This window comes from Terrapene carolina, unplaced genomic scaffold (assembly GCF_002925995.2).
Source record: "Terrapene carolina triunguis isolate 2854851 unplaced genomic scaffold, T_m_triunguis-2.0 Scaffold142, whole genome shotgun sequence".
Classification (NCBI taxonomy): domain Eukaryota; kingdom Metazoa; phylum Chordata; order Testudines; family Emydidae; genus Terrapene; species Terrapene triunguis.
The window spans coordinates 659,160-921,293 of record NW_020664493.1 but is presented as its reverse complement, the minus strand read 5'-3'; the positions used below and the strand labels follow the sequence as shown (position 1 = coordinate 921,293).

Here is a 262,134-nt window from a genome sequence, read left to right as displayed (position 1 = left end):
CAAAGAGGATGGATCTAGACTGTTCTCAGTGGTACCAGATGACAGAACAAGGAGTAATGGTCTCAAGTTGCAGTGGGGGAGGTTTAGGTTGGATATTAGGAAAACCTTTTTCACTAGGAGGGTGGTGAAGCACTGGAATGGGTTACCTAGGGAGGTGGTGGAATCTCCTTCCTTAGAGGTTTTTAAGGCCAGGCTTGACAAAGCCCTGGCTGGGATGACTTAGTTGGGGATTGGTCCTGCTTTGAGCAGGGGGTTAGACTAGATAACCTCCTGAGGTCCCTTCCAACCCTGAGATTCTATGATTCACATTTTGAAGGCAAGCTTCACAACCGTAAGGGCTAGGAATTTAATTATTTAAAAAGAAAAGCGTAGATTGTGGAGGACAAGGTGGAGCATCTTACCATCTGGCTGAGCTGCTGTGAGTGGGCCCAGGTTGACCCTGGCTCCATCCTCAGGAGCCAGAGGTGTGGGTGGGCAAAGAGGAGTTAAAATATACATTTATGATGGTACTTGTTCAGTGAGTTTGTGCCTCTCTTGCTGCTTTCAGAAATCTTGGAGTCAGTCCTACAGCAGATGTCTCTTTGTTGTTTACAAGCCAAATTCACTTGCTTCCCAGGCTCCTGATTAGGGTTTAACTTCATACTTTAGCTGAATGAGGCTTTATTGAAATGTCTGGGGACTTGAAAAAAGATTGGACTCAGGCAGCCAATCAGCTTTCATAGCACTCAAAAGCAAACAAATTGTCTGACGTGGGTTCCAGTTCTAATCTGCTATCTTTGCCCTCAATCCGAGGAATTTCCATGCTGCAGTATTATTTAGTAACACCGAAAAAATCACAGAGCAATTGCAAAACGGAAGCCAAACTGGCAAAATAGAACTTCACAAAAAAGAGACTTTTGTCACAGCTGTTATTTTCCAACTGCACTGCTGCCATCACAAAGGATGGTGAAATGCTGCTATTACTGCATTTTGAGATAAGGCTGGTGGATTAAGCATTAAAGTGTGGGATTTTGGGGTACTTCTTTTTCAAAGTATTGTTAATGATTTACAACCTATCCCGGTGCACAGGGACCAGCCTGGAGAGTTTCAAATTATTTTTGATATATGGTACCAGATGATGAGTGACAAAATCTGGCAGGAGGTGGTGGTGACCAGATGCATGGTCAGTCTCTTCCAGGAGGTGCTAATGCTGAACTCCCATCCTTAAGAAAGTCCCGGGGCAATTTCAGTGTCTTTTCTACCTCAAGAGCATCTCGGTCAAATCAACCTTAATGACTCACCCAATTGACTGATGCATTTCTAGTCCTTGACTGTGCAGTAAAGCTGGGCTCTTTCTGGCCAAATGCTGCTTTTCCAGCTACTACCACACACATGGAGGAAAGCAGTCCCTACCCCCCAAAAGGTTAATATCTAAAACAAGAAACATATGCAGTATTGCCAACCCATACAATCACAAATCATGAGTCAGGCCCTTCAAAATCTTGAGATTGGCATTAAAAATCATGAGATTAAAATATACATTTTTGGTTCTTTTCATTTACCTTTCTGATTTTTGAATCGTTGGGTTACACTCAGGTCCCATTTTCAAACTTCTCTTTGCAACCATGAGGGCAAGAAACTTTCTTTTATTAAAAAAAATAAAGCTGAGATTCTCACATATTCCCAAGACTCCAGGAGTTGGTGAGTCAAGAAATACCAAATATTATGAGACTCATGATAAAACTGGCAGTACTGCAAAGGGTGGAGGAGAGAGAGTGTGTGTAAAAACAGATACATTTTTAATGAACCTACATTATATACATTTTAAAAACAAGTAAATAAAATCATCTCTATCCAGTTGATCTTACCCTACATGATCTTGGGTCATTCCTTGATGTTACCATCAGAGAAGAAATGGATCTTGAGGAGGGACTAGAAGAGACGGGACTGGAGGGATGGGAACCTCTGTGGGTATTGGCATGGAAGAAAACAATGACCTCCACTGTGATCTTCACGCACATAAGCATTTGGCTGGGTAGCTACACTGTCTTGCCAGTGGGACCCTGGGGATTCTGATGTCTGGGTAAGGTGGAAGAGATCTGGGCACACCTTTCCCCCAGTTTTTAGCTCTCAGAGACTAGTGCTAGTCTTTGGGGTTAGTAGCATGACAGTGATTATTATGTTAACAAACTTGTGACTGTTCTGTTTTTTCTGCAGACAAAGAACTGATAGAATAATTGGAGTCCGAAGGACCTGTATAAAGAACAAAGAGAGTCTTCCTGAGCGAGGATGTACTGAGCACTGAGAACAACATGGCTGCTGAACTCTGCACCCAGGAAGAGCTTTGAAATGTAAAGGGCATCTCAATCTCAGATATGTTCCACAATAGCTAAATTTCCCCCACATCAGTCAGTGTCTTGCTTCTGCTTTGTCTGTAGAAATGACTGGGAGGTAATGGTGAGCTCCACACTGCATGCATGGAGTTCTTTTAGTTTAAGATTTTCTTACCCACACTGTTTCCTACCGCAGACAATAACAATTTGGTGCAGCAACACCTCTTTTAACGGCTGGGAGCCTTATGCATGCTTCTGTGATATGTTCACTTTCCTTGTTCTTTTGTTGTGTGAAACAAGCAACCTTTTATTACTCATTTATAATTATTATTTGTATTACAGCAGTGCCTGGAGATCCCAGCAGAGACCCAGTGCATGATGTACACAAGGTAAGAGACAGTTGTTGCCTCAAAGTTTTACAATCTAAATAGCCAAAAATGGAGAAAGGGTGGGAGAAAAGAAAACATTATTACCTCATCTTGCAGGTGGGAAACTGAGTTAAGTGACTTGCCACTGTCACACAGGAAGTCTGTGGGTAGGGTGACCAGCTAGCAAGTGTGAAAAATCGGGCGCGGGGGAGGGGGGGGAAGGAGGGAAAATAGGTGCCTATATAAGACAAAGCCCTGAATATCAGGACTGTCCCAGAGATGAAAGTAAGCTGGTATAGCCTGGTAAGAAAGTGGCTGCTGGTATGGGCCGGGACACAGCCGACCGTACTGGCAGGGCTGCTGATGGGGTGTGAGGGGGCACAAAAGGGGCAGCTGCCCCGAGGCCTGGCGATTTAAAAGGGCTCGGGGCTCTGGGCAGCGGCTGAAGCGGCGTGGGCCAGGCAGCATTGAAGGGCTGCCTGGGGGAGTCTGGCCCCAGCCCCGCCCCTTCTGCCCAAGGCCCCGCCCCTTCCGGAGGCCCAGAGCCACCCCCACACACACCTTGCCCAGGACCCCAGCCGCCCTGCATACTGGTAAGTCTTTTAAGTTACTTTCACCCCTGAACTGTCCCTATAAAATCAGGACATCTGATCACCCTATGTGTGGGAGAACTGGGGACTGAACTCAGAGCTCCTGAGTCTCACTAGTTTTGCACACACATCTGTATTGTCTGGCCATGCTACTGCTGAGCCGGAAATTCAGGATTACATTTCTGCATGAGTAATTTAATGATGGTGTTTGTTTTTTAATTTTTCCCTCTTTTTGGTTAATTGTTTACACAAAATTATGACCACAGGTAAATATTGTTATAGTTGATAATGGAATAATTGCAACCATTTGGACGGTGTTTGCTCAAGGTTGTTATAATAAAAATAGTCTGAAAAGGTTAAATGAGTGAACAATATTCTGACACAATGTATCAAGATTAGATATTGTATAAAATATTCCCCTCTGGGCACATTGAAAGCAATTGATAGATTCTGCTTTACAACTGACAGTAATATAAAGACTTACCACAAGACATCTGAAATATGCAGGACAATGTTTATTGACAGTGTTTTAGAACATTAGATACACAAGAACACAAACCAAATGATCTGCTGCATTTGAAAAACGAAGTGTCATACAGCAGTGTCTCTCAACCTTTCCAGACTACTGTACCCCTTTCAGGAGTCTGATTTGTCTCGCATTCCCAAAGTTTCACCTCACTTAAAAACTTACATAATCAGACATCAAAATCCAAAAGTGTCACAGCACATTACTGAAAAATGGCTTACTTTCTCATTTTTACCATTATAAAATAAATCAATTGGAATATAAATATTGTACTTACATGTACATCCCTGGCTGGGATGGGGTTGGTCCTGCTTTGAGCAGGAGTTTGGACTAGGTGACCTCCTGAGGTCTCTTCCAACCCTAATCTTCTATGATTCTATGTCAGTGTATAGTCTATAGAGCAGTATAAAGAAGTCATTGTCTCTATGAAATTTTAGTTTGTACTGACTTCACTAGTGCTGTTTATGTAGCCTGTTGTAAAACTAGGCAAATATCTAGATGAGTTGATGTACCCCCTGGAAGACCTCTGTGTAGCCCCAGGGATATGCATATCCCTGGTTGAGAACGACTGTCATAAAAGTAGAACAGGAAGTAAATTGAGATACTGTGTAACTACTGTTTATAAGTAGGTGCCTCATAAAATACAGTGAGCATCTGGGACAGATTATCAGCTAAAAAGACAGGCATTTTAACAGTCATGATAGTGATCTGAGTCAAGTGAGAAGAAGAGCACTACAAAAGTTGCTATTTCAAAAGGCGAAAGCTCATTTTGATTTTCTGCTGAATATCTGGAGCTCCAGAAGTCTGTTTTCTAGAATAGTTACGAGTCCCAAGTTTATTTCAGATGTTGTGTGACACTGTCATTATGTTATATCAATCTGTGAGGACACATCACACCAAGACATAATGCCATTAAATGAAGATGCAAATGTTGTGGCATGCTGCAGCATCATCCATCACAATTATGTTGTCCCAGAGGACAAAGACACATAGCATACAGATGGGTGAAAATAATAGTTTAGATTCTCCCACATTCTATGGCCCCATTGCACTGCTGTGATGATGCAAAGGGGCAGTGTCCAGACTTGAGGGCACAGTTCAGCATTCTCTATTTAAAATCTATGTTTGCTGCCAAAAGAACCCAACCACATCACCCTTAGCTGTTATTTTGGCGAGACTTAATGTGTGTGTTCCTCTGCACCAGCACCTAAATTTAGTCAAGATCATTTCAGTGCCACCAGGAACAAAAAGAACAGGGGAAAAAATCAAATATAAAAGGATGTTTGATAGCCCAGGACATTTCCCTCCCCCACAACCTTCTATTACGAACAGCGGAGAGTAAAACATAATACACTGATCAGCTAAATAAAAGTATTTGGCAGTATCCTTTTATATCTCCCTACACCTTCTTCTCCCTAGGCTCTTCACCTTTAGCCTGCCCAGATCAAATACATATAGAGGATATGCACAGTGGAAAGTCTGTTGACTGATCACAGCTTGCCAAGCTTTCCTTGACAGATGTGAAGTGCGGATAACTCAGCTGTTAGAGACCAATGGTGATGACAGCTGATAAGTTTCCTCCCCTCTCACTCCAGAATATTACAAAGTTTGGTGTTTGTACTTAATATTGTCGTGCCAAGCTGTCAATTTCTTGCTTTTATACATATTGCTGTTAGAAAGGAAATACGATCCCCCAAAGACAGGTGGAACGGACACCAGAACTGTGGCACAGATATACGAGGTTACTCACCTTGTGCAGTAACTGAGGTTCTTTGAGATGGTTGTTCCTGAGGGTGCTGCACTTTAGATGTCTTGGCGCCCTGCGCTTCCAGTTGCAGACTTTTGGTGGCAGTGCCCCAGTTGGTCTCGCACCGCTCTGAGCGGTTACCCCGTGCATGCAGCCAACCATCACCCAGTTCCTCCTCTCCCCCAGAGGATCGAGCTGAAACTTCGAAGTAGAGGGGAAAGGGTTGGTAGTGGAGCACCCACAGGGACAACCATCTCAAAGAACCTCAGTTACTGCACAAGATGAGTAACCTTCTCTTCTTTTTCAAGGAGTGTCCCTGTGGGCGCTCCACTTTAGGTGACTGAAGAGCAGTGCCCCTTGGGGGAGAGGAGGGGCTTTGGAGTTGATGTATGTACAGTGGAGAGCACTAACCGATAGTCCAAAATGAGCATCTGCAGCTGACTGCTGTTCCAGGGCATAATGTTTGGTGAAAGTGTGGGGCGATGCCCAGGTAGCTTGTTTACAAATATCCGTGATGGGTACATCTTTGAGAAAGGCTATGAATGTGGACGTAGCTCTATTGGAGTGCGTGCGAAGTCTAGAAGGAGCTTGCAGATTGTAATTTTGGTAACATAAATGGATACAATTAGAGATCCATTTAGAAAGTCTTGGTTTGGAAATGGTTTGGCCTCTTGATCGTTCTGTTGTGGATATGAATAGTCTGCATGATTTTCTGAATGTTTTTGTTCTCTCTCTATAGAACACCAGCGCTTTGCAGAGGTCTAGTGTGTGAAGGGATGCCTCCCTGTTGTCGGTGTGTGGCTTGGAAAAGAATACAGGTAAGTAAATGGGTTCATTGAGATGGAAGAGGGAGGCAACCTTGGGTATGAATTTAGGGTGTGGGCGTAGGGTGACTTTGTCCTTGAGGAATGTGGGGGTTGCCAACCTACGCCCTGCAGCTGCAAGGATCCAGGTTTGGGAGAGGAGTGGCGAGGGCTGCCCATTCCTGTCTCCACTTCCTCCTATTCATCACTGGAGAGAGGAGGGGCCGAGCCAGCGGGTGTAATGAAAAAGCTTGGCCCTGACCTGGCTGGGGTACCGTTGGTGCTGAAACACAGAGTTCCCAGGGTAGAAGTAATGAGTAGGTCCACCTGGCTGACAAACTGTGACGGCACCAGGAGGCTCGGTACCGGCAGCAGAGGCAAGCTCAGGCTGGGAATCAGAGGAAGCGTTGTCGGTGCTGTAGATTTGCCATATTGTATTGGTGCAGCAGATGGTGGCATAGTGCTGTTCTATGCCTGAGGTTTGTTCAGCTCCCTTGTTGCCCAGCTAAGAGGCTTAGGCCTGGTCCACACTAACCCCCCACTTCGAACTAAGGTACGCAAATTCAGCTACGTTAATAACGTAGCTGAATTCGAAGTACCTTAGTTCGAACTTACCGCGGGTCCAGACACGGCAGGCAGGCTCCCCCGTCGATGCAGCGTACTCCTCTCGCCGAGCTGGAGTACTGGCGTCGACAGCGAGCACTTCCGGGATCGATCCGGGATCGATTTATCGCGTCTAGACAAGATGCGATAAATCGATCCCAGAAGATCGATTGCTTACGGCCGGACCAGGAAGTAAGTGTAGACCTGCCCTCAGTTTTGCTCCTATGAAAGCTAGATCGCATGGGGTCTTTTGTTCCTCAGGACGTCTCAGTACCAGACGGTCCCGGTGCCTCGTGGTCCGGCACTCTTGGTGCCGTCGGTACTGGGGCAGTTTTTGTGGTCGGAGATCGCTTTTTAGGAGACGAATCACAGTGCGGTGAAGAGTGAGACCACTTTTTTGTGGCTTTTTTAGGACCAGGATCCTTAGCAGCCATTTTTGAAGAAGACCCCATATCTGAGGCAGCTGCAGGTGAGGACTGGCGAGGAGGTGTCCTGGACTTATGGTTGGAGGCAGGTCGGAGGGAGCTCTCCATCATTAAGCATTTTAGTTGGAGGTCCCTAGCCATCCTTGTCCTCGCTGTCAGTTTCTTGCAGTGGGAACACTTTGGGTAATGTTTCTTTCCCCCAGGCAACGGACACAATGCGCATGGCCGTCTGTCACTGGTATTGAAAGTCTGCAGGTGAGACAGCGCTTGAAACCTGGGGAGTCAGGCATGTCTGAGAGGCTAAACTGAATAGAGAATGTGAATAATCCCGGTCTAATGCCTCTTCGATGATTGCCTGCCTGAGGCTGAACAAACAAGGTGCGAGTACTAACTTTGGGCTGAGTGAGTTTGTTTGGCTGTTTTTGTTTTTCTCTCTTTTTCAGGTTATTTCAGTTATTTTCAGTTTTTTCAGTTTCTGGGTCAGTTGGGATTGTGTGTCTGGGGACTGTTTGAGCCTTTGTTCCCTGGATCATTCTTTGATCATCTTTGATCAGCCTCAATCAGCCATGTGATCACCCTACCCCTGTGTGATTAATGAGAGGGTAGGGCTGACCTAGGAGAGAAGGCCTTAAAAGCCAGAGGCTAAGTGACCAAGGGGAGCTAGCAAACAGGGGACGGCAAAGAGGGGAGTTTGGGGGGGGGGGGGGAGACGTAATATAATTGCTATGGTTAGGAAGGGCTGCATCACCAGAGCCAATGCTACTTCTGTCTCCTCCACCTGCACCTTTGACTCCCTCAGGGAACTGATCGGCAGAATCCCCTGGGAAGCTAATATGAGGGGGAAAGGACTCCAGGAGATCTGGCTGTATTTTAAAGAAGCCTTATTGAAGGCACAGGAACAAACCATCCCGATGTACAGAAAGAATAGCAAATATGGGAGGCGACCAGCTTGGCTTAACAGAGAAATCTTCAGTGAGCTTAAACACAAAAAGAAAGCTTACAAGAAGTGGAAACTTGGACAGATGACTAGGGAGGAGTATAAAAATATTGCTCGAGCATGCAGGGGTGTAATCAGGAAGGCCAAAGTGCAACTGGAGTTGCAGCTAGCAAGGGATGTGAAGGGTAACAAGAAGGGTTTCTACAGATATGTAAGCAACAAGAAGAAGGTCAGGGAAAGTATGGGACCCTTACTGAATGGGGGAGGCAACCTAGTGACAGATGATGTGGAAAAAGCTGAAGTACTCAATGCTTTTATTGCCTTGGTCTTCACAGACAAGGTCAGCTCCCAGACTGCTGCCCTGGGCAGTACAGTATGGGGAGGAGGTAAGCAGCCCTCAGTGGTGAAAGAACAGGTTAAGGACTATTTAGAAAAGCTGGACATGCACAAGTCTATGGGGCCAGATGCAATGCATCCGAGGGTGTTGAGGGAGTTGGCTGATGTGACTGCAGAGCCATTGGCCATTATTTTTGAAAACTTGTGGCGATTGGGGGACATGCCGGACGATTGGAAAAAGGCAAACATAGTGCCCATCTTTAAAAAAGAGAAGAAGGAGAATCCAGGGAACTATAGACCAGTTAGCCTCACCTCAGTCCCCAGAAAAATCATGGAGCAGGTCCTCAAGGAATCCATCTTGAAGCACTTGGAGGAGAGATAGGTGATCAGGAACAGTCAACATGGATTCACCAAGAGAAGAGGTAGATACGCTGGAGGGCAGGGATAGGGTCCAGGGTGACCTAGACAAATTGGAGGATTGGGCCAAAAGAAATCTGATGAGGTTCAACAAGGACAAGTGCAGAGTCATACACTTAGGACGGAAGAATCCCATGCACCGCTACAGGCTGGGGACCGACTGGCTAAGCAGCAGTTCTGCAGAAAAGGAACTGGGGATTACAGTGGATGAGAAGCTGGCTATGAGTCAACAGTGTGCCCTTGTTGCCAAGAAGGCTAATGGCATATTGGGCTGCATTAGTAAAAGCACTGCCAGCAGATCGAGGGAAGTGATTATTCCCCTCTATACAGCACTGGTGAGGCCACATCTGGAGTACTGCATCCAGTATTGAGCCCCCCACTACAGAAAGGATGTGGACAAATAGGAGAGAGTCCAGTAGAGGGCAACGAAAATGATTAGGGGGCTGAGGCACATGACTTATGAGGAGAGGCTGAGGGAACTGGGCTTATTTAGTCTGCAGAAGAGAAGAGCGAGGGAGGATTTGATAGCAGCCTTCAACTACCTGAAGGGGGGTTCCAAAGAGGATGGAGCTCGGCTGTTCTCAGTGGTGGCAAATGACAGAACAAGGAGTAATGGTCTCAAGTTGCAGTGGGGGCGGTCTAGGTTGGATATTAGGAAAAACTATTTCACTAGGAGGGTGGTGAAGCACTGGAATGGGTTACCTAGGGAGGTGGTGGAATCTCCATCCTTAGAGGTTCTTAAGGCATTTCCCACTCACAGAAGGCCAGTCTGGGGGGGACTATCCAGTGTGAAAGGTGCCTGTTGGTGGAATCTCTCAGGAAGCAGGTGGGGGAGCTACAGGAGGAGGTGGCTAGGCTGAGGAGCATCTGTGCCCATGAGGAATTCCTTGAGAATATTCATATGGAGACATCCAAGGCTGAGGAAGCTATCCAGCTACAGAGGACTGCTGTCACACCATCGGGGGAGGAGGATACGGCTCTGTCACAGGGAGGACACTGGCTACTGGTTACTTCTGGAAGCAGGCAGTGTTCCACCCCTACTCCCAACCCACCCACCAGAGTGATGGAAAACTCATATGCTGTCCTGGCAACAAGCGATAAGGAATCACCCCACAAGGTGGAGGAGGAGAAGCCATGTACCCCCAAGGCTGGGAGGATCGCAGCCACCACTCCCAAGAGGAAAGGTAGGGTAGTGGTGGTTGGTGACTCTCTTCTGAGGGGGACGGAGGAACCCATCTGTCGCCCTGACATGGCATCCCGGGAGGTATGCTGCCTGCCAGGGGCCCATATCCGAGACATTATGGAGGGATTGTCAAGGATCATCCGGCCCTCTGACTACCCCATGCTACTCATCCATGTGAGCACTAATAACACTGTGAGGTATGACCCTCAGCAGGTCAGAAGTGACTACAGGGCTCTGGGAGTAAGGGTGAAGGAGTTGGGAGTGCAGGTGGTGTTCTCTATGATCCTTCTAGTCAAGGGTAGGGGCCCAGGCAGAGACAGATTCATCCTGGAGAGGAATGCGGGGGCCCCGGGGGGGGGGGGGGGCAAGTGGGGAAATTTTCCCCAAGCCCCGGGCCCGCAGGGCCCCCACGAGAATTTCTGAGGCTCCCAGCCCCGCCCCCGCCTCCCCCCATCCACAGGCGCCTCAGCGCGCCGCGTCCAGGAGCGTCATTGGACAGTGCTACAGCGGCGTGGCTCCGGCAGGACCTGAGCTCCTTCCGCTCAGAGCCGTGTAGTAAGGGGGCGGGTCTGTGAGCTCCAGCAGGCCGAGACGCAGGAGCTCAGGTCCCACCGGAGCCACACTGTTGCAGCGCTGTCCAGGGCTGCTCCTGGACGCGTCTTGCTGAGGCTCCAGGAGAGAGGGGAGGCAGGGGTAAGCGGCATGGTAAGGGGCCGGGGCTGGGGGGGTTGAATAAGGGGCAGGGAGCCCGGGGACAGTCAGGGGACAGGGAGTGGGGCGGGGAAGTTGGATGGGCAGAGGTTCTGGGGGGGGGGCGGTCAGGGGACGGGGAAATGGGGGGTTGGATCGTGGGCATTCCGGGGGTCTGTCAGGACTCGGCTGGGGGGTGGATAGGGGTCGGGGCAGTCAGGGGACAGGAAGCAGGAGGGGTTGGGGGGGTGGGGTCCCAGGGGGGTGGTTGGGGGGGTCTCGGGGGGCAGTCAGGGGACAAGGAGCAGGATGCTATAACTGAGAAACTGGTACAGTCAACTAGTCCTGCTGCTGTAGATGGGAATGACGAAGAAGAGTTGTGCAGTAATGACCCAGTCTCTTGGAAGTACCTAGACATAAAGAAAAGAGATCTTATTGTATTGAAGGGTCCACCACATAAGCCCGAAAACTTTCCTCGTGATTCTTTTGGCAGAAAATTGCCGATAACAGTTTTTTCTAAACATCTGAGTAATGGCAAATGTATTGAAAGAGACTGGATGGTGTGGAGTAAAGATGTTGCAGCAATATTTTGTTTTCCCTGCAGTCTCTACAGAAGTGAAACTCAAACTAACCAATTACATCATTCAAAATTTGTCGAAGGTGGAATTGTCGATAATTGGAAAAAGATTTACGAGAAAATCAAGAGTCATGAAGAAAACACTTTACATTTGAGCAATTACATTAAGTGGAAGGAATTATTTCAGACACTCAGTGATAAAAGAGGCATTGATGCAGCATTGCAGCATAGTATTAAACAGGAGGAGGAAAAATGGCATAAAATATTAACTGCTGTTGTTGACATAATTCTTCTTCTAGCAAAGAATAATCTGCCATTTCATGGTAGCCATTCTACTCTTGATTATGACGGCTGTGGGCTTTTCTTGTCAACACTGAAGCTTGTGGGCAGGTACAATACTGAGGTGAAACAACATCTAGAGATGGTAGCTCAATGCAGAGAGTGTGGTCGAAGAATGCAGGCTCACTACCTGTCATGGCGTAGTCAGAATGAGTTCTTGAAACTGTGTGGGGAGAAAGTTTTAAACTCTATTCTTGAAGAGGTAAGAAAAGCCCGATATTTCAGCATTGTTGATGGTACACCTGATGTTTCACACACACAGAGCAGTTAGTTTTTATTCTCAGATACGTGATGCAAAAAACGGAAATTGGGATGTGCATGAAAGATTTGTTAAACTAGTAGATTTTGAAAAGAAGACTGTTGCAGATATAGCAGAACAGATAAAGAGGTTTTTAAAAGAATGTGACTTAGAACTATCTTGGTGTAGAGTCCAGGTATATGACAATGCCTCTAACATGTCAGGAAAATTTCAGGGAGTAAAGACAAGAATTTTGGAAGAAAATGCCCAAGCCTATTTTTCTCCATGCAGCGCTCACGCACTGAACCTCTGTGGCACCCAGTGGAAACCAGTGTAGGGGTAAAAACATATTTTGGAAATGTTCAGAAACTCTATAAAGTATTTGCTCTTAGCCCTGCGAGATGGAAAATTTTGCAGACCACTGTGAATATATCTCTTCACTTTGTATCTAAAACTAGGTGGAGCACAAGAGTTGATGCTGTTTGCCCCCTAATCAAAAATCACACAGACGTGCTGGAAAGTTTAATTAAAATTGAAGAGGAGCTTCATTTACCTCCCGAAATCCAGGTAGATGTTGACTATTTGATTAAGTGGCTTAAGTCATTTGAATTTGTACTTCTTACTACAATATGGTTTAAAGTGCTTCAGTGTATTGATGATAAGAACAAAGTCCTTCAAAGCGCCAAATTAACAATGGAAGAGGGAGCTAAACACGTGAGCAACTTAGTCAAGGAAATTCAAACAATGAAAGATTCTTGGCCAATTTTTTTTGAAGAAGCCAAACAAGTCGCTTCAAGCCTCAGTATTGACCGAAAAATGAAAAGTGACTCAAGGATCCTGAAGAACAAGCGATTCTTTGACGACACAGGGGATGCAGACTATACGTTCGATTCTCCCAATATTCAGTTCAAAGTACAGATGTTCTTCCCGACAATGGAGTTGCTTCTATCAGAGCTAGGAGGTCTTGGCGAAAGAATGGCTGAAGTCTCAAATTTATTTTCACCCATTTTGTGTCTGCCAGATAAAGTGGATGAATCTTTTATAGAAAATTTTGTTGACACTTTGGCCACAGCATATCCAAAAGACCTCCAGAGAGAAGATCTTAAAGAGGAACTTAGAATCTTTTACAAAATAAAAGAAGATTCCAACTTAAGAGTTGATGGACATATAACCTCTTCACTTACATTTTTTAATGCTCTCTTCAAAAAAGGGTTGGAAAATATGTTTCCACAGATTTGTATTTGTTTACGCCTACTAACAGTGTTGCCAGTGTCGGTAGCATCGGGAAAGCGTGCATTTAGTAAGCTAACATTGATTAAAAATCGTTTGCGTTTAGCCACTGGGGAAGAAAGGCTGAACCATTTGCTCACTTTGAGCATAGAATATGAAACGGCCAAAGACATAAGTTTTGATGACATTATTAATGAGTTCGCCAGAATGAAAGCGAGGAAAAAATTTGCAGCTGTATAATTAATGTTCAGAACAATTTATAAAAAAAATGATTTCATAAGAAGCATTATGTAATTGCAAATGTATACATACCATTAAAGCATTCAATGTTTTTAAATAATGTATTTTGTGTATTTTCAAATTATTAAAATTTAATTTTTGAATGTATTTCACTGGTTATTTTTTACATTTCCAAATACATGTTACTATAGTATTGCAACTTTTTTTTATGGAAGGGCCCCCCGAAATTGCTTTGCCCCAGCCCCCCTGAATCCTCTGGGCGGCCCTGGTGAATGCCTGGCTGCGAAGATGGTGTCGCCAGGAGGGCTTCGGCTTCCTTGACCACGGGATGCTGTTCCAAGAAGAAGGACTGCTAAGCAGAGATGGGGTCCACCTATTGAGGAAGGGGAAGAGCATATTTGGATACAAACTGGCTAACCAAGTGAGGAGGGCTTTAAACTAGGTTTGACGGGCGCAGGTGACCAAAGTCCACAGGTAAGTCAAAAACATAGAGACATGGGAGAAGGGTCGGAATTTGGGGGGAGCATGGGCTGTTATAGCAGGGATAAAGGAGAGACAAGACAGAACTGGGCAGGGGGAAACTGGGGGCGGGAATCAAATCAGTATCTTAGATGTCTGTATACTAATGCCAAAAGTATGGAGAATAAGCAGGAAGAACTTAAAATGCTAGTAAATAAACACAGCTATGACAAAGTTGGCATCACAGACACTTGGTGGGATAATATGCACGACTGGAATATTGGTAAAGAAGGGTATAGCTTGCTCAGGAAGGACAGGTAGGGAAAAAAGGGAGGAGGTGTTGCTTTATATATTAAAATGTATACACTTGGACTGAGGTTGAGATGGAAATAGGAGACAGACGTTGAAAGTCTCTGGGTAAGGAAAAAGGGGGTAAAAAACATGGGTGATATCATGATAGGGGTCTACTACAGACCACCTAACCAGGAGGAAGAGGTGGATGATTTTTTAAACTAACAAAATAATCCAATGCATAGGACTTGGTGGTGATGGGGGACTTCAACTACTCAGACATCTGTTGAGAAAATAAAACAGCAAGACACAGATTATCCAACAGGTTCTTGGAATGCATTGGAGACCATTTTTTATTTCAGAAGGTGGAGAAAGCAACTAGAGGAGAAGTTGTTCTAGATTTGATTTTGAAAAATAGGGAGAAACTGGTTGAGAATTTGAAAGTGGAAGGCAGCTTGGGTGAAAGTGATCATGAAATGATAGAGTTCATGATTCTAAGGAATGGTAGGAGGGAGAACAGCACAATAAAGACAATGGCTTTCAAGAAGGCAGCCTTTAGCAAACTCAGGGAGTTGGTAGTAAAATCCCATGGGAAGCAAGTCCAAGGGGAAAAACAATTGAAGACAGTTGGCAGTTTTTCAAAAGAGATGTTATTAAGGGCACAAGAGCAAACTATTCCACTGCAGAGGAAAGATAGGTAGTATGGCAAGAGACCACCCTGGCTTAACCAGGAGATTGTCAATGATCTAAAAATAAAAAAAAGAGTCCTACAAAAAGTGGAAACTAGGTCAAATTACAAAGGATGAATATAAACAAATAACACAAGTATGTAGTGACAAAATCAGAAAGGCCAAGGCACAAAATGAGATCAAACTAGCTAGAGACATAAAAGGTAACAAGAAAACATTCTACAAATACATTAGAAGCAAGAGGAAGACCAAGGACAGGGTAGGCCCGTTACTCAAAGAAGGGGAAAAAATTATAACAGAAAATGTGAAAATGACAGAGGTGCTTAATGACTTCTTTGCTTCAGTTTTCACCAAGAAGGTTGGTGGTGATTGGACATCTAACATAGTGAATGTCAGTGAAAACGAGGCAGGCTCAGAGGCTAAAATAGGAAAAGAACAAGTTAAAAATTACTTAGATAAGTTAGATATCTTCAAGTCACCAGGGGCTGACGAAATGCATCCTAGAATACTCAAGGAGCTGACTGAGAAGATATCTGACCCATTAGCGATTATCTCTGAAAAGTCATGGAAGACGGGAGAGATTCCAGAAGACTGGAAAAGGGCAATTATAGTGCCCATCTATAAAAAGGGGAATAAGGACAACCTGGGGAATTACAGACCAGTCAGCTTAACTTCTGTACCTGGAAAGATAATGGAGCAAATAATTAAGCAATCCATTTGCAAACACCTAGAAGATAATAAGATGATAAGTAACAGTCAGCATGGATTTGTCAAGAACACATCTTGTCAAACCAACCTGATAGCTTTCTTTGACAGGGTAACAAGCCTTGTGGATGGCAGAAAGCAGCAGAGGTGGTATATCTTGATTTTAGTAAGGCTTTTGATACTGTCTCACATGACCTTCTCATGAACAAACTAGGGAAATACAACCTAGATGGAGCTACTATAAGGTGGGTGCAAAACTGGTTGGAAAACCATTCACAGAGTAGTCATCAGTGGTTCACAGTCATGCTGGAAGGGCATAACGAGTGGGGTCCCGCAGGGATCAGTTCAGTTCTATTCAATATCTTCATCAACGATTTAGATAATGGTATAGAGAGTACACTTATAAAGTTTGCGGACAATACTAAGCTGGGAGGAATTGCAAGTCCTTTGGAGGATAGGATTAAAATTCAAAATAATTTGGACAAACTGGAGAAATGCTCTGATGTAAATAGGATGAAATTCAATAAGGACAAATGCAAAGTACTCCACTTAGGAAGGAACAATCAGCTGAACACATACAAAATGGGAAATAACTGACTAGGAAGGAGTACTGCGGAAAGGGATCTGAGGGTCATAGTGGATAACAAGCTAAATATGAGTCAACAGTGTAACAATATTGCAAAAAAAAAAAAAAAAGAAAAAATCTTTGGGGTGTATTAGCAGGAGTGTTCTAAGCAAGATACGAGAAGTAATTCTTCAGCTCTACTCCACGCTGATTAGGCCTCAACTGGAGTATTGTGTCCAGTTCCGGGCGCTACATTTCAGGAAAGACGTGGACAAACTGGAGAAAGTCCAGAGAAGAGCAACAAAAATGATTAAAGGTCTAGAAAACATGACCTATGAGGGAAGATTGAAAAAACTGGGTTTGTTTAGTCTGGAAAAGAGAAGACTGAGAGGGGACATGATAACAATTTTCAAGTATATAAAAGGTTCTTACAAGGAGGAGGGAGAAAAATTATTTTTCTTAACCTCTGAGAATAGGACAAGAAGCAATGGGCTTAAATTGCAGCAAGGGAGGTTTAGGTTGGACATTAGGAAAAACTTCCTGTCAGGGTGGTTAAGCACTGGAATAAATTATCTTGGGAGTTTGTGGAATCTCCATCATTGGAGATTTTTAAGAGCAGGTTAGACAAACACCTGTCAGGAATGGTCTAGATAATACTTAGTCCTGCCAGGAGTGCAGGGGACTGGACTAGATGACCTCTTGAGGTCCCTTCCAGTCCTATGATTCTATGTATTAAGACCCAATACCTTTAAAGTGCAAGTGACAACCGTCAAATAGCTAGAAAAAAATTGATGTATTCTTGAAGACTCACTCATGTAATGAACCAAAAGGTGTGGTTAAAAATCTCTTAACTGATCCATTCATTACCTGTGTGAATCAAAGTACGGATACTTATCTAGGAGTGGTGATTCAAGATGATTACCTGGATGGATCAACTCTCTGGGTAATTAGCAAGAGGTTCAAACCCCAAAGGAAGAGTATCAATTAAAAAGTGATTGCAGACCTGCTTTCCCAGTTTAAGTATCAGATGTAGAGGCTAAATCTAGAGTTATTCTGCTTAAAGGTATAGATAGAAAAGGTGGGTGAGGCAATATCTTTTATTGGGCCAACTTCTGTTGGTGAAAGAGACAAGCTTTTGAGCTCACACAGAGCTCTTCTTCAGGGCTGGGAAATGTATTCAGAGTGTCACACCGAAATACAAGCTGGAACAGATTGTTTAGCATAAGGAGTTAACACGTGTTGCAAAAGACCAAGGTTTAGCGAGCAGTTAACACCTCTGCAGTTGTAGGACAAAGGAGGATTAGTGGGTTACACATGGTTGTAATAAGCCATAAATCTAGTGTCTTTATTGAGTCCATAAGTTTCAGTGTCTAGCAAAGTTATGAATTTAAGCTCCCAGGCTCATCTTTTGAAGATGTTGTGCAGGTTTCCTTGGAGGACAAGGACTGAAAGATCAGATATGGAGTGATGGTTTTGTGAAAACTGCCCACTGCTGCCTGTGTCTTCGTAAAATACAGGAAACCCTGATAGTACAAAGCTGGGTAACAAATCAAGCCTACGAAGGGCCTGAATCTGGCAATGTTTGTATATTGATTCACAATGTGACCCTTTCCAAACAGAGATTTCTCTTAATCTGCCATGAGAAAAGAGGGGAATTAAACCCAAGCATATTTCAGAGGTCATTGTGTAGGTGGGGTATCTCTGCTATCCATCTCCTCACTCTGAACTGATGACTTCTGCCATCTTGTAGTATTGTACCTCCTTCAAGGATCACTGCTCCAAAAGTCATATTTTTAGTGGATTGAAGGTTGCTGCACTGACCAGCACAAATGATCTGACAGGCATTGTGATGTCATTTTTCAGACTACCCCTTTGTGGTCAGTATTTTAGTGATTGCAGTAAAAAAATATTGGTCCCTAGTGTGTGTGGTACTTCTGTCTAGGCACTTCTGATCTTCTGAATCTGTAACACTAGATATGAAACATCCATTCTTTATTGGCCGTTCCACTTGTGGTCCAGGAATGAAACCATAGTTCTTAAATTAAAAAGCAAACAAACCTTGCACTAATCATTTTATATTGGGAAACAATCACAAGAAGAATGAAAAAAAAAGAGGTTTTATTGCAGACTATGGTAAATTTGTGCTTGACTATCTGAATTATAAATTACAGTACTTACCCCAGTAGTGTATTACTGGCCATTCTCAATAATCTGATACTTATATATAAATACTTGATTAGTAACCAAAACGGGAAGTAGCTTTATTTTTTTCCTGATATAAATGCCAAATACAACAGCCATAAACAAACAAGTTGTTTCAAATAAATATGGGTGCAAATCATTTTGACAGTGTAACAAAATCTATATGCATCCAAACAACAAATTACAATACAGTAATCACTGTATAAAAGTCCTAACAATGCTGGTTATTGATGGTAGTATAATCTCTCCATTGGAAAGTAGGCTCAGTACAAAAATCTGCAAATAGTTAAATATATACAGTTAATTTATTGAGTGTATAGATAAATATAAATGTATCTGTGCACAGAAACTGGGATTGAGGCACTTATTCAAATTACTATTCACAAAGCCCTTTTTTAAGCAGAAGGGCAAATGTTAATAGGCCTCAAATGATCTTGGTGAAAACTGAAATCCTGAAGCCATAATAAAAAGGCATTCTGTTACAGATGTATTTATAACCCTCTGAATTCTAAGAAACCCAATTTGTTAATTATGGCACAAATCTGGCAGACCTTACTGAAACCAATGGGAGTTTTGTAAGAGAGGATTTCAGGATTTGACCTCATGGATCTCATTGATACTTGTCTATCTTTTCAGTGTTTGATTCCCCCCCCCCCCTTTTTATCAGCAGCTTTGATTCTATATTGTTTTATCTAGTGTTGTTTTTTTTTAATTTAAAAAAAACCCAAAACACTAGAGGCTTTAATCCCCAACAAAGATTTTAAATAAACTGAGTTTGGATAACTGCTCAGTTACCTAAGGGTGCGATACTGCTTTTTACTGTACTATTACAAAGTCCTCTGAGTAATTAGTAATTGCATTGGGCTTGTTTAAAGTAATTACTATACTGTCTAACAGGCTCAGTATTTGGCTTGTAAAATAAATGGGTCCCAGATTGACTTCATAAAAGGAATAACAAGAAGATCTTGTATCAATGTTACCAAATAGCATTCCTATTTGTTAACATTCAAAAGCAGAAAAACAGCTCTGGTGATAAATCCCTAATTTCTGTTTTTATTATAACTTTTTTTAAATTACTTCTCTGCTTGTAGAAAACAGGCCCATTATAAATATTGAAGTGTGCTATTATTTACATGTGTTCCGTTTTACTATAGAGTCATTTATTGCTGGTTCGCTGTACATGTAGAACCTAGGGGACAAATCCTGCATTTGGCTGTGCATTACTCCCATTGATCTCAGTGGGCTTGGTATGCAGAAACAGAGGCATATTTGGCCCTAGATTGTTGTTGCTACTTATCAACTTGTAAATTTGAGGTAAAAGCAAAAAATATCTGCCAGTTAAATCTTTGCTATATCTGGCATGAGTTATAACATGGGTCTCAAAAACACATCAACATTAGAGACATAAAGCACATCAATGGTGGACTTAGTGGGAGAAAGTTATAATACATAGGGTGCCTTCTGGGCTTCTGTAAATAACTGTTTCAGGCCAAAAATGTTTGGTAACATTTGAAGGCCAGTATGCTTTCTGGCTGATTTAAACAGGAGAAAGGTAGGGTTTGGCTCTCAGGGTATGTCTACACTGCAATTAGATGCTCATGGCTGGCCCATGCCAGCTGACTTGGGCTTAAACAGCCCTTTAGCTTGAGCCCTGCGAGCCTAAGTAAGCTGGGCATGGGCCAGCTGTGGGTATCTAACTGCAGTGTAGACATACCCTGAGAGCACTGAAAATGTCTTTAGATCATACAGCCCATTAAGATAAACCCATAAGGAATCAGTGGGTTAGTTTCTGATCTCAGTCACTGGTGCGAATCTAGAGTAACTCTTCTGAAGTCACTGGACTCACATCAGTGTAACTCCAGAGTAAAAGAGTCCAGATGGGTCCCTCTGTGATTCTATAGTAGAGAAAGAGGATGTTCTAGAAACAGCACAAAGAGCCTGATTCTGATTTGACACTGGTTTAACTCCACTGACTGCAATGGAATTACTCCTGCTTTATGCACGTGTGAGAGAGGGTCAGACTCTCTCAGAGCAAGGACAACTGACTAAGACTGTGGAGATGACAGAGCTTCTGTGGGCCAGCAGCTGCAGAGACACCTTTTGGGTGGATCAGGCCCTAACTGGATAAACACTGTAATGAAGCACCATTGATCCAGTCTTCTGCAGAACATGCTGCTGTCATATTACCTTAACCAAAAAGACAGAGAAAACTAGAATTATTCTTCCAAAAGTGAAGTTACTCATAAAACAGTATGTTTCTCAAGAGGCACAATGATTATGCATCAACTTAATAAATACAACTTGCTCCCATAAAATGTTTGTATTTTCTTCCCATTGTTGCCACTTGTAATATGGTAACTGCCTAGTAAGCACTGAATTCTACATCACAATTCATAGCCTCAGTTCGGACAGAACCTTGTCTTCTGCATTTTGAATCTAACACTACCCCTCCTCTAGACACTGCAATGTTACCAACTCATGCATTTCCCACCGTTGGATGTGCACTGACAAATACAATTTACTGTACAAATATTGTTATAATCCATTATAAGCGTAAGAGGACACAACTATCCAGCGTTTGTAAAAATCAAGCTTCCTTTTGGACATTATCATATTCTTTGGTTTTATATAAACTTAAATAAGGAAAAAAAACAGAAGAAGAAAAAAAAGTCAGGTCAAATAGCTGATTGTGAATTCCCAGCGAAGAATGTGTAATGTATCCTGGCATATGTGCCTGCTTATAACTCTGTTGTGACTAATCTATTTGTCTTTGGAAGAAATGTCAGTTAAATGCAAGGGATACAATTCATCACTGGTGTAACTTAACTGAAGCCAAAGGACTCTAACTGGGATGAATCAGGCCAGAGGATTTTCACACTCTACAGACTAACAACAACAACAAGGAAGTTCTGTGTGAGAAATCATTCAGAGAGTGTCAGCATTGCACCTTCCAAGTAGACAAGAGTACAGTAATAAGAGACTTCCTTTTGTATTGCCGAGAGGGGCCCACTAGCACCTTTGGATAATTTCTTCTTTTTAATTGAAAGAAAACACAAAAACAAAACAAAAAAATCTCTCCCTTGCGATGCAGTTTCTTGCAATGCAGCTTAACGTTAGTGCATGATGTACGGACATCAGGATTGCCTACTGTGCAAAACAGGAGGTTTGGGTTGGATTCTTCCTTTATGTGTGAGAATGGTAGCAAGAGCTCAAATCGGTATTTTCAAGTACAGCTAGAGCCATCCGATCTTTTAATTTCCAAGCATAATGGTGACCTTCTGCTAACAAGGAGCAGTTCAAGTTTATCTTTGAGGCACTCTGGAGACAGGTTCAAATCCCATGGTCTTGGAATCAAACCTCAGAGCTGTCACTAGTGTAATTATGTGGTGGCATCATTGGCTCACTGCTCCCTGACCCCTTTGCGACTTCTTTCTTCTCTGAGCTCTGCTTATGCTTTAACAGCAAAATAATAATTGCAATTAAACCGATGGCAAGTAAAACAGCAGCAGCTCCGCCAATGATCGTGACTATGTTGACCTCTGGGTTCCTGTTATTCAGCTCCCTGGGGAGAATTCCATTGACTGTAACTTCTCTTTGTGGGAACTGTTTCTTGTTGGTGCGATCCAAAGCTATGTGCTGAATGTTAGTTCCTCTGCTGTTTTCTATGCCAATTGCTTTAGCAAGCTCTGGAGCTTCTTTGACCCCTCTCTTCTGACGTATCTGCATTGAAGTTCCTGGATTCCCACCACTGACCAGAGAGTGATATTGGTACTCCACACTTCTTTTGCCAATACCTCGGTTGGCACTTTCTTTTGATCTCACAGTGTAGATTGTATGTATGTACCATTCTCTACCCAAAGACACCTAGAAAACACAACATTTTGTTCAACATTACCCACCTCGATGAAGCGGTTAAACACCAATACAAACTGAGAAGTAAATTGCAAGCTGTTTCATCATCTGATCCTGAAATGCCTGGATAGCACTCCTGAGGCCATGCTCAGAAAGAATATGCCACATACCAAGCACCCAGCAGGAATTGGCAATCATGCCATCTGCTACACACAGGGCGTGGAGTCCCTCCATAGCCAGCCTCCATTGCTGCCTGGTGCAGATGGAGGAGCATGAGCCATCTCCTCCCTGGCCTTTTTTGGTGATTGTAGTGTCATTGGCCTCACAGAGTCCTTGTGCAAAGACTACAGTTATGGTTGTACTCCAAAAGAGAAAGAATCATTGCATATTCTGCCCACTATGCATGCCCAACCAGAGGTGAGCCACAATCTGGCCTTGAATTTGCACCAGCTCATCAAAAAGAGGGCATGCAATGAATAGGCCATTTCATGTTCGCAGCGTTGTTGTAGCCACGTTGGTCCCAGGATATTAGAGAGACAAGGTGGATGAACTTTTATTGAACCAACTTCTGTTGGTGAAAGAGACAAGTCTTTTCAAACCTGAAGAAGAGCTCTGTGTAGTTCGAAAACTTGTCTCTTTCACCAACAGAAGTTGGTCCAATAAAAGACACTACCTCACCCACCTTGTCTCTCTAGGGCATTTTATAGCTAGTCCATATCTAATTTTAATAAACTATGTTTACCGCCTGACACACCATGTCAGCATTACCTTCCTATAATTTACTTTTATCCCTCCATTGCCTTCCGTATACCTATCTACCATTGTCTCTTGCCATTCTCATTGTGTTGCAGTCTAAGAGGGCAGAACAAATGACTAGATTATTACTGGAAACAGAACCCTTAAATAGCAAATGGGATTTTACAATCTCTATGTGCCAGATTGTGAAACCCTTACGTACATGGGTGAGCAGTTACTCATTCAAACAATCCCACTGGTTTTAATGGGACTCCACATGTGCTTAAAATGTTCAGCAATCAGAGTAAGGGCTCCCTATTGTTTCTTCTACTTGGTTATTTTGACCTTCACATATGTTTTTGCAAATGTTAAAGGGGCAAAGTAAAATTTGTATGGGTTGCATAAATCAAGAGGCTGAGCATGAATGAAAGATATGGCATCGAGGAAGTAGTTGGATCCCTGCTCACTTCTAGACATTCTAGGGGTTTTGTGCTTTGGACGGTGTAGAATGATTGTACAGAAAGTGATACTGTTTTGGTAACTTTAGTTAGCTGGACTTTGCTAAAACGTACTTTCGACCTTAACTCAGTAAGCATTTGTTTGATTTTGCCAGTTTTTTTTTTTTTTTTTTATTAACCTTGAAAAGTTTATGTTGGGTTGGTGTATAAAGTCCAGAGGAGAAGAGCCCTGCTCTGAAAGGTTTTATGAGGTGCATTTAAGGCCTTATCCAACTCCTGTTGGAGTCAGTGGGAATCTTTCCATTGACTTAAATGGGAGTTGCATCAAGCCCTTAAAATATACTGGGATAAGAGTTCCCCTGCCCTGTATGCGCCTTCCAAGCTCCCCCACCTCATCTCTCTCTGAGACTTCAATTCCAAGAGCAGTTAGCACAGCTCCAGGCCAGTCCTAGTCCACTGTTCTCCTCATCACTCATCCTGAACTTTTCCTCTCTAGATTTCCCCCACCTCTACCTCCACCTCCCAATCCAGGACTGGAGTCAAAAGCAGGTCACTTTATCATCATTTACAAATAATTTTAAACTTTGCAGTGTACGTATGTACCACAGCTTGGTACATGAGTGACCTGGGCTGTAGCCCCAAGAAACTGGAAAGGGCAAAAAACAAGGGGAAATACCACAAAAATAAGAGAGAGAGAGCTACAGGGGATTGGTTCAATCTCCATGAATATTCTGGGCCCTGCTTTCACTTATACTGGTTTACACCTATGCAAATTCACTGACTTCAATGGTGTTGGTGTCCTTATTGCAGTTTACACATCCTCAAGTTCATTATTCTTATAATCAAGTATTTCCTTATATGATGCCTGACTCTATTTTAGATTCTTAGCACAGTATTCTTGAGGCTGACCCATAGACTGCTCACCTGAAACAGTGGTGTTGAGTCTACTTTAAATCCATCCGAGCCAGGTTGCTTGACTAAAGGAATTGCCTCAGGATCATCTATTGCTAGTCTTGCATTAAAAAGCACATTTCCAAAGCTTGTGGCTTGTGTCTCTGGTTGAGCTTTGTCCTAAATGGTGAAAGGGAAAAATAATTCTGTTTGTGCATTGTACATTCGCACATTCACTTCCGCCAAGAAAGAAGTTTTTATATTCATATGGAAATGCAATTTTCCCAGGAACATAATCAACACATACAATTTTATGTAATCTGGTGCATTCCTAAGGAAAAAAAGTGCTCTTCAGCAACATCGTGATTACATCTGACTAGCACTAATTTCTTTACTACCTGAGGATTTTTGCCATAGAAATAAAATGGAGCGAAATTCTATAGCCTTTTTTTTTTTTTTTTAAGAAAAAATCCTTTCAACACCTTCTTTACAGATTATTATAAAGACAGGCAGAAACCCATTCCTCTCCCATTTCACAAATTACCTTTAAATTGTAAATAGGTGAGGGCTCTAAGACACTAACATCAAAAGCTTGAACGACTCTCTCCTAGAAACAATGCCTAACTTCCCCCCCTGAAACTTGAGTCCTTGACCATCCTTGACCTTCTGCCAGCTCAAACCACCTCACTGACTCCCTTAAGGAAAAGGAGCAGATGTCTGGCAAGGACTAATTTTCCTTCTATTTAGACTAGTGGTATAATTTTCAAAAGCACCAAAGTAGCCTTAGGAGTCTAAGTCTCATTTAAAGTTATGGGACTTAGGCTCCTTAAGAGTCTAAGTCACTTCTGAAAATGAGACTTAGATGCTTTAGAAAATTTTACCCTAGGCTGAAGATGATCAGATGACTACTCTACATTGGACAACCCTGGATAGCTCCTGGAAGCAGCCCCTCCAGATCTGTCCAATCAACCTTCCTCTGCTGCTCCACTCTGGACCATGGCAGGAGGCATACCTTAGAGCAGGGGTCAGCAACGTTTGGCACGCGGCTCGCCAGGGTAAGCACCCTAGCAGGCCGGGCCAGTTTATTTACCTGCTGACGCGGCAGGTTCGGCCGATCGCGGCCCCCACTGGCCGCGGTTCGCCATCCCGGGACAATGGGGGCGGCGGGAAGCCGCGGCCAGCACATCCCTCGCCCACGCCGCTTCCCGCCGCCCCCATTGGCCTGGGACGGTGAACCGTGGCGAGTGGGGGCCGCGATCGGCCGAACCTGCCACATCAGCAGGTAAATAAACTTGCCCGGCCTGCTAGGGTGCTTACCCTGGTGAGCCACGTGCCAAACGTAGCCGACACCTGCCTTAGAGAGGGGTAGGGGACATAAGATTTAAGCGTATTCCCTTCACTTCACCCTCCCTTCCACAGGAGATTTTTGTGCCATGGTACGAGGGGCTCAGTTTCCAAGGAAACCCAGGAACCCAAAATGATTCAATATTTGATTCAACCCTTCTAGGTTGTCTCACCCACTGACTGACCCACCACGATGACTCAACCCCCTGCTGACAAACATGAGGGAGATGTCCTCTCAGTGAATCTCACTGCACTCCTAAACTTGCAGACACGAGGGTCAAGTTCTAGGCAGAATGCTTATAAAGGGTTAGGTACCCCTTTTCAAGGGGATCTCTTTCTTCGGAGGCAAGTACTGGGGTATTGTGCAACATGAAAAGGAGATAGCAAGTTCTGCCTTCAAGATTCTGATCACTATTTCCCACAGATCAGCATTTAAGCACTGTAAAATGAAGGTGAGGAAGATTATGAAAGCTTCTCACTTATTCTGTTGGACACATGCAATTTGAAGAAGCATTTTTCCACTATGTAATCTCTAGGAAAATCATTGTAAATAGAAAAGAAACATAGTCAAAGCTGGGGGAGAAATGTAATGAAAAAAGCTGCTACTGTAGGGTCCTTTTTAAGGATGCTGGAATGAAAAGAGCAGTCTCAGCTGAGAGGTAGACTCCTCTCCTTCTCTAAATGTACCAAGAGGTCTATCTGGAAGCCAGAACCACTGCTTGATTACTATTGCCAGGACAGAGCAGGTAATGCAAATAGCAGGTGTTGACAAATCCAAAAGGACTGAGGGAAAACTGTACCTGAGAAATCAGAGAGGTGGCAGAGATGGCATCATATCCATACACAGCACACCTCCACCAATTCAGGAATGGACAGTAATGACAATGGATACAGGGAATCAAATCCAAAACCTGGGTAATAATTCTGCCTGCCCCAACAGACACCCAAGGGGTCTGATTTGTTTCTTACACTTTATCAACATTTGTACAGCTCCTCATATCAACCAAATCTCATTCAACTGAGATCTCTCACTATTCCCATTTAATAAGTAAAATTCCCTGTTCCTGAAAATCAAAGTTATTCTGTTCTTGTTACTTCTGGTGTGGGTTTTCCTGTTTTGAAACGTACAATATATGTAGGCTTGGCAGATTTCGATGATCTTTTAAATAATTTCGATGGAAAATATCGATGTTTATTTTAAAGCATTTTTTCTATTTTTATTTATTTAAATTTTCACAGTTGTGGGAAACTATGGGGCAGGTCAGACAATATGGGCATCAGAAAATAATCATTTAATGACAGTAGATGTTGAGATTCAAAAAGTTAAAGCTTTAAACCCAAATTGTCAACATCACATGTCAAAATACATAAAGTAAATATCCTTAAATCAAACTCTAATAAGTTCTCAAGCAGCATTTTGCTTATTTTGCCTATCTATAAACTTTAATTATCATCAATGGAAATATTTTTGTGGTTTGTGTGTGTACAGTGAAATCAATGTTCCTCAACTTTTACTGATAAAAATCTAATCCTTCCAAGCCTAAACATATGAGACTATACAAGCAACATGTCATACTGTTATCTTGACAAGTCAAACTGTAAGATATGCCACAAGTGCTGAGAGTCCCTAGTGGGATTAACAAGGTTGTAACCAGCACACAGAAGATCCTGGATAACAATATTATGCCCTAACCAAGCTGCACTAGACTAGAACTGAAGTCAAAAACTTGATGGAAGAACATAAGAACATAAGAATGGCCATACTGGGTCAGACCCAGGGTCCATCCCGCCCAGCATCCTGTCTGCCGACAGTGGCCAATGCCAGGTGCCCCAGAGGGAGTGAACCTAACAGGCAATGATCAAGTGATCTCTCTCCAGCCAGCCATCTCCACCCTCTGACAAACAGAGGCTAGGGACACCATTCCTTACCCATCCTGGCTAATAGCCATTAATGGACTTAACCTCCATGAATTTATCTAGTTCTCTTTTAAACCTTGTTATAGTCCTGTTATAGAACCTATCCTTGCATCAAAGTCCGATGCCAACTCTGTCCACATATCTATTCAAGTGACACCATCATAGGAACTAATCACATCAGCCATGCCATCAGGGGCTCGTTCACCTGCACATCTACCAATGTGATATATGTCATCATGTGCCAGCAATGCCCCTCTGCCATGTACATTGGCCAAACTGGACAGTCTCTATGCAAAAGAATAAATGGACACAAATCTGACATCAGGAATCATAACATTAAAAAACCAGTAGGGGAACACTTCAACCTCTCTGGTCACTCAGTAACAGACTTAAAGATGGCAATTTTGCAACAGAAAAGTTTCAAAAACAGACTCCAACGAGAAACTGCTGAACTTGAATTAATATGCAAACTAGATACCATTAACTTAGGCTTGAATAGAGACTGGGAATGGCTGAGTCATTACACAAATTGAATCTATTTCTCCATGTTAAGTATCCTCACACCTCTTGTCAACTGTCTGAAATGGGCCATCTTGATTATCACTACAAAAGTTTTTTTTTCTCCTGCTGATAATTGCTCGTCTTAATTAATTAGCCTCTTAGAATTGATATGGCTACTTCCACCTTTTCATGTTCTGTATGTATATATATCTCCTTACTATATGTTCCATTCTATGCATCTGAAGAAGTGGGCTGTAGCCCACGGAAGCTTATGCTCAAATAAATTTGTTAGTCTCTAAGGTGCCACTAGTACTCCTGTTCTTTCTTAAGTTTTGTGAGATCTTTTTGACATTCTTCACAGTCTGCTTTGGTCTTAACTATCTTGAGCAGTTTAGTATCATCTGCAAACTTTGCCACTTCACTGTTTACCCCTTTCTTCAGATCATTTATGAATCAGTTGAATAGGATTGGTCCTAGGATTGATCCTTGGGGAACACCACTAGTTACCCCTCTCCATTCTGAAAATTTACCATTTATTCTTACCCTTTGTTCCCTGTCTTTTAACCAGTTCTCAGTCCATGAAAGGATCTTCCCTCCTATCCCATGACAATTTAATTTACGTAAGAGCCTTTGGTGAGGGATCCTGTCAAAGGCTTTCTGGAAATCTAAGTACACTATGTCCACTGGATTCCCCTTGTCCACATGTTTGTCCACATGTTTGTCCACAAGCCCTTCAAAGAACTCTAATAGATTAGTAAGACATGATTTCCCTTTACAGAAACCATGTTGACTTTTGCCCAACAATTTATGTTCTTCTATGTGTCTGACAATTTTATTCTTTACTATTGTTTCAACTAATTTGCCCGGTACCGACGTTAGTCTGTAATTGCCGGGATCACCTCTAGAGCCCTTTTTAAATATTGGCATTACATTAGCTATCTTCCAGTCATTGGGTACAGAAACTGATTTAAAGGACAGGTTAAAAACCACAGTTAATAGTTCCGCAATTTCACATTTGAGTTCTTTGAGAACTCTTGGGTGAATGCCATCTGATCCCGGTGACTTGTTACTGTTAAGTTTATCAATTAATTCCAAAACCTCCTCTAGTGACACTTCAGTCTGTGACAATTCCTCAGATTTGTCACCTACAAAGGATGGCTCAGGTTTGGGAACCTCCCTAACATCTTCTGGTAGGTATGTTTTTAAGAGACCCTTGCCCTGCAGCAAGCTCAAAATAACAAATTGTGTTGAAAATCTGAAAAAAAAAATTACACATGCTTTTGATTAAATGCAGAACACTTACCACAATCTTAAATCTATATAAGAGGGATGGAGAATCAGCTAGACAGCCATATTCTGCATTTGGTGGACTATACTTGGGTACATATCCATCTGCTCCAGTGCACAGGAAAACCTTCTCAATGCTACAGTAAAAGGAATCACCCAGGTTCTGTACTGGATCCACCATCACACGACCATATATAATATCACCTGAAAACAATCATTGTTTCAAATACAATATATCATTCTGTAAAGCAAGTATCCAAGTACGTCAGATGAGCTGATGGTGGTCAGACACGTATACTGTGAAACAGCAGGTTATAAGAAACAAGCATGCTCCTTTTAACAAATTGACCTCAATTCTGAGCTGTGCTCCAGTTCCTTTGCATAGCTCTAGCAACATAAATGGACTGGAACCCAGGTGGAGTCTCGCTGGCAGGAATCTCGCTGGCAGTAGGGAATGGGTTGCATTCCATGGCTGGTGTAGTCCTACTACACCTTCCTGCAGAGCTCCCAGCTTAGGGGTTTGCCTGAGGGGCAGGAAGAGGCATGGCTAGAATGTACTGTGCTCCATCTATTCTGGGCCAGCAGAGTAGCCCATAAGTGGCCATACAAGGCTGCTATAACTTAAAGCAGCCACTAGGGCTGCTCAAAAATTGAGTTGGGTGCTTCTGGACCCATAATTCACAAGGAGCAAAGGTATACAGAGCCACTTCTGTCCTCCCCAAATCCCATTTTGGACTGCAGCCTTTTGTCTTCTAAAAATGTGTCTGGAATAGCAAGATACCTTCTTCTATATCAGCAAGACCTTGGCCACAGGGCATAAGAACTTGCTAATACTTAGTTAGATGGGCAGCACTTGGCACAGTGAAAATGACATCTACTCTATGGGAAAACATTCCTCTATTTCCAAAGTGGTTTTGTTTTCAACTCTGGCCTCTTAACACTTGATTAAATCTGTTCACATCTAACTTTGCCAAAACCGAAGAGAGACGTGGAGTTTTTAAGACTTTCTCCTGCCTGCCAAAATTTAAGGCAGGTTTTGCTTGCTAAACCCATAGAAGACTTGTGGGTTGTCAAAAAATATGCAACAAAAGAGCACTGCCAGTAGCAGACCATGGTAGTCCATGTCCAAGAGTCAAACAACCATTATAGTGAATAGGACACTGTGAATTTGTCTTCAGAGAGATATGTGGCTTGTTATTTATTATGTGTATTACAGAAGCACCTAAAGGTTTTGACAGAGACTAAAGTCCCATTATGCCAGGCACTGTACCACCACATAGTAAGAGACAGTCCTTACCCTGAACAGCTTACATTCTAAATAGCCAAGACAGACACAGGCTGGGTGATTTGCCAAGGGCACACAACAGATCAGTGGCAGAGAAATGGATAGAACCTTGGTCTCCTGAGTTCCAGTACAGAGCTCTGTTTGCTGGATCTGGCTGCTCCTCCTTGGGGTGTGAGCTTAGACCTTCAAAGCAGGAATTCCTGAAATCTAATCTCAGTTTTGACTTTGATTTCCATTGAGAGGACAAATCAATTAATCTGCCTTGTTTTCCCCATCTGTACAAAGAGGACTATTAATACTTACCCACTTACATGCCAGATATTAGCATCCCATGCACTATCTTCGTAGGACCATATTGTATTAACTTTATGTATCACTCTGGGTCAGGACTGTATGCAGTGTAATGGGGGAGGGTTGCCTCAGCTCCTCCAGGAATCAAAAACAGTGGCCGGTCATTAAGGTGAATCACTTAGGTTGTAAACATCTCTAGAGAGGTACCACTCCCTGCAGAGGCTTGCATATACTGCTTCAAACTGGGTTTTCCAGAGACCAAAAGACAAAGAAAAGGCTTCTGGCATAAAAAGGCTGAATTTAGATTGACTTGGGGCCTTCTCTTTCTGATCCAGCAATTGGACAGGACCTTCTGTCCAAGAGGGGTCCCAACCCATGAGGAAGGGTTGGAAAGACTTTAGCCTCCTATGGCCCCACCAGACTGACTGGCGACTCCTGGTATACTTAGTGGGTATTTAAATCTGTTTATGGTTTTTATATGGTTTCTCTGTAATGCTTTTGCCTTAAGAATAAACATGTCTGCTTAGACAGAGTGGTGTGGTAAGTTGTAACTGCTGGCAATACATTGTTCGTAGCCAAACCACAGGCGCTGGCCATTACGCAGACTGGCTTGCTGGGGATATCCCAGTGTAAGGCAGAGAGCTGAGCAGTCTTAAAACTTCCCTGTTAGAAGGAGGGGGACAAGGGTTGTGCCCAGAGATAGGTGATGACTGGAGACAAGAGACCTCCTGTCTGGGCACTCCTGAAGTGGACCACAGGGGTGGGAGGGATACAGGGGCAGTTACCCTTACTTTTTAGGGATGTTGTTAGAGGATCAGCAATGTTTGTAAAGTACTTAGAATATAAAAACTGCTATTATTATTATTGCTGCCCTGAGAAGTGAGCAATGAGCTGAACAGGTCTAACCCTGAATGGCGACCAGCAACATGGCCAATTCCCATTTAGGCCTGGCAAAAGCAGAAAGACACGTGGTGGTAGTTTGTTCTGATTGAAAGAAAATGCTGATAGAGCGGAACACAGTAAAGGGATGTCACATAAATTAGCCATTATCTATGTATTTTACCTTCTGTGAAAGCAACATCGCTCTCCTGCCCAAATCCCATCGAGCCATCAGATAACCAGAGAGTCTTCTTAGAGAGGAGGAACATCTGGGTATTCAGGCTGAACTCAGCAGCCACTGGGTCGCTGACCTAAAATACAGCATAAAGCTCTTCAACATGCGGTCATTAATCTGGTCTGTGTATTCACCTATATGAATATATTTACCATGAAACAGCACTTCTTTACACTATCCATTTCTTAATTAATATTAACATCAGTGTCTACTATGTTTGCCTTTACATACTTGATACAAATCAATTTTAATTATGCATATTACAGTAATACCCAGGGTCAGTTCAATCAGTATTGGGGCCCCGTGAGGCGGTGTACTCTACAAACACAAAGCAGAAGACATTCCCAGAGCTTACAATCTAAATATGGTCAAGACGTGACAGGTGGCATAGAATACAATGGAGGGGGGTGGCAGAAGACCAGAGGAACAGTAATAGGAGAACAAAGATACATATATTAGCTAAGAATACAGTTTGGAAGTTGCACACGTTTTGTTTTTAAAAAGATAAATAGAAACAGAGATATTAAAGAATCACTAATAAAAGAGAGAATTCTGTTTTTTTTCCAAACAGTAAATGAACAATCTTCTCACTTGCTCTTATGTGAGGCTGATGAGTCATAAAAATACCATTAGAAACTATCACTAGAAATTATGCAGCTGACCTACTCATTTCTCTTGAAATCACTTTTCCACGGAACAGACTCCAAAATACCAAAGCAGCAGGATTTGGCAACAGAAAACGTACTACTGAGGCTCTTCTTATAGACCAACTGCTACTCTCCATGGAGATGAAACCTAACAACACTGTTTATAGAAGACATTCCTTTCTGATTTGTTTGGAATTTTTCAGTTTTAATGCATGGATTCAGGCTATAGGATCTAAAGTCCTAGAGGTTCAAAATTCAAATGCCTCACTCACACAGCTGGGTTCCAGCTTATTTTCACAAGCGTGTGAAAGAAGAACAAGAGTGGCTGAATCAAACTTTTCTTTTAGAGAGAGTAAATGTCTAATGAATAAGAAACTGGAAATGTATTTTCAGCTAGTAGCACTGGAATTTAGCCATGCAATTTACAGTAGCGTTAATGGGAACTGTATACCTGAATCTTATATAAGATATAGTTATGCAGTTCCCATTAACACTATGTATAGCTGTGAATATACCCTGACACATTCCCTTTTAAATCTATCTATTTTTTTTGCAATTTCACATGAATGTCTCACTGTCACACACTGATTAACTTGTGGGTGTTACAGTAGTAGTTTAAGCATACAATTATTTTCATGATGGAAACACTTTAAGCAAAGGTTCTCAATAATATAACATGTAAAGACTATTTGGGGTGAGAGGAGTATCACCTTACTTGCTTTTAATCTTTGAGATTCACACCAAAATTTAACTGTCACCACTGCAGATGGCCAGATTTTTGTATGGATGAAGAACATTGTAGGAATTCACTAAAGGCAGAGGTGAAAGTAAGCCGGTACGGCCCGGTACGGCGTACCGGCAAGAGCCAGTATGCCGTGCCGGACCAGACCGGCTGGTGATTTAAAGGGGCTCGGGTGGCTCTTTAAAGGGCCAGGGGCTCCACTGCTGAGGGGAGCTCCGGGCCCTTCAAATCCTGGCCCGAGCCCCGCCGCCGCTGCCCCCGGGCTCCGGCAGCGGGACTCGGGTGGCGCATTAAAGGGCTAGAGGCTCCACCGCTGCGGGGAGCCCCAGACCCTTCAAATCCCGGCCCGAGCCCTGCCGCGGCTGCCCCTGGGCTCTGGCAGCGGGGCTCGGGCGGCGCTTTAAAGGGCCCGGGGGTCCCCGCAGCAGGGGAGTCCTGGGCCCTTTAAAGTGCCGTCTGAGCCCCCGAAGTGGCAGAGCCCTGGGCCCTTTAAAACGCCGCCCGAGTCCCGCTGCCGGAGCCCTGAGGTAGCAGTGGCAGGGCTCCCAGGGTGATTTAAAGGGCCCAGAGCTCCGCTGTGGTAGCGGCGGGAGCCCGGGGCCCTTTAAATCGCCCCTGAGCCCAAGGGCTCCCAGCCACCTCTGCAGCTAGGACCTCCGGGGGTGATTTAAAGGGCCCGGAGAATTTAAAGATCCCGCTTCTTCCGTTTGAGGCAACGCCTCTTCTGTTTGAGGCAACGCCCCCTGCTCAGGACTCTGGAGTACCGGTAAGTCCTTTAAGTTACTTTCACCCCTGACTAAAGGGCACATCGGTGGGACCAGAGGACCTCTGGCAGCAAAGCCACTGTGATCTCTGCTGCACAAAGAAGGGGCAGGATTTGGGGAGGGCATGTGTTGTACACCCCAGTGCAGCATGGATCCCAATTCCTCCCTACAGGAGGTGTGCAGAAGGCTTGGAGAGGGAAGTGTAGGGAATGGCAAAAAAAGGGAGAAATCTCCTGCTTTGTGCAAACAATCCTTTCCCTACTGGGGTAGTAAGGTGCTGTTTACAAGGGTACTAGGATTCTTTCTTCCTGGTCCCCAAGATATTGAGGCTGGGCTTTGGGTAGTAGAGTTGCCACTAGCCATGAAGTTACACTGTGTCTTGTAGAAATACCACAAGGATAGTGCTTTCCCAGGGAGAGAAAAAAAGGACACAAAAAGCTTCAACAAGGAAATGTAAAAACAAAGTATTAGAATGGGAGACACCCTTCCCACTTACTTGATACTTGCTTTTAAAAAGAGACCCGCATTCATTCATGGTGTAAACAATTCCCAAGAGGGACAACATAAAAATATCCATCATATTAGTCTATTTTAAAAAATAAAAAACTACACGCAAGGTTGTGTAGTCCAGTAGATAGGGCACTAGACAGGGAGTCAGGAGAGACAGGTTCTATTACCATTTTCACCTCTGATTCACTTGGACCTTGAGACAAGTGACTTAGGGCTTGCCTACATGGTGTCACAGACTGGTCTACATGTATGAACTGTAGAGCACTCTCACATGTTGTGCTCTAACTGCCCCATGGAGACCCTGCTAGTGTGAACTCAAAAGTATCTAGTTCGTGATGATGTAGTCCTGTTTCAAACAGGACTTCATTAACACACACTAGGTACAGGGTCTACATGGGGCAGATAGAGCACAACTCGTGAGAGCGCTCTACAATTTACACTCCCGCAGATCAGACTGCATTACCATGTACTCAAACCCTGAGGCCCAAGTTGTGATACGGGTACTCATTGACTTCAGTGGGACTATTCTTGGAACGAAGTGCTTTTACAATCTGGCCCTTCATCTTTTGTTTCTCCAGCTGTAAAATGTGGATAATAATGCTCACCCACCTTTGCAGAGCACTTAAAAAATCTTAGGAATCAGTGCTAAGTTTTATCTGTCTATGTATCTGTGTTCCTATACTGATGCCTATTATGATGATGATACAGTTTTGGGATCTCAGTCCAGTCTCCAGTGGATAGTTATACACCACAAAAGCCAGGACCAAAATTGGCAACAACTGACAATCTATTAGCTGTCACAGCAGAGTGGCCAAAGATCACCTGGGTCTTGAGGCTAAGGGCTGGTCTTCACTCTCGGGGAGACTGACGCTGCTGCAATCAATCTAGTAGGTGTCGATTTAGTAGGTCTAGTGAAGAGCACTCTCTGGTCGACTCCGGTACTCCAGCTCTCCAAGAAGAGTAAGGGAAGTCGACTGGAGAGTGTCTCCCATCATCGCAGTGCAGTGAAGACACCGGAATAAGTTGACTTAAGCTATGTCAACTTCAGCTACATTATTCACATAACTGGAGTAGTGTAATTTAGGTCGACTTACCCCAAGAGTGAAGACAAGCCCTGTGACACACACTCACTCCTTCAGTAGTCCCCTCCAGGTCAAGGCTGAGTCACCCTGGTGGGGATAGCGTGAGTAATTTGAGTCATTGCCCATTCTGTACCTGTTCTGTAGATAAGGAAAGGACTCCAGCCTCCAGGACTGTCAATCCAGCATCCTTCGTGACTACCAAAGACATTTTTAGAATTGAAGTAAAAACCATGCAAAACATTTCTTGATGGTACCTGTTGAAATCGGATATCGAGGTCAAATGTGATTGGCTCTCTAGGATTACAGATCACTGGCACACTGTACTCTTGGTGAGGTACTGTGGTACAAGCTATCAGCTTCACGGTGTATGTTCCAGAATAGTCTCGTACCTGTTAAAAGCAAAGGAGAGACATGGCACTTCCACTAAAATATTTCAGAACTGGGACAGAGCAAACCAAGGAAGAGAAATCTGAGGTTTTACCGCAAAATCTGAAACAAAGCTCCACTGCTGTATTGGTTGGTTGTACGTTGGTTCACTCCGCACGAGGCTGAGGCTAAATGTCAGGCCTGGGTGATCAGCTGACATAACCATGGAGCTCAGAGAGGAAGCTAGAAATATGTCAACAGACAAGCTTGTCAGTTTAAATGTCTAGCTGCAGATTCTCAGAACCTGAAAAGCATTCCCAGAGATTCATAAGCCACAATTTGACGGCTGATGCTAATACATTTACAGTGCATTGGTTTTATTAACTGAAACAAACAAAACCAATTATAGTCAATACAGCTGAGCCTGCTTGACTCTTGTTCAAATATCTGTTAAACAATCTCTTATGGGGCTATGCAACCAAAGCTGTATAAAGATTAAATTTAACGGAAAGGCAAAACAGGGAGAGTGGAATGGTAAAGATCTATAATCCCTCCTATTTTTAACCTGGAATGCCAACCCAGGGAACGTAAAACAATTTCTGCTGTATTGTAACTCTTTCAGCTCTGCCCTGGATGTAAAATGCAGTATGTATTTTAAAAGTAAAGAAAGAGTGGAATTGCTATAAAGGAGCTTTTTTGGTTAATGAAACTTGGATAAACTAAAATAATTTTATTAATGATGCTTTTTTTCTTCAACACACATTAATGTATATGATTCATAGACTTTAAGGTCAGAAGGGACCAATATGGTCATCTAGTCTGACCCCCCGCATGATGCAGGCCACAGAAGCTGACCCCCCCACTTTCCCTTAGCTCTGCTGTTGAAGTCTCCAGATCGTGATCTAAAGACTTCAAGTCGCAGAGAATCTTCCAGCTTGCGACCCCTGCCCTATGCTGCGGAGGAAGGCGAAAAACCTCCAGGGCCACTGCCAATCCACCCTGGAGGAAAATTCCTTCCCGACCCCAAATATGGCGATCAGCAGAACCCCGAGCATACAGGCAAGAATCTCTAGCCAGACCCTCATTTTACCAGCGATGTCCATTATTGCCTAATTGATTAGAATCACGTAATCCCATCAAACCATTCCCTCCATAAACTTATCTAGCCTAATCTTGAAGCCAGAGAGGTCTTTCGCCCCCACCGTTTCCCTCGGAAGGCTGTTCCAAAATTTCACCCCTCTGACGGTTAGAAACCTTCGTCTAATTTCAAGCCTAAATTTCCCCACGGCCAGTTTATATCCATTCGTTCTCGTGTCCACATTAGCACTGAGCTGAAATAATTCCTCCCCCTCCCTGGTATTTATCCCTTTGATATATTTGAAGAGAGCAATCATATCCCCCCTCAGCCTTCTTTTGGTTAGGCTAAACAACCCAAGCTCCTCGAGTCTCCTTTCATAGGAAAGGTTTTCCATTCCTCGGATCATCCTAGTTGCCCTTCTCTGTACCCGTTCCAGTTTCAGTTCATCCCTTTTAAACATAGGAGACCAGAACTGCACACAGTACTCCAAGTGAGGTCTCACCAGCGCCTTGTATAACGGAAGCAGCACCTCCCTGTCCCTACTAGAAATACCTCGCCTTATGCATCCCAAGATCGCATTAGCTTTTTTCGCAGCCACGTCGCATTGCCGACTCATAGTCATCCTGCGATCAACCAGGACTCCGAGGTCCTTCTCCTCCTCAGTCACTTCTAACCTATGCGTCCCTAGCTTATAACTAAAATTCTTATTAGTCATCCCTAAATGCATCACCTTACACTTCTCACTATTAAATCTCATCCTATTACTAATACTCCAATTTACAAGGTCATCCAAGTCTCCCTGCAGAATATCCCGATCCTTCTCCGAGTTGGCAATGCCTCCCAACTTTGTGTCATCCGCAAACTTTATCAGCCCACTCCTACATTTGGTTCCGAGGTCAGTAACGAATAGATTAAATAAAATTGGACCCAGAACTGAACCTTGAGGAACCCCACTGGTGACCTCCCTCCAATCTGACAGTTCACCTTTCAGTACTACCCTCTGCAGTCTCCCCCTTAACCAGTTCCTTATCCACCTCTGGATTTTCCTATCGATCCCCATCTTATCCAATTTAACCAATAATTCCTCATGCGGAACCGTATCAAATGCTTTACTAAAGTCGAGGTATATTAGATCCACTGCATTTCCTTTATCTAGAAGGTCTGTTACTTTCTCAAAGAAGGAGATCAGGTTGGTTTGGCACGACCTGCCATGATCTTGTTTGGAGGGTTTAATTTATTCAGATATTCTTGTTCACCTTCAGCATTCATGTCCAGAAGTACACTTAGGCCCCGATCCTGCAATTTATCTGTGCAGTTGGAACCATACACCTGCATGTAGTCTAACTGAAGTGAATGGGGCTACAATGGGGCACAAGGGTCAACCTGTATGGATTTGATTGCAGGATCAAGGCCTCACATATGATTAAATGCCACTGAACATTTTATTAACAGCAAAATATGGTTCACATACTCTTTTCTACCGGATCCTCATCTGGTATAAGTCAACATAGCTCTGCTCAAATAAATGGAGCTACTCCAATTTACACCAGCTGTGGATATGGCATGATGTATCTGAAATTCGTTACACATTATGAATTTATGAGCATAGAGCAATGGTCTTCAGCCTGTGGTCCATGGACCTCTAGGGGTCCACAGACAATGCCTAAGTTTTCCAAAGGAGTCAGCACCTCCATTCAAAACTTTTAGGGGTCCGCAAATGAAAAAAAGGTTGAAAACCACTGGCATAGAACAAAGCCCCTGCTGCTGTGCACAGCACATTAAAAAGATCCAGATTTTAATAGTAGGAATAAGATAATAAACAGTATAAAATTCACAGCTATGAGATATTATCAGACCTCAGAATTGACTTACCAGAATGAGACATCACAAATAAACCATGAAATCGGGCTTCAGTCTTGAAGTTGACAACCAAACGCCCTTCTTCACTGATGCGCATACTGGTTGGGTAGAGAGAACCTGCCAATAGATGCCAAGTAGCACTGATTATTCAGCATGCAAATGGCTAATAAATGAGTCATGGTTTGATAAAAAACACTGGCACCCTTTTATTTCACATTGCCAAGTCAGTCAACAATTTGGCAGGGAGTCTGCTGACATCCTTTGGATTTACCCATGGTGACTGTCAAGTAAGAATTTATATGAAGGGCCCATACTTTGTGTGGTACAACAGTCTTCCAAACTATAAAACATGCCTCCTTGGAAGAACAAGGATTTTGGCTTGGTACCCACACTCAAACATTCATCTAGACAGAGAGTTTAATGCATGTGTCTTCCCTGAGGTTAAAACTGCTTCCAACTATGCAATATTTCATAGCCAGCAGAATAATGAATTCATGTTACTTAAAAGTTTTATAATCCATGACAGTTTGCCCGACAATGGAATAGAAAAACACAACAAATCCTAAATTTCAGTCAACATGTAAGAAAATGGAATTTTATGATTTTTCATAGGTGATTGATAAATATCTTGATATTTTTCATTCAATGCAATAACACGTCTGAAGTCAAGTTTACAGACTTTCCAAATCAGAGAGTCTTTCTAGAATAAATATTGAACAGAATGGCTGACCAATGGCAGTTTATTTGCAATTAATTATTTCACATATATACTACAAAGCAATATTTTTATATACAATTGCTTCAAAAATTATTCTGCTGCATGCAACTAAGGCTTCTGCAACAGAGCAAGAGTAAAAATCAACTAAGTCTGAACACATACCTTGGAGCTCTGCTTCAGGTGGGCTGCCAATTCCATCCTTCCACAAGATGGCAGTGTCATACACAAAAGTCAGCCGAAGTTCAGACTGTAGGTCAAAATGCTGCCAGCCACCTACACCCACAGGCGAATGGAAAACATAGGAGACATACAAGGGGACTCGCAAGGTCACATAGGACTGCACTAGATTGAGGACCTATCCAAAGACCAAAATCAGTTAGTTCAGTACATGGTAATGAAATATAGTCCAGTATAGACAACTCTAATGCATAAGCAAAAAATACAGAAGATACAGATTACTGTAAACATTTTGAATGAGATGAGTACACTCTCTTCCAAATTATACATGATGAATAAAGCACTGAATTTCAATGGCTTGCATGTGGATACATATCTTCTCAAGTGCCCTGTTTGTATTTGAAGCAGAATATGTATTCTTGTTCAGTCTTTGTAAATAGCCAACTAACAATGGCTAGATAGAGAACCAGTTGGGGATAGCCGGTTAACAAAACAAAACAAATCTTTGCTTGTACATTTTATCCTTCTCTCTCAACCTTCACCTAGTGCTCATCTTCTGAGATGTCAAATCCTGCAATAACCTCCGAATGGGAGGACCCTGCATTTGCATGGAGCTCATTGCAAGATTGAAGCCTTAGATTACATTCTCTTCATGGCTTGACCTGTGGCTTCTTCTGTGTGTAGACAGCGGGTGTCATATTGCATGCATTCCCATAAATAAATACTAATAGTGCATTGAAGGATCAAGTTAGAATACTTTCAATTGAAAAGAATTAGAAAGTTAAATCGGATTTTAAAAAAGAATATTTTTGGTTTATATCATATAAATACTAATACTATATTTAAATATTTTCAGCCAGAAAAGGTATGTTTTACGAAGTAAAGAAGAACAAGGTTAGAAAATCACTGTTATATACAATAGAGTTATTATCTGACTTATATGCCCTTTTTATTTTCTGAACAGATTTTTTATATCTATTTAATTTAATATTCATTTTTTGTGAAATAATACTGCCATTACTGCCCTATTATTAGAGATAGGGCCATCCAGACCTTGCAACTGAGGAGGAACTTTTACAACACCATGGGTTGCATTGGAGGGGAAAGGGTAAGAGGGTATGGGAGAAGGATGGAAAGATTTCAATTTCATTGGGAGAGGGGCACTTAACTGCCATTTATGGCTTTGAATATCTCCCCCAGATTAATATCTTAAAGGGTTTTAAAAGTGTTTTGCAAGACCTCTAGCGCTGTTTTAAAACTTTACAAGTTGTGTGAAATCCAAACCCTCTCTGGGTTCACCCAGCTCCATTTATTGGGTCTCTCTCACTCGTGTTTTATGTTTTCCTATCCCAGACAAAAAGCACAGTAATACATGAAACCACAAGTATGGCAATATTACTTTTTTGCAGCACTTCACATTCTGAACTAAGTAAGTATAATAGAAAAATATTGTTATAAGGTGTCTGTTATTACCAGTACTTAGCAATTGATCTTGAAATGTGTATTTATGATTCCTAAAGTGCTATGTAATAAAGTGGCCTCACAGCTAATATTAGGTGCTACTGTTAAGTCAGTTAAGATTAATGCTCCTTTGCTGGTTCTACTAAATATGTTCAGGAACTTTTTTTCTGGATCAAGATAATAGCTTTCCTGTCTAGGTGTACTGAATGCCAAGAAGTTCTTAGACAAAAAATTGCTCCTTCAGTCAACTACTGTGACAGACCCAGACTAGTGGGGTACAGGAGTCTGGTAGAGGGCAAATATACTGGTCACTGGATGAGTAGTTTTCTGTTCTCTGAGTGACCAGAGCAGGGGCTGCACTAGAGTAATCAGGAACCTGCTAGAACCAGTTAAGGCAGGCAGGCTAATTAGGACACCTGGAAGCAAATAAAGAAGAAGCTGCTAGAATCAATTAAGGCAGGCTAATCAGGGCACCTGGGTTTTAAAAGGAGCTCACTTCAGTTTGTGGTGCGAGTGTGAGGAGCTGGGAGCAAGAGGTGCAAGGAGCTGAGAGGGAGAGGGTGTGCTGCTGGAGGACTGAGGAGCACAAGCGTTATCAAACATCAGGAGGAAGGTCCTGTGGTGAGACTACGGAAGGTGTTTGGAGGAGGCCATGGGGAAGTAGCCCAGGGAGTTGTAGCAGTCATGCAGCTGTTACAGGAGGCACTATAGACAGCTGCAGTCCACAGGGCCCTGGGCTGGAACCCAGAGTAGAGGGCGGGCCCAGGTTCCCCCCAAACCTCCCAATTGACCTGGACTGTGGGTTCTTCCAGAGGGGAAGGTTTCTGGGCTGTTCCCCAACCCACATGGTGAATCTCTGAGGCAAGAAAATCCGCCAATAAGTGCAGGACCCACCAAGATAGAGGAGGAACTTTGTCACACTATGTATTACACAAATAGGGCCAAGTTCACCCTGAGGTAACTCCATTGACTTCAATGGAATTACCTCAGGCACAGATTTGGCATGTTGTTCCAAAGCAATAAAACAGGATATTAACTTATGTTAAGACAAATGCACGTTGTGATGCAGCTCCACAGGAGATTTGGTTTGCCTTTGATTCAGGGGCAATCTTGCACTCCTGGCACATAGTCAAGATTCAAACCCATTTGCTTCTATAACTAAACACATCTCTACCATCGCTGCCAGCCCAAATGGCCTTTTCTTGATCTTTACATATGAGTTTTGTTTTTCATCTGCGTGTTCATATAGCACAAAACAAGCCAACCAACCAAAGGTCTTAAATTGAGTTTGTGTGTGATGGGAGTGGAAAAAAACCCCTAGCTAAAAGAGCTAACATGGTAAAAGGTTTGACATATTTTCAATTACCTGTTATAAAGAAAACAAGCATAGTGCAATGCTTTGTTTTTCTGTTACACCTTTTCCTGAGCTGTGTACACCAGACATTGTCAGATATTCATGCATAGTTTACTTGAACTAATTAACGTAATCTGTAAGCAACAATTTAGACTTGCATTTCCCCCCTCCATTGTATAGGGCACAAGTCTCTGTATTGGAGACAATTCATTTCTACTGGTGGAAATAAGTCTGAAGGTCCCTGCTGAGTGAAAGTCTACCTCAAAGAAGGGCCTGAAGCCAGCTGGTACAGCATAGAAAGAATGAAAGGCCTGGCTGGGATCAATGAATTAGGAGATGGGCTAATTCAATGCATCTCTTGATCATCCCCCCTATATGGAACTTAAAAGTTATCCTCCCCTGGGAGAACCCATGAAGGAAGGCAGGGGGGATTGTTAGGGTTGTAAATTTTCTAATCACATAAAACCAAACACCGTTGCTCTACCCCTTCCCTGAGACCCCACCCCTTCTCTGAGGCCCTGTCCCCAGCTCACACCATCCCTCTCCCCCCTCCCTATGTTGCTCACTCTCCCCCACCCTCACTTACTTTCACTGGGATGGAGCAGGGGGTTGGGTGCGGGAGAGGCGGAGGGCTCCGGCTGGGGGTTTGGAGTGCGTGAGGGGGCTCAAGGCTAGAGCAGGGGGTTGGGGTGCGGGAGGGCATACGGGGTGCGGGCTCCGGACTCCAACCAGGTGGTGCTGACCTGAGGTGGCTCCCGGAAGCGGCCGGCATGTCCCGCTCCTAGGCGGAGGGGCTAGGGGGCTCTGTGCACTGCCTGCGCCTGCAGGCACTGCCCCCGCAGCTCTCATTGGCCGTGGTCCCCAGCCAATGGGAGCTGCGGGGCCAGTGCTTGGGGCGGGAGCCGTGCACGGAGCTTCCCTGGTCACCCCTGCGCCTAGAAGCCGGACATGCCAGCTGCTTCCAGGAGCTGCACAGAACTAGGGAAGGCAGGCAGCTTGCCTTAGCCCTGCTGCACTGCTGACCGGACTTTCAGCGGCCCGGTCAGTGGTGCTGACTGGAGCCACCAGGGTCCCTTTTCGACTGAGTGTTCCGGTCAGAAACTGGACGCCTGGCAATCCTAGGTAATATTGCTGGGTGTGTGTCAGAGAGAAAGAGAGAGAGGAAAATATGCCAGTGCCAGAATAGCTGCCCTCTCATAGGTTCAGCAATAGTTTGAAAATTGCACTCCCGATGCCCACCAAGATTAATCAAGTCCATTATCTATACTCAGATTCTACCCCAAATGTTATTAAATAAGTTGCATCACTACACTATTTCTTAATAAGCAGAACCCTGCCAGTGAAAATAATCATTTTAGCACAGTAGACAGAAAAATAAAATAAAAAACCATGTAGTTCATCTCCTCGATCAAACTAAATAAAACTAAAATATAATAGGCAAGCTTCTTAAAAAGCTGCTGTAGAGACTGGAGAGGAGACTTTTCCCCTGTATTCCAAGTTGAGTTGCCAGTGAACAGAACCCAAATGCTTCTGGTTCCAGTCTGGATAGAAAAAAAATAAATAAATCAACTAACCATTTCCATATAGTTTGAGAGACCCTATTTTTACAGTCCTACTTGGGATATGCCATTCAATTGAATATGGAAAACACTCCTTCCATTGTGATAGCTCCATTTTTTAGCACTGCCCGCAGAGACTAATGAAAGTAGGCAGCTGTTCCTATTTTAACTTGATGTTATGAAAGCAGGAGGCTAACTGAGAGCTATAAAAGTAGAGTATCAGTTTAAATGCTATGGAGATACAGAACAGGTGCATTACATATCTGTGTATTCCACACTCAGTAGAACTTAGCAGTTGCATTATCAGAGTTTTATTCATTAGCAATAAAATAATGAAAATAATATCTAGAATAATTTCTCAGAATGTTGTATGACTTTTAACCTTATGATGCTGACGTGGATATTCACAGTTCACTGTCACACTCAAAGCCAAGAGAGAGGGGGGCTGTGGGATCTAGGAAATTGTGCCTAATGCCCTGTAACCATGTCATGCCTGGAGAACATGAGAAGATAGAACAGAGGAGCTGCTCCAAGCAGTACAAGAAATGCACTCTACCAATACACTTCTTCCCCGATATAATGCTGTCCTTGGGAGCCAAAAAATCTTACCGCATTATAGGTGAAACCGCGTTATATCGAACTTGTTTTGATCCACCAGAGTGCGCAGCCCCGCCCCGCCGGAGCGCTGCTTTACCGCGTTATATCCGAATTCGTGTTCTATCGGGTCGCGTTATATCGGGGTAGAGGTGTACCTGATAAAGCTACAGATCAATAAATCACTCTAACAGCTGTTTATAAAAGCCATTCCTGTGAGCGAAGCAAATCTTTTATGCCTGTCATCAGTGTGGGGAGTAGATTTACAAGCATCTCCTTTGCAATCTGAAATGTCAGAATGAGCCTGACGTCTGTTTCTGAACATTGATGATTCCCATGCCAGGATTACAAGAGGTAAAAAACAACCCCTGCCCCCACACTCCATTTCTACAGGTTCTCTTTTCATTAGAGAACACTTTATTAGATAATACAAATATGTTTCAGTGCCAAATCTGTCACAGCACAGATTAAATGAGAAAACACACATCAGAAAGGACATTCTCTGTTTTTGGTCCATTTTAGGCACATTTTGGTCATAATTTCACTATTGCAACCCCACTGATTTTAACAAAATGGCCTTAGTTTATGTGAGGGCAGAACCTGGCCCAGGGAAATGATCTTTTACGTGATTGTTGGGATACTATCAGGGAAAGCATGAGAGAGTGTGTCCTCATCGCTAGGTGTTTATAGCATGAAAAATAGTTAGAGGCAAGCAGTATTCCTTGAATCCTTTGTAATATATTTATCAGTGAAGCAGGATTTTCATGCTAACTATAATTTTGTCCTCCAAGTTGTCCTGAACCTATTTTTCATTGCATTAGTGGGAGATCTCTCTTCAATTTCTCCATGCAAGCTTAACAATGTTATCAACCACTTATTTACACAATAACAGTTTGTTAAAGTGAAAAGTCAGCCCCAGGATGGCAGATGGCCAGGTGAGTTAAAGGTGAAATGCAAAACAGGTATGTTTAAAAGAATTTGAATGGAGAGGATAATGGAACGCAGCCTTGACATGTCAGGCCTCTTGAAATGTTTAACCTTTTACTTTGTTGCACAGCTGGTGCCCATATATCCACAAAGTATTCATTTTATAAAACAGTTTTTCTTTTCATCCCTTACTGAATTCACTTATTTACAAAAACAGCTGGGGGGGGGGAGGGCGGCGCAGGAAGACGTGTGTTATGGAACCTGACATGTTTAAGGAAAAATCACAAGTTGATTATGCTAGATGAGCTTGAAAAACTGCCATGAAAATATATATTTCTTTTTATTTGCAGTTTACACTGTTCAGCAAACTTAACAAGAAAATTAACTCGCAGCTCTGAGGTCCAATACTGCTGAAGCTAGATCTAGTGAAGATGGAAAAACACTGTCTCTTTAGAGTAAAAATCTGTGAACTTCCGTGTACAACTCAAGGTAGTAAAATGATCGCTTTTAAATGAATTTTTATATGGACCATCTAAACATCTCAGCCTACACCATCTGCACTATAAATATGAGCTGAACAGACTGGAAGGAAAATCTTTTCAAACCCTGGCTAGAAACAGCCTCTCTATTGCAGAGTGAAATACAGCTGCTCGGCTGTATTCCATTACAGTAGCTTCAAGCTACCAATCTGTACATTCAAACATTTTAATGTATGTTCTTCATCTTGTTGTTTCTGGCAGAGACTTACTTAATGTTGTTAATAAAATCTGTTTGAATGATAATTTTCTTGAGCCACCATGTCAAGCCTGGTAATGTACTGGAACCAGAGAAAGTAACTTCCACAAATAAACACATGGCCAGAACCACAAATTGTTTGGCTCAAGAATGTAATTGGAACAGGAGGAAATAAGATCAAATGATACTTTATACTCTATTAAATAAGTCCAGGCTGACTTTTTCCCCCTATATAAATTAACTATTAAAAGGGACTCCAACTTTTCTTAGTTTTTTTTCTCCATTTTTAACTTCCTTTCAAAAATAATACTTTGCACTTCTATAGCACCTTTCACCTGAGGATCACAAAGCTCTTCAGAGTCATTAATTCACTAAGCGTCACAACATCGCTATGAAGTATTTAAGGAACGTATGGGGTCACAACCCAGCCTATATCTATCTATTGCTTGGATCTTTCAAGTATCTCAGATCTATTATTTTAAGAACTTTATATACTACAAGTTTATACACTTTATATATCTTGAATTTCAGACTTTGGCTTACTGGATTGTGGAGTGTTGGCACAATGAAAACTGTTGCTAACCGTAAGGGCTGACCTCAGCTTTAGCCAGAACACAGTTGTAATCTAGACTAACCGGTGTAGGTTCTGATGTAGGTTCCTTAAGTTAGGTAACTACATCCACATTTAGACACTTAAATAAAAGTGGTTTGATTTTCAAGAGGGGCTGAGCACATGCAATTCCCATAAACATCCTCTGTGGAGTTGAGGGTGCTCAGCCCCTGTGAAAATCCCTGTGAAGAACTCTGTGGCTCTCTGCTTCAAGAATGCCTGCCAAGAACCTTCTCTAGCCCCTCTTCCCTGGCCTCATGGTACAGATTGAAGGAGGCTGTGCTCATATCCTCACACAGGGTTTGCTGGCACTCTGAGGTAGTCCTGGGAAAGAATGCTCCCTTGCAGACAGAGAGCCCCAAAAGAAATGCTCTGTGCCATCTGCACAGTGTCTGTGGCTGCTGCACCTCCTGCCCCAGACTGCTTGCAGTGTTGCCAATGAAACCAAACAAGTCACTGGGCCATTGACATCACTGCCTCATCTCCCCGAGCATGCACACAATCTTCTTCCAGCCACTGCCACGGGTGGAGCTACCACAAAGCAAAGCCCCCTGGCATGAAGGAAGTTGCAGACCCCTTCCAGGAAGTCTTTTCATTGCACCCCCTCCTCAGCACTACTTTTTGGGCCACATGGGCCAGGTAGAGTGAAGAACCAAGACTTGGCCTTAAAGACACAAACACAATAAAATCTTCTCACTGACTGGCAATTCGTCTGCCAACCTGCTCACCTTGAACAAACAAAAACCAAGACCCATCAGGAGCAGAGGGTAGTATAATATTGCTAAAAGTGTTTGTTGTCATTTCCTTATCTATTACATCCTGCATTGTGGAACACAAGCTTCCTTGGCGTGCTGAACCGAGAGCACGGTGACAACTGCAGCTGCCAACTTTCATCCCACGTAGGAGGATTATTAATTGTTAGCTGAAGGGGAAAAAAGCCCCACAATGGTGACAACTGCAGACATAGGGTACTGACTGACTAGCCCCTCAGCTGGAGGGGGGTCATGTGAAGACAAAGACCAAACTCAGAGAAGAATTAAAAATGAAGAAGGCAGTGAAGCGCATTATGATGGGGGGTGGTGGTGGGGGGGAATGAAGGGCAATGTTTCACTGCTAGAACCAATTCAGTTTGATATTTCACTTACAGCACTGTAATCTTTTAACCACATCCTGCGAGGCACTGAGCAATGACTTCACCACTGCTTGAGGCCTCTCAAGATTCCCCCGCCACACAAAATCATGATTCTTACCTACAGTACAAAATGCTTCCTGAGCTTGAAACAAGTGCCATGTTTTATCCTGAGCTAGAATATATAACTTCTTTTAATATTCTAAAAATATTCATAAAAATTAGTGTTAACAATGTCCCTTATTTTTTCCAGCTATGTTCATATGTGAAAAGCATCTTATCTTATCTATCTGGCCTTATCTCTGAAGTATTTACAAGTATTTAAAAACAGAAATAATTACCAAAAAATAATCTGTCTGTCTTCCTTTCCAGGTAGTGGGAGAAATAGCTTGATTAGGTTACAGGGGTTTCTCTGTGCTTGTTTGTGTGTTAAGGATTGTGTTGTGTATGAGAGAGAAGAAATGAATGTGTGGTTTTAGTGAGTGTGTTGTATGTTTGTGTGAGAGCTCAGAGACTGGGGGAAAGCAGAGCTGAAGACATTAGTTAGTATTTAGCTCTGAAAGCGGTGGGGTCTGTAATCATTCTTATCTTCTGGGAACGTATTCTGCAGTCTAGCTCCACCTGCTGTGCAAGTTTTGCATCCCATACTCACTAGCCTCCCCCTTCTTGCTAATAGTGTCAGGGTTCCAGTGGAATGTACCTCTTGGAGGTTCTGGTTGCATTCTGTAGCATTATCCTAGAGAGGAGTTACAATGAAAGGAAGGATGGTGTTGTGGTTTTGGTCCTGTTCTAAGCCTCTGAGACTATTCCAAGATATAACCTTCTCTGTGAAATAAAAAGATAACTCCTCACAGCCAGTGGCGCTCTATTCTGGGGTTGAGTGGAGGCAGTATGGGCTTATGAAGCAATTTATTGTACAGAAAAGTTCTGGGAGGTGACTTTGCTGTCACAGTGGCAGAAGAAATACAAGCCCCGTTTGCCTCCTTCACAATATTGGCATAGACTTGTAGAAATTCTTTCCCTGATGGAAACCTAATTCCCCTGCTTTAACCCGCACTCCATTTCCAGAGCTCTATATGACAACCACTATATGACATGTAAAACTGGCAGTCTCTCTTTCCTTCTTGCCTGAGGGGTTTTCTGTTGAGTGATATGAAGCACACTCTCTTCCGTGGGCTGTCTGAACTCACAACTCTTGCTGCTCCAGAGAGAAAGAGACAAGCACTGACAGCTAAATCTAAGCCCCCCACATGGCAGCACAGGAAATTGCCATCAGCATATGGGATCAGCCTCCACGCCTTCCTCTTTAATGTTACTTTAAGGTGATTGTATTTTGTCTACATCTAAATATCGCAGTACTTCACAATCTGTACTAGAAATGGGCTAACAATCACTTGATTAAAACCACAAGTTTTTCAGAAGGGCTCCACTCCAAAGTAGGACTGGAGTGGGATGCTTTTACTACACGTTCAAATGTAAAAAATGTAAATGTATTGGATGAAAACCTGGCTACGCTGAAGTCAATGTGAGTTTTGCCATTAGCTTAACTGGGGCCAGGATTTCACCCATTATGTTTACTGGTATTTAGTGGCTATTGATAGTGTTATGAAATAATCAGGTACAGGACAGGCCTACGGATGGTTATGAAAGAAAAGGCTTTCATTCTTAACTAAATGCAGTTCTTAAGCCACTTAGTCTTAGAGCATATGTAAATCACAGGGGAAATTACTGAACTGGATTAGTTCATTTTGAGACCACTATATAGATAAGAAGTAAAAATTTGGTACCTGTCCATCTGTCCCAATGGTGCCTCCACAATCAGTGAGGAGCTCAGACATGTCATAATAGCTGACAAACTCCCATAAACAGGCCTCCAGGTTCAGATTTCGGTAGAAGCGTAAAGTACTGGGACCCCTGATTGATACACTGTGTTGGTAGGGAATGGTCTCTCCAATCACATCTGGATTTTTGGTAGCATCAGTCAAAAAACCATGGTGAGTCTTCACTTCTGTGTAATCCAACAGGTTGGAGCATTTATGATTTCCCACCCTAGTTCCATCAGGGCTGAGGGTTAGCTCAAAGTTGGACAGCTCTCTTGTGGAGATAACAGGTAACATGCCTAGAAGACATATGTGTAACTGGTGGCACCGTAACTACATTTTAACATTCAGTTCTGCCAAAATTTGCCAGTCACCTAACACATTATATCAGGTATATTAGACCCTGCTTTGAACATACAGAAGAACCCCACTAATCAATGTAAACAAATGTAAACAAAAATGATGTCCTTTGCATCTGTGTAGCAGAATGTTGGAAAATAATGACATCTTTGTAATATGAGACCTTGGGTAAAACCAGGTGCCTAAGTCACTTTTAAAAATGAGATGTTGGCTCCTAAGTCACCTATGTGCTTTCCCAATTTTATCCGAGATCTCATTATAAGATGTTATTCCGGATAAATTATGTTATAATGCATTAATTGCACATTATTAAGATTCATCATAAAATAATTAAAACTGAGCTATAGCTGTTAAGATAAAAGCACAAAGTGCATTTTGTGATGCAGTTTTCTTGCTTTTTAAATTTTGTTTACTTATTGGCTAATTAACTGATTTCCTAATCAACCCAGCAAATCAATTTCTACTGCATCCCTCACCATTCATTAAAATGCTTTAAAAACATTCATTAAAGTCTCCTAAAACCTCTGTGAAATTGGTAAATATGATTATACCCAGCTTGCACATGGATAAACTGAGGTATATTTAGGGTAAGTAACTTGTCCAAGGCTGGCAGCAAGACTGGGAAAAGAATTCTAGCTGTCTGCTCTAACCATTCTACACTCAAGCTAAATTTAAAAACTAGTTCACCAATGGCTGTTGCCAGAATGTTTAGATGCCCATTCTACTAGAGTGACACTTCCGTGTAACATAAGGAACTTCTGAGCTCAAATCAATCTCTGTTTTCTGAAAGGCATTCAATAAGCAGTGCTTAGGTATCCAGGAGATTTCATTCCCTCCCACCCCCCCACCGCATAACACTTAATATTCAACATGATAAATTCATCCCTGGTGTAACTTCATAAACTTCAAAGGAGTTATATTAAGGATAGATTAGGCCAATTTGTGCAAACTATGCAAATAATTTAGAACCATTTACTTTTCACATCGAAGAACACGAGGAAAAGAAAACATCTTGTCAGAAACTGTGATGGGGATGGTCAGGCCTAGTGGTTGGAGCCATGGCGGTCAGGTTTAGTGCTCGGAGCCGGGTGGGTCAGAGCTGGAATCAGGAGTCTGCCACGGGCTTGGAACGAGGCCAGAGTGAGAGCAAGGCTGCAGCAGGCCTAGGAAAAGGGCTGGAGCAGGCTAAGGCTTGTGGAATCTGTTGCCACTATCAGGCAGGGGCAGGTTCCAAGCCCTGGAGTGCCATTTACGAGACTGAGCTGCTGTTCCTCCTGTGAGGCTTATATACCTGCCCTGAGAGTCACCAGACCAGTTCCTGTCTTGTGGATTGGCTGAAGCCTAGAACAGGAATGACTGAACAATCCATGTGGCTTAATCAGGGTCTACTTCAGGGATGACTCATCACCTTACATTACCCTCCCACCCCTGCCCCGGGTGCTTTAGACCCCACTTGTCGGGGTGTGATTGATGGAATTCACGAAGGAGGTCAGGTACATGTATGTTACTGGCTGGTTCCCATGAACCATTCGGTGGGCCACACCCTTCCAATTCCATGAGGCACAGCAGTCATCCTCGGAGGAGCTTAGAGTCCAGGATCTGCCTCACCACATGTTCTTCCTGTCCCTGAGCCATGACGGGGAGTGGAGGTAGTTGTGTGCATCAAGGAAAGGAGTTGTTCACATATTTCTTTAACAAGGAAGTATGGAGTACTGGATGTATCTTCATGGTACATAGTAGCTGGAGTCTGAAGGCCATGGGGTTAATTTGTTGAATCATCTGGAATGGGCCAAGGTAATGGTGGTCTAGTTTCCTTGAGGGTCGGGAGGATCCAAGTGTTGAGTTGAGAGCCATCCTCTGTCTCTGACTGCCATGAGAGGATGGCCCTGTCAATGAAGGTCAGCGTTTCATTTGTAGTCCTCCTTGGCTGAGTTTAAGTGTGATTTTAATTTTTCTTGAATATGGTGGAGGTATTGAACCAAATCAGAAGCCACAGGGACATGGGAGGACCGCAGTACAGACTGATGAAATTGGAGGTGGAAGCTATAACTGGCATAGAAGGGTCTTTGGCAGGTTGATCTGTGAGTGGAGTTACTGTAAGCAAATTTGGCAAAAGGCAAGAACTGGAACCAGTCATCTTGCTGGTAGTTGATGAAGCAACAAAGTTATTGTTCTAGATTTTGGTTTATCTTTTCTGTTTGTCCCTCCATCTGGCAGAGGAAATGTGTAGGGTGACTTCCAGGAGTTTGAACAATTCTCTCCGAAAGTGGGAGAAAAACTGTAGCCCGTGATCAGGAATAATGTCTGTTGGTGACCCATGGAGCTTGAAGACGTAGTCAAAAATTCAGTGAGCTGTCATTTCTGCAGTGGGTATCTTTTGACAAGGCACAAAGTGCGCCATTTGGGTAAGAAGGTCAACAATGACCAGTATAGCTATGCAGCCCTGAGAAGTGGGGACATCAGTGATGATGTCCTTTGAGATAAGATGCTCATGGTTGGGTGGGGTTGGAAGCAGGATCAGGGCACCTAGAGGTTTGGTATGGGGGCAAGGGGTCTTCGTCCAGCTGCACACCTCACTGGAAGCACTGGAAGACTTGACAGAGGAGAATAGTTTTGGCTACCAAGTTGTGAGAGATCAGCTTTGCTGTCTACCCGTACCTGAAGTGGCCTGCCAGAGTGGAATCATGGCATAGCTGGAGCATTGCTAGACAAGGTGGTCCTTCAGGGACATAAATGTGATCCTTGTACCAAAGTACCTCGTTTCTGACAGAGAAGTTTGGGTCAAAATTGGCTGACATCCATGTCACCACAAGCACATCACTGGGCATGAGGATTTTACAAGGGCCGAAAGATTGGTGTTGGCCAGTATGTTTACAAAATGGCAAGGCAAAATTATCTAGGTACTCCCCCTTATGGGATAATGCATCGTCTCTCTCATTTCGGGTTCCGGTCTGGCAGACCAGGGTGAAGCTGAATCTAGAAAAGAAGAGGGATCTATGTATCTGACGCTGGTTCAGGGCTGTGGCAGTTCGGAGATGTTCTAGGTTTTTATGATTTGTGAACACCTGGACTGGAAAGCCTGCACTTTCTAAATAGTGGTGACACTCCTGAAATGCAGCCTTGATGGGCAGTATTTCCTTATAGTAGATTTCTTAATTTTGTTCCTCGAGTATCAATTTTGTAGAATAGAAGGCACAAAAGTGGAGGTCATTTGGGGGCCCATGTTGCTGAGATATTGTTGCCCCGATCGTGTAATTGGAGGCATCTGTTTTGATGACAAAGGGTTTAGATGGGAACACCACTTGCGAGAATCAATGGATGAATCATCTATAGAAACTGGTGAACCCTAGGAAGTACTGGATATCTTGGATGCTTTTGTGTGTCACCCAGGTCAAAACTGCAGAGACTTTTTTGGGATCCATACTTATTCTGTTGGGAGAAATGGTATAACCCAAGAAGTCCACAGAGGTGTGATCAAACTTACATTTCTCAGGCTTCCCATACAGACTTGGTTTGAAGGTGTTCAAGTACTAACTAGCCACACTGGTCATGCAAGGTTTGGTTCTCTGAAAAAAATAAGAACGTCATCTAGGTAGAGAATGATAAACTGGTCCAGAACATCCCCGAAGATATCATTAACCAAGTGCTGGAATGTGGAAGGGGCATTACAGAGACCAAAAGGAATGACAAGTTACTCAAAACATCCATATTGAGTACGAAAAGCTGTTTTCCATTCATTGTCCTCTCAGATGCGGATCAGGTTATAGGTGCAGCGTAGGTCAAGTTTAGTAAAAATGTTTGCTGAGCTGACCCTCTCCAGTAGTTCACTGATCAATGGCAAGGGATATTTTATTTTTGATGGTGATACTGTTCAGTGCTTGATAGTCTATGCAGAAGTACAGGGTGCCATCCTTTTTTTTGACAAACAAGATTGGGGCCCCGACAGGAGATGCAAAGGGACTGATAAAATTTTTTGCTAGATTTTCATCTAAGTACTCCCATTGGGCCCTGAGTTCTTAGGGTAAATTCACCCAAAGGGAATTTTGGCCCCTGGCTAGAGATCTATGGGGCAGTAGTAGGGCCTATGTGGGTGCAGAACAGCAGTATTTCTTTTATTGAATACATCCTCAAAGTCCATGTATTTTGTGGGAATTGGTAAGTTATCCTTACTTGGAGCCTGCTGTGTGCAAAAAATTGAGGACTTCCTCAGATTACGTCTAATGTCCTCGACACTAGGTTGGACTAGGCACTGATGCTGACAATAATCAGACTCAAACCGAATGTTGTGTGCTCTCCAAAAAATGCCTGGATTGTGGAGGGAGAGTCAGAGGATACCAGGCATGATTGGGAAGTGGGCTGAATCAATCAGGTTAAACTGCAGGGTTTCCTGGTGGTTTGAATTACAGTTCAGAGGGGGTCAGTCTGGGCCTGAGGATAGCAAAACTGGGCCTGAGGATAGCAAGCTGCCATCAATTGCCTCCACCAAGATGGGGGCGAGTTTCCTTTGCACTAGTAGGTGATGGACCCAGTGTCCATGAAATTGCCAGAGCCTCTGGAGTCTATCCGCACAAGCTGGGTGCTGCTCGCTTCAGGTGTATAGAGGGCCCAAAGTCGGAGCGTCATCTGAAGGTGGGATTGGCCATTGTCCACGATGGTTAGGATACACGTAGGTAGCAGAAGGGGTCTGGTCAGGGAACCCGATCCTGTTGGTTCATCTGCCTGTGTCTCTTCTAACGAGGCTGAACTTGCTCATTTTCTCAGACTAGCCACAGAACAGGACTTGAGGGGAAACCTGGTGGCAAAGTGGCCTCATTCCCCACAGAACAGGCAGAGGCCTTTCAGACAATGATATTCCTTCTTTTGATCTGAGAGGCACCTTCATGTCATGTCTACCTGCATGGGTTTGGGTCTGACGACTGCCTAGGGATGTGTGTGTGGCAGGAATAGGTCCGGGCTAGGCAGTGGCCAAGTGTGTACCTTTCTTCTTTCCTGGCATTACTCGAACAGTCAATTTGGATACACAACTTGATGTTGGGGAGCAATGCAAGTGGGGATCTACCTGGGCCAGCTTATCTTTAATCTCATCATTCGGGCCTAGACAGAAAAGGTAAATCTGCACTGCTTTGTTCCAAGCCATGTCAGTTACCAGTGATGGAAACAGGTGGTGTAGGCTGCAACAGAACGGGGATCTTGTTTGAGTGACTGCAGGGCAACTTCAGTGGAGTGGGTACGGTTTGGGTCATCAAACATGAATGAAAAGACACAAATGAATTCATCAAAGTCCTGCTCCAGGATTGGCGATGCCTAATCCAGTGCTTCCTGTTAATAAACTGCTGATGACACCTCTCTTGGTTTGTTTTTTCATGTACATTGCTAGGTGTAACAGGAACCGTAGGCAACAATGATTGCATCCCTCCCTCCCCCAAACAAAACTTTTGATGGTTCCCATCAAATCTCTCTGGAAGCAGGATCTTTGGACTTAGATCTCGGGCTGTCGTGGCTGATGATGTTAGGGGGGGCCTGGGACTGCTGGGAGGTGTGAGCGCAGGAAGGCACTTTCCAATTGTAGCTGGGCCACTTAGTTCTCGAGATCTCGAACTAGTTCTGTCATCTCCGTGGCAGAGGAGTCTAGAGATTTCATTTCAATTGTAGAGAGCACCTGCCAACATAGGAGATCCATCTTGGTCACTGAGCCCAATGGAGGTCAGTCTGCTCTAACTGTCAGAAACTATGATGAGCATAGTCGGGCCTAGTGATTGGAGCTGTGGCAGTTATGCCTACTGGTCAGAGCCAGGGAGTCAAGAGCCAGAATAAGGAGTCCAGTGTGGGGTTGGAACAAGGTCGGAGTGAGAGCAAGGCTGGAGCAGCACTAGGAACAGGGCTGGAGCAAGAGCAGGTTAAGGCTTGTGGAGTCTGTTGCCATCATCAGGCAGGGAAAGGTTCCAAGCTCCAGAGTGCCACTGAGCAGACTGAGCTGCTGTTCCTCCTGTAAGGCCTATATACCTGCCCCGAGAGTCACAGGTCAGTTTCTGGACTGTGGATTGGCTAGAGCCTAGCACAGGAGTGACTCTTCAGTCCATGTGGTTTAATCAGGCTCTAGTTGAGGGATGACTCATCTCCTTACACATATTTCACTATGACATATTGTACTATCGCAGGTTCAAATTACACATTCATGACATTTCTCCACTGTTGTAAACACTACGAGATTACATTGTGCTTTTGGCTACTTAAGACATTTGCTAAAATAAAATGAAGATGATGTGCACTCTGACCTATAGATGAAATTTTTACATACCATCAATATGAGGCATTGTGATGGTCAGTTTGATGAGATTAGCATAGTCTGGATCTTCCGGGCCAGTGTAGCGCAGCTTGGCCGAGAATGGCTCTGCTCCAACCACACCTGGCACCCGGGGCTGGCAAAGACCTAATGGAAAAGGGAAAAGCAACTTCACTTTGTGTCCAGAACAACATTTGACTCTGCTTTGCACTAATCTTACGTTTCTTTTTCAAATAAAGTAAAAATCTTAAGTGAATCCACATGTTTCATAGAATCTCTATAGATGGTAATTTCGTGCTTTAATAAGAATATAACATTAGGGATCTATTATCGACAACCTGACCAGGACAGTGATAGTGATGATGAAATGCTAAGGGAAATTAGAGATGCTATCAAAATTAAGAACTCAATAATAATGGGGGATTTCAATTATCCCCATATTGACTGGGAACATGTCACCTCAGGACAAAATGCAGAGACAAAATTTCTCGATACTTTAAATGACTGCTTCTTGGAGCAACTGGTACGGAAATTAACAAGGGGAGAGGCAACTCTAGATTTAGTCCTGAGTGGAGCACAGGAGCTGGTCCAAGAGGTAACTATAACAGGACTGCTTGGAAATAGTGACCATAATATAATAACATTTAACATCCCTGTGGTGGGAAGAACATCTCAACAGCCCAACACTGTGGCATTTAATTTAAAAAAGGGGAACTATGCAAAAATGAGGGGGTTAATTAAACAGAAATTAAAAGGTACAGTGACTAAAGTGAAATCCCTGCAAGCTGCATGGGCACTTTTTAAAGACACCATAATAGAGGCCCAACTTAAATATATACCCCAAATTAAGAAACACAGTAAAAGAACTAAAAAAGAGCCACCGTGGCTTTAACAACCATGTAAAAGAACCATGTAAAAAGTGGAAGTCAAATCCTAGCGAGGTAAATAGAAAGGAGCATAAACACTGCCAAATTAAGTGTAAAAATGTAATAAGAAAAGCCAAAGAGGAGTTTGAAGAACGGCTAGCCAAAAACTCAAAAGGTAATAACAAAATGTTTTTTAAGTACATCAGAAGCAGGAAGCCTGCTAAACAACCAGTGGGGCCCCTCGATGATCGAGATAGAAAAGGAGCGCTTAAAGACAATAAAGTCATTGCGGAGAAACTAAACGAATTCTTTGCTTCAGTCTTCACGGCTGAGGCCGTTAGGGAGATTCCCAAACCTGAGCCGGCTTTTGTAGGTGACAAATCTGAGGAACTGTCACAGACTGAAGTGTCACTAGAGGAGGTTTTGGAATTAATTGATAAACTTAACATTAACAAGTCACCGGGACCAGATGGCATTCACCCAAGAGTTCTCAAAGAACTCAAATGTGAAATTGCGGAACTATTAACTAGCGTTTGTAACCTGTCCTTTAAATCGGCTTCTGTACTCAACGACTGGAAGATAGCGAATGTAACACCAATATTTAAAAAGGGCTCTAGAGGTGATCCTGGCAATTACAGACCGGTAAGTCTAACGTCGGTACCGGGCAAATTAGTTGAAACAATAGTAAAGAATAAAATTGTCAGACACATAGAAGAACATAAATTGTTGGGCAAAAGTCAACATGGTTTCTGTAAAGGGAAATCGTGTCTTACTATCTATTAGAGTTCTTTGAAGGGGTCAACAAACATGTGGACAAGGGGGATCCAGTGGACATAGTGTACTTAGATTTCCAGAAAGCCTTTGACAAGGTCCCTCACCAAAGGCTCTTAAGTAAATTAAGTTGTCATGGGATAAAAGGGAAGGTCCTTTCATGGATTGAGAACGGGTTAAAAGACAGGGAACAAAGGGTAGGAATTAATGGTAAATTCTCAGAATGGAGAAGGGTACCTAGTGGTGTTACCCAAGGGTCAGTCCTAGGACCAATCCTGTTCAACTTATTCATAAATGATCTGGAGAAAGGGGTAAAAAGTGAGGTGGCAAAGTTTGCAGATGATACTAAACTGCTCAAGATAGTTAAGACCAAAGCAGACTGTGAAGAACTTCAAAACGATCTCACAAAACTAAGTGATTGGGCAACAAAATGGCAAATGAAATTTAATGTGGATAAATGTAAAGTAATGTACATTGGGAAAAATAACCCCAACTATACATATAATATGATGGGGGCTAACTTAGCTACAACAAATCAGGAAAAAGATCTTGGAGTCATCGTGGATAGTTCTCTGAAGATGTCCACGCAGTGTGCAGAGGCGGTCAAAAAAGCAAACAGGATGTTAGGAATCATTAAAAAGGGGATAGAGAATAAGATGGAGAATATCTTATTGCCCTTAGATAGATCGATGGTATGCCCACATCTTGAATACTGCGTACAGATGTGGTCTCCTCATCTCAAAAAACATATACTGGCACTAGAAAAGGTTCAGAGAAGGGCAACTAAAATGATTAGGGGTTTGGAAAGGGTCCCATATGAGATTAAAGAGGCTAGGACTTTTCACAGAATGAACGATTTAATATCTTGTCTATTATAAATGGTATATTACACAAAATAAAAAAGTTACTGTAGCAGCAAAGAGAGCAGGGGTGACAAAGAATTGTCATAATCTCACATAGGATTTATACAGTGCAACGCTTTGGAATTCTGTTTTGATTGTTTGACAACTATCACATGTAACATAAAAAAAAACCCCTTTGATTTCTGGGATGACCCTAAATTTTTATTTGACTTTTAAAATAGGAAAGCCTGATTTGTCACGTGGAAGATTATTTAAAGGTGTTCAAAGGGGAGAAATGTGTTTGTACTTTTTATAACTTCTTTATGATGTGTAGAGAAGTTCTAAAAGGTTTTTCTGCATCTCTCCCCATCTCCCCCTGCAGCCCTGCCAATAAAAGTTTATTTCGTGCTTGTTTTTTACCTTAGAAGTTCAGGTTTTATTAATTTTTGAAGGCTCCATAAATGACTAGAGAACAGGCAAGATTATGACATTAAAGATGACATGTAAGCTGATAAAGTAAGAGAGAAAGTCATTTTTTGTGTGGTATGCAAGTTTTGCTATAGTTAACGGATACATTACCCTCCTCGGTGCTTATTGTTACAATAGGACTCATGAGCTCTAGGCCTTCATTCCCATCCGAATTTACAGCACGAGCTGCACACTGGACCCGAGAGCCAGCTTGAAAGTAAATGGAGTCCAGTGTGATTATCTTGGAGGAAGTGAAGAATGTATCAAAGTCAACCTCTCTCATGGGACTGGTCACACCGTCAGGACCAGTAGGGGCACTAACCAGCCATCGGTATCGAGTCAGCGTGTTATTGATATTCTCGCTGGCGCATATTGAACCTGTCTTGTCGTAGTCTGTATATTTAGGATTGCAAGCCTGTGGAAAGAGTCAGACAAGTTATAATGATCTTATTTATTTGACGATAAAGAAAGCAATCCAAGTGGTGAGAAAATGATCGGGAAATTCAGATAAGGCTTGGCTTTAGCCACTATTACGCCTGGGGGAATTCTGCGCCACTGTGCACGCACAGTATTCATGTCCCTTGCACATTTCTTTGCTTCCCCACAGAAAAATGACTTTCTGATTGGGAAGCAAAGGAAAGCCACAACAGCGGTCATGTGACCCTCCCCAGCAGTATATTTTGGGTAGCCGGCAGAGAGGTAAATCACTGTGGGGCAGAGGGCAGGACTGGGGAAGACATGGCTGGTGGCTCCTACCCTGCGCTGGGCTCAGCTGCTAGTCCCGGCTGGGCAGGACGGGACTTCCTCTTCCCCTGCACGGCATCCAGGGCTGTGTCAGACCCACCTCCAGATTTCTCCCCAGGCTGCAGAAAGCTCTGCAAACTCTCCCCCTGCTTCCTGCACCCATTGCTCCTCAGCTGCAGGGGGAGGGATCCCTGTACAGGGAGCTGCTCCCCCATCCACCCAACCCCCATGCATCCAGGCCCCCTCGTACCTAGACTCTCCTGCTAAGCCTCACCGCCCCCGCACACAGAACCCCCCTGACGAACCCCACTCCCCCTGCACCTGGACTACCCCAACAAGCCACCCACACCTGGATCCCCACCCCACCAAGCCTCAACCAGCTGCACCTGGATCCGCACCCCACTGAGCCCCACTCCCCAGCATTTGGAATCCCCTGCAGAGTCCCATTACTGTTGCACCCAGAACCCCCCAACAAGCCCCTGTGCATCCAGATCCCCCCACACCCAGATCCCCCACTGAGCCACCCGCACCCAGATTGCCCCACACAGAACCTTCTCAACCCACACCTGGATCCTGCCACACTTGGATACTGCCGGGCTGAGCCTGCCTGCCCACCCCGGTGCACCTGGCATGGAGGGGCAGGGTCCTGGAGTGTGTCTGGGGCAGGCCAGGTCCTTGCACTGTGTCAGGGTTGGGAGCAGCCTCACTGCTGAGTCCATGTCCCAGGGGAGAGGGGGAGCTGCACAGTGATCTCCCACCTTTGTGCAGCCAGTGGCCTGTGCTCCCCAATGCCGAGCTGGAGCCTCCACATTTATTTGACAAATAAAATTAGCAGATTTTTGCAGAATTTTAAAATATTGTGTGCAGAATTTTTAATTTTTTGGCACAGAATGCCCTCAGGAATACACTGTGGAACAAAAGCACCAAATAAACCTTATACCAAAAGTGCAAGTTATGGATGGAGAGCTAACCTGTGCTTTAATCACTCAACAGTCAGGAAACACAACAAAGAAAAATTTCAGTGCAGGGCAAATTTGAATTTTTTTATTTTTTTTAAGAATACCCTTTTAGCAACTTATTCTGCTTTATGCTTATAAAGTTATAATTGTGCTTATAAGATTCCAGTTTTGATCTGAAATACTGCATATAGGTCAAATTCAGACCTGGGTTATGCAGTCAGTGCATTCAGTGGAGTTGCACTCCATATGCGAAGTCTGATTTGGCCCTTTGATTCAAGTCTCCCAATGTTCCAATGGCATTGTGCACAGATGTGTAACAAAGTTGCATGCAAGTTTTTACTGTGATTTAGGAAAACCTTGTCTAGTGCAATGCATAACCTGTGAAGGTGCACGCTGAAAAACTGTAAGACTCTAAAGGGAAGTGCAGATAGATAGAATCCTGACTCAATGTATATAAGTTTTAATGTCCACATTCGGTTTACAAAAATTCAGACTCAGTGCACCAAGGATTACGGAGGACCCTGACCTAATTCACTGCACAGACTGGACAGTGCAATAAATTGACTTTGATGGTGTAGGATCAGAGACTGAATGAGACAAGGGCCCTGAGGAAAAAATAGTGTGTAATCACATAATTAAAGTCATTGGACAAGGCCCTTGAGTCTGGCCAAGCTATGGTTGGCACAGGAAACAGGGGTAGGTGGGTGAAAGACGGCTTTCTGTCTCTGTTCGTCCCCCTAAAAGTTGATTTGGCCTCCACCCAAGTTAGAGCAGCTTCTATACTACAGCTTATACTTGCTTGTAACTTACAACAGCGGGGATTGCTGAAGTGCAGTACTTTCTCTGTTCACATTCCTTCCTGTCCCCCTAACACTCCCTCTATTGGAGAGGTGTCTGAGGGGTGATGTAGATTTGGCTACACTGCCTCTATGCCACATTCTATTAAAGGAGAAGCCCCAGCTGCCCTGTTAAGGCAGATTTTATGGTAGAAAAGGGCTGGATCATGAGCTGAGAATCCAGCCTTGAATTTTAATGTATGCACACAAGACTCAAGTTTCTATGTGAAACATTAATTTTGGCAATTTCCTGACTTGGAAGTATAGCTTTTTAAAAAACTTATTTTTTTGCTATAAGTATGGTAGCAAACTCTTGCTTGCATTCAGCTAATGGTGGAGGAAACTCCTTTAAAGTCAGATCCAAAATAGGATTTAAATGTAGTTTCTATTTTTAATATCTAAATTCCTGTATTTCACATTTGTTTCCTTTTTCAAAGATTATAAGCTTTCATATTATTTACCCAACCATCTTGTATGAAGAAAATATAGTACCACAAGCAGTATTGGCAGTGAACAACTTTTCATGATGCAACATACATACCGTAATAAAAATGTTTTCTGGAGACATTTATTATCTACCATTAGTGGCAAAAGTATTTGGAAAAGGTGTTCTATTTTATAATAACCCTTCACCACTTCCCTCAGGCAGTATACATTTCCATTGTCTCTTTGAAATCACCCACCTACTAGCTTTGTTCCCACTTCTCATCTTGATACTCACAGTGATACAGACAACAGGGTAGCCAGCAACTGGACCGGTTCTGTCTTTGGCTCTAGAAGTATCATCATATATCAAAAGAGAAGCAACCTGAGGGACTGAAGGAAAGGTGACATCTGCCATGCTGTTCATTTCTTCAATGTACACAATGGCCTTGGCTGTCTGGCAATTAATATACAGAAACACAATTTTTAGTGCAAATTTACAAAACCAAGGCAACTCAATCTGAAGGTTGATCAGGAAATATTTCCTAGCAGCAGCAGCATTTGTTAGCCTGCAGAATAGTGTCCCAAGAGAAATGACAGAAGCGCCATGGGTTGAGTTATTTAAAGCTGGACTGGAAGCACTGGAAAATATAGCGCAGGGTGAGAAACAGAATGGCAACAAAATATTTGTATTTCTCAGAAGGATGAAGGCATGAGGTCTTCCACTTCCTTCCTCACTGTGTCCTTGAGCCACATAGGCATAATGGCATAACTTATCTCTATTGAATGCTGCAGCTTCACATGTCTGGTGGATCTGTGGTGTCCGTAACTGCTAATAACAGCTGTATCTTTGCTGCCTGATGATAGGGAGCCAGGCGATAGTTCTTATTTACAACATTATGCAGGTGTGACACAGAGGCCCATTAGGGATTCTCGACTCTGGCAGCAGCTCTTGTCAGGCCAGGCATACTCCATACAGCTAACACACTGCCGTCATGATATATATCCAAATAGTGGGATGTAACATATCATTTCAAAACTAATAACTGACTTATTAATATTCCCGTGCTGTGTACGTGCAGGGTGTGCACAAAGGGATATGGATAAATGATAGAATTATGTTCTTAAAATGTGTTTGGCAAGCAATGCACAAGCACAGTCTACCCTACACAAAGGAATGTGGATTTGCTGGTCATCAGGCAAAGACAATGAAGGCACATTTACATAAATGGTAAACAAAGCCATCAATCTAGCGAGTGGGGGAGCTAGCCTCTTACGAAGAGCTAAACCTCAAATGATAAGTAATTGATTCAACTGATTGTATACAATATTACTGTATTATAAAAGTGTATCAAGTAAGATCTTTTATGAACGTTAACAACACATTGGCGATTAATATCACCTGAAATGTATGTATTAACACTATATGAGCAATTATGAATACTCATTGATATTACACTTAAAGTGTATGACCTAACAAATGGAGAAACAGGTTTTCTCCCAGACAGAAGGGAAGGCAACTATCTACCTGTCTCCAACGAAATTAAGCAAGAAGTGACCAAAAACAATGGAAGCCCACATTTACGGGAGGTCCACAAAAAAGTGAAGAATGGTTCATGAGGTCATCTTGAGTCTGGGGACAAAACAGTGAGTTTGGGAAGATATAAGGAGACAGAAGAAGCTATCTTGGCATCCATCACTGGACAGACACAAGGGGCCAGACCTCTTGTAAGATGAGAAAGATGAGTCTTTACAACCCAGGGGGTTGAAGTCTTTGGGAACTGAATATAGGTGAGAAACCTACTTCAGCAAAAATCTTTTGCCTGAGAAGACAAAGGAACCAAGCTGTCTTGACTTTGTGGGAGATGACCAAGGAAGCGGTCAGTCATCTTGCTGGAAGGAGGTGTGGTAAGAATCTAAACAAAACTAGTTCAAGACAGTTTTGGTCACTAGAAACCATTTCCAACTTTATCCCTTATACTTGAGCTCACTTAAAACCTCTCTCTTTTTGATTAAATAAACTTGTTTTACTTTCATTCTTGATACACTTTTTATACCCAGTGCTGTGTTTGACTTGAAAGGATTATTAACTCCAGTTAAAGCAACAAGCTGTCTCTTTAAAGGCGCAACAGACCTTATTACTCCTCTGAACATTCCAGGAGAGAGCTGGACATTTCAGAGCAGACAGTTTTGGGAAAATTCAGGGCTGGGGGTTTGTTGGGGTCACTTGGCTAGTAGCAATCAAGACTGATAGAGACCGGAGTGTGACTTTATTGTAACAAACATGCTGTTGGCACCTGAGTTGCTGAAACAGGGTGGTTCTACACACAGATACTCAGTGCATGCTTGTATGCTGACTGATAGCATCCAGACAGGGAGCTACAGCAGCAGAGCATTTTAAGACAATCAGGGCTAGAGGACAGGCAATGACACAACCTCTCACTGGTCTGGGCTGAACCCCACAATGTGACAACTGATTAAGAGATTAAATAGTATTAAGGATGTTGCACTTCTAAATCATGAATATAGAGAATCAGAGAAGGAAAGTATGAGTGTTAAATGCAGACAGACTGTATTAATAGGTAAGACTGTGCTACTATTTCAGTTCAAGCAACAAGTATAGCAATAACAGAACTATTATAGCAGAAGTTACATTTAATACATGTGTAGGCAGTCTGCCCAGGGTACTTCCACAGCTTCCAGCACAGGTGTCAGAAAGATCCTGTCAGTCAGTGTTTCCAAGACGAAGACAGCAGTTACTGAGAACTATCCTGATAAAGAGAATTAATTTGCAGGGAGATATTACAGATATTTATTTCATATATGCTCTTAGGAACATATATGTTCTCTGTGGCCCTTTGGGCTCTTCAGCCATGGAGGTGAGTTATTTTGGATGGAAATTTTAGGCTCTTCATTATAACCCAGCTGAAGAACAAGGCTACTAGAATAATAGCTATAAGAGGTCTGTCTGTCTGCCAGATTGTGCTGTTGAATAGTTTGTGTTACCTGTATCTCTGCCACCATGTTCTCATCAGGCTTCAGGTGAACAGTGAAGGCCTCTCTCATCTCCCTAACGCCGTCAAAAAGAACCTCAATCTCCACAATGTGCTGTGTTTCACCCTCCTTAAACTCAATTTCTAAAAAACACAATAAGACATTTAAAAAAACAAATCTGCTGTTCACATTCATCAGGTTGCTGATCTATTCTAGTCTGGCATGACACAGAGAGCTACAAAAGTTAATACTTGTCTTGCAAATTACATATGTTCACGTGACTTGAACAAACTAGTTTACATTATCCAAACACAATAAATACATAATTAATTAATTAATTAAATGTGTACTAACAGGGCCATCTCCTGTGGGAGTAAACATACCGTGTAAGGACCAAGAAAATACTGAGTTTTGGCTTGTGGAGTTCCCCTGGGATAATCCAGTCAGGGATGCAAGGTTTGCCCCTACCGCTTAATGGGCTGGACTTTCTAAATCCACAGATGTGAAATCCATGAGGAAATCCTCTGGATCACAGAACACTTGCAAAGGGCTGGGGATTTGTGGCAGAGGCACAGTGTTCCGTCCCTGTGTCTTCTGTGGTAGCATGTTTCCCTCAGAAGTCAAACCACTCTGTTGGTTTACAGCACAGAGGCAGAAGCAGGCGCAGGGTAAGGCTTACAGGGTTAGTGTCAGCTGATACTACAAGTTCCTGTGGATCAGAGGACGGATGAGTGAAACTCTTATGTGACAGAAACACATCCCACTCAGCAACTGGAATGAGACATTTCTTATTTGACAGTCTTCTTTCTGTTAGAAGCTTCTTTCCTCATTCACCACTGGGTAATGGGTAACTGCCTCCCACCTGTGGAAATCTGAGGGGGTCCAGTGTTCTTGCTGGAGGCTCCAGGATCAAATCCTGCCCTTCAGCTCAGGTCACCAGAAGAGTTCTTCCAAAGTGACAGAACTATTCCAACACCCGATTATTAGCATTTGGTCATTTCCCAGACTACCAGGGTAGGTGGAATGAGGAGAGAAACTGCTAGCAGAAAGGGAATTTTCAGCTAAGAAATTTCTCATCGTGCTGCACAGCTTCTCTTCTCACTCCTCTTTTCATGGGAAGTGGCAAGCAGTGAATCACAGAAAGAAAAAAGCAAAGGATAAATAGAGTTTTTAAACTGTTATTAGAGTAGGATAATAGATGCAAATAGAAGTCTCACCCCATAATATCGAGTAAGAACTTTGTATATTACAGAATTATTTGGAACCAACCCAGCAACATCTTCCTGCCAATAGACATCTCTGCAGAGGAATGGAAACCTACTTTGTAAATCTTCCTCAGATGAGGCTCATATCCTTTCCCCCACGATGATCCTAGGGAGCTTGCAGAGAGAGCCTTGACTCTGTCTCAACAAGTAATTTCTCAGTTGCTTAGTATGGCAACTTGTGCAGTAGTTTAACATCTTGCATGCAGCAACTTTGAGGCTCTAAGACCTTGGCATTTTGGACAGAATGAGATGAACAGGGTACAAGTGAGTGGCATGTGTACTCCATATGCTTGAAATATCCGTTTAGAAATCCATTTATGCCACCACCTTCCACAGGAGTACTATGGGCTGAAACAAATGATGGGAGAACTAATTTTCAGGAATTGTGGAAAGAAGAACTTACCTAAACCAGAAAGTTTTCTGGAGCTATAAGAATAAGCTATTCCTCGTTGCAACAGCTACTCCTGGGAGAATTCTGCACCACTGCATGTCCCCCTACAGATTTCTTTGCTTCCCTGCAGAAAGTAACAGGGGAGCAAAGGGAAGCTACACGAGGTGGGGGCTTGGGGATGTGCATGGATGTAGTTTGGGGGGGCATTGCCCCCCCAAACAGAAGTGAGGTGTGGGGGGGCACACAGGGTCACCTGCCACTGTCCCTCCATATTTCTGCAAACACAGAGCTGCCCAACTGAAAGAGGGTGCCGCTCGGCTCCGCTGACTTTGCAGCTGGATTCAGCCTCCTGGGTTCTAGTGTCTGTTGTGCTTCCCTTCTGTGTGCTGAGAGCCATCCTGTTTTCTGTACAACAGTGAGTGCCCGTGGTGGGGCAGGGCAAGGGAGATAGGGTGGGGCTGAGAAAAAGAGGCAGCGGTGAAGGAAGGGGATGGGATTGGGGAGGGGATGGGGAAGAGAAGTGCATCCAGATCCCCCACTGAGCCGCCTGCACCCAGACTGCCCCACACAGAAACCTCTCTCCCCACACCTGGATCCCTCCACACTAAGCCCCTTTACACTTGGATCCTGCTGGGCTGAGCCTGCCTGCCCACACCTGGTGTGCCTAATGCAGACCGATAGGGCCCCAGTGTTTCTGGGTAAGACCCAGCCCTTGCACTGCGTCAGGGTTGGGTGCAGCCTCACTGCTGTGTCTCTGTCCTGAGGGGATGGAGAGCTGCACGGTGATCTCCCACCTCCATGCAGCTAGTGGCTGGTGCGCCCCACTGCCATGCTAGAGCCTTCACATTTATTTATTGACAAATAAAAATTGCAGAATTTTAAAATACTGTACAAAGAATTTTTAGTTTTTTGGAGCAGAATTTTAAGTTTTTTTTGGCATAGAATTCCCTCAGGAGTAAACAGCAGTGCGGTTCTTGTATGGATAGAGGAACTAATTCCAAACCCTGTCTTTCTGAGGCAATGGTGACTAGAAAGGCCAGCCACAGGTTTAAGCTGTCACTCTAAGTAATCTTGACACCTGATGATCATGAGATGAGGAAAGAGATATCTCTGCCTAAAGACTACCACTAGGGTTGTTATGCCCTTTTCTGTGGTGTTTGGTTGTAGGATTCCAATCAGCCATCCTAGAGTAGCTACTCTAGAGTAGCTGAGATCACCAGAACTGTGGTGGTTGCTACTATTAGTTATATTCTGGTAGCATTGGGAGGCCAAGGCCCCATTGCGTTGGGCACTATACAGACAAGAGGCAGTTTGTTTGCACAAAGAGTTTTCAGTTTCCCCTTGCACCAGAAATGTAAGTTTGACCAGATCAGCAACTGAAATTTCCGGGTTGAGTTCTGCCTGCATACCAAAAAGTACTGATGAAAAACTGTCAAACCACACTTCTCTTCTGTTAACTGGCTGTTACTGTAGGTCATCAGGTCTGGATGAAGGAGTCCCTGCTTTAAGTGGTCTGGTGTTTTCTGCAGGTGCAATGGAGGTTCCTTGGTTTTCTATTAAGTCTGAAGTGCCTTCTGGGTCACTGGAGGAGTAGGAGAAGGATTTCAGCTCTCTCTTCCCCTTCCCAGGACACCATTTCCACTGCTGAGGAGAAGTTGTGACCTCAGGTTACTTCCTAGTTTTGGAGGGATATAGACACTCCTGCTTCAGTAATAAGCCAGCCTCTAATGGGAGGTAGGAGGAGACTTCCCCTGTGAGCACCATGACTGCTCTCTACATAGTTTCTTCCACCTTCTTTTGAAGTAACTGGTACTGTCATAGACATGACAATGGACTTGATGGACCCACTGGTCCGAACCCATGTGGCCATGTCTCTGTTTTTGTTCAGATACGTCACAGATAGAGTTGTGGAAGTGAACAATACAAGTTGCTGCTTTACAAAGGGGGCACTTGATTTTGCCTTTTTCAAACCCAAACTCTCGGAAGTTTGCAAGACTTTCCCCTGAGACGGTTGTGAGTGGGTTCCCCTCGCTGTGGGAATCCTCACGCTCCTGGCTGAGCTTCTCATTTTGGAATCATGGCTTCAGGAGGGGGTTGAGGCCTTACATGCCTGCCTGACTCAAAGCCAACCTCCTGCAGGTGTGAAGGCCAATAGCTTGTGGTAGCCAGGCATAGCACACTCTCTCCAGCCTGTGCCCTGGCAGTGTGAGGGTTGATGGCTTGTGGCATCAGGGCATAGCTCACTCTCTCAAGACCACATCCCATCATAGTAAGGTTTGATGGCTTGGGGAGGCAGCAGGGCACAGTTCGCTCCCTGAAGCTCCCAGAAAGCTGCCCCTTGGACTTGGGTCAATGCTTGCAGGGCTTCTCTGCTGCTGCAGAGGGAAGCAGACAGCCCACTTGAGAGGTGTTGTACTGGAGAAGACAGAGGATTAGAACCTCAGTAGTCCATTGATTCTCCACCTCAGGAGAGCGGGAGAGGGGCTTGAAGCTGAAATGAAGTCACTACTGCACGAAAACAAATAAGAATTAAAGTTATAAAACAAAATGCCATCTTCTTCCACTGCCAGAGGCAGAAAATCCAGTGGACTGAGCTGAAAGACAAAGCCTAGTCCCAGAGCCCCCAACAACAACATTGGATCGCTGCTGAAGTCCACAGGTGGGAGCCATTATTCATTAGTGATGAGCGAGGAAAGCAGCTGTGCCCCCACAAAATGACTATGGAATGGTTTTCCAGAAGCAACTGGAATGCCCACAGCCCTCAGTACCTTCACAATGAAATCTAACACCCGCTTGAAACTTGCCATCATGAGCCTAATTCATCCCTGGTGTAAACTCACCGACTTCCCTATAACAGAGTTACATCAGGGATTAATTTGTTTTATTATGGCTATGGCACCTTCAGAATGGCTACATGATCCCAAAGTAGAGTTTTGTCTGAGGTGAAAAATGGCTGCAGGAAACCATCCTAGGCCTTCAAAGCAGAATGCTAAAGGAGATTAATCTGTTTATCTGTATGCACATTAATAAACAAAGTTGATTAAAAATTGAAGTATTTTGACGTTAACAGTTAACACAAAGGATTCATATTTCCCTTCTAATAGTCTGGAGGTTTATTTCAGATAAGTTTCCAGGATGTCTGCAGCCCTCTGGGCACTATAGCCATGGAAGTGAACAGAAATCCTGAGGAGATGCATATTCTCTGAGGAGGCCACCCAGGGCTCGTCTGGCTGCCACACCTTTGCTCCCCTTGTACAGAGACTGTGACTCTGCACTCTAAATGGAGCATGGGGGAATTACTTTATGGAGGGACCACCTAATAATTGTCTGAGTGAGGTGTCCAAATACTTCCCCGGCTGACTGATGTCCAGAGAGTCTGTCCAGGCCACATAGGCTGTAGATTACTGTTCTCATTTTACAGCTCTGAAATGGAGCTGTCAGCCAGACAGCAGAGAATGAGAACAAGATCATGTATATCAGAAGGAAGGGTAGCTAAGAGTACCCCAGCAACATGCTCATTTCCCAGAAGATTGCTGGCCTATACCCGATCCCCAGCTCTTCTGTCTACTAGAGGTGCATGGAAGTTACTGTAACCCTAAGGCTGCATTAATCTCACCATGACCTATAAGGATGTAGAAGAGAACCAGTCTCAGGGCGGTTTGGGGTTGTTCTCTGCTCCCCACTTCCTTCCAAGCATGGAGTGAGTTCCCTCCACCATCCTTACACATCAGATCTGACAGTCTTCAGGGTCAGTCAGTTAAGTGCAGAACCAGGTTATGTGACTCTCTGAATCTTATTTGACACTTATAGCCACATAAACTGGATCAGATAGGCTACAGATAGATTATGTGCTTTCCAGATGCTGCCTGTTTCTAGTAATTTTCTTCTTTACTCCAACGCATATTTCCAGTTATTTCCCAAGGCATTGGTATTGTATACAAATTATCTATATAATCCTGATTTCAGGTCCTTTTACCTCATTTTGCCCTTTGTCTTTCCTGCTGAAATATGCAAATCACATCTATGAGATGCAGCATTAGGTTACTAACTCAGTGTATTTTCTAGTTTATTTATCAGTTATTGCTTCTGGGTTAACTTTGTTGGTATAATTCTCATACAAAATTTCAATATAAAAGTTTTACTTCCTTTGAGTTTTTACTCTGTGAGTAGGGCTTAGGGGAAAGCATTTCGCATTGCTGAATACTTACTTCAGAATCAGTAATGCTTTCTTTTAAAAACATTCATATGCTGGACTACTCTTCGAATTACTGAGAAGACACTGCAACTCCAAATTATTGGAAGCTAAATATAAAAAATATGACATTCCATTCCTGTGGCCTTATTAATCCCAAAGGCAAAAGGCACTAATGAAAGCAGCTAAAAGGTATTAAAAGCTTAAAAGTTCACAGTGCCTTTTTTCCCTTTAAATACTGTACAATTGTGGCTGAAATAACCAATGGGATGTGATATTGATCTGAATGACTGCCGGAGAGTCTCGTCATACCTTCTGACATGGGGTGATAGTCTTCTCCAGAGGTGGCAGAGCCATCCTTTGTGTGAACCCTCACAATGGAAACCTTTGAAGTGTCTCCCAGACGAAGCACTGGAATTTTTACAACAACCAGCTGTCCTACATCTTTTGGTTCACTGACACTAAATTTGGTCTCACCAAACTTAATAATGGCCTCTGTAATAACAGAAAACAGTGTTTAATAGTGTGCACAAAAGAGCTTTTAAATACCAAAGTCAAAATGATATGTGTATGGTCAAAAATAACTCCTCACTGTCTGCATGATCTCTGATCCTTATCAGGGTTTCATTTTGTTCACCAATAGAAGCACCGTAGGAGGAATCACTTCTTGGAGTGCCAAGAACCAGACGCAGCTCTTCCTCTTCTTCGTGGAGAGAGTCGTCCACAAGCATGAGGGTGCAAGGTTTCTCAGTCTCACCTGGAATCATCATGCAGAAAGTAACATCATGCAGAACTTAAAATTGTTTCTAGATGTACTACAGACATTTCTCTCAAGCTGTAGGACCCACAGGTCAATTCAACTGGTCAAAGCACCTGTACTGGCCCTATAGAAGTAAATAACTAATGAAAGTAGTAGCAATAGCATCAGCAACAACATTTTTATTTACTATAATAGTAAGACTAGGTATTTACATAGTTGTACAGCTAATATTGCACAACACATCTGAGAGGTAGAAGAGTATTATCCTCATTTTCAGAGGTGGAAAATGAGAAACAGGAAGGTTCAAGACCAGATTTTAAAGAACAGTCTCTAATTTTGGGTACTTTAATATATGGCAGCTCAACTGATTTTCATATCACTCTCAGCTCCCACTGATTCCAATGAGAGAAGTGGATGCCTATCACCTTGGAAGATCAGTAGTTACGTGTCTCAAGTTGAACAACCAGAAAACAATGTGCCTAAAATTAGTGATTACTCTGAACTTTTGGTTCTAACTGATTTAAGCCTATTTAGAACAGTGGCTCTCAACCTTTCCAGACTATTGTACCCTTTCAGGAGTCTGATCTGTCTTGCATAACCCAAGTTTCACCTCACTTAAAAACTACTTGCTTACAAAAACAGACATAAAAATACAGAAATGTCACTGCACACTATTACTGAAAAATTTCTGACTTTCTCACTTTTACCATACAATTATAAAATAAATCAATTGGAATATAAATATTGTACTTACATTTCAGTGTATAGTATATAGAGTAGTATAAACAAGTCATTGTCTGTATGAAATTTTAGTTTGTCCTGACTTCACTAGTGCTTATTCTGTAGCCTGTTGTAAAACTAGGCAAATATCTAGGTTTCAGAGTGGTAGCCGTGTTAGTCTGTATCAGCAAAAAGAATGAGGAGTACTTGTGGCACCTTAGAGACTAACAAACCCACTTCATTGGATACATGCAGTGGAAAATACAGTAGGAAGATATATATACACAGAGGACATGAAAAAATGGGTGTTGCCATACTAACTATAAAGAGAGTAATCAGTTAAGGTGGGCTATTATCAGCAGGAGAAAAAAAAAACCTTTGTAGTGATAATCAGGATGGCCCATTTCCAACAGTTGACAAGAAGGTGTGAGTAACAGTAGGGGGAAAAATTAGCATGGGAAATAGGTTTTACTTTGTGTAATGACCCATCCACTCCCAGTCTTTATTCAAGCCTAATTTAATGGTGTCAAGTTTGCAAATCATTTTTGAGATGGGGCGATCACATTTGCACGCAGTATTCAAGATGTGGCTTTACCGTGGATTTATATAGAGGCAATATGATATTTTCTGTCTTACTACCTATCCCTTTCTTAATGATTCCCAACATTCTGTTCGCTTTTTTGACTGCTGCTGCACATTGAGTGGATGTCTTCAGAGAACTATCGACAATGCCTCCAAGATCTCTTTCTTGAATGGTAACAGCTAATTTAGACCCCATAATTTTATATGTATAGTTGGGATTATGTTTTCCAATGTGCACTATTTTGCATTTATCAATATTGAATTTTGTTGCCCAGTCACCCAGTTTTGTGAGATCCCTTGGTAACTTCACAGTCTGCTTTGGACTTAACTATCTTGAGTAGTTTTGTATCATCTGCAAATTTTGCCACCTCATTGTTTACCCCTTTTTCCAGATGATTTATGAATATGTTGAATAGGACTGGTCCCATACAGACCCCTGGGGCACACCACTATTTACCTCTCTCCATTCTGAAAACTGACCATTTATTTCAACCCTTTGTTTCCTATCTTTTAACAGTTACTTATCCATGAGAGGACCTTCATAAGAGGGAAGGTCCTCTGCATCATAAGATTTACATACTGCGGAAAAAAGTTGCTTAGGGCTTGGAAAAAACAGAAGTTAAAAATGTGAGCATACAAAAATGAGGAGACAAGAAACTGTTCTCCAGTCAAGTAAAAGGAGGTTTGGACTGATAACCCCCAAGAGGGACTCAAGCAATTTTTCCCTCAAAGGGAGAAGTAATACCCCATTTCCTCATGTTTTTTCTTTGGGTTCAACATTTTGAGCCACCCAGGCAGACTGAGAAAGAAGAAATAAGCAGGAAGAAGGAGGAGAAATATCAGAGAGCAATAATTAGCTTAGCTGTGTCCCTATGCAAAGTTAAAAGGTGTTTACCCTTTCCAGCGGTAGATAGCTGGATTTGCTGATGGTCTGCCTAATGGGGCCAGAGCTTCTGGGGGTTTCCTCTGTGATATCACCTGCTATTCAGTTCTGCCTACAGCACAGCAATGGGATACATCTGTTAGGATGAGTGGCTGAGTCTTTGCAAAAGGATATCCCTTGTGTCTCTATAGATGATCCCCCTCTAGTTCAGGATTAAGGCAGGATGGTGTGAGGAATGCTGTGCTGCTGCTGCCCATGCTCTACCTATTCTGTGGAGAGAGAGTTTTGTTCCCCCAAACAGTCTGTATGGCCCTTGCTATGAGAAAAAAACTCACATGATTTAAAGCAAAACCAACTCTGACAGAATAAAGGATTCTAACAAAGAACTGTAGCTTACCAGGAAGGAAAGTGATGATGGAATCGTCAATGTTAGGACGTTCTTCAAAGTCCATCATTACCTGGGCTGAACCCTGCCGACTATAACAGCGCACTGTAGATGTGTAGCGGATATCCCCGCTCCTATATATCATGGCAGAAATCTGTCCATCATTTTCATTGCCAATGTACATAGGTTCTTTAAACTGCATCTTAGGCACTAGACAGACACATACAAAAGAAGGAATAAAATATCCAAAATGATCATTTCCTAGAGCCACTGCTTTTAACATGAGGGTGTTATGTGCCATGTTATATATGATTATGATGTGGCAGACTCCTCACCAGGTAGCAACTGATTTATTTAGCACATTTCCCACAATTCAAAGAGTGAAATCCTGGCCCGACTGATGTCAATGGAAAAATGTCCACTGACTTCAGTGGGTCCAGGATTTCACCACAATTGCTTTACAGAACTACAAGCTATGGCCCTGATTTTGATCTCAAACTGGTATAAATCAGGAATATTACCATTTATGTCTACAAAATTACAACTAGCAAATGTAAAACTAGTATAAATGTATTTATCTTCAGGCCTTATGTACATTTTCTACATTCCCCATGGTTTTAGGAAAATAAGTGAAAAATTATAGCCAGCTGAGAGTACATGTAGACCGGTAAGTGCCCAGACATTTTATAATAACCACAAGGGGTCAGGAGCCCGATTTTACACCTCATCCAAAAGATCACAACTTCAGCAATGTAGTGTTTCCAAACACCATGCCTGAACATTGGTTCCATATGGACTCAGAAGGAAGAATACTATCTATTGCATTGCAAGCATCATTTTTCTTCCTGTGAAAATAATTAATACTTACAATCAGAGACTGAGTCATTGATGAAGATGGTGGCTTTGCTTGGTTCTCCAAGGATAGCATTCATGGGCATTCGCAGCACAAGCTCAAACTTCTCAATTCCTTCTAATACTGGCTGTCCAAGGTCATCCAGAATGATCACACGGAAAGTCTGCATGTTGACTCCAGGGGCAAAATCCAAATTACGACTGATGCCTACATAATCTACCCCAGCTACACAAAGAAACAACATAAAATGGAATACATTGATGGAACTGTTTTTCACAGCATTTAGTTAAAGAAAATAAGGGATCTAAAGTCAGGAAGTTGATTACAGTAACTCATAAAAATGTAATTATCTCTTTCGTTTATTGTCAAGAAGTACTTTTTACTTTATCATTTAAAACTCTCTAGATATTTTGTGGTCATTCAAAGCAAAAAGCTTCTTACCTAGAAGGGATTTGGAGCAGGCCTGATGCTAACCTCACTTACCCTGTTGAAAATCAGGAATAACACCATTTAAGTGAATGGAGCTATATTGATGTAAAACCTTTGTAAGTGAGATACAAACTATAGTTTGGGACCAACCAGAGTGTGCTGGGAGAAATCCCAGAAATGAAGGCGATTCCTTGGAATAAGGATTTAATATTATGCCTATAATTCTAGGGGACAGTGCAGCAAATTATGTGATTAATGTAAAAAGGGAAAACAGAGCAACCAAGAGGCTGATTAAGAGGAATTACACTACTGATATCCAGATGAGATCTATAACAAGAATGAAACTTAAATGTAGAGAAGAGGGAAGGCAAACAGATTTTGGACCCCCGCTGGCCAGTGGCTAATGAAAGTCCAAGAGAAAGACAAGACGAGTTAAATTACATCCAGACCATGTCAGGTGGGGCCTGGCACACTTCAGTGTCAAAGATAAGAAAACCCAGTTCACTCTAGGAATAAAAAACAAAACAAAACAAAACTAGAGAGAAGTGAATGAGACAGAATGTTGAGTTATACCAGGACATGGTGTCTGGGTTCCAGGGTATTAAAGGTACCTAAGTCTGAGGTGAAAGAGTGGACTTTTGTGCATTTGCTGTGATATCACAGTCCAATCTGTTTTACTTCTCCAATAAACTCTTAAATAAAGAGATGAAAAGCCCTTACACATATTGCTGAAGGAAACAAAAACAACCCAACTCCCTCACAGCTATTTAACAGTTATCCAGTGAGTGAAGACCAAAACCATGGTCCTATAATGCTGTTATGCTTTTCTGGAACAAAAATGCATTCAATATTTAGGGTGAGGTAAACCCAACAGATCACGTGAAATAATAGTTAAGAAATGAAGTAAATGGACATTCTTTTTAGACATCTTAATAATCTAATTTTCCAAGAGAAAGCACAAAAATGTGGAAAGGCATACTAATGCTAAACCTAGACTCTATGTCTTCCTGTCATGGGCATCATAACAAGAAGGCTTATGACAACTCAGAGTATTTTAAAATTATATCAGAAACTAAACACTAACGTCCGTCCATGCTCAATGTAACCGTCTAGGAAAAATATTTGGATTCTTCATGACTTCTCCACATCAAAAGAACGCTTTAGCATAAAATGCCATGTTTTAGAAACACACTGAGTACAGTATGTCTCCAGCTCCAGATACCAATTTAGAGCTTGATCCTTTCGGCATGTGGATGAAAGCTCTGAGGGTATGTCTGCACGTAGAGCTGGGGGTATGACTCCCAGCTCACATAGACATACTCACACTAACTCTCCTGGAGCTGGCACACTAAAAACATTCGTGAGCTGGGGTAGCATGGGCAGTGGGTGAGCAGCGGCATGGGCTAGTTGTGCTGAGTACCTACCTACCTACCTGGACCCCATGGGTACGTACTTGGGGCAACTAGCCTGTGGTGCCACTCACAGCTGCCTGTGCTGCTGCACCTGCACGACTATTTTTTGTCCACTAACTCTCCTCAAATTAGCACAGGAGTGTGTCTGTGTGAGCTGGGAATCATTCCTCTAGCTCTAAGGGTAGACACAGACTAAATATAATGAGCTGAGGGCAGCAAGAACTGCAGGCTGGTGGGCTGGCAAGAACTCTGTGCCTAGCATGTATTGGGAGGCAATGAGCAACTGACCATGAGAGATAATAGTTTGTGGGAACCATTGGAAGGCTGGAGCTCATAATTTGCCCTTGCTTCCATTTCCTTCTAAGGGCAGCTCTTAAACACATTTGAATAAGCCCTTACTTCAGCTTAGCAGTAGGAATAACTGTGATATCTAAAAATGGGCTGTATGCATCTCAAATAGATCATGTGAAGTGCTGAGCAACTTAAATGTTTAATTAAATTCATGGTAGCTGAGGGCAGCCAGCATCTTCCAGGATAAAGCCCATGATTTCCATTCATTTGTTTTCATTTCAACACCTGTCCATGCCCTTTCTCTGTTCCTTATCATGCTCACTTTTCCTCTTACTTACTATCATGCAGTTCAGTGTGGGCACAGATGTCTCCTCATAGTTCTGAACATCACACACATGCATTTCTTCACACTATGGAGAAGCCTCTGTCCGAAGGTTCAGAGCAAACACCAAGTGTGGCATGCCTAGCCTTGAGGCTCTCTGAGCCACTTCTGGGGCTAAACCAGAAGCATTCAGGATTGAATCCACACTGGATGTACCAGTGCTCCATGTTAAGACATATTAAGGAAAAATGACACTAGAGCAAAATGATCACTCACCCTCTGCAGTTATTGGCTCAGTTTTGCGAGACCTTACTGTAACAGTGGCAGCTTTGGACAAATCAGTTCCAGTTCTCCAGACATGCACCTCAACAAAGCCAGCACTCTCATCAACATAGTATTCGACATCTCCAAAGTAGAAGGCTGGTTCTGGTAAAAAGGTTAAAGTAATTTAAAATCATTAAAGTTTGCTTTTTACCGGAGAACCTACTTTTAAGCATATATAAACAAATTAAAAATATATACAAGAGGAAGGATGGTCCAGTGGTTAAGGGCAGGGACTTGGCAGTCTAGGGTTCAATTTCTCTACTTCAAAGGGGGGTTGTGAGGATGAATACATTAATGATTATAAGGTGCTTAGACAAATGTTAATGTATGTATGGCAGACAGAAACAGAAGAAGTCAAATCCTAAAGAGGAAAATAGAAGGGAGCATAAATTTTGGCAAGTCAAGTGTAAAAGTATAATCAGGCAGGCCAAATAAGAAATTAAAGAACAAGTAACAAAAGACACAAAAACTAACATCAAAATATTTTTTTAAGTACATCAGAAGCAGGAAGCCCGCCAAACAATCAGTGTGGCCACTGGACAATAGAAGTACTAAAGGAGCACTCAAGGAAGACAAAGCCATTGCAGAGAAGCTAAATGAATTCTTTGCATCAGTCTTCACTGCAGAGGACGTGAGGGAGATTCCCACACCTAAGCCATTCTTTTTAGGTGACAAATCTGAGAGACTGTCCCAGACTGAGGTGTCAGTAGAGGTGGTTTTGGAACAAATCAAAAAAATTAAACAGTAATAAGTCACCAGGACCAGGTGGTATTCACCCAAGCGTTCTGAAGGAACTCTAATATGAAACTGCACAACTACTAACCGTGGTATGTAATCTATCACTTAAATCAGCCTCTTTATCAGATGTCTGGACAATAGCCAATTAAAAAAAAAAGTCTCCAGAGGCAATCCGGGCAATTATAGGCCGGGAAGCCTAGCTTAAAACCAGGCAAACTGGGTGAAACTATAGTAAAGAACAGAATTATCAGACACATAGATGAACATGATTTGTTGGGGGTAGAGTTAACATGGCTTTTTAAAGAGAAATCATGCCTCATTAATCTGTCAGAATTCTTGGAGGGGTTCAACAAATGTGGATAAGACTGATCCAGTGAATATAGTTTACTTGGACTTTCAGAAAGCCTTTCATAAGGTCCCTAACCAATGGCTCTTAAGCAAAATAAGCTGTCATGGGATAAGAGGCAAGGCCTGTCAAGGATCAGTAACTGGCTAAAAGACAGGAAACAAAGGGTAAGAATAAATGGTCAGTTTTCAGAATGGAGAGAGGTAAATAGCGGGGTCCCCAAGAATCTGTACTGGGACCAGTGATCTTCAACATACTCATAAATGATCTGGAAAAAGTGGTGAACAGTGAAGTGGCCAAGTTTGCAGATGATACTAAATTATTCAACATAGCTAAGTCCAAAGCAGACTGCAAAGAGTTACCAAGGGAATCTTACAAAACGGGGTGATTGGGCAACAAAATGGCAGATGAAATTCAATGTTGATAAGTGCAAAGTAGTGCACATTGGAAAACATAATCCCAACTATGAATATAAAAAAATGGGGTCTAAATTAGCTGTTACCACTCAAGAAAGAGATCTTGGAATCATTGTGGATAGTTCTCTGAAAACATCCACTCAATGTGCAGTGGAAGTCAAAAAAAGCTAACAAAATTATAGGAACTATTAGGAAAGGGATAAATAATAGAATCATAGAATATTAGGGTTGGAAGGGACCTCAGGAGGTCATCTAGTCCAACCACCTGCTCAAAGCAGGACCAATCCCTAGTCAGATTTTTACCCCAGTTTCCTAAATGGCCCCCTCAAGGATTAAACTCACAACCCTGGGTTTAGCAGGCCAATGCTCAAACCACTGAGCTATCCCACCACCAGTGAATATCACAATGCCATATAAATCCACAGTATGTCCATACCTGGACTACTGTATGCAGTTTTGGTCTCTCCATCTCAAAAAAGATGTATTAGAATAGGAAAAGGTATGGAGAAGGGCAGTAAAAATGATTAGGGGTATGAAACAGCTTCCATATGAGGAGAGATTAAAAAAACTGGGACTGTTCATCTTGGAGAAGAGACGACTAAGAGGGGATATGATAGAGGTCTATAAAATCATGAATGGTGTGGAGAAAGTGAATAAGGAAGTAATATTTACCCTTTTAAGAGCCAAGGGTTACCCGATGAAATTAATAGGCAGCAGGTTTAAAACAAACAAAAGAAAGTAATTCTTCTCACAGTGTCCAGTCAATCTGTGGAATTCATTGCCAGAGGATTTGTGAAGACCAAAAGTATAACTGGATTCAAAGAAGAATTAGATAAGGTCATGGAGGATAGACCCAGCAATGGCTATTAGCCAAGATGGTCAGGTATGCAACCCCATGCTCCCTAAGCCTCTGATTGACAGATGCTGGGAATAGGCGACAGGGGATCGATCACTGGATAATTGCCCTGTTCTGCTCATTCCCTCTGAAGCATCTGGCATTGGCCACTGTTAGAAGACAGGATACTGGGTTAGATGGACCTCTGGTCTGACACAGTATGGCCATTTTTACATTCTTATGAGTAATTCCATCTCTATTTAGCAGTGCTCTTAACCCCATGTTCAACATGTGATAAAGTCCAACTGAAGTCAAATGGGACTTAAACATGTGCTTTGCTGAATTGGGATGGGGTTATTCTCAGGATTAAAGTTAAGCACTATCTTAAGTGTTTTGCTGAATTGGGCCTTAGGAAACAGTTACCTGATATGCCAGGCAAAAGTGAGAATCCATTTAAAAATGCAATATTGTTTCAGCCCACCCAAATTACAAAGAGTACATACACATTTTATTTATTTTTACAGTAACTCCTACTCCTGGGTGAATTCTGCACCACTGCAGATTTCTTTCCTTCCCCACGGAAAATGATGGGGAAGCAAAGGGAAGACGCCCTGGAGGTGGAGGATCTGGGAAAGCCCATGGGCATTGCTCCCCCAAACAGAGGTGAGGCATGGGGGGCATGCCGTGTCATGTGCCACTGCCCCCCTCCATTTCTGCAAACTCAGAGCTGCCTGGCTGAAGGAGGGTGCCACTCAGACACCGCCTCCTAGGTCCTAGTGCTGGTTGAGCTCCCCTTTTGTGTGCTGGGAGCCATCCTGTTTTCTGTACAAACAGTGAGTGCCTGTGTTGGGGCAGGGCAAAGGGGCAGAGTGAGGTGGAGGAAACAGGAAAAGAGGGGTGGGGTGGAGAGAAGAAACAGAGGGGAAGGAAGAGGGTGGGATAGGGCAGGGGAAGGGGGATGTGGGAGTGAAGGGATGGGGAGAGGGATGGGGCAGAGGACAGCGGGGAGAGGAAGGGGAAAGGAATGAGATAGGGAACAGTGAAGAGGGAATGGGGCAGGGGACAGTAGGGAAGAGAGATGGGATGGGGACGAGAAGGGGCTAGGGGAATAGGGCAGGGAAGTGGGAGCCCGGCATGCAGCATCCCCTCGACAGCAGCAGTAGCTGGGGCTCCCCTATTAAGCAGGCCCATCAAACCCTCACGCCAATGAGTGCCACCCCCCTGCACCTGGACCGCCCTGATGGGCCTGCCCGCACACAGCCTCCCACCCCAATGAGCCCCAACCAGCTGCACCCAGACCCTCACCCCGCCAAGCCCCACTCCCCCAGCACTGGACCCTCCGGCTGAGCCCCAACCACCTTCACCTGGAGCCCCCTGCAGAGTTAAATTGCTCCTGCACCCAGAACTCCCCAACAATCCCCTGTGCATCCATATCCCTCACTTAGCTGCCCGCACCCAGATTGCCCCACACAGAACCCTCTTACCCCACAGCTGGGTCCCCCCATACTGAGCCCCTCTATGCTTGCATCCTGCTGGGCTGAGCCTGCCTGCCCATACCTGGTGTATCTAGCACAGAGGGTCAGGGCTCCAGTGTGTTTCTGCAGCTGGCCTGGCCTTTGTGCTGTGTCAGAATCGGGTGCAGCCTCACTGCCAAGTCCCTGTCCGGGGGTAGAAGGGGCTGCAGGGTGATTTCTCTGTGCGCTCCACACTGCCATGCTGCAGCCTCCACATGTATTTATTGACAAATACAATTTGCGTAATTTTAAAATATTGTGCAAAGAATTTTCATTTGTTTTTGGTGCAGAATTCCCTCAGGAGTAAACTCCCTACATACCTTCTTGATTTAGGTCTGTCCAAACCCACTGTAGGAGGACAGTACCTGCCTTGAAAAGTTTAGAAGCTAATTTAAAACCAGATGCAGTATTGTGTATAAAAAAGAGCAGAAAGGAGCACAAGGGATACAGAAACGACACATGTATGATTAGAAATTATTGAAACCTACATCTTACTATCCTGCATACAATTCCCTACCCTGAGGGTAACAAGCAACAAAAGAATGAAACCGCACTGAACCATCAGTAGGAGAGCAGCTCTCTTCTTTCAGCAAGCATAATAAAGCATTTTTTAAAACCTATATGAGGGGTTCCTGGTATAGTTTACATTAATGCAAAATTACAATGTGTTTATTTGTTTACATACTTTGGGCCAACAGGCGATAAATCTGCACATCACATCTCACTCCCTTCCTGCACTTTCAACTCTAGGTACCAGTGTGTAGGAGAGTGTGTGTGTACAGATTAACGTGTTATCTTATTAACCTTATTCCTTGCTGGACCTTGTGCACTAGCCAATACATTCCTTGCATTTCTCACTTCAGTGGAAGCAGACAAAGGTGAAGATAGATACTGAGACCTTAAACAGGGTTTCAATGCAGAAATCTGTTATCCAGACCAGATCGGAACATGATGCAGCTTTGTGAACTGTTTTGTGAAAGGTTGTCCCACAAAGTATGGGGACAAAACCCTCAATCTGATTTCCCACAAGTAACATTTAGACTGAAATCAAGCTTATTTCCCATTCTGAACCATGCGAGTACTGTCCTTATTTTAACATTTTAAACCCCTCAGATTATAAGAAAGAACAGCAAAAAATGGAGCAGGGGGCAAGTTATCCCATTTAATAGTGATATATTTATCTGCATTTTTCCTCTTTTTTCAGAGAACAAATTAACAAACATAAATGCTTTGCACCTAAATACACTGTACTGCTAAGGGCTGGGAGCCCTACAGCTATCTCTAAGGAGAGAATCTGGTGTCCAGAGTCAGCACTGCCAGTGATTTTGTGACCTTGGGCAAATCACTTTATCTTTGTGCATTGGTTTCAGGATAATACTCCTTACCTTCCACAGCAGTTAGGATATATAAAGTGCTAAGCAAATACTTTTTAGTGTATTATTAACATTAGAGGCTTTCATAGTAAAAGCCTCATTACATTAATTTTTCATGATTTGCCTAGTGGAATTATTTCAGAATAGCAAGGCTCCAGTATACTAAATCTGCTGCAAAATATTACGGCAGTATATGACCATTAGGATTTAACGAACATCTAAAGAAGAATAAATGGCTCCATGTTCTAAATATGGTGCTGTGCTATCCCATACAGGACATTTAACATCAAACCCTGAATTTAGTTTTCAACTCCCTGAGAGCAAAGAACAGCACAAAGCCAATTCATAGGGAAAAATCCATTGTGTCATTAAGGAATTCTCAGTGCGTGATTCGAAGTCACATTAATTTATGCCCTCCTAGCTGGAGGAGAATTGTGGCAACATGTGATGTGTGTACAAGGAGGTCTGAGGTTACATGAAGGGGAAAAAAACTAAGCCTCTAATGGCAGGCAGGCAGGTGAAAGCCAGACCCATTAAATTTCATGACCTAATCAAGTTTTCCTCAGCTGGTGTATATGTTGGAAAAATCTATGACTGCTCCTACAATGTGCTGTGTATACTGGAGCATAAGAACATGAGTGACTGTCAGTATGAAAGAATCATTGGGCAAGAGAGAGAGAGAGAGAGCGAGAGAGCAGGCAAACAAGCATGAGAATGACTCTGTTGCCTGGGGGTTAGAGCTACAGCAGTGGTTGGGATGTGTGAGACACACGACCCAGTCCGCCTGCTCCAATGATTTTTTTTTAAATGATCTATGCACAGTGGAACAGTTTCAACAGGAGAGACTGAGGGAGGCCCACATCATAATATCTCACAGCCCAGTGGCTAAGGAGTTCACCTGAGAGGTGTTGTTCCCTGTTCAAATCCCTTCTCCCCCTTAGGAGGGAGGAGGACTTGAAGCAGAGGTCGCCCACATCCCAGGTGAGTATCCTAACCCCTGGGCTATAAGTAGTATAAGCTCGCCTGCAGGGGCCTGATCCAGCAGGCACACTCTGAGTATGCTTACCGGATTGGGCCCTGCAGGTGAGTTAGGTTAGCGAATCACCTTGGGCTTAGGCTCCACTGCCTGGTGTGGGGCTGCAGTGCACATGTGCAGAAACATAGATGTTGAGGGAACTTCTACTGCAAAAATATACGTGCCTACCGGGTGCCGTGGCTGCTGAGCAGGGGTCTGATTCTGGGATTTAGGTGCCTTTTGTGAATCTAGCCCTTAGTGTCTTTCACAACAACAGCAGAGGACACTGTGCCACTAACAATACCGAAATTATCATTAGGAACTGTTCAAAACCACAGTAAACACAGAGAGCCACTTTCATCTGTGGTGTGACTCCACTTCCTAACAAGGAGACACACCTAGGATAAACCAAAATTTTCTGATTAACCGAGGGGCTTTCTCCCCCCCCCCGCAGTTTTCAGATTCAGTTCAGGTTAAACGGTCCCCCATCCCCCGCTGATTTTTCAGAACTGCCAGTGAACCAAAAAATCAGTTATTTGTCCAGCTCTAGTTAGTAGAATCAGAACTCGGGCATTTCTAGCAACACGTCCTCAAGCTCTGATTAGAGGAGCGTTTCCGGACAAGATACTGGAAACACTAGCTTTGTCAACCTGGGTGCCTGCCCGGTTACAGCTACAGCACTGCTGAAAAACAGGCACTAAATTTGCTACTGCAGCCACAGGCAGGGCCGGCTCCAGGCACCAAGCACCCAAGCTGGTGCTTGGGGCGGCACCTGGAGGGGGGCGGCGGCGCGGCGCTCTGGCCGCCGGGAGGGGGGGAGAGCCGAGCCCCAGCCGGGGCTCGCCGCCCTCCCCCAAGGCTCCGGCCGCCCTGCCCCCGGCGCTCTGGCCGCCGCGGGGGAGAGCCGAGTCCCCCCCGGCGCTCTGGCCGCCCTCCCCCCGGCCGCTGGGGGAGAGCGGCGAGCCCCGCGCTCTGGCCGCCGGGGAGGGAGAGCCGAGCCCCAGCCGGGGCTCGCTGCCCTGCCCCCGGCGCTCTGGCTGCCCCCCCACGCGGGGGGGGCTCCGGCCCCCCCCCCCCGGGGGGGGGGGGGGGGGCGGCCGGAGGCTTTTTCCCCTGGGGCGGCGAAAAAGCCAGAGCCGGCCCTGGCCACAGGCCCACAGAGAACCACATTACTGCGGTAAGTTAGCTAGCCTCATATTCGGGAATGATTTTCACACATTTTGAGCCACATATCTGTAATAGCAGACACATTCTTCATGGTTACTCATCCTAGGAACCAAATCCTTACTACTGTTTTGTCCTTTTCCTGTAAGTCCTTTTAGGAGCTCCCCAGGGGAAGAAGCAAAGCCAAGATACAAACAGGGAGGCATTGTGTTTCACACATCATGGTTGGAAAACATGCTGCCCCATGATTGGGGGCTCACTTATGGCAGATCTTTAATCTAGTAATCGGTCTGAATAGAGAGCATTGCAAATTTAATGACTTCTCTTTCAGAAATAAGAGAAAGCCTTTCATGTAGCAAACACAGATTGAAGATTGCAGATTTCGCTGGCATACAGTTAGAGTAATTAGAGGAGAGAGGATGGGAACTTAATTCCCAAAGGCCTCTGATAAGGAAATTAAATCTAAGTTTTGTCCTTACATCCAGCAGAATGGAAAGTACCGGGTATATATTAATTAGAATATCAACCAGCAGTCAAGCAGGAAAATTAGACAAACTTTTGAAGCTGTCAAAAGCACATCCACACTTGATCATATCTCGTAAAGGCAACAGGTATAAAAAGAAATCAATGCAAATATCAATTTTAATGGATCTTTCTGCCTCTAAACCAACATTACCAGCTACCGTAGAGAGATGAAGTATGACCAACCACAATGGGCAATGAAAAGAAACATGCTACATTTGCAAGATGTGTGCAGTGCTTTGCCTGATTCTTGGCTTGCAATGCATCATGATGCACAAGCCAGAAAGAAGACAGCTTTACTCTTGGATCCCAGGGCAAGACTGCACAGCCAGCAATAAACTGAGCAGACTTGTTATAGAAATAACTGAGAGACAAACATGGAATTTTTTTTACAGTAACTTCTCAGTCTAACTACACTGAAATGAAGAGGAGTTTGGTTTTATTATTATTTATTTGTACTGGGGTATCACCTTGCAATGCAGGGTGATGGATCAGGACAGTGCTAGGACCTGAACAAACACAGGACAAAAAGATGGTCCCTGCCCCAAAGAGCTTACCATTTAAGTCAAATGTTTTGATGTCAGGGTAGCCTGCATGCCAGAACCCATATACACTTACAGAATATGCTCGGGAGATTTGAAATATTAGTAAAAAGAACTACATTGACTCCCCCCGCTTCAAATGGTGCATACTTCCTGAGTAAACTTTCCCTCAAGGTCACTGAGGTGTGGATGTGAGGTTTGCCCACCCAGTTTCTGAGAATACATTGTTCTGGTCTGTTTTGTAAAATATCTATTTTCACTGACCTACATGATTTAGAGGGGAAGAATAATAAAGGGGAAAATTTTCTGGTAGCTCTAATATGCGAGTATAAACATGAGGTAGCTGCATAAGCAGTAGATGGAGTAACTATTTACATCTGGACAATGTGTGCTGTTGATTATTGACTAGATCTTTTATATTGGTATTCATGTTGTTTCTGTCTACAGGCTTGAGGCCCTCTTGTTTCTATGCAGGCTAACCAGGGTGGAATTAGCAGGTGGAAATTGTTTACTAAGATTTTATGATACTTGTGTGGAAATATGAATTTATTAGGCTAATGTTAATAAGGATAAACATCTACATAATTCAAATTATTATAGTTTCTCAGTTCTTGTATGTTAATAAGGACAAAAAATAAAAAGTTTAAAAAGAAATCTATGCTCACTAAAGAAAGTTTACATTAACAAGAAGGACTTTTACATTTGCAAGTAGGTAGCACCATTATACAGCTATTTGTGCTTACTTGAAATTACACACGTGACTGAGCTTGCAGTTAGTACACTGAATTTAGTTTGCCAAGTCATTTTTTTGTTATTGAGTGGTACAGAAGCAGGGGTCAAGATTATATGCAGAGCACAATTCTGGACTGGATACCCCTTGTAAAAATGCCGGTTTTTCATTTGATGTGGTCAAAACTGATTACTTTCCAAATGTATATGCTGCAATCTTAACAGCTCAGTCATCTCAGCATTGTTATCATAACTTTCACAACCAAAAAATAAATTAATCTTGCAATCAAAATTACTAGCTGCAGTTAAAATTCCACATATAGTATCTCAAGCAAATAATGTCAGTATTTACATGTGTCTTCCATAGCTCACATCTCTCCTGTACCTCAAATTTTTTTTTTTTTAAAGAAAGTTTATTCAGTATAGTACTTAAAAGTGCAAACTTAATCTTAAAAGTTGCATTAATTTATAGATTTCAATTCCATCTTTTAAGAAATATACACAGAATTTTGTGAACTACAAAAGTAGCTGTATACATTAATTGGGCTGATTTGCCCCTCTAGTTTTATGCGAATGTAACTCAATTGATTTCAATAACACTGGGAATAGGACCCAATGAACGCTATAAATAAACATGTCATATAAAATCTAGTTTTAAGTGATTTATGATGTATACTACTACATAAATGAAGATCTTTGTTTTACTCCCCTATCCTTTACATTAAAGTGTATGCAGTCTTGGTATTCCTAATTGCTCATGCCGCTCTGAACCCAATAAAAGCAAAGCACACATTCTGAGTGCTACACAAATTATTCGCACCCAGTGTATCAACAATAAAGAAAGCTGCACAGGAAACATGTCAATTTGGAGTGTTCTAACATTCATGTCACATATGACATGCGTCCAGCCTCTGCATTACTGGGAAATTAGAGTACTGAGGTTGGTGCAGAGCGGCTGCAAGATCAGACAGTAACTTTGTTTTATTAAAAGTGCAACAGACTTGTTTAGATAAATCCTGGTGGACCAACCCTGATGGCAATAGAGTTTCCTTAATCCTGCAAAAGGGTGCTCTGCACCAGTTTTACCCACCTTCAGAATATAATTTACTCCACAGTAGTTCAGAAAGGCTGTGACACCATTAGTTTTGACTGCTGACGTTCATTTTGCCCAAGGCAATTGTTTACAGTTTTATATGGATTTTAGAAGCTTCTTTCTGTTTATAAGTGGATTCACGTTTATTGTTCTGTTGCAAAACACTGTTAACTTTTTAAGAATCCCAGATTATCCCACTTATAGGTGTAAATATTACTATTGCAAATGTCCTTGAGACAAATTTGGTAAGCAGGTGGACCTTAGTGCCGTCTCAAGACGACTAAAGATGACGGATGCTTGCATATGATGACCTGACCCCAGATGCTGGCATAAGGGGAAGAAGTAGTAGTAGTAATAGTCATCCTTGTGACAAATCCTGCAGTCCTTGAAATCAGTGGGAGTTTTCAGAGATTCCAAAGCCAGAAGGAACGATTGTGAACATCTAATGTCTGACCTCCTGTATAACGCAGGCCCTAAAACTTCCCCAAAATAATTCCTAGAACATATCACTTGCTTGACTAAGGTTTGAGTAAAGGATTGTAGGATTTATCTCATTAATATCATCATTACTGCACAGGCCATCCGCCCAAGTCATTCACTTATCTGGAGAGTTATTTCATTTAAAATTTAAATAAAAAATATTAGGCAGCACTCCATGAATAAACACATGCTTGGGATTTGGGGACACACCTGCACAGAAGGGGATTGCCTCCAGCCACCATCTGATACTGTGCATTACTTTCCTTTGGGCTACACCTCCTAAAGTATATTAAATGAGGTCAGAATCTTTTTATCATTTTTAAAAGAATGAACAGGAAGCAAAGACTGACGGCTTTAACAGAAACAGCACAGAAATTAGCAACAGCAGCAAAATCCTCAAGAAGCTGCTGAAACAGAGAGAGACAAATACATGGGACAGATGTATTAGTAGTAGGTATTTTGTACCACACTCAAAGGCATACTAGGAGCCTCACAGAACACATAGTCAGGCAGGCCCCTACCTCAAATAGCTCACAAACTAGGATTTAGACAAGAAATACCAAGTGAGATTGAGTACAAACAAGAGTGGGCAGGGTAGATTTGGACAGAGTTTTATAAATAAGACCAAGCAGAGACTCAGTAGGTGTACATTTTAAAAAACTTTTCTCTTTTTAGGTTAGTTTTAGTTTCATATAGTAATTAGTTCACTTTTTGTGTGCTTTGCAGCAGAGGTTAGCCGTTCGCAGGGATTTGAAGGAGGCAAGTGTATTTGCAAAGGCAAAGAGGTTCAGTGAAAATGGCCTGGGAAATTTGAAGGTTGTTCTTCCTAAGTGGGGTTAGTAACAACAATGAACAAAAGCAAAAAGAAACAAACAAAGCAAGAAACAAAACAAATCAGAACTATGTATTCTGAATGCTTCTGTTTTGGGATCTATATCTTGTAACATCCACCTGATTCACTATGGTGACTATCAAAGTCACCCCGGTGAACAAGGTTTTCCTCACCTGGGGATACAGTACTACCAGGGACCCTTTTCTCTGAAATGGGAAAGTATTTCTTTCCCCTTACATTTTCAAACTTCTTTACAGGCACACCTCAGAAGGAAAACAAGGGAAGTAAACACATTTTCACTGACACACCATTACTTATAAACAAGTGATTGTATAAAGGCTTTTAAGTAAATGCACCTGCCTGTGTTTGTTGTTCTTTGGAATATGCAAAGTGAGAGCAGGGTAGAGAGGAATTCCTAGAGCATTGATGGCTAAGACTGATTTCGCTGAGTGAATTTTGACTGACTTTGTATAAAAGCAAATACCTGCAGAAAATGTGAGAAGTCTTTTTGTAATAAAAGCCATTTGATTTCAACTGTAACTAGAGCAAAATTGAGTATTTGCTGCTATAAAACCTAAAACAGGATTATTCATTTTCTGAGCCTATTCTCTACATGAATAATATTAGCTTGGACCAATCAGTAGAATCTTATCATAGTCATCTTATTTATTTCACATTTAATTTCTAAAAATATAATTCTCTCTTAAACATAGTAGAACCTGCTTAGTTTCTTTGAAGAACCATTTATGAGGCAGGAAAACATTTTTTTTTTTTTTTGGGACGAATGGCTTAGAGAACAGGAAGTTGACAGTGAATAATGATGGAGAAATATAAACATCATGTCTTCCACATGACTTTTGCTACTGACACTAGCTGAGTAAGATACATCGCCCCGTGACAGCATTTATCATATATCTTGAACCAACTCATGATTTTGTTCAATATTTTGTTAAAAAATAGTTTAGGGCATGGCTACACTCGAAACTCCAAAGCGCTGCCGTGGGAGTGCTCCCGCAGCAGCGCTTTGAAGTGCGAGTGTGGTCGCGGAGCCAGCGCTGGGAGAGAACTCTCCCAGAGCTGCAGGTACTCCACCTCCCCGAGGGGATTAGCTTACAGCGCTGGGAGTGCGGCTCCCAGCACTGGGGCACTGTTTACACTGGTGCTTTACAGCGCTGTAACTTGCTGCGCTCAGGGGGGTGTTTTTTTACACCTGAGTGAGAAAGTTGCAGCGCTATAAAGCGCCAGTGTAGCCATAGCCTAAGTCTCTTCTTTTTCCTGTATGGAGACAAGCGCTTTTCTAGACTGAAGACATCTTCACCAAACTGTAATGGAGCCCAACAAGCATGTTGTCACACTTCTCTCTCCAATTTCTGCCTGTTTAGTGTTCAGCTAACAGTGCTCACTACTATGCCCAGTGCTACCATAGCATACTATGTTTGTTTAACTGGCACGGCACACGTTTCAGAGATTCCCTGAGACAGGATCAGATTATGGTTGGCCCACCCCAAGTGTGTGTGTTCTGTGTGGGAGGAAAGGAGGGAAGAATGGAATTCAAGAAACCTGTTTTCCTGCACCTCCTCAGAGGAGCCAGTCAACCATTCCAGTACTTACTGCTGGCACTTGACTTAGCAAAGGAATCAGGGAGACGGCAGGACAATGGCCTCACCTCCTCCCCGCCCTTTCCATACTGTGCAGTGGAGCTGAGCTGGCATGATGGAGAACACACTTAGTACCACTTTAAACACTCTTGCATCTGCTCCCCCCAAGCATTCTGGCATCATGGGCTGTGGCTTAACAGCTACCCTAATGTGCATAATGAGATGGTAATTACAGAGGAACGATGCATAGTCCAAGAGACTAGGTCTTATTAGAGCTCCAATTAAGCAAAACACACAGGTTTGTTTTAAAAGACACATGCTGTTTTGCACAATATCCCTACAATCTTATTGGAAGGATTAACCTCAAGAGCAGTAGGAAAAGTACCAAAATATGTGAAAAAACAAGATGTGATACAGTGACATGCTCTCTGGTGATAAAAAAAGGAAGCATCACATTTTCTGCACTGGAGAGCCTGTTATTAATATTTAAAACTCACCATGGACAAAATCACAGAAAAAACTTGCGGATTCTTTGGATGATAAGTTGAGCAAAATAATAAAGCATGTCAAGCAACAGACAGCAAATGTCCAGAGCAATATTAATAGCATTCAATCAGCTGAAGCCCACATTTCAGATGCCAATGATCAATAAAATGGCAGAGTATCAACATAAGGAGTTACAAGACACACCAGATGATTTGGAGAATTATAGAGAAAATTGTAGGCCTCCAAATGCCCTGCAGAACTATTTATTAACTGGATCCCAGAGATTTTGAAGAGGCCCTTGAAAAGGAACAAGCTTAAATATCAACAGGGCCAACCGTATATTTAGGACTGCACCTAAAGACAGAGAATTCTCAGCATGGCGTGCACCTCAGTGAGCTCTCAGATATCACAGTGATCCATCGGTCCTCAAATAACATCACATAGCACAAATACCACTCAGTTTTAACTCTGCCTAATTTAGTTAGAGGCACTGATTCTGTACAGGTCAGGGCCATCTCCTGTGATATGCTTGTTGGTGAGTATTTCTGTATTTGCTGTTAGGGTAACAGAAGTAATGTGGAGTATCCAGAAGCATCTATTCAAAATCTCTCTCTTGAAGGCACCAATTTTTAAAAGTTATCACTATATATAAAATCATTGACAAGAAAAAATAAAATCTATCTACATATAAAACCATTGACAGTAACAGGTGCTGTGAGAAATGCAAATTCCAACTAGGCCTGGTTGTCTCTATGATACCCTCCAGGGTGAGATATAATGTTAATTTATTGCTGCGATAGACAGCCAACAGTGATTGCCTAATTTATCAACTCTTCTCGGAGCATTCTGTTTCACTCATGGTGAAGATGGCTAATGCTTCTAATAATAAAATATTAGTGAAGAACCCCGGGGTAGGGCATGTGTGATAAATTGGCAGCCTTCCATTTTTTGCCCTGATCAGTTAGTTTGGCCATCTGCCAAAGACTGGAGAAAGAGTAGGAGGCTATGTAGGTATTTTGCATACAAAAGGGACACAAGAAATGTGTAGGACAATGCTTGTCCAAAATATAAGAACATAAGAACGGCCATATTGGGTCAGACCAAAGGTCCATCTAGCCCAGTATCCTGTCTTCCGACAGTGGCCAATGCCAGGTGTCCCAGAGGGAATGACCAGAACAGGTAATCATCAAGTGATCCATTCCCTGTCGCCCATTCCCAGCTTCTGGCAAACAGAGGGATGGACACCATCCCTGCCCATCCTGGCTAATAGCCATTGATGGACCTATCCTCCATGAATTTATCTAGTTCTTTTTTGAACCCTGGTATAGTCTTGGCCTTCACAGCATCCTCTGGTAAGGAGTTCCACATGTTGATTGTGCAGTGTGTGAAAAAATACTTCCTTTTGTTTGTTTTAAACGTGCTGCTTATTCATTTTATTTGGTGGCTCCTAATTCTTGTGTTATGAGAAGGAGTAAATAACACTTCCTTATTTACTTTCTCCACACCAGTCATGATTTTATAGACCTCTATCATATCCCCCCTTAGTCATCTCTTTTCCAAGCTGAAAAGTCCCAGTCTTATTAATCTCTCCTCATATGGAAGCCATTCCATACCTCTAATAATTTTTGTTAAAAGAGATTAACTGCTGGAAAAGAGCATAAAATCAGTGCTTTGGCATGGCAGACCCAGTAGAAAATTAAAAATGACAGAGATCTAAAATATTGTGGCTGTATCAGAGGAGGGAAGTCATACTTGTCTCTTCCTTTAGTTCCATCCAGACAGATGGTACTACTCTTGGGCTATCCTGAGGTGGTTGTAGGCACCATCATAACGTTGGGCATGCTGCACCCAGTGTTTGGGCCGGCACTTGGAGGTTGGATGGATATTACTCATCTCTCACGTCCTTACCACTGTTGCATTCGGTTTGAGATTGTGGCACACAACCTGATGATGAGGTGAAGGACCTTTTTTTGATGGACTGCCCCTGAAGGCTGATGGAACTAATAGGATTCCACGTAGCCTTGTGGGATAAGATGGTTTTTCTGACTAATCACTTTAGTGATAGTTTGATAGGATATTATAATAATCTTTTGTCCTCCACTATTGATCCAAGGCACCTCATCAATGTCGCCTCTGGCTTTATCCTCACAGGTCACCATGGTTTACAAATTACTTTGCAGATGACAAAGAAAAGTTTCATCTCCATTACAGCATCTGCAAAGGCTCATACAGTCACACCGTTCTGAGTAGCTGACAGCTTAATGAAACCTAGCTGCCTCCACTCAGTTACTGAGTCAAGTTTTTCCTCACTGTGAAGAATGTTCATGTTATTTTGCAAATAAAATGGCTCACAGCACTGAATAAACTCATTGCCACGGAAAAAGAACTGTGTTCCAAGGGGACAAAGAGTGTCTTCTCTTTTCGAGTCTTAGTCAGTGTTGTTCAATGAAGTAATGGAGGTGTTGGTGCTATTGCAAAAAAAAAGAAAAAGAAAAAAAAAGCGCTAATATCATTCTGGAGAGTATTAACAGGTGTGTTATATTTGAGAGTACTGTGTCCAGTTTTGGGCACCACACTTTAAGAAAGATGCGGACAAATTGGAAAAAGTCCAGGGAAAAGCAATAAAAATGATAAGTTTAGAAAACTTGACCTATGAGAAAAGGTAAAAAAAAACAGCATGTTCAGTCTTGAGAAAATAAGACGGGGGGGGAGGGTGTCCAATAACAGTCTTCAACTATATTAAGGGCTGCTACAAGGGGGATCAGGATCAGTTGGTCTTTTTGTCCACTTAAAGTAGGACAAAGAGTTATGGCCTTAATCTGCAGCAAGGGAAGTTTAGGTTGGAGATTAGGAAAAACTTCCCAGCTAAGGATAGGTAACTATTGGAATAAATTACCAAGGGAGGCTGTGGACTCCCCATCATTGCAGGTTTTTAAGAACAAGTTAGACAATCACCTGTCAGGGATGGTCTAGGTTTACTTGGTCCTGCCTCAACCTGGGGGGCTGGATGATCTCTTAGAGACCTTTCTAACCCCACATTTCTATGATTCTATGATATTAGAGTTTTTCATGCCTATCATGATACTTAATGCAAAGTCTGTACTCCAAGTCAGATACTGCATTGTTGATTTTCTGCCCCATTTCAGGTTACTAATGGAAGATGTCAGTAAAGAGGCCTCTGGCCAGCTAAAGAATTCCTTTGACTATTTTAATACTCAGAAAAAATTGGACAAATAGAGAGTTGGTGGCTCATGAATACTGTATGCTTCCTCTAGGGATAGTTACAGTTTAACTTCTTGCAGCATGAGTGCCAGCTAGTGGTTCAGGTAGAATATTAGAAGACCCAGGAAAGTTGGGTTCTGTTCCTAACTCTGCCACTGGCTTGCTGTGTGACTGTGACCAACTCACTAAATCTCTCCATCTCTCAGTTTACCCATCTGTAAAATGGGGCAGAACTGCTCTCCCCTACAAGGGATGGTGTGAGGGTTAATGTGGTCATTTTTTCTGACAAGTTAAATAAACTGTAAGTCATGCTGTGATATAAGCCTGTGGCCTTCGCCTCCCCAGTAATGGTGCTGAAATGTTTAACAGGGGTTCAGCAGGAGGAGTCTGAATGGCTGCTTGCCAGCCTTATGTGAGTGAAGTGGAACAAATCTGTTGAATGCCCTTCCTGCTGTGAACAGTGTGGTTTTTCAGCAATCCCAATAAGGCAAGAAGAGCGTTCATATGTCCTGCAGAGTGGCAGTGTGCTCTCTTGGCAGCACTAAGTATTCAGGAAGAAAAAAAGAACACTTGGGGAGATGATAACCTCCCCGACAACTTAAACCGAAGAAAGCCTCTCACAAATGTTCTCCTTTTTGCTGTGCTCTACCATTTTATTCATCAATGCTGTTCACTTTCAGATTCTAAACATGATGATGACTCAAGAGTTTGATATTGGCACAAAAGCCATTTTTACAACAACATAACAACACTATTTAGTTCAATCCCCAGGTGCTGCAACTGTTCATTTTAAACTGAGTGGATTGGCATCCAGAGAGAAATATAGTAAAATTAGATCATTGCATTAAGTGATCATTAGTGCACCTCTGAACCCAGTCTTTATGCTTGGTCTTTCTTCCCTGATCTTCTTGCAGACAATGTCTCCACACCTGTTTGTGTGGGCATTGCTCCTCTATATCATATTTGTCTGACTCAGACTTAAAGCTCACTGAGGCAATGACCTTGGGCCAAATGTACACTTATCTTTAAGTGTACATGAGCTGTGCACTCTCACGGTGCTCTGAACATAAGTGTACAGAAATAAGAATCTATTTTAAAATGACAGCATACAGTCTAAAATATGCTCTCTTTTGTTGTGAACTACCATTCTCTTTAAACACTGTGAGCCAAATCCTGCCCTTATATGAGCATACACAACCTTCACTGACTTCAATGGCAGATGCATCTGCATTTCCTAGGAAGAATTTAACCATGGTAAAAATTATACTTGACTGCAAAGTGGTTTATGAAGAAGTGCGGCTAAATGATCCCTCTGGATCCCCCTGTAGGGTATTCCATGAGAGTAAGTGAGAGCAGAATCTGGCCTGTGGTTTTTAATACAGGGCATTTGGGAGCAAGATTATACACTATTCATTACCAGCGGCACTGTACTGTAAATTCTGATACAATCACTTTATGCTGTTCTATTTACCTAACTGATTTATTTGTTTATATACAGATGAAAAGCAACTGGGTAGATGGTTAAGACAATAAGCCTACATACCATTGTGTTGGTGATTATTCAGTGCAAATTGTTCCAATCTGGTTATTTTATGGGGAAGATTTAACATCTGCTGTATTTAATGCAGAATCTGTTTGTTTGGACTTTTTAATGGCCACTTAATTTTTTTATTCAGAGAAATGTTGGATCAGTTTGTTTATTAGATGACTAAACATTTCATACAAGTACAATTTCTGTGTCTAAAGAATATTGCTAAGCCTGATTATTTAGTTGATTGAGTGAAGATGGTGAAATGAGCTTTTAGTTAACAAAATAATATTTCACTAGTGAAAATGAATGTATTAAATGCAAGCTCATGTTGAACAAAATATTTATTGTTAGCAATGGTGAATACAATTTTTCATTTTTTGTTTATTTTGGGGTCTGTTAATTAATTCATAATATCTTATATTTTTATGGTACCAATGGATCCTAACACATTTACAAATTATAGAAATACAGGAATCATTTTGCCTGGCACTGAAATGCAGCAATGTCTGGATGGGAAAGTGGACCAGTTTAACAGCACACAGGAACGCTGTACAAAAAAGTGAAGAATATGGTATCCAGTTGACACTGATATGGTGTTTTTGTCTTTTATCATTTTTCTATGTGAGTTCATTCGAGAGCATAGTGGTTGTCTGGTTTCACCCACAGAACAGCTATGGGAGCATTTAGTGCACTAGATGAGGTACATCAGAAGCTGTGACAGGTGTAGGACACTGTATCACCTGTGGGTGAACACTTTTCACAGAATGATCACTCCGTATCGTATTTTCTACATTCAGCTTATATTATTCCTAAATAATTAGATATTAATTAAATATTCCTCCTTACCTTGGCTAAGGTTTTCACAACTCTAAAATATCCAGTAATTTTAAAGTGATGGCACAGACTCAATTTTCTTTAATTTACTGGATACAGCCTGTTGACCTTTGTGTCCATCACTGGTTATTTCCTGCCTCCCTCATTTCCAAGTGATATTGTTTCTTAAAATTCCAACTATCCTACAGAGATGAAAGACTTCACAGTAGTATTCTGAGGTGATAATATATTTCCAGATGGTTGCGACTGCCAATTTGAGGCTTGATCCAAAGCCCAAAGAATTCTACTGACTTTAGTTGGCTTTGGATCTGGCTCAACATTTCTGGTTTCAGGCTGGCTTCCATCAATTTTAACTGCTTTGTTGTCTGTCTTTATAATACCACCTCCACTCTTCTCACAAGAGGACCAGGATCAGTGGACACCAGAGTGGGTACTGTGCCTTCTTTAACATACCCCTTCCCCTGCGCAATCCCTATCAGAAACAAGAGAATTTAAGTACAGAACTCAATGGGAAGATCCCCTACTCAGCACCAGAGGCTGACAAGATTATTCTCAGTACCAACTACAGTACTATCAAAAGTCGCCCCAGAATGCAGCAGAGAGCTGCCCATATTCATGGTATTAGTGCTCCCCCTTACAAGCACTAACCAGGCAATGTTTAAAGTGTGCCTAAATTCTATCTTACTGTACACCTTTCAGACATTCTAAAACCTGAATTTATTATTTTCATATCATTGTCACCTTTGTTACTTAAAAGTTGCATTCAGAGTTAGATCTTAGTACCCTTTAAACAGACTGGCTATTAAAAGCGCTGCAACTGCATAAATGCAGCCTAAGGACATGATTTTTCCATTCAGATGTCAGAATATCCTGAAATTTTAGACAGCACTTTTGATTCTTTCAGACTTTAAATACCTTAAGCCTTATGCTAAGTCCCCTACAGGGCCATAAATAATAAAATGTTTTCTTTCTGCAGTTGATCACCAGCTATCTACTTCTGTATTAAAGAAACGTCTTTCAGATATTTAGTTCAATGTTTAAAATTTCAGAACTATGATCATGGAGTGTGTTTGTATATCTATATCTATATAATTTCACTGAAAATTATTCTGTTGTTTATAGTGGTAGGGAGGAGGAGAGGGGGTTCTGCCAAAGGCAGAAAGGCTTGGTTCCCTTTACTCCCAGAAGAGTTTCACAAGTGTTTATGACTTTGGAATTGCAAGTTGAAATGACCATATATAAATGCTCTTTCTGTAGGTTTCTTCACCTAGGGTATGTCTACACTACGAGGGTATTTCGATTTCACTTAAATCGAATATGTGGAACCGATATTGCAAAGTCGAACTTGTGTGTCCACACTAAGGACAGTAATTCGACTTTGTGAGTCCACACTAACGGGGAAAGCGTCGACATTGGAAGCGGTGCACTGTGGGCAGCTATCCCACAGTTCCCGCAGTCCCCGCTGCCCATTGGAATTCTGGGTCGAGCCGCCAATGCCTTCTGGGTAAAAAAAAGGGTCGAGGGTGCTTTTGGGTAATTGTCGTCATCCGTCTGTCACTACCGCCCTCCCTCCCTCCCTGAAAGCGCCGGCGGGAAATCAGTTAGCGCACTTTTCGGGTCAGTGACAGCGCGGACGCCACAGCACTGCGAGCATGGATCCCGCTGCGACCATCGCTGCAGTTGTGGCCCTTGTCAACGCCTCGCAGGTTATCATCCACCTTTCCCAGAGGCAGATGCAGATAAACCAGGCGAGGAGGCTACGGCACCGCGGTGAGGGCCTGAAGTCTGAGAGTAGCACAGACCTGTCAGAAAGCACGGGACCCCGCACCGAGGACATCACGGTGACAATGGGTCATGTGGATGTTGTGGAACGGCGATTCTGGGCCCGGGAAACAAGCACGGACTGGTGGGACCGCATAGTGCTGCAGGTCTGGGACGAATCCCAGTGGCTGCGAAACTTTCGCATGCGGAAGGGGACTTTCATGGAACTTTGTGAGTTGCTGTCCCCTGCCCTGAAGCGCAATGACACCCGGATGCGAGCAGCCCTGACTGTCCAGAAGCGAGTGGCCATAGCCCTCTGGAAGCTTGCAACGCCGGACAGCTACCGGTCTGTCGCGAAAAAGTTTGGCGTGGGCAAATCTACCGTGGGGGTTGTTGTGATGCAAGTAGCCAACGCAATCGTCAAGGTACTGCTCTCAAAGGTAGTGACCCTGGGAAACGTGGAGGTCATCATAGATGGCTTCGCCGCGATGGGATTCCCAAACTGCGGTGGGGCTATAGATGGAACTCACATCCCTATCCTGGGACCGGACCACCAGGCCAGCCAGTACATCAACCGAAAGGGCTACATTTCGATGGTGCTGCAAGCACTGGTGGAACCCAGGGGACGTTTTACCAACATCAACGTTGGATGGCCGGGCAAGGTTCATGACGCTCGCGTCTTCAGGAACTCTGGTCTGTTTAGACGGCTGCAGGAAGGTATTTACTTCCCGGACCACAAAATAACTCTTGGGGATGTGGAGATGCCTACAGTGATCCTTGGGGACCCAGCCTACCCGCTAATGCCCTGGCTCATGAAGCCCTACACTGGCGCCCTGGACACTGAAAAAGAACTGTTCAACTACCGGCTGAGCAAGTGCAGAATGGTGGTGGAGTGTGCTTTTGGACGTCTCAAGGGGAGATGAAGAAGCTTACTCACTCGCTGTGATCTCAGCGAAACCAATATCCCCATTGTTATAGCTGCTTGCTGTGTGCTCCACAATCTGTGTGAGAGCAAGGGGGAGACCTTTATGGCGGGGTGGGAGGTTGAGGCAAATAGCCTGGCATCTGATTACGCCCAGCCAGACAGCCGAGCGATTAGAAGAGCCCAGCGGGACGCGCTGTGCATCCGGGAGGCTTTGAAAGCTAGGTTCCACAGTGAGCAGGGTAACCAGTGACTTTTACGTTTCTGTACAGAGAAGCTGAACCTGCCCCCGTTTCTTTACCCAGTTAAGGATGACTATCCTCTCCAGTTACAGACCCCCTCCACCCCCTTCCAAAAAAATAAAATCAGTTTTATTTTGTTATTGAACACCGTTGTCTTTAGTACTGTTTTCGTGGGAATCTTTGAAACCGGGGACGCAGACTGTGGTGGGGAGCGGGTGTAGTGTACTGATGCAAATGATCCTTCTATACTCCAGGAATGACAGGATTCGCAGTGGCGGACTGGTTGTTTCAACGGAGCCTGCCAGCCCTCCTGAGCGGGACTGCGTGTATGTGGGGGCTATGTGACTTTATGGCAGGGGGAGGAGGGTTACAGCTCCCCTGCTGCGTGGCTCTGTGATCCAGGACAAGGACCGCTGCATAAGATCTGTAACTGCCCTCCCCCGCCACAAAGTCACAGAGCAAACAACCACCCCCCGCCCCCCACAGAACATGAAAACCACCTCCCAGACTGACCAGGGTAACTAGTCACTGCACTGTGTATGTGCCCTGCTGCTGGACCTGCCCCCGCCTCTGTACCCTGCTAAAGGTGACTGTCCTGTCCAATTACCAAGCCCCTTCCCCCCCTCCAGACAGACTCTCCCTCAAAAGAACCTGACTGAAACAGTAATGAACAGAAACGTATTTTTTATTAACAACCAGACAGGAAACGGGGGGGTGAAAGTTGGACGGGGGCTTGGGTGAGGCGGGCAGGAAAGGACTTTTCAAATTTTGGGGAATGACAGCCTTCTGGTGCTTGAGCAGTCTGCAGGGGTGGAGTGAGAGTTTTCACGGACTCTGCCACCCCTCCTTCTTTGGACTTTGGGAGAGGGGGGTATGGGACTTGGTGGCGGGGGAGTGCGGTTCCTGATAGACTGCAGCGGGGCTCTGTCCTCCTGCTTCCGTTCCTGCAGAACATCAACAAGGCGCCGGAGCGTGTCCGTTTGCTCCCTCAGAAGTCCAAGCAGCGTTTGAGTCGCCTGCTGGTCTTCCTGCCGCCACCTCTCCTCACGTTCCATGTGTGTCCGGTGCATTTGTGACAAATTCTCCCTCCACTGGTTCTGCTGTGCTGCCTGGGCTCGGGAGCAGCCCATTAGTTCTGAGAACATGTCCTCTCGCGTCTTCTTCTTCCTCCGCCTAATGTGCGCTAGCCTCTGGGAGTGTGATGCCAAGCAGTGTTGGGAGACAGTTGCAGATGTGGCTGTGGGAATGAGGAAAAGGCAGTGAATTCCTCCGAAAGATAAATGTGGTTGTGAATCAAGAACATAGTTTTTCTCTGTGAACAAGACCATGAACCACACCTATCACATGCGCACTCAGGACAAGGTCGAATTTTTGAACCTCGCCTTCACTGCCTGGGCTTTTGCACTGCCGATCTGGGAAGCGGGGCAGGACACGGTACTCTCTGTAGCAGGCAAACATGGTAAGCCGTAGACTTGTGGCTGCTTAAAACTTTAGGAGTACCACTGGCCTCCTTTCACATTGAAAGCACTGCCAGTCTGTGCTGCCAGCAATCGGCCAAGCAGGAACTCTGGCCCTGTCCCACCCCCTCGCGGATGAGCCAGGGAAAGATCCCTGTATGCTGCCCCTCTCCCGCCCCCACCGCATGGCTGTAAACCAGCGGTTACAGTTCTGTAAAGGAACTTGTTGCAAGCAGTCCCAATACTAACAGTCCCCTACCTAATTCAAAGCAGGTCATCATGAGCGACATTACTCTCATGAGGATCCCGGACACCGAGATCCAACGGATGCTTCGAGAAAGCCTGCAGAGACCGGGGCCCTATGCCGCCATGCTATGCAAGGCAATGATACCGGAGTACCTGCTTGTCTCCTGGCGCGGGAACGTCTCCTACTTCGGAGGACCAAGTAAAGCCGCTCTCCCCAGGAACCTGATGAACAGGCTATCCCATTACCTGCAGGAGAGCTTTGTGGAGATGTCCGTGGAGGACTACTGCTCTATCCCCGGACATATAGACAGGATTCTAATGTAGCTGCAGTAGCAGGGACTAAAGAGTGGAGCAGCTTGGGCAGCACAATCATGCACAACCAGACACTGTTTGATTTTTTTTAAATAGTTGTTACTGATTACTTAAGCGCCCAGGGGGAAGAAATCATGATTCACAGATTGTTCTTAGTACTAATATTCAAGTTTTGTAAAAAATAAAGGTTAATATGTTTAAAGCACTTACCGCTTGATCCTTCGCCTGAATCTGTGTCCAGGTTACATGCTGGGAAGGGTTGGTAGGGGATCTCTGTAAGGGTGATGAAGAGCTCCTGGCTGTCGGGGAAATCAGCGGTGCAAGCGCTGTCGACTGCCTCGTCCTCCTCATCTCCTTCCTCATCTTCCCCGTCCGCTAACATGTCCGAGGAACCGGCCGAGGACAATATCCCATCCTCAGAGTCCACGGTCAGTGGTGGGGTAGTGGTGGCGGCCGCACCAAGGATGGAATGCAGTGCCTCGTAGAAACGGGATGTGTGGGGCTGGGATCCGGAGCGTCCGTTTGCCTCTTTGGTCTTCTGGTAGCCTTGTCTCAGCTCCTTGATTTTCACGCGGCACTGCGTTGCATCCCGGCTGTATCCTCTCTCTGCCATGGCTTTAGAGATCTTCTCATAGATCTTTGCGTTCCGTCTTTTGGAGCGCAGCTCGGAAAGCACGGACTCATCGCCCCACACAGCGATGAGATCCAAGACTTCCCGATCAGTCCATGCTGGGGCCCTCTTTCTATTCTGGGATTGCACGGCCATCTCTGCTGGAGAGCTCTGCATCGTTGCCAGTGCTGCTGAGCTCACCACGGTGTCCAAACAGGAAATGAGATTCAAACTGCCCAGACAGGAAAAGGAATTCAAATTTTCCCGGGGCTTTTCCTGTGTGGCTGGTCAGAGCATCCGAGCTCGGACTGCTGTCCAGAGCGTCAACAGAGTGGTGCACTGTGGGATAGCTCCCGGAGCTATTACCGTCGATTTCCATCCACACCAAGCCTAATTCGATATGGCCATGTCGAATTTAGCGCTACTCCCCTCGTTGGGGAGGAGTACAGAAGTCGAATTTAAGAGCCCTCTGTGTCGAACTAAATAGCCTCGTGGTGTGGACGGGTGCAGGGTTAATTTGATTTAACGGCGCTAAATTCGACATAAACGCCTAGTGTAGACCAGGCCCTACTGTACTTCCTTCTGCATGTTATGGTTTGTAACCTTAATCTCTGACTCAAACAGATCCATGTTATTATTTAACATTTCAATTGTGGTAGCATATGTAACATTGAAACAAACAATTCAAAATGCTATTTACATCAGATGAGGACCTGGTCTGGTGTTCCTTTGGTTGATTTTTTTGCCCCCTTTCTATCCTCAAGTGTATACAGTTTCAAAGTAAAAATATCCCCACAGCACTGTAGATTTTAAAACTATGTTTCCTCAGCCTGTAATACATCAGTACGTGTCTCATTTAGAATTACTTCTTTACAAATTTTTGTTCTGACCACACAGTTTAACTGCACGTAAGCCACATTAAAATAGTCTATTCCCTGGGGGTTTTATTACACTTAGTCTTTCTTGGGTTCACCATAAATCATAGAATCATAGAATATCAGGGTTGGAAGGGACCTCAGGAGGTCATCTAGTCCAACCCCCTGCTCAAAGCAGGACCAATTCCCAACTAAATCATCCCAGCCAGGGCTTTGTCAAGCCGGGCCTTAAAAACCTCTAAGGAAGGAGATTCCACCACCTCCCTAGGTAACGCATAAGGCTTGATGTGTGTCTTTTCACTTATTCTTGGTTTATCAATTGTCATTATTATATTCAAACTCAAATATTTTAGTTTAAATCCCATGGGTTTAAGTCAGAAAGAAAAGAAATTGATTAAAGGTTTTGAAGTTGAATGTTTCCTAATTAACTTGCACTGAATGCCAGTGGATATAGGCAAAAAGTTTCTAGTGCTGACTTGACTTCCTTATGAAAGACCTGATGTAGAATTATTAAACTTTGACCTTTCCTATTTGTGGTTTATGACCTTCAGACACTGATGCATGATGTTAATCCACGCACAGTGTTTGGGGAAATCAGCATAAAATGACAGGCTGTTACATTTGGCTAGAGAAAGTTTGTTATCTAAATGTAAATTCCATTAACAAACAAACAATAAGGATAATATAGCTCCAGATCCCCTGCAGATGTGCAGTAATGGGACTCAGGCTGACTACAGGATTTAGTATGATAACGTTTCTGCACTTGATAGGTTACTATAAATGCGTCACAACCCTACCTGCATTTCCATCGGAGAGATGTTTTAGATACAAGTACATTTATAATATTACACAGCCAATGAAAATGCTATTTCTTTCATGTGGCATATTTTTAACAAATCAAATGACTGAACACAATTACCAGGAATTTTGTGCAGCACACACAATAATAACTAACAAATGCTTCTTAAATTCTACTGTTCATTTTATCCTACTTTCCAAAATATTGACTTCTCAGGTGACCTATAAAATATTAAATACAGGACACTATCGAGTCAGACAAAACCAAAAAGCATTATACTTCTGAATCGATCCCTCTAGTATGCTTCTTTATAGTGCATTCAGACTTTTTCAAACTCTAAACAGAAAAGTGAGATGCTAAATGAATTGTCAGCAGCTTTTTAAAAACACTGGAATTTCTTCTGGGAGAAGTTTCACTGACACAGAAAGCGCTGCACAGCTACCTCTGTGTGGGATGGCCTACAAAATATTTCAGATATACCAGATGCAACATATTAGGCTGTGACAGATAAATTGGGATGTGTCTAAGACAGGGGCGGGCAAACTTTTTGGCCTGAGGGCCACATCGGGTTTCCGAAATTGTATGGCGGGCCAGTTAGGGGAGGCTGTGCCTCCCCGAACAGCCAGGCGTGGTCCGGCCCCTGCCCCCCCCCCTCCCCCCCCCCCCCCCCCTCCTCCCCCCGGCCGCCCCCCCCAGGACTCCTGCCCCATCCACCCCCCCCAGCTCCCTGTCCCCTGACCATCCCCAGAACCCCTGCCCCTGACTGCCCCCCGCTGCCCCATCCAACCCCTCCTGTCCTTCCTGACTGCCCCCGCAGGACCCCTGCCCCCATTCAACCCCCCGCCCTGTTCCCTGCCCTCTGACTGCCCCGACCCCTATCTACACCCCCATCCTCTGACCACCACCCAGAACTCTCCTGCCCTCTATCCAACCCCCCCTGCTCCCTGCCCCCTTACCGCACTGCCTGGAGCACCGATGGCTGACGGCGCTACAGCCACGCCGCCTCGAGCACCAGGACAGGCAGAGTTCACTAAAGGCCTGGGACTGTTACCTGTAACATGTTACCTGGGACTCCTTTCTATTGCTGCGGAGATTGCGCAAAAGATGCTGCTGCCTCAGGCTGCATTAGCTTTCGTGTGCATTCTCTACGAGAGAATGCAATGTGTGTCCCCACTCCCACCCCAGCCCTACACCTCTCCTGTCACGGATCTCTAGCCCATCACCAAAGTTATGCTCCTTTCAAAGCAATACATCAGAGCCATGGGTTACTCTGACCAGAAACAAAGCATATCATTGTGTTAGTCTCCTGATACAAAGTATGAACATGATTCTGACATCAGATTTGTCAATGGATTGTATTAATATTTTGTAACAAGAACAGAACTAGACTCTTTTGGATTATCAGGAGGCAGCAGCCTTTGCTTAACTAGAAAGAGTAAGAAATGCAGATAACAAACATCATCGACTTCCATTTGGTGTGACCTCCCAGATCACACCCTCCAGAAACTGTGAAATCTGTGAGAGTGGAAAGGTGAGTTCCCAACACCCAGCTAATTTTACAATGACTCCATGTTCTTGAATTTTAAAATAGCAATACTGACCGTTTTAAAAAAATTATTATCCCCCTAATTATACTTTCAAAACTCCTGAAGGCCATGATCATGCATTTGTATCAAGTGAGGGAGAGAGGAAGTCCAATAAACCCGGCTCTTACATCATGATTGAAGGGCCATATTATATGCCATTTCTGTCCCTCACTGGTAATACCATCCTGATAAATTAAGTCTTACCATCATCTTTGTCAGGCACAATAGTAACCTGAGTCCCTGGGAATTCTGAACCAATTCTTCCACCCATAGGCATGCTCAACAGAACATCAAACGTTTCAGCTTCTTCATACAGGGAATCGTCTATGATGACAATGCGGCACATTTTCTCTCGTTCATCTTTGTCAAAGCGGAGAATGCTGTTATGGTCCTCGGGCCTGGATATATAGTCCGAGTAGGACAGCACAGACGTTGGGACAGTACCAGTTGCTGTTCCTGTGAGACAGAAGTAAATAAGCAGCTGTAATATTTGTAAAGAATCCCTTATTAAGGTTGAATTGTACTCTCTTTAGCTTTCCATTTTTATTCCTATTTATTTTTAGACTGATAAGATGCATTCATTGCAAAGTATTTACGTGCATGTACAAAGAAACATAGGAGATGCCATACTGGATCAGGCCAGTGGTCTATCTAGTCCAGTATTCTTTCTCCAAGAGATGCTAGTACCAGCTGAGTCTGAGAAAGGTGTTAAGAAACAGTGAAGTGGGCAGTTAGGGGATTGCCTGTCCCACGGAAAGTTTCCTTTTAACGCTCCCAATAATTAAAGGCTCACTGAAGCCTTGAAGCATGAGGGTTGCTATCTCTTCCAGAACTTGTTTGGTTTTTTTAGTATTTACTATAATGCTACATTGGTATTATTATGATGTACAAAATAAAACAATTCTTAATAGCAGAACAAGTTGACTAACGACAAATCAATGAGCTCCTCCCTCAAATGAGTTTTTTTCGAACTGGGCTATGTTCTGTGTGAGAAGATGGTCTTAAAACTGCCCTAACGGCAACTAATGCAAACTCTGTTTGTTTTACTGAGCACAATGAACAATAGTTTTCATTTCTCTGTTTTTTTCTTTTTGCTGGCAAGACTCTGAAGAAACCTACGATATAGAACTGATAAAATATAACAATTTCTCTCATCTGAAAAATGTTACAAAGTCACTGCTGAAATACCCCTGCATTAATCTTCTCCAGCTATACTTTTTAGAACCAAATTCTGGCACTCTTTGTTTTCATTCCCAAACAAGTGTGCACTAACTATATCTCTTTGGAATTTCCAGATAGAAAACTGCTGTAATACCCACATGCCAATGTTGTGAAAAAGATTACAATTCAACTCAACATCTGGCCACTTAACCTTGCATGAAATAACCAGTACAACTGCTGAGACACTAATCCACAAATGTATTTACAAAATATTACACATTTCTGCCAATAAATAAGGCATTACACAAAAGAGAGACGTTTTAATCAGTGCAATTTAACATGTCACTTTAACATGTCAATCACTGGGAGTTGTGCACAGTTCAAGGGTACAATGTAGCCCAGAAACTTTTGGTTAAGAAGAAAATGGTTTTCAAAGTGTTATGGCTTTACATAACTATTCTGTTTTAAAAGTCAGCAGATTGTATTGTACTTGAAAGAGGTGAACTTGGTAAATGTACATATATTTAACAATAATAAGGGGAAAAGGCATACTTAGGTAATCAGCACTCTTGCAGTGTGTGCCCTGCTTTCAGGATTTCATTACGAGCTGCAGAAACACCTAATTTAATTCTCCAGCTTGACAATTATGCATCCAAGCTGATCTACAAAAAGCATTCATCTTTCCTGCTACCCAGATTTCTTTTGATAAGTGAGTATCTCAAAACACTACTCCATTTCTGTGCCTTTAACTTGGTGATCTCCAACCTTTCAGCTATGCGGAGCCATATGTAATTATTCTTGGGTTTGCAAGACCCGGGCAGTTGAGTGGCTGAGAGGAGTTTTAAGCTTATTCTGTATAATTGTACTGAAAAAGCATTTTATAATGTGCTCAGCTACAGGCTTTAACGTCAAACACCTCAATATAGAGTAAAAAAACTACATTGTGAGGTGAAAAATGTGGTTGAAAAACCAACCACATCAGGTTTTACAAGCAAAAAAATAACCAGGTAGCTTTCATCAAAGGTCTCACCGGTTTCAGAATTAGAGCTGATTGAAAGCTGGAATTTCTTTCCCTTGGGAAATTCTTCCAATGTTTATTTTCATTCCAATTCAGGACAAAATGTTGAAATATTGAAAGTAAGTTTTAAAAAATGGATTCAGAAACGCGGAAACATTTTGTTTTGATAATTTTGAACAAAACAAAACATTTCCACATTCCTAAACCAAGATGTTTCATTACAGCTCAGTTCAGCATTGACTTGTATTCAGATGAGCTGCCTGGTGCCTCATTCTCCTGTTCCTCCCTATGGGATGAGCTCCCTGGTTGAACTACATCTCTCACGATCACCATGGTGGTTCAGCTAGAGGAGAGATCACAGTACATCACAGACAGGGCCAGCTCTAGGCACCAGCAAAACAAGCTGGTGCTTGGGGCGGCACATTTTTAGGGGCGGCATGGCCGGCGCCGGCCATGCCGCCCCTAAAAATGTGCCGCGGCCGCCCTCCCTCATCCCCGCTTCTCAAACCTGGGAGGGAGGGGGAGATCCCGAGCGGCCGCGGCGCGCGAAACAGCTGTTTCGCGCGCCGCTGCTCCCCCTCCCTCCCAGGCTTGAGAGCCTGGGGGGAGGGGGAGCAGGGCTGGGGATTTGGGGAAGGGGCGGAGTTGAGGCGGGGCCGGGGGGGGGGGTAATTAAAAAACGGGGCGGGGGCGGCCAAAATTGTGTTTGCTTAGGGCGGCAAAAATCCTAGAGCCGGCCCTGATCACAGAGGGGAAACGTAGTCTGGCCAAGGAGCCCAGCCCAGAGGGCAGAACAGATGCATGAAGAATCTGAACAACATATCCCACAAGGCACTGCAGCAGCTCAGCTTTTCAAACAGAGCCACAATGAAACATTTTGATTCAGTTCCACTAACCTAAGTATTTCGATTCAGGGGAATCTGACCTAAAATGAAATATTTCATTTTAATTTTCCCAACAGAAAACTGAAAACTTTTGGTGCAGAAACCACATTTTCTATTGAAAATCATTTTGATGGAAAAACACGGGCCAGCTCTAGTCAGGGAAAAAAATAAAAAAATTAAAAATTAAAAGAATCATCTATGTACAAAGGCCCTAATTAAACATCCTATTCTGTACTCATTATTTTGCAGGTGCAAACAACTCTGGGCTCTACAGTGGACCTGCAATTATTTGATGCTGTAATACAGGTAATTTAACTGTCTACTTACCGGAGTTTAAAGTTTAGGTATCAAAGTGAACATATGATCCCTTTGCAGATGCCAAAAGGGAGGCTACTGTTTACAAATCTAATTCAGAAGGGGAGAGAAACAGACAGCTAGCCAAAATAAGCGCACAAAAGGCTTAACAGATGGGGTGGTAAGGAGAAACAATAATAATAATAAATACTATTTTTACTTCTATAGAGCTGTCCATTCAATTGTTTCTTTACAAACATCAATAAAGAAATCTTCCTGGAGCTCAGCTTTGTAGCATAGCCTCTCCAGACCTCAGGCCTCTTTGAAGCAGAACCACAGTGGTTCTGCTGCTTTATTGGCATTCTGTGGTGTTCCTATATATACTAGAATTTCTCACTAAAAAGAAGAGGAAACCTGTAATACTCAGGAAAAAAAGCCAAAATATATTTCTCTCTGTCATAAAAGCTATGCACTTAGCTTAAGCACGGCTGTATCTTTTTTAAAAAGCTTGTCATTGTTTAATGAATTCAAATGGAAAAAACTACTTCTACTATCATACTACCTGTAGAGAATATTTCATCTGGAGGATCTCAAAAAACATAATTGACATTACTTCCAGACATTAGGTACTGTATACAAGACCCTGTGAAATAGGCAAGGAATATCGATCAATGAACTGCAACTACTTCTAGAATGGAACACAGCATCTATTTAACAATACACAGCAACAGTTTAAGACATAAAGTAAAGAGGAATAACATTACCAATTGACATAGAAACTAGACAAGCAGAAAGTAATTACCAGTGCTGGGAATTATTTGTATATTCTGCAGACAGAAATAATAATTATTTTAGCTTTGGTTATTATTTTCACTCAATCTAGATTCTGTTACCTTGCTGTGTATAGCAAATCACCATCAATTCCTGGCTGACATCTCCACTTCTTCTGACAGGAATGAACAGTTCTCCAACGTCTTCTTCAATTGTGTAGGTGGATTGAGAAATAAAAACCGTTGATTCTGCAGAGATCAGACATATTTATTTGTGTTACTTTATATATTCAAAGAGTCACAGAAGAAATAGCCAGAAGTTCCCCACACCATGAATTCAATGTAACAAAATACTCATTTCTCAATGGTATAACGAAATGTTAATGAAATTTTGCAGCCAAAAGGAAAGCCAGAACCAAGGCCTGATGCTCTGAGGAAGGGGTTCTCAAACTTAATTGCACCGTGACCCCCTTCTGACAACAAAAATTACTACATGACCCCAGGAGGGGGGACCGAAGCCTGAGCCCATCCGAGCCCCGCTGCACTGGGCAGGGGTGGGGCAAAGCTAAAACCCAAGAGCCTCAGCTTCAGTCCTGGGTGGTGGGGCTCAGGCTTCGGCTTCAGCCCCGGGCCCCAGCAAATCTAATGCCAGCCCTGGCAACTCCATTAGAATGGGGTCGGGATCCACTTTGGGGTCCCAACCCACAGTTTGAGAACCACTGCTAAGCCCTTACTGATAAGTCGTTCCTAATCAGAGAAGTAGTTCCACTTCCTGGGATTTAATCACTGTAATGGGACAAATCATGTGATTTACCATTACACCTGTCAGTAAGGGTTTGAAGGACTGGTCCTCCAGTGTACATCCAGAATTCTATCCAAGTTCTTTTAGTATTTCTAGACTATTATTATTACTAGCTGTTAGCCACGAAAGGTTCGCCACTGAGGATCACACAATCATTTCAGTATCTGCCTCTCTGACAGAAATTCATTAAGACCATTCTTGCTCATTTTGCACACCCAAAACATCTGTTGGAGTCCTTTGGCATTTGGAGTGCTTAAGATGCAGGATTGGGTCCTTTGTGACATTCACTTTGACTCCACACTATTGTCCTTAGTGCAGGGACCATCTTTTTGTTCTCTGTACAGTGGCTAGCACGTGGTGCTACAATAATACAAAGAAATAATAATAATTTAATTTTATAAGAAGTTATAAATTTACCAGCCAAAGAGTGATCCCTAATTTTGTTCTTTGTTTGATTTGTCTGCAACAGTGTAACCAAAACATAGACTTCAAAAGAAAACTGGCCATTAGTCTGAGCTCATAGAAAATCCTGTAAAACATGTAGGATTTGGGCATGTCCATTATCTCTTTAGGCTTATATATAAAAAAATAAGTCTCCTCTTTCATGTTCTCTGGAATTCCTTTTTCTTATCTAAATAAGTGCTGCAGGCATATTTTTTCTTGTAACCAGTTTTGCTCTTTTGACTGGGAATGTATCTTCTGTTAATTAAAGCTAGCTATTTCCTTTCGGGTGCCAGAAGGGAAGACAGCAAAAATTCACCACTAGCCTTGAAAGTTATTTTAGCATTCTCTACTTCTGCAGAATTCTTAAAAACATCAGGCGTACGAATGTCAGGTCCTATTTTTCAGACAAAGCAAATAAAACACTGAACAATCTGAAAACAAAAACTTCTAGTTATTCTACATTCCTATAAAGGCCATTGGCTTTTATGGTGCCTTTGGAGTTCAGATTCTATTTTCTTATGTCCATCAAAAACTTAAGAGAAATAGGTAGTTGTGGATACAGAGTATCCATTCACCCTTACAATTTCAGCAAAGATTATCTGTAATTAATCAAGGTTACTTTAATATAGAGGGTAACACAAACAAACAAACAAACCTCAATTTTTTAAAATCCAACTGCTGTAATGTTTCTGTATAACTTAGATGACTATGCAAAGCCAATTATTTGGTTATTTCAAAATTTTTTGTAAGCAATTTCCTGAAAGTGTAATGTGATTTCTGTGAAAGGATGTCCCACTATGCATTTTCTGCAATTGGAAAATGCTACTCGCATGAGAGAAGGTCAAAAGACTGCTATAAAAATGCTGTAATTCTGGTTCGATAAGATCTGTTGACTTTTATTATTTCAGAAAGACAAAAAACACCATAGGAAAAATATCAACCTTTTAGTTTAAAGTAATACCAGCATAATCTTTAAAGAACTGATTTTTCTTTTTCTGTGGAAATAAATTAATGCAGAAAAAGTATATCCTATGGAAAAAATGTTAAAGATGATATACATTTTGTGCATCCTGTGTTTGCATGACTATGTAACTATACTGTTTAAAATCGCACACAACAAATTAACAAATCTGACATATGGAGGTAGCAAAAATCTTTGGGGAAATGGTCTAAACCTTTCCGTGTTATGATAGCTGCCTAAGGCTCATGGCTGACTGAGTTTATATTCTCTAGAATTAGTATATGAAAATTCTTCTTTATTCAACACCTTCCTGTTGTAACACAACAGTACTTCCGACTTATTAAGGGCTGGCTCAGCTTTCAGCAGGGTCTCATTATTTAGTGCCTAATTCTGAACCACTTCAGTAAATGGGAGTTTTAACAATGACTCCAGTCAGCACCTACACACACGATCCACCAACATTTTGAAAGATGAATTGAGAGACCAACCCTATTTCTCCCCCCCCACACACTCCAGTTGCCAAAACAACCCCAGGTTCCCCCTCTTGCCATATGAAATCTTGAGGGTTGGCACTGATTAAGGACCCTTAATCACACAACCCTGATAGAGCTCCCACTGGTGATTATAGGAACTGCATGCTTAGTCACTTCTATGTCCTCAACAGACTGTATTTAATTTTGAACTTGATCTACAAACAGTGCTGCCCTCTGTAACTAAATAGGGATGCAAGATAACCCCCAGGTTTGATCTATTTTAAATCTGAAACTAGCAAATGAAAAAGATCTGCTGGACACGTTTTTTCCTGCCCAGCCACCTTCAAGTGTTAATTCGAAAAGAACCATATAAAACAAGCTGTTCCAGCTTTTGCTTCTCTCAAGATTCCTTACTGACATCTTTCTGTGACCATGACCACTTGTTTCAAGTGTCTGGATGCAGTTCAAAAGCAAAACCTCCAAATGTTACCAGGGCTGCTACTCCAGCACATGCTTTTGTTATCGCTTCTCTCCTCAGCTACATTCAACTATCGTTTTCTCTATTCTTGACACCTCCGCTGTCAAATTTATCCCTGAAAATAAACCAGTTGTACATTCACCCCTAATACTATTTCTCTCCCCTAAATCCCTGCTCGGGCAGCAGCAACCTGTGCAGAGCTTCTGAAGCTGGGAGGCAAGAGCAACTGGAGCAGATCTTTATATTATATTGGGAGGCTCAAGTGTCACCAAGGGGACTTGCCCATCCCTTACTCCATGTGTGGATGGGTGTGTGTGGGGGGAAGAACAGGGGAAAATAGTATGCTTTGCTGAGGAGCATCAGCCAGGAAGGCTTATCTTGGTCCATGCACCCCAGTCAATCTCCCCAGCTGTCATTCAGCTCTAGAGAGAGATTTCTCACTCCCACAGGAACACCAGCCCTGAAGTCAGAAGGCAAATGTTTCAGAGAAACAGGGTTGCAGGCACATCATGTTGAAGCCTCTGTGCTGAAGGCACAGCTTGAGCTAGAATTTGGCTCAGTGATGCCTAACTGCTTATTATGATGATGAAGAAGCTACAGTAGCACCCAAAGAGCTTACAATGTAAATTGAAATCAGATATACCTAACATAGCACTTTACATATTTAAAGGGATTTGCAAACATTAAATAAACTCTGAGCAACTTGTGTTAGCTGAAAATATTATTAGAGGAAATAGGAGATGTCTTCAGAATGATTTGGTAGAGTCAAGCATGCAGCTAACGAAATCATGAGTGATTTACTTAAATCTGGGGTAACGAAAGTGGTTTCTGAATTTAGAACTACCTTTGGAGGCCACTGTTGGTGTGTAAATTATTTCACGTTCAGTATAAGGTAAATATACATGAGATAAAATCAACATCATCAGGTTACACTTTTTAAGTATATTGAACAACAAAGCAGAGTTTTTTCTCTACTTCTCTAAATTGATTTCCTCTGTGCACTCCACTAATTATATCTTTGAAGAAGGTTTAAGGTTTTTTTGCCTGACCTTACAAAACAGGCAGATGTCTACTAGCACATGAGCAGTACTGAGAGTATGGCTTTTCATTGGAAAGGGGACCCTAAAAGGTTTAGGAAGACTATGAGCCTCAATAGCAGTTCAGTCTATTCAGTCCACAATAAAACAATGCAGAACTAATAAACGAGGGTAAAGCCTTGAAAAAATATATTACACGTATAAAAACATACCACATTCATTAGGTTCCCATGAACTACCACTGAACGTGACCTATGTCAAAACATTAAGATGATACCTAAATCTGTTCTCAAAAATACAATATTGAAGGAATCACTTTACCAGTCCTTTCTTACAGTTTCCTCTGCAGCTGTCTCTACAGATTCAGAATAACATTATTGAAATGTCTTTACCATCTCCTGGGTCAATAATTTCCACTGTAGCCACTTCAGGAAACTCTAGGACAGCCATGACAGGCTCAGAAAGCACAATTTGGAAGGTCTCAGACTGCTCATGTTCACCATCACTCAAAATCCGCACTCTCCAGGTAGCTAAGGTTTGGCCAGGATTGAATTGCACCTGCTTCTGGGCTTTTCCTTTGAAGTCTTTATCCTTCTCAGCAGTACCATCTTTAGTGCTAATACCTGCAGAGAAAAACAGAAAATAGGACCATTAACAACAGATCAATTCTATTTTTCTGTCATTCACAGATTCATAGATTTCCAGGTGAGTAGGAACCATTGTTATCATCTAGTGACCTGACCTCCTGTATGACACAGGCCATAGAACTTCCCTGAATTAACTCCTGTTTGAACTATAATCATTACTGATTTGCCACTATCAAATAATAGTTTAGAAAATATACACTTTTCCCAACAGAGGGTATTAATCTGCAGGGTTTAGGTTGTTGGGGAAATCTTCAGAAATATATAGGAGCCACCCAACGTAACCTGTTACTCTGTATCAGAATTTGTGTTGGAACATCCAGCACAGGTAAACACAGATTAAACAAGGTTGGCCACTGTCACCCAAATCAAAACTAACTGCTGGTAAATTAAATACTTTCCATGCTAAATGTCAGCTTTTCTACCCCAGGACATTTCAGCTACGTAGTTGTTTTTGTTCTTTAATTCTCTGCTACTCAAAAATGCCTGCACCCTTTTTGCTGAAACTTTCAAAAAACCATTTACCACTTTCAGACAGAGACCGAGCCTGGAAAATTTTTGCTTGAAAGATGAAACTTTGGGGAAGTTATGAACAACTAAACATGGGAAATGACAACGAATGGTTATGAAACCTGAAATATAGTGACACCCCCACTACAATAACTATACTTTGGTGACATCAGATTGTTTCAGACTTTATATAATGGCCACCACTAATCTCAAACTTTTCATGGTCAAAATCGGGTATCAAAGCCAAGGGATGAAATTCAGCACTGTGCCCCTTAGAGAGACAACACAGAACTTGCAGCCCAGGAGGCTGGGGGTCTGAGGTATCTTTAAGTCATCTTTGTGCCCTCCTGACTTGGGCTACCTCAATGTAAATTAGACAGCCTGTGAAAATTGTCTCCAACACATATCTCTGCCCTCATCTCCGCCACTGGAATGGCCCCCACAACAGGGTTTCTGCGGAGGCCCTCAAAATACAACTTGTGGCTGTCTTTTCCACTTCTGGCACTGGGAGATTTCCCCTGCCAGATCCAGGGCTTTTAGAGACCCTTTTGTCACTCCAGGCCCTTTACCCTGTATATTGAGACAGGAGAGGGGGATAAGAATCTCCCCTAACACCTTTTTCATTCTTTTACAATCCTAGAATTACACTCAAAAGGATTAGGTTAGTCAGATGCAAGTTAACCAGCCAGTCAGTCTTGGGAGCAGTTCCTTGTTAGAATCAGAGCCCAAAGTATTTAGAAACTAAACTCAATTCATTTTCCAGAGGCAGAAAATTTTGTACATACTGTTATTGAAAAGGTCAGACGACAAATTTGTATTGTTACTGATTTTATTCAAGGAAGTATCTGTTAGCCAATATCAACAACTATTTAAACCAATCAACAAAATTCCTTAACTTGTGCTTTATTATTATACATAGGGCTGGAACTATGGGTGCTGGCTTGAAGTGGTTTCCATCATATCCAGGGTTTACAGTTTGGTTCAATGGCTCTCAGCACCCCCACTATACACATTGTTCCAGCACTCCTGTTATTCTGTATTATTTTCCGATGTAGCGTTTGCTCTTTGAAAGAAAAAAAAAGTACATAGCCAAGTTAATTGTCATAAACAGAGTCACTTAGACCCTGCTTCAGCTAGGAACTTAAACATGTGCCTCGCTTTAAGCAGTGCCTATTGATTTCAGAGGGACTTCTTGTGCTTGAAGCGTATCTTGCTGAATCAGGGACTTAAACTGTTTTCCCTCTTCTTCCAATCAGTTTAAGTCTTGCCTGCTATGCTTTGACCTGAACTTGTGCAAGATTAATATTTCAGCATCCAAATGTATCACTACTGCCAGTGCAGAGGGAATTGGAATTTTTAAAAAAAAGCAGATCCAGAAGCCAGAGATATGTGTGAGGTTGTAGAATGTGATAGCACTTTCCCCCCCTTCTCACTCCCCATCCTCTGTGAGCAGTTTTCAACACCTCTTGGATCAAAAGGCAATTCACTGGCAACATTGACCAAAGAAAATGAGCCTATTTGCTGCAGTTCCTAATGCATATGCTGGTCATTGCTTGATCACATCAGTTCACAGCAGTGTGGCTGGTAAAGGATATATAATAAAGTTTGTCTTAACAGTTGATGCCCACTATCCTCTACAAAACAAATGCACAGGAGAAAAACTTTATGACTATACTCTCAAAACAATTCCTCAACTTATAGGCAAAGAGTTAGTGCTGTCTTTGGATTTAATTGAGGCTAGAATCCAAATTCTTTGTTGTCTTTATTTATAAAGCATAGATATTCATGAATGTAAGCTCCTCAATAGATGCTCTTCTTCGGTATCCCACTAAACATAAATGGATTCAACAAAAAAAGATAGGTTCCTGTCTTTAGTGAAAACTCCGTCTTTTTATTGTTCACAGACACCGTATGTGTGAATTCTTCATGTTTAACGACAAGATCAAATACTGCTCACTCTGCTCGGGTGACTAGTCCTTATCAATCCAATTATTCACATTTTAATTGATCTATGTTCTACAGCTAGACACAACTATTATGTACAATTAATCACATACCCGTGTGTGTGTGTGATTTGTATACAGTTATTGTGTCTGTCTGCAGCACGTAGATCAGTGGTCCCCAAAATGTAAGGCATGCCCCACAAAGGGGGCGAGGAGGAACTTTTGGGGGGCACATGGTGAGACCCAGGCCAGCCTCCATGGGGGGTGGTAGGGAGCACCCCCCATCCCCGCTCTGCCCTGAGCCCAGCTCCAGCTGCAGCTCCACTTCCCCCCATCTCTGCTCCCAGCCCTTCTTTGCCTCATTCCCTCTCTGCCCCAAGCTCAGCTCTGCCTCTAGCCCCAGCTCTTCCCCCATCCCCAGTTCTGCTCCCAGCTCTGCTGCTAAGCCAACTGTGCAGCAATGGGGGGAGGGAGGGGAGCTGGACAGATTCCATTATTGGTAAGTAGGGGCATGACAGCAAAGTTTGAGCACCACTGATGTAGATTAATTCCTAATACATATGCCTGGGGAGATAGGAATGGAATCCTACTCTTTCGGCTCAAAAATACAGAACTAAAGAAAATTCAGAACTATAGTAGACCCTCTTTAGTTACAAGTTGTAATAAGCCTCCCCAGTCACTCAGCTACCAGAGAACAACATCACACATGTGCGTGTGGGCATACGCACACAGACACACAAAACCAGTGGTTTCCAAGTGAGTAAGGCGAGCAGGATTTGCTGCACTGCTGGCACTGGCAGCACCATCTCAAGATACTTCTCCGATTGGATTATACCATCAGATCACCCAACCTTATCCCTCATTTCTAAAAATAAAAAATGTAGCATTGAGAGAAGAATTTCTCCCCCCAGCAATTCTTGTTTTTAAACTAGTTCTCAATCTTTCCTCAGTGTTGGACTGGCCATGTTTGAGATGGCAATTGGTTGTTTAAGCTGTTTCACTGTCCTCTCTTATATAGGATTCCGGGGACCATTTAGATTTATCAAGGATCAAGTTTCCAGAATATAAGAAAAACTCAAACAACAATTGCATACTGGATTCCGCAGTAAGATCTATCTTTTAGACAGTAATTGAATTTTTCCATAAGTACTATGCAACATTGGTGAGGATATGAACTTTCTGTTAGGTATGAATCCCAAAACTCTACTTTCTGCTAAGATCAGTTAATGTTATAGTCGGAGTTCATGTGAGTAACTTATTTTACATTTTGTGGGGGAATTTAGCTTCCATTGAAGAAAAGAAGTGACTTGGAACAGTCATAGTGTAGTAGGCTGGGAAGTCTGTTGAGCAGAAGCTTCAGTTATGCTAAAATCATGCAACACTGTGGTGGTTTCGTGGTGTAAACAAATGAAGGACTATGATTAAAACCACTTTTCCCCCCTTCCCACTTGTGGTCCCAGAGGGTATGTCTACACAAGGATAAAAGACCCGAGTCACAGCGGTGGCTGGCCTGGGTCAGCTGACTTGGGCTTGTGGGGTTCGGGGCTAAAAATTACTGTGTAGATGTTCAAGGCTCAGGTTGGAGTCAGAGCTCTGGGACCCTCCACCACAACCCAAGCCCAAATGGCTATACAGCAATTTTTCAGCCCTGGAGTCTTAGTCCCTGGAGTCTTAGTCAGTTGACCCGGGCGAGCTGCAGGTTTTTTATCCCTGTGTAGACATACCAAGAGAGGCTTTAACCTAGGAATCTGCTACAACACTTCCTTTATAGATGACCTATTCTATAAACCAAGGATGTCCCTCCATTTCCATCTAAATGGAACAATTTGATTAATAAGACAAGTTTGAAATCTGACCTGACTTACCTCACTCATAATTTCTCTGAAGTCAATGGAGTTAGTCTGGATTTACAGTAGTGTAGATGACAGGAGAATATAATCCACAAGTAGAAAATAAACAATTTTAATACAGAAATATTCTCCTCTCAAACTCATATGGCATATCAACTCCTCTATGAGCACAAACTCCCATTGACATCCAGGGGAATTCCACATGCACAGAAAGTACAGAGTAGTAGGGCTGAGATCAAATATGTGGACTGGAAAGGAAATGCTTTCCCACATTGCACAATTACAGCTGAGCTTTGTATTAATTATTCTTGCAGAAACTTTGCTCTAGGTATAAAAGCATAAAATTTTTGCTCGTTTTAATTTGGATAAAAACAGATACAGATATAGAATAAAAATGGAAAGCAATGGACAACCTGCGGATTTTCTTGAAATGCTGCAGTACCCAATACATCTTAGAAAATATAGATTCTGCTAAATTCTCAATCCTACTGCAGTTTGTTATTATGACTGATGAGGATGAGCAGGCTACAAATGGAATGCTTTTATTTCCCAGTTGTTAAATAACATTTTGTGGTTAATCACCCATAGGGGTAGCACACTAGAAATTAGCTGAAGTACAGCTGTTGTGGGATGGAATTCCTATGTATGGAAATAATTCTGTATAAAAAAGGTATTGTTAACCATTATCCTTGAAGGTATTTGGCAAATTCCACAAATTGTAACTATTACAAAAGATAGTTTCAAGTTGTAAGTTGTTTGAAAAGTTTCAGTAATTGAGTTTATTAATTAAACTTACCTATTTAGCTGTGGTTAACCAAATAAGGCTACTCAATAACACATGAATTCATGCAAAACACAACTGCAGATGCAAGTAATTGTAAGGATGGTTAAAAAGCTTTCTGATCCCAGTTTGACAGTTCCTTTCCACTAGTAAACAGACTTAGTCTATAAAGTGTATGTGCATATGCATGTGTGAGACAGAGAGTAACATTTACAAAAGCACTGAAGAGACAGATTTGTAGAGGTATTTAGGCACCTAATGATGCTAATTGGTGTCTAGTGGGATTTTCAAAAGCACCTCAGCATGTTAGGTGCATAACTCCCCTTAGGAACTTTTGAAAATCTCACTAGGTGTCTATATGCATCTTTGAAAATACCTTCGAAAATCCGGCCCTTGGTCAGTTAGGTGCTTTTGAATATTTTGTCCAGTCAGTAACAAAGGATAAAATTCTGTAGCCTTAAATCAAGCAAAGTTCCCATTCACTTCAATACATGTTCTACCTGACAAAGAAGTGCTGAACTGGTCTCAAAAAGTATTGATAAAAATTCAGTGCTGGAAAATCTGACCAACCACCAAGCTTCTGAAATATATTTTATAGTCCAGTTCATAAACTAAAATCTATGTAATTAAAATATTTTTATTGTATTCCAATTAATATTCCCTAGCAAACTCTTTTTTCCCAAGTGTCTAAACTTTTCTGTCTCAGAAAACTTTAGAGCATTTTCAAACTAGAACCTTTTCAGGTTCTCCTTTAGTTTTAAGACCTTGCTTAAAAGACGACTGTTGATAACTGTTCATAAGCAGCATAACTGGGGACTAAAACGACTAAAATCAGAGTGCAACTTTTTAAAAAAATAAACTGATCACATTCCACATTTTTGTCTGGCTTCCAATCTGTTCATGTGTATTAAATTGACATACCCAAAATATTTTCTCTCCATATATATATTCCACTTGATAATGGAAGAGATAATTACCCTTCCGTCCTCACCTCTCCTAAAGTGTCCTCCTGGTTTATGACAATACAAGCCCTCTCCCTAACCATCAGCCCAACTGCCCCATCCCTAAAAGAAAGTGTTTCACAGCCTGGGACTGATGATGATAACTGTTGCTGTTTTATATTGAGCATTAAGTCAGCTAGAGAAACTTCCCCCTCAAATCTTTGCATTTGACACTCTCAGTCTTGTAATGACAAAGGTCAACGAAAATTATGAGTAGATACAACACATAATTTATACTCTCTGATGCTGCACCATGGCCAATTCTTTGGAAATATTATGTATCAAATGGAATTGCAAAAGGATAAATTTGTTCTTTTCATTCTTCTGGCACTCTGAGTGACAGACCCTGTACATACTAACTTGAGCCAAATGTTCCAAGTAAGTTCCATAAAAATTCATCCCAGAGTCAGAAATCACAGCTCCGTTCAGTGGGCTAATGGATATTTGGCCGCAATCTATAAATGAGGTATTTTCTACAGGTGTGCTAAACACAACACAGATAAATATGCAAAAATGCACAAATTTATGAAACCACCAGTTTTATTGCACATTCTTTAGTTTAAGCATTTTTAGTTTTCAGTGTATAATGGATCAAATTTAGTATTTTTTTAATTAAAAGGATACTTCATATGAAAAAGGAGTTTGGGGAACTAATTAGGGTCAAGGGGGCCCTTTCAGAGCTCCAATTTCAACCCTGTTAACCTAATTTGCTTGTAAAGATATATGGCCTTATTTTGCTCCCATTCAAGCAAATAGAATTTCTACATTTGAATTCAAAGAGAAGGATTGGGTCCATGGCAGCTATAACCAGCGATGAGTTGCTGCAGAAACCAGAAAATGTACAGATGAAAGAACCAATGTGGTTACTGTTGAAAAGGAAATTCCTACTAAAGATTGATTTTTGACTCGAAGAGGACATAAAACTATCAGTAACTGATTTGTAATTTGATTTTGTGCCTTAGTTTAAATGAATCATACAATTATTTGAACAAAAGAACCTTGTCTAATAAATATGCATTCTAGTGTACCTAGTTGGATGAGTACCAAACAATACCAAGGTAACATACTGTGACACATTTTGCTAATCTTGTTGGTCTATGGCTCAGAAGTAATTGATAGGATTGGAACTTACTAATAAAAGAGGTTTCTCCCAGGTAACCTCTCCGCTTAAGAACAACATCTAGATATTTAGAGTCTTCATTTACCAAATAATATTCCTTCTCTAAAGAGATCCAGGCCCAGTTCAAACGAAAATGCTGGCTCTTCAGCTTATTGCCTCCTGTAAAACAAAATGAAAAAGAAATGCTTATTCACCTTGCCTTTATTTTCTCAGTGATGCAAATTAATGTATCCTATCTAAGCCATATGTTTCAACTGTAAATTCAAATTCCTAACATCGTGGAGGTTTAACAGTAAGAAAAAAACTAATCATCAAGTAGTCTATGACACATTTCATATACACAGAAACAAATTCTATGCTGGATGCATAGAACAGGTCACATTACAACTAGGATATGGACCAATTAATCCATTTTGAGTTTTCATCAAAATAATGCTTGAGTTCCCTGTATTTAAAACAAATGAATGAATGACCCAAAACTTTCCAAATCTGAGTTTGTATTTCCAAAACACACATTACACAGGATATCATGTGGAACTTCTGAGATATGATCAGAGTGCCTCAAGCAAAGGAAGGCACATATTATCTTAAGAAATCGGAGATGATATCTGCAATCATTCAAACTGCTACAGCAAAATTAAATACAACTTCTGACACATCACTCCACAATTGCAAAGAGACTAATTCCGGTTACGTGGGAAATTAATCTTTACCCATACAGCGTGCTCTGAAAGATCATTGTTTTGTTCAGTGATCCAGTGTCTTTCTGGCTCAGCGATTATATGTCAGGTATGTGTTACATAACATATTTATGACACAGCTTTCACATCTTATTAGCAAATGGTTTGAGAAAGATTATGTCTTCCTGATAGGTGGGATACTCTTCAAAAGCATATGAAATTATAACTGTAAACTTAATCATAAAAGCATGATTTATCTTCATAATGTAAGGTGATTTAGAGCACTGCAGATGGTTATTGTCATTCCCATGAATCACTTTGGGAAAACACATGCATGTATACTAGATTCAGCAATGATTATTTTCTTCTAAGGCTTTCAATTTATATATTCTATTGATTAAGCCCCCAAACTGAATCACCCTGCCGGCTGGGATTTTTTGAAATTTAAATTACTACACATATAGATCAAGTACTGTCCCTAACAGTGTCTGTGACATGGCACAAGAAGCAACCCTATGGCACAACTGAGTACCACACCTATGGAAGCAAACTGAAATCCTGAGTGGGGAACGTCCCTAGTAAAGCAGCAGCAGCAGCAGCACAACTTCCCAGGAACGGTCTGGGACGCTGCAGAGCCTGACTGCCATGCCTTCAGACACTGCAAGTGAAGTCCAGCATGGCAGTGCCACCCCAGTGGGAAGACTGAATGGTCAATATGGATTGAGATGGCATTCCTGGATGGCAGCTCTATGTGTTGATGACATGGCCATCACGTTGAAGATCATACCCACACACTCATCACTGAAAGAGCCTCTACAACACCCTTCCTCCCATTCCTGTGTGGATAATGCTTATATTGTTCATCATGAGTACTCTACTTTTGTGACCAGGCAAGTATGAAAAAGAGGAACAGGATCCAGAGTTGGAAAGGGGAACTCATTCACGTGCCTTCCTTCCCATTCGACTCCAAGCATCTGTATAATACAAGCCCGCAAGCTAGGTATGGACCTGCCCTATTCCTAGCACCAGTCACACTCAAATGCACCTACTTTACATGGCCTTCTAGAGTTTACACAATCGGAAGAACATAGCACTTAGATATGGTGAAGACAGGCACTATAAAAAAAAGACAAACCAGACAGACAGAGCTTAATCTACTCTAAAATAAATGTTTCAGAAGAAACATCTGTAAACAGATGGCACTTTAAAGGCCTACATAAGAACACGTTTTTGTCAGATGGAAAGATAAGAGTTGCACAGAGGTAACAGATGTATCACTGGCAGAGAGCTATGTACTGGTTGCACATGCTTATTTATTTGTATAACAAGCACAAAAAACCCCACGCAAACAGATTAAAATGATGATGATAAAATATAGCAGAGTTTTATTTTCTGATGTACAGTTTACTTCCATCTGCTACAGATTATCCTAGGTGAAAGGGCAACATAATATCAGATTGTAAATATAGGTATTGTGACTGTCAGACAGAAGTTCAGAACCCATCAATATTGAGTGAGTCAACATGGTGGAGACTGTTTGCCATTACTCTGCCTCGGCCCTTCATTTCCAGAGAAAGATTAAAGCAGTGATCAGCATGGTCGTGGGAAAAATATATATCTAGCACTGGGAACAAAGATGTCCTCTTATCAACAGACTCATGGGCCTATTTGCTCCCGTGAGAGTATGCAGTCTGGCTCCCCTCCTACAAGGCACTGCGGAAGGGCAAGGTTTGCAGGGATAACTGATGGCTAAACTGTGCAGAGAATTGACTCGAGAACTATTGTCATTTAAGATTTTTATATAAAAGTTGTAAACAAAATATATTTTATTGGACTGCAGGAGAAATATTTTCGAGTCTTTTAGTCCTCTCAAATTTTAACTACAGTAGGAAGGGACAAATGGAAGGTTTTTTTAATAATGTGTTCCACTCCATTCCCTTGAACAAACAGACAGCCTTTTAAGTTACTTCCACTCTGCTCCCAAGATAAACCTTTATACAGTGGGGGGGAGGGATAGTTCAGTGGTTTGAGCATTAGTCTGCTAAACCCAGGGTTATAAATTCAATCCTTGAAGGGGCCACTTAGGGATCTAGGGCAAAATCAGTACTTGGTCCTGCTAGGGAAGGCAGGGGGCTGGACTCAATGACCTTTCAAGGTCCCTTCCAGTTCTAGGAGATAGGATATCTTTATTATTTTTATTTATTTTATAATTGTATTATACATTCTTCTTTATGGAGCTATCAGAAAAAATGTGAAAGCTACTGTACTATGCAAATGGAAGCAAAATAGTTATCAAAGTATCATGCTGCAGTCACTGACCTAACCTATTATTATTCCTTTGAACTGTACCAACTGTTGTGGAGAGAGGGGAGTCTTACAAATGGATGTACCAGTAATTGCTGTACAGCAGTGGTCTCCAACTTTTTTATGCACAAGATCACTTTTTGAATTTAAGTGCAACCCAGGATCTACCCCGCCCCTTCCCCAAAGCCCCACCCTGCTCTCTTCATTCCCCCCCCCCTCCATCGCTTGCTCTCCCCCACCCTCACTCACTTTCACCGGGCTGGGGCAGGAGGTTGGGGTTCAGGAAGGGGTGCGGACTCTGGGCTGGGGCCAAGGGATTTGGAGTGTGGGAGGGGGCTCCAGGCTGAGCCCGGGGCAGGTGGCTGGGGTGCAGGAGGGGGTGAGGGGTGCAAGCTCTGGGAGGGAGTTTGGATGCAGGTGGGGACTCCGGGCTGGGGCAGACTGTTGGGGTGCAGGAGAGGGTATGGGGTGCTGGCTCTCAGCGGGAGCTCAGGACTGGGGCAGGAGGTTTGGGTGTGGGAGGGGATTTGGGGTGCTGGCTATGGGAGGGGGCTCACGGCTAGGGTGCATTCCAGGCCAATGGGAGCTGCAAGGGCAGTGCTTGCAGGCAGGAGCAGTGTGCAGAGATCCTGCCCTCTGCCCCAAGGGGCATGCTGGCCACTTCCAGGGTGGCGTGGGGCCGGGGCAGGCAGGGAGCCTGCCTTAGCCCGGCTGCGCCGCTGGACTTTTAGCGAACAGAGATCGCGATCGACTGGCAGAGACTCCAGGATCGACCAGTTGATTGCGGTCTATGGGTTGGTGACCACTGCTGTACAGTGTTTATACATTGAGCACAACAGTTAAAACACTAAATACAGCTATCTATTCAATGTTAATTAAGCCTGTATTTACTTTAGCTAAAACATGGTTCTATTAGCCTAGTGAAGTTCAGTGTCAATTTCATAATTAGAAGGAAAGGAAGGAGTGAGAGTAGCAGAATAAGGACAATGGACTTTAAAAAAGCAGACTTTACAAAACTCAGAGAACTGGTAGTTTTTATTCCCTTGGGCCTATCTACGGGAAAAAGGAGTTCAGGGGAGCTGTCAGTTTTTCAAGGAGACAATATGAAAGGCACAACTGCAAACTATCCCGATATGAAGGAAAGACAGGAAGAATAGTAAAAGGCCAATCAGGCAGGGGTGCTGGAACAATTTTTATAGTGAGGGTGCTGATCATGGATTGGAAACCATGTATTTGGTGTTTGTTATTACTACGTCAAGCCAGGGGGTGCCATGGAGTTCCAGCACCACTGCAATCAGGAGCTCTTTAATTACATGAAAATCAAAAAGGAATCTTACCAAATAAAGGAACCATGGACAAATTGCTAAGTGGAGTACAAAAGTCTGGGGTGTATTAACAGAAGTGTCATATGTAAGACATGGAATGTAATTAGAACTGATGAAGTCTCAGATGGAGTACTGTGTCCAGTTCTGGGTGCCACACTTTAGGAAAGATGTGCAAAAATTGGAGACATTCCAGAGGAGAGCAACAAAAATGATAAAAGGTTAAGAAAATCTGACCTATGAGGAAAGGTAAAAAACTGGGCATGTTTATTCTTGAGAAGAGAAGGTTGGAGGAACTTTGTTAATAGTCATCAAATATGTTAAGGGTTGTTATAAAGAGGACGATGCTTGATTTTTTTCCATGTCCACAGAAGGTAGGAAAAGAAGTAAGGGGTTTAATCTGCAGCAAGGGAGATTTAAGTTAGATATTAGGAAAAGCTTTCTAACTACAGGGTAGTTAAACTCTGGAATAAGTTACCAAGGCAAGTTGTGGAATCCCCATCATTGGAAGTTTTTAAGAACAGGTTGGACAAACACTTATCAGGGAGGATCTAAGTTTACTTGGTTCTGCCTCAGTGCAGAGGGCTGGACTTGATGACATCTTAAGGTCCCTTCCAGAAGTACATTTCTATGACAATGTCCCTTATTAGCTTTTTAAGGCAAAAGTGCATGGGGATACTTTTTAATACTGTGTTGCAGACACAGGCTTTTACACAACGTTTTAAACAGCTTATTAATGGTTTTGTAATTGGTCTCAAATTTCTTGCTCACTGCTTTAAATAGTTTAAACCTCTTTCTGGTCTACTTTATATTGGCACACAGTTTTGTACATGAAAAAACTATTACTTAACAGAAAGAAACAAACTGGTGTTAAAGAAAAACATTCACATGGAGAAACCTAATTTCCCAGGTACCAAACTAATTTATTTTTGTTGTCTGTGCTATGGAGATTGGTAAAATTTACTCTGTTGGAAAGGTAAGGTTAGATTAAATATACAATTAAAAAGTTCAGAGAGAAGACTAATGTAAAACATTTTATATTGCCTAACTTCCACTCCTTTTTTAGATGACTCTCCAGATTTTAAACTACTTTATTGTAGGCAGACAAACTTTTGGGTGAGGTTTTCAGAGGGCCTTCAACATATCCTTTATTTATGTAAGCCTGTTGTTACTATTATAATACACAATATCGTTAACTCTATTCAAATGAGCAGCACTGTACTATAATAATTGGCAGATTATAAATTTAGGTGAAGAAATTGTATATTTTTTAAGTCTTTTGTGCAGAAATTATTAAATTAAATATACAAATAATTTAAAGAGTGTCAAATGTTATTCTGAGAACAAGAGAGTTTTATTTTGATTTCAAATCCCTTTCAGAATAGGATGCGACTACGCATGCTCCATTCTAGCATACTAAAATATTACATCCAAAACCAAAACTATATTAAAAGAATATTAAGGTTTTAAAGTCAAGCACACAACTATGAAAAAAAATGACAGAATTAAGGTGGCCTGTGCCACCTTAATTTGGCTTCCGGCTTAATTCACTATCTGTGCTGCCTATGGTAATAAAATAAATACCTGCAAATAAATTAAGGGAGTTTGTATCTCTCATGAACCCTTCCCTTGGGTTTAAGCCAAACTGCTGTGCAAATAATTAAGGTACTATAAATCAATGACAGTTTTGCTTTCATTCCTCTCCCAGATAAGTGCTTGTAATACAAATATATCAGAGATTTAGAGAGGGTAGCCATTACCATAGTGATTTTAAGACTAAACAAAAGGGCTGAGGGCCAAGTTACAATGATGTAGTCCAAGAAAACTCCATTGACATCAATGAAATTTGCCCTTGATGGCGTAACTATGATTATGCTTAAAACCCAATGCATTTAAATACTCATGATGCCAAATTAGTCACTAACTTCTTTATTTCTAGCAGGGCCGCTTCCAGAAAAGTCAAGTCATGTAGCATCTCCAGTTCCAATTACTGAATACAAAAAGTTATGTTAAAAGAAAATTAAAAGGGTGAAACTAATCATTACACTACGGTATGGGGAAAACTGATACAAAATTAACACTCCCATTTAAGCAGATGCTTGAAAATCTGAATATCTTACACCTTTCTGGTTCCTCTAATTCACCAGCGTACCTAGGGTGGCCACATGCATTTAAAGGAAATAAAAACTGCATGAAAAATACAGGATAAAACCCTTGGGTCAGATCCTCAGCATTCACTCCCATGGTGGAAAGCTGCCCTAACATACAGGGATTACTACTGGGTGACATAAAGCTGTCATAGCCAGCTCTATACCATCTGCTCTTAGCCTCTCCAGCACTGTGGGCAAGGCTGGAGCTCAGATGCACTTGAGAAGTTAGCCTTTATGTTTAAGGAACCTCATCCCAAATGTTTTTATTCAAGATACAAAATCATATTATTGTAGCCCAGTGTATAATTCTTTGCTTGATTACTCATTGACAACGTACTCCAAAATCAATTTTCTACATTACTGCATATTTTACATTTATTAGCATTTATGAAGCTCTGAATTTTTAATCACAATTGAAATATGATGGATTTTTCTGGAAGGGGTTCTATTATTAATATTTTATACCCACATTAACACCCGGGTTTCTTTCTTTTCCTACCACAGCCTCATTCTTACGCTCCTTTTCCAAGAATGGAGGCATGCTTTGACATGGTTTTCTTCATAACTGCAGCCTGAAAATATTGAACACTAAGGATCAGTTTCTGTTCTCAGTGTATGCCACTGTAAATGTATAGAACTAAACTGGAGTTTGATGACCGAGATAAAAATCTAGCTCTACGAACTCCAAGATTACTAGGGCTAGTAGTGGTCCCCTCCTTCTCACCTCCAGCGCTGGGTAGTAAGGAATACTGAGAGTGAACCTTAGCAGTTCGGCATGCCTGGAATATTCAGCCAACTAGAATCACAGAATCATAGAACCATAGGGTCAGAAGGGATTGCAAGGGTCATCTAGTCTAATCCCTTGCCAAGATGCTAACATTAGTTCTACTTGCCGAGATTTCAGTACCAGCATTTATGACTGAAATTAATATGGCACATACAGAAGGTTTGGTGGGTGTGTATCATTTTCCTCTATATGACAGGATATGTCAATAACACCTGAGGTGGGATACAAACGCCACCCAAACAAGTATGCTTCTGTTAACTGAATGACAGCTCTCCATTTCCAAAGTAGATAAAGATAATGAAAACCATAAATGTTGTGTTATGGTCCCTTGGTAACTATGCATACTACAAGACACCGAATCACAATCAGAAATGTGTGCCAAAAGGAAGTATGATCTAGAATACAGTGGCCATCAGAACAGGGCTCAGAAACACTAAAAGGACAACCTGTGTTTATCACCTGAACTCCCATCAACTCCTTGGTCTTTGGATTTCACCCACAGTTGCATGCTGTAGCCACTAACAGTACATCTTCATGGGAAAGAACACCACTGTCAATGCCTCCTCTGCCGAGATCATCAGTGAAGGGTTAGGTTCCAGAATCCCTTCCCCTTCAGCACCTCTCCTTGGAGGTGGAGGTGTTGTCATTTCTTTGGGGCCATCTGAGTGAAGTTACCTTATAAGAGTAGTTTTCTCAACAACAAGATTTATTAAAAATAGAGAGAAAATAGTAATAGAGCAACACAAACAGTTTGCACAACATGTGTACATTTACACTTCTCATGAATTAAACTAGATAGACATTCTAGACATCCTTGTCCTCACTGCATGCTAACCCTGGTGTAAGCAATCACGGGGCAGTCAACCTGTGGTAGCCTAACTTGCAAAAGTGCAACGATACACAGTGTGCTGTCACTCCCTACATCCACAATAGCACAATATCTGGCTATGACAAGCAATACAGCTATCTGGGAGCGTATCCCAAGATTCATAGCACCACAACGCACGATATCACTTTATGGTCGCATTCACAGGCTGTTGTGGGGCTACTTGTCTGCTCACTCTAGGGACTGTGGGAGGCAGTTTCATGCAGAGAACATATCAGTAAATTCCTTGGTTTGGGCATTTAGGAAATATCAATCCAAAGAGAAACTGAAATTAATTGAACTTAACATAAAATAGAACAAAATTAGTCAAAAGAAAAAGAAAACAATTAACAATTATTCTCTTAATGATCTGCCTGGTAAGAAGAGCATGGGGAGAAAAAGGTTATTTTAAAGCCTAGTACTTTTCTATCTTTACCTCACTTTAAATACTTGAATGAGCCAGAGTTTAGAACTGGGGTAGGCAACCTATGGCACCCGTGCCGAAGGCAGCACGTGAGCTGATTTTCAGCGGCGCTCACACTGCCTGGCTCCTGGTCACTGGTCCGGGGGCTCTGCATTTTAATTTAATTTTAAATGAAGCTTCTTAAACATTTTAAAAACCTTATTTACTTTACATACAATAGTTTAGTTATATATTATAGACTTATAGAAAGAGACCTTCTAAAAACGTTAAAATGTATTACTGGCACGCGAAACCTTAAATTAGAGTGAATAAATGAAGACTCGGCACACCACTTCTGAAAGGTTGCCGACCCCTGCTTTAGAATATGCAGTAGTGTTGTAGCCATCTTGGTCCCAGGGTATTAGAGAGAAAAGATGGGGGAGGTAATATCTTTGAATAGACCAATTTCTGTTGGTGAGAGACAAGCTTTTGAGCTAATCTGAAGGTTTGAAGAAGAGCTCTGTGTAAGCTCAAAAGCTTGTTTCTCTCGCCAACAGAAGTTGATCCAATAAAAGATATTACCTCACCCACTTTGAGCTTTTGGAATAGCCTGACAAGTTATTAATGGCTCTCACTGAAAATTCAACTATAGGTACTAAAGCAGTGTCTGAGAGTTATCAAAAAGTTGGACTAGAAATACAGGTTTGGAATGTAGTGTTTGAAATCTAGTTTAAGAAGTTCACTAGTGGGCACTGTTCTGCTTTATCAAAGACCTGTGATGGCTGAAGCTGGAGAAACTGTATGTAGGTACACTGCTAATTGCAAGTAGGATGCTGAGCAGAGGCTAGGGTGACCAGATGTCCTGATTTTATAGGGACAGTCCTGATATTTGGGGCAAATTGAAAGTCCACTTCTGATCAGGGGTCAGAACACAGATAGACAGCAGGATAGTACAAAGGAATAGGTGCCAAGGGACTGAATGAAGGAAAGGGATTGGAGGACCGTCATATCTCTATTTTCTGTGACTGCCCATGGTTGCATGTTTTCACTGCGGTTATCTTGGGGAAGCAACATGCAATAAAAGATACTTGGGGTCTGCTTTATAGCTCCAGAAGCAGCGGCTCCCATGTCGTGTGGCACTAATAAAGGTGTGTAAATGTGTGAAAGTGAAGTATGGTGAGGGGAAAACCCACAGTTGAGTCCAAGTTAAATTTGTCATGAAGACAAAGCCTTGTAGTCACAGAAAGGAGAAAAGCAAAGCTTGTATCTCTAGAGATCAGTTCCCTCTGACCATTCCCTGATCTGCACAGACATAGCCTCCCTCTTTGTTTCCATTGAAGCCTTCTCCCCATCCCTCACCAGAGTTGTTTATCAAATCCCAGGTATTAGATTTCATTATCATATCAGGATGAGGTTACAACACCATTTCCACAATGGAGTTTTTGATCAAGAGTAATAACAAAGAAATACAGAAATCCTTGTCCCCATAAAAGGACTATTGTCCCCAAATTACCCGTGAGAGGTTCCCTCAACTTCCTGTCTCCAAGTCCAGCATTTTACAGACCATTTTGATCTCTACTTCCTTAGTCAAACCTCACTAGTCAAGCTAATTGACTTTTGATTTGTATATGCATTGTTCTTGTCTGATCATCGAGGCAGCATTTAAAAATAGCTTGCCTCTTTAAATTCCTCATCAGTTTCCTCTTATCGATTTTCTATTGTCATGAAATACAAATTATTGGCAGATCCCCACGTCCTGTGTTCCAGTTTGTCTCTCCCACCTGATTTACATGCTAATGGCCCCAGTCCTGCATGTAACACCACGAAGGTGGACCTTTGAGTCTTCATGGAGCCCCACTGAGATCAACTGAAGTGGCATCTCAGGGGTCTACCTGTGGGGAGCCACCTGCAGGGTTGTAGCCCGATTCTCTTTTATGCTAGTTCTCCTTCCCCATGTTCAGAGTACATAAATCCCAGACAATTCTGACCAATGCCCACTGCAGTCAGAGAAATATAGATAGCAGATTTTATATGTTTAGTTTGGGAACTATATTTCAGTCAACTCTAACTGATTTTCCATAGTACTATAACCTTGTATGTTATAGGTGTTGTGCACACTAGTACAAATGACAGAAAACATAGATCTACACAATGAACATTTCTTCTACCATATATAGAATTTTCCCAAAGAAATGTTTAGAGAATAGGTAACAAATGCTCATTTTTCACAGTATTAGAGCTCTACACCATCCACTGTTTATCTGCTGTGGAACATACCATAATTAGAACTCACATATTCTACAAAATTGCCTTTCTTTGGTCTAGAAATCCTAACGGCAGCAGTAACATACACAAGCAAACCCAGTACATTATATGCTCCATTGAATGGGGTTTTGAGATTGATTTTAACCATCTCTACAGTGTAAGAGAGTCAAATAGTGTCATCTGAAACAAATTAAAATATTTCATCTTTACAAGCCCCTTTCAAATGCCATCATGACACCCTATCTGAGGTTTCCTCTGAATTCTCCCTTTCTGAACTCTGTTTGCTTCATATATGCCACTGCAACGCAATATATTTTCAGAGTAATGAAGAATCACAACCTCTAATTAATCCTTATCTCAAAACAATGGATTTTCAGATTCTAAGGAGACAACACACACTTCCTAGCATCACAACCTTACTTTGTGCCTGATTGAATGTAACTGCTGGGTGTCCACTGAACTGCAGACAGTGCTTGACATTAGGGTTGTCAATTAATCGCAGTTAACTCACATGATTAACTCAAAAAAATTAAATCGCAATTTAAAAAATTAATCGTGATTAATCGCAGTTTTAATTGCGCTTTTAAACAATAGAGTACCAATTGAAATTTATTACATATTTTTGGATGTTTTTCTACATTTTCAAATATATTGACTTCAATTATAACACAGAATACAAAGTATACAGTGCTCACTTTATATTATTATTTTTATTACAAATATTTGCACTGTAAAAATGATAAACAAAAGAAACAGTATTTTTCAATTCACCTCATACAAGTACTATCGTGCAATCTCTTTATTGTGAAAGTGCAACTTACAAATGTAGTGTGGTTTTTTGTTACATAACTGCACTCAAAAACAAAACAGTGTAAAACTTTAGAGCCTACAAGTCCACTCAGTCCTACTTCTTGTTCAGGCAATCGCTAAGACAAACAAGTTTGTTTACATTTGCAGGAGATAATGTTGCCCACTTCTTATTTACAATGTCACCTGAAAGTGAGAACAAGCATTTGCATGGCACTTTTATAGCTGGCACTGCAAGGCATTTATGTGCCAGATATGCTAAACATTTGTATGCCCCTTCGTGCTTCAGCCACCATTCCAGAGGACATGCTTCCATGCTGATGACGCTTGTTAAAAAAATAATGAGTTAATTAAATTTGTGACTGAACTCCTTGGGGGAGAATTGTATGTATGCCTCCTGCTCTGTTTTACCTGCATTCTGTCATATATTTCATGTTATAGCAGTCTCGGATGATCACCCAGCATGTTATTCATTTTAAGAACACTTTCATGGCAGATTTGACAAAACGCAAAGAAGGTACCAATGTGAGATTTCTAAGGATAGATACAGCACTCAACCGACAGTTTAAGAATCTGAAGTGCCGTCCAAAATCTGAGAGGGACAAGGTGTGGAGCATGCTTTCAGATGTCTGAAAAGAGCAACACTCCAATGCAGAAACTACAGAATCCGAACCACCAAAAGAGAAAATCAATCTTCCCTTGGTGACATTTGACTCAGATGATGATAATGAACATGCATTGGTCCACACTGTTTTGAATTGTTATTGAACAGAACCCATCATCAGCATGGACGCATGTCCTCTGGAATGGTGGTTGAAGCATGAAGGGACATATGAATCTTTAGCGCATCTGGCACGTAAATATCTTGCGACGCCGGCTATGACAGTGCCATGAGAATGCCTCTTCTCACTTTCAGGTGACATTGTAAATAAGAAGCGGGCAGCATTATCTCCTGCAAATGTAAACAAACTTGTTAGTTTGAGCGATTGGCTGAACAAGAAGTAGGACTGAGTAGACTTGTAGGCTCTAAAGTTTTACACTGTTTTATTTTCGAATGCAGGTATTTTTGTACATAATTCTACATTTGTAAGTTCAACTTTCACAATAAAGAGATTGCACTATAGTACTTGTAATGGGGGAATTGAAAAATACCATTTCTTTTGTTTTTTTACAGTGCAAATATTTGTAATCATAAATAAAGTGAGCACTGTACACTTTGTATTCTGTGTTGTAACTGAAATCAATATATTAGAAAATGTAGAAAACATCCCAAAATATTTAAACACATGGTGTTCTATTATTAACAGTGTGATTAATCGTGATTAATTTTTTTAATCGCTTGACAGCCCTACTTGACATATAAAGAATAGATAGCTGTCAACAGCTACCACAACTTTCTGGGGTGGGTGGGGGTTAGGTCTACAACCTAGAAACAAGTTGTAAATGGCTGTATTTGCCAGTGTTCAGAATAAGCAAATGTTTAAGCAAATTTTTTAAATTTGAAGTATTCTGTGTATTTGCATTACAACAAAAAGTGAAGGGGGTGAGTGGGAGATATGAGAGAGAAATATAAAGGTCAGGTAGTATATATAAAGAAATGGGCAAAATCAGGATCCTAATGAAGGAATTCAACAAAGCAACCAGGGAATCATTCCCTGGAGAGACTGTAACTGACAGGACACCAGCAAAACAGGGAACAACTCATCCAGATGGACAGAGCAGTGCACAGGATTTAATAGAGCCCCACCTGTTCAACTTAACCTGCATTCAGCATCTCTTTGCTAATGAAACATGGTGGCAGCATCTGAGCTGAGAATTCTCTGAAGTGCAGCAGCTGGCAGCGTGAGCCATGGAGGTTGGTCTGACGCCCCCAACGTCAGAGGAGGAGGAGCTTGAGCTGTACACAGACCTGGCCATGCAGGACAATGACAATGGTAGGAACGCAAAACTGTTAATTTACCTTACTGGGGAACAAGGCAGAGAGGTCTGCAGCTCTCTGAAGCTCACCACTGCCACAAGCCTCACAGCAGTCCTAGGAGCCCTGGGGGTTTACTGCTCCCCAAAAGCAGAACAAAAAAACTACAGAGTGACACAGGTTTCTCAGTAGATACCAATCCAAAGTGAAGGTGAGAGACCCATATGTTACTGCCTTACACATGGTGGCTGCTACATACAATTTTGGGGATTTGCCAGACTCCCTCATTTGGGACAGGATAGTGCTACCAGTCACAGATCAGATATTGTCCAGGACGACTACAGGTGTTAGCTCACACCCTGAGCAGGCCATATATACACAGCATAAGCGAGCTGGGGGAAGAAGATCATGACACTGAATTCATTAACATCGAAATCTAAGAGGCTACGGAAAAGAACATCCAACTACAGAAAGTCACAAGAGTGATACCAGCAGGGTGGCCAGAAGACAAAAGTCCAGTACTGGGAAAAGCAGAACCATATTTTCAAATTAAAGATGAGCTGAGTGTGCAGGATGGAATCATATTTCGAGGACAGAGAGCTGTTGTCCCCACTTCATTATGTAAGGATATCATACAAAAAATATATGCCTCACACACCTATGAATTGAAAGCTGTCTTAGATGGGCACGATAGGGTATTTACTAGTTTGGGAATTAACATGTGTAGTCTGGTGTGCTTTACTACGTATGTGGTGGCAGCCATGTGTCCTAATATTTGGAAACAAGTTCTTGTTTCAATTTGGGGAAAGAAGGAGATTGTGTCTACCAGATATTTTATGGTTAGAACTCTGGCATTCAGAAAAATGCTCTGCCTTGTACTGAGTCGAAGCGTGCCCCGATGAACTCCAGTTGTTGAGTCGGTATTAGTGTGGATGTTATGTTTATTTGGAGTCCCAGGTTCTGGAAAAGACTGAAGGTGATTTGGGTGGATGTTTGTCTCTGCGTAGGTGCATCCTTTGAGGAGGCAGTCGTCGAGGTAGGGGAAGATTATGATCCCACATTTGTGTAAGTGTGCTGTGAGAACCGCTAGGGTCTTGGAGAACACCCTCGGTGCCATGGAGACACCAAATGGGAGTACATGGTATTGGAAATGTTCATGTCCGACTGTAAATCAGAGGAATCGTCTGTGGGCTAGATGAATCGTGATGTGGAAATGTGTGTCTTGTAGGTCGAGGGCTGAAAACCAGTCCCCCTGTTCCAGTGTGGGGATTATCATGCCTACAGTGACCATCTTGAACTTTTCAGAGGGAATGGATTTGTTGAGTTTTTGGCAGTCTATCCCCCGCTTTTCTTCTGTGTCAAAAAAATAATGGGAATAAAACCTCTTCCCCCTGTATTCCATTGGTACAGATTCCACAGCTCCTAACTGTAGTAGGCACTCTACTTCCAGTCTGAGAAGCTGCTCGTGAGAAGGGTCCCTGAAGTGGGACAGGGAGGAGAGTAGGGTATGGGGACAAGAAGTAAAGGGGATGGAATAGCCCAATTTTATTATCTCCAAGACCCAGCGGTCTTGGGTATTGTGCTCCCAGGCTTGTTGGAAATGCTGTAGATGATGGCCAAATATGGGGGGGCGATAGGGGGCGCACAGGGGCCGCTGCCCGCATGCATCTATTGCAGGAGCCTCTGGGGGGGTGCCAGACTGCAGCCTGGGCAGGAGGGGCAGGGGGCACGGCTGCTCCCCGCTAGCGGCGCTGCCACCTTTGCAGGGCTGCTGCCCCTCTGCGCCGTGCCGGCTCCTCCATGGCTGGCGGAGGCTCTGGCTCTCCGGTGCCTCCGAAAGGCGGCTCCTCCCTGCCAAGCCAGGGCACCGCTTTTTGGCACCCCCAACCACTTGGTGCCCTAGGCGACCGCCTAGTTCACCTAGTGATTGCACCGGCCCTGGCCATACCGTCTCTGCAGATTCAAGAATTGCGTCATTTATAGGAAGAGCTCTGGAAAAGATTGAAGGTGATTTGGGTGAATGTTTGTTAGAGGTGGATGATGGTTGTAGGATTTGCAGTAGTTTGTGCTGGTTTTCCTGGACTTCCTCCAGGGGGATGTTCTGATTGGCTGCTACGCTTTTAAACAAGTCTTAGAATTGTTTGAAGTCATCCGCCATTGTTGGAGGAGGTGGCATGACGGCTTCGTCATGTGTTGCAAGTTATGTGTGGGCGATGTGTTTTCATTGCCCATTTCCCCTCGGGTTCTTGTGTTGTGTCCTCTGGTCCCAGTGATGTAGTGGGGACTGGTGATCCTGGTGGGGACCATAATTCTCCCCTGGGTGGTGAGGAGGGTGCAGTGTATTGGGCCTTATATGTTGCCCATGAGTCCCACATAGGGCATTGAAACCGGAAAGGCATAGGGGGGCACATTTATGGTTGTCCAAACCATGGGAAGGGTGGTTTCACTTGATGTGTTTTGGTTTTCAGTGTGCCCCAAGCCTCTTTCCCTTGGGGTATGGGCAAAGTGGTGTGGCAAGGAGACTCCTTCCACTAGCTCATTTGACTCACTATCTGTAAGTGCCATTGGAGAGGTTGGCTGCGTTAAAACTGGTGATCCCTTGGTGCCGAGGAGGGGTGATTGTGGTACCAGTGGTATGGTTATGTCAGCGTGCATGAGGAATTGTTGCAATACCGATGGTGTCAGTACCTTGTATTGCTTTGTCTACCGGTAGGCTTGTGGTTTGAATTGGTTGGTGCTGGGTCCTTGGCGGTGCCAACTGTGGTGTTGGTGCCGAAGTAGATGTTGATAGTGACGATGTGGATGGTACTGGGGTGGCAGCATGGTCGGTGTCAGCTTAGTTGTCGGTGCTGTATGCATCGGTGCCGTGGAGGAGACATGTGGTGTTTTATGTCTGACTCCTCCTTTTTGGCTTTCAGCTCTGCAGCACGGCTGGTGCCGGAGGTGCCAGGAAAGTCGTATGGACTGACTCTAGGAGCCGTCTGCACCGGGGATAGAGACCGCGCAGGGGACCGTTTCTTTTTCTGTGGTTCCTGCTGCAGAGAGGTCAAGGCTCTCTTTCTCTTTTCTGAGGAGGATGGAACCATGCTCCTTGATGGTTCAGACCGTGTTGGTGAGCATTTTCTGGAGGACCTGTGGTCGTCCTTGTCTGATCCTGGGAGAAGTATTTTTCTTCATTAGGATCATCTTCAAGCGGAGGTCCCAGTCTCGGCGGGTTCATGCCTTCAAGTTGCTGCAATGAATGCATTTAGAAGGAATGTGCATCTCTCTGAGGCACCTCACACATTGCTCCATCTCTTAAAACCAAGGGAGCCTGGCATAGTCATTAACGTCAATGTATGTGCCCTGAGGGAGGACTACGAACTAAGGAGAACTAATAAATCTAAGTATCGAAGAATAATGTTTTTTTAACAAACTAACTATGAAACGACAATAAAAGAAAACGTATTTAACTACTAATTTCTATTTTTTTAAACTCTAGGGAGAAAGGGCTGTCGCACTGTGGAGAGCTCCATCTTCAGCCAAGGACGGCTGAGAAGGAACTGAGGGTGGGTAGACCGCGCATGTGCGCTCAACAGGATGGACAGGCACTGCGAGACAGCTGGCGTGCATGCGTGGTCTGTCCGAGCACGGTTATGGAAAAGCCTACAATCAATGGCACCGGGACGCACTGTCACCTGAAGTGGAGCACCCACAGGGATGGCACTTGAAGAAGAATACAGCTATATAAATTGATAATACACCCACACCTTGAATATTGTGTGCAGTTCTGGTTGGCCCATCTCAAAAAAAGATGCATTAAAATTGGAAAATGTGCAGAGAAGAGCAACATAAATGATTAAGTATCAAAGGGGTAGTCGTGTTAGTCTGGATCTGTAAAAGCAGCAAAGAGTCCTGTGGCACCTTATAGAATATAAGGTGCCACAGGACTCTTTGCTGCTTTTATAAATGATTAAGGGCATGTCACAGCCTCTATATAAAAAGAGATTAAAAGGACTGGGGCTGTTCAATTTAGAAAAGAGACGACCAATAGGGGATACGATAGAGGTCTATAAAATCATGAATGGTAAATAGGGAAGTGTTATATACCCCTTCACATAACACAAGAACCAGAGGTCACCTGATTAAATTAATAGGCAGCAGGTTTATAACAAACAAAAGGAAATACTTCACACAATGCACAGTCAACCTGTGGAACTCATTACATGGGGATGTTGTGAAGGTCAAAAGTATAACTGGGTTCAAAAAAGAATTAGATAAGTTCATGGAGGACAGGTCCATTAATGGCTATTAGCCAAGATGGTCAGGGATGCAACCCCATGCTCCGGGGTTCCTAAACCTCCAAATTCCAGAACCTGGGACTGGATGACAGGGGTGAATCACTTGAAATTGCCCCATTCTGTTCATTCCCTCTGAAGCATCTGGCACCAGCCACTGTCAGAGACAGGATACTGGGCTAGATGGACAATTTGTCTGACTCCGTATGGCTGTTTTTATGTACTCATGTGTTTCTGTAAATGCTTAAGTACCTTGCTGAATGGCCTTTAATGGGAGTGAAGAAAGTTCAGCTACCCCTGCTAGTCCTTTGCAAGATGGAACCCAGTAGTGGTTGACAAACTATGTTCAGAAATGAAGGAGACACACAATAATTACATGCAATTGAAACATTTATCAGCCAAACTCCAAATATATTGCATGTTGTTTCCATGCATGTTTTAGTGGAAGATGTACAAAGAGAACATAATACAATTGAATTCAATAAATCCAAACCAAAGGAACACCGTACAGAAAAGGATATCTAAAGCAGGCACACCAAATGACTGCTCACACTTCTTTGTTTGTACTTTAAAATTAAAGGATTATCTACCAGTGAAGCTTTTTCCTTAAAAGAACAATTGGTGTATGAGAAATTAGGGTTAGGATACAGTTAAATCAAGGACACTTCAAACAGACTTCAGTACTGTAACCTCGAGCTATTTCGCAGAAGGGGCAGTTGGGTAAATAAAAGAACCAATATATTGGTTAGTCTACTTTTGTGGCCAAAGAGGACAAAAATTGTTATACTACTTACAAATTTAAAAGCATACACAATGTAATCAGAGATACCACGGCGCTGAGAATAGCATATAAATTCCTAATCCAAAATCCATTGACGTTAATGGAAAAATTGCCATTGATTGTAATGGGCTTTTGATCAGGCCCTAATTGCCTACGTGGATTAGATTACATAGAAAGATTAGATAGAAGTGCATTCAGCGCTTTCATAAAAGTACATAGGTACCACTATAACTTGCATACTTATCTACTCGCATACATTTAACTGCAAGTAGTTCAATTTCAGTGGTAATTGAAGGAACTCAACACCAGACAGTATCAGGTCCTCATCATGTTATTTGACTAGTTAACAATCTATTCACGTTTACAAATTAAATTTGCATGATTGCACCTATAGTGAATCCTTTCACGAAATACTTTCTCACTGGGTGTGCCTGAAATCTCCCATGAAGTCAAAAGGAGCTGAGGGTTCTCAGCACCTCAAAGGAGCCACTCAAAACATTGTAGGATCAAACCCTAACCTTGTAACAACATGTAAAGAATAAACAGACATATACAAATGAACAAAAGAAAGAGCAATATAGGAGATTAGAGTACCAGGATGCACTTGTACCTGTATTTGCAACTGCGTATATTTCTAAGCTAATTTTTCCAATATTTAAATATCACTTCATGTAATTATTACATTGATTTTACACTTTTAGGGGAAGTAGGTTTTTTATTAAGCATTTTTTTTTTGTTCCTGATCAGCTTGCTATTTTTGTATAATAGCAAACCAACCTAAGGTTAGCAAAATAATTTAAACTCTATTGTGAGTAGTCAAAAAGGAAAAGAAAACTGTACCATTTAAACCATCACATATGCTTGTAAACAATACCCATTTTACCTAGAGCAGAATGTTTTTTCCCCCAAAGGGATCCACACCCTGTGCCTCCCTCCAAAATAAAAAAAGCACCTGGTTTAGTATGGTTTCATGCATGCATAGCCTGCAGCTATAAGCAAAGTTATGAGATCTCTGGCAATGCATTCTTAAAATAAACTTAATTGCCTTGAGGTCTCTGTTCAAACTGTAAGCCTAATTCCTTTTGTGGCGCCAGACAACTTCCCCAAAACAGCAGACTCCGCCTGGAATTGAAAGCAAGGTTTATTTTATTCAGTCACAGAATAACGGGTTTAGTACTGCTTGTTTTGTTAATACCCCTGTGTGAAGTTTTCTTCTGATTTATATTTGTAAAACAGGGCCCCACACATTATCACATGCAGATTAACAGGTAAAATAGTTAGTGTAATTAAAGAGCCTGATTAGGGAAGGTGTTGCAATTAAGGGTTCTTTTAGCATGGCACAGGATGTGGCCTATAACTTGCAGGAACTGATCCCAAATTAACTACTCTGTGCCATATTTTAAAAAGTATGTTGTTTCCTCACAAATAGACTAAATAACAGAAAAATATTTAAGAATCAAAATTGTCATATTATATATATTGTATTATTGTAAAAGCCAATTAAAATATCATTTCCCTTTCTTTAAATTACATTTCCATTTTATCAATCTAGCCACGATCCTGCATGTGCTTAACTTTAAGAATATGAGCTACCTCATGATTTTAATTACACTACTCACATGCTTAAAATTAAGCACATGCATAAATACTTTGTTGAATCAGGGGCCTTAATTTGTAGTTATAATTTTGTAATAGTGATTTGTAAAGTAATTAATGTGTAAACTTTTTGAGCAGTTGACCTTTTAAATCTTGACTGCTGAAAGCTGCATCTTTGAAGAGTATTTCTAGCATTATCAGATGACAATGCAGATTTTGAAATTTTGGGTTCAGAGATTGAAAAGGAACATATGCAAATAAGGATTAAAGTTATTACAATATTATTTTGCAAAACACTATAAATTGGATGAGAGTCTTATTTTACTCTTGCAGTACTAAGTTAACTCTTGTTAAAAAACTACACTTTTCCTCCCCATGTCAAAGCGATTGAACTGGTCTCTTATTAAGAACACATCTTTAAAAGGATTTGGATTTTGGTTCCCTCGCTGTTCTGGCAACACAAGAAATAAAATGTCAGAGTGAATGGGGGAGAACAAATGCCATGCACTTTCATTTAACATTTACTTTTAATTTATTTCAGATTAATTGTGCTGGGTAATCTTTAGTACTTAACTTTTAATATTATTTGATCAGACAAACTCCTTTGTGGCTGCTTTGATCCTTTTAAAGCTATGCCAACCCTAAAACTGTAGCCCTTGCAGGTGATTTAACTCTACCAAGAAAAGACAAAATAAAAAATACCCTTTGTTTAGATAGTTTGATAACAAAAACAAGACAATAAAAGGGTTCATTTTTAATGCATTATAATCTTGTATCACTTTGTTCTATCTAGAGATATTAGCTCAAGAAAACTACATGAACATCCACTGACAAAAGAAATATTGCTTACCCAAACTATCTTAACATATCAAAATCGTAAGGATGTTTACTGATATTATGGGGTTATCCCAAAAAGATCTGTATATTCATAGCACTGCAACATCAGTATATATGAAGGTAAGATGGATATTTGGTAAAATAACCCAAATCACCTATCTCAGAATTTCCAAGTCAGGTTGTAAATACCTAAATTTGCTGCCATCAAAATGTGGAAATTATATGCAAGAGAGAAACTGCTTTCTACTCGAATGCAGAAGCAAAGATTCAATGCTAGGGTGAACACTGGGAGTTCTCCAACACTGCAGCACAATGTCTACAGCCTGCTCCAGGAATAAATGAAAGGGGCAGGTTATAAAAGGGTGTTATGAGAGTTCAGTGTTCATGATACTTTCTTTCTTAAGTTTTGGGAGGAGAGGGAGGAGTTTAAAAGCAGTTTTAACATTTCTTAGCCCAAACATGTAAAATTTGTAAAGACGTTCATCATTCTAGCTTAAAGGTGAGCTGAAAAGCTTTCTACCTGCCAAGACCTGAGCTCAGAGTTCTGTGTTTCTTCTACCACAGTTGATAACATCATTAGTACATAAAATGAAGCAGGTGCTGCTGCATTCCCTGCATTCCTGGTCCACAGCTTGAGGTGCTTGTGACATCCTCAGTGTTGGAGGGAAAACACCTTTGAACTCAAACCTCAGCAAAATAAGAAATGCAGCTAACATTCTACTACACTGATTTAAAATGTATTTAACAGTAACTCTGAAGCTGACACATACCTTCTGGTTTTAGTTTAGGATATTAAACCTTCTATTTTTAATATCATTTCATGTCACTTTAAAACTTTTATATTCCTCTTCAATTCTATAATCCCTTTGCTATCAATTATTTATTATTATTACTTCATTGCATTGTGCATAGGGGCCCAGTCATTGATCAGGGCCCCACCGTGGCACAGAACAAAAAATGGCCTCTGCCCTGAGAAGCTTACAATCTAAATATACAGCAAAAGACAATAGGTGGATGCAAGACACCAATGGGAGGGGCAGGGAGCACAAAGAAACAAGACAAAACTGGTCATCATGATACGCAGCGGTCAAAGCAGACCAGCTGCCCAGTCGCATTGAATGGACATTCTGGTTAAACAGAACTGAACAGGTTTGGCTGTGCTCAGATATTTCCTCCACCCCATCCTCTCTTTATTGGTATTACCCAGATTAAACCAATTTTCAGGTTGAAAACTAAAATCTTTAAGACCTCTTATACCACAGAGTTTTGAGCAGAAGTTTGAAATCTGGGGGTGGGAGGATTCTGATTAAAAATAGACAGCAGTGTACCTTATGTAACCTACTGCCCTGGTTTCTGTATATAGAGGTCTCCTAACTGTGGGGCATGTCCCCCTTATGGGGGGCATGGCAGGTCCCAAGCCAATCCCCGGGGCGGGGTGGCAGGGAGCGAGCACCACCCAGCCCCGCTCCGCTTCCAGCTCTGCTCTGGCCCCGCCCACAGCTGCGACCCCGGCTCTCAGCCCCGCGCCCAGCGTTGGCCCCCAATAGGGTTGCTAACTTTGTAATATTTAAAAACTGGACACTCTACCAGGAGTGCTGGAACCTCACCTTCCCCGCCCCTTCTGCTTGAGGACCCACCCCGCCCCACCCTTTCTCCCCAGGGCTGACCCCTGCTGCACTTCTTCCCCCGAGGCCCTGCTCCTGCCCCTTTCACCTGAGGCCCCGCCCCCATTTGCTCCTCTTTCCCCCTCCCCTCATCACTCGCTGCTTTTCCCCTCAACTCTGCCCAAGTCGGGAGGGACTCACCTGTGGAGCCGCAGCTGGGAGCTGCAGCCGCCTGATGCAGGGCAGAAGGCCATCCTGGCTAAATAGGGGCTGGTACTGGTGATTACTTGGTGCCGCCCTGCCTCCCACACCTGCAGTAACTGGAATTTGGGTGTCCGGTCAGTAGATCTGACAGGACACCGTCAGGTCCCCATTTTGACCAAACTTTCCGGTCAAAAACCGGGCACCTGGCCACCCTAGCCCCCAATTGTGGCCTAACCATGGTTCTGCACCCGGTCCCACTCGCAGCCTTGGTCCCTGGGCATGGCTCCATTCCTGGCCCAGCTCCCTCCTGGCCCTAGACACGCCCCCAGCTGTGGCCCCAGCCTCAGCCCCCTTACTCCGGTCCATGTTCCCCTATCTTCCTCTGCACGCCATGGTCCTGCTCCCATCCCCGGGGGGACAGACAGGGGTAAGGAGAGGTGCAACCCTGAAAAGTTTGGGGACCATTGGGTTAGACCATTATAAACTTTAGGCTGGTTTAGTGATTTAACAGTATTTCTCTGTAGGAGACCCATTTTCAGCTTCCAGACTGTCCTTCGCTCTTCCAAGCTGGAAGAAGCTTAGACTCTGAAAACACATGGGACCCCAAATTGTATTTCTTGAAAATGCTTGAAACGTGGTTTAAAACCAACCACATTAAGCTGAAACAGGTGTAACGCACAGCTTGGGATGGACCAGACACCTATTATTCAGAAGCCAGATATGTAAGATGGAACCAGGGACAGCACCCAAATGAAAGCCCATGGCTCCTTGCAAAGAAGATATTGGAATGGTTATCAAGGTGTTGCTTGGGGGTTCCTTGTCTCATATTTGGCGTAAAAGTAGAATTCTGATAAAACATAGATCCCTGTATCTTCTGATTGCAATAATGGGCACAGGAGCACACTCTCTCCTCTTCGCTGTGCCTGGTCACTACAAGGGACACAGCAACACTCTCTCCCCTGCCTTCACTCTACCTGCTTGCCACAATGAGAGTGCAACTGTCCTCGTTATGTTTTCTCCACTGCTGGGTGGTACAGAGTTGAGGTCTGGGTTGGGGGTGAGGAGGAGACAACTAAGGAGTTTCCCGTTCCTTGAGATGCCGGAAAACTCTGTTTAACTTCAGGAACCACATGTCAGGACCCAGTGTATCCAAGGCCTTCCACAGCATGCCAAAGTACTCAAAGATCCACAGGAGAGTGCGTGAGAAATGGGACTCCACAAACCTTTTGGGTAGGGAATGGGAGCTGCAAACCTTTAAAGTGGGTAACAACTTCAGGCCATGTTTTGAAATTGTCTTCAACTTAGCCTCTAAATTTAAACAAGCAAAGTTTTGGCACACACTAAAATTCAGAATCGCACCACCAAGTGCTGTTCGTGTAAACATTTTCTGTAAACACCTACTTACCAGATATGGACACAAAAATGCTATTTGTGAAAACCTATTCAAGTTTTTGTGGCATATCAAAACATATGCAAGGAATTTTGAGTCCATACATTTTAAAACATTTATCAATTTTTAAAATGCAGGGGGAATAAAAATGTGGTCCTCTTTCTGACTGCTGGATGACTAGCAACTCAATCAAGAGTTGAAACAGGCCAACATTGCTCAGTATGTGCAAAACAACCTACTTCAAATAAGTGGACACATATTAAAACAAGTTTTGGTAATGGTTTGCTGATTTGCTTAACGAGATAAAAATGACAGGTTAGGAGATAAATAATAAGGCCCAAATCCTGCTAATACTTGCACACGTAACTTTAGTCACACAAGTGTATAGACACTTTCTTGATCAGATCTTCAAGATGCTAACTATTAAGAGCTTGTCTGCACTAGAAATGTACCACTTTATATCAATATGTAGCACATGCACACAAATACACACACGTGCACACACACACATACAGAGTGTGGAGGCAATTATTCCAGTATAAAAGTGCTTCCGACTCAGAAAGTGAAATAAAACATACCAGTTTAAGGCACCTTTATACACACATATCTGCATCCACACCAAGGCTTGTGTCAGTATAACTTTTCTAGTAGACCAAGCCTACATTGACAAGAACTTAGACTTAGTCAATGAACTTACAAATACTTCCTATTCTTTATTTACCCTGATTTTAGATTTTATGGGACTCACATTTTGACCTTGAAAACTTTCTTGTTTAAAAAAAAAGTTTCTAACAGATTCTGATCTCCTCTTATTATGCTCATTTACCCTGGAGTTTACAGTAGATTCTGTACCTGGCCTAAGTGTGAATAATATCTCTATTCTTTGTCACTTAACATACACAATGTATAGTTCATTGGAAAGGTTATGAGTCCAAAGCATTTTACCACAATCCATATATGGTCATGGAAAAACACTTACTTTCCCCTTTATTTGGTTAATGTGCAACTTTCAGTGTGAGTTCTACAAAAGTCCTTATGGTAAAGGGCATGGGAACCATGGAGAATTTCTACATAGCAAGGGAGGGGTAAAATGAAACTTGAAAGGACAGTCTCAAGAACTAGTGTTCAGTGCAGACACATTTGCTGTAATCTAACTTTCAGTGTGTGCTGATATGAAAGAGGCCCCGGTTTGTAATCTCAGCAGTCTTTTATCAATGGACATTACAATTTACAACTGTGAACCTGCCTCCAGTTCCCACCTTGAGACATATGTGACATATAAAGAGCGAGCTTTATTTCTGGCTGGTATGAAAGAACATGAGGTGGGTATTTTCTATCCCAGGGATTCTCAACATTTCTCATAGTGTGAACCACACGTTAATTGAGAGACTGACTTGCAGGCAACCTCCTCACCATTCATGGTAACATATCATCGCTGTGGCATGTACAGCAATTACTTACATGGAAAAGTGATATTTCATTTTTTTAAGCTTCTTTTAATACAATTTAACAGCTGGAGAGAAGGAGAAAAGCCAGTAATATGTGAGCAGCCAGCAACCCAAAGGATACCAGAAAGTATCCCTGCAGATCACAGTAATCTATGAACCACAGTCTGACAACTTGTGTTCTACCAAATTTCCTTTATTTAAATGTATAACAGAACAGACAACCACATCCCAGAAGGGGACACAGGGTTTGGAGTCCATTTAAAGTAATATGAATCCTTCTCTCAGGAGCATTTCAGAACAGTTCCCTCCAATACAGAGTAAGCTTTCTAACTGCGGGAGAATGAGAATTTGTGACATTATCTGATTAAAATATGACCATATAGATGATTGTTGCTACTGCTGTTATATAGTTGCAAGAAATCTTGAACAAAATGTGGTATTTAAGGTGTCTATGAAAAGGTTATGATTTGCTGAATATAATTATGCTATGTGTATGCATGTATTGTTTTTGTATTTGAAGTTCTGAGTATTGGCTCTAAATCTGTATTTCAAATGTTTGCTCCTGGGGTAACGCCCACCAGGTAGTTAGCCAGCATATCTTGGGGGGACGGGGACTATTCAAATTAAGTGGCTCATCAAGAAACACTTGACTGACAATGGACCATGGAAGACGCCCATCTACACTGAATGGGCTGTCCTGCAAACGTGCTGTTTGAGGTCTAGGTAATGGCTTCCTACAGTGTCCAAACCTTCATGCATGGACATGTGACTTGCCCATGTGACTCCAAACACTATCTTGTCACCTGTAATTTTCCACTAGCTGTGCTGAGGTTTTTGTTTAAAACACTGGGTTTCCCTCCACACAACAGAGGGTATAGAAGGCCCTAGAAACCCCTCCATTTTGCCTCTATCCTGCTCCAGCCTCTTTCCTGACCAAGCCTCTGGAGTATGAACTTATACTAATGGGAGCATTCTAACCAAGGGACTGAAGTCCTTTCAATTATTTGGATGCAACCAGAGACTTGACTTAAGCCAGCAGTTTATTCCATCACTGCTACAAGCCTGAACCAAGAACTTTGCAATTATTTTATGTATTTGATTCCTTTAACCAATTTTAACTCTCAGCTTTCTTTCTTTCTATGAATAAACCTTTAGATTTTAGATACTAAAGGATTGGCATCAGCATAAATTTTTGGGTAAGATTTAAGTTATATATTGACCTGGTGTGTGTGGCTGGTCCTATGGGATCAGAAGAACCTTTTATTTGATAAGACTGGTTGTAAAGAACCACTCATCTTTAAATCCAGTGTTTTCGGTGGTAATACAAGGACTGGAATGCCTAAGGAAACTGCCTTTATGACTTCTTGTTAGCCAGTGTGGTGAAACAGAAGTTTACTTTTGTTGCTGGTTTGATATATCCTATGGGGGATTAGCCACCAGTCTTGGGATGTATCTGCCCAAATTCTCATTAGTTCGTCCTGAATTTGGCATCCTCAGTTGTGACTCACTCACTGAGGCACGGTTACAGAATCAATACAGTGTTTTGTTTGGAAAGGTTATGTCCCTTTACAGTCAATCGTTGCTCCTTCATCAGATGCACAACATGTTTTGAACAACATAAATGATCCTCAAATGCATGGAAATACTGATTTGCATTACATATATTTATTACACAGTAATGAAAGGGCAGAGTTGTTTGAATTCAGATAATATTCCAGTATCATAGCTGAAGCTCCTTAGTATACCCATCAACAATTTATACGCTGTGTGGAAACTTTAAATAAGAATAAAAGGAAGTTCACAGGCCCACCAGAGCTGATCTAGATACAGGAACTAAGGCAGGATGGGCAAAGATAGCTTTACACCGCCTTTTCACCTCCTGGATTCTGAAGGTCCGGACAGCTGCTCTAAAACTCTGCTACACAAAAGGGCCTTTGCAAGGGGCCAGAAGAGCTAGAGCACTGTGCCCTCCAGTCACACCACCAGCATGCCCCATTCGGGGACCTGGAAGGGCAGGTGATGGGAGAGAGCAGTGTAGGACATTTCTGTCAACCCTACACCACTGAGTGAATCCTCTCATACCCAGGAATTCTGCCATCTATGCAGCTACTTATGCCAGAATCCAGAATCAGGGGCAGTAGGATTTAAGGAGTGCCATTAGTAATACAAGCTGCAAAGTACCTAATGGGACATAGTTCCCAAGCAAATATGCAGTAATCAAAGTGCCAAGAAAATAGGGAGGCTGACAAAGTTTTAGCAAAGTTTCCCAAATAAATGTACCTGTTTGTTTTGTCAGGGCTAAACTGATCAGCAAACACACATTCCACCTCTGATGTGGCTCACCAAAGTGGTAAAACCATTTTGTTAAGCAGAAATATCAGCTTCCCACCCCCCTAAAAATAAAAGATTATGCTGCAAGGAGCTCCAAAAGATTGCCAAGGCAAATCAACTATTCTGTACAAAAGTTACATCATCTTCCAATTTTAATTCTGATCTCACTCACGGTAGCTTTTCACACCTTTCAAACATCAGTGCCCTTCACACTGACTCCTAATCTCACTTTGCTCAATTTCTTCAAGCTGCTTTAGATTTGGTAAAACATAATTCATTTGGTCTGATTTAAAACCAAACCCTGATAACAGCTTTACATAACCTGCCAAAATATCCTTTTTAGAAGCTGTTACAATAAATCCTAGTGATATATGAGGGAAGATACACAGGAGAAAGAAGGGTGTTTGGAAGAAGAGACTCATTTTTAGTGCTAAGTAAATGAGCACTGCCGGAATCACCATCCTGAGACTGGTATCATATGAAGAGAGGAAAATGACCCACATGCTTTTACCAGGTCTAAATCATTGTTCAGACCTAGTCAAGTCTCATGACAGAATGTATTCCTTCGGTTAGTATCTGTAGTGATCCCATCAATTATAAAATGGAGTAAGGACTGGTCTTTTACACAATGCAGTGCTTACTGCTAGTTGTAAATTCCACCAAAGTCAATGATATGCTATACAGCCTAATCTTTGACATTTTGGAGGAGCTGACATTTTCTGACCATGCTATGGCTGAGATAAAAGCGGCACCACACTAGATGAAACAAGTCAATGAGCCTATACCAGGAAGTAAGCATTATGCCTGGCAATAAGTGTTTGCAGGATTGGGCCCTAAATACTGTGGGAAAAAACTGTATTAATGAATTATAATAATGCAAAAGTCAGAACTTGCTAACCATATTCCCATTCATCATATTCATATGCCTAGCCAATTACACATATACATCATTAAACAACTGCAGCAGGCTAGAAAACACACTAATTTACTTGTTTGTAGCCATGTTATGTCACCAGCTATGAAATTAAACAAAGTACTGATCACTCTACCTTAAATGTCCCTAGAAAATTATGTAAAGAAATGAGAGAGAATCATAATACCAAAGCAGATTGAAAGAACACTATATTTTGATAGGATCAAATCCTGCAATCTCCGGGTCCCGTCCATCCTACAAACACACAATAATGAAAGCACAGTTTTTAAGCCACTGTTCTGTCCCACATTTATTGTAACATGGAATGACACTAACTCTTTCCAGCCTGTAACTGGGCCCTGTGAAACAGCAGCATTTGTAGTGCAGACGTAAGGTCAGTCAGACATTACTCAGGAGTTCATAGGAGTTGTCCCTGAATAAGGAGATAAAAAGAAGCTCTAAAAATCAGATTGATGTCCACTGAGAAATATAAATGCAGTTCCATTATCGTCTTAACAACCTGAATCAGAAAACTGCATTATTGCTTAGCGTTGGGAGCTCCAGTCCACTAGCACAAAATGGCCATGGCCCAATGGAGCCCAAATTCTTTGACTGTCAGGACAAGCTGTAAGTGCTACTTAATTTCCCAGGCTTTCCTGGAGGCTGTTGATTAAAAGGGAGCATATTTCAGCTGTGTTGGGCCTTGAGCTCTGTACCATTAATACACTGGCCCTATTCAATCAGAAAGTATTTTTGTAAATTGTTTGCAAATGCACCTTGTTTTAGATAGGTGTACTTTTAGAAATCAAAATAAATTAAATTATTATAAGAAGCCACAATCCAACTCGCAAAAGCAGTATAAGAATTTTGAAATAAAACTGATGGCTGTTATTTTATGTCAAGCTTTAATTTATATGTAAGGATCAGACATTGACAATTGAAATGGACAACAATGTGTATAATATACAAATGGCTCAGTTCTACACTTTCAAATGTTTGTAACAGTTTTTTTAAAAATCCGTTCCCCCCTCGTGCAACTCTTTTATTCCTCAATGAATCATAATTATACATGCAATTTGAAGTTTCTAGGTTCAACCCACTATGGTCAAACTTGTTACAATGGGAAAGATGTTTTATTTACCTGATGTGATACTAAGCACCCCTGTATTCAACACTTACACACTACTGTAATAATCTTTGTATAAAAGATGCCTTGTGAAGTGTCATTTGAAAACTAATAACTCACTGATCATTAGTTTTCTTACATGATGTACGTATGCGATAGGTATTAAGAGTTATGCATATATGCTGGAATTATAACTAAAGTGTGCGTAAACCAGATGTGTGAGCGAGAGCAGTTAAACAGGTGTATCCTCAAGAAAGGAATGTATGTTTACTTTTATTTACATATAAGCAGTAAACAGTCCCATCAAGCTAACAAGAGGTGGAGGCAAACCTCACACTAGAAGACAGCATGGCGTCTGCACCCAGCAGGAGAGAGAAGCTTGGTTTGGGTTTTACTTTTCAGAAGAACCCATTTCCAAGATTGACTGGTATGTGAAGACAGGGGTGCTGAACTTCCAGGGATAAGCAACTGAAACAATCGATTGTACACGTTACTGTATTATAAAAGTGGATAGAGGGAGGTCTTTTCTGAAAGCTAATGACACACCACTGATTAATAGAATTGTGAAATGTATGTATTAACACTATAGAAGGAATTATGGATACTCATTGATATAAGAATAGCCATTCTGGGTCAGACCAAAGGTCCGTCTAGCCCAATATCCTGTCTTTGGGTAAATTTGGGACTGGGAATGTGTACGGATCACCCTGCAATTAGTAACCAAGGCTGGAGAAAGACAGTGGGGCGGTAGACAGACTGCTGGGATCAGACCTTCTCAATCAGAGCTGTCTAGCATAGTGGTTCTCAACCAGAGGTACGTATACCCCTGAGGGTACACAGAGGTCTTCCAGGGGGTACATCAACTCATCTAGATATTTGCCTACTTTTACAACAGGCTACATAAAAAGCACTAGCAAAGTCAGTACAAACGAAAATTTCATACAATGACGTGTTATACTGCTCCGTATATTCTACATTGAATGCAAGTACCATCTTTATATTCCAATTGATTTATTTTATAATGATATGGTAAAAATTAGAAAGTAAGCAATTTTTCAGTAATAGTGTGCTGTGACACTTTTGTATTGTTATGTCTGATTTTGTAAGCAACTAGTTTTTAAGTGAGATGAAACTTGCGGTTACTCAAGTAAAATTAGACTCCTGAAAGGAATACAGTAATCTGGAAAGGTTAAGAGCCATTGGTCTAGCACACAGACACTCAGGGTACGTCTTCACTACCCGCCGTATCGGTGGATAGCAATCGATTTATCCGGGATCGATATATGGCGTCTCGTTAAGACGCGATATATCGATCCCCGAACGCGCTCACCGTTGACTCCGGAACTCCACCAGAGCGCAGTCAACGGGGGAGCCGCGGCCGTCGATCCCGCGCCGTGTGGACCCCAGGTAATTCGATCCAAGATACTTCGACTTCAGCTACGCTATTCGCATAGCTGAAGTTGCGTATCTTGGGTTGATCCCCCCCCCCAGTGTAGACCAGCCCTCGGGGTGTGACCTGCATGCTGGTAGGCTGGTTGGGAGCAGCCCAGGTTGGGAACTACAACAGCAAAGCATTGTGAGGCACCCAAATTTACAGGGCAAGTGATGGCACAAGCCCTCCCTGGTCTGGCTGCACCCCAGAATTTGACACCCTTTCATAAGTCTCAACACCAAAGAGATTATGAGATTTTGCTCAAACTTTCAAAAACACAGATCTTGAGGCAGATTTGCTAGTGTGGATCCCCACTGCAAAATTGGTCCCCAAAGACAAATGTTTAGGAAAGCCAGGAACATGTAAAAGCAGGGGTTAAAAATGGAAACTATTTTGAATCCTTTACTGTTGAGCAATCTTGAATGGTGGGGTGAACAAGAGAAAGGAGTGCTGACCCCTTAATGATTGCAAATCAAAATGTCATGTTAAACAAAAAGCTTACACTACTCAGAGCCTTGTCAAATGCATACTCAACAAGATAATCCCTATATAAATTTGACAATCAGATACCCAATATTTATATTCTTTGACTTTTGCCAGAATATTTTTAACAGGATACGGAAATGTATAAATGTTTATGCTTCTAGTAAAACTAATTTCTACTATCCCTCTCCATATTTAGGCTTACATTCTACTCTATTTCAAACACCAATGGTGAGCTAAAGTTCAGTTTTCACTTGAGTTTATCTTATTCTGCTCTGAATTTACTGTATAAAAATAATCTTCAGCACACAATCCACTATGACTAATAATGTTAACACCAATGTCACTGATGCAGAATAAAAACTAAACAGATCCTAAATCTGGTCTCTGTAGAACAACAGAAATACTATCAACACAAAAGAACTGCAGAATATAAATTTTGATATGTACAAATTTTGTTGAACACGACAAAAACATATTGAATCTATCGAGTGCACTAAAAATTTGCAAACAACTTGTGGAAAACTGCGAGCAAGTTTATTTTTTTCAAACAGAAATAGCTATGTATTACATATTTTGAACAAAACAACTGATATTTACCATGACATTCTTAAATCAATGCTTATTTGAGCACTGTCAAGATTGTAAGGAAAAACGTAAGATGTGCATTTTTTATATTAAGATTCTACAGTGTGCACAGTATGCACAAACTGCAGGTGCTCATATACTATGGCAATGGGCACAGTATGGCAATTTGGACATAATAAAAGAGTACTGCACGTTAAATCCATTCCACAGTAGGGAATGTGGGATCTCCACTGGTGTAAGTAGTTAGAGCTCAACTGAAGACAATGGAGCTATGACCATCTGTGGTATGGAATGTTCACGGTACATCTGCACATGAGGCAAAGATGGAGGAGCTGTGCAAGGAAGCCTCTACATTACATGTTTGCCAGAGATCGTGCTTCATACCAGCACCCAGGGATTGGAACTGGGCAGGTTCACAGTGACTTTGTGAACTGGTGCTTTTTTTTTTTTTTTAACTTCATGTTGTGCTCCAGAATCTAAGCTTTCATTTTAAACAAAAGTAAGTCTGTATCCACAGTGGTAAAAATTTACTAAGTAATCCTTGGGCTAATAACAGGGTGAAATACACCAAGTCACACATGCACCATCCCAAGCCATGCCCCCTCCTCTGTGTCTCCTGCTGGTCAAGAATCCCCACACTGACAGTGTCTGAGATCCCGGTCTTTGGCTTGCTGAACCTTCAGCTCCTAATTACTGCTGGCTCCCATGGTACACACCAAACAAAACAATTAACCTAACTTCCCATCTCACATACACACAAGATCAACAAATTAAAGCTTCCACCTCTGCCAATAAATCCATTAATTCCGGGCCACCTTCTACCCTACTCTCCACTGAAACAATTTAGTGCCCCCTCCTAACAGATTAATTCTAGGCATCTCTCCCCCTCCCTTCCAAATAACTTAGTTTATATGTTTGTCCCAGACATAGAATTATCTTCTGGGAGGCAGAGGGCTAAAGTTTCCACCCTGGATTGGTAAGGGGCAGGTCCCTGCCAACACCCTCCACCAAGCAGAGAGTTCTTTGAGGGGAATCTCCTGGCAAAAAAGCAGAGGGTTTTGTGTATGGGACCCCACTACTACCAACCCAACAGAGACTGTGCTGAGGACACACCCTCTGCAGAGATGACAAGGCCCACAGACATATGCAGAGGCCTTTCCCAGGGTGGTTGTGGCAGCCTTCCTCCCCCTGCCCAAGGCACACTACTCCTAACAACTGCACTTCTTTGGCCACTCTAACAGTGCCAGCAGCAGCCAGGCTCCCTCTCCTGCCATTAGCACAGGAGTAATCTCTCTGCAGACCTAGGAAGAAGTGACTGTATTGATTTACACTCAGTTCATGTTTGGTAGGTTTGCTTTGCAACTATAAGGTCTGGAAACTTATAAAAAATGGTAAAAAATGAAAAAAAGCTTATTTTGCAGAAGGTGATTGCATTCACACAGGAAAGATTTCTATTTGCAAGCCTCTTATGGTTGTGAGTAGGATGTAAGCCAATGCACGGATTTCTGCCTGTGTCTGCAGACAGCCTGAAACAATAGCTCTGAGGTGTGACATGCCCCATTCTTCTCAGAAAGTTAATTAGGAAACCTAACAACAACAATTGCAATGTAAGCACTGGTATACATTTTATTGCAGAGCAAAGCACAAAATTAAAGACAATGATCATCTGTTGTCACTGCAGGCAGAACAAGCAAGAAAAGAAAGGGACAATCACATTATAAAGATCTGTACGACAATCTGCTATGAGTGGCAGCTCATTTTGGCCTTAAGCAAAAGTGGTCTCATTTATGTGTGGGACTTGGGATGATATGATCACTTCCTGCCTCCAACCATCTGCACTGCAGCTGGTGCCTAAGATTCATTCATAGGGTATAACTATACGGCAATCAGAAACCCACGCTGGCCCGTGCCAGCTAACTCTTGGCCCTATGGCTATGGCTCTGTTTCACTGCAGTTCAGATGCTCGAGCTCAGGCTGCAGCCTGAGTTCTGGGACCCTCCTAGCTCGCAGGGTCCTAGAGCCCAGTCTCCAGCTGGCAGAGGCCAGCTGCGAGTGTCTAATGGCAGTGTAGACATACCCAAGGAGGGGATTACGGGTCAGGCAAGGCAAACAGCTATTGGATGTGAGCTTAAACGGATCTTATATGGGGACATGAAGAAACAGCAGCTTTATTTCAGCAGAGGCTGTGCTGCAAGCCCAGAACCTGCCCTAGGGCTGAGCTGGATTTCATTTCCCACTCCTTGTGCAGGATAGCCCCTAAAACCTGATCATTCCAGCTTTACGCAGGATTTGAAAATTGCACACTATATCCTCGTTTTTCTGTGAACCTGGGTTAACGACCCCAAATGCTGTGAAACTGTCCTTGTTTGTGATGTGTGGGTGGGTAGAGTGTTATAGAATCGTAATACATATGGAATACCAACATTTCGTTCATACACTGGCCAAAGTATTTATACAGTCAAATGGAACTATCACAGAAACAAATGCCTACAATGCTACCATTTGGGAGTCTCACGTTATCACCTAATAATGATATTTAAGGTCTACGAGACCTATGTTTAATGTACAATAACCTGCTCACTATTCTGTTAACTCGTCCTCCCTCCATTCCTTTGTCTCATCCACATATTCTATGTTGCGCGCTCCTTTTGGAAGTAACAGTCTTTTTACCGCATGTCTGCAGAGTGCCTAGCTGACCCTGGGACTATGAGCTTTGATTGGTGCCCATAAGTGCTGTGGGAATACAAATTTATATAATAAAATATTAATAATAATGGTGGATATTAAAAGCTCAGAAATCAATAATTTCATTGTTCTGCATAACAATTTTTTTTAGAGAAATCAATGCAATTTAACAGCCCCAACTAAAGTTGAATGTGCCTGCTTGAGTATCTTGAAAACAAGTTTCTGTTCAGCAAAATATTAGCATACATAATAAAATGTAAGTATCCAGGTGCAACTGATTGTTGTCGTTTGAGATTTTTCAGATCATGGACGCTGGAGTAAAGGGCACCACATGGAAAAGTGAGTCTATGTCTTCGCAAAATGTAATTACTTAGTAAAGGAACTCTATCACTACCATCATAGGGCAAAATTTATATTTTAATTCTAAGTAATATTTGTCTAATTATTTTGTATAATTTTCAATTTGCAAATTTAAGAAAAAAAAAATACAAAAAACTAACTTACTCTGATGCTCTGTGTTGGTATCAGTTAGTATGGAAAAGTGAAAATCTGGCCATCATTTTTAAAAGTGTGCTTTTCATGTTAAGTTCATTAAGAAACAACTTTATCCCCCCGATCTCATACCTACTGCAGCGTGTAACTAAGGAGCACGCTCCACTACCAACACACACCACATCACTTGTAACAACATGAAAATGATTCTTGTCAGAAGCTAGGAGTTGTTGTGGAAACCAGTTAGATAGGTACTTTACAAGTCACAAAGGTCTCAACCTTACAATGCTTCCCGGGGGAGGGAGGGAACAAAAAAACACCTGCAGATTCCCTATCTTTCTATTCAGGTCCATTTCCATTTATTCCATGGGCAAGTACAGTGATGTGACTGAAGGTCAGGGCTTTCTGTAATGTTGCAACATGCTCCATTTGCTCATTTGTGAGGTGACATCTTACTTCTAAATTGCTCCAGCCCACCAACCTTACAGAAAATAACAACAGGAATTTGAGGTCAAAAGGAAAGAAAACTTTAAAAGTACTTTTCTTGAAAATCTTATTTTACAAACACACACATGCATCTAAACTTACCCTCTCATTACAGAGTGAGCAGAAATGGCTTGCTGTGGCCAAGTTTCAACATGCTCTCCAGAAGACCTCAAATAAAGTCTCTCTTTGATTTAACATTGTGTCACTTACGAAAGTATTTGCTGAACAAAAGCAAGGGGACCATTAGGGAATTCAAAATATATTTTGATTTTACAGGCCATGCTAGTTTATGGAACAAGTCAGAGGAAATTAATTTACTGGTAGATCCATAATTGGCCAAATTTACAAGAGTTCTCGGCAACTTGGGCTCCCACTGAGAATAGTGAGAGATGCTGGATGCTGAGTTCTTTTGGAAATCTGGCCCAATATCTTAAGCTCCTCCTTTCTCTGAATTTTCAAGTGAGTGTTTCTAATATACAGTTTAATCCTGCAAACACTTATGCACGAGTTACTTCACTCAGCTAAGTAGTCTCATGAACGTCAATGATAGTACTAACCTGTAGAAAATTACCAATACAGGAAAGCATTCAAAAGATTGAGCCTACAGCAATTACTTGCTGGAATACCTTTTTATTGTTTGCCTGTATGTTTGAGAATAAACACATCCATATGACAGACATTGAAGGGAATGTGGTTATCTTCCAGGTAACAATGAATCCAAACAGCATATTCTTTAGTTTTCTTTGTTCCTTTTGTGCTCCTTAATGTAAATATATCACACACAGGAAGGAAACTTTAAATTAACCTTCTGGCAACAATTAAAGTATCTCAGCAATTCATGTTTGTCCAGGTTCACTTAAATAATGTGGTGTTTTAAGAGCACGTGACAGCGCATGCAGAAGAAATCAGGTATTGGACATCAAATTAAATCTAAGGCTAGGTCTACACTACAGCGGGGGGTCGACCTAAGATACGCAACTTCAGCTACGTGAATAGCGTAGCTGAAGTGGCGTATTTTAGGTCGACTTACCTGGCTGTGAGGACGGCGGCAAGTCGACCGCTGCCGCGCCGCCATCGACTCCGCTACCGCCTCTTGCCGCGGTGGATTTCCGGAGTCGACGGCAGAGCCATCAAGGATCAATTTTATCGCGTCTTCACTAGACGCGATAAGTCGATCCCCGATAGACCGATTGCTACCCGCCGACCCGGCGGGTAGTGAAGACGTGCCCTAAAATACTCAACACTCCCCCACCCTCTGAAAATCAGCTTTAAACAGGGAATTATCTATCATCAATCCCGGATTCTGGCCCTTACACTAGACCCTAAAGGTCAACAGACCCAGGCTCTGTCAGAGCAATGAAGGAAGTGAACTTCAAGGGCCCGCTATTGAAAACACTTTGAGCCTAGTCCTAGATGCTCTAACCAAGGGATTACAATCAAGAGCATATCAACTGATTTCAGCTAGTGCAAAGGTTCATGAGGAAAGGACTGGATTCTCAGCCAGACAGGACTCAAACCACAAACAGCTTTAAAGCTCAGTATCAACAACTCTTGAATTTTACTCCAAAGTTAAAGAAGAACCAGTGAAGTCCTTGTAGCATGGTGTTATGTGTTTCCAGAGACTAACATCACTAAGCAATCTGGCCACAGCACCAGGTGTATTCTACAAGTGGTTTATGGTAATCTCATGTCCAGATTAGAGATTACCAACGTGGAGTTCACCAGGGCTTCCCCAGAACATCGAGACTCTCAATATAGGGAAGTGGTTAAAATTTAGCCACCAACAATGTGGCTTTTGTCATAGGTGCTGGAACTAGGGGTGCAGAGGGTGCTGCAGCACCCCCCGGCCTTGAAGTGGTTTCCATTATAAACAGGGTTTACAGTTTGGTTCAATGGCTCTCAACATCCCCATCATACACATTGTTCCAGCACCCCTGGCTTTTGTCCCACCACTCACAGATCTAGTGCCACAAGAGCATCCAATCCAGTCCTGATCTGATCAATCATCTCTGCATATAAAACAGAAACCGGTGAGAATTGCAGAGATCTAAAATATAATCTATTAAATATTACTAAAATAAAAACAATTAATTCTATAATATTTTAACCATTACATACTAATGTAATATATATTTTACCTTATTATAAAAATAACAGAAATCAGATGATCTTTTTTAAAGAAATCAAATATTTGGCACAAATCTGGAATTCTTAAACATGCAAGTCCTTTAAGCATACTTGACCATGCCACTCACAGTGGTATAGAGTTATGACGACAAGCTGGAAACTCCAAACTGTTTCCAAATGCAAGGGTCTGAATGCTGCTGAAAAATGCAAAATTATGCCTTTATTAAATGGCTGTCTGGAAATCTCTCTGTGGTACTCTGTTTTTAAACACTCATTTATCACTTCACAATAGACTAGGGGCTGGATAACTGGGAACTGCAACACTTAAAGGTCTTGAGAAGTTTTAATGCAATTAAGATAATCATGGTTTGAGACACCAATAACTTTAACAGGAATAGATGACATGGAGGCAAATATGGAAAAGCATGGTATTTTAAAAAATAAGTCAGTTAGTCCATTGAGCTCTTTATCCACAATGAAATTTAGTGAGCTGAATTCTACCAATTATTGCCAGCGTGTTTTGCCGAAGAATGTCCTGCCTCTAGGCATGTTGTTTTTATTTGTCTAAACTCTACTGATTAATACAGAACATATAATCCTTTAGGCAGCGATCATATTCAGCTTTGTGTTCTGTGCAGTACCGAGCATGCTGTTGCTACTCAATAATAATACATAATAAAATAAAAAATAAATAATAAATAATAATAATAATAATTGGATAACAAGCTGTAGAGTGAGACTTTTGCTGTCCCGTGTACTCTGACATTGTTACACTCATATTAGGAAGGACAACATTGTCAAGAAGTGGAACAAAGTAATCCTTATTAAAAAGTGATCCAGTGCTACAGTAAGGTATTTTCATGTGTCCCTATTGTAATCAACTACTTTAGCAACATTAGGTCTGTTTAGAATTACCTAAATTTTCTATATCCTTAGTTATTATAATAAAACAAACCTGTAGAGTACATCGGCAACTACTTCAGTCTGTCACATTTTACAATGGCAACTATTAAAGATCAGGAAACATAATATAAAAATAGTTTATAGAAAAGCAAGGTGACCCAGTGGTGTTACTGCACTAGAAAACATTTATCTACACTGTATTGCCAGCACAAAATCTGAACCAATTTGACTGATTCGTCTTGAAGTTACAGGAGTGGACATCATGGGTGATTCAGGTCAGGATTGAAGAGTCTGGTCAAGACAGTATATGAAAGGCGGCTCATCTACTGCCTCTACTATAGGCAGATGAAGACAGTGTTACCAGTCTAACTTTCACTCTCAAACTTTATAAAGAAAGCAAAACAAATTTTAAGATACAATATTTTATGAGTTACTATTTTGCTTGGGGTTCTTTTTATTACTATTTACATAAGAACATGAGAATACTTTCCACTCCATACGGCTAAATTTAGTGCCTTGCATGGTGTCAAGTATCAGGGGGTAGCCGTGTTAGTCTGTATCTACAAAAACAACAAGGAGTCTGGTAGCACCTTAAAGACTAACAGATTTATTTGGGCATAAGCTTTCGTGGGTAAAAACCTCACTTCTATGAAAGCTTATGCCCAAATAAATCTGTTAGTCTTTAAGGTGCCACCAGACTCCTTGTTGTTTTTGTAGATACAGACTAACATGGCTACCCCCTGATACATGAGAATGCTTTACTTCTCTTATTACAGAATTTTACCATCCAGTGATAAAAATGGGAAAGCTTTCCTTTTCTATTCAATGTACAGTCCACACATCTCATTCTGACAGAGAAGTAGTTTTATGAACTCATCCACACACAATCACCATGGATTTGAATGAAAGCAAAGCGATTGTACACTTTGCTCTGTTTACATAATTTTGCAATAAACATCTTAAATCTGCCCTCTGACCCTAAACTACATTAATCTTAAGGAATACTTGACAAGCCAATGTCAAGGAGGACCTGCTAATATATTTTCGGTCAGACCAGTACATTCTTTGACCATGTGGTGACAGGGCTGGAGGGTTAGGTGAAGTTCAGGATTCTTATCATGCAGAATAAGCTTGATGGTACAGGTAGATACATGGACACCCAGAATCCTTATGCTTTCTGAGCATACGGACAAGGAAGCGTTAACGCTACCAGGAACTGCAAAGGGGATGGGATCATCACACTGGCAGCTGATTGCAGCTCACACAGGGAGAGCACATGTCCTGCTTCCAGTCAGAAAGTCTAGGTGCTCTCTCCGTGCTCCTCCAGTGACATTCAGGGTCTTAGAAAGGCACACTGGAAACCTAAGGCAAAAAGTTTTAAAACTTTAATCACCTAAGTTATGTACCAAAATAAAGTGGCCTGATTTTCAAAGGTACTGAGTACTCACAGCTCCTTAATGGCACAATATAACCCTAGTGCATCTAGTCTTACTAAACTGTAAGGTAGGGAAGCATCATCACCTCCACTTTAATGCTGAATAAATATCTATGAGTATTTAATGTTGACTCTTGTAAAACACTCAAATGTCATGATGCTGAGAGCAGTAAAAGCACCTAGTGAGAGAGATTAGATGTGGTTGGAGGGGACTGAGATGCAACTTGCTCAACATCACAAAAGATTTCTTTGGCGGAGCCAAGAGCAGAACCCAAGTCTTTTGACCTCCAGCCTTATTCTTTAGCCACAAGACCATCACAGGAGAAAAAAAATCACGTGATGTTTGCACCACAACCAAATGTAGAATTGCTGCTTTTGGGGGGAGAGAGGGGAAGAGGAGGGAGGAGAGAATTCACTAAATTTAAATAAACTAATAAATAAACCCCAATGCAGCCAATTTATTTAGCGTTTAAGTGCATAGTTGTCTAGCCAAGTGATGGCATCTTCAGTGGCGTGATGCAGTTCTTCTAGGCCACTGCTGAACCTAGTCAGCAGGCATTCATTGACAACGTGCGTCATCATCTGTCTTGCACCACAGCTGCACAAAGAGCTGTCACGAAGGCCCCAGCGATACTGGTTGGCTGCACAGAGACCTTGCCTGGTCTGGAACTTGTTCAACAGGGACCATTGGCGACGGGGCAAGTCAAAACCAGGTGGGCAAATTGCGGGGTTGGCGACGAGGGACTGGTTGGGGAATTTAACAGATATCCATTCCTTTCGCCAGAGTGTTTCCGCCCTAACATTCTAGCATGGCGGATGAGACTATAATGGGCGATGTGACGGCAAACGTGCACCTGGTGGTTTAAAAAGGTCATTGTGCAGTGGCAGGCTGCAGCCAAGACAAGCACACACTATGTTTTAGGACTGGCTGTTAAAAGCAGTTACACTGCTTTCTTGCAGGTTAGAAACAATGACAAGGAATTTTTGCTCTTTTCACTAAAAAAGTGCATTGCCAAAGGTTTCCTATTTGTTCTTCTTATGGTAAAGGCTAATTCTCTCCCAAAGGTATAGTCCAGAGTTGGCCAACCTGTGGCTCCGGAGCCACATGCGGCTCTTCAGAAGTAAATATGAGGCTCCTTGTATAGGCACCGACTCCGGGGCTGGAGCTACAGGCACCAACTTTCCAATGTGTCGGGGGGGTGCTCACTGCTCAACCTCTGGCTCTGCCACAGGCTGTGCCCAACTCCACCCCTTCCCGCCCCCTCCCCCTCCCCTGAGCCTGCCATGCAATTGCTCCTCCCCCTCCCTCCCAGAGCCTCCTGCACGCTACGAAACAGCTGATCAGGAGGTGCGGGGAGGGAGAGGGAGGTGCAGATCAGCGGGGCTGCCGGTGGGCGGGAGGCGCTGGGAGCGGGAGGGTGCGGAGCTGATGTGGGGCTGCTGACGTATTACTGTGACTCTTTGGCAATGTACATTGGTACATTCTGGCTCCTTCTCAGGCTCAAGTTGGCCACCCCTGATATAGTCAATTATGACAATAGTTCAATTATGCAAACCCCAAAATTTTCCCAACATCTTCTTTTTTCTTTATGGGTCCACTATGAATTAAAAGTGACTCATATTTTGTAAATAGCACATTTTCTAGTGAACAGGACTTTCTTTTTCCCCCCATTTGAGTTAGGGCTGGTCTACACCCAGTTTTTATACCAACTTAACTGTATCAAGGTTTTTTCCTGTTTGACAAACAGATATAGTTAAATCAGTACAAAAAATCGATGTAGACAAGCCCTTAAAAACAGTTTCAAGAAATGACCCAGTCTGATCAAGTGTGAGTTCACTTCCTTTTCAAGCAAGTGCAGTTATAAGTATACATTTTGCCCAACCGCTAGCTTTTTGACCTTTAGATTTGTACTAAGAATAAATGCTCCTGGGAACATAGATTGCAGGTTATTCTTATAGTAGCTGTACAGAATTCCGAAGCATACATAGTAACACTTCAAAAAATAAGAGGTGAAATTGTTGGCTGGGATGGGGTGGATGCAGAGCAATAGAAACAGCAGCTGTAGAATAGAACAGATTTCACACAACACTGAGATACTATAAGAATCAAGAATGTTGCAGTTTAAACATTCTTGGCTGAATTTCCAAACATGGCCTGCGTTTTTGTACATCTGCCTTTGAGATCACAACTGATGTTGCCTTCAAAAATACCCATGCACACACTTTGTATGCAAACCAGGCAAATGGAAAGACTGAATGTTTGTTTTAACATGCTAAATGCCCAAAACAGTGACAGGACTGAAAATTTGGCCCTTTGTGTAAATACAGCAGTAAACATTACAGTTCATTTTCTGACTCTCACACAATCGGTCTACCTTTCTAAAGAGATTTTACATTGGTGGCCTACCATTAAAGTTAAGGCGAGATACGCATCTAAAATATGACATCTCCTTATACTTTCCTTATTTGCTTTTGGCATTATAACCCACATTCAGCACTTCTTCGTGTTTCTTATTGGAAATCTTAACAGTAAAGTTTTTGATTTAAATATATTTAGTCCCTTTTAAAAATTGAGTTTTGGACAGGCCACTCTGTGGAAGATCGATCTAACAATCGAGTTCAATGCTTTTCTGTAAGCCACATCTCTCCAGGGGCTAAATGTAAACATCCTACTTGTAATGGTAAGCAGTCTCACAGTCCAACTAACTTCACAGGAACTACTCACGAGAGTAGCTCCTCACCAGAGTTAATGACAGACTCACAATCTGGCCCCATATGTTTCAGGTTTATTAGAGATAGACACACCCAAAAACAATAAAATATCTGAAAGTGAGGAAATAAAGTTGGATAGTAAGAAAAATAAGCCCTAAATGATGCTACTAATCACTGAAGCACTATGGGTGATAAGATCCCTCTCGAATGCTAAGGGCAAGTCTACACTACAAAACTAAATTGACTTAAGTTCCGTTGACTTACAGCCACCACAGTAATTAAGCTGCTTTTGCATGTCCATGCTATGCTCCTTGTGTCGGCGGTGCATGTCCTCACCAGAAGCACTTTCACCAATTGAACTATCAGTGTGGGGCATTGTGGGACAGCTTCTGAAAGGCAGCAACAGTCGATGTAAGCAACGCAGTGTCTACACTGACACTGCCTTGACCTAACTACATCGACCTCAGAGCTAGACTTCTCATGGAGGTGGAGTTATTAGGTCGGTGTAGTGAGCGAGTTACAACGGTGGGAGCTGCATTTTATTGTAGACACTTACAGAGTTAGATTGATATTAGCAGCCTTATGTCGACCTAACTCTGTAATGTAGACCAGGGCTAAGTTGGTTATCATTATACCACTGATGTATTAAAAACAGGATAGGAATTTTTATATGGAAAGTGTGACAAGGGAATATATAATAAAAGGGGTGTATATATATACCTAGTCTTTAAAGTAGACAATAATTGTTACAAAGCCTAGCACCCTCTGATTGTTCTCCTGTCTCCATGCCTGAAGGACTCGCTAGTATCCCTTTTTGGCACAGTTTGAGGAGGGAAATTACAAACTCTTTTGCCCTTAACCAAGAACTCAAGTCATTACTCCCTTCCAACCTCTAGTTCAAATCCCTTCTTCCCAGGATTATCCCTCATTTAACCAGCTCAATATCCAATTCCAGTCACCTTAAACAAAAGCAATTTTTGTTGGAATGGTACAGAAAACAGAGGCAAACATAAAATGCATGTTGGTCAAAAAAGTTAGACAGTTAGTAAGTTGTAAGATAAAGTGTTCCTAAAACTGGTTCCAAATGTTAGGTACAGGATAATGTTAAATGGAACTGAAAACCTAATTGAAATCCTTTTTGGTGACACAGAGCTCAATCTAGGTGCATTTTTCTTTACTCTGAGTCCTAAATCTGAACTCACAACCTATGACTGCATCCCATCCCCTTCCTGGCTGGTGAGAGTCATGAACAGCTGGTCCTGCTCTGGACCGAAATAGCCAATACTTCATTCAAACTTGCAACACTAAAGAAACCAACCCTGGATACATCTGTTCTTGTCAGCTACTGCCCAAACCTTCTTATCTGAGTAAACTCACAGAGAAACTAACCGAAAGCCAACTACAAGCTTACCTAATCAAAGCTAATATCCTAGACCCAGTACAATCTGGATTCAGACCAAGACATACAATGAAAACAGCTTTAGTTTCAATAATGGATGATTTCCTGCTGTCGATGGATGGTAGACAGACATCCATTCTCATCCTGCTGGACTTCCCTGAAGCATTCCACACTGTCAACCTCAAGATACTGCTGTCTCACCTGAGAGAGGTGGCAGGAGACCAGGGGAATGTGCTGAAATGGTTTAAGTCATACCTGGAAGGAGAAACTGAAAGAGTAGTGAGAGGAAACTGTGCCTCTGCCACTAGCCCCTTCACATGTAGAGTTACACAGGATCAGTTTTATCTTTGATCCTATTAAACATCTATATGCAGCTACTATGTGAACTGGTCGGACAACATGGATGAATTTTGCCAGCACTATGCAGCTGACACATAACTTTACCTATCCTTCACTCCAACGACCCCACCCCTATCATCAAGATGGCCCACTGCTTGGACAAGATCAGCTCATGGATGAAGAACAGCTGATCGAAGCTGAACCTAAGCAAGAAAGAGGTGATGCTGGTAGATAGAGGAAAGCACACGATAAGTTTGCAGCCACGGAGCAGTCTCCTTTGGTTGAAGGTACACACCCACAATTGGTCAGTTCAGTCTGTAGTTTAGGATTCCTGGATACATCACTAACAACGATCTCTCACACAACAGCATCCACAAGAGATGCTTTCTACCATCTCTGGGTGGCTAGGAGACTCCATCCCATCCCATGGGATGACGATTTACGTTATATATTCCTTTGAAACCTCCTATCTGGACTATAGCAATGGAATATATCTGTTCATAAAGCCACCAGCCCTTAGGAAACTCCAACTAGTACAGGACACTGTAGCACATCTATTCAGCAACACAGGCTACCATGAGCCCCTCAGACCTGTCCTCCACCTTCTACACTGGCTTCCCACACAACACTGAGTCAAGTTGAACGTCTCATCAAGGTGTTCCATAAGCTGGGCACAGCATACCTAAAACACTACCTAAAGCTCCAACTCCAGTCATCAGGTACAACGGAGCTTTCTACCACAAGGGTAAAGCATGTCTCTGCAGGAGACAGAGCTTTCTCAGGTACTGGTCTGAGACAGTGGAAAGAACTCCCACAGGAACTAAGGCGTATCTCAAACTTCACCACTTTCTGCCCCAAGTGCAAGGCACATTTCTTTGGCCTGCCTTCTCTAACACACACAGAGCAGTAAGTACATGAAAAAAAAAAACAACCTACCAAAACAAAATACTACACTGCACACACAATTCTCCCTGTGGGGAGGGAATGAGAGAAAGAACACGCCTTGTGTGACAGATGTTAATCACACTGTTTCATGCACTACTAGTATGTGCTCAAATACAGCAATACAGGGGTATCACCTGTACAGAATAGAACAGCCTCAAAATCTCAAGTTCCAGCATGTTTCAAAGAAGTGTTTCCCTGTCCTAGGGCGGTCGCTGTGGTTTTATCAGGAACACATTTTCTTTGTCTTCTCCAAAAGCCCATACCTTCGTAAATCAACTTGACAGGTTATCCATTAAGACCCCTTCCTAAAACTAGCAGCATTATGAACAACCTTGTAAAAATAGTGTTCAGCTCTCAATAAGCCAGGCCCCAAACCAGGGAGTAATATTGATAGTAGAGTGTATTACTGATAAACTTACTCTTAAACATGAAGTGCAACAACACCATATTAATAGATGAGCTTTCTATTAGTCACCTTTTGTTTTCAAGCAATGCTGCCTGGTCACTAATATATTTCTGTAGGTTTCTCACTTTCTTCCATTATTTTCTCAGAGCCAACTAAATACCAGATTGCACATCTGTTCTTATGTAAACCTAAGTAATGCCCTTGTTGGGATTTAAAATTCTTACAATCTGCAAATCTTGTTTAAGGCACCAAATTCTATACAGTTCCTAGAAATACAAATTATTACATTAATCCTAGCTCGGAAAACTGATACTAAGATAGTTTCCTGTCTCCGTTCCAACTGGCATTGTGCTGACAGTTGTAAGTTTTATCACAAACAGAATCTGTGTATTTCTTACTTGTCTGAGGACATACAATAAGGGGAAAGGAAGAGACCAGTTGACATGATTTGATTGATGGGTGAAACTAAATACAGTGTGCAAATACTATGTCTTGCAAAATGGTCATGAAACAGTTTTAGACACTAAGCAAACTGACAATAAAACTTTATGCTGTACATTTTATTGTGCCACATATGTTTTCATTTAACAATGTATTTGTCATGATTGACCTTGTAATCTTGCCACATTTCTCAAAGTGACAGTTTTGATAGTTACAAGCTGCACTTTAAAGAGGCTTCTTGAGGAGATTTATATATGTAGGGCCAAATTCTGAAGTCCTTACTGTATTTTTACTCAGTCATTGAAGTCAATGAGAACTTTCCCTAAGGAAGGGCTAAGTAAAACCTCAGTATGGGACTTGGGTTTTGATACTTGATACCTCAAATAAAATCTCTGTCAAAAACAGAGAAGGCAGTACAGTAGTTTCTATCCATGAGAAAGAAACACCCTTAGCTAACTACAGGAATGCAGTGTCTGTGGCTTTAAAAGGCAAATCAATTTGGAAGATATAATACCCCAAAGCCCATTTTAAGAGGATCATTACAAATACACAATCATCACACTCTTTTTTACATGTGTGATCTTGTGAGGTACTTTAGTACTTCTCTTTCTGTCACTGCTACTTTGCTGGCTGTCTTTCCATGGCCCAGCGGTCCCCTTGAAGCCAGGGGCGCTGGAACGGGGGGGCCATGGCCCTCCCACCTTTTACCAGACATAAAGGCGAGTGATGGGGGGAGAGTGTTGACAGGAATGAGTGGGGGGCGTGGTGTCAGGGGAAGAGGTGGGGTGGGGACAGGGGCTTGGTGCAAGGACAGGGGCTCAGGGGAAGGGGCAGTGCAAGGGCGAGGGCTCAGGGAAAGGGGTGGGGCGGGGGCGGTGCCACAGTTCGGGAGCCAGTGGCTCCCCCCCACTTTTAGGGTGCATCCACCACTCCTGCCTGAAGCCGTCATCCTTCCGTAGAATCAGACTGCTCAAGCAATGCATAAGAAGCAGACCCGCTGGGCCAATCACAGTCTTTGCAGTGACTGTTCCCTCATGGTAAGAGACCACAAAGAAGATGGGGAGGGAAGGTGTATGCCCCTAGCCCCACCTCCACATTGGTCAGCAGAAATGGTCAGAAGTGTATGTGTAACCCACACACCTCCTGGGTGTGGTGTTCTGTCCCATCTAGTGGCACCGAGACCACTTAGAGAGAGATAAGTGAGTCTGCTCTACAGCCTTAGCTAACAGCCAGTTGGCTTTTAGCTCACGCAGTAGAGGCTCAGGCACTAAGATCCAGGGGCCCCAGGTTCAACCCGCCCGCTGACGACCGGGGTCTGTCAGTGTTACATATGTATACCAGAGAGCTGTGGGAAAGGTTATGTTTCCTGAGCCAGAGTTCCTCCTGGAGTTCCTCTTGGGCATTGCTGCTCTGCACTGCCTCCAACAAGGGCAAGTACCAGTAAACAAGGGCCTGTGTTCTCCAAGGGAAGATGGACCTACATTCTGCAGCAAGGCCCCCAGATTTCTACAACTCAGATACAGGAGACTGGAAATTCTATAGCATGCTCATTTACATTTTACAAAATGGAGGGTTGTATTTAATTAAATATGAAAATGAGTAATACAGTCAGTATGGTAGTCCCTATAGTATATATTTTGATGCTAAATTCAATTAATTTACACTGTCTCCACATTTTCAGTTTTCAGTGTGCTGCAGCTAAGAGGTGTTGTACTGATAATGTATAACTGCACTGCAGAAGTTGGCAGAGAGAGAGGAAGGTAGGGGTTTGGGCAGCGGTAATCAGGGCTTTTGGTATCCAGGATATCTTGAAAGGAAACAATGTGGGATTAGCACATTATTGTTTTTAGGTTTTAGTGTTAAACTATTGGTGATTCACACTTCTCAGAATAATTGCTTTAGGCTGTCTGCAGACCCAGGAAGTCAATGCATTAGCTACATTGGGTTCAAATTTTAAAGTTTTTCTTCACAGTCATAAGGACTAAAACCAGCTTTTTAAAAATGAAAAGGCCGGGTGGAATTTTAAAAAATGCTCAGCAGTAGCTTAAGTTTGCTTCCACTAAAATCAATGGTAAAATTCCCATTGATTTCTATGAGGGCAGAGGTAGATCAATGGTGAATGCCCTTAAAAATACCACATTCTGGAGAACAATACATGGGCTGTACTCTGCAGCAACAGCTTTATGAAACATCTGGAGCCTTGTCTAGAAGACCCAAGTGAGCCCTTAACTAACTCAGGGTCACTACCATTTTCCATTTGCTGAAGGCATCATTGATATCTCCTGTATTGAAATCAATCTTGATTTCACCTTGATATAACCTTGTGTTTTTAAAGCAACAGATCCCGCTGATAATCAGTTCTTTGTTGTACAGGTGCCTCAGTGAGTTGTGGCTCTTTTGAAACAATAAAATACAAACTGAACCACACGGCTAGCCAAGATGTGATGCCAGCCAGCCAGAAAAAAAAAAGCCCAAGCTAAAATTTGGTCTCTCCCAGTCATGAGTTGGCAAGGGCTCGAAGAATCATGAAAGAATATTACTCAGCTCCTGACAGAGGAGGATCAGTCTTGTGATGACACCTACTGGCTAACCAGAAAGGCATTAACTGAATCCTTAACGGAACTCATTTCAGTATTTTCTATTTACAAACGCGGACAGTAAAGCTGTCATGATGCACACTAACTTGGAGAATAGCAGCTGTAATATTTAGGGAAAGTAAGGCCTTCTGAGAACTCAAATTTGACATAGCATCCTTTCTTTCCCCCTCTACTGCCAATGCTCGTTCTAATTACATCCTCCCATAATCTAAAAAGTTAGCAAAATAGAGACGGGAAGTATCAGGGTACATTTGGAATGATTCAATATTGAGAGTGGAGATTTCTCTATTCCAAGTGTTATTGTAAATGTCACTAGTGCTTCTGAATGGGAAATTGTAATATCACCGGCAAGATGTGTGTTCTCCCTGTCAGATGACCAGGGGTTCTTTTTTTTTTTCCCCCTTTCTTTTTTTTTTCAGAATTAGCATGAATGACAGAACCTGTACGTTGCAAATAATCAGTAAGTGTATTAGTACACACATGCACAACAAAGAAAAAGCATAACCCCCAAAACAGGCAAAGGAAGGGGGTGGGGAAGGAAAGCCCTTTTCAGAGCTTCAGTTTCAAAAAAAAAAAAAAAAAGGGACATCTTATTTTCCTCCCATTTTCATTTCCACTTAAACTATTAAACTGTTTGTTTTAAAATGTGCATTGGTCCAAAAAACAAAACCATGAAAATGTAAGAGATTTCATGATATATTTGGTGTTCATTGTGATCTGAAAAAGCAACGTGAATCTGTGTCCTCTATAATGAGAGGAAGCATGGTCTCACGAGTAAAGTACAAGCCAGGAAACCTGCATTCTGTTCCCAATTCTGCCTTGGATAGGCCACTTAGGCCTGAAATTTTCCTAAGTGTCCACATACAGGACTTGAATTTCTGAGGTGTTGAGTTCCCACAACTGCAAAAGAAGTCAATGGGAGCTGAGGGTTCTCAGCACCTGTGAAAAATTATTATGCTCTATATGTCTCAAGTTGACAAAATTGAGGCACTCCTAATTAGTGGATGCTTTCATTCACTGACCTTTCTCTTTTCTGTACCTCAGACCAATATGAAAGGGCTTGTCTACACCCAATATGAAAGGGCTTGTCTACACTTACCGCGGGATCGACATGCGGCGATCGATGCATTGGCGGTCGATTTAGCGGGTCTAGTGAAGACCCGCTACATTGACCGCAGATCGCTCTCCCATCGACTCCTGTACTCCACCGGATCGAGAAGATTAAGGGGAGTCGATAGGAGAGCGTCTCCTGTCGACATCGTATAGTGTGGACCCCGCAGTAACTAGATCTAAGCTACGTCGACTTGAGTTACGCTATTCACGTAACTCAAATTGCGTAGCTTAGATTGACTTTTCCCTGTAGTGTAGACAAGGCCTAAAATGGGGATAATACTTCTTTACCCTGCCCCCCCACAAGGCACCTCTTCACTAATCTCAGGTGTTAATTAGCAACATAGGGACAGTAAAGACAATTTTTTTTAAAGATTTTTTTATCTTGAGTGTCTTTAAATGTATGTATGATTTACATTTTATTAGCGCCATGCACTCCTTATGTCCTCACTGCAGAATTAACTTGAATTGTCTACACATAGGACTTGTCTACACTTGAAAGGCTACAGTAGCACCACTGCAGTTGTGAAGCTGAGCCGCTGTAGCGCTTCAGTACAGACACTGCCTACATCAATGGCAGGGGTTCTCCCATTGGCATAGGTAACTCACCTCCCCAAGAGGTGGCAGTAGCTAGAAGAATTCTTCCATTGATCTAGCACTGTCTAAATGGAAACTTAGGTTGGCTTAACTATGTCACTCATGGGGGTGGATTTTTCACATGCCTGAAAACCGCAGTTATGCCAACCTAATTTTCAAGTGTAGACCAGGCCTCAGGTTAACTCCTCTTGAGTGAGAGCAGCTAAACAACAGGAACTGCACAGAGTAAATTGTATTAAAGCACACAAAGTGATTGTGTTATCAGTTGATGAATTAGGCTAACTCAAGCTGCAGTCTATACCCGCTGAGGGACCAGACAACTCAAGTTAAAAGCACAAACACACTTGAGTTAAGGGTTTGTGTGTGTGGGTGGGCCTCAAGTTAGTGGCAACACTCAAGTTATAAAATGTGAGTTAAGTGTGCAATGAAGACAAGCCCTACACTTTTTTCAATTGGATAGCAGGATTTTTCCTTAGCCTCCTTATTAGCATAAGGCACATGTAGATGTTTAAATTAAGATTGAGATATTATCCCTCAAAAGAAAATTGTCACATTTGCATGTGTTGGCATCCCACAAAGAATGTTTATGTGACAATATGAGAACTAAGGTTAAAGAATCAGTCCACCAATCAGTGTTTCTGCTTCTATCCACTGACCTTTCCGATTAAATGTAGGACACGTTCCTGGATGAGATAAAATATATTTGAAACTTTAAGTCACACGGGTGGGACAATTGCCAGAAGCAAACTACTACTCAGGGAGCACCCTTCACTGATCACTCTCTCTGTGTTCATTTAGTTTTATGTTTCTTTTTTCCCCTTGGGCAGAATCACTTGTTAGTCACATATCTAAAATGCACATAGTTCTCTGGTGTCAGGAAATAATTTCTTAATGCATCCTGCCTTTCGGCTTTGCTAATGAATGGGTAACCCCTGGGTTAAAAATTATCTTTCAAGGTTTATCTTTCAATGTTTGTTTATGCACTTTATGCCAGCAACAGAAAGTAAGAGTAAAATTAAAGAAAGGTGCCACTTCTGTGCAACAGTTTATTGCATATTAAAGCTATTCCGACCACTGTGGATGTGTCAAGTGGTGTCAAAGATCAACTATTTGCCAGTATGCTAAAAAATATTTTTGGGAGGTTACATTGCTTGCTCTCTCACACACACACAAAACATGAAGTTATTAACAGCAGTCATTATATTTACTGAGTTCCTGAAAAACTAAGATTTACCCCCCCCCAAAGAGTCATTTTTGTAAATTCTGTTGTCATGTCTTACTTTCAACACCCTAGGAAGAATTCCCTCCGAATTCCCGACCAGAACCAATGAAGAAAGTAATGTCACTAAATATTCCATACGAGGTTTTACACACAGCCCAATGCTGAGAGAGTTAAGAGTAAATTTTTAGAAGTGGCCATAAACAAATATATTGAAGAAAAAAAGGGGGGGGGGAATCCTGAGAGAAACAACAATATTGCATCATTAATGTACCGGATATAGTGCAGAAACAACCCACTGTATTAGACTGTAACCCCACTCACTGTAGGGTACCATGCTGACTGCACCAGGCCTGTGTATACTGGGTGTACCATGAGCTCAGAGGCAAGCACTGTGAGTGCTCCAAACACTAGACTGTTGCTCTCAGTGGGCTCCCAAAACAGATTCCAAATAGGGAAGAGGAATCCTTTCCCTTCCTTTACTACATAGGTAAGAGGAGTCCACTTCTATTTCTGTCAGAAATAAATTGTGCAAATCCCCCCAGCCAGAGTTCCTTTAATGGTTCCAGTAAATGAACCAAATGACAACTCCTGACTCAGCCCCCTTAGGGCAGGCCTGTATGGGGATATGAAGGTGAATCTTTTCCGCCTCAGGGCAGAATGTTCCATTGGGGATTCAATCAGGCAGATCCCCAGGCCAGAGTTTGGTTCTTTTTGTCCATCTTTTTCAGACCCATCTGCACAGCTCTCCTGTCTGCTCCCAAAGATCTCTCATGGCTACCACTGGCCCACTGGCCAGCAACAGACAACTTCCCAACTGTCAGTCCCAGATCCCAAACAGCCTTTTCTCTGCAGCCAGCTGCAGTATTAGCAACCCAGAATGTTCAAAACTCATGAGTCAGGCCCCAAGAATCATGAGATTGGATTCAAAAGAATTAGATTTAATTTGCCTTCTGGTTCCTGAGCCTTTAGGGTGCATCAGTTCACATGTTCAAGTTTTCTCCATAACCACAAGAGCTACACACTTATGTTTATGTTGAAAACGAGAGCTGAGATACTCTCACAATCTCTTGATTCCAACCACTAGAGCTTTAAGAAAAACACCAAATATTACAAGACTCACGATAAAAATCACAAGAGTTGGCAAGGCTGCTGCTCCAGCTCCCACACAGCCTCGGGCTCCCCTTAACTCTGATAGGGAGTACTTCCCTTTCCTGTACTCAGGAGGTTATGGAACCTCTGCGGGCTGGATGCTGCACTGGGTATAAATGTGCTCCCCTGTAATGAACTAGCAGGTATGTTACAATACATTGATCATTTGTAACCAATCTGGAAGTACTGCAGTGTGTATTGGTATGTCTGAACTGTTGATTAATAGTAATATAGAACTTTTTAAAAATTGGGGTAAAACTGTATTGTTGGAGACAGAAAACCCTCAATCAACATTTTCAATAAGAAGGCAACATATGATACAGCAAGTGGGCTTGGGGACAGATTAACTTCGAAAAATAATTTTTGATCCTGAATTTTCTGACAATCACTTTAGAGCTGGACAGATGCATTTACATGAAATCTCTGTTCCTCATGGGCTCTCCTTACTCAATCTCATGCATCCAAAAACTTTAAGAAAACATCAAATTAAGTTCCAGCAATCAAAAACTTCATCTCATATCAACAGACATATGGACTGCAAGTGCACTATAATTAATTATTTGTATTACAGTAGTGCCTTTGGTTCTAAGAGCTGTACATAAACACAGTAGGAGATATTCCTTGATACAAAGAAGATATAGTCCACATAAAGACAGAGAAAGTGTTGGAGAACGGAAGTATTACTATTTCCATTTTAAAGATGGGGAATTGAAACAGAGAGAGAGAGAGAGATGAAATGATTTGTCCAAGATCACATATAGCGTGTGACAGAACTGGAAACTGAACCTGGATTCCAATTCACAATGTAGTGCCCTCATCACAAGGCTTAGCTTCCTCTCATGCCTCAGGCCTTCTAAAGTGAACTCAGGTTTCTAGAATATATAGAGAGGTGGGAGACTTTTTCACCTCTCTCTGTGATCCCCTTTAATGAACTTAAAAAGAAAAGAACTGAAATACCCTTTTCAATAGATGATCAGTTCCCTTGGCTTCAGTTGCTTATACTGGGTTAAATTAAATTATTTTTTAAAACCTCCTTAATCAGCTCATCAAAAAAAAATCCTTAAGAACACAGAATATATCCATGACATTTTATATGACAGTTTGTGAAAAGACCTTCTTGGTAATCTTTCTCTCACCAGACAGAAAGCTGACAGTTACGTACAAAATGTTTAAGACATAGTACTCTCTTGTATAGGGACTGTGCTGAACCCTATACTTAGAAATCTCTATGTATAGCGCTACAGTATAATTAATCTGGAGCTCCCCTCTCAGCTTTGGTTATTTTATTTCAGTGTAAAATTTTCAAAAGCATCTAAGTGATGTAGGAGCCCAAGTCCCACTAAAAGGCAATGGGACTTGGGCTCCTAAGTTACTTAGACACTTTTGAAAATATTACCCTCGGTCTTTATTCAGGCAAGTCTACTGTAGACTTCATGGGAGTCATTTACTTGAAGTTTATGCCTGATTAAGGACTTCAGGATTTGGCTGACACCACATTGCAACATCAGGAATTTAATTTCTTCCTGGACCCTCTCAATGTGTGATATCTATTCCATGATAAAAATACTGCACTAAATTATCTTCTCAGTTCCCCAAGTACAACCACAGTCAATCATATGTTGTACCTGATATATCCTCCTGAGTCGATCTCTCCAAATTTTGTGTAGATAGACAATGTTTTTTTGAAAGAAACTAGTCAACACTTTAAGGTTAGATTGCAAGGGACAAATTTCAGCCAGAAACAAATTTCAAAGATTTTCTATTGCAGTCTGACCTTTCAGTGCTGACTAGTTTTATTACACAGTTTGCACCTAGTCCTTGCCTACCGGAAAACTGCCACTGACTTTGAAAAAAGAGTTAAGGGTAAAAATTGAGTAACTGCTGTAGGATTTGGGTCTCTGTAAGAAGTCACATCAACACCTACTCGGTTAGAGAAAATCAGTAGCAGTATAAACATTAACTTGTGGTTTGAAATAAATTAAACTGATCACATGATGGGCCAGACCTTTGGCCTCAATAAGGCTGCACGGCACTGCTCCAATCGTAATTTTGGCTTAATCTTCCAATGGGAGGATTCTTCCATTCTAGAGAAATCCCCACATAGCAACGAGCAACACCAGCTCATCTGACATCCGCCATCTCCGCCCCCAGCACAAGTGCCTCTCACCTGGGAAAGAAGTATGGCCAAAGTTACCCTGTGCACCAACATTTAATATCTTCTGGGACAATGCCTTGGAATCACAGACTGCTCTAGGCTGCTTTTTTCTATGCCGGAAACCTACTAAATCCTCAGTCTGCTTCAGGATTGGGATCATAAAGTTAACTTCAGATGCAACGCAGGATTGGGACTAATGTCTCTAAAACAGAGTTAAAAGTAATCTTATTTTAAATCACCTTATCAAAAAATGCAAAAGAGTAGTATGCAAAAGAGTAGTATTTATTTCCAGCTGGACATCACCTTGATCAGTAGAAATAGCAACCTAACATTTCAGTATGTTCCTTGTATAAAAGTCACTTTTTATTAACCCTTAAGGTATCCCATTACTACATCATTTTGAAAAATTGGAAGAGTCTCATTTATTCTTTCGTATGGAATGCAAAGGCCAATGTTTTATTTTGTAGTATTACAGTAAAACGGTGTTATCTGGCCCTGTACCAACTGGAAAGCTCTATAAACCGGCATTTCTAATCTTCATAGAAAGTCCAGTTTATAGTCCAGTTGATGCAGGGCCAGCAGGCTCCCTACCTGGCTCCGCATGGCTCCCCGGAAGCGGTGACATGTCCCTGCTGCTCCTAGGCTGAGGTGCGGCAGGCAGCTCTGCGCACTGCCTCCACGTGCAGGCACCACCCCTGCAGCTCCCATTCGCCGCAGTTCCCAGCCAATGGGAGCTGCAGAGCCAGTGCTCGGGGTGGAGCGGGGGCAGCACACAGAGCCCCCTGTCTAGGAGCAGCAAGGACAGGTTGCTGCTAGCGGGGAGCCGCCCAAAGTGAGCACCCTCTGGATCTGGCACCCCACACCCTCTCCCATGCCCCAACCCCCTGCCCTGAGCCCCCTCCCGCACCCAAACTCCCTCCCAGAGCCAAGAGACCACACCCAAACTCCCTCCCAGTGCCCACGCCCCGCACCCCCTCCCACGCCCCAACCTCCAGCCCCGCACCCCCTCCCACATCCAAACTCCCTCCCTCTTAGTTAACTAACATTTTTCACTTACTGGCACCCCCCATTCCGACAACAAGCCGGATAAAACAGCTTTTACTGTACTTGGATCACAGGTTAAAAACATTTCAACACCAAGTGCAAACAGAAACAGGAAGTTAGCCAAACCCCTGAGGACAAATGGAATTATCTATATATCTGCATCTGTCATCTAAAATGTTTTTCTGCAGAAACATCCAGAGGCTAAGTTTTGTTCATTACACAAATGGGAGACAGTAAAATGTCAGGGTAATTTGGAATCAATACAGACATAACATGTCTGGATAAAAGTGTTGCAACTTCTTGGTACATTACAGCAACATCTTTGCACTTTTCCTTCATAGTTATAGAAATGGGATGGTAGAGTTTTCTCTTTAATTTCAGCTGGAATCTCATTAACCCCCTCACTTGTGTAAAATGTTAACATTTAGGGTTTCTGTATCTACGGTCTATCTTCTTTGCTAACTGCTTTCTATGCTTTAAAGAGAAATACATAGTTTGATCAACATCAGTAGTTGAGTCTTAATTTGTTTAATTATGCAGCATGAACTGTAAACTCTTTGGGGCAGGAACCATCTTTTTTATTGTGTTTGTACAGCACCAAGCACAATGGGACCCTAGTCAATGACTGGGGCTACTTGACACCACAGCAATACCAAGAATGTAATGTTTTCCAAAGAATTTACTCAATGTAAAACATGCAAGTATTATGGAATTTCTCAATATTTTCTTCTCCAAGGATTAACTGGATACTTCTCAATTTTTCACTCGAAAGATGAATACAAAATACAAAAATCAAGTCTCTTCTGAAAATGTGCTTTTCAAGTTTACAAAAGAAAATTGTAATATGCCAGAGACTTTATCCAGGCCTTAGGTCCAAGTCTATACTACAAAGTTAGGTTGATAAGTCACCTTGCTTCTACCTATTTCTGCATGTGTCTATACTCAAATTTGTCTCCGGCCAACATAAGCACCCCATTATCACAACACAGTAAAATGCCCTCCCCCAAACGTTGGGGTGCTGTGGTTGACTTCCTGAGATCAATGCAGCGTGAGTGTAGACAGTAAGTGACCTCTGCTGATCCTAACAGTCCTCTAACAATGTCCCACAATGCCCCATTCCCTGTGACAGTGATGGCTCTGATCACAGTTGAAAACTCTACTGCCCAGAGGTTATGGAAACTGGAAGCCCCCTCACCAACCCCCTTAGAAACAACCCACGTATACCTGAAATGCCTCTTCCTGAATGCCCAGCTTGGTGAACACCCCCAGAAGCTCTCTCTTGTTGTGTGAAGCTGCACAACTGACCCTGCTGACTACATGCTCTAGATGTGCTCCTGCCTGGAGTAGACAGGAGGTACTGGACCTCCTGGGCCTCTGTGGAGAAGAGGCTGTGCAAGCACAGCTATGGATCAGCCACAGCATCTATGGAAAGGTTGCACGGGATGCAGGCAAAGGGGTATGACAGGAATTAGCAGCAGTGCCGTGTGAAAGCAAAGTCACAGTCCTGAACAGCAGGAGATTATTAATGGCCCCTACTGTGTTTTCTAACTCCAAAATGATATCCCATTGGCGCTGCTAGCTTTCAGAATTGCCACTCACTCCTCTGTCAATGCAGCTCTCATTCTGGTGTCCCTGAGCTAGAGGGCTGGGGCAAGCTCAGCACACAGATAAAGGAATGTGGCCTTTTGCATTTGAAAGTTCTGCAACAACTGCTCATCATTCCAAACCTACATTATGATGAGATCACATCAATCAGTGCTCATTTCTCAGGCTCAGAAGTGGCACGCCGCCATCCACAACTGCTCTGTGAACGCCTTGAAACAATCTTGAATTGCTTTCATTATGTTCCTTAGCAATCTGTTCTTGAAGGAACTGTCATGACCCCTGTTGTTGCATTACTTCTTGCACATCTGCAAATACTGGAGGATCATGCATCCTGTATTTGCAATGTTCATGAGAAGAGTGCAGAGCTGTGAGAACTCCATATATTTGTCCGAGGTGGCAGTCACTGAAATGTACTGCACAGGTTTGTGGGATTTTAAAAAAATAAGGTGCAAAAATTATGGAATATGGATGGCATAATGCAATGGAGAAACTTGCATGCTGGGAACTTGACCCTTCGCTCCTTGAGATTCCTGGGCAACTCATTTCTATCTCACAACAGATTGTAAAAATTTCCCAAGAGGTACTGCGCGAGATGGCAGCTCATACCACACTGGGATACCTTCCCATGGTGAACTGCACTTTTCATCAAGATAAGCACTCCTGATGAATACGCACAAAACTGATGCAAGCAGTCAGGCATGCACATGCACGAGTGATATACTAACTTCGGCATCTCTACCAAAGTTGGCAGTATAGACATGACCTTATGCAAACAAACTCCCACTGAGGTATTTGTCTAAGAAAAGGCCTCAGCATTTGGCCCCTAATTCACTATCCATTCTGATATCCCAAAAGGGATGCTGCCCCCATGATCTGCTGTTAACATGGATGCCATACTCTGATTTGGTCACTCAGGTGTTAGGACTCAATTTGGTATACCACTCTCAAGTCATGTCCCACCTTTTCCTTTTAATACACAAGTTTTAAAGCAGAACAGTGTTACAACATACAAAAACAATGCATGAAAATATACAAAATCTCCAAACTAGGGGGAAAATACTGATTATCACTTTGTAACAAATTCACTTAATGTCCACCATAAAATAAATTTGGAAAAGGAATTTCTCTATCAAGGAAAAGGAAGATGAAAATTCTCCTAAGAAGTCAGTTTTTAAATGCATTAAAATAATTAATTCCACAATCTTATAATTCCAAACACTTGAACATGCATCACTCTGTGTGGTTAGACAAATATATAGAGAGAAATCAAAGTTACAAAACAAATTAAGTTCATGGATGTAATGCAGCTAAGTCCATCCAAAGCAACATAATGCTATTATTCTGAGGGTATGTCTACACCCAGCCGCTAGTTCAGTGGCTGGCAATCGAAGTTCTGGCAATCGTCTTGTCTGGACGCGATAAGTCGAACCAGGAAGTGCTCGCCGTCGACTGCGGTACTCTAGCTAGACGAGAGGAGTACCGCGGAGTCGACGGGGGAGCCTGCCTGCCGCGTGTGGACCGAGGTAAGAGCGAACTAAGGTACTTCGACTTCAGCTACGTTATTCACATAACTGAAGTTGCGTATCTCAGTTCAATTTGGGGGGTGAGTGTAGACCAAGCCTGAGAAATAAAATTCTCAGTAAGGTGAGAGCATGACCCATCATTTCAATAATCAAAATGTGTATCTCCTTCAAGACACACACATCCCTTTTGCCACATTCTTAAAATGCTTAATCCACTAATCTATAGCCTATATTTTTGCAGGGTACTAAGGAAAATCAGAATGGATCTTCTCATGGTCTGACTGAAAGAATCGGTATGCAAACTGGGAGATACTAAAGTAATCTGAAATAGAAACCATGACATTATTGTAACACATGTAATTTCTACTTTTTCTATCATAAATATTAAAATATTTTGCATAAGTCTTAAACACCTGCATCACTTCTTCACTTGTTCTTCTGTAATTTTTTTAAAAAGCAGGGCAATTGTTGGAAATGCTTGCCCCTCCGCCCCAATTTGATAAAACTATAAAATATATTTTAGAGCATTTACAGCACTATGTGAAACAAAAAGCCTTCCAGATGTTACCATGGAATATTGCTTTCACGTGGGAAATGGATTGCTAACATTTTAATATATGTCTATTCTACTTTACTTATAAAGCTACCATATTAAAGCCAATGGTATATAGTGTTCAATGAAATCACCAACAAATCAAAAACAACAAAAATATGGAGATCTGTTAAATTTTGTAGAGATGGCTAATTAAACTTCTGATTCATTCATACAGGTTAAAAATCAAGGAATAAGTTGTGAGTCAATTCCACAAAACTGCAAAAACTGCATAAAACAATCTTCTCATAGTTCATTTCGGGAATGAATCATATTTTAAGCCTTTGTTTCATATACATACTTTTTAAATTGAGGAATTATTTTGATGGTCCCTAATTTCAAAATTAATAAATTTAAGATGAGCACTTTTCTAGTTTGTCTGACATCGCCATAATTCTACCAGCTGCTCCGCATAGGAATATGGAAGAATAAATAGCATTAAATGTCTATGCTCAAACCTACTACATGTCAGATACAAAGAGGAATAAAAAAAGATAGCCTCCAGCTGTTTCACCAAGAACCAGGTATTAAATGCTAATAAATCCTGAGAACTCGTGCAGCAGCCGTTAGTGTGAATTCCCTTCCCCGCCCCCCCCTCCACTATAAGGTCTATTCACTACATAAAACTAGTGGTTACTGGGTGACTGCTCTGGTTTATGTTAAGTATGGAAGCCAGCTGGTAGTCTAAACTCAGATGGATATGATTCAAAGTAGCCTGGGAATGCCTTTTGCTTCATAGCAGGTGAAAATGTGTGAACTGTTCATATACTTAATGCTTTAAGATTATCGTTCCTGTGAGGCTGAATAGAAAGTCATTATCACTGTAAAATGAAAGTACTGGTGTATCTGGACTGATATATCATAGCATGTCCCCCACTGTTAGGAATTCATAGGTTTAAAGAAGACATTTTTGTACATTAAAGACTATTTTCTTATTGAAATTTATAAGAGAAGCTCATGTCCAATCCATATAAAAAGTTAAATACTGACCACTTACTATTCAACAACATGAAGCTTTTCTGTCTTGATATAATGACTAGCATAATCCAAGAAGTGAAAAAAGTATAAATATTTTCAAGGGTTTATGTGTAAATGTCACTGTCAGTATTATAGTAGCATTAAAGTCCCAACAAAAACTGGGGTCCCATTGTGCTAATGTGTTTACACCTGCATAGTAGGAGACAATCCCTTCCCCAAGGACATTACATTTAAATAGACAAACAAATGACGAGAGAAAGGATTACCCCCATTTTACAGCTGTGGAATTAAGGGACTGAGATAAGTGACCTGCCCAGTAATACCACCATCTAGATCTTACACAGTGGTTTCCACATAGATCTCAAGGTCCTTTACAGGGCAGTTAGCATTGTCCTCATTTTACAGATGCCCAAGTCACACAGGGAGCCTGTGGCACATCCAGGGATAGCATCTAGATCTGGCAAGTCCCAGTTCAGTAATTTCACCACAAGACCACCCTTCTTCCACTTAGAAAGACAAAAAAAATCAGGAAAGTAGATTTTCCCAGTCATAATGGTTTGTTTTACCTAAGAAATGGGAACATTCAGTTTCACTAAAATTGTTTCTGCTTCCTTAATTTCACTGCCACTAACCGAATTTTGTGCATCAACCACATGTACATATATATATACAAACATGTTATTAGGGACATAGTCTATATTCATACCACACAGAAGAAAAGCACCTAAATGTTTATAAAGAAGCATATAAAGTCTTTTGGCTTACAATTCTGTAAACTTCAGTGCTCGACTCCCTGTTTTCTATAATCACTTGGTATCTTACAGGATTATATGTATCAGATAAAATTCCCTTGCATCTTTTAGCATTTTCTTTTATCTGCAACATAACTGTCTTAGTACTTTGCTCCACTGACAATTATCTCTGTATTCTTTTTCAAACTTTTAGATAAAAGGAATGACTGATGTACTTGAAAGTGCTTTATCATATTTACAGTCAAGGCAAAGAAAACACAATTTCACTTCCATGAAGTCTACCAGCTCATTAAATTAAACCTGCTTTAATCAGATACTGTGTATGTCGGAGCTGTTATTCTTTTTAAAGAAATAAGCTGTAACAGTGATAGCCCTTAGTTCACAAAGTGGGTAAAACACAGAACTTTAACCTTAGCTTTAAGAACATTACATTCATTGACCGCACAGAGCTTCAGTGAAGTTTTCTTGATTTATCTTGATATAAACTGAAACCAGACAGCACAGTCTGGCCTTTCCTAATTAGGATTTTATAAATGCCCAGTCACTATGGTAGATGGTATTCTGGACAACACATTAGGCTAATTGTCTGGCCTTCAGCCATGGTGCCTTGAACTAAATGGAGGGTACATTTGATACATTCTGCAACTCAGAATGTAACAACAATAAAAATGCAATGAAAGTCTTTAAATAGGTTGAATGAGTTTTTCAAGTTGGAGAAGAAACATGGCAGTCCATCAAAAACACTGGTCTCTGGGTAACAGGATTCTAACCAGTCTAATGTCACAGTTAAATGTTTCTGCCTGATGAGTCCCATTTCAACTGATTATTAAACTAAATATTGATAATATTCAGTTAGTTTAGTATATTCCTCTTTTTGGATTGGACTCCAATTGGACCCAGCTCTTATTTACATCAGTACTATTCCATTAACTTCAGTGGAGGGTGCAAGAAACATGGTGGACAAATACAGAATTACAATCTACCAGGGAAATTTCTTCCTAACCTCCATCAATTAGTGGTTGGGTTAGGCCATGATGCATGGAGTGTTTAAAGTTACATCCTTTAAAAAAAAGAAAAAAGAAAAAGAAAAAAAAAGACTTACTCTAGCTCATGTAATTTTGGACATTTCCATGTCCCATATCAATGTTAATCCTTTGTTAACTCATTAAGTTCGACAGGTTTATTATGTGATGTGTAAAGTAGTATTTCTTTCTACATTTTTGAATTGGTTGCCTTTCAATTTCAATGGCTGCCCCCGTATTCTTCCATTATTAGAAATGATACACAGGAACACCCAATTTTTCTCTTCTACACTCTTCACTATTTTGCATATCTATCATGTCCTTTTCTGTTTGTCTCCTCCATAAATTAAACAGTTATTTTTAACTGTTTAACTTATTTTTTTCAGTTTCTTCATAAAAAAAAGACTTTCTTGCCATATTTCTAATTATTCTGTCACTCATCTTTGGACCCCCGCTTTTTCTTCTATATCTCAGAAAGAGAGTGACCGCCAGTGAACATAATATTCCAAGTGAGAGCATGCTATCAGTTTAAATATTTTCCGAATTATTTTCAACCCCATTCCTTATGTACCCTAATATTTTGTTTATTTTTTTTATCATGGCAGCACACTGAATAGATGTTTTAAACAAACTGTCCACAATGATGCCCAGCTTTTTTTTTCTTGAGTGTTTAAGGTTAGAACTCAGCAATGTGTATTAGTTCAAATTCTTTCTAATGTTCATTATCTGGATTTTATCAACAGTGAATTAATCTGCTATTGTTTTGTCCATTCATCTACCTTTGTTTGTGTAGTCTGAAGTTCCTGACAGTTTTCACTGGTCTTGACTACACTAAATGTTTCCGGTTCCACTTTTCCAGATCATTACTGAATATATTAAATATGACCATTCCTCACAAACATTAACCCTTTGCCAAGATGAAAATTGACCATTTATTCCTATTCTTTCTTTACTGCCTCTTAATCAGTTTGTAACACATGACAGAATTTTACCTCTCGCCCTGTGAGTATTTAGTTTCCTTACAGCCACTTGAGAAAGACTTTGTCAAAGACTTTTGGAAGTCTAAAGCGAGTATGTCAAACAGTTCTTTAGCCACCAGATTCTACTACATGCTAAAAGAATTCTAGTAGATTGGCAAGGCTTTGCTGGCATGTTTATTTCATATCATATGCATGTAGGTGTTTTAACATTCTAATTTAAATTATAGTTTCAACCTAGTCCCTGGTACTACAGTAACCTTATTGGCCTATATGTCCCAGAAACACCAGTAGTGCCTTTCCCTCCCTACCCCCTCCTCCCAAAACAGATACAATATTTACCATCCTCCAGTCCTCTGTTATAGTAGCTGATTTTAATGAGGGCATAGCTTTGTTAGATGTTCAGACACTTGATTTTAAGTTCCTCTTGGATGTATATCATCCAGTCCTGGTGAACTGGTGCTTTTCACATGATAAGTTTGTTCAATTTGTTCCAGGACTTCCTCTTTGGATACATCAGTCTTTGACAGTACCACATATTTATTACCTAAAATAAGTAGATTAATTATGAGTTACCTAAACTATATTTCCTTTAATGTGTTTTAAATTTGTTGTATTTTAGATCCTCTTTAAACTTTCAGTTAAATGCTAATATAGGCTGAGAAACTGTCAAGACTAATGCAGATTTTCAAAAAGCTTAAGCATATAATTGTGCACACAAGATGTGCACCTAACTTGTGTCTGCAATTAGCATGATTGCACTTTGAGCTGGGTAAATGCCTGTTCAAATGAGCAGGCTAACCCTAAAGTGCATAAATGGTTTCAAGACAGAGCCGGTATAATGTATTCTATCTCTGTTATGAAAGAGCCTTAGGGTGAGAAAAGGATAGGGACATTAATTCATTTCTTTCATAAAGGAAAAAAAAAGTCCTTTGGGACTAGAGTTCTAAATCAGTCGTTTCAAGACAAGGCTACACATACGATGAACTGAACTAGGAGATGCTCAGATCCATCGCAGAAATTACTGTGATGCTGGGATAGACAGCACAAACTAGAAATAGACAAGGTCATTTATATATAGCCCCAGACTATAGAATTACACTTCCCAAGGTCACTGGTGCACTGGCAGATCCTAAAACCACATTGGACAAGGTCATTAATGCACTGTCATTGTATGTAGACAAGAGAAGTAGATAAGACCACAAACACTGTATGCTAGCTAGGATACTGACAAAAATGATAAAGCCAAATGATTGATACTAAACTGAACAGGTACTGTACAACAAAATGCATGAATTTCCCTTCATGAAAATATTTGGTGCAGGAAAACTACTAAAGGGATCAGAGTAGCAGCCGTGTTAGTCTGTATCCACAAAAAGAACAGGAGTACTTGTGGCACCTTAGAGACTAACAAATTTATTAGAGCATAAGCTTTCGTGGGCTACAACCCACTTCTTCGGATGCATATAGAGTGAAACATATATTGAGGAAATATATATACACACATACAGAGAGCATGAACAGGTGGGAGTTGTCTTACCAACTCTGAGAGGCCAATTCAGTAAGAGAAAAAAACTTTTGAAGTGATAATCAAGATAGCTCAGTACAGACAGTTTGATAAGAAGTGTGAGAATACTTATAAGGGGAGACAGATTCAATGTTTGTAATGGCTCAGCCATTCCCAGTCCTTATTCAATCCTGAGTTGATTGTGTCTAGTTTGCATATCAATTCCAGCTCAGCAGTCTCTCGTTGGAGTCTGTTTTTGAAGTTTTTCTGTTTTAAGACAGCCACCCGCAGGTCTGTCAAAGAATGGCCAGACAGGTTAAAGTGTTCTCCCACTGGTTTTTGAGTATTATGATTCCTGATGTCAGATTTGTGTCCATTAATTCTTTTGCGTAGAGACTGTCCGGTTTGGCCAATGTACATGGCAGAGGGGCATTGCTGGCACATGATGGCATATATCACATTGGTAGATGTGCAGGTGAACGACCCCCTGATGGTATGGCTGATGTGATTAGGCCCTATGATGATGTCACTTGAATAGATATGTGGACAGAGTTGGCATCGGGCTTTGTTACAAGGATAGGTTCCTGGGTCAGTGTTTTTGTTCAGTGATGTGTGGTTGCTGGTGAGTATTTGCTTTAGGTTGGGGGGTTGTCTGTAAGTGAGGACGGGTCTGTCTCCCAAGATCTGTGAGAGTAAAGGATCATCTTTCAGGATACCTGCAAACTCAGGATTGAATAAGGACTGGGAATGGCTGAGCCATTACAAACATTGAATCTATCTCCCCTTATAAGTATTCTCACACTTCTTATCAAACTGTCTGTACTGAGCTATCTTGATTATCACTTCAAAAAGTTTTTTTCTCTTACTTAATTGGCCTCTCAGAGTTGGTAAGACAACTCCCACCTGTTCATGCTCTCTGTATGTGTGTGTATATATATCTCCTCAATATATGTTTCACTCTATATGCATCCGAAGAAGCGGGTTGTAGTCCACGAAAGCTTATGCTCTAATAAATTTGTTAGTCTCTAAGGTGCCACAAGTACTCCTGTTCTTTTTACTAAAAGGATATTTATCAAGCACACTGAAAACTTCCATTGATGTGAACTGGTACTTCAAATATTTAAATTTAGAAGACTGACATATGTACTGATTCATTGGACAAAAATGATAATAAAAAGCAGTTTGTCCTGCTATGGCATTTGTGGTCTGAAATGAAATTTTAGAAAGGTTCATGAACTATTATTTGGAATAACCAACTCTCTCTAATAAAATTGATATTACCGTGTTGTTAGTCTGAATTGCAAAAATCAAAACTTCAAAGACATTAAAGCAAAACAACAATTTTTGTTACATCTTAATTAAAGAGAGGCCAGAACTCACAGAAAGTTATTGCAATGGCTTTCAGTTTGTTAACCAATTCCAATTTAAAAATGTCCTTATATGGAAATAAATTGCAAGCCCTGCTAGTTTAGCAAAATCCTAGTAACAGAGCACAGTCACTTAACACACAGCCCTGAGTGGAGGATGGTGCCGAGCTGCACTGCCTAAAGTGGATTCACAGAAGGATAGGGCTTTAGGGGAGGGGAAGAGGACAGGTGTTTTTCACTCTGACAGGGAATCTCAGTCCTTGGGCTAGTAGATTGTGGAGTAAATATCTCAAGCCCTTTTAGTGGAACTTGCAGTTAAACAACATTTCATGTTGAAGAAAAGGCTGCTAAAATGAAGGCACAAGTTTACTGATACATACCGCTTTGCACTGAATCCCACCCCAAATATTTCATTCTACTCTTAACCTCCAAGCCCTCATTTATCAACTTCTTGATGATCTCTTATCAATTTTACAGTGGAGAGGTGGGTTGGGCCGGAGAGCGGATGATATTAACAACAGTGAAAGCTAGAAGTTGTTCCAAAAGTATTACTTAAATGTCAAACGACAGCGCCACCCACCCAGCCCTTCCCCATGTTTTCCAAGAAATTGTACTGAAACTTTGACTCTTCAGTGTAAAGGATAAATGTACTTCATATACTTAAGAACACACTACTGCCTAAAACAGAATGTTATGTCTCCTACCCATTTAGGTGGCTAATTGGATGAACAATATCTATAAACAAAGTTCAAGGAAAGACTTGTTTATGCAAAGCTGAACACTGAAAGAAATACTTGCCTTTCTTCTGGTAGAATACTAGTTCAGGCATGACAAGAATTCAGAGTTCAAGACACCATTGTGAGCCACATTACCTACTAAATCAACCTCAGTTGAATACAAAAAAGAGCAGGAGTAGAGCAGAAAAGAAAGATGACCTGTTTGAAAATGTACTAGCCACACAAAGTCAAGGACCCTCGTAGCTCAGGGGATTATTAGTGGGCTACAAAGCCTTTTGCCTTTAGGTCACAGGTTCAAATCCAGCTCAATTAAACAATAAACTACAATGAAACTTATTGCCCTCACCCAACTGGTGGGCCCACATGAGATGAGTTGGTAAGTCTTGGTGTCTGGTCATAGCAGGAAACTGTCTATAGCATTGCATTTGGTGTTAAGTGATACCATGGCTAGCAGTGAATGTGGATAAAATTATTACAGCCTTGTCATTTGAGGTGTTCTGTCCAGAAGAAGGGTTTGAAGCATATTGGTGGGACAGTGTACAGAAGCTGCCACATTGGCTAATAGGTACACAACAGGAAAGTCACTTGTGTAGGAGAAATATAAAAGGTTTAAAGACATGCAACTAAATCCTGCTCTCTTTTCTACCACCGTAAATCTGGATGACTTCCCTTTATTCTAGATTTACCCTGCTATAACTGAGCATAGCAGAATTTGGCCCATGGAAGTCTTAAGAACACTGCACCTGTGTTTCAAAATATAAAATTATTTAGAAAAGAAAGGTATACAGGTTAGGTCTGTTATACATCAGAGATAAAATGTGTTTATGCAATAAATTTGGCATCTTTTAGACAACTTTCATACTTGTTTGTTAATTACGTTTGCCCTTGAAATTTAGTAGGAAAAGGTAGATTTTATTTTCTTAAAATATTGCACACTTTTATAAATAAATAACTCAATGGAAAAAAGTTAAGAATGTTCAGATTACAAGTTCCACCTCATGAGCTTGTATGGGAAAAAACATTAGTGTATCATATTTTAGAAATAACATTCCATCATTTAATTAGAGACTCTATCAAAAGTCATAAAGAGCCAGAGTTAACGTTGCACATACAGCGCCTACCACAATGTGGTCCTGGTCTATGAGAAGAGTCCCCACGTATTTCACAATATGCCTAAATAACAACAACAAGATTCAACCTTAACACTGGTATTTCCTGACTTTTGAATTCTTAGCCACATGACCCTAAGATTCTCGTTACACAGTAGAACCTCAGAGTTACAAACACCTGGGAAATGGAGGTTGTTCGTAACTCTGAAATGTTTGTAACTCTGAACAAAACATTATGGTTGTCCTTTCAAAAGTTTACAACTGAACACTGACTTAATACAGCTTTGAAACTTTACTATGCAGAAGAAAAATGCTGCTCCCCCCTCCCATTTTTAGTAGTTTACGTTTAACACAGTACTGTATTTGTCCTTTTTTTTTGTCGTCTCTGATGTGGCCTGATTGTGTACTTCCAGTTCCAAATGAGGTGTGTGGTTGATTGGTCAGTTCGTAACTCTGAGGTTCTACTGTACTTTTGTGAAAGAATTTTCTGGGTTTGTTAAAAGAAAAAAAAAACTTGTAGTATCAGCACTATTTTTTCAGATTGTACAAGTGTGCTTTGGCTTGCACAAGTTGTGTACTTTGGACCCCATCCTTCCTCACTGAAACCATTGAGAATTTTGCCATTGACTTCAACTGAAAGTAGGATCAGGCCTATCAGGCAAAGGTTTCTACAGAACCTTGCCTCACTGATGAGACGGTTAATAGATTTTATGACCAGAAGGGACCTTTAGATCATTTAGTCTGACTTTCATCCTCACTGCTAAAACATGCACATTATTTCTCATTTGAATGTCTAGTTTTAACTGCCAGCTTTATTTTTTTGTTATGCTTTTCTCCACTAGATTAAAGAGCCCTCATGTATCTAGTATTTGTCCTGTGAAGATACTAATACACTGTAATCAAGTCACGTCTCAATCTTCTTAAACTGAACAAACTGAGCTCTTTAGATCACTCACATTAGGAGATTTTTCTCCAGCCCTCAAATCATTTTGTGGTTCTTCTCTGCATTCTTTCTAATTTTTCAACCTCCTTTTAAAACATGAACTGGATGCAGACCATTTTAGTATCAATCTCCCCAATGCCACATACAGAGCTGCTCCTACTCACTACTCCCCTGTTTATATATGGCATTGCACTGGCATTGCATTGGGAGCTCATGTTCCATTGCTTGTCCACTATGACCCCTAAATCCTTTGCAGAGTCACTTCTTTCCAGGCTACACCCCTGCCCATTCTGTAGGTATGGCCTGATTTCTTTCCTCCCAGCTATTCAATCTTACATTTAGCTGCATTAAAATGCATTTTGTTTGAATGGGCCAGCTTACCAAGCAATCCCAACCTCTCTGTATGATTGCCCTGTCCTCATCATCATTATTTACCATTCTACCAACGTGATAGCTGCAAATTTTATCAGCAGTCATATTACATTTACCAACTGTTGATGAAAATATTGAATATTGTCAGGCCTAGAACCTATCCCTGAGGAACTTCACTTGGAATAACTCCACATTCAGTGGTGATTCCCTTCATCAACTTCATTTGAAGTCTGTCATTTAGGCATTCTTAATCCATTTAACATGTGCTTTGTTGTTGTATAGTGCTAGTTTTTTAAATCAGTTATAAGTCAAACACTTTACAAAAGTCTACATATATTACATCTACACAGTAAATTACTACCTTTTTCAACCAAACTTGTAATCTCCTCGAAGAATGAAATCAGGTTTGTTTGACAAGACCTATTTTCCATAAAACCAAACTTACTCTGGACATACATCAAACAAAAAACAAAACTAAGTAGAGGCAATACCATGGGAAAGAGTGCTTAAAAGTCTCCCTTAAGTCAAAATGAAAACACCCATGTTAGTGTACCTGAAGTGTGTTAAAAGAATGTTATTTAGGTTGCAAAATCAAGCATTTAAAAGTTATGAAATGCCAGATTTATTGTTGCCCATTCAATTTTATTTGTGCCCCCTTGTGGATCTATCCTGGGCATTGAATGAAGCCAATATTCTATAGAAAAACAGCATGTAACTAAGCTTGGCAAAACTCATTTTTTTTTTTTTTATAATTTTGACGGATAATATCAAGGTTTATTTTTAAGCATCTTTTTTCGATTTTTATAAATTTAAATTTTCACAGTTGCAGGAATTTATGGAGGGATCAGACAATAATTGTTTAGTGAGAGTAGACACTGTGATTCAAAAATTTTAAGCTTTATAACCTTTAAAACACAAATGGTCAACTTCACATGTCAAGATATACAAGATCAATATCCTTAAATCAAACTGTAATAAGTTCTCAAGCAGCATTTTTCTTATGCAGCCTATCTGCACATTTTGATTATTATCTATAGAAATATTTTTTCAACAGTTTGTATATGCGTGATGAAATTGATGTTTACTGATATTTACCAATAAAAATCTAATTCTTCTAAGCCTACATGTAATCATGTAAGTAAAATGCTGTATCATCAAGCATATGCATAAAGGAGCTGAATGAATAAATGTTTACAGGATCAAGTCCTTATAGATAGATCCAGTCCTACCTCAAAGAGCTTACACATAAATAGGATCGCCAAATAAAATAAATCAAAATTCCAATAAAAATAATGTAAATATTCCCAGGCAGTGATATAAACCAACACAAGACAACGTTTTGGTAGTGCATAAACACCAAAGAGTAGTAAAGACTATGAACAAAGTGAAAGCTGACCGTTCTTGTTAAACTGTGAAATGTGAGAGAAATGCAAAATGTAGACAGTATAAATGGTGAAAAATTAGATCTTCAAAATGATTTCAGTTTGAATAAGCTCTGGTGCAACTGAAGCAAGAAAAGGAATATTTTATAGAACATATTGGGCCACATATTTTAGGCAGAGTTCCTATCAGGAGCGACTTCTGCTTAAAAATTGATGGTATGATATGGCCCAGTGTTTTTACGTTGCTAATATCCCTTTAAACAATAGTAGAAGTAACTTGCAAACGAATGATGTAAAACTGCATTCACTCATTATTGAATTCACTTTGCAGTTACTAGAGCTTTACCATAAACAATTTAACTAACCTGACATGTAAATCTAAGTTATAAATTCCTTTGGGGCCCTCTTCTGCTCTTTCAATATGTAAGCACTCTGAAAGTAGCAAAGAGCCATTCCATAGAAACTTAATTCTCTTGGCTGCCTGAAAAGTGGGATTAGTAAAATGCATTTAGCAGCTGATGTGTGGGCTGTTCTAGAGGACTTAGTGTGGGGGCTCAATAAGGAGCAAAACCAGACCCCCTGAAATATCTTTCTTCCCCCTCCCCCTCAACCATTCTAAATCTGTGGCAAATATTTGCAGATCATTAATGCATCTTGGAAAAATATGATTTACGGTGACCCACCCTGGTCTATGGGTTTAGCAATAAACTTGGAATGTTATGGACATGTATTTTACTGGGCTATTTGTCCAAAATGCATACATACCGCATATCTATAATCATTCCATTTGGTTCAATTCATTAAAATAAAAATTGGAATAAATCATTTTACCTTTTAATTTATTAATACAAAACCCTAAGAATTCTGATGAGAAGCGATCATTATGGAGACATGAGAAAGAAATTGTCACAAAGAATAAGGATACAAGGATACAAAATGTGAGCTGGTGCTATGTATACTCAATGGCAACAGGTACACATACGATGGATGACATGTTCAAAAGGGAGAAAGTGAAATCATGTTGAGGCTAAATAAATAAAAAGTTAACTGGACATTTTGATTACCAAGTGGCTATGCTTTTTTCCATCATTGCTCTCCTTTCTGGTGGTTATAAAAGGCGGAATTATGGGACAATTTATTGTTGAAATAAATAAAAATCACATTTTGCTGGATAACAATGGAGGAGAGGGTCTCATTAAAATTACTTGAAAAAAAGAAATGTATCTTAACCATTGTAGTTTGTTACTTCTCACCCTTTAATAAAAGGATTACCCTTTAAAGACAATGAGGCATATTATCAGTGGTGCAAATTTTCATAGCTCCATTGAGGACAATGGAGTTAGGACAGTTTAAACCAGCTAAGCATCTGCTGCAATATATTTAAAGATAAATACACTGTACATGGAAATTTTAGTCTTCAAAGAGTTACACAGGCAACACCACCTATGTAGAGATACTAGATAAATTTAATTTTGCAAAGGGAGAAATTAAGCCACAGAAAGGTCAAGTGACTTGCCCAATGATGCTCTGCAAGTGATTGGCAGAACTGGGATTAGAACGCAATACAATTGCTTCCATATCTTCCTTCACATAGCCTTCTATGGATGGTAAAAACTCCCAGAGCTCATCTGCAAGTCCCCTGCCCTGTCCACATTTAAGTCCATTTTAAAGATTCCAGCCGTGCTGGAGTGCCATGCTATGGACCAGGGGTCGGCAACCTTTCAGAAGTGGTGTCCCGAGTTTTCATTTATTCACTCTAATTTAAAGTTTCGCATGCCAGTCATACATTTTAACGTTTTTAGAAGGTCTCTTTCTATAAGTCTATAATATATAACTAAACTATTGTTGTATGTAAAGTAAATAAGGTTTTTAAAATGTTTAAGAAACTTCATTTAAATTAAATTAAAATGTAGAGGCCCCAGGACCCGGGCAGTGTGAGTGCCACTGAAAATCAGTATGCGTGCCGCCTTCAGCACGTGTGCCATAGGTTGCCTACCCCTGCTATGGACAATCTAGCTGATCTGTAATAAAAAAAAAAATCCCTAGTTGTTGTTCTCCTTCCCCTATGTGATTATATGTTCTAATGCTATGAGCAATTTAGAGCAAGGACTGTCTCTTCATGAATTTCTAAAAGGGCCTCGCTTATCACGGGTGCAACTAGAAACTAGAAATTAATAACAGTCCCTCCTTTCCAATCCCTTGCTCGCTTGCAGAACCATACTGCCAGTTCTTATCTGGAAACAAGACTGAAGCCTGCCATTGTTTTCCCTTTGGCCTTAATCGGAGAGTGAAGAAGACCAGAAATCTGCCAACAGTCCCAGTTTGACCAAAACCATCCTCAGTTTTAGAAGTTTGTCCTGACTCAAACCCCAAATCTCTGGGACGACAGTGAAAAGTTGCTGGCGTTTTTTTAAATCTTTCCCTCTCACCTGCTGCTGGGGGGTACGGTCAGTGTTGCAGCTGTTGGGGCAAGTAGCTAACAGATGATTTTTCTCCTGCCTCACCCCACTCAATGCTGTTGATGCTGGTGGTTCCTTCTCCATACTGTATGTCTAACTACAAAGCAGGAAGAGGAACTGAGACAGTGAATTTAGTGAGGGGGAAAGGAATCAACTAGTCCAGCAGTTAGATGCAGCAATGCTTCGTCCCTGACTTTGGGAGAGTGAACTACAGAGGAAAAATTTTTGCCTCTTGAAAGTACTACATGGGGAGACAGTCAACCATCCCTGTAGACACTGAAGGAGGGGAGCTAGAGTTTTAGAGAAAGCAATGGCTGTGAAGGATTGAACGCTTGTGAGACTAAAAGATGGTTTTTTGCCCAAATTTTTACAACTGTACATAATGTATTTTACTGAAGTCCATTTCTCTAATAGAATCTGATCTTGATCCCACTGAAATCCTGGCAAACTTCACATTGACTTCAATGGTCCTTAACTTCTAGGCACAAAGGGTGGATTCATAAAGGTATTTAGGTGCCTAACTCTCACTGATTTCAGGAGGAGTTAGGTGCCTAAATATCTTTGTGACTCCCACCCAAAGGGCCTCATCCAAAGCATCCTAAACTCCTTGGAAAACCTCCCATTGACTTCACTGGACATTAGAACAGGCCCTAAATTTGCACCAAAGGCATTCTTACTGCTTTAATCAATGTGCCCCACCCTAACTACAAAGCTTTACCGAGGCAGCAAGGTGTGTGATAACAGCATTCCTTCAATCCCAAAGAAAATGTGTGTGAAACAGTAAAGTGACAGAAGCAGTGTGCTAATACTTAAGTTACAAGTAACTGGAATTTGAATCCTGGCAAACATACAGGGAAATGTTCTATCGAGTCTAAAGAATTAATGTTTTACTAATGATTCTACCATAAAAAACAAGCTGAAAGCCTGCTTCTGAAAGAAGAAAATAGAAAAATCTCTTTTCACAGAGCTTTCTAAGAGCCTTGTTCTTAACAAAATTCCTTCTATTACTAAAACCAAAAACTAATTAGCTGTTGAGCATTCTGTAAAAGAAAGATTAACTGAAGAGACTCCCATGTAGGCAACCAAACCACAATATACCAGTTTAAGAAATTCCCATCTAGGCCAAATCCAAACAAAAAACTACTTCATTTACTGTATTGATGATTTTTCACTTTGCTTTTATTATTCCCAACTTCACTCCTCTCACCTTCCTCTTTTTAAATTCTTAGTTACCAGCTATAAAGAATATGTCCTACTACTACTGTGAGAACTTGAATTTCATCCAAATATAGTGTGCATGTATTAAATAAAACCAGTCTCTTCCTTTCTTCAGAAGTATATGAAAGTATTGATTGGGCCAGAATGCTCAGCATCTTTCAGGATCCAGCAAAGGCACTTAAGCATGTGCTGAACTTCAAGCACATGAATGAGTAATACCACAGCTTAAGGGCTCTGATTCAGGATAGCATCTCCACTCAGGAGAACACAAAGTTACTTGTCCTCCCAAACCGGGTCCAGTTTTGCTGGATCAGACCAGAGGGGTCAGCTCCCAAAAGATTAAAGATATAGATCAATAAAACAATAACACTGCCTTTCATCCATAGATCACTGGTTAAAATTTAGCCCAGGTGAACAAAAGTTGCTAAAGTCATTCCTTTTCCCAATAAACCAGTTTCCACATCCTAAATAGCATCACAATTTGCCCCCACGTTGGCAGTCTCAATAGAGAGGCCAAGTAATGAATAGACAGAAACAAAAACATTAATGGATGTCTCCATACAAACTTAAAACATTCAGCTTAAAAGCAATCCTGGTGATACATCATATGTATGTTGTGGAGGATAAGGGAATTCTTTGCCTGTTTGATATTAGATAGGAACACTCACATGAAAACTTTGGGTGAAGAATCTCTGCCCCACTCAAGTAATATAAAGAAAGCAAAATCTGACCCTAAGCACTTAGCTGTGGATACACTTGGCAGGGGGAAGTCTCCAGCAAATGTAAACCTCAGAATCTGGCTTCTATACTTTCTTCAATGCATCCCGTGGCACAGGGGGGCAACAGAGAGGCATATGTAGGGTGTGGAAGGATGTACAGGTGGAGTGGCTAGAATGCAAAGCTCCCCAGAAATTGTTAGTTGGTATACAGCTGCTTAGGGAGCATGGCCAGCTAGCTCAGTTCAGAGCAATTCCCAGGCTGCACTGACCTGCACCTGCGGCCAGAGTCAGCAAAGAATGGGACTAAATCGGGGGGCCCAGAAAATCTTCATCCAAAAATATTAAAGGAACTGGCACGTGAAATTGCAAGCCCATTATCAAGAATTTTTAATGAATCTGTAAACTCGGGGTTGAACCGTATGACTGGAGAATTGCTAACATAGTTCCTATTTTTAAGAAGGGGGGGGGGGAAGTGATCCAGGTAACTACAGGCCTGTCAGTTTGACAACTGTAGTATGCAAGGTCTTGGAAAAAATTTTGAAGGAGAAAGTAGTTAAGGACATTGAGGTCAATGGTAATTGGGACAAAATACAACCTGATTTTACAAAAGGTAGATCATGCCAAACCAACCTGATCTCCTTCTTTGAGAAGGTAACAGATTTTTTATATAAAGGAAATGCAGTGGATCTTGATTTCAGTAAGGCATTTGATATGGTTCCACATGGGGAATTATTAGTTAAATTTGAAAAGATGGGGATCAATATGAAAATTGAAAGGTGGATAAGGAACTAGTTAAAGGGGAGACTACAACGGGTAATACTGAAAGGTGAACTGTCAGGCTGGAGGGAGGTTACTAGTGGAGTTCCTCAGGGATCGGTTTTGGGACCAATCTTTTTAAATCTTATTTAATCTTTTTATTACTGACCTTGGCACAAAAAGTGGGAGTGTGCTAATAAAGTTTGTGGATGACACAAAGCTGGGAGGTATTGCCAATACAGAGAAGGACCAGGATATCATACAGGAAGATCTAGATGACCTTGTAAACTGGAGTAATAGTAATAGGATGAAATTGAATAGTGAAAAGTGCAAGGTCATGCATTTAGGGATTAATAACAAGAATTTTTGTTATAAGCGGGGGACTCATCAGTTAGAAGTAACAGGGGAGGAGAAGTACCTCGGAATATTGGTTGATCACAGTATGACTATGAGCTGCCAATGTGATACGGCATTGAAAAAAGCTAATGCGGTCTTGGGATGCATCAGGAGAGGTATTTCCAGTAGAGATAAAGAGGTGTTAGTACCATTATATAAGGCACTGGTGAGACCTCATCTGGAATATTGTGTGCAGTTCTGGTCTCCCATGTTTAAGAAGGATGAATTCAAACTGGAACAGGTACAGACAAAGGTTACTAGGATGATCCGAAGAATGGAAAAACTGTTTTTTGAAAAGAGACTCAAAGAGCTCAGCTTGTTTAGCCTAACCAAAAGAAGGCTGAGGGGAGATATGATTGCTCTCTATAACTATATCAGAGGGATAAATACCAGGGAGGGAGAGGAATTATTTAAGCTCAGTACCAATGTGGACACAAGAACAAATCGATATAAACTGGCCATAAGGAAGTTTAGACTTGAACTTAGACGAAGATTTCTAACCATCAGAGGAGTGAAGTTCTGGAACAGCCTTCCAAGGGGAGCAGTGGGGGCAAAAGACGCATCTGGCTTCAAGACTAAGCTTGATAAATTTATGGAGGGGATGGTATGATGGAATAGCCTAATTTTGGCAATTAACTGATTTTTGACTATTAGCGGTAAATATGTCCAATGGCCTGTGATGGGATGTTAGATGGGGTGAGATCTGAGTTACTACAGAGAATTCTTTCCTGGGTGTCTGGCTGGTAAGTCTTTCCCACATGCTGAGGGTTTAGCTGATCACCATATTTGGGGGCGGGAAGGAATTTTCCTCCAGGGCAGATTGGCAGAGGCCCTGGAAATTTTTCGCCTTCCTCTGCAGCGTGGAGCACGGGTCACTTGCTGGAGGATTCTCTGCACCTTGAAGTCTTTAACCATGATTTGAGGACTTCAATGGCTCAGACATAGGTTAGGGGTTTGTTGTGGGAGTGGGTGGGTGAGATTCTGGCCTGCGTTGTGCAGGAGGTCAGACTAGACGATCATATTGGTCCCTTCTGACCTTAAAGTCTATGAGAATCTGGGAGCTATAACCAGCTCCCTGGCAGACCTCCTGGCATGATAAGAGAAGCTTAAAGACAGCAGGGAAAAATCCACAGTTGGCAGGGATTAGGGTAATGAAAATGATTTTTTAAATATATATTAGGTATTAAAGAGATTCTGACAATGGTATAGACCCAACACTAGATGAAGATGGTAATGTTGTTAATATTAATGCAGAAAAGACAGATGGGCTCAGTAAATATTTCTGTTCTGTATTTGGAAAGAAGCAATATGATATGCTTGTAGCAGGTAATGAAGATGAAGTACTTTCCAGGCCATTAGTAACCATAGAGGATGTTAAACACCATCTGCTGGGGTAAATGTTTTTAAATCAGCTGTCTGTAAGCGAGGACTGGCCTGTCTCCCCAGGTCTGTGAGAGTGAGGGATCATCCTTCAGTATAGGTTGTAGATCCTTGATGATGCACTGGAGAGGTTTTAGTTGGGGGCTGTAGGTGACGGCTAGTGGCATTCTGTTACTTTCTTTGTTGGGCCTGTCCTGTAGTAGGTGACTTCTGGGTACCCTTCTGGCTCTGTCAATATGTTTCTTCACTTCACCAGGTGGGTATTGTAGTTTTAAGAACGCTTGATAGAGATCCTGTAGGTGTTTGTCTCTGTCTGAGGGATCGGAGCAAATGCGGTTGTATCTTAGAGCTTGGCTGTAGACAATGTATCGTGTGATGTGGTCTGGATGAAAGCTGGAGGCACGTAGGTAAGTATAGCAGTCAGTAGATTTCCGGTATAGGGTGGTGTTTATGTGACCATCGCTTATTAGCACTGTAGTGTCTAGGAAGTTGACCTCTTCTGTGGACTGGTCCAGACTGAGGTTGATGGTGGGGTGGAAATTGTTGAAATCTTGGTGGAATTCCTCAAGGTCCTCCTTCCCATGGGTCCAGATGATGAAGATGTCATCAATGTAGCGCAAGTAGAGTAGGGGCGTAAGGGGACGAGAGCTGAGGAAGCGTTATTCTAAGTCACGCATAAAAACGTTGGCATACTGAGGGGCCATGCGGGTACCCACAGCAGTCCCGCTGACTTGAAGGTATAAATTGTCCCCAAATCTGAAATAGGGTGAGGACAAAGTCATAAAGTTCAGCCACCAGGTTTGCCGTGATGGTCTCAGGGATGCTATTCCTGATGGACAAGGCAGTAACACAGGGTGATCACATTTGCTTGGTAAGCTGGGCCCTCTCAAACAAAATGTGTTTTAATATATCCAAATACAAAGTTTAACATCTAGAAACAAGGAATGCAGGTCATGCCTAGAGAATGGGGGACTGCATCCTGGAAAGCACTGATTGTGAAAAAGATTTAGGGGTCACAGTGGACATGCAACTGAACATGACCACCCTGTGCAATGTTGTGGCACAAAAGGCTAACATGATCCTAGAATGTATAAACAGGGGAGCAGGGAAGTGATTTTACCGCTGAATACAAAGTTGGTGAGAGCAATATTAGAATACTGCATCCAGTTCTGGTGTCCACATTTTAAAAAGGATGCTGATAAACTGAAGAGGGTGCAGAGAAGAACCACAAAAATTATTTGAGGGCTGGATAATATGCCTCCCCGTGAGAGATGTAACAAACTCAATGTGTTTAGCTTATCAAAAAGAGATTAAGTTGTTACTTGATTACAGTGTACGAGTATCTTCCCTGAGAGAAAATATTGGGTACTAGAGGGCTCTTTAATCTATCAGAGAAAGGCATAATAAGAACTAATAGCTGGAAGCTGAAGGAAGTCAATTCTTTTGGAAATAAGGCACAGATTATTAACAGTGAGGGTAATTAACAACTGGAACAAACTACCAAGGGTAGTAGAGATTCTCCATCTGTTAATGGCTTCAAATCAAAACTGGATGCCTTTCTGGAAGATATGATTTACACAAACACAAGTTATTTGGTTCAGTGAAGGGGTTTCTGGGTGAAATTTAATGTACAAGAGATCAGACTAGATGATCCTATGGTTCCTTCTAACCTTAAACTCTGTGAACCTATGGGGCGCCAAGTGGAAGATGGACACAGCACAGAATCTACACAAAATCTGAAGCAGGTTCTGCTCTTCCTATTCTAAGTTTCAGCTCTTTATATATTGATATTCTAAAACTTTTCTTTCTTTAAAATTTCTATACCTGTAAGTTTAGCCTCAATCAGGAGCACTAAGGTAACTTTCAATAATAAATCTCTCATTTTTTGTGTGGCTGTCTGTCATTTAATATCTTTTCAGGGGACACCTTTCTATTATGAAGTCTCCACAATTCTTCATGACTGCCATCCTTGTGTCTTAACTTCCCACAGAGGCAGGGAAACAGCAGGTTCAGAAAGCCAACTGGGCACAAATATCCAGGACCACAGAAGCAACAGGTCTTGTGCCTTTATGAGAAGATGTCTTTTTCTTCTACAGAAGCCCTATATTTTAAGCCCTACATGCAACAAAGCCTGACTTTTAGCACGGACATCATCACTCCTCCTTCACATCACAGTGAGTGTTTGCCATCTGAAATCCTAGGAGCAAGACCACCTACACAATTCGGTTCCTTTTCCTCAGGCTGATAGCTCGTGTCTTTCCAAACAGCAGCACTAATCCATCCTCTCACTAAAAGGCTGTAAGCTTCAGGCTCAGCTACATCATATTCAAAACTCCTGCCAAAACGCCTTCCACAGAGCTGAGTTGGGAAGCCGACCAGGGAGGAGTCAATTCATGGAGTCAATAAGTCACATAATGCAACACAAATAAGAATTTGAATATAAAGAGGCAATAAAACCCATCATATGGTCTTTGCTAATATGCTGTTAAGCTGCCAGAAAGAAGGATTATTATGATGGCAAAAGATAAATATGTTTCATTTAAGAAGCAGGTGCTGTAATTGTTTAATGCCAATAGATACTTATATTATTTAAACTAAGATATCTCATGTTTTAATGTTCTCTAGTAGATCAAGAATCACTAGCTTTGTTTGTCAGAAAACAATTCTAACACAGCTCTGAAGTTAACCTATATAAAATCAGATTGCATATACAGTAACTCCTCACTTAAAGTCGTCCTGGTTAACATTGTTCCGTTGTTACGTTGCTGATCAATTAGGAAACATGCTCGTTTAAAGTTGCGCAAAGTTCCCTTATAACGCCGTTTGGCAGCTGCCTGCTTTGTCCACTGCTTGCAGAAAGAGCAGCCCTTTAAAGCTAGCTGGTGGGGGCTTGGAACCAGGGTGGACTGGCAGGCCTCCTATCAGCTCCCCGCTCCCCTAAGTTCCCCGTGCGGCAGCCGCCCAGCAGGCTATCAATTGCTGGCAGTTCAGCTGTCCCACCCCACACTGCCATGTGCTGCTCCTGCCCTCTGCCTCGGAGCTGCTCACGGGAACCTCCTGCTTGTTGGGGGGGGGAAGAAGAAGGGGGCTAATATCAGGGTGTCCCCCTCCCCCCTGCTCCTGCCACCCGCTTACCCCACCTCCATAGAGCAGGGGACACGACAGGGCTCAGGACGGAGGGAGCTTGCTGGCCGCAACTGCTGTCTCAACTTCCTGATCTAAAAAGGCCCCTTTAGATCAGGAAGCGGGGTCAGCGTACTTAAAGGGGCAATGTGCATCTCTCACTCTCTCTCTCACAGGTGTGTGTCTCCGTCTGTCATGCTGTCTCCCCTCCCTCTGTTCGTGCTGCCTTGTAGAGCGTGAGGCTACATTAACAACAATGCGTTAACTCTTGAGGGCTCAGTCAAGTGTTAGGTCATCATTTAGCAGTAAGGCATTCCCTGGGAAATATTCCACCCTGACTTCACCACCTCAACCAAGCTTCACAATCATCATCCCTGTGTACCATTATTAAATTGCTTGTTTAAAACTTATACTCTGTGTGTGTGTGTATATATATATAGTCTTTTGTCTGGTGAAAAAAAATTCCCTGGAACCTAACACCCCCTATTTATATTCATTCTTATGGGGGAATTGGATTCGCTTAACATCGTTTCGCTTAAAGTCGCATTTTTTAGGAACATAACTACAACATTAAGCGAGGAGTTACTGTATACAACTTTTCAGAAAGGCCAGATGCACCCAATATAAGCCTAAACTTTCTGGGTTAACATCTTCTGTAGATGCAGAATTTGGAAAATTATTATGGGCGGAATTCAGGGATCCGGTGTTATTAAATGATTAATAAATCTATAAATAAGAATAATAGTCATAGCTCCATTGTGTACCCTTCAGTGCAGTATACTGTGCAACCAAATTGCCTGAGCTATTAGGAAAGGATGGAGCTTGTCATGTTTCTCTAGCACCTATTTAGGCTGCCTCAGTCAAAAATGTTTGTATCCAAGCCCTGGTATTATTGCACAGCTTTATTATAACTCCTTTTAGGCATTAGTGTCTTTCTGTAAATTCTCATGTCACCAGCAATCCATTTTATCCCCTAGAGTCCGCCATTTTTCACTTTAAATCTAATGTTTCTCCTTAATCTCTTAATACTTGTATTTGGACCTCACTTTACTGACTATTGCTTTTATTATTTTTACTGTTAGCCATGCCTTTTTATGCATAATAACAAACAAGTCAGTGCTTAGATTTTTACATTAGGTACCTAAGGAGCATGCACTCAGGGCAGCCTGCTTTCATGGAGTTGCCTCATCACTTGGCCTTTCCCCCTTCCCCCCTCCCCTTTTTGGTTCCGCTGTTCCAATTGCCTCCCCCCTGCCTGCCACTTTATTTATTTATTTATTCTTTTGCCCCACTGTTTGTTGTTGTCATTAGGTTTGTTTGTTTTTTAACTCAGCTACTCAGAGGACAGCAAACACATTTTTCATACTGGCAGCAAAACACCTACGGCCAGCCCTGTTAAGTAGTTCATGTTTGCACAGAACTTGAGCGTACAGAGCATTATCTGAGTCAAATCTTGCTTACTTCACTCACCAGAATCCTCCCGATGAAATCAGTGGGCCTACTCAGGTGAGCAAGGCAAGCAAAACGTGGCTCTAAAAGAGCTAAACATAACAGAACCAATCCAACTCCTACTGAAGTCAATGGGCGTCTTTCCACTAATGGGAGCTGGATTGAGCCCTCTACATTTCCCACTGTAATCACCTGCTGACAAAGGGCATGGAACCTCTCTTATTCTTTACGTTTTTCTACATAGCTCTTCATTTAGCTTTGACTGTTCAGCCCCATAAAGCAATGACCAAAAAAAACCCCAATGATTCAGTTACAGAAAAGATTTTTTTATACTGTAGTGTCAAGCTACTATTTAAATCTTCTGGTAAAGCTTACAGTGAGAAGTGTGGTATGTGGAAAATTGTCTGGACACCAAAACAGCTGCAACAAGACTGGCAATAGATCAGAATCCTATTCAGTCGTCACCAAGGGAACATCTACCCTGCAATAAAAGGCCCACAGCATAGCCGCAGCTGACCTGTTCAACTGACTTGGGCCCATGGGGCACAGGTTGTGGGGCTAAAAATTGTCATGTAGACATTTGGGGTAGGGCTCAGCCCAAATACCTACACTGCAATTTTTAGCCCCGCAGCCCAAGCCCCGTGAGCCCGAGTCAACTGTCCAGTGCCCTGAGACTCGGTGCTGCAGGTGTTTTATTCCAGTCTAGACACAGTCCACGTGACGAAAGGTACCACTAGCATAACCCAGGATGCCCCAGTTTTTAGTGTCAAAGATAAATGTAATTGAACTTTCCTTTCATAACTGACATGCCCAAATCCCACAAGAGAGTTTGCACAAGGCTACTCCAAATAATTCTTAACGTTATTTTAGTACATTGATTCTTTAAGAACTGCCAGATATTTTGATACAACTCCAAAACTTCTGTTCCTAAATTATTATACCACATACTGGAAGCCACATCAGTGTCGTGGCTTCAAAGAAATAGCACTGACACCTGTTTTAACACTATAATTACATCCAGGAACACCACACTGATCGTTCACTCTCTCTCTCTCTCTGAAATGAACAAACTGGGGAGGGAGGAGGGATTGAAATTCCAAAAATGTTTTATGTAATGTTTATATAAACAAGGAATATGACCCAGACAAAATAGCGATACTTTATAAGGTTTAATAATGGAAGATTGCTTTAAGTAGTAGACATGGGTTTCTTTTATTAACATCATTTCTTGTATAAACATATATGGAAACTGTCTATGAAGTTTACCCAGAAGTTAAGTCTGTAAATTAAGCATTTAAAACTATCTTTGAAAGGTTCCTTGATTCTGTGAGGATTTAACCAAGTGGTAAATCAGGAAAGTGTGCTGCAGTGATAAGGTATTTAGGGATCTGAAATGAAGCGTTCAAGTGATATTTATCTAATGATGTAAATCGCCATTTTCAGCGAGCCTGGGCTTTCCCAGGCTTTGGCTTAAAGACAGAAAGATTGCTCAAAAGAGCCCTAATCACAGATTCTTGTTTCTCTCCTTCACTGGGGATCCTCAGCATTCCTGGTACAACTATATGAATCTTTGTTTCCTCATTCAAAATCATTCCACCCTCAAGGCACCATATCACTGGTCAGGAAGGATGGGACTCCTTAAGAAGCAGTTCTGACAGACTCCAAACTGCAGTCTGGGGGTGAGGATTACTGTTGAGACTAGGAGTAGGCAGGAAACAGTTTACCCATCCCATGAGATTTTGAGATTTTGGAAAGTGTTCCCATTTCAAATCAGGACAAGTCAATCTTGAAAACATTTTGAGATCCAAAAATAAATAAAAAAAAATGTTGATTGGGTCAATCAAAATGTTTTGTTTTGATAATTTTGAAGCATTCTGTTTAATTTCAACATCATCTTTTTACATTTTTACTATAAATTAGCTTACATTTTGAAATAAAGTTATTTTTAATTGAAAAATTGAACTTTCCTGAAATTGTTGAAAAACTCTGTTTTGGCATTTTCAACCCTCCCTCGCCCAAATTTTATTTTTAAACAGGAAATTCCTCAGAACCAGCCCCTTTCCCACAAAAAGTTTCAGCTTTGTCAAGTCAGCATTTTCTGATAAAAAACATTTCATCGAAAAATTCCCGACCAGGTCTAGTTGAGACATACCACCTGAATCCCTCCAACCAGGAACTCAGTTCTGTTCTTAAGTGCTCTGAGCACCAGATGGCTTGCAGAGAAAGAAGAGGAGGAAACAAACCAAAAACCACTGACATTAAAAGGGCCAGACAAGAGATGAAAGACTCAGCAACAAGGTCCCCAGATGTAACATGTACTGGGGCCAGATTCACAGCAAGTGTAAGTCAAGGCACTTCCACTGAAGTGAATGGTGTTACGTTAATTTATACCAGGTTAAGATCTGGCCTTAAACGTTTCAAAGGTATCTGTCATATCAAAATAGAAAGGATAATTTTATGTGCAAAAAAATGAAGCTATGCACTTCCTGATGGCACTGATAAAAAAGAAGCTTTTGATTTTCTACTGCCAGCACTGTATGAGGGAATGAGTACAGGATTGGGATCAAACAACGCCTGTACTCCAGTATTAGCTCTAGCATTCTTGGCTGTGCAACTCTGGGCATACGACAACTTTTCTATCAATGTTCTTCCTCATCTGTTAAATGATTTTTCCTCATCTTACAGAGGTATTTGAGGATTAATTAGTTAAGGTCTGTGCAATACTTTGACATTATGGTTCCAGATGCTGGGGTATGTTCTGTCCATTTTGCTCTGCACTAGCAGCAGAATCTGCCCATAAAGTCAGTGTAACCCATCTGAACTAGTTTCATGTTTCTTGAGACATGCACCAAACTCCAAGAGGAAAATGACAATTTTTCATAGATTGAACAAGACAGACATTTAGCTCCACATTCTCATTAAGATTACATAAAATAAATCTGAATCACACTGGGCATAAAATGAAGGTAGAATAGGGTCCTTAGATTTCAGTCATGTATTTACTTCAGTCATTTCTCATCTATGAAGCAAGAATGCTCCACATAGTGGATAAGGGGATATGGTGTGGAATTTTCTGCGAGAGGAACAGGGTTTCAATGCACTGAAACAAATTTGTGCATTAACTTTCATTCCAAATGGATTAGTGCCATTTTGCACAGTTGAAATGCTAACTCTACACATATACAGAAGGCACCATGTATCAAGCTGACTTGACTTCTTTAACACTGTAAAGTTGCCATACTTATTAAAGCCTATCATAAATCTATTATACTATGTATAAACTACACAAAGAGTCTGTCTTAAACCAATTAAAGGCTCAGACATTTTGAGTTAAGGTTGAATCTCCATCCTCAAGCCAATAAATATACTTATGTACTACAGGAGGCTCTGAAGAGCTTGTGACTGTACATCCCATAAACATGTACTCACAACAACATGGGTAAAGTCCAGGAGTTCAGCCATCACCCTGGATTTCAATTTCTTCCTACCACTGCCACTTCTGCCTCCTGTGTTCTTTCCTGCTTTCTGGTAATATTGGTTCCTTTGTTGTTAATATTAACATGACAAGGGATTCCAGGCAGTTAAGAGTTTAAATTCACTACATTTAAATGTTTGCTCATATGAAAAGGAGGATTTTTACAACTTTCTTTTTTCTTTTTTCAACCTATCACTACAGTGTGCATGATTAAAATAAAAAAATAAGTGTGGCTCTTGTGCCACCCATACATAATCAAAGCCCAGTTTCTGCACCAGGCTCAGCAAGCATGGCTCCCCAGCACCGATGTGGACTCATATTAATGTCAATGGGACTTCACACAGGCATAGGGGTATGTACCAGCAGATCCCAATACAGGACAGAACAGTAAATCGGAAGACATAGAGTTACCACCATTAAAATCTCAATACAGTTACCACATAATATCTGAGATAGTACAGTTATTTCCTGTTCTAAGAATAGTGAAATTTGTCCAAGAAACCATCCTTATAAAGCAACTTGCTGTCTTAAGAGACTGCCCCAAAGAATTCCCAAACATAGTAAGCACAACTCTGCTCCACCTTTAGTAGAATATCACTTTTGAAAGTGTTTGTTCAATACAGCTTTTGACTTACCTAAAATAATATTTATGGAGTAATTTCAACAAACATTCATTCTTTGATCAAGTCATATTCTGACTGATTTCACTGTGGTTCAACTCAACCAGAGTTAAGGGTTCCCACAGAAAGAGTGAATTACTTATTTTACACCTTTAGGTAATGTACAGTAGACATCACAACCTTGTTTACTACTGCAAGATTTCAAAAAGCAATGCTAATTCAGGAGACAGAAATCAAGACAGGAGAAAATTGAAGCATGTCATATATAATTCTATTGTGGGTTTGGGTATTCTGTACTGAATCTTTCACTCCTTAATGTTGTGTTTATTCTCTCAGAAATAGCTGGCTTTGCATCAAGAACATAGAAACAAATGTCTCTGCATCACTGACATTCTGCCAAAAATCTACGTGACCTGCGCAACAGAGGCTTTGATGTCTTTTTGAGGAAGAGTGAAATTTAGAAAGGCAAATTTCTGCTTTTTTCTCACATGAAATTATAGATCTTGAAGAGCCTGCTAGTATAATTTAGTTATTATTCCAAACAAAGAAAACTATTAGTGTCTCAGTCCCAAATTTCATCCCTTCCAAGTTCTTTAGCCAACCATTTCTCACAAAATTATGTTGAAATACAATACAACTCAATGTTTTCCATGGTTTAAAAAAAGACTACAATATTAATGTTAGTGTTACCTTACCACCTAGGTAAGGTATGTGCAACATGATAATGTATCTGGTAGAGCTCTGTTGAAAATACCCAAAGGGTTAGAAAATCAACAATGAGCTTTGAAGTAGAACGATTCCTTTTATTATTATGAAAAAATCTCATACTATTACAGGTTACAATTGGACACAATAAATACTGTTGCCCCTCTGCCAAGTGGCAGCAGATATCCAGGACTTTGGCAAGCTGGCTTCCCAGTAAAAGAAAAATCAGTGACACGGAGTCTGGGTGTATGCTATGTGTACCTTGTTTTAGCTACACATATACACCAACAGAAGTGGCCAAACACTACAGAGGCCGATCTGGCCATCAGGAAGCCTTGCCCGTCACCAATGCCCATGTCCTAGGGAGCAAATTTGTCTCAAGAATTGACTCTAATCACAGACCAAGGCAAAGAACAAACTCTCCAGCTGTTCACATAGCTCCCTCTACTCAGAGCCTTCCGTAACAAAACTAATACCGCCACACTGCTAGTCTTCCTAACACTGGAGCTCACGCATTAAGAAAAAGAACTTGGGAGACTCCATGTAACGACATTTGGTGACTCTTGCCATAACAATACTATGGTATTGCATGCAAAATATTTCACACAGTGTTTCATACACATATCTGTACTTACCCTTTCATTCCCCTGATCTAGGTACTGGTTTAATTAAAATATTTTGGGAAAATAAGCCTGGATGCCATAAATAATTAGTTCATCTTGGTGTCAATGGGCCAGTACAGATTAGCAATCACATTTTGAAAAGTGGCCTCTAATTCCAAGAGCCTGATTTGTGCCTCAGGAGACATCATCTCTTAGACAGATCCCTGGCACACAGGAGGGGGTACACTCTGTGCCATCCAGAAGGATGGCGTAGAGCGCCCCACTCCCAGTGCATTGCCCCACTCCACAGGCCAGCGAGGATGAGCTCAGGGCTATTGCCAACCTCCTTTGGGGCAATTTACTAACTAGGAAGAGGGTGAGCTGAGCAGTTTCTGCTCACAGTGACTGCTATTGCAATTGGTTGTTAGATGGACGGTGCTTCTTGTCTTTGAGTGTGTGTGGGGGGGGGGGGGAGGAGAGTGGGACACAAGGGCTGATCACAATTCGGCTCAAAATAGCTTTGTTCTTGAAAAGAGATTTTAGTGTTAAATTAAACTAATTAAAACTCACTGTTGCTTAGATATAAAGCAATTTAATTTATTGAAAAATATACTAAAGCATCCTAACTTAACAATCACCTACCATGCCATACGGACATCTACACCTAGAAAGATCTCTGGTCGTTTCTTAAAATGTAACTCTCTGATAAAAAGTTAGCCATGTTCACACATATTGTTTCCAAAATCTTGTATCAATATTTGTTTTGTTCTGGTAAATGATTTTTGCTGAAGAGCAACTGTTAGATATATTTTAAATAGAAACATTTTCCCCCTTTCTCCAAAGTCTCAATTATTGAAATTCATCTGTTACTAATCACCCTGAGTAAGACCTTGCATGTGACCAAACCCCAATGGATTTGACGGAAAGGATACGCAGAACGGGGACTCCACACGACCTGTGTGCTGAAAGGATTGGGTCCACGATGGCTCCTAATATTCTTCTTAGCATATGCGCAACGTGCTTCAGGTGGCATGTGACCAGGATTCATCACCAAATTTGGTTCGCTGGTTGAATCATTAGCTTCCCCAGCTTGGGCTGGGTACTGATGGGGAGTGCGGAGAGAGGTATTGGGCCCCGTGGTCAGGAACCCCAACATGGGGCTTCTGAGGTACAGCAGCCACTACTGCCGCTCATAAGCCAGTGCAGTAATTGCAGAGATATTATGCTGCAACTATGTGTCTGGGTTGGGGATACGCAGGAAAACTGCATAAAGCCCCATAACTTGAGCTTTATGTGGAATTTGAGGATTTCATCCTTTTACCATAGTAGTCTAAGTATTTTCACACTGAATATAGTTACCATTCCTTCAAAACAACTTTTTGTAGCCACAATAATAATAGTCCACAATACTGAAAAGCACAGAAGCTGGTGAAGTAACAGCTTACACAAGCTTCCTGTAATTAACCTAAACATCTGCACAAGGCAGTTCAACCCACAGAAAGCTGTTTTCGAAGTTGAGTACTTACCACCATCTTCAACAGTAAAATGGAAAAGGTCACTTGTGGCATTTTCACCTTCTCTTAAAACATAGCATATCTTCATGTCATCAATATCAGCTGGAAAATGTCAAGACAAACACATTTTAACTTAAATGTAAACAGAAACAGTTTGAATAGGAACACTTAACAATTATCATTAATTTGTTCATCAGAAGTCTGACTTCACTATTAGGTTATGTCTAAACTGCAATGTTAATCCAGACTGAGGAGACACTGGGTTTGTTAACATAGGGCTTGAGCATCTACACTCATTTTTAACCCCAGGCTAGGAATTGTTGAACCTTGGGTCCCAATCTGGGGCTCCAGAGTCTACAATGCATTGTCTGGCCCCGAGTCCAACCACCCACATCCCGGATTTCCTAGAACCCTCCCAAAATGTGGCCAATTCTTGCTCTTTACTTGTGGGGCTCTGTGGGAAAACTTGACTGTCCACCAAACTTTACTGTCCAGAAGACAAAGAAAATCAGCCCAGGGGACTGTGGGATACTTTTGGCAGACTCCCAGAGCACGAGTCCAGTGCGGCCATGTCTACACTGCAAAGCAATACAGTTTGACTCAGGCTTGGACCCTCCAGCCCCGTGGGGTCCTGGGACCCTGGGTCTGAGCCATGTTAGCATGATTTATGTGTACATGGAAGGGGGGTTAGGCTTGAGTCTGAGTTCAAACAGAAGCCTAGGCTTACACTAGACATACCGTTAGAGTCAGAGAATTTCAGTATTAATGGACTGCATGTTTTAAAAAACAAAGTTCACTGTTTTTTCCTATTTTTATATATTTGATAAACAGAACCCAGAGGAAATATGCATACATGTGTGTTATGAGTGCTGGTAAGAAGGTATGGTCAATGGTGAGGGTTTTACATGGCGGGGGGGGGGGGTTGCTTTGTTTTTGTGTAGCACTTTGTTCAGCTGAAATCATCACTAAGGGCCTGATTCTGCTACTGTTACTTACGCTGACTAGTACCTCACTCTGTAAGTAGTCTAGAATATGGTTCTACTCAACACAGATAAAGGTTGCAGAACTGGTCCTGAATGCCTTGCCAGTGCCACTCATTCTGAAACATATGCTAACTTACAGAATTAGTGCCCTCTACAGTTACATGAGGTGTGTCAAGCATGATCATTCAGCAGGGCCGGCTCTGGCTTTTTGGCCGCCCCAAGCGGGTCAGCCAGAACAGCAAAGCAAAAAAAACCACAGTGATCTGTGCGCCGGAACGCGGGTGCAGGGGGACCGACTAGCGGGGGGGAGGGGGAGGGAGCGGGCGGGAGAGAGAGAGAAGGGGGGCGGCCAGGGCTACAGCGGGGAGCTGCCACGCGGCCCCTCCCGCCGCGCCACCTGCCGGGCGGCTGGAGTGGAACAACAACAACAAAAAAGCGGCCATGCCGCCCTAGGATTGGGCGGAATGCCGCCTTGTTCAATCTGCCGCCCCAAGCACCAGCTTGCTCGGCTGGTGCCTGGAGCCGGCCCTGTCATTCAGACCACTGTATAACACTGGTTTTCTGGATCAACAAGCTGTCCAGCAAAAATTTAGACAATAAAAAAGGGAGAAAAGGGATCAATCTTGCTGGTTGTACATCTAGGGAAAATCTTGACACTCAAAGGAAACCTATTGCTATGGCTTACCACCACTAATGAATGCTGTTGCAAGGAGGTGCACTTCATAGACTAAAAGAGAATGAAGGAGCCAAGATAGATTATTGTGACCTAAAAGTGCACAATATAGGAATGTCAATAACAACAAGGTTACTTGGCTACCTCTTTCAAATCCATCCTCTGAATTTACTCTTAGAACAAGCTTTTATTAAACTATAAAAACTTTAAAATAAAACAAGGAATTATTCTATGCTATATTTTAATTGCATTATTTCATGTCTTTCCTTATTTATTTCTGGTAAAACTTGCTTTTTTCATTTTAATTATTGCACTGAATTCAAACATGCCTGTATGCAATGTGTTTGATGTCAAACAGGAACCATGAAGCCAAATTCTGCCCTTACTTATACGACACCAAACTGAAGTGAAACCAACCAAGTCCTTTGAATCCCAGTTCAGTGCCCTTGTCGCTAAACCATCCTTCCTACAGACCATCTACTCTACCGAATATGGCTTACAATCTTTATAACTGAGCCATCACAAACAGAGGTACTCAGAAACTAGTGATGCACTGAAAAACCTAGACAAATTCAGTTAAATGAAGTAAGAGAGAATTCAACTTATTTAGTTTAATAGATGTTGGAGCATCAGTTGCAGCAAAATAAATAGAAGAGAAAAAAGCAAAAGGCAAAACAGTTATTTGTTAATATGGGTTTTCTAGTTTCTTTATAGGGTGACATGAATTCTTTAGTAAATACAAACTTGTCCTTGTCACTTACTTTGAAAGAGAAATCCTTTGTTTCTCCCAATCATATAGGGCATCATATCATGAACAATTTTAGACAAAACTTTAGAAAGTAATAGCATTTAAGTGGAACTCAAGTATCATACAGATTCTCCCCACAAGTCAGGACATGTGTATTGGTTGGTAAAACATGTCAAAAGCATTTTTGTTAGAGGTTGTGTGTCCCTCTGCATAATAGTTCAAAAACCAGACATGTATCTTTTATGTTAAATAATTATCTTTAGTACATATTTTTTTACTTTCTTTTAAACAAAGAACTCCTGGAGTAATAAAGAGGTTGCAAGTGAATATCCTCATGTCAATGTGGCAAAAAATTAAAACTCTGATCCTGCGAACAAACACTTACACAAGTGCTTAACTTTACACATACAAGTAGTCCTATTAAAGTCAATCGAACTAACATGCATAAAGCCAAGCACTCAAGTAAAGGTTTGCAGGATCAGCTCCTAAAACAATAACATCTACCAAAATTTTATATTTAGATAAAGTATCCTATATGGATGTCTTTCTTTGTGTTTGTTAAACACATATTAGCGTTATTTGAGCTAACCTACATTATCCTTCCATAGCTCATTTGATTACACTAGCACTTTCTTAGTTGCAAGCAGTAATGCAGTCCTTTGTGACTGCAAACTCAGCTAAACTCTTGCTGAACAGTTTCTGGAATTGTGGCCTGATCTGCAATCCTATAGCTTTGTCTTTGGCCAGGGTTACATAAATCTGTTAGCCACACAAGATTAGAAATTTGATTTCCCAGTTAAAATTATGCCAAACTCATTTGATTGTCATGAGATTTTTCCCCAATAATGTACTTTTATTTTATTTATTTTTTGAGAGAGAGAGAGAGAATGTCTTCCAAAGCACTTGCCTCAACAGGGGAAGGTGTGGAGCCACCCCACCCCAGGGGGAGTTCAGGAAGGAATTTTGATGAAGAATCTTGATTGCAGCACATTCACTAAATCCCATGCACAGGGCCAGATCTGTTGGCAGGTGTATTAGTTAGAGACCAGGCAACAGATCAGCCCTCCTCACTGGCCCCTTTGGGATATCATGTGCCCCAGAGGATTGTGCCCTATTTTTGCACACAATTGTAAAATGGGCTTCTTTTGCTTTCACTCCCTGGCACACCCATAGAGCTGCAGGTCATGCTCTTGCCCTTAATAATCAAAGCTAACCAAATTGGATTGAATAGGCCCCAAAGTAACACTTAGCACTTATATAGCAGTATGCATGTTCAAAACACTGAAAAACAGTAGCTAATTAAAAGCTACATACATTTTATTCCCCTTAATGGAAAAGACTTGGCAGTTCATTAATAGAGTTCCCCTGTTCATAGTCAATAATCTAATCTTAATAAATATCTTCTATGAACAAATTCCAGCCCTAACTTGCAGAGATGAGTGCTGTGCGATTATGCATAAGCAATTTTCTTAGTAAATATTTTTGTCCTCAGTAGAACTAAGAGAGAGTTTGAAATTACTGGCTAGGGAGGGATTTTTGTTGTTATACATTCTCCACCTTTAAAATTCTTGCAAGCCTAAGGCAAGCTATGTGAAAGTAACTGGAGAAAAGAAAAAATAAATAAATAAAGCATCAGAATGTAATGCTTTGAAGTTGAAACAACTTGAGTAATAGAAAATAGTTTTATTATACATTTTCAAATGTTACTTAGTAGTTGGGCCTGTTTGGGGAACATTTGATCCTTCTACCTTGCTGTCCTTTTTTCTTCTTTATACGACATTAATATTTATAAGCATATGGAGGAAGCAAGAGCAAGAAGCAATCCTGTATGCTTGCAAAATCTTGGAACTTATTACCCTGGGGCTCAACTCTGCTAACTTGTAATTTACCCATGTGACTAATTAATATTTGTATTATTTTAGTGCCTATGGGCCCCAGACATGGACCAGCACCCCACTGTATCCCAATTAAGTCCACTGACTACTCATGTGAGCAAGATGCTACCTAATGTAAACCTAACAAAAAATATCTAACTTCCATTAGTAACCCAAACCAACCCATATTCTGTATCTGAGCAAAGGAAGACATACTGCAGGGACAAAACCTGAACCGGATCATCAACTGTCAGTGCAAACTCCTCTAGTATGTGGTGTGTCCAATTACTGCTCTGGAATTTTCAATTGGAGTTTGTGGTTTATCTGACATATTTGGGTGATTTTCTTTTCAGTATTTGGTAAAATATTAGCAGCTATGGAAAAAGTGGCCTTCCCAAATAGTAAACAAAAAGTTATTGTGTGGCTAACATTTTTCCCCACTGGGGCAGTTGCTGCTAAAGCACAGTGGATCTCAAATCAGAGGAGTTCTCTCTTTCTATGAAATTAGTCTGTTCATTAATACAATTATGGAGGCACCATCTTAGGGATGGGGAAACAATGTAGGCAGAAGTGTCTTCCCCCATGCTTGGTTCACCATCCAGTAGCTAAAGCTCTAAGGCTAGGACTCATGGCAATAAAATGGCCCTTTTTGGGGGGAGGGGGGAGAGTAAGGGAGAGGGGTTAGGACCAGAGCCTTCAAACTGCTGCATACCTCCTGTAAGAGGCTGAGCGTTATCAGCACCCAGTGACATTCATGAACGATGAGGGCATTCAGCTCCTCATAGGAGGTTCTCTGTATGTTGCAGGATGGGGCCCTTAAAAAGGGAAAAGATATAAGATACAAAAAGAAATAGATAGATGGCAGTAGGAAACTCATGGGGTCAGTAACAGGAAACTCCCACTGTCAAAATTGACTCTTGACAGTCCAAAAAAAAAAAAAAAAAAAAAAAAGGGGGGGGGGGGGGGAACTGTACTCACAGTGGTCCCCAAAGATGGGAAAGGTACAACAGGAAGAAAGGCTGTTGCCTTGCATGTTGTGTAATCATTTATACCAGTGAGAGTGAACAGGGTGTAAAAGGCTACCCATTCTGGATCTGGTAATGTTTTCCATGCTTCAGGCGGTGTAATGGCTACACAAGGTGCAGGGCCTCAGCGAATTGGGCCCAGAATTCTGTACAGGCTCCTCAATCTACAGGACTGAGTAAGCTTCTCTCATTACCTGCTGAAACTTAAACTTTCTAAGTCTAGCCAAGAAGTTGTAGCTCCCAGCACTGATAACCCTCTCCATACACCCAGTAAGAGATATGGTGAAGAGGGGATCTGGGGCAAATGATCTTTCATCCACAGTTTCCACCTCCAGGTTTGCCCTACTAATACTCCTGCAGCTTCCTGTAAGTGGAGCCTTTTCCCCTTTCCCTCTTCCCAGCAGGGCTGATGTCACCCTTCTTCACTTAGGGGGCTGCACTTGCCCTTGACTAGGGCCTTCCAATTTTGCAAGACTGCTGCCGCTCACCAGGAGTTCCTCCCCTGCCTAGAGTTTCCTCCACTGTCCTGCTGTGGGACTGCTCCTTTTCTCCCCAAAACTGCTATCTTCCCCAACCCATACCTCCTGCTCCCCTGTTCTTTACTCCTTCACCTGAAGGCCCCTGCCAGGTTTGCCTCCCTCCTCTTGGAAGCACATGCTTCTCCTTGCTATGACTGTTCTACATGCCTACATGACCTAGTCTGTCCTAGGCTTTTTTTTTTTTTTCCCCTACCACCAGTGGTAGACTACTGCAGACAAGGTGCTGGAGGCCACTGGCATTTTAATAAATATGCTGTATAAACCTGCTCTGAGCAGAGACAGACACAGTGCACTTAAAAACACTGGTGCCTGATTGAAGCCTTAACTATACTAGCACTACCACCATCAGCACTGTTGTTGGAGACAGCAGCTGATAGCAACAGTGGAAAAAATTTGGCAGAAAAGCCCAGGTGCAGACACACCGTAGTATGGGTGTATTGCCGGGAAATGTGGAGGGAAGTAACTCCAATAGTTGCAAATGTCTGAATTAGGATTAGGTAATTAATCATTTATATGGCACCAGGATTGTACATGCTGCTGAGTACAGCATGCAGAGTTTCACTGCTTGGTCTCTTACACATCCCATCTCTTCCTCCAACATGGTCCATTCTTCTGCTATGCAGGATGTAGCAGCCAGAGGGCTGCATATCTGTTAAACAAGGTGGGTGGGCCGACCAAGTGGCAGGCAGTAACAAGCTGTCAGTATTCTCACAAATGAGCCTCCTTGCTTATCTGGAATGCTGTACTGTGGTTTGCTCCAAGGAATACACATGACCCAGTCTATTTCAAATGTAAGACAAGGCCCTTAAAAAGGAATATTTCCACTCAGGAGTGCACACTCCCTACTACTCCTCTGTACTTCTCCCTGATACTCACCACTTCAAAAGGTCCTAATACAACATCATTGGGAATGTTTCTTTATACATCAGCTGTGTTGGTTCCCACAGTTTAGGGAGCTTGAATTTCCTGCCATATTGCAATGATTTGGGGCTTTTTTTTTTTTTTTTTTTTTTTTTTTTTTTTTTCTTTTAAGGTTTGCCCATCACTGCAACTCTTGAGATACCTTTGGCATTCAGTCAAAATATGTAAGGTTTGTGGGGTCTGTTTGCTGGATTTGCAACTCGAGCAAACAAACTCACTACAACTAAGGCTCCACGAAGCACCATTTCACTTTTACTCAGCCAGCTATTAACTAATAACATAATACTGAAAGCTCCCCAGTGGATAGATAATACACCCTTTCTGACTCAAGGAGGTTATTCCACAGCCTTGTTTTAAGGCTTTATTTCAGTGCATATAACATATGTGGTTTCCATCCTAACTATGCCACCTAGTACAGTTTAAAAAAAACTAAGTAGCAAGCATCAACATAATTTAAAATATTTATATTACCTCTTATTTTACCACAGAGACTTTGTGATTTAAAGTTTGTGCAATTAAGGCAATAAGGTAGTCATGAGATATTTGCTCCCTGGGCTTAGGGATAATTTTAAACTATGTAAAGTGCACCCAGGCAGTACATGACCAGCACCTTAAATATGCTAGGATAGTTACTAATGGAGCAGTCAACTATTACTATTTTCTAAGTAAAACAATTTGAAAAAAAAAAAAAAAGTTATGAGTGTCTAATGTTTTATGGACCAATCCTGTAACCTGTACTCATGTTAAGTAGCTAGACTAAGCCCTTGAGTAACTGATACTCAACATGAATACAGGATGCAGAATTAAATCGTAAAATCTTCAGGGCAAGGACTATCTTATTCTGTTTTTGTCTGCAGTGTTGTTGTAGCCGGGCTGGCCCCTCGATATTAGAGAGACAAGGCAGGTGAGACAATATCTTTTTCTGAGCCAAGGCCTGTTAGTGAAAGAGACAAGCTTTCGAGCTACACAGAGCTCTTCAGCTGTGTAGCTTGAAAGCCTGTCGCTTTCACGAACAGAAGTTGGTCCAACAAAAAAAAAATATTACCTCACCTACATTGCCTCTCTAATATCATGGGATATTACCTCACCCACCCTGTCTCTCTCATTCTGTTTGTACAGTACCGAGCACAATTAGTAGCTGCTCTCTGCTGAAGCCTGGACACTACCACAAATATTTAAAAAAAAAAAAAAGAATCAGGCCCTTAATGCAGTAAACAGGCTCTTTCTGGGATCAATTATTTCAGAATTAAGTATGCTTCATTCCTGCATGCATGTTTCCAGTGCTCTAAAGAGAGAGTACCAGACACGGAAATACCTTGTGTGAACTGAGTGATACTATGGTTGCCTTTTCCCAGGTGGATCAGGAAGCCATGGTGAGGAGCCTCTGTGATCGTGATCTTGAGGGTAACGTGCAAGCTGTCCCTGTCTTCCACTTTGAATACCTTGTTGGTAATCATAAAACCCAAGTGGCCAGTGGTCAAAACACGGAGAGAAGGGGCACCCTTATTTACTACAATTTGGGGTACACTATTGTCCACAGCCATTATCAGAATGTTCATTGTTTGGGGATTCCTTGTTTCAAACACAGTGTCAGGGAAGACATAGAAATCAGTATGTGTCCCATCTGTAACAGTGAAAGAGAAGCTGTCTTCAGCTGACTCTGTGCCATCATGCTTGTAGCTTATAAGATTTTCATTCAGATCTTGTTTGGTAAAGGATGTAACCGGCTTGGTGTTATTGAACATGAGCTGACCATGAACTGGCACTTGGGTGATAATAAATTTAAGCAACATATCAGGGGTGTCTCTGTCTTCCACTGTCAGTTCAAAGGGGGTTATCAGTTTATTTTCACTTTCACATACCAGCAGGTTATGGATTGTGACCACTGGCTTTTTATTATCCACATCACTAATGGAAATTCGGAAAGTGCGAAATACTGGGTTATAACCATCAGTCACTTCAAACTCAAAGCTGTCCATTTTCACCTCATCTTCTGAAGTGTGAATGTAGTAGATTTTATTGCCTGCTAACTGGAGCTGAGTGAAGGTTTTGATGGGCACCCCAGACTGATCCGTACATTCGAGATGGCCACGAACAGGTGCCCGGGTAATACTGAAAACCAAGTTTTCATCTGGGCTATTCAAGTCACTGGTGCTCAGTAAATCAGTGGTAAGTGTAACTTTTCCCCCTTCCTTCAAGGACACCCCTTTGCTGATCACATCTGGGAAGACAATATCAATGCTACCTATGGTCACATAAAAATATCGGTCAATGAGAGGATTTATCCCATCTGTCACATCAAATTTGATAAGATCCCGAATACCTTCTTGGCCAAAATGCATGTACTGAATTAAGTTTCTGTCCACTTCATCTTGGGTAAAGTTCATTCCCAGTGTGATATTCTCAACCCCACCTGAAAGCTTTATTCTTTGTAAGAGGCCTTGTCCTGGACCATACCTTATAATGTAAGTCAAGGTTTTGTCTTCAGAATCTAGATCAGTAGCCTTCAGTATTCTGTTGTGGATGATTTTAGTCTCCCCTATTTCAATTTCCAGCCCATCGTTGATGGTCATTCTGGGTGTCTCATCATCTACAGGAATAACCATGATTAGCACAGTTTTCTCTACAGCATGTTTACCATCTGTGAGTTTCACCTCAAAGCTGTCTTCCTTTGTTTCAGAGTCATCATGTTCATAGATAATGCTGGAGCTCTCAGTTATCTGAGCCAGGGTGAAGCTCTCCACCAAGACTGTTCCATTGATCAGCTGGTTCACAAGGTGGCCATGCGTGGGAAACTTAGTGATAGTGAAGGTCAGTTCATCAGCAGGGATGTCCCCATCTGCTGCATTGAGGATGGGAGTATCGATAACCAGGCTCATGCCTTCCATCACTACAAACTCTCGCATAAAGATTTCAGGCTCTTCGTCATTGGTTGGGATAATGACAATGGGGAAGAAGTGCCTTTCAGAAAAGTTAATGCCATCAGAGCAACGGAAAGTGAACCTGTCTTCAACAGGCTCCACACCCTTATGGATGCTTTGAACGTAATAAATGTGCCCTTGCCTGACGTCTTTCAAAGTAAAGGCACTTATAGCTGTACCTGCTCTGGATTTTTCAGATCCTAGGGCTGGAGAGATGTTCTCTACATAACCAGAGGTGGGCTGTGCAACTATGGTGCACAGAATATCATCACTAGGTGTATCCACATCTTCAGTCCTTAAGTGGGCATGTGTAATGACCCTTTTGTCACCCTCCACTACCATTAAGTGTTCCCCCACAAAAACCTCAGGGGCTTGACTGTCAACAGGAAGGATTGTCACCAGCACTGAAACTCCACGAACAACATTGCCCCCAATGCTCCACTCTTCAGACAGGTCAGACAAAGTGAGGTTAAAGGTATCTTCTTTGGGCAGCAGCCCTATTTCACCACCCGTGTGAGCATATACCACAGCCCCATCCAGCAGGTCTCTCTGGGAAAACCTCTCTGCAGGCACCCCCTGGACCAGGATGTCCCCATGTTGGGGAGGGTCCTCCACAATGAAAGTCAGCATCAGATCATCTGTATCCTCATCCGTGCCCTGGATGACGTTAGTGGTGATCTCAGCAGCACCATTCTCCAGCACGTCCAAGTAGGAGCCAAGTGTCCCTGGGGGCAGCCGTAAGGTGGGCACCTCATCATCCACAGGGTGCACAGTCACCTTCAGTGTGATGGGCACCACATGGACCCCATCACTCACATCCAGGCTGCAGGCATCACTGTGAGACTCAGTACCACTGTGCACATAGACCACCCTACCATGTTTAATGTCCTCCAAGCCAAAGGCTGCTCCCATGGCCAGGCTATGCCCAGAGAGCTGCAACTGTCCATGCTGGGGAGCCTGGGTCAGGGTGAACTGGAGGTGAGTGGGCTCAGTGTCAGTGTCGCTGGCGTCCAGCTCAGCCAGGCCCAGCACATGCCTGGCCCCCTCATGCACAGTAAAGCCGCTGTTGGTGATCTCAGGGGGCTGGTTGTCTATGGGCTGCAGGTAAATGGTGAAGGTGCCTTGGGCAGCATTACCAGCTGCATCCTCCACCCGGTACTGGAACTGGGCCAGGCGGGGAGCCACTCCCAGCTCCTGCTGTGGGGGCCGGTAAGAGATCTTGTGGTGGTTGATCTGGGCCTGGCTGAAGTGCATCACCTCCACTGAGTGGTCATCGGTCAACACCAGGAATCCCAGGCGGGTGCCCTTGGCCCCCCCAGGGTGGTTGGAGTCTGTGTCAGTGGGGGGCTGGGTGATGGTGTAGTGGATCTCCCGGTCCCCAGAGTCCTGATCTGTGTAGCGCAGGTGCTTCCTCCGCAGTGGGGTCACCTGCTGCTCAGCCACCACCAGGCGCAGGCTGCTGCCACCATGAAGCACCGGGGCCAGGCGGTCCACTGGGTGCACCCGGACCATAAAGCTCTGGGGCCCAGAGCGGTTGGGTGGGTCGTTGTCATCCTGGACCCTAAAGACAAACTGGTCCAGCACCACCCTGGGGCCAGGGCTGTGGGGCCCGAGGTGCCTGTAGAAGAGCCGCCCCTCCACGATGTCCTGCTGCAGCCACTCACTCACCAGCCTCTCGTACATTGGTGGGTCCCCAGGCAAGCCCAGCACCCTCCTCCAGGGGGAGCCCCCGTTCTCACCGTCCCAGCCCAGGGACGGCTGGGCCTGACGGAGCAGCAGCTGCCCTGCAGCAGGGCCAGACTCCAGCACAAAGCGCAGCGTAGCATCGTCCGAGTCGATGTCAGTGGCGCTGAGGGCACGGGCAGGGATGGGGGCTATGTCGCCCTCGGCCAAGGACAGCCCCGTGTTGGCGTTGAGCAGGGGTGGCTGGTCATCGGTGGGCACCAGGGTAATGGGGAAGAGAAACTCGACATGGTGCCGGGCGCCACCATCCTCCAGCCGCAGCACCAGGTTGTCACTGAGCGGGGACTCGCTGCCGTCGTGCTGGTAAATGATGCGGCCAGCTGCCAGTTCGTCCACCGTGAAGTGCTTGCGGGCCTGGGGCTCCCCGGCCTGGGGCTCCTCCAGCAGGGCCAGGTGCCCGTGCCGCAGCCCTGCCAGCACGCTGACCCGCACCTGCTCCAGGTCATCCTCGTCGCTGATGAGCAGGCTGGGGCTGGGGCCCGGGCTGGAGAGCGGCCGCGACTGCCCCTCGTAGAGCACCAGGCCTGTGTTGCGGGTCACCACGGGTGCCAGCGTGTTCATGGGCTTCACCACGATCATGAAGGCGAAGGGCTCGGAGGCAGCGCCCTCGGGATCCAGCACCTCCAGCTCCAGCTCGAAGAGCCGCTCCCTGGCCGAGTCCTCTGCAGGCGGTTGGTAGGCGACCCTCAGCTCCCGCACGTCCCGCTGGCTGAAATAGGCGATGGGCAGGCTGCGGTCGTCGGTGCTGACCACATGGCCCTGGCCTGGCCCAAAGGGGGAGGTGATGTTGAAGAGCAGCAGGTCCGGGGCGGACTCGGCGTCCTCGGCCGCCAGCATGTCCGGGGTGAGGGCAGTGAGCACGAACTGGTCCACCTCCATCATCAGCATGGCCACGAAGCTGGGCCGGGGCGGCGTGTTCTCGGTGCCGGCCCGGATCCGCACCAGCACCTGGAAATGCTCCCGCTTCAGCAACGCCCCGGCGCCCGCCGCCTCCCGCAGCTCCACCACCAGGGGCAGCGAGTCTCGGTTCGGGGAGCGGCCGGCCGCCGAGTGCCGGTAGCGCAGCCCCACCCGCAGGAACTCCTCGCACTCCCACCAGACCGAGGGCGACGGGGCGCCGGCCGCCGACGGATGCCACGGGGCAGCCGGCTGACCGAGGAGCTCCCCGTAGCGGGGCAGCCCGCCCAGCCCCGGCAGGGCGCCCACCCTGCAGCGCTGGCTGCCCGGCTGGAAGGCGAACTCCAGGCTGCGGCCGTCCAAGGCGTTGCTGGTGCCCAGCAGGCTCTCCACGGTGAGGGGCAGGTTGCGGGTGACGATCTCCAGCTGGGCGAAGAGCACCTCCACCTCCAGCGCCAGGGGCAGCACCACGGCGCGGCTGGGCGAGTCGTAGCGCAGCTGCAGGCGGACCCGGTCCCGGGACGGGCTGCGGGAGCCCAGGTGCCAGTACGTCACCTCCCCGGGGGCGAAGTCGCAAGGGAAGCGCTGCGGGATCAGGCGGCCCGGGCGCAGCCACAGGGGGTCGTCGTCCAAGACGCGCAGGTGGCAGCGGTCCCCCGGCTGCACCTGCAGCACCAGGTCGCTCAGCGGGTCCAGCCAGACAGAGCGGCCGAAGGGGACGCGCAGCCCTCGGTTGGCCACCACGATGGAGGCGTCTTCCTGGGGTCCCAGTGCCGAGGGATAGGAGAACGCGGGGCTGCCCGGCGGGGGCGGCTGCTGCGCCCGGACCCCGCCGCTCCTGCCAGCCAGCAGCAGCAGCAGCAGCGCGGGCAGCAGAGTCCGTGCCGCGGGGCTGCCCTGCATGGTCTCCGTCTGCCGAGCACAAGCCAAGCGAGTCCCGTCTCAGCACGCGCAGGGCCCCCGCTGCGCAGCCAAGCCCCCGTCCCCTGCCTGCAGCCGCTTCGCCTCCGCCCGGCAGCCCCCGGGCCCGAGCCGCTGCACCGCGCTGCGCAGCCCGGCGAGTAGGCTGCGTTATAAACTCGCCCCCTAGCCCGCCGCGAACAGGGGAACGCTGCGAAACCTCGCCCTACCCCCCTCCCAATTTACCCCACGCTGTCCAATAAGCACGCAAGGGAGCGCTGTCGGCGGCGGGGATTGGCCAGCAATGCTTGCCAATCATCCAAGTGGAGACAGCACAGAAACACCCCTCCTTGCAACAGGTTGCTTAGAGGGAAGCCGCGGGAAAAGCAGCGGAGCCTCTCCCCGCACCCCCCAAAGGGAGGGTTAGCAACGAAGGGGAGCTGGGGGGAGCCGGTAGGCTGCTTTCCCCGTGCCATTGGCAGCAGGGAAACAGAGTCCTGCAAGCTCAGGGACGGCGTGAAGCAGGGGAGGGTGCAAAATCGCTGGGAAAGGCCAGCAGCCAGATCCTAGGGTGTTAACAGAGCATCCCTCTCTGCAAAGCGGGAGTCTTGCCCTTGCCCCAAGGTGAGGGAGCTGGGCTGTAACACACCCCGCCCCGCGAAACCTTATGCCCAAATAAATTCGTTAATCTCTAAGGTGCCACAAGGACGACTCGTTGTTTTTACTGCCTTTAAATTCATCCTTAACTAGGCTTCATTCTCCCTCCCAGTGAATGAAACTGCTCCAGGCTAGTGCAGCTTCTACAAAATAGCGCCTAGAGCAGAGGAAACAATGTTAGGAATTGCTCAGGGGAACTATGAGTTAATAAATCCAAGAATTAAGGGGGGGGGGTTACTTTCTTTTCTTTCCACGGCTAAAAGAGGGAGACGAGTTGTCTGTAATTGGCAAGAAAGACAAATTAATAGGGGGAGAGAGGGAGGGAGGACGGTGAAGGTGGAAAACCGGAGGAGGTTAAGGAAAAAAGTGCCCCAAGGCGCTGAGAAAGCAGGCACAGTGCAGAGCCGTCATTTGAGAGATATATGACTCTGTTTTTGTTGCAATAATTAGAGTGCAAACTGTGTTAGAAATCTGCTTGTCAGCATCACATTTCTTTGCCCCAGAAGGAAAACTGATAAATATCTGTAGGGAAAAACACATTAAGTTATATCCAATTTCACTCTTTGGAGTTGAGTTCTTTTAGCAGTGGAAGAATAAAAGTTTAAAGCTCTTTCTGCCCCTTGTGTTTGTAAGTTTAGGTTTAAAAAAAATAGAAACTACAAGGAATAGAAATATGTAAAGGAATTAGTTTCCTTTTGGATTTTAATAAGGGAACATGGCCTTTCATTCATCAAGTTTGTCATCTCAACTTCTATCTCTGATGAAAATGGAAATGTAATCTGTAAAAACAGCTCTGGAACAGTGTTATAGGCAATATGAAACAAAAAGGATGCCGGGAAATAAGTCTTAGAAAACAGATTATTTTATTTTAAAAACTAGTTGAAATTAGTCAATGTCTATGCTAAGCGGACCATAATAAAGCAACCTATTGTTGTCTAGATGGAGCATTGAATGTGGAAGACTAGGTGGCAACAGCCCTGGAATACTTAATGAAAACAACTTATTTATATTATTGATATGGACACAGCTGGAGTTATTTTAGCAATTTGGTATGATGGATATCACTGAGCTGACACCTTTACAGGCTTAGTTGGGTCACTCTGTGGCCAGCAAATCCATATTTATTTTAGCATAATATGAATACAGCTATTATTAAAAGCATCTTTGTGATTGTTATAATTACTATACTTCAAGCCTGCAACATTTTCTTATTGGGATGGCAACACCTAAGTGTTAGTAACCCATTATGAACCGGGCTATTATAAGAACCTAAGTAGAAAGAGGCCTGGTCCACACTACCCCTCCACTTCGGACTAAGGTACGCAAATTCAGCTACGTTAATAACATAGCTGAATTCAAAGTACCTTAGTCCGAACTTACCGCGGGTCCAGACGCTGCAGGCAGGCTCCCCCGTCGATGCCGCGTACTCCTCTCGCTGAGCTGGAGTACCGGCGTCGACGGCGAGCACTTCCGGGATCGATCCCAGAACACCGATTGCCTGCCGTCGGACCCGGAGGTAAGTGTAGACGTACCCAGAGACAGACAATAAGGTTCTATTTTGTTAATTGCAACATTATACAAATCAGTGTACACTACATTTACATTTTCTTTTAAATTTCTGCTTCCTTGTCTTTAATGAAAGATGAAGAACTGACACAAATGTCTCCCGCATTCAAGGATAGCCCTCAGATTAAGAAATGCAGCATTAGAGGTGACCTGAGAGGTGAAAGTAAGCTGGTATGGTATGCCGTGCTGTGCCGGACCAGCTTTCCCAGGCTGGCAATTTAAAGGGCTCGGGGCTCTCTGCAGCGGCCGGAGTCCTGGTCCCTTTAAATTGCCTCCCAAGCCCCGCTGCCAGAGCCCCGGGTAGCAGCTGTAGGGTTCTGGCAGTGATTTAAAGTGCCCGGGGCTCCTGCCGCTGCAGGGAGTCCCGGCCCTTTAAAGCGTCGCCCGAGCTAGGCTGCCAGAGCCCCGGGGTAGCGGCGGCAGGGCTCCTGTAGTGATTTAAAGGGCCCAGAGCGCTGCTGCGGTAGTGGTGGCTGGAGCCCCAGAACCCTTTAAATCACCCCTGAGCCCCAGGGCTGCCAGCCGCCTCTGCAGCTGGTAGGCCCGGGGGTGATTGAAAGGCCCCACCCCTTCCTGTTGAGGCCACGCCCCTGCTCAGGACTCCGGCGTACTGGCAAGTCCTTTAAATTACTTTCACCCCTGGGTGACCCTTTATAGAAGGGATGTGGTGAGGGAGATTACCAGTATACAAGGTAATGGAAGAACCCCATACTTCAGGCTCTGGAGTATAATTGTCTCGGTTTTATTTTTAAACAGAAGTTTTGGGGTTGGGGAGTGGTAGAGTCCAATGTAAAGGAATACCCTCCTTTACCAACATGTGTTAATTTGTTAAAGGGGTCTTGTCCTTTTAAATTTAACCCCATGTAAGTTTTGTTAAAAAGAAGCTTTCGTCCCACTGTTGGTCCAATATGAATGTTCTCATTAGTTTCAGTAGAAACTGTTAAAAAAAAAAAAAAAAAGACTTCCCTAACCAATGTTTGCAACTCATATAGTGCAAATTTCTTTAAAAGGACATTGAAGCCAGAATGTGAAAATAGATTAGAAACCAATCAAACAAAGCAAAACTGACAAGGATTTTCACTGTTCATCTTATAAAAAAAGATAAACCAAACAATATCACTAATAAAAAGTGCAGTCATTTTAGAAGTCAGCTTTTGATAATCAAAATCTTATACAGGTAAGGAAATTTTTAACCTGACAGTGTTGCTTGAATCTCTTAAGATGTATCAATCTGTTTTAAACACAGTTTAATGTTTGCTGTAATGTTTCACTAAATCAGACTACACACCTTTGAGAGGCCATCCCATCTTCTCACTAGTTTATTTGTAATTTTACCTCATTTTTAAGCATTCTAACGCTGCTTATTGATCTCTGGTTTGTTAAGAGCTTTGGCTTTCCCTTTGGCTGCAGGACAAGAGTGAGAGAAACCCATTTTAGGGAGTTGGATTTTAAAATATCTATATTCAAAATACAGACAATTTCAATGTGCAATTTATTAACGGGATGGATTTCCTATATTTTTCAACAAAATTAAGAATAAATTGTGATGAAATATGTAATGGAGTGGATTTGGGATGTGATCTTTCTACTACTGAACTCATGGAATTTTGCCACTGATTTCAATGACTGCAGGATTAAGCCTGTGATGTTTATCATCATCAAATGGTAAATCTACATGTGCACAAATCACAACAGTCCTCTAATTTTAGTGTTTTCTGTCCTGTCAAGCAAGTCAGCAAGCTCTTAGCTCACAACCCACACTAAAAGTGAAAGATAACAAGGATCATCTTTTCATGGATAGAGTAAATAAAAAGCATCCCAAAGCTGGCGGGGGGGGGGGGGGGGGGGGGAGAGAAGGATTTTACTTTGCTTGCTATCTGGTGGAGTTTGCCTTGTCCAATTTAGATTTTAAGAAGTTACAGTGTTTGTGATACAAAGGTTTGATCTGCTCTATAAATACTGCATACAAATTCCTAGTTATCAAAGTCTGCCCTCTGTTGTTATATAATAGTCTTACATGTTAACTCTTGCAGGGCATGATTACTGTTATTACAATACTCCTGACAGGATTTCAGCCTTACAGAATTAATTTCAGTAATTAAAATTTAATTAAAATTAAATATAAAAAATAAGTGACTAAAAACTGTACCATTCAATTTAAATGAGACCAGTTACTTCCAAATAATCTGACAAAAGAGGACTTGCTTCAGAAGACGAGAATCAGCCACCCGCACACAATGACCAGCCCAGCAAAGTTGATGTTTCATAATCTTTGCCTCACCACTGGTGATGTTAGCTGAAGAGAGAATGCTGGCATTGGTGTGATGGTCTTTCCATCTGATATGGAGAATCTTCCTGAAGCAGCACTGTTGGTACCACTCCAGATGCTTAAAATGGATTCAGTATGTCACCCATGTCTTGCACCAATAACGAAGAGACTACTGCATTGTAGACCAGGATTGTTTCCATCGCAGATCTCTCTCAATAAAGACATGATGGAACAACTTTCTGAAGTATGCACTGGCACAATGGATCATATGTTCAATCTCCACATCAAGATTGGCTGTCCGGGAGAGGTGGCTACTAAAGTAAGGGAAAGGCTCAATGTTTTCCAGGGGTTCACCATCTATGACAATTTGTGGGAGAACAGGGGCAACTTGTGCTGGGGCAGGCTGGTGGAGCACCTTAGTCTTCCCAAAGTTGAGGGAAAGTCCCAGGCTACGATAGGTACCTGAGACGAGAACTAGGGTGGATTGCAGGTCAGCCTCAGTGTGCGCAAGGATAGCACAATCATCAGCATACTGAAGGTCGCTAATAACAGTCCTGGTGACTTTAGTTTTAGAATGAAGATGTCTCAGATTATGATAATCCCAATTCCAGAAGAAAGGTGGTCATGAATAAGAATCAAGAGTACGGCAAGATAGATTCAAATGATTGTATCTTGGCTGGTTAGGCATACCAGTGGTTTACGTCATCTGTAGTTTGACATATGTACTGGTTAAACTTCTATAGTAGGCATTTAATAGATTAATCTGAACTCTTCATATTTTAAACTTGTTTTCAGGATACTTACCATTTAGTAAGGAAATTTTTACATTTTATTTTATATAGAAACAAACTTTGTTAGGGGAGGTTCACAAAGACTGAAGAGAAATCACATCTACTACTCACTTGACAAGGACAACCAAATTTGGCCTTTTCACAAAGTGGGAATTTTCTGTAATTTTTTATGAATGATTTGCTTGGTAGTGACGTACTTGACCAGGCATTGCTACCCAGTGGGTGCAAAAGGATTAAAAAGTTGCTCTAAGGGCAGAACTGGAGATATGAGATTGTCATGAAACCATATGGGATGGTATGAATGGTGTTTGTGTCATGTTACTGTCTGGAGCAGTTGTTAAAGGACTGGCTGAAACTCAACTATATCAATGGAGGATTCAGAGAGACAATAAGGAGTCCGGTGGCAGAGAGACAATAGAAACCCTAAAGACTAAACAATTTACACTTATCCATAAGAAACTCTAGCAGGCAGAACATGTGAACTCAGCATGGGTCTGCAGGAACAGGACAATAGACTGAGAGGTGACAGGAGGCTAGCCTTTTGAGACACATGGCATCTCTCCTAGGACTTACAGACAAAGGGACAGGGAAAGAAAACCAAGATAGTTCCTTCAGCATCATGGTTCAAGGGAGCCCTGGCTTGGTCAGTATGGAGTATGCTTTAACCCTTGCTTCTCTATGCTAACCTAACAATTGTCTACAAACCGTTAGTTATAGCTAGGGTGAACAGATAGCAAGTGTGAAAAGTCAGGACAGGGGGTGAGGGGTGATAGCCCCAAATATCCCAATTTTTTTTTCATTCAAGTACTTATATGTTTGCCTAATGAAATAAGTAGGGTAGCATTCCTGACGCCATATTTTCTGAAATAGAAAATAACACTGAAGTCATTCAATGGGTAAGAGCATACCACACGGAGTACTTTAACTCTCCTAACTGCACTATAGAAACTTTATTTTCTTGTTCAGATATATATGATGCCTGGCCTGCCCCTAACCACCAATGGGGAACATGATAGGAGGGCTTTGCCAGTAACGGGGGCACTTCCTAGCCATCCCAGACCTGGCACCAGGGCCAAGAGCAGACCTTCAAATTTTTCCTTTTTTGTGTGCTTGTAGTGTGTTAGTGGTCATCCCTCCCCTTCTGGCTCAGTGGAAAGCCTCTCCACCTCACTGTGTCACTGGGGCACCGCCCCACTTCAGGGGAGGAGCAATTCAAGTGGTAGGGTCAAGGACCTCTGGCAGAATAGAGCAAAGCAAACAGTCTCGGGGCTCCAGCCCTCAGGCAGATGGAGGAACCAAATAGTCTTGGGGCTAAGATCCTCAGGCAGGGCAGAACAAACAGCCTTAGAGAGCTCAGAACCTCAGGCAGGAAGGAGCACCAAACAGTCTTAGGGGGCTCAGGCCCTCAGGCAGGGTGGAGTACCAAACAGTCCGTCATCCTAGCTCTGGCAGATGGCAGATAAACGCAGGCCCCTTGACCTAAGGTGGGAAGGCTGCCAACACAGTGGTTGGGTTAGCAGCTGAGTATAGCGGGACCCAGGCCCACCTTACTCCACCGGGTCCCAGCCCAGGGCCCTAACAGTAGTGGAGTGTTCCGCCACTGGGTCAGCGGGGATCTGCCCAAAACACGCTGCTGTTCAGGCAGCAACACAACCGGACTATAGTCGGCTGTCCCTGGGCTATTTCCTACTCTTCCACCATTATGTACCTGCAGCTCGGGGTCGTCCCCGGCCTCTTCGGGGTATGTGGCAAGCAGAAGTCCTGGCAGTTCTTCGCCTGGGTCAGTCTCCTGGCAGGGCATGGCACAGCATGGGTTCCACTCTGGAGATCTGCAGTGGCCTGGAGATGTCTGCTCCCTTACCGGTCTCAGACTCAATTGTGTTAGAGGCTCTGCCTTTTATACTTCCTGTCCCACCCCTTAGCTTCCGACGGGAGAAGCGAGCCCAGCCTGGCTCTGTCAACCAGGGAATCACAGAGTAGCTCCTCCCACTCTGGCTCAGTGGGAGGCCACCTAGCCTCACTACAGTGCTCTTGTCCACCTGCTACTCACCCACTCTCCTCTTCTGCATCAGAAGTCTGCAGTCCTTCTCTGTCCTCCTTTCCCCTCTCATGCCCCAAATGGCTACATCTTCCCTTCCTGGTTATCTTCACCCCTCTACAGTTCACTCCAGCTCCTTTTCCCCTCTCTGCCCTAATCTTCCCCTACTCCCACCACCACAAATCTAGATCCCACATCCACATCCTCCTCCTCACCTCTGGTGACATTTACCCCCAACCCCACCAACTCCTACACCCATCCCTGCCACCACCTCTGCCTCTCTCATACTGCCATTCCTAACCTCATGCCCATCCTCCTCCATGGCCCCTCCCCCATCCCATCTTGTGCTGTCTCAAACACCCATTCCATCTCTACAAAATATCACAGTCATCCAGGACTTCTTCATATAGTGCTCCCTCCAGCACCTGGCTCTCTCAGAGACCTGGATTCCTCAGCCTGACATTGCCTCTGTAGATGCTCTCTCTTACAGAGGCATCTCCTTCTCTCACACCACCTCCCTGGATCAGACCATGCTGGGGGAGCTGGGTTTCTTCTCTCCCATTCCTGCTGCTTCCTCCCTGCGTCCCCCTTCCCTCTTTTCAAACTGTACTGTATCTGACTCATCTCTCCCATCCCCCTCACGTTGCTGTCATCTACCATCCATCCAGCTCCTTCCCATCAGCCTCCCTCTCTGATTTTGACTTCTGGCTATCTCTCTTCACAATCTCCCACTCATCCATGGTGCCTTCAGCTTCCATGTTGATGACCCACCTGACCCTTTAGCTGTACATTTCCTCACACTTATGACTTCATTTGGCCTGCAGCCCTAGTTCATCTCTTCTACTCACCAAATGGCCCATTCACTTGACCCGGACTTCATCAAGCACTGCTCTCTCTCTGTCACCCGGCCCCAAGTTCCCCCTCTCTTTCCATCACCTGGTCTCTTTGAGCATCACCCATCAGCATCCCACTCCTCACCCTATCAGTGATTTCTAGTCTATCAGCACTGATGACCTCATCTGCTCTCAGCCCTCTCCTCCCTTTCTTCCATTGATATGGTTGTCAAGTCTCTCCACTCTCTTCCACCCTTAACTCTTTTGCCCCTCTCTCCCATTGCAAGGTCTGCCCTGTCAACCCCCAGCCCTGGCTCACCCCAAACACCTGCTTCCTCCATGTCTCTGGCAGAAATTCCATGACCAGGCTGTCTTCTTCCATTACAACTTCACTGTCTCCTCCTTCAGTTCTGCCATCTGCCTTGCTAAATACTCCTCTTCTCCAACATAATTGAATCCATGCTTGCAATCCCAGCTACTACTTTTTCCCACTCCTTTTGACTCACTCTTTAAATCCTCTTCTCCTCCTGCCTTCACTTCTCTCTCTACACAGGATGTTGCAGATGTCTTCCAAATTGACAGAATATGATGGGAGTTTGAGCTTTCTCCCATGCTGCCCCACATGCTTGGGAGGAGCTCTCTATAAACATCACAGAGATACCTCTATCTTCCTTCAAATCCCTCCTCAAAACACTTTTGCTGTGATGGGTACAAAACATGACAGCAGTTAGGCTGCTGGTTTGCCGAGATCACTGCCTACCATGGTGACCAATATTGTCTCATTGTTTCCCTGTATGTCTGCATCCATCTGTTGTCTCCTCTTATGTTTGGATTGTAAGCTCTTTGGGGGCAGGTACTAGCTTTTTGTTCTGTCTTTTTACTGCACTAGCACAGTGGAGTCCTAGTGCATTACCGGGGCTCCTGGATACTATAGTAATACAAATAATAAGATTTAGATAAAAACAGCTCATTAAAATAAATGTATGGATCTATTATTACTATTTGATACTTAAAAAGTAAAATGTATATTGTTGCCTATTTTACAGTTGCTGCCATAACTTACTGTCTATTTCCATTTTATTGTGAATAAAACTTTTACAAATATCTGTTTTCATATATATGCCCACATTACAAAAATTGTTACAAGACAGTTCATATTGAAAGGATATTCATTATTACAGTTAAAATCCAGCTAAAACTTCTTAAACCTCCCTATCATACACTTATAACTCCCCACTAAACTTTAGACAGTCCAGAAATTAACATTTAGGCATCCGCCTCACCACTTTCAAACACTCACTCTATATTAGCTACCAAATCACACCACACGTTCAGCCCCATTTGTCTTGGATTATAGGGATTTTCTTGTGTTAGGGGTTTTTTTAAATGGTTACATATGTATATTGATACAATAAGCAGTAATAATGTTTTTTATTTTTTCAGAGTAGCAGCCGTGTTAGTCTGTATCCGCAAATTTTTTCATACTTCGCGTAAATGAAATTGATACTCAGGGAGGATGTGTTGTAGTATTGTTTGTATCTGTTTCACTGTTTAGTATCACAAGAAGTTTGCAGAACATGCATTTTATAGGTGTAGCTTAAGGGACAAAGCTCTGCTTGAATGAATGTGTGATTTGGTTGATGAGAGTGTTAAGGTTGGTTAGATGATGCAGGGACTTTTCCTGCTTGTTGTGATGAATTGAGTGTTATGGTTAATGTCAGAATTGTTTATGCAACCGTGGCTTGTAATTTCCGCAGTATTGAATGTGTGTGGATTTTTTCAGACGCGTATTATGAGAAGGCCTTCTTTGAATTGCACTTGGCAACCTTACCTGGAAATTAATGAAGTTTTGTGTGGGGATATGCAGCACGTATGCACAGTGGTGAGCAATTACTTATCCGAGTAATGCCACCAACTTCCATAGGATTACTTAGTTGAGTAAGAGTTCACCAATGTGAGTAAAGATTACGCAGTTGGGCATTTAACTAAAACTCATGTCACAGATGGAGTTGAGGATGTAATAAATGTTGCTTTCATTCAGTAGCCTATTTTCATAGAATAAATTTTACCTGTGTGATCAGTTGCATACGGAAAGTAGGGGAAGAGGGAACTCAGGTGGATAGTTTAGGACTCAGGAGAAAAGCACAGCAAAATACTGAAATTGAGTTCTTTCCATCAGTAAGATCCCCAACTCTTCAAATTTAGTTTATTCTGAGTTTTTGGATTGTAGAAAAACAAAAAACAAATTGAAATGCATTTCACTGTTGTTATTGGAAGGGTGATCTCAGGATGAGGGAAGACTGTCAATCTGGTGACAACTAGAACTGAATCGAAGTAGAAACTTGAGAAAGGAGTTGAGGTGACAGTTACCATTCCTTGTTCTGCAGTGAGGAACCACAGATGAGGAAGAGGAAAGAGATTGGGGTTGTTCTGTCTGGTAGTGCTGTGGCAGGAGAGATAGGTACTGAGAGAGGCAACTCAGTATGTGAGGCGATTACTTGGGTAACATTGGTCTAGAGCAGCCACTGATTTTATGGGGAACTGTGATTATACAACTCACACTATGCCTCTGAAATTGTGGCACCCAGTCTCTGGCAGGGAAAGGTGGATAGGGGTAAAGTTTCTTGCTGAAGTGGTTTCTCAATTTCCTGTATAGTAGCCCAGAGCACTATTGCCACACAGTGCAGTTAACCATTGCTGAATGGAATACAAAAAAGAGTATCCTGCGGTAGGGAAGCGGGTGGGGAGTGCAAAGCACTGTATGATTGCATAGGTGATGTGGAGCAAGCTGAAGTTATTTGTATAACCAACATCAAAAGGAACTGTTGTTTTAGGAGGTGTTAAGCACATCCTAGATCAGGCCTGTGAAGCTTAAGTTCTCCATCATCAAGGAAGTTGAAAAGAGCCCCTGACAAGCTAAATGCAGGTCAAATAGACATTTGAACACAACTGACAAACAAATCAAGAAAAGAAAAAACCTCTCGTACGTAACATTGAAGATGATACTTTTCTGCAGTAATGTTTGCGTCATCTTCTATGGCTGTGTTATACAGGCGGTCAGACAATAGGATCATAGTAGACCCTTCTGACCTTTGAATCTCTGAGTTCTGTTGTCTCTCCCTTCTTCCCTACTAATGAACAGAATTCCAGTTCTTATTTGTTCTGCATTTGCTATGCTAGGGTTCTTTCTGGTCACTTACTGCTGTAAGATTTCGTACTGATTGCACTAGCATTTCTGAGCACTCAGCAGGAAGACTGGTTACTCATTTGTTAGGCACTCTTAAATCTATCAACAAACAGTCCTTGTTCCTGGATTTTTTGGTGGGCTTCAGTTTACTTGTGTTTGGATTGCTTATCTTCTCTACTTCCAACTTTTCTGTTCTGATTATAAGTAACTGAAATTATGGCTGCAAGGACTTCTTTGAATTTCTCACAAGACAACATTTGAAGGTCTCTTATGTCCACTCAGTGTGCCAAATTCTGCTCTTGGATGAACATATACAGTTTCCATCGCAGTTAATGGGAACCAGGCACGCACATTGAAAGGTAAAAGTTTGTCCTCAGCACAAGTGAATATCACCATGTATTTTGCCATCTTGTTAAACAATCATGGTAGTGAGTAGTAATATTTTTGTGGCTGCCTCTCAGATTAAATTTGAGCCCAATAAATTGAGCACATGATCTGTCCAGCTATAACAGAGGGATGTCTCCTACTCTGTTTATTGAAATATACACTCATCTTAAGCCAATCAATGAACCAAGTTTTGCAGTCTTTACTCAGGTAAAATTCCTAGTGATGTATTGCTAGGTAACAGGCATGCACCTAGGGCCAGCTTCTGATCTCATAACTGTGTAACCAAGATCAGGCATATTGGGTTTTGGATGCCATGTAGTGGTATCTCAATTACACTGCTTCTTAGCACAAGAAATCCCTCTTGCTCAACATCACCCAGAATAAATGACAGGAAGTTGGGTATGTCTGCCTGGTACTATTCAGACACAAATTCTGGAGATTGCTAGCTGCATACCTCTCTCTCTTTTTTTAAACCTCCTAAAATCTAACATGTGAACTGACTACTATTACTTCTCCTGCTTCATTACCTAGAAGCTCCAGTCAGGAACCAGGGCCCCATTGTTCACTCTGCTTGTATGTCATGCCCCTTTCTCCTCCCCAGATTCAGAGATTCCTAGGCCAGAAGGGACAACTGTGATAATCTAGAGCAGGGGTAGGCAACCTATGGCACGTGTGCCCAAGATGGCATGTGAGCTGATTTTCAGTGGCATTCACACTGCCAGGGTCCTGGCCACCGGTCCGGGGGGGCTCTGCATTTTAATTTAATTTTAAATGAAGCTTCTTAAACATTTTAAAAATCATATTTACTTTACATACAACAATAGTTTATATATTATAGACTTATAGAAAGAGACCTTCTAAAAACGTTAAAATGTATTACTGGCACACGAAACCTTAAATCAGAGTGAATAAATGAAGACTCGGCACACCACTTCTGAAAGGCTGCCGACCCCTGATCTAGAGTCTAGATTCTAGACTGACCTCCTGTAGAACACAAACCATCGAACTTCCTCAAAATAATCCCTACAATATCTGTTAGAAAAACATCCAGTCTTGATTTTAAAATGGTCAGTGATGGAGAATCTACCACAACCCTTGGAAAATTGTTTCAATGGTTAATTAATCTCACTATTAAAAATATAAATCTTATTTATGCTCTGAATTTGACTAGCTTCAGCTTCCAGCCATTAAATCATGTTATACCTTCCTCTGCTGGATTGAAGAGCCCATTATTAAATATTTCTTCCCCATGTAGTACTTACAGCCTGTAATCAAGTCACCCTCTAACCTTCTCTTTGTTAAGCTAAATAGACTCTTTGTTGCTTTTTACAGATCCAGACTAACACGGCTACCCCTCTGATACTAAATAGATAGACTCAAAGAGTTCAATCACTTTAAGGTACATTTTCAAATCCTTTCATCATTCTTGTGGTTTTCCTCTTAACCCTCTCCAGTTTATTAACATCCTTCCTGAATTGTGGACACCAGAACTGGACACAGTATTGCAACAGTGGCTGCACCAGTGCCAAATACAGAGGTAAAATAACCTCTCTACTTCTATTCAAGATTCCCTTGTTTATGCATTAGCCCTTTTGGCTACAGTGTTACACGGGGAGCTCATGTTCAGATGATTATCCACCATATCTCCCCAATTCTTCTTCAGAGTCACTGCTTCCCAGGATAGAATCCCCCATCCTGCAAGTATGGCCTATGTTCTTTGGTCCCAGGTGTATACATTTAGCAGTATTAAAATGCAATGTATTTGTGCTCAGTTTACCCATCAATCCAGATTGCTTTGCATTAGTGATCTGTCTTCATTATTTATTTACCACTCCCCCAATTTTTGGGTCACCTGCAAAGTTTATCAGTGATGATTTTATGTTTTCTTCCAGGTCATTAATAAAAATATTAAATAGCATAGGGCCAAGAACAGATTCCTGCAGACCTCACTGAAATATACCCAGTCGTTGATGATTCCCTGTTTATAATTACATTTTGAGACCTATCATTTAGCCAACTTTTAATATATTTAATGTATGCCATGTTAAGTTTTTAATCAAAATGTTGTGTGTTACCAAGTATAAGCACCAGGAGATATCAAGTTGATTTGACAGGTTCTATTTTCCTTAAACCCAAGTTGATTGGCATTTTCTATATTACCTTCCTTTAATTCTTTATTAATCAAGGCCCATATCAGCTACTCCATTATCTGCCTGGGATCTATGTCAGACTGTCAAGCCTACAATTACCTGGGTCATCCAGTTTACACTTTTTAAATATTGGTACGTACATTACCTTTCTCCCAGTCTTCTAGAACTTCCCCAGTGTTCTAAGACATATTAAAAAAAAATCAACATTACTGTCCAGTGAGCTCCTCAGCCAGCTCTTTTAAAATGCTTGGATGCAAGTTATCTGGACCCACTATGTCCATCTAGTCTATTTGCCTCTCTATCAGAGGACGGCATAACAAGAACTAATGACCGGAGGCTGAAGACAGACAATTCATATTGGAAATAAGGCACAAATTTTTAACAATGAAGGTAATTAACTATTAGAACAAATTACCAGGGAGAAGAGGTGGATTCTTCACCTTTTGATGTTTTCAAATAAAGACTGGATGCCTTTCTGGGAGATATGCTTTAGTCAAACCCCACTTATAGGTTCAATATAGGAGAAACTGGGTGAAAAATCAACGTCCAGGGATATACAGGAGATTATCTAATGGTCCTTTCCAGCCTTAAACTCTGAATTTAGATTGTGAGCTCTTTGGAGCAGTAACTGTCTACTAATCTGTGCAGTGCTTAGTGACCAGCTGAGAATGGGGCCCTTGTGCTGCCATAAAAAGCCATGATTAAATAACATAGTGCAAGGCAGTAAGAAAGTTAATAACTGTTTGTATTGTGGTTGTGCCTAGAGGCCAGCCACCATTGTGGAAAGCTCTGTCAAAAAATAGAGAGATGGTCCCCATCCCAACTAGCTTACAACCCAAGTATAACACAATAGACAACAGGTGGATACATTAAACAGATGGGGGGTGAAGGGGAAAGCACAAGGAAACAGTGAGATATTTGTGAATAGTAAAATAAGCAGCCGTCACATCACACCAGCTGTCTAGCCTTTGAAATGACATTTAAAAGCCTTTACATTTCAGGAGGCCTTCAGCATGGCACTTTGGTCTGATCTCACTTAAAATATACAGTATAAAATGAATGCATTTCACACTATTGCCAACACTAAATGTTTAAAGTCATGAGTCAGCCTCCCAAAAAGTTACAAGATTTTAGAAAATACATTATTTGCTTTATAGGTTTTGAACTTTAGTGTACACTTGGCTGCAGAAAAATAGCCTGAAAACAGAAACCATGAATGTTAATAATAGTGTAGCCTAGTGTTTACATAGTGCTTTTCATCAGTAGATCTCAAAACACTTTATAAAGGAGGTTGAAATCATTATCCTCATGTCACAGATGGGGAAACTGAGGCACAAGGAGACGTGACTTGTGCAAATGCACCCAGCCCACCCGTGGCAGAGACACTAATAGAACCCTGGTCTCATGAATCCTAGTTCAGTGCTCTATCCACTAGGGAACAAAAGCTGAGATTCTTGCCTAAACTCTTGTTTCCACGAGTTGGGGCTCTAAGTAAAACACCTAGAATCATAAGAGTTGGCAACACTGATTTTGTGCATGACCCTTGAGCAGCTTTTGATGGATTGGTAACTAATACATTAAATGATTGGTGTGGGTATTTTTGTTGATGGCAATACAATAATTTTACCACTGACAAAAAAAACATTTAATTTAGCAACATTTAGAGTTATTTGAATTTGTTTTTGTTTCAAGATGCTGATTTACTAAATAATAGAGCTCCCCTTTCCTCAAAGGAAATGAAAAAAAAAACATTTTTTTTAAACACACACCATCACACCCAGAGTAAATATTATACATTTTGTATATGGATTTGTTCCATTACAAAGACAGTTAAAATAGGCCAGGAGTTTTTTACTAAAACTGCCAGATATCCTAATGCTGAATGCTTTTAATGATGCAGGGCATATTGGTATGTGTCATAAAATGCAGCAAATTCTTTTGAAAGACGATCCTGCTGTCTCTGGACTGACCTCAGACAACTATTAAAAGACGTATCAAAGGCTGCTTGAAATTGTTATTCAAGCACATATAGTGCTTTTAATTGTAATTCTCTCTTCCCTACTTCACATGAGAAATGTTATCTAACCTTTGGAGCCACAGTTGTCATAACAAAAAACCACCACACATAGTCAGTTTCATCATATTATAGTTTAAACAATGTAGCTGCCACACGTTTTCTTGTCTCCTGTGAACTATTAGCATTTACGCTGGCAATGTTGAACAGTTTAGGTGCTGGGAGGTGAATGAGGAAACTGCAGTTTGAAGGCATTGAAAGGACCAGAGGAGCAATGCAAACCCTTTCATGCTAAACTAGTGATGTCAGTCTCTTTACCCATTTCTTTTCTCAGTAGAGAATTTCCTAAAATAAATCAATATTCACTTTACTCTTATCAAACACATATGGGTTTGAACAGAGTTATTCATTGGAGCCTGATCCTGGAGTCTCTACTTAGGCAAAACTCCCACTGATTTCAGGAAGCTTTGCTAGAGTAAGAACTGCAGGCTTTCCAAGACCAAAGTGGACAAATATATACTATAGATAGAGGGGCTATAAAAGAAACACTGAATGTAAAACTTGTGGATCAAATTAATCTTTAGTGCAATTCCATTGATGCAAATGGTATTACACCAGGGACAAATTTGGCCCTCTATGTTTAAACAAAATAATCCTAACCTGCATTACTATTAACACCTGGGAGGGAGATTTTCAAAGGCACAAATGGCTGTTAAGCACCAAACTCCCATTGGCTGTCAATGGTTGTGAGGTGCTACGCTGGAAGCCCTTCTCTCTTCTTCCCCTCTGCAAGAGCCAGACAACAGTAGCACCTGTTTGGAGGAACACTGTTACTGCATCCCAGGAGTACAAGTCACCCTGCACACTCAAGGAATGGTGCAGCATGTACATTCTCCCGGCACATCAAAGATCTATGCCTCCAGAGGCACAATTCCTCCCGCAGGTGATGCAGTTCCACCCTGCCCCCAACACTCCTTGGCTAAGATGTACATTACATGATTTGGCCCATTTTTTAAACCTACATTTTGGAGCAAACCAAGCTGACTGAGTCTCAATAAGCATCGGCTTTTCAAATGTGCTCAGTCACTTTAACTGAGGCCAGATTTTCCAGAGACCTCAGCGTGCTAAATGCTGGGCTTTTCTTAAAGTCTGTCTCCATGCATTGTGCCATTTCACACGTGCTCATATTCCTCAGGGAGGGCCAAGTCTCTAGAGCATCCTCAGAATTTGTCTGAAGATGGCTGGTTTTAGTACTTGAATATGGAACAGAATACAGTGCATGAACTTCATTGTTTTCAAGGTTAGTCTTGTAACAGCTGTGATTTCTAAGTGCATGGTTTACAAATAATTCAAAACCTTAACTATCAGTTTCAAATTACTACCTATGGTTGTGAGGTCTCTGTCTTATACCTAGCACTTACCTGACACACAAGGCCAAATTCATCCTTGGTTAAAAAATCCTCTGAAATCAATGGTGCTATACCAGAATAAATTTGGCCCAGATGTGCAATAAAGGGATAGAGCAAACAATTTTTCATTCTGAGTACCTGCTTCCTGACCACTACAAGACAAAGTAAACCACAAGTACGCCTACCCTCCCCACTCTTAAAAATCAGTACACTATAAAAACTTTAAAAAAAATGCTATTTGCCATTAGCAGATCAATTAGCAAACATACACTTAACAAATAATGCAGTATGGGGGTCAAAGGTCTCCACTACATGAGCCACCATAAAGTTTAGTGTTACTATAACACAGGAACCTCCAGTTGAGCTGGTATATCAAGATCTCTACCACAACCACTGAAATTTTGCCAACTGCCTTAGAGAGCTAAATAAGTATTGTAGTTAGATAACCTGAGCATTTGCAGTATTTATGTATCTGACAGTATGGTGCTAAAAAGTAAAATTGACAGTTTTTTAAAGGGCCATCACTGTAAGGTGACAGTTGTCTCAGTATTAATTCCTTTGGATTCGTCAACATTAAGCTTCATCTGCCATCATGTTGCCCATTCACCTAGTTTAAGTCCCTCTGAATCTCCTACACTTTGTCTATCCTGCCTATTTATCTCTGGGGCAGGGGCTGTAGCTAAATTCACTAGACCCCAATCTCATCAGACCCCCTCTTCAACCCTAACATCCCCCAACCAATCAAACCACTCCCTCAAAAAACAAAAAGACAAAACTCCCCCTAAGTAGAGATTTTACCTCAAAATGGGGCAAAGTGCCAGAGACTCCATGAAATCCACAAGGGACTTTGCTATTGCGATTGATTTTGCATGAAAGAGGTTCAGGTTTTCAAGCTGATGGGTGGCAGGGTAAAACCCTAATAGATAGGCACTACTGTAAACCAGGGGTTCTCAATCAGGTGTACATGTACCCCTGGGCCAGGGGTTCCCAAACTTGGTTCGCGGCTTGTTCAGGGTAAGCTCCTGGTGGGCCATGAGATGCTTTGTTTACCTGAGTGTCCACAGGTACGGCCGCTCGCAGCTCCCAGTGGCTGAGGTTTGCCGTTCCCGGCCAATGGGAGCTGCAGGAAGTGGTGGCCTGGCCTGGGATCTCCTGGGTCCCAGTTCACAGCCTTAGCCACATGGTCATCTTTGTGTGTCTCTCAGTGCCTCAGTTTCCCCTCTGTAACAGGGGATATAGTACTTCCCTATCTCACAGAGGTGTGGTGAGGATAATGGCATTAAAAACTGAGGCACTCAGAAACTGTGGTGATAGGGGCCATATAATTATTATAGATAGATCTCAAGAAAAACAAATGGTTCCTGGGTGTAAAGTACAAAACCTGCATTTCCTCTATAGTGGTATAGGACATTTTATACTATATCTTCCTTTTGCTTATTCTATCTATTTTATGGTTTTCAATACTGCCTATCAACACAATGTCTAGGTGCTGATGCAGCTGATATTTTGCTCCTTATATGTTAGAAAGAAATGACCATTGGTAAATGGAGTTTTAATTTTGAGTGAGATGGCCAAGAGTTATAACAACTGCAGTAACATCTCAAACTGTACTAAGGTTTGCCTGACCAAACTATCCACTTGTAAAAAGCTGAAACAGGTTAATTATGCTGCATGATTTATGGTGTGTACATAACCATCTACCATAACAGACAGTCTAAAGTTAGTGAAAAGCAGAAAGTATCTCAGGATTAATAACATCTCAGACTAATGATGCATTGAAATTAAATCTACCAAACTGTAATTAATTGACTTAATCAACAGAAACAATGAAATGAGTAAAATAATAGACCTGAAGCTTAGTTTGTTTAAGCAGAACATATTTTAAAGGATTTATTTGCCATTCATAACAGTACAGTGTACCCAATTAATCTCTTGCCAGTGCCACACAATGAATTAGAGAGTCTATCCCTTCATTTGGGGAAAGATTATTGGGTTTGGTTTATTGTGTGCTGGAGTTGAAAGAAATTAAACAAGGAATAGAACTAAGTTTGTTCTTTTTTTTCGAGTCAAAGTATATTGTGCCAATAGTAATATTAAGCTGAAAAAACCATCCCACATTAATGTAACATTAATGGCAACAGCTTGGCCTTACTTACCCAACTTTCACTGTGGGGAATGGAGCAGTGGCAGCTGAATAGAAGGCCTAGATGCCATTTTGTTGTTGCACGTGAAAAAAAGTCTCCGAGGTGCACAGGGAGTTCCTTAGTGCTCCTTACAAAAAAGGATAGCTTGTACCTCTCTCAGTACCCGCTGATGTCAACATGTGGAGAGGAGGGTTGAGGGCTGGCTGCTTTAAGCCATGGTGTGCCGGCAGGGGTCAGGTCACCTTTTAGTGCTCACGAGGGCATTATTTTCTGCCTAAGCCTTGCTTAGTGTGCTGGCAGAGAAGAGGCTCCTCTGTAGGGTGACCAGAGGGCAAGTGTGAAAAATCAGGACGGGGGTGGGGGATAATAGGTGCCTATATAAGAAAGAGCCCCCAAAATCGGGACTGTCCCTATAAAATCGGGACATCTGGTCACCCTACTCCTCTGCACCTTCTTGATCCCGAGTGCTTCCATGAAACACATGCAGGAGTTTGCCCTAAGGGTGCAGATTTAAATAAAAGGTTACTATCAGATTGGCACCAAAATTGCCAATCCCGCATTCAAAAAACCATGAAACTGGCTTAAAATCAAAAGATTTAAGTAACAATTATTTTCTTTTTATTTGCCCTCTGGTTTTTGAGTCTTTAGAGGTCATATTTTCAAGCATTTCTCAGTAACCATGACTAGAAACTGTTTTTTTTTTTGTTTTTTAAATGGAAGCTAAGATTCCCACATCAGAACATGACACCAGCAGCTGGGGCTTGAAGAAACACACCAAATATCATAAGACATCATAAAATCATGAGAGTTTGCAACATTTAACACTTGGTTTACACATTAGTTATACATTTAACAGTTTAGTCAGTAACTAAAGTTACTACATATGCAGTTAGGAAAGGTGAGGCTCACTACTGAAGCCCTAACTTATGAAGGGGTCTTGTGTTGAGATTCGAAGCCACAATGTTGTACTAATATAAAGTTTTCCATTCAAGGATCCTGGATTTTATTAAAAACAATATTAAAAATAAACCCTCATAACTGAGACATTATACGATTGTGCAGCTCTGTCTTGTGTCATTCCATAGTAGATCTATGAGACCAGATTACACAGACGATAGCTGGTCAAAAAGAATTTCTATTCTGTGGGAGAATTTAGGGTTTCAAAATTTTCTTTCACCTCAAATCAGAATAAGAAATCTAAGTTTTGAAATTTCCCACAAAACAAATTCCCCCAAATTTTGTTTTGGAAATATTGAAATGACCTTATTGAAGCACTGTGTTTGGACTAAATACAATATAATATAAAAGTGGAAGTGAAAGTCAAAATGAAACACTTGGACCTTGTTGAAATGAAACCATTTCCTCCCCCCCGCCCCCGAAAATGTTGATGGAATTGGTATGTTCCTGAGGAACATTTCAATTTCATCGAATCAGCATTTTCAGAAGGAAAATACTGTTCTTTCAGGAAATTTTTGACCAGCTCTACCTGTAACCAAGTTGGGTTCACATTTCAGTTGGTTTACATCCACCCAGGCTCATTATTGGTTCACAACCCTGATCTTATGCTCCCCTACACCACAGCCCCTTCCTTCCATCTCCTACCCAAAGCCCCAGCAGTCCCGCACCTTCCCTGTTCTTATGTTTGGGGACACTGGTGTTCTGCCCCATCATGTTTCATTCATCTTCCTTTGGCTGGGTGGCTGGATAATTTACACCAGCTCAGAGATTCTCACATTTGATTCTGCTCTCAATTTACATGCGTCAATGGAGTTATAATGATTTTAGACAAGTGTAACTCTATCGATTTTGACAGAACTACTCTTGATTTATTCTGGTGTTAGATCATAATCAGGACCTAAGAGTTTGACACTGAATAAGGTTGTTCAGAGTTTTAATACGAATAGTCTCCATTCCTTAAAATGTAGATGTTACTGACATCAACATGAAACAGCTTGGTGGTAGTACTATTCATTATTAGCTCAACAGTAATTCCTAAACATCAAGTAAAAAGTAATTATTAACTTCTCTCAATACTTGAAATGGAAATTGGCTTAATGAATTGCAATTGTTGTTTAAATATTAAGTACAGCGACTACACTAATCCTCATAACTGACGCAATCTTCATAGTAAGATTTTTTTCTTTATAGTTTCTATGGCAGCTACTTTGTGTATCTTTAGAGAGGTGCAGAGTAAAACCTATGAAGCAGATCTTTTCAAAAGCTGCAAGATTTTCTTTGTGAATGGACTTTAGTAGTGTCCTTTTGCAGGTAGAGCAAATGATGCCAGTTCACTTGGAGAACTGAGTTCTAGCTAAAACCAAGCCTCCAGGAATACTTCCATCTCCACTCCCCTGGAGCCAAGAGAAAGAGTGAACCAGTGGATCATAACTTCCATGATGGGCCATTAGAAGAGGAGTGATTACCCAGATAACTCATTCCTACACCACATATGGCTTTATAGGGGATAACCAATACTTGAAAGAAGTTAATGGAATTTTAGGCTGCATATGCTGAGGCACCAGAAGTAATGTGAAAGGAAGACGATAGCAAAGGTCCGACCCCACTTAAAATATTGTGGTCAGTTTTGCCTCCTTAACTAAAAGGATATTGTCAACCTAAAGGGAATTCAAAGAAGGACAACTGGAGTTAGAGCAGGGGTGGGCAAACTACGGCCTGCGAGCCGTTTTAAGCCTGCCCGTGAGCCGCACCACATGGCTTGGCCCCGCTCCGGCTCTACGGCCGGGGCGCCGGGTTGGGGTCCGGACCAGCAGCTGGGCCCCGCTACGGCCGGGGCATCGGGTCAGGGCTGGACCATGCTGCTTGGCCCCGGTCCGGCGCTCCAGCTGGGGTGCTGGGTCGGGGGCCGCACCACACTGCTTGGCCCCGCTCTGGCTCCTATGCGCTCCAATGGGAATGGCAGGGTTGGTGCCTGCGGATGGGGCAGCCTGCAGAGCCGTCTGGCCGCGCCTCCACGTAGAAGCTGGAGAAGGGACATGCCACTGCTTCCGGGAGCCGCTTGAGGTAAGCGCTGCTTGAAGCCTGCATCCCCTGAGCCTCTCCCCACAGCCCAACCCCCTGCCCCAGCCCTGATCCCCCTCCTGCTCTCCAAACCCCTCGATCCCAGCCTGGAGCACCCTTCTGCACCCCAAACCTCTCACCCCCAGCCCCACCCTAGACCCCACACCCCCTCCCACATCCCAACCCCAATTTTTGAGCATTCATTGCCTTCCGCACAATTTCTATTCCCCGATGTGGCCCTCGGGCCAAAACGTTTGCCCACCTCGAGTTAGAGGATGGAGGGACTGATTGATAAGGAAATAGCAAAAGAACTACATATGTATCTTGGTTAAGCAACGGTTGGGGGCAGGAAAGAAATGAAGCAGTTTACCAATATTTGAAGAGTTACTTAGCACAATAAGAGGAGCTATAACTAGGAGTAAATTAATAAAGGGAAATTTACCCTGAAAATTTTCAAGGAAGAAATCCTATAGTACAATCTGTTCATTATGAAATAGTCTCCCAAGAAGTGTGGTTGAAACCCCATTGCTTGGGGCATCTAAAGTTAGACTGGAAAAAGTAATAGTAAACATTCAATAAGTGACAGTCATGGACTAACAGGGAGATGGACTAAATGACCAAATTGGTCCATTCTATTTCTGGAGTCTACCGTTCTATTAAAAACAGGTAGCCAGTGGTATGTGTCTATAGGAGCCCATCCCAGTTATAGACAAACCATTTCCATCTGCACTAGCTGAAGTTTCCAAGCCATTTTCCATGGGAGCCGCAATTGCAATAAACATAGCCTCTAGACATGGATCACTGTGGCAAAGCCTGCATTAGACTGTGTTGCAATAGTTGCAACTTATGTTTCAATTAAAGGTGAAACTGAAATCAGTCCTTACATGCCACAGCTACTATGCAGAGAGGGTCCAATAGGATCAATCCCAAGGCCATAAACTACATTGACAGAAGGCTTACACCTCAAGGTTCACCCTCATCCTTCCCCTAACCATGCAAGACTTCTCTTTACTTACCCATATCATTGCTGGTTTAATCAGAATGATTGCATTTAAGCCAGTTTGTTCCCATTCACTTCCCCTATCTGGCCCTGGAAGAGTACAGGAACTGAAGTATCTGGATAGAGTCATTAATATAGGGAAAATGCAGACCAAAAAAACCCCTTTCTCTCCTCCCACCTCCCAAGCAGTCACACACATACACATTCTTGTCACGCCTCACGTACAGTTATAACCCAGAAGAACCCTACATATGGACAACTTGAGGTTGGAAGTGTACGTACCCTTTACTCCTCTCTGGGACAGGTACAAGCCCATCCATCAATCACCCGGTCTATTGCAGGAGCATCATGCATATTTCTTGGCCAAAGGCTTGGAAGGCTGTTTATTCCAAATCACGCAAGCTATATTCAAACACAAACATTGTAATCTTGAATTGTTTAAAAGAGCTTTTCTACACATTAGAAGCACAGACACAAAAGAAAACCTCCTTTCCTCCACTTGGGTTTTCGATCTCTGCATACATGTGAACAGGAATGGGACTATTGGAGTTTCTGTTGGCTTTGGAATGGCTTTCTTTTTAATATACTGGCTTTCTAGGTGTGTGAGCTAGTGAGCAATGTTGCCCTTTAGTGGCTGGCTCATAGAAAGGATAAGTGATCTGTGCTACCATGCTAAACCATTTTGCAAGGTTTTTGCTTATCGTTTTACCTGCTTATTAGCACACTTTTCCCATTGGCTATAATTTTATATGCTGAGAATTAGTGTCCTAAACCAAGGGTACTATTATTACTATTTAACCAGGACTGAACTGGATGGAAAGTTATTTGCCATGTTGTCCTGACAACAAGCACTGAAACTTTAATCTTTGTGTAGTTTTGTACAGGTCTCTTCACTATAATTTCACATTAACATTGTTTTATTTGGGGGATTTTTGCATAGAAAAAACTTGCAGCAAAATACAGGAAATAAAAATGTAAGAAAGTAAACAGAAGGTGCAAAATACACAGTAAAGTAAGCCTGGTTTCTATGAACTCTCACCTACATCTAGACCTCCTTATGCTGTAGAGAATAGGTTTCATTGGAACTTTGGTAACAGTCAAGTGTGTTATTTTTTTCCTTCAAATTCTAAATGTTTCTACTATATCAGTGATTCCCTCTGAGAAAAGGCTCTAGATTCAGGCTGATAAACAAAGGTCTTCTAATCTTACCCAGCTTCAGTGCAGACATGCTTTTTGAGCTGAGTTAGTGTTGTTGCTCAAAACCTCTCAGCGGTGTTAGTGATTCTTCTTGAATTCCAGTGATTGCAGTGCCATCACATGGAGTCCTTAAAATAATCCTTGAGAGAGAGAATGAACAAACATAGCTACTGAGAACCACACAGAAGTTTAACCTATGTCAGCAAAGTAAATGGAGATTGTAACTCTCATGAACAGGATTGGCCCTGTGTAATACCTCTCCCCCCCCCCCAGCCCCCCACCCCCACATGCACTCTTTTCCCTTACGTAAAAGGAAGGAAGGACTCTGCTCCAAAAGCTTTAAGACAGAGTTAAGGATGAAATGCTGGCAATATTTGCATAGCCAATAAAGCCTCATTGAATTGAAAACTAAAAATATGAGACCTTGAAAGCAATGTTGCTTAACATTATAGTATAAAAAAGACAAAGGCTAAAAACTCAAGAAATTTGCAGTTAAGGTTCCAGAGGCAATCTTAACTCTGACCACAGGTGGGAAGTAATATGGAGTCAGAGACCCTCTTGTTTCATCCATTCTAACCTGTCTATATTTATTTCCATTTATGAATAGCAGACTACTAACATTCTCTCCCAACCCACTCCACTCACTGGCTGGTAAATCATTCAGCCACCCAAAAAATGCAGGTCTGAGACTCAGTGCTTCCTCTTCCCATCCACAAGGACTGGATTAGGGGACAGCCTGGTCAGCATTTGACAACTGAGCCCTCTCACCCCAATGTAAACAAGAAGCTGAGGCACTACTCCAGCAGTGCAATCCTTTGATCTTAAAGCAAAGTCAGCTCCTTCCTCCAGCCAACTCTGCAGTTCCTCCTCTTTTTCCAGGTTTCAGACCCTCTCCTACAGGATTCCACAATTATAATTGTCCTCCTTTCCTTCTGGCTTCCCTATAGTTTGCTACCACTGCTGGGTTCAGGTTACTCTGCTGTACTGGAAGCCAGGAAGGAGGAGTAAGCATCAACTGCTAGAACAGGGGAGAGCAAACTACAGCCCGCAGGCCGGATCTGGCCCATCAGGGCTTTTGATCCAGCCCACGGGATTGCCAGCCCTGTGGCATGGCGCAGCAGGGCTAAGGCAGGTTCCTTGCCTGCCCTGGCTCTGCGCCGCTCCCAGAAGTGGCCAGCATCATGTCCCTTTGGCTCCTGGGGGTGGGGCAGAGGGCTCCGTGCTCTGCCCTTGCCTGCAGGCACTGCCCCCCGCAGCTCCCATTGGCTGGGAACAGGGAACCGCAGCCAATGGGTGCTTCGGGGGTGGTACCCACAGGCGAGGGCAGCGCACAGAGCCCTCTGCCCCACCCCAACCCCTGGAGCCATTGCCAGACATGCTGGTCACTTCAGGGAGCAGTGTGGGGCCAGGACAGGCAGGGAGCCTGCCTTAGCCCTGCTGCGTGCCACTGCCACCCCAAAGCCGCTCGAGGTAAGCGGCGCCGGGTCAGAGTCCGCAACTGAACCCTACCTACACCCCAATCCCCTGCCCTGAGCCCTCTACTGCACCACAACTCCCTTCCCTGACCCCCCTCCTGCCCTCCGCACCCCCTCCTGCAACCCAACCCCATGCCCTGAGCCTCTTCCTGCACACCACACCCCCTCCCACACCCGCTCTCATACCCCAACCCCCAGCCCCAGCCCTACATTCATGGCGCTGCCTACAATTTCCCCAACCAGATGTAGCCCTCAGGCCAAAAAGTTTGCCCACCCCTGTTCTAGAAGGAGATCCGAAGTGTGCAATAGGGTTGCCAATTTTGGTTGGATGTATTCCTGGAGGTTTCAGCACATGACATAATCTTTAATTAAAGATTAATCTTTAATTCTTGGAGACTCCAGGACAATCCTGCAGGATTGGCAACCCTAGTGTGCAATCTGTATTTTATTCCTCTGCCACTCAGTCTGGATCTTGCATGACCTACTGGAAGCAATCTCAGCAGTCAGATGGGCACAAATTTGGAAGCCCTTTCTCACACGGGATCTAGATCTCAAGGATACAAAATGTGACACTCATGATATATAGCCATGCCTGGTTTTAGGGACAGGCAAGTAAGACAGTCACTCTGGGCACCAACTTCTGGAGACACAGGGCACATTGCTGTGGCACTCAGCTTTTTATTTATTTATTTAAAAGGCTCAGCTGCTCTGGGCGAAAGGGAGCAAAATGTTTTCTGACTGGCTGGCAAAGGGCTCTATACACAGCATGGACCTTCTTGTGCTGGATGAAGATTAGAAGAGAAGGTGGGGGTTATTATGGGTGGGGCTGGTAGCACAGCTTATTAAGGTTGCCTGACACTTCCCATTATAAGGATCTATTTTCAGTGTTTTATAACTTTGCCAAATTTTAACCATTTGTACCCATGTGTGGGCAATTTTAATGCTTAACTTTTGAGTGCTTGACTTTGTTACCTTACTAATGTTATTTTAATGTAATTTTGTGTGCAACATATTATATAATTTAAACATTTTTGAAATTCATATACTCAAGAGGATGAGTTTGGAACTAATGAGGATATCCATCCCATGGGTGTAAAGTTTGTGGAGTTAAGGTTGGTGTTAGAATTTTCATATCAAGTTCTTGAGCGCCTAGAATTTAGGGTTTTAAAAATATTCCCTTAATATTGTTTGATGGAAATAGTCTAATCTTTTCCTTTATCTTAAAGGGTTTGTGTGTCCAAGAACTGTAGTAAGTTCATTCAATCAAGAATTCAGATCCAGAAATTAATAGACATTAGGAGAATCATCTCTTTTGCTATGAGTTGATTTATGGCATAGTTAACATCAATGATTTAGATAATGGCATAGAGAGTACACTTATAAAGTTTGCAGACAATACCAAGCTGGAAGGGGTTGCAAGTGCTTTGGAGGATAGGATTAAAATTCAAAATGATCTGGACAAACTGGAGAAATGGTCTGAAGTAAATAGCATGAAATTCAATAAGGACAAATGCAAAGTACTCCACATAGGAAGGAACAATCAGTTGCACACATGCAAAATGGGAAATGACTGCATATGAAGGAGTACTGCAGAAAGGGATCTGGGGGTCATAGTGGATCACAAGCTAAATATGAGTCAACAGTGTTATGCTGTTGCAAAAAAAAGCAAACATCATTCTAGGATGTATTAGCAGGAGTATTGTAAGCAAGACACTAGAAGTAATTCTTCTGTTCTTCTCCGTGCTGATTAGGCCTCAGCTGGAGTATTGTGTCCAGTTCTGGGTGCTACATTTCAGGAAAGATGTGGACAAATTGGAGAAAGTCCAGAGAAGAGCAACAAAAATGATTAAAGGTCTAGAAAACATGATCTATGAGGGAAGATTGAAAAAATTGGGTTGGTTTAGTCTGGAGAAGAGAAGACAGCGTGGCTATGATAACAGTTTTCAAGTACATAAAAGGTTGTTACAAGGAGGAGGGAGAAAAATTTTCTTAACCTCTGAGGATAGGACAAGAAGCAATGGGCTTAAATCGCAGCAAGGGTGGTTTAGGTTGGACATGAGGAAAAACTTCCTAACTGTCAGGGTGGTTAAGCGCTGGAATAAATTGCCTAGGGAGGTTGTGTAATCTTCATCATTGGGGATTTTTAAGAGCAGGTTAGACAAACACCTGTCAGAGATGGTCTAGAGAATACTTAGTCCTGCCTTGTGTGCCGGGGACTGCACTAGATGACCTCTCGAGGTTCCTTCCAGTTCTATGATTCTATGATCAGTCCATTCTGGGGATCATGTTTCTTACATTTGTATACTTGGTTTATGTTCTATTCCACACTATCTCTGTTAGTGTGGCAGTGTAAAGTACACCTTTACCCCGATATAACGCGACCCGGTAGAACACGAATTCGGATATAACGCGGTAAAGCAGCGCTCCGGGGGGGGCGGGGCTGCGCACTCCAGTGGATCAAAGCAAGTTCGATATAACGTGGTTTCACCTATAACGCGGTAAGATTTTTTGGCTCCCGAGGACAGCGTTATATTGAGGTAGAGGTGTATGTCTATTTTAAGAGGCTTCTGCCAGTAAAGGGCTCAGAAATGTCTGTTCTAATGAAAAAAAATCAGCTAAGTGTCTGGATGTTTTAAAACCAAATTGTTATGTTTTATAGTTTGCTGATAAGGAGTGCATTCTTTCCTTTAGTGTTTTCAGACTGTGTGGCTTTACTTTCAGTGCAATATGCTACTACTACTAAATAGGCATAGAAAATCTAGATATTTAAATGTTTTGTGAGTTATTCCTGCCTAAGTTATTACTACATAACTTTCTCAGCTGATTCGCTCCTTTTAGAATTATTTAATGTTCAGGTTTGTTTAGGAACTAAGGCGTCTATTTATGGATGCAAGAACAAGTTTGAGGATTTTTAACATTGACATAAGTTATGCAGTCTAATCACTCACTGCACGTTCTCCACATGTACACACACGCTCCCACCCATCCACCCACAGACACACCCAAGCTTCCATGCATGCACGCACAGCAGGCTCCATAGAACTCCTACGTCCCTGCTTCCTGGCACAGGTCAATGGGAAACGAACAGGTAGATCCTTTGCTTTGCCCTCCTCCCAAATGTAATAGGCATCATAACTGTGATAGCATGTCATGCAGTGTACACTGTGCCAGTTGTGGATTGTGTGGTTCTCTCCCTCTCTGGAGATGCATGGGAATGAGGAGGGAGATTGAGAGTCTGTCATTTGCTCCCTCGGGGCAGATCCTTCTCTCAAATCTTGTCGTATAATGCCTGATCTGTACACACTCTACTTTGTTGAAATTCATCTGACAACTACTCCAGTAAAAACAGGAATTGGCACACCCTACATCCTCTTGTGACAAGGATTAAAAAGCACAATCAACTCATTTATTTGAATATCAGCTATGAATGTCACAATATTTTGCTAATGTTCTGGGTAACATTAGAAATAATCTGGGCTGTTCGAAGAATGAATTGGCCAGAATCTGACCTTTCCCTTACAGTGGTGTAAATTTGAAGTTATTATTTTCAGTGGCATTACTCCAGATTTATAAAGATATAAACAAAAGTCAAAATTTTGCCCAACATGTTTAACAAAACAAAATCATCTATGAATAAGCGACAAAGAGTCCTGTGACTAACAGACATATAGACTAACAGACGTATTGGAGCATAAGCTTTCATGGGTGAATACCCACTTCGTCAGACATATGTTAGTCTATAAGGTGCCACAGGACTCTTTGTCGCTTTTTACAGATCCAGACTAACACGGCTACCCCTCTGATACTTGTCATCTATGAAGGACAGTGTTTTAGATGCTAGGGTGAATAGTGATCTCTTTTGAATAAAAGAGCCACACTTTTGGAAAATATAATTTAGTTTTTCACTTGATATATTTCAAAAGGAAAATACACAGTTAACCACTTTCCATAAGGGACTCTTCATGTGGGTAAGGTGAGCAGGATTTGGGCTTTTAAAAAGCTCATCTGCCTGAATGTCAAAAAATGATGACTTCATTGGCACAAGGAAAGTGATTAGCTATGTATTTTCAATTGCAATACATCAGTTGATGTTACATTTCCTAAAAGTATGATATTTTTCCATTATTGTGACTATTTTCATGCATAAGGTAAGTATGATACAGCCCATTTCTGAAGTCATAAGAGAAATGTTTTGCTCTTGGCTAGTTTTCAAAATATATTTAGTGGATATAAAAATGTACGTGTTTTAGTAACAAGGAATAATGGAGGGGCCTGGCCCATGTCTGGGGGGTTCCTAGGCACTATGATAATACAAATAAAATTATAAAATAAAATTATAGACAGCCTTGATAGCAATTCCTAGAGTAATGGTTCTCAATTTATTTGAGATTGTGGGCTGTATATGCAGCTCTCTGCGTGTTATGTGGGCTGCGTCCATACAATATATATATTACCTGTATGGCCCTGAGGATGCCACATGGATTGCAGCTGTGTGTTGATTGGGCTGCAAGCAGCCTGCAGGCCACAGGTGGAGAATCACTGGCCTAGAGTTACAGTGCTTAACACTTTTCATTCAAAGACCCTGGTTTTAGTTTCTTCTAGAAGTGCCAATCTGAAACTGTTCAGGCTGAACTTTTCTATTTTAGGTGTCTGCCTCAGGCTGAATATTTCTGGAAAGTTTCAGCAAGAAACATTGAGCCAGTTTTGGGGGGAGGGATAGCTCAGTGGTTTGCGCATTGGCCTGCTAAACCCAGGGTTGTGAGTTCAATTCTTGAGAGGTCCATTTAGGGATCTGGGGCAAACATCTGTCTGGGGATTGGTCTTGCTTTAAGCAGGGGGTTAGACTAGATGACTTCCTAAGGTCCCTTCCAATCTTGATATTCTATGATTTCCAAGAATGACATTAGGGAAAAATATTTTGTTAGCCCATGTTAAATTCTTATATCAGTTTCATTGAGAAGCTCTAGCACCTCCATACTTTGGAGCAGGGACTTTAAATTTTTAGAGAATCCACACTGTTCCTGTGTACAACTGGACTGCACATCTGTCATCCCAGAGGTTCAGGGGGCTGAGCAGGACTTTCTCTGCAATTGCTCCTGCCAACTGCTAAGAGCTGATATGGCACCAGAATTGTTAGAAGGGAAGATTCTCTCCTGTGCTCTCAAATGATCCCTCTGCTGATACCTAGTAGTGAGGAGGAGAAAGAGCAAGCCGCCTGACTCAGAGGGGAGAATAGGTGTAGGCTGAGGGTAATAGGAACCTAGTGGCAGGTGGGTAATAGCTGGGGAAGATCAGGTACAGGGATCTAGGGTAGTCAGAAATAAGAGGGGTGGGAGCGCAGATGAATAGGGGCAGAACAAATGGAACACACTCCCTTCCAGAACCTGGAATTGAATCCAGCACTCCTGAGTCTCACCATTCTTCTGCTCTCAGTCAGCAATTAGCTCTGAATCTGCTGGCAAAATGCACTTTTTCCTCTAGTGGCTGATCCACATGGAGGATGATAACCTACTACTGCAGTCAGGTACTCAGCTCAAGTGGCAGAGGTCTGTGTGGTGGACCTCAAGGTTCAAACCCTGTTCATGAACCATGTGGAGGTCAATATGGTTCTACATGATGGAATTAGTTTTTCAGTTTTCTTTGTTAAAAACCTAGAAAATTATATTTAACCCCTTCCCCCATATGTTAATAGCGCATTATGGTTTTAAAGTCCAGCAGTCAAAAGTAAGGAAATGCCAGAATTAAGGTTGCTTGGGCAGGGGGTGGAGGAAGAGTGGAGCCCGAGGGAGCCTAGTCTCAGAGGGAAACATCTGGAGCACAGCTGCTATGTTTCCCCCAAGTACCAGGGCTGCAGCTGTGGCCAGCCCGTACATGACCATGTAAGGGCATTGTCCTTACCTTCATGTTAATCCTCTATATAAGGGCCAGTTCCAATCTAACCCATAAACAGAATATTTAGAGTGAATTATCTCTTTCCTTCAGCTCCTTTTCTTTTCTTCCTTATCTTTTACTTAAAAGTACCATGTGATGGGTCTGGATCCTGTAATCATAACAGCAATTGCAGCTACCTGGTTCTCTAACCGGAATGCTTGAATAGTTAACACACACTGATCAGACTCCAGAAAGTAAATTTTTGGAGCGATGATAAACAAAACTCCATTCTTTTGTCTCTCTCTGTGGTTGGTTTTCTGATAGATCTACTTCAGATTTATTTCGCATTAGGTCATACATTTCTGACTAGGACAAGATGGATGGGACACATGTGTGCATGAAGGGATAACTTCTCATGCCATTGTGAATTTACAAACTGGCTTTACAAGCTTATTGTACAATTCTTGTCAAATGAGATTTGTGGCCCAGATAAGTTTTCTGATATCTGAGCTTCAAATTCAAATTGAACATTGCTTAGTGTGTGGTGATGAACATTGTTTCTTTGTGAATGTTATTTGTGATGAACTATTTAACATACTTATGAACTAGGAAGCCTGGTATCCTGGGTGAGGAGAAATTACTCTTACACAGACACATCAAGTCATTGAGACACAGTAGATTTAATGCTAGTGGCATAGTACAGTTCTTCTCTGAGCTGGCCTCTGAGCATTGCAGATTATGACTATAGTCTAGGGTCAGGGTTTAAGGCCAGAAGCAACTACCAGATCATCTAGTTTGACCTCTTGTATAGCACAGGCCACCAAAACCATCCAGCACCGGCGCACTAAACCCAACAACCAAAATTAGACCAAACTGTTACAGCTCACAGGAGACCAGACTATTATGTGCCACAGGCAGAGCACAGGAGGGTCCGAGGTGCACCAGTGCCTGAGGCCCCGACAATGGCAGGGAAATGAGGATGTGAGATATTCCCAGATAAGCCTGGCAAGTGACCCGCACCAACAAGCTGCAGAGGAAAGTGAAAAAAAACCAAGGTTATTACTAATCTGACCTGGGGGGAAATTCCTTCCCAACCTCACATATGGTGATCAGTTAGACTCTGAGCATGTGAACAAGAACCAGACAGCCAAGAATTGAGGGAAAAAATGCTCAGTGCCACCTCAGAGCCCTGGCCTACCACATCCAGTGTCCCATCCCCAGTCATGGCCATCCCTGATACTTCAGAGGAAGATACAATACCCAAATGAAAATACATTTAGAGGGTGGAGGCAGAGCCATCTCTCGGGTATGATGAATCAGAGCGACTGCTCTGGGCCCCGTGCTTTGGGGGGCCCTGTGGGCCGGTGCGATTGGCAGGTGCAGTTGATCCCGGAAGTGACAGATTTGTCACTTCCACCTCAGGCCCCGCACTCCCCTAGGGAAGGCCCTGGGTGGAGGGAATCCCTTCCTGATTGCTGCACAGGTGGTTTACTGAGACCTTGAAGCATAAGCCCATAGGGAAACAAAACATAAACCAGAACAGAACCCCAGGGCTGCTGAGCCCTGCTTCGTAGCATCACAAGCAATGCCATGATACAATCACCCTCATAAATTTGTCCAGGGCTCTCTTCAAACTAATTAAGGTGTTTGCTGCCACAACTCCTGCTGGAAGGCTGTTCCAGAACCTCACCCCTCTGATGGTTAGAAAACTTCTTCTAATTTCCAGCCTGATTCTGTTCATGATCAGTTTATATCCATTTGGTCTTGTGGCAACATTGTCCTTTAGCTGGTATTTACCCCCATAAAATGTATTTGTAGAGATCAATCATGTTCATTCCCAGCCTTCTTTTTGTGAGACGAAGAGCTTGGTTTATTTACAGTCTCCTCTTATAAAACAGACCTTCCACTGCCCTGATTATCCTAGCTCGTCTCAGCACCTATTCCAATTTATCTTTCTTGAACAGGGGCGACCATAACTGTACACAGTATTCCAAAGGAGGTCTTACCAGTGACTTTTACAGTGACATCAATACTTCTCTCTCTCTCTCCTGGAAATGCCTCACCTGATACATCAAAGAATCACATTTGCCTTTTGCACAGCTACATCACATTGGTGGCTCATAACCATCCTGTCATCTATCCACATACCCAAGTCTTTCTTCTCTGGTCGCTTCCAACTGACAAGTCCCCAGCTTATAGCAGCAATTCTTATTATTAGACCATAAGAGCCTGACCTTGCACTTTGTACTGTTGAATTTCATCCCATTTCTGTCACTCCAGTCTTCAAGGTCATTGAGGTTGTCCTGTATAATATTCTGACCCTCCTCTGTATTGACAATGCCTGCCAACTCTGTATCATCGGCAAATTTCATTAGCACACTCCCACTTTTTGTGCCACGGTCAATAATAAGAAGATTGAGTAAGATTAGTCCCAAGACTGAGCCTTGAGGAATTCCACTAGTAACCTCCCTTCAGGCCAACAATTCGCTTTTCAGCAAAGCCCATTGCTTTCTCCCCTTTAACCAATTCCTTATACACCTTACAATTCTTGTACTAATCTTTACCTTCCCTAATTTAACTAATAATATCCCACATGTTACCACGTCAAATGCTTGTACTGAAGTCCAAGTTTATGAGATCTACTGAAGTTCCCTTACCTAAAAAAACCCACCAATTATTTTCTCAATAAAGGAAATCAAGTTACTCTGGCATGATGTACAATTGGTTGGATTACATCCCCCTTACCTCCATGAATTTAATTATTCTTTCCTTCACTATTTGTTCTAAAGCACTGCATACTAATAGTTTCTGGGAGCAGTTTAAAATTTAAACACCTCTTAAATTGGGGGTATCCAACAATAGGCTCTCAAGCTCTTTGTCAGATTGGAACTTGTTTTGAAAGAGGGTGGTGAGAACTTTTACTAGCTGATTTAGGCAGGGCTGTGGTGTTCCTCAGCCAGATGCTACTATAACTCAGGGAAAGAGAAACTGGGGAAGGGTGGGGGAAATGGAAGAAACACTGAAGAATCGGATGGGAAAAAATGAAAGGAAAATTGATTACATAGGAAGTGCCATACCAGCTCAGACCAGTGATGTATCTACTCCAGTATATAGTCTGACAATGGCCAGTACCAGAGGCTTAAGATGAAGGTGAAAGAAACACTGCAGTACAATTATGGAGTTATCTGATGTCAGGGATAGCTTCTTCCTAACCTTATCAGTTGGCTTATATACCCTGAAACATAAGGGCATATACTGCTTTTATACAAGAGCAAGTGATCCTATCATATAAAGTTTTGGATGTTTCCATTACCCTATCCAACATAGCTGTGGATTTTTTCCTAAGTAGCAGGTTTAAAGGATATAGCAGCTAAAACACCAGCAACCTTTAAGACACAGTCCTGAGCAAGGAGCTGTGAGTAGGTGCATTGTCCCAAGGCTTTCCCTCAGAGTGAAGGGTCTTTCTGAAGCAGGGCTTTGTGGACGTGCAGAGGGTGTATGTCATTCCTGGGAGGAGAACAGCATTGATGATTACCCACCACACCACTATGCATCTATAGGCCCAGGGCCTGATCCAAAGCCCATTGAAAAAAAATCAATGGGAAGCCTCTCATTGACTTCAGTGGCCTTTGGATCAGGCCCCGTGTGCCTGTCAGACTCATTTGCATTATTTACAGTAATTAAAACGACTATGTTTGTTGCAGTAAACAGACAAGAGAATGGAAGGTTCAATAACTTTGTTTATGTAACCCTTCTGCCAGTCAGAGTTGGCAGCAATAAGGGCTGGGTTCAATATCTAGGGGTTCCTTTTCAAAAATACAACGCAAAACCAGCTCGAGTCCCCACCTGTGACCTGGGACAATTACACACCACCTCCTAGGCGCCTCTAAGAGGCAATACTTCCCCTCTTGCAAGCACAGAGTCTGAGTGTTGCAAAATCTTTTAATAAAAGGAGGGGAGTAACTCAGCATTAGTTTGGGAAAA

The 262,134-nt window shown here is 42.3% G+C and overlaps 1 protein-coding gene across 1 annotated transcript; it reads right to left on the bottom strand.

Moving 5' to 3' along the window:
* Positions 1–19,892: 19,892 nt before the first annotated feature.
* Positions 19,893–226,147, bottom strand: LOC113406856 (FRAS1-related extracellular matrix protein 2-like). Its single transcript, XM_026653647.2, has 24 exons — positions 220,999–226,147; positions 212,933–213,022; positions 122,899–123,045; positions 115,430–115,660; positions 110,966–111,091; positions 106,920–107,171; positions 78,588–78,737; positions 75,873–76,082; positions 75,017–75,214; positions 72,267–72,431; positions 71,987–72,169; positions 65,839–65,969; positions 63,131–63,289; positions 59,982–60,285; positions 56,939–57,070; positions 50,248–50,579; positions 40,077–40,269; positions 39,209–39,313; positions 36,374–36,501; positions 36,147–36,281; positions 32,097–32,223; positions 29,474–29,661; positions 24,442–24,588; positions 19,893–22,336 (listed from the first exon to the last, which is right to left on the bottom strand). Exons 1-24 carry the CDS (start codon positions 226,145–226,147, stop codon positions 21,824–21,826), a joined length of 9,495 nt encoding a protein of 3,164 aa, XP_026509432.1. The 3' UTR covers positions 19,893–21,823.
* Between the last annotated feature and the right edge of the window lie 35,987 nt (positions 226,148–262,134).

Bases quoted from the DNA above. Each gene is read 5' to 3' on its own strand.
- LOC113406856 (XM_026653647.2), bottom strand. From the start codon at position 226,147: ATGCAGGGCAGCCCCGCGGCACGGACTCTGCTGCCCGCGCTGCTGCTG. The intron at 213,023-220,998 runs GTATTTCCGTGT...GACATTTTCCAG, and splicing joins TATCACTCAGTTCACACAAG to CTGATATTGATGACATGAAG. The intron at 24,589-29,473 runs GTAAGTGTTCTG...TTCACCATTTAG, and splicing joins TATATAGATTTAAGATTGTG to GACAAAGCTCAACCAGAGAC.